The sequence below is a fragment of the Phalacrocorax aristotelis genome, chromosome 21, assembly GCF_949628215.1.
Source record: "Phalacrocorax aristotelis chromosome 21, bGulAri2.1, whole genome shotgun sequence".
In the NCBI taxonomy this organism is placed as follows: Eukaryota; Metazoa; Chordata; class Aves; order Suliformes; family Phalacrocoracidae; genus Phalacrocorax; species Phalacrocorax aristotelis.
The window spans coordinates 8,215,369-8,490,778 of record NC_134296.1 but is presented as its reverse complement, the minus strand read 5'-3'; the positions used below and the strand labels follow the sequence as shown (position 1 = coordinate 8,490,778).

General features: G+C 43.2%; 11 protein-coding genes and 1 long non-coding RNA gene across 50 annotated transcripts; 9 read left to right on the top strand and 3 right to left on the bottom strand.

Moving 5' to 3' along the window:
* Positions 1-33,798: 33,798 nt before the first annotated feature.
* Positions 33,799-60,109, top strand: TSPAN2 (tetraspanin 2). 2 transcript variants are annotated; one of them, XM_075115815.1, is made up of 8 exons: positions 33,799-33,885; positions 36,649-36,751; positions 50,257-50,354; positions 50,805-50,879; positions 51,403-51,504; positions 52,689-52,763; positions 53,515-53,598; positions 56,352-60,109. In XM_075115815.1, exons 1-8 carry the CDS (start codon positions 33,817-33,819, stop codon positions 56,496-56,498), a joined length of 753 nt encoding a protein of 250 aa, XP_074971916.1. In that variant the 5' UTR covers positions 33,799-33,816; the 3' UTR covers positions 56,499-60,109. The 2 variants fall into 2 exon arrangements, with proteins under 2 accessions (XP_074971916.1, XP_074971918.1); XM_075115817.1 differs by lacking the exon at positions 56,352-60,109 and adding an exon at positions 55,562-55,968.
* TSHB (thyroid stimulating hormone subunit beta) lies at positions 38,375-76,198 on the bottom strand. 2 transcript variants are annotated; one of them, XM_075115821.1, is made up of 5 exons: positions 76,107-76,198; positions 67,796-67,958; positions 60,271-67,008; positions 40,172-40,278; positions 38,375-40,060 (listed from the first exon to the last, which is right to left on the bottom strand). In XM_075115821.1, the coding sequence occupies exons 1-3, from the start codon at positions 76,139-76,141 to the stop codon at positions 66,766-66,768; spliced, it is 441 nt and encodes a 146-aa protein (XP_074971922.1). In that variant the 5' UTR covers positions 76,142-76,198; the 3' UTR covers positions 38,375-40,060; positions 40,172-40,278; positions 60,271-66,765. The 2 variants fall into 2 exon arrangements, with proteins under 2 accessions (XP_074971922.1, XP_074971923.1); XM_075115822.1 differs by lacking the exon at positions 76,107-76,198 and adding an exon at positions 71,083-75,100.
* SYCP1 (synaptonemal complex protein 1) lies at positions 75,211-106,129 on the bottom strand. The gene is made up of 31 exons (XM_075115823.1): positions 106,022-106,129; positions 104,896-104,980; positions 104,684-104,730; positions 103,207-103,371; positions 102,326-102,393; positions 102,068-102,141; positions 100,104-100,162; positions 98,888-98,957; positions 98,168-98,241; positions 97,137-97,245; positions 96,165-96,259; positions 95,847-96,031; positions 94,908-94,975; positions 93,656-93,717; positions 92,389-92,493; positions 91,327-91,430; positions 90,707-90,824; positions 90,425-90,495; positions 89,695-89,776; positions 89,177-89,239; positions 88,776-88,838; positions 87,999-88,061; positions 86,641-86,757; positions 85,932-86,042; positions 85,173-85,265; positions 84,181-84,255; positions 81,708-81,767; positions 81,386-81,565; positions 80,281-80,424; positions 79,870-79,956; positions 75,211-79,784 (listed from the first exon to the last, which is right to left on the bottom strand). Exons 1-31 carry the CDS (start codon positions 106,127-106,129, stop codon positions 79,641-79,643), a joined length of 2,949 nt encoding a protein of 982 aa, XP_074971924.1. The 3' UTR covers positions 75,211-79,640.
* Positions 106,115-117,745, bottom strand: LOC142067302 (bile acid receptor-like). Of its 5 annotated transcripts, none has more exons than XM_075115810.1 (12): positions 117,512-117,745; positions 116,108-116,195; positions 112,796-112,922; positions 111,230-111,595; positions 110,461-110,601; positions 109,693-109,832; positions 109,498-109,602; positions 109,306-109,405; positions 108,025-108,153; positions 107,384-107,500; positions 106,845-106,958; positions 106,115-106,562 (listed from the first exon to the last, which is right to left on the bottom strand). In XM_075115810.1, exons 3-12 carry the CDS (start codon positions 112,884-112,886, stop codon positions 106,324-106,326), a joined length of 1,542 nt encoding a protein of 513 aa, XP_074971911.1. In that variant the 5' UTR covers positions 112,887-112,922; positions 116,108-116,195; positions 117,512-117,745; the 3' UTR covers positions 106,115-106,323. The 5 variants fall into 5 exon arrangements, with proteins under 5 accessions (XP_074971911.1, XP_074971914.1, XP_074971913.1 ...); XM_075115813.1 differs by having other exon boundaries at positions 116,108-116,162; XM_075115812.1 differs by lacking the exon at positions 116,108-116,195.
* LOC142067311 (uncharacterized) lies at positions 106,929-111,596 on the top strand. The gene is made up of 2 exons (XR_012663983.1): positions 106,929-107,356; positions 111,156-111,596. It is a non-coding gene; the product is annotated as an uncharacterized LOC142067311 (long non-coding RNA).
* Positions 117,746-126,351: 8,606 nt separating the features above from the next.
* SIKE1 (suppressor of IKBKE 1) lies at positions 126,352-131,821 on the top strand. 3 transcript variants are annotated; one of them, XM_075115196.1, is made up of 5 exons: positions 126,627-126,931; positions 126,986-127,091; positions 127,640-127,782; positions 129,931-130,044; positions 130,401-131,821. In XM_075115196.1, the coding sequence occupies exons 1-5, from the start codon at positions 126,773-126,775 to the stop codon at positions 130,488-130,490; spliced, it is 612 nt and encodes a 203-aa protein (XP_074971297.1). In that variant the 5' UTR covers positions 126,627-126,772; the 3' UTR covers positions 130,491-131,821. The 3 variants fall into 3 exon arrangements, with proteins under 3 accessions (XP_074971299.1, XP_074971297.1, XP_074971298.1); XM_075115198.1 differs by having other exon boundaries at positions 126,352-127,091; XM_075115197.1 differs by having other exon boundaries at positions 126,627-127,091; positions 130,381-131,821.
* An 872-nt stretch (positions 131,822-132,693) lies between these two features.
* Positions 132,694-155,279, top strand: CSDE1 (cold shock domain containing E1). 3 transcript variants are annotated; one of them, XM_075115191.1, is made up of 20 exons: positions 132,694-132,807; positions 136,390-136,798; positions 139,233-139,431; positions 140,155-140,264; positions 140,611-140,703; positions 141,237-141,334; positions 141,497-141,578; positions 141,927-142,055; positions 142,222-142,347; positions 144,651-144,863; positions 146,671-146,811; positions 146,896-147,054; positions 147,650-147,757; positions 148,609-148,784; positions 149,181-149,293; positions 150,001-150,120; positions 150,351-150,529; positions 151,504-151,667; positions 152,631-152,763; positions 153,950-155,279. In XM_075115191.1, the coding sequence occupies exons 3-20, from the start codon at positions 139,233-139,235 to the stop codon at positions 153,995-153,997; spliced, it is 2,391 nt and encodes a 796-aa protein (XP_074971292.1). In that variant the 5' UTR covers positions 132,694-132,807; positions 136,390-136,798; the 3' UTR covers positions 153,998-155,279. The 3 variants fall into 3 exon arrangements, with proteins under 3 accessions (XP_074971292.1, XP_074971294.1, XP_074971293.1); XM_075115192.1 differs by lacking the exon at positions 132,694-132,807 and adding an exon at positions 135,745-135,828; XM_075115193.1 differs by lacking the exon at positions 140,611-140,703.
* Positions 155,280-155,394: 115 nt separating this feature from the next.
* On the top strand, positions 155,395-159,284 carry NRAS (NRAS proto-oncogene, GTPase). 2 transcript variants are annotated; one of them, XM_075115200.1, is made up of 5 exons: positions 155,395-155,623; positions 156,310-156,488; positions 156,953-157,112; positions 157,901-158,024; positions 158,319-159,284. In XM_075115200.1, exons 1-4 carry the CDS (start codon positions 155,513-155,515, stop codon positions 158,018-158,020), a joined length of 570 nt encoding a protein of 189 aa, XP_074971301.1. In that variant the 5' UTR covers positions 155,395-155,512; the 3' UTR covers positions 158,021-158,024; positions 158,319-159,284. The 2 variants fall into 2 exon arrangements, with proteins under 2 accessions (XP_074971301.1, XP_074971300.1); XM_075115199.1 differs by having other exon boundaries at positions 155,397-155,623; positions 158,699-159,284.
* A 7,759-nt stretch (positions 159,285-167,043) lies between these two features.
* Positions 167,044-177,500, top strand: AMPD1 (adenosine monophosphate deaminase 1). 2 transcript variants are annotated; one of them, XM_075115195.1, is made up of 15 exons: positions 167,044-167,162; positions 170,574-170,748; positions 171,259-171,424; positions 172,538-172,700; positions 172,930-173,149; positions 173,577-173,706; positions 173,996-174,190; positions 174,408-174,539; positions 174,635-174,798; positions 174,932-175,058; positions 175,511-175,674; positions 175,903-176,023; positions 176,520-176,693; positions 176,884-176,994; positions 177,194-177,500. In XM_075115195.1, exons 1-15 carry the CDS (start codon positions 167,141-167,143, stop codon positions 177,347-177,349), a joined length of 2,220 nt encoding a protein of 739 aa, XP_074971296.1. In that variant the 5' UTR covers positions 167,044-167,140; the 3' UTR covers positions 177,350-177,500. The 2 variants fall into 2 exon arrangements, 1 of the variants encoding a protein (XP_074971296.1); XR_012663867.1 differs by lacking the exons at positions 167,044-167,162; positions 177,194-177,500 and having other exon boundaries at positions 170,449-170,748; positions 176,582-176,693.
* DENND2C (DENN domain containing 2C) lies at positions 177,477-204,294 on the top strand. Of its 22 annotated transcripts, XM_075115190.1 has the most exons (20): positions 185,881-186,872; positions 188,560-188,708; positions 189,264-189,376; positions 189,734-189,901; positions 192,304-192,392; positions 192,431-192,434; positions 192,684-192,780; positions 193,534-193,578; positions 194,915-195,102; positions 197,564-197,673; positions 198,171-198,240; positions 198,588-198,665; positions 199,490-199,630; positions 199,996-200,144; positions 200,536-200,713; positions 201,051-201,092; positions 202,061-202,166; positions 203,042-203,281; positions 203,595-203,681; positions 204,087-204,294. In XM_075115190.1, the coding sequence occupies exons 1-20, from the start codon at positions 186,010-186,012 to the stop codon at positions 204,116-204,118; spliced, it is 2,949 nt and encodes a 982-aa protein (XP_074971291.1). In that variant the 5' UTR covers positions 185,881-186,009; the 3' UTR covers positions 204,119-204,294. The 22 variants fall into 22 exon arrangements, 19 of the variants coding, with proteins under 19 accessions (XP_074971274.1, XP_074971284.1, XP_074971281.1 ...); XM_075115173.1 differs by lacking the exons at positions 192,304-192,392; positions 192,431-192,434 and adding an exon at positions 177,477-177,627 and having other exon boundaries at positions 185,908-186,872; XR_012663866.1 differs by lacking the exons at positions 192,304-192,392; positions 192,431-192,434; positions 193,534-193,578 and adding exons at positions 177,518-177,627; positions 201,678-201,697 and having other exon boundaries at positions 185,908-186,872; positions 204,087-204,293.
* A 334-nt stretch (positions 204,295-204,628) lies between these two features.
* Positions 204,629-208,877, top strand: BCAS2 (BCAS2 pre-mRNA processing factor). 2 transcript variants are annotated; one of them, XM_075115167.1, is made up of 7 exons: positions 204,629-204,798; positions 204,875-204,967; positions 205,095-205,165; positions 205,280-205,441; positions 206,520-206,570; positions 207,822-207,902; positions 208,431-208,877. In XM_075115167.1, the coding sequence occupies exons 1-7, from the start codon at positions 204,706-204,708 to the stop codon at positions 208,558-208,560; spliced, it is 681 nt and encodes a 226-aa protein (XP_074971268.1). In that variant the 5' UTR covers positions 204,629-204,705; the 3' UTR covers positions 208,561-208,877. The 2 variants fall into 2 exon arrangements, with proteins under 2 accessions (XP_074971268.1, XP_074971270.1); XM_075115169.1 differs by lacking the exon at positions 206,520-206,570 and having other exon boundaries at positions 204,640-204,798.
* A 566-nt stretch (positions 208,878-209,443) lies between these two features.
* TRIM33 (tripartite motif containing 33) lies at positions 209,444-247,742 on the top strand. Of its 5 annotated transcripts, none has more exons than XM_075115982.1 (20): positions 209,448-209,996; positions 220,593-220,711; positions 220,815-220,962; positions 223,243-223,375; positions 226,336-226,452; positions 229,054-229,168; positions 231,754-231,900; positions 232,425-232,542; positions 234,531-234,775; positions 235,023-235,187; positions 236,026-236,226; positions 238,280-238,412; positions 239,343-239,406; positions 239,565-239,724; positions 240,823-241,169; positions 241,660-241,783; positions 242,787-242,861; positions 243,417-243,569; positions 245,303-245,353; positions 245,436-247,742. In XM_075115982.1, the coding sequence occupies exons 1-20, from the start codon at positions 209,534-209,536 to the stop codon at positions 245,646-245,648; spliced, it is 3,291 nt and encodes a 1,096-aa protein (XP_074972083.1). In that variant the 5' UTR covers positions 209,448-209,533; the 3' UTR covers positions 245,649-247,742. The 5 variants fall into 5 exon arrangements, with proteins under 5 accessions (XP_074972087.1, XP_074972085.1, XP_074972084.1 ...); XM_075115987.1 differs by lacking the exon at positions 209,448-209,996 and adding an exon at positions 216,798-216,911; XM_075115984.1 differs by lacking the exon at positions 235,023-235,187 and having other exon boundaries at positions 209,445-209,996.
* Positions 247,743-275,410: the final 27,668 nt, after the last annotated feature.

Below are 275,410 nucleotides of genomic sequence, written 5' to 3'. Positions count from 1 at the left end.
TTATACAAGCTTGACAACCAACAGCTTCCCTAAAGATGAACTGCCTTTATTTCTTCTTAAAGCCTTACTTATAAAAAGGATTGAAAATTATTATGGCTTAGAAAAAGGAAAGCTACTTCATATAAAATAAGATCAGCTGGAGGGTCTGCCATGAAACAGGTTTATTGGACGAATTGCAGAGTCCCTATTGCAAGAATCTGAAATTTATCTCTAGATTCTGAGGAAAGAAAAACAAGATCCTTATATTTAAAAAGCAACTCAGACCAGACTCGGTTTCCCCTTTAGCCAAACGCCACATGCATCACACCAGCAATTTCACTACTGATCATTTGGTCTGACTAAGGAGTGCAGGTTAAATTTTGCCTGGAGGAAAACAGATTGTTCTCTAGAAAGATGAAGAAGGCGTGGACCATTATTAGTTTCCATCACCTAACATGAGACTCATCCTCTCCTCAGTGCTGTTATTACAGTTTTGGTTTGGTGGTAGTGGTTTTTGTTGGGGGGGGCCCCAGGGCAGAGGACTACATCACGTCTGAAATCCTACTGGTTACACAATCATTCCTACGGCTGAGTTGATGCCAAAAGCCTGGAATGCCAGAAAGCCCATTCTAATGCCTTGACCTGCAATCAGGTTATCCTTCATTGAGCCTTGCCTAGATTATTTTCACTTCAGCTGCAGTACAGACAGGAAATTTTGACATCAACAGAGAAAGAACCAGGTTACGTAACAGTCATGCTTTCTCTACATGCTTCCTTTCATCCCTTACATGACACTGCTGCTTCATTATCTAATCCCTTATTTAAACATGCGATTAAAGAGAAATACTGTAGAAGCCACACCCTTACCAGCTTTTCTTTAGCAAGCAACATCTTTCCTTAGAGCAATTACGGCCACTGTCAGGGAACTTACTTGCAGGGCTTGGAATCACTGCGTATTGTATTTTCACATTTCTCTGGCTGTCTTCTAGAGGAATTCTTTGCTCTAGACAAGTCAGCTTCTATATGCCTACAAATAAGTTATTCTGATATGGTATCTCTAGCATTATATAACAGTCACTGGACCTGATATGCAATCTTCAGTTCCAGCACTTGGCCTGTATAACCATTGAAGATTGTACATTGACACTTCAGTAGCACCCTTCAAGGAAGCTGCTTTATGAAGTGAAAAGAAACTAGCAAAAACTAAGGAACACTGAATGTTGCAGCCCAAGGTGAAACAAAATATGGAATAACCACTATACAGCAGTTTAATACGTAAAGAAAACAATCCGGCAGAACACCTGGGCACAGGAGGAAGGGTTGAAACTAAGAGAATACAGGACAGAATTATCCAGCTTCCAACCTGTCCAGGAGACAGTATCCATTGATTTTAGCATAAGGGAATGACAACAGGAAACCTGTTGAAACCATTAGAAAAATGGACGTTCCTTTTGTTTGGTTGGTGTTGAAGTGCAAAACAGCTCCATAATGGTTTAATGAAATGGTGACATTAGCTGCACAACGTCAGGGCTAACATTCAGGGATGTGCTTTCCTCAGCCCAATCAGCTGACAGCTTTTGATATTTCCTTGATTCAAATAACAAAAGGTAGGTTTAACATCCAGTACAGAACAGACAACATCTCAAGCACAACAGCAGACACGAAGGGGCTTTGCAGGTAGGGTGCCTTGCCTGAGAAGTCTTCATTTCTCCAGGGCAGAGTTCTCTGACCAGAGAATCACCTCTTTCCTATGCGCACAGTTCTACAGCAGATCCCAGACCTTGTCCTCAAATTATCAGATAAATATTTTGTCCTTATCCTCACAGTGATAACTGTTCTTGCAATGATTATTTTTACTTTATGATTCCAGCAAGCACTTCCTCAGTGTTCTCTGAGTTCTCCTCACAGTCCTTCCAGACTTCAAACAGCACCAAATACTTCCCAATGGAATTGGAAATCCATAGCTTTTGAAGGGTTTCCTTAAACTCTCCAAGAAATTAAGAGGAATGATGAAGCTGCAGAGTATTACTGTGCATCTCTGTTCAGGAAAGCCATCATCTTGCTACCTGCTGTCCAAGTGATGGGAACACTATGATCTGACTATAATTAAAGTGGCTGGGGTGGGGTAGGAGGTTCTTCCGTTGTGCTTCTGCCAAACTGTTCTGGAGAACAAATTTTTCTTGCTTTACACCAAAAGAAAACCAAAAAACCCTCAAAAATGCCCATGTCTAAATCAGTGAAATGGATTACTGCTTTAAATACATATAGCTTTTTCTTTTGAAGTACTGCTTTTGGCACACATGGCTTTTAAATATAATATTACCAGCCAGCATTAAAGCACAAAATCCACCATACTTACTCTGCAAACTGGTGTTTCACTTGATACTCAAATTCAGTTACTGTGTGATGGCTCCTTCTGCCTGGAAAAGGCAAGCCTGTACTGAACGCACTGACTCATGGATTGTCTCTTTTGTATCACTTCCATTTACGTAATCCAGTATACATAGTGGCCCCTCTTCAGGCATTTGGCAAGATCTTGCCCTTAAGTTTGTGATCCAAAGTGTGATCATTTGAGAAATGAATCATATAGTTGCAAAGCTATGCAATAACATTCAGCCTAGGTAATACCTTTAGCCTCTGATGAACACAGTGCAGATGCTCTCAGCATCTCTATGAAAAGCACATCTGCTGTTGCTACTGATCATATGCATCCTCTGGGGATTTTGTTCTGTTTTCCTTTTTCCTCCTCAATCATTTGATTTGGTTAGATTCCAGTTCTACTGCACAGAATCCAACTCTGAGAACAAGTTAAGCTGTGGCAGGAAGGAAGGAACATGCAAAATCCAAATTCCCTTGTGAGAGATCTGTTAACCAATAAATAATAAGACTTTTATTACAGGTTCTAATTAAAACTGAACATGTCTGATTTAGGAGTTAAACTGTGTACTAATTCCAAAATTCAGTTTGATATGTTGCAGTAACATTGGAGCTCTATTCATTTTCATTTTGTATTGACCTGATGCACAGTAAAAAAAGGAATGGGAAAAAAGTGATCATGTCATCAGCTGCAAATTATTGCTTTGGTTCAAGGTTCTTCACACAGGGTAGAACTCAAATTTCTAAAAACATGCGCACTGTGAGTTTTTAGACTCCATGGGATGACATTTTAAGGGGGGTGGAGTGGGATGGTGTAGGTAAATAGTGAAGGAGTGTGTGCACTTAGCTAGACAATGTCCACTATGTCAAACCTGTAATTGTAAGATCTGAGTTTTTATTCTGTTATCACACAAAGTTAAGAATATTTTTCAGAAAGTTGTGAAAAACCATTTCCTATTAAGGCAGTAAAAAACTGAGCAGACAGATTTTGTACAATTTAAGAAATTTAGCCAGAAATATTGTTTAGCAAACCGTAAAACTGAGGCTTAGGTTAAAAATAAGCTGAATCAGAACAGCTGTATGTAACTAAGATGAAGAACTGAAGGTGGCGAGAATGCAGAAAATGTATGAAAAGTCCCTTGTCCTCCATTAGTTTCCTAAGACTATAAAATCAGAATAGACAAGGAAAGGAAGCATCTAATGGGAAAGCGGTGTTCTAAACTTGGACTGTTTACTGACAAATGATGGAAGCCTAGTTCTCTCATTCTAGGAAGACAAGAGTTCTTATAGTTCTCTTTCAAAGTGCACTCCCAAAGCAGATGCTTGAAGCCAAACACAACAAACTTTGCAAGGGCTATTGTTAGCCTGAAGCAAACCAACTTTTCAGATGTCTGACTGAAGCAAGTTATTAGACAAGCTAAATTCAGAAGTTAGGCACTAACACCATTTTCAACAGCCATCTAACATGTATTTCTTGCAGAGTTATTTGCCAACTACAATGTTAGAATTACTACACACAACTGTATCATTGAACTGTAAAAAGCAGGCAAAACACAGACAACATGCAGCTACTTTTTGCCACAAGACTGCTAGCTACTAGCTGATTCAGAAAAGCCATCTATAAAAGACAGTATCATCTTGCTTCACTCCTTGCCACGTAAGTAGAGTGACCGACACATAATGCAGCTTGCTACATATTGAACCTACTGTTACAATTAATGACTAATTGCTGACGTACACAAGAGGAAAAAAAAAATGTTTGGTTTACTTGCACTTGACAACCTTGTTTTGAAGTTTTCATGCTTCCTCCTTGTTGCTGCTGTAAGAGTCCCCAGAGCTGGCAGAACCGTGACAATAAAGTTCCTGAAAAAAGTTAAAGGCTTTCTGCTGTGTCCTAAGTTGAACCAGTTACCCTGATTACAATTTCCACAGCCAGCACCAGGAGGAGAGCAGCACTACGAAAACGAAGGCCGTACATTCCAGGGGTAGCAGACCTCCGTATTAGCCCAGCACTACTGACCAAATGTACCACTTTCCATCCAATTAAGTTACATCAAGAGATGTATCCTTCTGAAACTGGAAGAAGCTGGTGTCCCCAGCAATTTAAGTTGTAATCAACCTAGAAATTTCCTTCAAATTCGCACATGAAATACTGAATTGTCCTCTATTTCACCAATGTTATAAAGATATTATAGGTCCTGATTTTCTGATTTGTTTAAAAACCAGCCATTTATTTGGAGAATTTAACATACAGACCATCTTATCTACAATGGATTTGGGACAAATTGAAAGAAATAATATTGATCCCATCTTCCCTAAACTCAGGTCATCTTCAACTTTATCATACTGCTTAGATATTGTCTAATGCAGGTGAAGAGATGACTCATTCTGTGATTAATATCTTCCAATACAGCTGTCATCTGCAGCAAGGCTTAAATACTGACTTCTGAACATCAAAGCTAGGCAAGGGCAAATAGGCGTGATCAAATTAATAAATGAGATTTTGCAAACTGGAACTGATCCTAGCTTCTTCAGCATTAGGCTAAAAAATGATGTTTATTTTAAGAGTTTATTCCTCGCAGCAATCTCACCATTGATCTTACACTGCAAGACAAGTCAACAAATTCTGATTTTCTGTTAACTAGTTCTAACAGGATCTTACGTTTGAGCATAAAAGCTGATTCGACAAACATTTAATATTGTCAATTTCTCAGCATCGCCCTGTATTTACTTACAAACCACTGCCTTTTTTAATAATACTGACATATTTAGGGAACAGCTGTACTACTAAGCACCCAGCTGAAGCTAACAACTTGAAATCAAACAGGCTGTCTTGCAGTTTGCATGTTTCCATATTTTTTTAAGCTAATTTTTTCCATCCCATTCTTATTTCTCTTTTATTTTCATGCACTAAATTTTTTTGTGTTCAGGACCTAGCTTATTAATATTGTTTTTGAAATGTTCGTCAAGAGCAGCAGCTCTCATGCTGTTTTTGCTCATTTTCACAATACTTACCTACTTTGCACCTAATCCCATAAATCTTCATTCTCTATTTTGCTCTGTTTGTTTCCCAGACTGTCACCCTGATTAATAAGGCACAGAAGATGCGGTAACCCACTCACCAGGCAGGTGACCATGCACGGTAGGGCCCAGTCAGTCAATCCAGGCCTTCAAAACAGGTATCATCCCTTACCTAAAGGATCTTCCCTGTCGATACCCTAAACTGAAATGGCAGTTGGAGGCAGGAGCAACCAGGCCACAGTTTTAGCTGCTCATGATAAAGCAGCAGCAGGAGGAATGAAAGCACATTTTACCTTCCAAAGCTCATGCAGAACAGGCTGCAACAACGCCAGTACTCCTGCCAACATGCTTCATTCTTTGCCTGACAGAGCCTCTGCCATCCAAATACCTTAGATCTTTCCCTCAGATATGTATTAAATGCTGTATTTTGCAACTTGAGCATCAGTTACAGTTGGAGACAAAACCACCACTCTAGCGTGTTCAGAGCAACCCATGGAAATAGTAGACTTTCTTGTTAGTTTGCCCTGTTTGGATGAGAGCTCTGAAATTCACTCCACTGGAACACTGCTAAATGTACCTCTTTGCAATGCTGATCATTTTCAGACACCTTCTAGATGTAAAGAAGTTACTTTATAGGAAATGAACAATGATTTGTGCTGATCTGAAGCAGGACTGAAATGAGCAAAAATGCGTTCACTTAGGGCATTTATTTTGTTTGACAGTTTCCTACTGGCAGTCTTCATGTAGGTACTACATCTCAAGCAATCATTGTAAAGCCCTAAAATACTCTTTCAAATAAAATGTACATTTTTGAAAGGCTTCTTTTGTGGTCTTTTTTTTTTTAGTTTGTTTGTTGTTTTTGTTTGGTTGGGTGTTTTTTTTGTTGTTTGGTTGGGGTTTTTTTCATAATAAATGAAGTGGCTACAAGGATAAAAAATGTTTCTGGGCTGACTCCAGTTGCTTTCCTGGCTTTTTTCCAATGATGTTCAAATCAGGGGTTGTTCAAACTAGCAAACAGTAGTTTTGCGGTTTACTCATACAAAAAATTGGGAGCTCTGGTATTTTTTTAGCACATATTACTAACAGGGTTCAAGAGTACCCTCTCCTCTGTCATGTGGTTCTGGCTGTGCACAAACATTGCTTTGACCAATAGAGGCAAATTTAGCTACTTCCCAGAATGATTTGTTGCATTCTCACGACAGTTGCAATCCCAGACTGGATTAGATCCAGTGGGAAAATGTTTAGACAAAGTACTGCACCAAACAACACCCCCGAGAGATGTGCCTGTGGTTTGCCTACAACAGAAAGTAAGGTTACAGAGAGGCATTTAAAATGTTATGCTGTGATTGTGTGTTTCAGAGTGAATGACCTATTCACAGAGAGCAATACTCCAAAGAGATTCCAGGCCAAAAAAACTGAGCATCCAGCAAATGTGCAGTCATACTCATGATCTCTAACACCAACCATTTGGTTCAGCTCCATATAACTCAAGTATCATGACAGTCCAGAAATGGAAACCAGAAAAAGAAAGGACGTACATGGGGAGACTAGAAAAGGAAGCTATCACTATGTTCGATAAATAACCTCCTAACACTCTCCCTCCCAACCCACTAGATTTTAGGTTTCAAGAGTCCTCAGGAAATATTTAGCTAAAAAGACTATATATTCTTCATTCAGTGATCAAACATGAGAGGCAAACATGTGGGGACTGCGAGTTGGAAAGTGCAAACGCAGCTTGAATGGCCATGAAATTAGAAGCAGGAAACTGTCTTAGTGCCTCTGCTGTGCTGCACTAGCCAGAGCGTAACCAGCAGGTTGAGAGAAGCAACTATTCCCCTATATACAATAGCTTCCATAGCAGAGAAAAAAACATGAGGAGCGAGACCATCGCAATCAAAGCCACCACAGGGAGGTACCAAGAGTACATAGTCACTATTACTCAATAAAAACAGAACTCAGTGAGTGGCTGGCGTTGGAAGCGAGGCATAGCCAGTCTGCCACCTAAGTACTTCCACCTCCTCAAACATTTCTACCTGCACTCACATTTTACGCACAGATTTTGTGACAGATTTACTTCCCATTCACTGCAGAGTTATGCTGGAACAGCTATCGTCCAACCACTGCTCCTTTTGTGCAGTCAGGAGCAACACAACATATAATGGTTGGGGGCAGAGATTTTATGTCTATCCCAACTTACAACTCTGTAGTGTCTCAAGTATTTTAGAGACTTAGCTCTGACACCAGCTCAGGCCACAAGTTTTTCCACTGTGAACAGAGAGAAGGCAAAATGATAACACACTTCTATCAAAATATTTCCAGCAACAAGAACCAATGAGATGGCAAATGCAGCTCCTTAATAGCCTTTGCCTTCTCAATTCCCAACCCTTAAACCTAAACCATGCCTCCACTCATTTCTTCTCACCAACTAGTTTGGAACAACATTTCCAAACAGTTGCTTGGGCTTTTCTTTTTCCCTCTTTCCTATTGGTTTCCCCTTTCTTCTTGTATTAAGAGTTGTTTGGACTCATTCTATTTGCGTACATTCCACTCAAGGCAATTAAGTTACTTCTATAACACTTCCCACTCAAAACATTTCTATTCTCAAAGGCATTTTTGCCTTTGCCTTCAATTTGCCTGAAGACTACTATGCAAGCTGCATAGCCTTGCATTTTTAGTCTCTTCAAGTAAGCTTTACCAATTTTTGTTCCTCTTATTGCTACAGCAGATTCCTCTGAATAGCAGTTACTACATGTGCACATTCATAAAACAGAGAAATAATGAATTATGTCTGACACACTTGTTAGTTCAGTAAAACTACATTCTTACAGTCATCTTGCGATAGTATGCTCATGAATAGATTTTCTGACTCGGGCAATGTCATTATTCAGCTTTTCTTATTCTCTTTGTTTGCTGGAATGTTACCTTAAGCTGCTCAGAAGCTACAAGATGTGAGAAATTCAAATCATCTGAAGACAGTTTCTTGTCTGCCACCTATCAAAGGTGGCATTACAAAAACGAAGTCACTATTGTTGTTAAATTACTGTTACGTATAGTGCTAGTTACTTTCATTCACATCTTTGCTGTGAATGCACAAAAGATCCTTTGTGAACCAGAGAACTAATCAACAGCGAAAGATAAACAGCCAGAATATGTAGGAAAGACTTAGAATCATAGAATCATTAAGGTTGGAAGGGACCTCCAAGATCACTTGAGTGCAACCATCAGCCCAACACCCCCATCCCTCCTAAAGCATGCCCTGAGGTGCCACGTCTACACGTGTTTTTTTTTTTTTTTGAACACCCCCAGGGATGGTGACTCCCCCACCTCTCTGGGCAGCCTCTTCCAATGCCTGACCACTCTTGCAGTGAACAAGTTTTCCCTAATCTCCAATCTAAACCTCCCCTGACACAGCTTGAGGCCATTCCCTCTCATTCTGTCACTAGTGACTTGGGAGAAGAGACCAACCCCCCCCCCCACTACAACCTCCTTTCAGGTAGTTGTAGAGAGTGATAAGGTCTCCCCTCAGCCTCCTCTTCTCCAGACTTACTAGTTCTTAAACGGTATGTCCTTCATTTTATGTTTATTCTCAGTGTTTAAATTAATCTCTAAGCCAGAGGTCAAAGTGAAATTTCTTGTTTTTATTTTCTCAGTGTGATGGAATAAGCAGAACGTCATGGTGTTATTTTATGATAAATCTTAACTTACATTACAAACGATGCTGAGCCAACAGCAGCAAGACCAAAAACCTTCTTAAGCTTATCAGAAACAGTTTCTACAGCTTTTAAGACATAAACAGGATTTTAATTGGAATTGGTACTGCTTTGAAAGTATCTAAGCCTCTATTTAGCCTCTTCCTTTTGCAGAAGTGTAAGATGCTGAGGGAACTGGGAATGAACAAGGAATCAAATAAACATTTTGGCTTCCTGTATTGGACCACACCATCCAAACTGCCAGCCCTGCAACGAGTTACACGCGGCGGTGGGAGCAGAGACGCACACAAAAAAGCCCCATAGCATACCATGCCAGCTCTGAGAACACAGATACCATCTCTATGAAGCTGACAATGTCCGTATATGCAAAGACATATGAAGTGAAAGGGAGAGGATTCTTGTGAAGAGGTCTTGAGGCTGGTTAGTATGGCTCAGTAATACTGCTGTGGGCTATTTTTACACCCCTAGATAAAAAGTAACATGTAAAAACAGTTAAAGCTCGAGGGCTACTTAAGAGAATTCAGTGACACGGTTCCACTACGGCTCATCCAATGCATCTCGTCTCTTCTACATTAGATGAAAGGAATGTGAACAGAAGTCTACTTCCAGAGCATCAAAGAATTCCTCTCTTTTTTCAGAAAAAGGTATGTCTTAATGCACTCATCACTCTAGAAGTCTGTTTCGTACACCTTTGGAAACTAACACCTACCCAAGATACTACCAAGAGTTCATCTTACTCATCCACACAAACATACTCCAGGGCTGCATAACTGAGGCCCCATTTTATATAAACAGAACACCATAAGACATAAATACACAAATGCATCACCTCTTCCACTCAATTACAAGATCTTTTTCTGAGACAAATACAAGTTCTTGAGGTTAAGTAATATGCAAAGCAGAAAAAAAGGGAATAGAAGAAAATCTGACCTAACTGAAAGAGGCATCCCTGAAAATCACATGCTGCCTGTAGCTCCAACACACATTTTAAAAATATGTTTAGACCATTAAAAAAATCTAATGTATTTAAGTCAGTCCAAAGGTTTGCTATGTCAGCACCCTGTTTCCAGCGACAGCCAAACCAGATGCTTACAGAACAAAGGCCAGTATGCATACTTGCATCATAGCTGGTAAAGATCTAGATACAATTTAAGGCCCAAACAAAAGAACATACTAAAACCCCTATGGTTATGAGATCTGAAGAACCTAATCAATAGCATATACCTTGCCACTCGACAAAGAAATACTTCTTATGCTTTTACAGGAAGAGGAAAAATATCAGAAAATTTTATCATCAAATCTCAGAATCCACAAAAAAGAGGAGGAATACAGCAGGAGAAAGAGACTTTAGCTAGCAGTTGCATTATTAAATTATCCTCGTTAAAACAACCTCACCAAGAGACAACTGCAAATTTGTATTCATTAAGTTATAGGCTAAAACCCAGAGTAACAGATTTTATTAGCCTCCTGAACTCAGAGATCATGGATGTTCAGGCAAATCTTTGTCGTCTTGAACAGGCTTAGAGTAAAAGCAATCTATATACAATATTATTCATTGCACTATGACCAAAAATGCTATGGTTTTGTAATTGAACTGGGGCTTGAGGATACACCAAAGATACCAGGAGTCTGGGAAACACTTATCAAGGAAAGACAAATGCACTTCAACAGTGGAAAAAGCTCAGTCCCTTCTGAATTATGCAGAAGGACACAGCCACTTACATTCAGTTGCATGACACAAACCTAGTGCGGCAGCAGGCAAAATCCTACAGAAAGTAATCAACTAAGGGACAAGTACGTACCACCCCTCACCATCCTCCCCTCCTTGCCAGAGCTGGCATATACAGAATATACCGTTATAATCGTCCATTATCATGGACTGCATATATCCTATACCATTATCAGCATATATCATAGGCCTTGCTTTTGTCATACATTTGATACCTCTGCTATCAACCACCTTGATCTGCATCACTTGATAGGTGAACAATGCTAACGTATATTATGTTATCAACAAACTATGGTCTTTGTTCAACTGACAGGGCAACCTTTTCCGATTTTAAGTAACAGTGGGCCTCATTCACATTGCTGGCAGCACAGACCACATTGCTGTATGATACAAAGAGTAGCAGAACACTAGCTTATACAAAACTCAGAAAGCTGGGTATGGACACAGTGAAGAAACTTGCTGCTGCCCACTACTGTGGCATGTAGCCCCCAAAAAACCCAAATACTATCATTATATAACTCTTATATTGGAAATTTGGTTCCACTTTTGCTGCCTATTCTTTTAATTTCCCTTTCCTTTCCCTTAACATTTCCCCATCTTTTAATTCATATATAACATTTAAGTTTGTGTTTATAAAGAATACATGCTCTTGGCCTCTGAAAAATCACCAAGAGATCACCTTTTCTTCCCACAATGTAGACCCAGAGCATCTAAAGTATATTTGCCTGTTATATTAATAGAATTCAGAAAATTGCTTTACAAAAATCCTAAAAGAGAATCAGCCAAAGTTAGACTTGGCATCTGCACAAGTCTCAGTTATTTTTTGGAATACTTTGACAACACTCTTATGTTATTGTCTCTCGGTTCATTTTTCTGCCCATGTATTCCCCAAAGAAGGAAAGAAGGGTATTCTTGTTCTCTGAATAAGGACACATCTTGCTTGTTAGAGTGACTTATTTATTTTCCCTTCTCCTTCTTGAATTGTTGGATCTTTGGATTGTGAGGCTTCAAATCCTTCTAACCCTGGCTCTTCCACATGAGGGCACAGAAGTCACCCTACTGCCTCAAAGTAAGAGAAACAAGAACAAAACTTTACCAGCAGAGGAGACGCTTTCAATTTTGGCCTTTTCAGCTGGACACTGCAAAGACAGCCTTCAGAGATCACAGAAAGCCTGTTAGTTTCCTAAATCTAATTTAATAACACAGAAAACCTGAGCTGTTCAATGCTGGCATAAGCAATGTTACAATGCACCCCCCCAGCTCCACAAGGCTCTTTGTTTCACCTGTGTCCACCTGGAGACAAAATAAAGATGAAGTATGAACAGGGCTACTCTCCTATAAAGGTGCTTCTGAAGGAACTCTGCAGTCAACTGAGAAAATTTTCATTTTCTTTCTTCCATTTGATCTTCTCTGCAACATATTTTTCACATTACTTCTCACATTTTACTTCCATCTGGTTTCAGCTTTTGATTAGAAACTTGGGAGTTCAACTTTAACAGCTCAGTACAGAGATCTGAGCTGCTTCTAGCCATTTTCCTCCTCCTTGGACCTTAATTCAGTCGTATGGTTCTTTTTAGTGTACCTCTGCCCACACTGGAGGCTATATCCTTAGTAAATAGTTTGCAACTCTTGCAAAGAGCAAAAAGCTCTAATCTCTGCAAACACAGGAGGATTTTGTTATCTGGAAAGAAGCAAAACCTACAAAACAGATGATACTGTTTTAAAAACATTTGCTATAAAACGTGTCATGATAGGGAAGCTGCAAATTGTCAGGTTTATCAGACAGGATACAATACACATTTAAATGTTAGTCAACAGTTTCACCAGTAATATAGGACCAAGAGTACCTCAGATATCTGAACTCCGTGCAGAATTCACTATAGTCACCAAAAACCAACACCCAAGTTACTGCTCAGAAAAAAAGAATTCAAAATGTTCAGTAATAAGCGCTGTTTTGATGGGATATCCATGTCCTTCCCTGCACAGGATCAGGAGAAGCTGGCAGCTATCAGCTGTGTAGTCAGGTCAGGAAAGGCTGGTAGATGGTCCCATTTTCACCACTAAAAAAAAAAATCATCTTTACCTTAAAAGCACTAAAACAGCATATTGAGTCAGAATAAAGACTGATCTATGTCTACTCCACTGTTTGCAACAGCACATTCCTCTGAATTATACAACAGACAGGCACATAAACACCCAACATAAAATAAAGACAAACTGGCGATTTGGGAGCAGTGACTCTCCCATAACAACCCATTTCCAGCAGAATAGCCAGAAGTGCTTAATTCTCAAGGACCTGTGAAAGCCTTGAAAGAAAACTGGATATAAGCCAACATCAGAAGTAATCTTGTGATTTCAAACCCCTTTTGAACAGCACCACACACAGTAACTTTCAAAGGCATTCTGAATCACCACCTTCCACAAGCATCCATGAGAAGTTACTTACCTAGCCTAGAAACGAGGAGAGACCTGTAAAAAAGGAATTCAACTGCTAACTGTAAGAACCAAGGAAATGGATTTAGAATTCCTATATTTCTAAGCAATTGAAACAAGACAGCTTAAATAAAAACCAGAAAGCAGTACTCCAATTGCAGTGCTACAAAGAGGCAAGCTTCCGTATTCATCCTGCTTTTGTCACTTGTATATTTTTTGTCTATATCCTGAGCCTGCTACTACCTCATCTGGGCTGCACCTTAATATTATTCTTTGCAGTATTTGTTTGCACAGTTCACCGTGTAAAGATTTGAGACATATGTAGGACATATGCAGGAGAGGTATCCTGGAATTATCTCATGTTTACAACTCAAAAAGGGATAGGAGAGCTGAAAGTTCGTCTGGGTTGTCCCCTAGTGGTCCCCACCTTTCCTAGGGGCTGTGTGAGTGCTGATAGTCCTGTTCATCTCACAAATTGTAATCTACCCATAATCAGCAGTATGTTTGACTCCTTCCCTACCGCCAGCTTGCAGTTTGCAGCATCTCTCAAATTCTTCACTACAAACCCTACCTGGCCATTTACTTCCAATGCCACATGTGTAATGATGCTTATTCCGGCACAAATGCATTATCTTTTACGTTATTATTAAGTTATAGCTACTTTTTAGAGTTTTTCTCTAATCTGACAGTCATTTATAATTCTAGTTCTGTCCTCCTCCATTCTGGCAACTTTTTACAGCTTGCTGTCATTCATAAATTGCTTACAGAGTTTCCATTATATTATCCAGGCTATGTTAAAGAAAATATTGGCCAACACACGATTCATTGCCATTTACCCCAGTAACTTTACCTGATACATCCACGAATGCACTAAGAAGCACAAGTAACTGATGCAGGTTATTTTACTGAAAACATTCAGGGAAGACGACTGATGTTCCAGTAACTTGTCACAGATCTTTGCTCACATTTGTCTTATTGTCTTCAGCTATACAGCTTAGAGAAACAATACCATACATAAATTCTGAAATGCTGTTTTTTCAATAACAGGTTGAAACTTTGAAACCAGATCTGCTACCAACGCTGCTCATGCACATTTTTAAAAATTACCTCAGTAGGCTTTCGTTCTGCGTGTTTTTCCATGCTCAAACAATAGAGCACTATTCTGTAATTTACTTGGAAAGTTGACAGTTCCAGGCATCCTAAGGCTCCTGCTCTACATAGTCAATCTGTGGTCAATGTTTGACCTCAGCAACTGGAGGGACTCCCGTGTTTTTATTAAAAGCTCGGGAAAGTACTGTTTATGTCTCATCTTCCAAAGAAGTTTTTGCTCTAGTTCCTTCCTTTCTGTCTAAATCATCTCCCAGCTGCATGTGCAACCCAGCCATTTTGTTCAGCCTAATACTTATTATCCATTGTTCTGTTATTCTTCCTCACTTCTATTTTTCTTTCCATATTCTACGCCTTCTCTGAGGCCAATTTCAGCTGTTTTTCTAAGAAAGCTCATATTCCTGACTGCAGACAGCAGCAGGCCACACATGCAGCAGCACAGGAAGCCCAAAAGAAACTGTGGTATTAAGTGGCTTAAGTACAATTAACTAAAGGATTGTCTGGGAAACAATCTAATTTAAGCTAAAGGACAAAACCATTAGCCCAAATGAGCATCCCAGAATTTCACTAAACTTTCTTTTCAACCCAAAAATACTAAGAAAGGAAAGAAGAAATTCACCACATACTCTAAGTCATGTTATTTGCTTAAAAAAAAAAACAACCAACCAAAAGAAAATTCACTCAGCAGAAGGAAGGGAATTCCTTCTTATTCCAGACATAGAAAGCTCCTTCTAGAGAGGTAAACACTATTCAATCTTGGAAGATAAGCTCCCTTTTCTAAGCAGGTGGAATGAGTTATGCAGTAATACAACAATGCAATAAAACAATACAATAATGCAAGAACATAGCGAGCATTAACCAGTACTTTACACGTTGGGATGAGTTAGGGAACATACCTTTACCCCTGCCCATGGCAGCGGGGTTGGAACTAGATAATTTTTAAGGTCCCTTGCAACCCAAATCATGCTATGATTCCACACCTGATGTCTGCGGCTGCATATTCTGTAATCAAGGTCCCTAGAGGTACACAGCTCTGATAGCTGGTTCCTAGCTGACCATCATAATCACATTCGGTTCTGAAATTTAGAAATTAACCAGTGAAGTGTGAAAGAAGTGTGCTGAGAGTTGATCATAGCCTTCTGGAACAAGAAATTTTATAGCTAAAGTTTTATACAATTACGGAGCAAACAGTTAAGGAAAAATATACAGTGAAGTGTCTTGTGAAGTTACAATAATTATTGTTCTGCCCAAAGGCCTCTGGGGGATTACATTAAATCTCTCAGGTTGGTAAAAACAAGTTGTTAGTTTTAAAAAGAGACAAGATGGCAAAAAGACTAAGTCTTTCCCCTTTGCTTACCCAATTCTCTGTCTAAAAGGTTATTAAGCCTCAGGATCATTCCCATTTACAAGTCCCATGCACATTAACTTTTTTTTTTTTAAGCACTGCTTTTAATAAACTACAGCCATTCTTACACCAGAGACCAACCAAACTACAGCAGTGTGGGTCTACCCATAGCCTGGCAGAAATTCCTAGCACCCAAAAGGTTCAGCATAAATAGACAGGTATTTTTGTACACAGCACCATAACTGTTCATGAGATTACTAGTTTGACACCTTGTATTACCCATGTGCTCTAAACTTTGATTAAAACTAAACTAAAAAAAAACCCCAAAAACAAAACACAAACAAAAAACTGCAGGATGCTTCAAAAAGGAGCTTTACAAAAGCTAATAAAAATTAGAGGATTCAGGTGCTCAGGATTTCTACTGGTGTGCTCCTAAGACATGGGAATACAGGATATACATGGAAAGCCACAGACTAGATCAACATGCCTGTAGTAAAAAGTAAATATTTGACCCCATCCACCCTGTTCCACTCGGGCTTTTGCACTAATCTCATTAACAATTTCCAAACATAACCAAAGAGCACTCTAAAGAGCAAAAGTAGCATCTGCCACAAGACATTCTCCCTTTTTTCTCATCCATGGGAAAACAGATGGAGGTACTCTTATTCCACTCTGTAGCCTAGCTTGTTACTGGAGGCAGATCAAAAGAGCACACCTTGCATTTGAATGAGATGCAAAGAGATCTGAGCTGGTTCACAGATCCTGTGAGGGCTTGTCCAACAGCCTTCAGCCAGCTATCAGCAAAGCTTTATCCTCTGCACACAGTTTTTCCTTGCTACAAGAAACGTCACCCATGCACGTCAGACTGTGAAATAGTGTGTTCTACCTCAAGCTGCCATGAGCAGGAAAAGCTCCCACTGTGACTTGATATTCATGAGGAAACAAGTACAGAAAGCCAAAAGGGGTAGGTCAGCAACACAACTTCCCTTTTTTTAAATACGCTTTTCTCAACAAAAGGGCAAAATGGCAGCCAACTAACTAAACGCAGCCAGAAGACAATTTGTCTGGCTCCCAATATGGCTCTTACACCCCTTTCTGATCAGAAAGCTGCATTCTTATGTGTTTGTATGATGCTAGGCTTATCTGGAAGCCCGTGCAGCTGGGAACTGCAAAAATGGAATTACACTTTGTTTGGCTCTAAGTTCCTCTCCCTAAGGAGGGCATCCTTTAGCCAAATGAACTAAGCTGAACACTCATGAGTGGATACATAAGAGTTTAAGGAACTAGATGCAAGAAAGCACCCAAGGCAAATGCAGCTGGGATACACGAATTGGGACCAGAAGCAGAGGTTTAAACAAGAGGGGAAAAAAGAGTAACTAAGGCCAAGAAGAATCAGGAATCAAAACACCCCACACAAGAAAGATCTCTAGGGTCTCAATGGGAAGGAGCAGATTAGAAAGATTAAAGGGAGACAGAACCAGGACCCAACCCTACAGGAAGGGCTGCAGGCCTCGCAGGAACGAGGTCACGCCAACCTGCTGGTGAGCCCAGAACCTCTAGGCTGGGCCAGGCCGGCCGTACGAGCTGGGCAGGCGCCGGCAGCCCCCGCAGCCGCACCGCCGCAGGGCCCTCCCGGCCCCGAGCCCGCGGCCTCCCCAGCGCCTCCGGCCGCCGCCCAGGGCCGAGCCCCGCCGCCGCTCACCTGCCGCTCAGCGGCCGCAGCTCCCGGCCTCCCGGGCGCCCGCGTCTCCCGAGCGGGCAGCCGCACGCGCTGCCCCGCGCCACGCCGGGGCGCGCGCCCCCACCCACCGGCGCGGGCTGCGTCCCGCCTCGAGACCGGGCGCGGGAGCGCCCTCGCGCCTGCCTGCGGCGGCGGGGGCGGCCCCGCGGGGCGGCGGCCCGCCCGAGGGGAGCCGGCGGCCGCATCGGCTCCCGCCTCGCGCCGGGAGCACGAGGCGCCGGCGGGGGGGGGGTGGCCGCCTACGGAAACAGGCGAGCGTCCTGAGCCGTCCGAGCGCAGGCGCGGCTGGAGACCGTGCTGCGGCCCTTCTGCTCTGGGGCTCCTCCGCCGTACTGGGGGGGTAAAGAACCTTCTAGTGGGAGCCCTCAGAATCTAGCGGGGCTGAGCAGCCCGCGGTGCTTGTCGCAGCAGGGGGCAGTCACCTGGCTGAGGAGAAGGATGGAGGAGTTCCCGCTCTGAAGAACAAATTGAATTACCTAGGGATAAGTGTAAGGAAAAAGGGGCTTGAAGGGACACAAAGACTGCTACAGAGGATGCTAAAGTGGTGGTGGCAGAAGCAGAGCAAGCGGGGTGTTAAGCTGTGAAAAAGGATGGGATGACGGGGAGGAGAGATTGTTTGAGAGACAGCAGACAAAGATGGAAAGATCACTAGGTCGGCCGGTGATCCCGATGACAGGGTGAGCGCGATTAGCAAAAAAGCAGATATTCCACAGTAGGTAGACGGAGTCCACATCCTGTCGTAGGAAATTTTGACTCACCAGAAAGCCTGTAAATTGCCCAGAAACTCAACTGCAGTTGTAGCTTGATTTCACTGACAACTCTGGGCGAAGATGCTGTGGATTGGAGTTCGGTTGTGTCTGCTGTCAGGGCATAAGGAGAATTGTTTGAAACTCAGCCAGTCAAATACGGTCTGCTTTGGAGACAGCTGCCAATTCTCAAGCAAAGTTTGTTTTACACGTACATTACAGTCATCTGCTGGGAATGAATTTTCAGCTGTGCTGTGCAGCAGCCTCTGGAGTCAGCTACCTGCTAACAACGGGTTCTGTGAACAAGCAGAGAGAAAATGCCCCAGGAGCTGACCTGCTCTGACACCGAGCCCCAGGACTGCAGCCTCAAAATGGTGGGGCCTAGGTGCTAATGCTAGGGCGGCCTTGACCTCAGAGGGATGTAAATTCGCTTTCTATAGCTGCTAAGTAAATAAAACCACAGAGATCGAACAGGTTAACCTGGGAGGGGTGGAGTCAGGTGTAGAACAGGGAGAACTGAGAGGTGCTGATACAGCATCATGATACATGATACCTATGTGCTCCTGGCGAGTTAGCAGCCATTCCCCACAGTTCCATCCAATGGTACAGTGTATCCATACATAGGGATCACAGTGCTTGCTTTTTATTAGAGCTCAATTAATGGAATTTTATGATAGCATTTCTCTTGTTTTGGTGAACAAGGGAAACATCAGGTTACAGAGAAAACCTAGAAAATTTGACGTGCATAAATACTAAAGATTCAAAAATGTTTTTATCAGGGCCATGTGTATAAATCACAGGCCCACTCATTAGTTCAGAACACTTAGGCCTGGGGTTGTTGTCTCTCTAATAGATAGACAGTAATTAAGCTCAAACACCTTGTATTTGTTGCATGTTTCTGAAGAACAGTGAATACTTGGGCCATGATACAAACAAAAGCTCAAATCCTTACTCACGCTTCTTTGTGTGTTTTTCACATTGGGAACGAGATCAATTCTTTTTATTTTTTTAACCAAACCTCTGAAATTCTGAACTGTGTTACTAAGTATGGCAGGCCTGTACTACCTTTCTAGTCTTTTATTGCAGATACTTTATAGAAAGGCTGTTAAGTGCTGTTTCTTCTATTTCCACAAAAGCAACCTTTTTAGGGCATCACACTATACTTGGGGAGGGGACAGAACTGGAGCAAGAGCAATACAGTGGGAGCAGACTCCAAAGAGCAGCTCAACTCTTTGGACGTTAGCTCTGTTGGAGACTAGATTTTATTTTAAACCCTCAAAATATCCCACATTTCTGTGGTTGATCCATGTACAAAGACAAAACACTATTGTAATCAATCAGCGATCTTTAGATTATTTCCTCCTAATTGCTTACATTACCCATGAGCAAAATTTACACCTGGAAATTTACACCTACTCCCCCACAGTAGGCTGTTGGGGAAAATCACTGCTTGTTTTACCAACCTGATACCAATAAATCCTACTAATTCCCTTGCTCAATTCTGTCCACGGCTGCTCCTGGGTAAGCATCCTGCTATTCTGACCTTTACCTACTCTGGAAGAAGCAGCTCAAGTGCCCTCTAGTGTGGTTTCAGCATATCTAGTCCATGCTTTTCCCACTTTGTGGGACTAAATGATAGGGTTTGTATTTGGTTTGAAAGATTTTTATAGGTCCATAGAATTGTATGACATAAGCCACTGTGAAAAATACTTTGACTGAAAAATTGATGGTGACTGTGATTTTTTTTTTTGTATATTGCTGCTTGGTAGTTATGGCTAGCTTCATAGGCATATTACCTGTTTTAGCCCCAAAATGCAAAATAGCAAAATTTACTAAACCTGTCTGAATTTGTCATGACCCTTGTATCTGCTTATGAATTGATGCTGTTATTAGGTTCTTTTTCTTGATATAGATGGGTTTAGAGCATCACCATTCTGGAAAAGAATTTATGGTCCTTCTACTTCCTTTTTTAGTTTCTTGTATTTCTGAAATTTTAATATATTTATCAAAGTAAATTTTATTTTTCTTTCAACAACACTTTTAGTAGCTTTTTGGCCACAATAACAATTTTCTGAAATGCTCGAGTGATTCTTACTTTTCTATTTTAATTACTTTCCTAGCTCATTCAACTGTAAGAAATTTTGGCCTTTTAAAGCTATTCACAGGCTCAATAATGGACGTGCTTAGATCATCTCAGAGTGGACATTTTTGGAAGGTTTCCTAGCTGTGGTGCACAGCCTTTGAAATAAGCATCCTGTTTAAGGGAATAGACTTATTTAGCTTCAGTAGTGTGCTCACCATGAAAGCTAATACACTCAGGCACCTAATGGGGTTGTTTCTTCCAAACTGAAGGTGGAAATGGGAAGAGTACAGGCTGTGAACTAATATAATTGTTTCAGACATCTTGCAGAGTAGTGAAATTCTCAGAACTGACTTGAAAGAAATGCCAGATATATATGTTCTGGTCATACCAATGGTCCATCTACTTTTATCAGTAGCTGCCAGTAAATGCTTAAGGAAAGAGCTTGAGAATGTAAGTGTAAGAACTGGGGGAGTACTTTCCTACTATAAGCCTTCTGGAATTCAGTAATGTTTGTTTAAGAAGAAGAACAGGAAAAGAAAATTTAGAATGAGAATAGTGGAAATAAAGGATAGCCTGAACTATCCAGCTGCAGAATGATTTCAAAGGAAGAGTCCTGTCATTTGGCTCATCTTTACACAAACAAATTTAAATACATTCTAGAACTGGGTCTCTCAAATTCTCCTCTACAGTGTACAGACGGTAATGAAACTCCAATACCTTTTTCCCCATTTTTCCTAACCACTTCATCCTATTCCATTCTTAATGGCCTTTTCTATTTCTTCTCAGACCTGGGAAAATGTAGAATTATATTTAAAACACTGGCGACTTTCCAGTCAGCAGTAGCAGCTGTGGCTAGGGTCAGCAGCTCTCCCTGGCAGAAATTTTCTCGTGTTGTACACATGTAGTACCACAGTATGATGGCATCAATACATTTCCTTCAAACTGTTTCATGTATTTTTATCCTTAGCCTTACATACCTTCTTTCCCTTGAACTCCTGCATATGCTCCATTTTCATGCTGTATATGCATCGCTGTGCCAGTATGGCCTTGGCAGTAGTATTTTCCCCTCACATCATTGTGTATCTCTTTATGCATACATTTTTGCCCACCCTGTAGTCTCTCTGAGTTCAGAAATAAGTGAATCCCCATACCATGGGGTTTTTAACTGTCTTTAAAAGTCAGCTAGTAACTAATTCTGAAGAAAACAATTCAGGCATGAATCCTCTTTGTACAATATGTGTTCTGTTAACTAGGAGTCTTTTAAGGAACAGCCCAGCTATCCCACAGCTGTTGGTGGGATACCAACATTACCACTGAATAATTTTAAAACTTTCATTAGAACAGGCTGGATTTCTTTTTCCGCTGCCTGTTTGGGTCATCTTAAAACATTTGCTTCATCGAAACTCAGTTTTTCAAAAATTCTGAGTAAGTCAGGTGTGAGACTAAAGGTCCCTTTTTCTTCTCTAGCTTCATGCCTGAGAATAGGAATTCCCACATTATGCCTCGTTCTTGTCTTTTTTGTAACTATTCAACTCTATTTTTTTTCCTTGTCTTCAGTGGTAAGTCCTTGCATCAATTTGTTTATATGACTGTTACGCATAATGGCTTTTTCTTCATTCTTCTGACAAGTCTGAAATTGGTGTGAACTGTGAAATTTTCAAGCCAGAAACAGAAAAGCAGTGCTCAGGAAGGCATTGGGAATGGAAGAGCAAATTGGAATACATCATGATTGGAATAAGGATCCATATGAAATAGGACCAAGCCAGTAAAGTATGTCCTAGCACTGCTGTGATTTTCCTTTTCCACACTGCAAATACTTTACCTTAACAGTCCCCAGTGAATGCTTCTTACAGGGGTTAGTAGAATCATAGAATGCCCTGAGCTGGAAGGGACCCACAAGGACCACCGAGTACAGCTCCTGTCCCTGCACAGGACACCCCAAATTCACACCGTGTCTCTGAGGGCCTTGTCCAAGTGCTTCTGGAATATCGTCAGGCTGGTGCCGTGATGCCTCCCTGGGGAGCCTGTTCCAGGGCTCCACTGCCCTCTGGGGGAAGAACCTTCTCCTAATACCCAACCTAAATCTCCCCTAGTAGGAACTGGGGAAGGGGAGGAGGGTTATAAAACTCAGTGAAGTCTTGTATACTTAAGAATACAATAAATAGAGATTATAGACATGGGCAAATTTGACTTAGCATGATAAAAGAAACTTTGGTCTTAGTGGCAGGTTCTTGAGAAAAACGTTGGTCACTATTAGCACCTGACTTCAGTCTTAAAATCAAAAGTACTTGACTTTTCTACCCAGATACATGAACAGTTTAGCACCTTTATAAGTTGCCAAATATATCTGAATTTGTATGAGTACGTTTGTTCTGGAAGGACATTTTGTACATCTTTAACACGCTAGCAGTTGTTACAGATGCAACAACTTCGTATAAATATGACAAGAATAGCTTGAGGGGTAGATGGATACATCATTTTTAAGAGTTACTCTTCTCCGTTCATCTGCTTCCTAGCAAATTTCCATGGAAGATGCATGCAAAACTCAGCACCATTTCATTTTCTTTGAGAAGCAAGCATTTATATGACAGAATGAAGCTCATATTGGACCTTTACCTTCTATTTTGTCCTTGCAAAGGAGTAACTCAGGGTAAAATTCAAAAAAAACTATTTAGACTCCTCAGTCAGTGACTGAGATTCTGTTCCTCAGCAACAGCTCATCCTGCAGGGGTATTTACATTTAATTGCTGCTCAGACTTTGGACCACAAAGTTCCCACAACATTCATAGTGCATGTAAAGAAGCTGCGCAGTCAGAGGAGTGGCATCTTACCTCTGCCTATACCCCAAGAAGACCTACCAAGTAGGCATACTCTGAAGACACCTTATATGTGTAAAAATATTGAAGTCAACATGCAGCCCAGCAGATAAATTTACCCTGTGAATGAGGAAGAGAAGAAAGGCACTCCTGCTGGCAGTCTTTCCCATGGCTAACTTGAGTCCCGCTATTGGAAATGGAGCCACTACCATTATGTAGCCTGTTGTCATGGTTTAACCGCAGCTGGCCGCTCAGCCCCGCACAGCCGCTCGCTCGCTCCCACTCAGTGGGATGGGGAGAGAATCAGAAAGGTAATAGTGAGAAAACTCATGGGTTGAGATAAATAAATTTTAAGAGGGAAAGCAAAAGCCGTGCACACAAGCAAAGCAGAACAAGGAATTAATTCACTCCTTCCCATGGGCAGGCGGGTGTTCAGCCACCCCCAGGAAAGCAGGGCTCCATCATGTGCGACGGTGACTTGGGAAGACAAACGCCATCACTCCAAACACCTCCTTCCCCCAGCTTTATATGCTGAGCACGTCACACAGTGTGGGACATCCCTTGGGTCAGGCGGGGTCAGCTCTCCCGGCCGTGTCCCCTCCCAGCCCCTTGTGCACCCCCAGCCTCGCTGGTGGGGTGGGGCGAGAGGCAGGAAAGGCCGTGGCTCTGTGCCAGTGCTGCTCAGCAGGAACGAAAACATCCCTGTGTTTTCACATCAACACTGTTTTCAGCACAAATCCAAAACACAGCCTCACACCAGCTACTGTGAAGAAAATTAACTCTATCACAGCCAAAATCAGCACCTGTAGTAGAACAGATTAGCAGAGAAATCTTCTGAAAAACTACTAAAATAATTTACCGTAAACTTGTTGAAGATTCCTTGCAACAGAAACCAAAACTTCTCTTAGAACTGAAATCTGTGTGCAAATATTATTCTGATACAACACAGGCAGAGTTTTTCTGTGCCAAGAGAAAAATCACATTTCATAGTAAGGGTATAGCAGGATGCTTGGTGGTGTCCCAGATATAACACTAACCAAATGCTACTAATGGTGTAGCTTTTTAACTCCAAAATATTGTTTGTTGTTTGCTTGATTGAAAGCCATCAAGCACTCAGTAAATTGGGAAAAAAAAAAAAGGCTTACTAGACTTTTTCAGTTCCCTTGTTTTCTTCTATTTACCCAACAAAAAGAACAAATTTACATTCTTTAAGACAATAAACAATACATGTTCAGATATCCATCTGTCAGGTTTTAGTGAGTATTTCTCTGTGCTACTGAGCACATGCTACAGTTCTTATATTATCTTCTGCTGCTGTCACTGTATAGCGAACTCAAAAAGATGTCTAAACCTCCATCAGTTCCTAGCTTAAAGTAGTTCTGTGGAAGCAGACACTTCTCTTTAAGGACTTCTGATGCCTACTGAGCTATCCCATCCACCATCATGAGATGCAAGCCCTGCAAGTACTATTCAATCCCTGCTGCTTAGTCTCTTCATCTTCCATTGCTGGAATCATTATGCCAGCTGGAGGTAGATCTGAACTGAAGCCAGAATCTGTTGGTGGGAGCATGCTGGGCAATACATCGCTCATTCATTCCCCAGGAGCTGAGCCAACTTACAGAACTCACTAGTGGAACTGTTATTTCTCATCATGTTACAAATCACCACTGTCCTTTATGTCAATGAAGTTAAATGCAGAAAATATGTGGCACGTTTCACCACTCAGTTCTCTTATTTCACATTCCAGTCTTGATGCATTTTTGAAGGACCACAGAAATGTGTAGTTTAAAACCTGTCTAGTAAACTTCCTTGATCCTGAGGCATACACTTTGAATTTAAGTAACTTGGTTTCTCCGTCGCCCTTTGGAACAGTTTCCTTTTCCTACTTGGCTCAAACAATTTTCAAATCAAGACAGCAGCAACAGCACGTTCCCTCCTGTGATGCAGATTGTGAGTCAGGGTATTTGGGACCTCCGTGCTGACTGGATGAAATTACATGTGCCCCCATCCAATTGCCCCAGGGGTATTCCTGGAATGGCTGGCAATGCTGGCCATTGCCCTGAATTTCTTCTGTTGAGACACAGCACAGGAACCCTGTTACTTTCCAGGCAAAGAGCAGAACTGCACACCCTCCCATAGATCATGGCATACAGCACAGATATTACTGGAGCTTTTTATAGGCTTTCTCTAACAAAGAGTCCCAGACCACTATGAAATAAGTCACCCTTACACCTTTTTTTATGTATGTGAGATTTTAATTCCCTAAAGAGAAGAACAGATCTACATGGGAGTAAACCACAAGGCTGATCTAGGCAAGTAGTCAAGAACTTACAGTTCTGGGATCACTCCAGTAGCCCAGTCTGCAGAAAATCCACTTTCATGCTGGGCCTCACGCTGGTTGCAACATGTGCCTCATAGACCTGTGAAAGCATCCTGAGCCCAGAATAAATGAGCATACAAAAGCCAGAAGCTCTGGAAAAACAGCCTTTTCATGTGTCACTGGGCATTAAGACCAGGGAGCACCGGTGGTACCTCAAGGCATTCAGTCTGTAAGAATGAGGATTATAATGTCCGTCCTTCACACTGAGAAGTCTAAATGTAGGAGAAAAGTACACGTGCAAGTATGCATCCACCTCTTGGTATACGCAGCCCAAGAAGAATTTGCTAAGTCTGTAACAGACAGTGTTGAATCCTGTACTATCCTTCCCTACTATACTCTTTTATTTGTACTTAGGTCACATTCTCCACCATGGCCAGTATAGCATACTTGAAGTATAAAATAAACTTTTAAGGCTTGATGCTTGGGCCATATTATTTGCATTGCCTGGATATTACCTGACTTTGACACTATGAGAATGCATTTTAGTGTTGGAGTATTAAGATCTTACTTCGTAACGAGATGTTCAGGTAAGGATCTATCTTTATGGTTTTTTCCACCAGTGCATACAGCAAGGTTACTAGTTTCTACCTTGTGGTATTTTTAGTTTCAAAGTGAAAAGCAGCACACTATATGATTTTGGAAGAACAGGGTTCAGGCTGAACAGGTCATTCTCACTAGTGGTAGAAGGAATGCTAAGGCACAATTCTTTTTTAACATGCTGTGTATAAGTGAACATACCACAAAACAAAACAAAACATACATTTGAATCCTCTCCTTCTAGGTCAAAGAAAAGTGTTTATTACTTCAGACCAGCATGTTCTCCACTGCAAAGCAGCATGGTGAAGATGCAGATGGCTCCTCTTGGAATAATTATAATTAAGAAATCTGCCTCAGCTCCAGAACAGTTTCAGTTATGATGTGAAAGAGCACACAGTAAGTCTCAAAAGAGAACATGGAGAGGGTGTCTGAGGATAACATACTGAAGAGGGAGTAAAAGAGCAGGTAGGCAGTGCCAGAATATGTTGTCCTTCAGGGAGAGCATCTCACCTCTTTAAGTCAAGGCCCATTAAAGACTCTACATATGCCCTTTTCAAAACATCTTTTACTTTGTGTTTAAAGCTTGCATTGTAGTATTACATATGTCCTGGAAATTGTCAGTTTATAGGGACAGAAAGGTGATGTGAAGAAACAGTATCTCACACTCTATTATTGCTGGCATATTTTTAAAACTATAGAAGGGTTTTGTGTTCTAAAGCATGGTAGAAAAGAAATGTATGCGCAATAACGTGAAATCAGGCAAACGCCATTCACTTCTGTGGTCTAAACACTCATATTCAGTAGTTGGTCACACTGTAAACTGCAGCGGAGACTCTTAGGCCTAGGCCAAATACATTTATCCCTGCACAGCTGTTCCGGACCCCCTATGACTCATCATCAAACTAGTTCCATACCTCATTTTCCATGCTGACCCAACCAGATAGATTAGCTCAAAATTATCTTAGCCATCATACATAACACAGCAGCAGAATTCCTTCTAATTAAACCCTGAGCAACAGTTTTGATAACCCGTTTTCCTTAGTATTTTTCACAGCTTGACAGATCATGTTATGACCTTCTAGTCCAGGTTTCCTGGGAAACAAAGCATCTCCTTACTCTTCTAATCCTTCCAGGGAAATGAAGCCAAATTAAAACATTTCATGGGCGTTCATTACCTTTTATCATAGATAGTTCATGCACCTATCAACGTCAACTGCCCAGAATGTGTTACTGCTTCAAGGTTAGCAGAAACAACGAAACTTGTTTTTTTTAACAGTCGCTTCTTGTCTAGGGACAACATTAACCATGGACAAAGCTTCCTTTCTGGGCAGTGCTTTGTTTCATCCCAAGCCAAGGAAATACTCCACTTCTGACAACTGGATGTTGCTATGGCAAAAATGTGGGAAAGGGGCCCTTCACAAACATGCAAGTCAAGTCCAGTTTCTATTACATATGTTTGTCTCCTTTGATTTTCGGGGGGGGGGGGGTGCGCATTCTTTTAAGTTAAAGATGTCAGCAGATAATTCAGCTATGACATGGAACCTTATTACTGTTCTTCCTTTGGCTAGGGAGAATGTAGTGGAAATGTTCCTTCAGAACACATGCAGTCATGCCTAAGAGGCTGTGCATGCTGTGACTGGTTACATGAGCCTGCAAACTATGCCGTCATCAATCTTTCTGCAGACTTGCCCTGTTCACTGAACTCACACATGGGATCATCATTTGTATAAATATTAAGGAACGCTCATCTGCACCTTACAGAGGAACTTACTTTAGCAGGAAGAGTTGCTGAATCAAAGTGGAAGTGTGCAACTCAATTGGAAATCTACCTGAGTTAGAGCGAAATCAGGCCCAAACAGCAGAATGAATCTGCGCAGAGTATATTCACTGGTAATTGGATGAATGCCTCTCATTTGTTTAGCAGAGAGCTGGGAGGGGACTCAGAAAGCCAAACTGGGACTGACAGCTGCTTACTGGAAGAAAACAGAAGAGAAAACGAGGTATTCTTCTGTCCTCATTCCCATTTTGGCCATTAAGGGGAGTTGATAGCAATAGTAGCTGGTTCATGGTTGCTAGAAACCAAGTAGTTTACAGGATTCTGTGATTTTACAGACTTGCAATGCTTTTTCTGAAAAGCAGCTTTCAGAGTTACGCCAGGATTTGAAGCACACTAAGTTCTTGACACTCCTAAAAAGAGAAAACCAGGCCAGTGCAGTTGTCAGGGGATCCAACCATAATTCTCAACAGCCTCGTATAAGCTTTGCAGACTGAGCTGTCATGCAAGTTCCTGATGCAAAGCAAGTAAAAATATTCTAAAAAATTTAGAAGTATGGAAGGAAACAAAGGGGCAGACTCTTTGCTCAGACATTTGGAGAGCACTGTCCCTTCTGACCTCTTTTGTAGTCCAGGGAGCAATTCCTGAGCCGCATTCTGAGACAGAGGCACTCTTGCCAGGCCTAGCGTTCCAGCAATTACTCAGTGGAAATGGAAACAGCAATAGAGATGCCAGCGGTATGATGTAAGTTTCATTGTCCCTGTCAGAATGGGAGTCCATTATGGTTTCTGGGCTGTTTGCTTGGAATTTGAAGTCAGTTGTAGCTCCATGTAAATTACACTTCTAAGCCAGGAAATAATCTTTGATTTTTTTTTTTTAAGAGAGTTCCTCCTCATTCCCTGGCCCATGCTTCTGTGAAGGGCTGTTTTGGACCTCGAACAGGGAATTTGAGCTTAGCATGCGTAGAAAGAGCTGAGAAACAGGAAACCTGAACAATCCTCTACAGAGCTAAGGAGCATGTATATCAAAGTTGTACTGTTCATAAAGACTAAAACTGGAATAACTGTAGGCGAATGCTTGTAAAACACTTAGGAAACAGTTGAACACCAGAAAGAAATAACAATATTATGCTCTCCTAATATCTCACAGGTCAATGGGTTAGCAGAGAACAATTTGGAGGACAATGAAAAACAGAGGAGGAGTAGGTCAGACCTGGACGGAGAATAGAAAAATTCAGGCCTGTAGGGATACATTTTAAATGTTTTAATTCTGAAGTGAGTTTAAGGGATGATCTTTATGGGATTAAAAACTCAGGCAGTCTTCTAGTAATTGAAATTAAACAGCACTTGCTCAAGCAAGGGTAGTTTCTTACTCATCTGCCATTACAAATAAAAGTAATACCATATCTTTAGCAGTATCTAGTGCTACAATTGGATAACACTTCTTTCAAAAGTTTCCCAGCATGCTCTGCAATGAGAAAATAACCAAAACCAAATGGTCTTTGTGCCAGGATCTGCATAATTGTAAATCTAACTGCAAAGAAATTTCCAGGTTAGAAAGCTGTTACAAATATCCATATGCTTGTTTCATCTCAGGTATACTACATAAGAACCTACAGAGGAAAGGACCCTTTGATGACAGAAGGCTCTTTGATATATAGAGCAATACAATCCATGGATTTTGAAGCTGGACATGTTCAAGACGGAAGTAAAATCTCCGTCTTCACAGCAAACATGACTAACCAGCGCAGCTCATGAAATAACGTCGTGAGTTGTCTACCAACTGAACGTTTACTTCACAATTTGATAATCCTATTGACAAAAATATTACGTGCCCCTTCTTTAATTATATTGATTTGTTCCATAATAGCCTGCAAAATGGCAATATTAATCACCCTCGTAGTTTTTCTCAAGAATCTCTTAATGAAGAGAAAACGTGGAAGTCACAAACATTATGACGATGATCGTCGGGGTCGCAAAGCCACTGGTTACCCGAGAACCGCGGAGGGCACGAAGCAACCGCACCGGCCGGCACTTTCAGAGCGGAGCCCGGCGCTCCCGGCGACCAGCGGCCCGAGCCACGCCCCCCCGCGCCGCCGCGCCCCGCCCCCCCGGGCCGGCCCGCCCCGCCCCCCCGGGCCGGCCCGCCCCCAGCCGCGAGCGGCGGCGTGGGGCCGGCCCGGCCGCTGCCAGCAGGGGGCGCTGCCGCACGCACAACGCGGCGGACGGGCCGGGCCGCCCGAACGGGAGCGGGGCTGGGGCGGCCGAGAGGGCGGCCAGGAGGCCGAGGTGGGCCTGGGCCAGAGGGCCGGGGCCAGGCCGGGGGGGGGTGAGGGTGGGCCAGAGGGCCGGGGCGGGGCCGAGGCCAGAGAGCCGGGGCCGGGCCGGGGCCAGAGGGCGAGCCGGGGCCAGAGAGCCGGGGCCGGGCCGGGGGGCTGAGGGTGGACCAGAGGGCCGAGGCCGGGCTGAGGGGGCGAGACCGGGCCGGGGCCAGAGAGCGGGGACCGGGCCGGCGGGAGGCACGCCGTCCTGCCGAGTACCAAGCAGCGATTCCTGCGTTGTTGCTGGCACCAGCCCCGGAGGGAAGGCTGCGGAGGGATGGCTGGTTCCTGCCCTGCGTTTTTGTCCTGCCCGTCTAGTGATGGGAGCAGTCACTGTGCCACATCCGAGGCTTAGGTCCTGGGAGGATCGGGGGGTCTGACACTGAGCTAGCAGTGACACAGAGGGCAGAAGAAATCTAGTCCTGTAACTTGGGCCTTCGTTGTTCTTTCAGAGACCTTTCAAGGTCCTGTAACATCGCTGGCTGTCAGCACAGCTCTTGGTTACATGACCCCACCGTGCGTGGCTGGCTGTGGGGGCACTGCAGCAGGGAGCTGTGGAGCGCTTCCTAGAGAAGCTAAGAACGATGTGGTGATAAGCAGTAGGCTGGAATTCAGGTGGGCGCCAACCGCATACCCAGTGAACAGTGTCAGCAGGGAAGGCTGGGGAGAGGGCAAGATACAGACCCCACATGCTGCTGGCCACTAACTCTCTGAGTCATTTGGTTTGTACCTTGTGTGGGGTGGTTGCGCAATCACTTGATTAAATCGGCTCTCTTGCCTAAATTGGTTTCTGTGGTGATTAAGGTAGCACCCATCGAATCTAGTCAGGAAACAGCTCTTCCCTCCAAAGTAAAGGGGTCCAGTCCCTGCTGCTCTTCCCCATACACTCGCTCGGGTTCTCCCTTGGCCCACCCGAATCTGCTTCACTATCATCAGCTCCCAATGAGTTCCAGTTACAAAAAAAAAAAAAAAAGTAATTTTCTGAAAGAGCACATTGAAGTTTAATCCTGGTGAGCTCTACCCAAAATAACGGCACCAAGAAGAACCAAGATCTCCCTCCATTTGGCTGCCTGCACATACAGCAGCTCTCCATGCCATGAAGAGCACACACGCTGAGGAGGTGCAACAAACCATGGCTCACAGATTAAGTCAGCTGCCCTGGATCACACAGGGAGACACACGGCAGAGCTCAGGACAGATGGCGTGATGCTCCCACAGCCCAGTTCATTGTCCACCCAGTAAAGCTGTGGGGACAAATTTACGGAGAGGCCTTGTGCCTTCTACTGTTGCTTACTCATCTGTCTTCTAGATTAAAAGGTTTTATCGACAGCTAAATTAAAAACCAAATGTACATTTTACTGCCCTTGGAACCTGGATTGCAATTTGCAATGATAGAAATTCGCAAATAGTGTTTATTCAAATCCAGATTTTTGGTTTTAAATTAAAAAAAAAAAAAAAGGTTGGGGGGTGTGTGTCTGATGGCTCCTTGTTACTGAAAGTTGCCTGTAACTCCTAGGAACAGACTTCGCTGGATCCAGATATTGAGAAGTCAAAAAATCCCGTCCAGAGCTCTGTAAGAAATTGTGGAGCTCTAAAAGACAGTTTCTGAAAGATGATCTTTTGATCTGCTTTGAGGAAGAAGGACATTCTGTGCTACAGAACCTTAACAAGAATTTGGGCTTAAGAGCCTTTGTGAGGGGAGCAGGACCAAGACTGAAGTTCACAGGCTAGCATTTTATGCTGGCCCTCTTGCCATGGCCCTGGGAACACATTTTAGAGAAAGAAAAATGCAGAAGCAGCTGAATCACCACTTCTGAAATGCTTTTGAGAAAAAATAATCACAAAAAGATTGAATCAAGTCCACATCAAGTAATTTCACACTTCCTGAATACCATCAAAAGAGCCAGACAACAACAGAATATGCTCTTGTCACCATGCATGACTTTCTTCCGGAAGCAATGGAATATTAGCATAAATGTATCTGCAACAACCAATGACCAGAAAAGCCCAGCTGCATAGAATAGAATATCAAACCGATGCTGCTATTCACACCAGCTGAAACTGCTAGCTGGAAAGAGCAAAACCTTCCTGATAAATTTAGCTTAAGTTCAACTGGATTTCATTCACTGCAAGAATTATGTAGCAAGGAGACCTACTACTTAAGAAGGCTGAATGCTCCATTCCTAAACTTTCAGAGAAAATTAGCATGAAAATTACTGGAGAAGTCGGGAAGCCTGATAAAATACTTCTGCTGTCATAAGCCAATGCAAAACTGCTCCCTCTTCTAGATTTTTTTATTGCGTCAAATGGGGGATAATGAAGCCTTCCCTACTGTTTGATACATCTCCTTAAGTTATTTTGTCTATTTAAATTGATTCATGTGTTCGTTATTTTAGAAGGAATACATTGGACCTGGTAGGTCAATACCATTTAGCACAGCGCCACTCTGAAGCAAAAAAGGGAAGTTGCAGGGTTTTGCTTTGTGTCATAAGGTGGGTTGAATGTTTAAGAAAAAAACAACCCAACAATAAAGTGTATTTCATTGCAAATGGAACAAGAGATCCTTAATAAAAGTTCTGCCATTACAATTCAAAGGAATTATTTAGGATAGTTTTCCCAAAGTGCTGCCAAGCAGCTCAAAATAAATGGCAAAGTGAGTGTAAACAAACCACCTTCAACATCCTCCAGTATTACTTGGTCATTAGACGCGTGTAATTACATTCGAAATACCAAGACCCAAAAGCATCTTTTCCTGTGCCTTTTTGCATGGTTCCCATACACACCTTGGGAAAAATTGATTGTAAACATGAAAACAATCCCGATAGGTAAAACTGTACAGTTACTTTAACACAGGACAAAACCGGAAATAACCGCTTTATTCGTTAAACCTCAGGAGGAAATGTTTAACATAGAAAACCCACTTCTCGAGAGACTCTGCGTTTCCTTGTGTTCCCTTGTCAAAGCGCTGCAGGCAGCTTCAGACTCAGGCTTTCTGAAGACTGTGAAAGAAAACAGCAGCCGAAAGAAAATGTGAGAGGACAAAGATCTAAGGTTTTGATAACGGAGTTAGCATTTTTGGTCAAATCTTGAGAACAAAGGTGGAAGCATTAGTGACTGGAAAATGAACTTCCGGGGCTCTTAGTTTATGAGTGTGAGTGAAAACGGTTTTGAGGAGAATGGCCCTTTTTCTGCTGTCCGCGGACCGCACACATCAAATTCTCGACCTCGCTTAGAACTTTGCGGGCCCGCATTCCAGCACCTGCAGGCTCTGAATGTCTAAACTCGGAAGTGTCTAACTCCTGGCGCGGCCGCATGCCAAGCCCGGAAGGCCGACGGGGATCGTACCGACTCCGCGCGGAAAAGCCGCGGGTCCCGAGGGCCGCTGCCGCCCGCACGGCGGAGCCGGGGCCGCGCCCACGCTGCGCCCGCCGCCGCCCGGGTCGCACGGCCAGAGCCCGCCGGGGCGCGGCTGCCCTGCGGGCAGCGCCGGCGTGCGGGTGGCGGGCCCGGCGGCTCAGGGCACCGCTCCGCGCACGCAGCCCGGCCGCGCCGCTGCCGCCCCTCGCCGCGGGCCCCGGCCCCGGCCCGCCCCTCGCCGCGGCCGGCCCTGCACCTGCCTCCCGGCGCCGCCCCGCCCCCGCCCCCCGCCCCGCGCGGAGCCGCCGCCGCCGCCTCGGGCCGAGCCGCCTCGGGAGCTGCTGCCGGAGCCGGCGCCCGCCATGGGCACGGCGCGCGAGGGGATGCGCTGCATCAAGATCCTGCTGTTCATCTTCAACTTGACCTTCTGGGTGAGCGCCGGGCCGGGCGGAGCGGGGCGCAGCGGGGCCGGGCTGGCGGCACCTGCCGCGGGCGCTCCCGGGCCGCGGCCGCCGTCGATCCCGCGCGGAGGCGGCGCGGGGCCCCGGGGGCGCGGCCGGGGGACGCGGGGGCGCGAGCGAGCGACGGGGGCGCGGGGCCGTGCGGGTCCCTCGGCGCAGCGCGGCGGGACCGGCGGCCGGGGCTCCGGGCGCAGGAGTGCCCTGGCGGGGCCCTCGCATCTACTCGCTGCTATAAAGATACAGCCCTTCCCGGGGAACCAGGTACTGGACAGAAGGTGGCATCGCTGAGGAAAGCAACATCTTAACTGGTAATTTAATGTAGTGACCACTTCCCCAGCCGGCCTAAAATTTCAAACAACAGGAGGACGTTGAAAGTTCTCCCAGCATCACATGCAGTGTATCACGGTGGAGCACTTCACAGCTTTTAAACGTTGTGATTTCAAATAATGAGTCAACAGCTGCTACTTTTACAAGCTCGTCCTAAGAGAAAGTACTTGCATCACATTGCACTCACTTTGCTGAAGGCTACCCCGATGTGCCAATGAATAGTGCCTACTGCAGAACCCTCAAGAGATTTAGAGAATGCTATGCCCGTTCTCCACTCACTGCACCTTTTTAGTAGCGTCACAGTTCCATAGCAGGACTGAATACAAGCTCTTTTTGCTTGCACTTTCCCTCATGCTGTGTTCTCCCTTCCAGCAGCTTTCCAGTTTTTCACACTGGAAAACAATTAGCAATGTCATCTTCTTAAATGTTTTTCTTTCTTTCTGATTCACTGTTTTTTTAAAAAGAAGTCACAAAATAATCCTGTTCAGCCTCTCTGGAGCAAGCAGTTTTGGGCTTTTGTCTCCTTTATGCTTGAAACACAGTTAAACCAAATGCTTTTCCCTCTTGGTGACAGCGCTGCAAGCTCCGGGTACACAGCGCTGCTGTGGGAGCAGAGTGATGTTGCCCAGCTGCAGCTGCAAGTCAGCAGAAGGACAAAGCTTTGCGTTATGTTATTTCACAAAAGTGACAATTACTGTGCTTTGTTATCTGCCTTTTCACTGAGCTGGAAGAAACCATCTCCTCAGCTGGACTGGGGCATTCATTGCAAATGCACCCAAAGCACCAGAGGCACTCAGAAGCCTGGACTGACAGGAGGGGGCTCCCAGTGCACTCCGGCAGTCCAAAGGCTGAGCCCATGCCTGCAAGCAGGGAGGTTCGAATGCTGTGACCAGGGTGGCAGGGGGACCCTCCCTCTCTGTACTGTGACACTTCTGTGGGAAAGCTGTGACCCCAAGCTCTTCAGCCACATGTTTGCCTGCTTTCTTTTGCTGTAGCTGTGCCAGATGAACCAAGTGCCAGAGAATGCAGGGCAGGTTGAAAAAGCACCTCGCCAGGCTGCCACGGATGTGGTAAGCAGCAGGTGTTTTGTGAACCTCGTCGAGGTTGCGCAGCTGCTGCAGACCTAGGCCCTGGGCCTCTGTCAGAACGGCAGCAGAGCATTGTGCCTGCTCCTGCAGGATGCAGCAGCTGTCTGCCAGGAAACACACCATTGCCTGGTAGGCTTATAGATATGTCTAGCATGTGGTGGGGCTGAGACCACTGTCTGTAGATCTTTCCCCCAAAACAACATGCCTTGACACTCCTTTTTGATCTAGTCTCGTTCGCATTAAAGGGAATTTTTCCTTGTGTTTGACAGCATCCATGACTTGTTAGTCATTTCTGTGATCCAAGATATCATACACTGTAATAATCCTTTTACCTCCTAGTGATAGGGGGTCCCATGGTAATTTACAGAAAAATGCCCTGTCATAATTGGTCCAAACACTTAATCGCAGCGCATCCCTAAGAACAATACAAACCTCTCCTGGTAAGCCTCTAAACAGAACCCTTCTTACAACTGAGCAGCAGCAGCAACTCTGACATGGCAGACCATCTCCTGTAGTTCGGTATGATGATTTAGAGGTCCAGCTGGTGTCTCTACAGCATCATATATCCCATGACACTGGAGCTAGACCTGTGATAGATACAGGGGAAGGAGGAGCCTTTCAGCCCAAAAGGCTGTTATTTAGCCCTAAAACAGCTGGGACCCCTTGTGCACCCCCAGCCTCGCTGGTGGGGTGGGGTGAGAGGCAGGAAAGGCCTTGGCTCTGTGTAAACCCTGCCCAGCAGTAACAAAAACATCCCTGTGTTAACAATTTCCAGCCTAAATCCAAAACAGCCTCATACCAGCTACTGTGAAGAAAATGAACTCTACCCCAGCCAAAACTAGCACAGGTGCTTTTCCTACAGTGACAGCATCTTGACTCCAGCCCCAGGCCCTGAGCAGCCTTGTGCATACTGCCTGAGTGCAGTGCGGTTCTGACGGTTAGGAAGAAGGCAGAGCGTGCTCCTCACTGGTTTTGCGGCCTGTCTGTTCTTCTCATGGGCATTCACTTCCCCTCCGCACCCCCCACCACTTTCCCCATTGCGATTCAGGATGAGTTTTGGTAACTAAATGAGCTTGCTTACAAGTTTTGAAAGGCACTAGTAAGTTCAGAAGCACCACTCCATCAAAGGGCTGAAAGAAGTACATTGCACTATAATAGGAATTAATCATTACCAAACACTGGCAAGTGCTTCATGAATTTTCTGACAGTGCAATACTGATCTGTAGGATTTCAAGAAAGCATAAGGTGCCAATGACACCTCTTTGATGCTCTCCAGCCAATTGTTACTGAAGTATTGACTGGTCTGTTTGTCTTCCAGCTGGCAGGACTGGCTGTCATTGCCTTTGGTCTATGGCTGCGGTTTGGTGGGGTTCTGGCAGACTTTGCTTCAGACAAAAAGTCTCCAGAGTATGTCTTCATGGGTAAGTTAAAATACACACAGAATCTTATAGGTTGGAAAAGACCTTTAAGATCATTAGTCCAACTGTAAATGCCTGTGATGACAGTAGCCTTTAGCCTTGGTTTCACCCTGGGGCATGTGACAAACCTTAAGCATTGAATTGTATCAACGCCAGCAGTTCCTGGACTGAACTACACACAAGTGGACATTCTGGTGCTGTGTCATGTGTATGATGGCTTTCATCCTTTCTCTGCTTGGCATCAACTTACTTAGGCCTAAATGAACTCTTCTTTCAGATTTGATCCAATCCCAATGTATCCAAAATGAATTGTGCTAATACTGTCAGAATAGAAGTTGAGATGGGTGAGAGACGCCTGGAAAGTGGGGCTCGCCAGTATATCCTTCCAGAGTTTTCTGTGCAGCTGCTAGCCAAGACAACAGTGTCACTTCTGAATGTTTCTAATACCAGTGCAGCAGTAAAACTTCTGCTCACCAGTCTTCCCTGTGTCTGCACACAGAGGCCCTCAGTGTGACTTTAAGTATCAGAGCAAATCCTTCCACAGCTGAAAAGTAAAACTACTGTCATCTCAAGAACTGTTTGTTCAACCTAAATAGGAATCAGCTAGTTCCCCAAGCCCACCAAATTAGTATTGGTGATATAAAATTTTAAGCATTTAAGATAATTTTTTTTCTCCCTAGGATTTCCACTTGGGTTTTCTGGAAATGCCACCTGTGTTACATTTCTATAGACATCCTTAAATGGCAGCTGTCTAGGACTGCCAGCAACTGCATTTCTCTGTCCATTGGCAATTGTAACGTGCCTTTACACCGGAAGGGCCGTTTAAATATATCACCCGTGGAGATGGACTCAGTCAGTAAAATCCAATTGGTGCAAACATTTTTGCCATCTACAAATGCCAAGTGTGAATGAATACCCTGCCCTGCCCTGTCCATCAAGCCACTCTGACAGGGTGGCCAGGAATGGAAGTTGCCTGAGATGTCCTGTGGCAGTCAGTTACTCATCACAGGAATATTGCCTGGGCTGTGCAGTTACTTTAAATACACTGATTCTCTTGGTGGAGACCTTGACTCTGATACACCACAGTCCTAACCCCAAGCTGCCTTAATATATGTAACCAGGCTAGAGGTACAGACCTGACTGTGCAGCACTGTGGGAACAGATGGGTAGAATGTTATGTCCAGCAAAGCTTCTGTGGCAGTTTATGAGGCTGAATAAAACTATTCAGATGAAAATTTGATTGGGACCTGAGGGTTACTGTAAAATACCCCACAGGACCTCCACTGACACAGAAAGCCAGGAAGAATTATTTACTTTTTCTCTTACATCTGAGCTGCTATGTCAGCAGCATATTAGATCACCAACTTCATTTCCAGATCCAGTTTATACCTACTGATTTCCTATGCTGTATCTTGGAACTCTCCCCTGCCCCATCGAGTTATGTTTGACCCAGGAGATTCAACAAGACAGAAGGATGTTCTGGCCTTCAAAATCAAGTACTGTTGGTTTGCTAGAAGCCAGAAAGTAATACATCCCGTGATACGAATAAGCACCACAGTCATTTCACAGCTTCGCAGGCAGACTGTAACAGTTACGGAATAAACAAGATACTCTTTGGTGCATAAGTATTTAAATCTCTCAAAGATTTAATCTGCTTCAGTCCTGAATAGGAATTACAAAAGCTGTTCAGAGTTGTTAATTTTGGGAAGTCCTGGAGAATGGTCTTGTAAAAGTTTCATCATATCCCATGACATTCAACTATGGAGCCGCCACATGTATTTATATAGCTGTATGATGTAATATGTAACTGTTAACTGAGGAAGTGCTAAGGAACGGGACATAAATATATTGAGAATTCTTTTAAACTTGCACTTTTGACTGAATTCTAAAGAAAGTTTTGGCCCTTTTTTGTAATAGGCATTGTGCTCTGAACAGAGAATTCCTGTTAGATAAAAAATTTTCTGCTGCCCTCCCTCATTACGAATCATGTTAAATGCTGCTGTGACTTCTGAGCATCTGATGGGGCAGCCATTCAGAAGTCTGAGGCTATTAACAATCTGTGACTAAGTAAGTGGTAGAGGAATGGTGATAAGTTCAGTAACAGTGGGGTTTTTTTCGCAGCAGGCAAGGCCGTACTTCATCGTCATGCTCAAGAGCTTTACCTCCCTAGATTTCAGCTCTGGGTCCCCCTTGACAATTATGTATTGGGCCCTTCTAACAGAGACTCTAGGAGTGTTGCTTATTTGGCTTTGTGTGTTTGCTCTGTAATATGCATTCTGGGTGACAGCCAGAATTTTGCATAGGAATTCTTACTATGGAACACTGTGCAGCACAGAAGGAGCGGCTACCCAGAGGGCTGAAAAGAGAAAGCGAATCATCAGTATGACTTGGAGATATAAACATGTGACCATATTTTTAAAGATAATTTCTTTCGCTCTGTTCCACTGACCGCTTCTGTGGCTGCCTTGCGATAACCCAAGCCCCTGTGATCAGATCAGCTCTGTGTCAGTGATTGGAACAACAGTGCAGCTGCATTCAGAGCTTGCCTTGTAGGTTGAAGCACTGTCCAGAATCACCATCCTGTGGAAAACATCTTATTTTCTTGCTTCTAAAGAGCAGCACATTCCACTCTTTTTGTACCTGTTTGAGCTGCCAGCTGAATCTAAACAGCTTCTCTCTTGTGCTTCCTTGTGATTTTTTTTTTCCCTGGATCTGAAATGTTGTTTTAGTTTAAAATAATTGGTAATTATATCCTTGCATTTTCCATTAGGCCGGAATGAGTCTCCTTAAATAGCCTTGTTCTTTACCAGCAGTCCAGCTGTCTTTTCTGCCCCCTGGAATAGTTCGGGCCATGACTTGGCAACCAGGCCTGTTCATCTTTTCCAGCCACTGAAATGTTTTTGTCGGTTTGAGAACAACTTACAGGCAGCAGCGCTGAGGTCAAGCACATATGTGTTCTTAGTTTTCTGTTGCTTGTGGTTTTGTGTTCAGTGATCCATATTCCCCATTGCAGCTTATATTTTTTTAACCTACAACATAAAAGGTTGGAATTGGAACTCTTTGACCCATGCAGTCTCCGTCCACTTTACCAGATGTAACTTACTGGAGTGGCCTCCTACAATTGGATATCGTCTCTCTGCAGCTCCCCAACTTTTTGAGTTCCCACTGCAGTGGCAGGCATGACAGTATTTTTATGTTACTCCATCTCATAGTACATTTTTTGTGCATGGGCTTCAAGTGGCGTGGCAAAACTGTAGCCTTCCTGTTCTATTGCAGTTCAGCTGTGGTTGATTTCATATATTCCTCTCTTAGCTGTACTTGAGAGAAAAAAAGAAAGAAAGAACAAAAAAAGATCATTTCAGCGTAGGTCAATAGCTGGGCAGTTACCTCTTTCATCTGAGTTGTCTATGACACTGTACTGACCAAACTGAGAAAAGACTTCTAGAATAAAGGGAATTCCCTTGGATTGCTCTTCCTTCTTGAGACTCCTGTACCAAGCCTCTGGCAAGTTTTTTGCTGGGCAGGAAAGTCTGCATCAGAAGGAAAAGAGAGATGCTTGTGTGAACCCAAGTTGTCAGCATTTCTGTCTCACAATTAATTGGTCCTTAATTAACTCTTTGTAGTAGTGCTGTTCTTAAATTTAAAAATACGTAAAGCACAGAACTGAAGACAAAGTGCGTGCTAAGGGCAAGATGAACATTTGTGAAGAAAGAACTAAAACGGAGACTTTTTAAGGGTCAGTTCAAGACACCTATTCTCCCCTGTTTGCTTTTGGTGGATGAAGAGGAAAGTCTGTTCTGGTTCCTTGGGCAACATGGAGGACAAACTCTCTGTATCCCTAATAAATGAAGTGCAGAGGGTCACATCACTGCCAGTAGCAATAAAAACAAAGTGTATGTACTCAACAAGCCCCATCAGGAATGGTAACAAAAACTAGTGAATGTGAATGAATCAACCTGGATGACTCTTTCTCATAACTGGCAGCACTTCAAGCATTGCTTCTCCTACACAGCCAGAGCTCACAAACTTTCTGCTATGTTACATTCTCTTTGCTCCGCTTCCATGATCCAACCTGTGGTCCAGGCGTTCATCAGGGCCAAACCCATTGTGGAAAGAAGTTTCAGGGTGGCTGTGGCTTTTTCCTGGGGTCTGTGAGACCATGAGTGATCATTCTGGCTTTGAAAGGTACAGTTAGATGGTACATGCCTTAGGATATGAAGTCATGTCTGGAGTTGAAGGATATTAGTAGTTTTTCTCCACAGTAGTGGGTGCCCATACAAACAGGAGTTGGCCAGCAGTTAAATCCATGTAAATGGCAATTCTCTGCTCCTGTGCCTCATTTTGTTATAGCTCTATTCATGTATTTTGGAGTCAAGCACTATACCCTTAGTCAACAGTATTTTCTCTCCAAAATCCATAGCCTCTCATACTCTATCAGCCTTTAAAATGAGAGCTATTGGCGAAGCAGCCTCTGTAGAGATGCAGTACCACAGGAGGAGCATCAGGTGGTCCTGCCATCACATGTATTGGAGAGGCTTTTAGTCTGTACTTAAGCAATGAACCTGTCTGTCTTACTGTTATCTTATGTGCAGGTCTCTTCTTCTGCAGTTTAAGAGTGGTTTAGAAAAGGCTGATAGTGGCCCTGAGTGGAAAATGAAAGCTGCTGCACTGGAAAACTGCTTAAAAACATGACAGCACCACTATCACCCCCCAAAAAAAAATGCTTACTCAGAATGAAAGCTGTTCAAAGTCCTCAGACTAGCAATCAGTTCCTAAGAGTCAGTATCCTGCCTGGCAGAGTAAAGGCAAGGCTACCACAAAGTTAGAAATCTGACAAAGCAAGCTAATTAAGCTTAACAGAATAACCTGTCCATCTACCTCAGGTTGATTGTTTCATATTTGTAATGTGCTGAGATTCAGGAGGCTTGGTGTTTTTTTTTTTTGTTTGTTTTTTTTTTTGTTTTTTTTTAATTAATCACCTAAGCATGATAAGGCACTTTGTGCTTCTTGCCTGTTAAACTGTCCTCATGGGTAAACCTTTCTCCCACCCTACTCTTTCTGTGTGTAGCTATCCTAAAGCTAGGCAGTTCCACCCAGCAGCAACAGTTGAAGCAACAGTTAATGCCATTTCCTTTTTTGACACACCCTCTTCTTCCTCTAGGCAGCTGCAAGTCACCTTGGTGCCTGCACACTGGTCACGTTGCTGCGAACGCTGACCTCTGACAGTACTGCTCACTGAGTACGTGGGGCCTCCATCAGCCTACCTCTGTGAGCGATTAAGCAGTTGTGTCTCGTTCTGGTCAGACTACCCATGCACAGGCCAGAGCCCAGTACCACAGGCGCAACACTCCTACTTTTCCAGAAACGGCCACCTGTACAAGTAACCTAGGTGACAGGATAAACCTGTCACTGGTCCCATTTGAAGTAAAAGACATCAAGATGTTTCCTCTTGCTGTAACAGCACACTAAACTCCAGGAACACGGAGGCTTTTTCAGTTACATGCTTTGTTCTTCATTCATCCTCTCTTTAAAAGGACTAACACTCCTCTAGATGCCAGTCTCTGAAGTGGCTTCCAGAAAAAGAACCAAACTGATACAACCCCATATATCTCAAGGGAAATGTCCTGTGTTGTGTTTCATTCTGACACAGCTGGAAATACAGGACTGTCCACGATGAAGCCATTTTGTCTGCTGGAAAAAAAATAAAAGAGCAACAAAAAAGCCCTTAGCTCCTTTTTGGGGTGTGTCACTTCAAAAGCATCTACAAAGAGGATTTTGATTGAGTTGGCTTGTTTTGTTCCAGCACTTAATCTGCACTTGCGTGGGTAAAGACAGCTATCTGCAGTGTCCTAACTTTTGCTGCTGTGGGGGTTGCAGATTTCTGTGAACACCTATGGCCTTACTGTTACACCTTACTCTGTTTTCTGTTTTGGGTGGCTTGGAGCCTGTGCATTTAAGCATTAGAAGTGTGTAATTGTTGTTGGTATCTGCATGGAAATGTATGCATACACAGGATCATTCAGGGTGTCCTAATCTAGAGAGGATTGCAGAGAATTGTGAGAGGATTTCAGAATACCAAATGACTGAGTATTAAAAAGGCAGATGAAATACAGTATCAATAAAGCAAAGTGATGCAAGTGGTAACAGATAATCTAAGTGGTATGAACAGTGACAGATATTAAATTAGCTATAACCACACAGAAATGTGCTCTTAGACTCACTGTCAGTTGCTCTTGACAAAAGTGCCTTGCTCAGCTGCAGTCAAAAAGGCATATACATGTCAGGAATTATTAAGAAAGGAAATGAGAATCCACCTGAAAAATGTTAATGTCATTGTGTAAATTTCCAGTGCACTCAGAGTCCTGAATGCTGTATGTGGTTCTGGTCAACAAGGATGCAATAAAACTAGAAAAAGTACTAGGAAGTGTGACAAGATTATTATCGTACTGTGCACTATGAACAACTTCAATATTAGGAAGCTTTTAAAACTATTAACATCATTAAACTGTAGAATCCAATGCCACAGGATTCTGGGAAGTTCAACTGTGATAGTACAGATCCCACTAATACAGGTATGCTGATTACATTTTACTTCAGTGAAGTTTGGTATAGGGTGAAGTAGATATTGACAGAGCCACTGGAGACTACTAGGAAGGTAATAGCTGACGTACTTTGGCTTGAGTGAATTTGGGACATAATTACTGAGGGTTGTGAGATGCATGTGAGCAAGATCTGTGACAAGTGCTGGTACTCTGTGGGAGGAAAGAGACAGTGGACGGGGATGTTACATTACAGTGGTTTCTTTTAAAGGAAAGTCAGGACTTAAGCATCAGCAGAAGCCTACCAGCTGGCTGGTATCGGTAATGCTTTTGTGGTTTGAGGAAGACTAACCACGAAATACCTGTTGAATTCACACAAGACTTGTAATTATGTCTGTGCATTATGCTCAAATTAAGGGTATGTTCCAATTCTCCAGAAATTCAACTTCCTTCAGAGGACTCTGCCTCTCTTCTCCAGTTTTGTAAATGTATTTTATAGATAAATATACTAAAAAACTATTAAGACAAAAATGGTAATCTCTAGTAACAAGCCTGTTTCAGAAACTGACTTTGCTACCATGTGCAACATACACAACTGTCGCTGTCTGGCCTGTTATTTCCAACTCCTACATATGTTTCTCACCTTCTCCAAAAGTGCTTTTGCACTACAGGTTAGGTTCCTTGGTGCTCCACTGAGGGCTTGAGAGCCTCACTCCTTCTGTGGAGGAGCACATCTGCCTCCCAGATTGTAATGCACATACAACCTCAGGAAAATCTCTTCAAGACACGTCTGTGTTCTAGGACTGCTGTCATTGCTGCCTCTGAATCCCTTGTACCAAGAACAGAGCTTCTTGTTTTCTTAGTGGAGTATGAACAGTTGGAGGTTTGTTCAGTGTTAGTTACTCAGCCCAAAAAAGTAGAATTATTTAAAATGGAAAGTGACCATAGCAGCCAGGTAAACAAGAAACCCATGTGAAATAAAGCCAGATGGAGAGACAGCATACATTCATCTGCTCCTGCTCTTTGCAGTAGGCTCTAGGCAGGGATTTGTATCTCAAAGTTGTCAGTAAGTTTTGTTTTGATTTAAAAAAAAAATAAAGGCAAAACACACAAACAACAAACAAACAAAAAAAAAACCCCACAACTCTGGGAGTGGGTTCTGTTGTTCTACTGCAGATTCTGAAATTAGATCTCTACCAGCCTAGGCGGCTGGCAGAGCGTATCTGCTGGTGGTGGTGATCATTCATGCATTGCCTGAGATACAAAGGGTTTAAATGTTCCCCTTAGTAGGTTCCTACCTGCCTGGTTTGTGTTGTAATATTTCCCTTCTGTTCCTAAAACATTGGTAGTACACACTTTTGCCTATCGTGATTCTTTGCAATGGGAGCACCAAGGGACTCTGGTCCTAAGGACATAGTTGTCACTCTGTCCAAGTGCCACATGACAGACTGAAGAACTGGTGACATTTCCTTTCAGATTAGTTTGGCATAATTTGCATGTTACCTTGAGAGCGGTTTTTAATTGCTCTGAGGAAGAAAGAACAGATGTCTTGCAGATTTCAATGACATGCAGAATACCCTTTATCCTTCTTGAGGTGCTTCTTCACACTTTTAGATCCGCTGTCTCCAAGTACAGCCGCAGTGGGGTATACGTGCTCATACCCAGAGGAAGCAGTATCTTATGGAAGAACTCTGCTGTGAACATAGATGCCAATCTAGAGATCTCTACCGAATTGTGGATTTGTTGTGGATTCTTCACTATTGGGAGCCATAGGTTGCTTTAAGATTGCCAGGTAACTTTTTAATTCCCATTGTAATTGCAAAGCAGAGTCTGCTAGAAAATGGGAATCCCTCCTGTCGGAATGTTCACAGGGAATACCCCCACTTGACATTTTCTTTTCAGGAAATAATGACTTTCCCCATAGGGTGAATAAAAAAATCAAGCATACAGAAAAGCTGCTGCTTTACTGCTTTCCAACTTTGTTCTTTTCAAAATGAAACAATGGCTGAAGTATGGGCTCCCCCTCTCTTACACTCTCTGTTTTTTAGCCAGAAAAGAAGTAAATTTGTTATTAGGTGTTCTCTCACTTAATACTAAAAGTAAAAGTGTTAGTGTCTCTTCACAGCTTATAAAAATCTGTGTGGTTGTGTGTGGATGTTTTAGCACAGCTAAAACAAACAGACAAAAAACCCCACAACCCCAAAACATGAATATTTCCCCACAAAAAAAGGTCAAGAGAATAGGCTCTGTCCAAAAAGAAACCAAACAAACCCAACCAAAGAAAAACCCAGCCCTATAACACTTTGTTTTTCATCTTCTTGTGTTTACAAAGAAGCCCATACTTCCTCCAGTACCCCTCACAGTCATCAGTGTCCTGGCTGCATCTGATCAGATCAACCAATTTTCTGTTGCATTTTGCACATGGCTTTTAATTGTTTGGAATGTGCCTCTTCATCCCTCTGCAGTCAGGGGCTGAGAGTGACTTGCTTTGTGGGTCCTGCGTGCAGGTGCAACAAATATTCCTGCGTTGTGGGCAGCCACACAGCTGACCAGTTTCTGCCATTAGGTCCAGTGTTTGCCCTCCTTAACGCCATAGCAGCGTGCCTGTTCTCAGTATTCTGTCTTCATCTGTTGTCTGCTGCCACCTAACTCAGAGACTAGTTAGTTGTCAACTTCTTTTCATTAGCACACACAGATCACAGTGACAAAATTAGGAATCAGGAAATGAACAGAGGCAAGAAGAGGTAAAGGGGAAAATTTCACACAGGCTGCAAACATATGCTTCTTTTCTACCTTGTACTTTTTTTACTTCTGCTGCACAAAAAGCTGTAGCTAGACAATCTTTTCAAAATTTTCCATTCACCAAAACAAGCTCTCTACCTTAACCTGATTTGCCCACTTCTTTTTGCCATGCTGTGCTTTGTGGTGAACTTTTTTGTGTCAGAGTTTCTAGCTATCAGATATGTTCCATTCTGTGACTCTAAGTGTCTTTTTTGTTTCTCTGCTGTGCTGTAGATGCCAAATGGGAGGCCATGCCAAGGCTTTGTATTTTACAATGGAAGCACTTATGAATAGAAGCTGATTAAGGCTTTGCTTTCCATCCTGCTTTTTTTGAAAGGAACAGGCTTTTGTGAAGCTTAGTTACTTCTGACACGATATTATTGCTATGCAATGTACGACATGAACACCACCGAATTTCTGGATTTGTCTGCTTTGCTGATCCTAACTGGGCTAAGTTGATGGCTATCAATGCATGATGTCCCTAGGTAAGGCTGTGAGTGCAAGAGGTGTCATACATTGTCACCCTTTTCTATTTGCTTTCTAGACAGCCAGTTTAGGTCTATTCCTTATACAAATTTGAGGTGATCATGCCTACGTTGCTGTGTATAGCCCACTAAGAAAATAAATACTACTGTTGTCATATATACTTACACCATCTAGGGTGTTTCTGAATCAATTGTTTTGATACCCTTCCTGGAAATCATCGTCCAGTTGAGCATACCTGGATCCGAGGGCTAGGAAGCCTTACAGTACAAGCTGAGAAGTAAACTGGTCCCTTTAGATTTTTTCCAAGCTACTCCTCAATTGTCTCATTCCTGTGTGAAAGATTACACGTGTGTATATATAATAGACAAATAAAAACATCTTTAGTTTTGTGGATTTTTTTCTAATTGTTGTCATTATTTTCCATCTAGAAATAGCTCTCTGAGTATCAGCAACTACTTGTCCCAGGCTGAGAAAGCACAAAATCTGGAATAAACTCTCCTGAACAGAAGATGGAAGAAGGTGGTTTTAAAGTCTTGGTTGGCTCAACTGTGGAGCCAGACACACTGCGAGCTCAGCTTTGTTTAGTGAGTGGTGTGAGTTCTTCCTGTAACACGCCTTAAAAGGGAAGTTCTGACTGAGGTGGTTTAGCTGTGAGTCATGCAAGTGAAATGTTAAGTCTGTTTCTCAGACAAAAGCAAATCCAAATTCCTGAAAGTGGTCTCACCCCTGAGCCTCAGAGAGTTTGTCTTTGCTAGCTGGAAGCAACAAAAATAAACGGGAAGACTTCTTTCCAGTCTTCTTAAACAAAAAGTCTCTCTGCTAAGTTGTCTGATAAATAATTACCTGATAAGGGACCTGAGTAGGGAACAACATGCAGAAAAGGGTCCAGGAAACATCTTCGTAATTACACTCTGTTTATTACCATGGAGATCTCAGGAAATGGCAGTTTTGGTATTTGGCAGTTGAACTGCAGGTTCTGCACCTGAGAGAAGATTTTTGTCTTTTCCAGTTCATCTTCCATGAGGGGCTGACCTTTCTCTCCTGACCCATATAGATCTCTGTATATCCCTCCCTCAGTAAAAACCACTGTATTGTGAGTAAAAACCACTGTATTGTGAATATGTGTACAAGTATTAGCTTGAATGCTTAGCCCTAGTAAGTCACAAGATGCTGAATATTAAAAATCTAGAAAATACAGACTATGAACTGCCAGCACAGTCTGCAACAAATCCCACATATCTGGCATCACAGACCTGACAAAATCATATTAATTATAACTGGCTTATTGCCATGTAGCAGAATGTGTTTCTCAGCAGCAGTCCTTGGCACAGGAAGGGTACCGGTGCAAGAGGGATGCAGGGGAGAAGAAGGACCACATCAGCTAGGATAAATATCTAGCCAATATACAGTGACTGGACAGTGATGTGCCAATGAATGGGCAGCAGGCAGCAGTTTGCCTTCTCCAAGTAGGCTGCATCTGTGTGGCAGAGTAGCTAGATGCTCTGCACTTGTATATTCATTGTTTTTTCATTTTCCTAGGAGTCATTGCAAACTCTCATTTGTAGGGCTTTCTAGTCTAGGTTACACAAGGCCCGCCGACAGTAAATGCCAGCAGCTCTGTTAACCCTAAAGATTTGGATCCGATTTTAAAATAATGTTTAATTGGTAATGAAGAATACTAAACGTTCTCATTAAAAGTATGCATAATCAAAGCTGGGAGCAAGGCTCACTGTGCCCTCTAGTGTTCACAGTCTGTAGCTCAACTGTCCCCTCATAACGGCACGAGGGCAATGAAACTGTTTTTTCTAACAGTGGATTGGCATGGCAGATTTCTGCGCGTCCTCCACATTGCCCACACGAGAGAAAGCCTAGAATTACAAGGCACTGAACTGACCCTGTTGTACTTTGGCTGACACGGTACCCAGAGGCAAGGCAGAAACACAGTCGTCGTGGTCTGATGGGAACTGACACTGTATGTGAACAGATGTATTGCCTAAGCACAGATCAAGCATGTCAGTTTACAAGTGAGGAAAGAAAAATTCTGTGCTCTGGTTCCCTTTTGTCCGAGATAAAGCCCGTTCAAAACAAAACCCCTGTCAAATGTGAGTATTTCTAGCAGTTTTACAAGTGGCAGAGATAAATGCTACTCCCCTTACCTCTACAGTTTTTGTCCTGTCAAGTTCTGAATGTAGCTAGGATCCTAGATCTTTAACTACGTATGGGGCTATGGTGACACCTCCCATGTTCTGTACTTGTCAGAAGCCTGGTCTTTGCTGGCAGTCTCATCCCTGGATTGCTTCATTATCCTCCTAATGTGTTTAGTCTGATGATCCGCTATTTGCTGTTCTTTCTTTATGTCATTAAATTTGTCTACACGCAGATAACTCCTTGAGCCAGTAGCCTCAAGCCCATTCAGCAATGCAGTCCCAGGAAGAGGTTGGCTAAGGTGTCTGAGCAGCCCCATAAATGGTTCAGTAACTGCATAACACTTAACTGCGAACGTCCAGAACATGAAGGTAATGCAGTGTTGCCACTGGCTGCTGCAAAGCCATTCTGATTCTGCCTATTGAAATAAGGTGGTGGGAGAAGAGTATCCTGCAGTTCAGAGGGCAGCATGCATCATGAGATGGTGTTTGTAGGCCATGCGTGCAAGGTTCCTGGCCTCTAAGTCTTAGAGACTCTACTCCTTTCAAACAGAAACACCTTTTTTAAATATCTGATTTGTCTGGCTCTCTCATTCTATTCACTTTCAGGCAACTCTTCTCCAAGTCTTCTGATCATAATGGACTGATAACATTAGCCACTAAAAGCTGCTGCTGTCTCATATTCTAACACTGGCATCAGTATGTTGGAGGAAGAAAAATATAAAGTAACAAGGCTGGATATGCCTGCCCAGCAGGCAGAAAAGCAGCTACTTATTATAAAAGGAAGATGCCATGCTCCAAATCACTGATCTGTAGACCAGATTCCATTCTCTGCAGTGACCAAGCTCGGGACTGTGTCTAAGCTTATGACCTCCCCCAGGCTGTCCTTCCTACTCATTGTTTTGCCAAAGGGTGCAAATTCATTGTTTCATTCATCTCCTCTAACAGCTTTCAAGGGGTTCCCCAATCATCCTCCTCTTTCCAATAGCAATCAGCTTTTTCCCTAGCCAAAGCATGGATTTCAGAGGAACATCACACTGTAGTGCCTGTACCTTTCCTGAAGATCTTCAAATGTCCTTTTTTATGTACCACCAGGCAACTGATAGAGCATAGCTGCCAGGTAGCTTTTTAAGTTCCACCCCTACAGCACATTTCCTGCCCCAAGTTTCACAGAAATGAGCCCTCTGGCAACGCTGGGTTTTGTAGGGGATTTTTGGGTTGGGTTTTTTTGTGGGTTTTTTTTGTCTTTATGTTCCTCACTGAAGAGTTTTAAGGTGGTTATGGATGGTATGGTATATGTTCTTCCTGGACTGAGCTGCCCTTGGGACAGGAAACCTGGGAGGTGGATGTTTTCTCATTTGTCTTCATGAGATTCTCCAAGAATTCTGAAGAAATCATTGGTCTCTTTTTGTGGCAAGAGCAACTTTTCTGTGTAATGTGTTCTTTGTGAGAGCCAGAGACCATTGTTACTTACAAATGTGTGGTTTTGACAAAATAGGTAGCAGACTTTGAGCAGAAAAACCTTCTTAAACTCTTGTCTGATTCTGATTTTTCATAGGACTCTATGTATTGGTGGGAGCAGGGGCTCTCATGACCACAGTTGGATTTTTTGGGTGCTGTGGAGCAGCGCGGGAATCTCAGTGCTTACTTGGAGCAGTAAGTAAAAGGTTTCAAGGGCCTGGTCTGCAGGAAAATAATTCGAAAGCATATGCTTTGTGTGATTAGTGGAAAGATCTTTGCTGCCCAAGACCTGAAACACCTTATGTCCTTTTACTGGCTTATCTAACATTTCTAGCCACCGTGCTATTGGAGAGCTTCCATACCCAAAGAAGTTCCATTGCTTGTCTCATGTGATGTATTTCCTGGAATTACCCTCTGTCTTTTCTGAAGCTAACATCTGAGCCACATCTTTGCCATTTTCACCTTTGTTTCCATATTACAAGAAATCTGACTTGATACCCTTGTTACAGACAGTGCTTACCAGCTTTCATTCAGTTACTGTGTGGGCTGTTCAGTCCTGGGCAAGGATGAGGGACTGACTGGCAGTCCATATAAAGCAGAATTGTGCAAGGTATATTAATGTAAGATTCTCTTCTTCCTCTGCAGTTCTTTGCATGCTTGTTGGTGATATTTGCGGCTGAGGTCACTGCTGGAGTATTTGCCTTTATAGGCAAGAAAGTGGTAAGTAGCAAGCAACTTCTGATGTAATAATGGGGCAGTTATGAATTTGCCAACTGACCTACAGTCTGGCTCTTGCATAGGAAGACTTTCCAGGAGGCTTTTCCCAGGAAGACTCCCTGACATTCTTATCTGGAGTCAGTGAGAGCTTGTGTTATCACAAGTCCAGAATGGGATGCAGTTTTTGCCCGCCTCTATTAAAGAAAATCTGTAGGTGTGGAACAACCTTACATCCACAAGGAGCATCAAGTAGAACTATGATAAGAGGATATTGCTTGGGAAAAGGTCAAACAAATTCAAGCACTGAACTTTTCCAAAACAGAATACAGCATATGTACATACATGACCCATACAGAGTCCCTCTGAATGCCACCAGGCCACAAAACCTCCTGTCTTTCCAATCATGGCACCTCAGTTTACCAAGCATAGTTTTCTGCTCTGGAGGTTTGTAACACAAGCTGGAAGTCTGCACTGGATTGAGGGTAAGACTTAATTGCCACTCACTTGGAAAGTCTGATTTCTGCAGGCAATACAGGAAGTCCAGAAAATTTATGAAGACATTTATGATGACTATATGAAAAACCCAGGGGTGAATGTCAACAGGACTATCTATCGCTACCACTTGGCTGTGAGTAGTCCTCCAGAGCTTTAATACCTTGCACTACTACTCTACTGTCACATTACCCTTTCAAATTCACAATTCCTCCCACTGAGGTATGAAAGAATAGAACAGAGTGTTACTTAAAATGAGTGAGCCAGAGGCTCACAACCCAGTTTCTTGATGGTGCTGCCAGAATACTGGTTTTCAGATCCCAAGTGATCCCTACCTTTGAAACTGAAAACGGCCAGGCTTTTAAATTTCAGCTGATGCTTCTGGTCTTTGTTGTGCAGAAGATACGACTATTATGGCCCTTTTGGATGCTAAAATCTAAGAATAAATGCTTACAAATGCAAAGAGAGGTAAAAGGTCTGAATCCAGTGTCCGGGGACCTACAATGTGGCAGACCTTGTCACAGACTGAACCAAGTAGGTAAAGAACCAAAAGCACATGTGTGACTCAGTTCAGGCCACCCAAAAAGTTCATGTCTGAATCAGAATTAGAACCTGTGACTTCCTAAATCCTATTTGTGTTCATCCTGTATCTACACGACCTCCCACAGAGATCAAGCCCAAGCTTTGTTGCTCCCTACAGCATTCCCACGTTCTTTAGAACAAACATTTCACAACCTCAGACCCTTTTGTCCTTCTCCCATAGCTGTTATTTCTGACCCAAAGAGGAATTCCAAGCATTTTGTGGGAGACAGGCAAACAGGAAAAACAATCCTTCTGAAGCACTCTGATTTATTACTGTCTCCAAACCCAGCACTATGTTTTGTTAGAAATAAAGATTCTAGCATTCTCTGCTGTAGCTTTCATGCATTGCCCATAATTCTGTATGCGCTATTTGAAGTTTCTGCTTTCTCCCTTTTACAAATCCTGTTTCCTTGTAAGCCAGGGAGCTGCTTTTCCAAAATCCACTTGTTTGCTTTGTTAGGAGATACTGCGATAAAAGTTCCTTCTGGAAGTTGGTGTTAATAGAAATTTGTCTGTTTGATATGGCTTCAGACAACTGAAACTGATTTTTTAGAATTTTGGCCCACTCAGTTGGAACTCTACCAGAGGTAGCAGTTAATATAGGGAATAAATTTATTACTTAATCTATTTGTGGGGTTTTTTTTTGTTATTTATTGTCTCACTTTCAGTATGAGACAAGTCTATGGTTTCCCCTTCTTTGATTCTTCATATCTTTCTCTCCCTCCCCCTCTCACTTAGCTCCAATGCTGTGGTAAAGATAATATGGAACAACAAATGGGATTACCCTGTCCCGAGAATATCCGGATGCCAAAGGCAAGTGTTCTCTGTTCTGGTTGTTCATGTCAATTGTTTTTCATGTCAATAGACCCTTTTTCATTTCAATTGTTTAGTACAATTGGAGACATTCTGTAAGTAAAAGGAAGGAAGAACTTCCTTTTTACCTTGCACGTTCCAGCATGAAATGGAGCAGAGTGGAGGCAGAAATAAGTTGGAGGTCACATTGAACACGCCCAGACCTCATTTCTGAAGCCTGCTTGTAGCATCCCATGGTAGCTAAGACAATATTACATCATCTGAAAAGAAAAGTGGGAAGGACATAGCAGAACAGGAGTCCCTAAATGAAAAGCCCTGGGAAGACTGGATTTTGGAACACCTGCCTTAATCATGCATGGAGACTCCTGAATAGAAACTTTGTTGGTGTTAAGGAGGATACTGTTATTTCTGTCTTTTGTGCAATCTGCTTGTGAGTACAATGTCAGTCTGAAGGGCCAAACTTCCCGATTGAGAATGGCCTATCATCTAAAGGGTTTTAAATTTAGGGAAAACTGATTGTAAGAAAATTACTTGTATGTGTCAGCCTGTACAGGCACGAGGTAAGATGTCTCACTAGAAAAAGGAATATGCTGTGAAAGTTTTCCAACAAAACACAAGGCAGGGGTGCAAGAATTAGGGCAGTGACCATAATATTTTTCATGTTTATCTGTTGTATAGTGAGAACAGCTGATGGAGTTGGTTGGAGTGTATTTTTCTAGAAGTAAAAATATTTCCATTTTGTTTTTAATAGAACTGCCTGGTTGAAATCCAGAATGTAATTGACGCTAATCTCCATTTACTTGGAATTGTTGGAATTGCAATTGCTGGCATCACAGTGAGTAAATCCATGTTCTCACTCATATCTACATTTGAGCCCAGTACCCTGTTCCTTACTCAAAGCTTTGCGGAAGGTGTTTTACAGCAACTGGTGAGATTCTCAAAGGTGCAGCTGTTCTTGTCACTTTCAGTGTGTCCTCTCTCTGGGAATTGCCCGCATTGGTGCAAGCAGACTTGTGTGACTTTGTTTTACCAGTTCATTTGGTGTCTTTAGACAAGGTCCAAAGCCTCTAATGGTAATCTTATTTTGTTGTCATGGTAGGAAAGTGGAGTGCACATGAACCAAACTGAAAAGCAGAAGGCTGTAGCAGTATTTCATCTATTCTAAAACAACGGCAGACTGATGCTTTGGGCCCTTTGAGGATCCATTCCTTAGATTTCATAGGGAATAGAGAGTACCTACCCTTTGTACCGAAATGGCTTTCTGGGAAAATGCTGGCTGTAGCATTAGTTCAATGTGAAAGACAGTTTATCAACAGACTTTCTAGGTCATAGATCCAGTGATCAGTATGTATTTTGTTAAAGGAAGGGGATTTAAACCGCAGAGTTTTCAGAACAGCATTTCATACCTAAATGCATAGCACCTAGTTACGGCTAGCTGTTTCATCAAATTGTGTTATCAAAGCATCGACAACTTTCCTTACAGTCCACCTTCTCCCACAAGGGTGTATTGTTGTGTTCCCAAGGTCTGCTCCTTAATGACAGAGCTGTGACCAATAGATGTCACCCTGCTGCAAGGATATGGCAGGAGTGGGCAGTCTGCGTCAAACACAGGCTTTAAGAGAAAGCATTTTCCAGCATGCCTGTGCTATGACTTACTTCAGACTCAGAACCAGCAGCAGTCTGAAGCAGCACGAGGAGCCAGAATATTAGTAAAGAAAGACACCTTCAGCAGGTGGTTCATGGACTTCTGTGGACACTTAAAAGCAGATGAAGGGTTTATATATGTTATAGAAATCATGGCGTGGGAAAAGGGGATTAAACAATCCTGTGATGTGTATAAAATGTGAAGGCGCACTCAAAAATACAGCAAAGCACCATGGGTAGGTCAGCAGAGTTCCAATAACCTCATTGCTCAACAAGGATACACTAGAAATGTGAACATCTCTTCTATGGCTTCTCACCTCAGATACAGCAGAAGTTACGAAATTATAACCTCCTTAGCAGCAAAAGATGTCTCTACATTTTTTTGTGCTTGTTTCTGACACTTTTTGGGGTGTGACTGGTCAGCTGTCTCCTTCTTCCTTAGGGAGGTGTGCGGGGAGGGGATATGAACTCGGTGTAACTGCCTGACAGTATTGCTCACATCCCATCATTAGCAGCGAAGCATCTGGAGGTAGCTGCTAACTGCTTTGGAGAATCAACCTATGGCAAAAAGAAAATTTCTGGAGACTCTGGCAATACCCACCCATGGTTCTCTGCTTTTAACATTCCCTCTAGTTAACTAGTTCCCTGACATGAATAGAGTTTTATATTTAGTGTATAGTCTTGGCCTTGAGTAGTAACTGCTAAGAGCTTAGCTTTCTCTGTAAAACTGCAACGCTCAGCACCACTTCCAGAGACCTGGTTTCCTCTGGAATCATTCTCTGCTCTTATTCAAAAGTATATATGATAATCCATGTAGCAGCATTCTGAAACTCAGAAACTTTTGGCGCAATACTAGGCATAAGACCAATAGTCAGAGTTATTGGTGTCAGTAAAATTTATAATATTAACATTTGGGGCCGTTATGCTGGCCTTAACATTTAGAACAAAGAACAGTTAAGCTAGTGTGAGCAGATACAGTCTTGGCTTTGAGTATCAGTGAAATCTCTTATAATAATTGTCTGATGTCTTGGGGTTTGTAGATGGAAGCAGTCACTTGCTGCTTTGCCATAAGAACCTTCAGATTTTTCTGATATGCAGACTATTTTATAACTGTTTTGTAAGTGGATCCCTAAATTGCATCCCTTCTCTTCTAGATCTTTGGCATGATATTCAGCATGGTTCTGTGCTGTGTGATCCGTAACACAAGAGACATGATCTAAAACTTTCACTGCACAACTATGTCCCAGGAGTTCCAGACTAAGCTTTACAAGAAGTGCTCTTCTACCCAGTTTAATAATTGTAATGCATTTTAATTAGTGTTTTAACATACTGAGAGGAAAACATCCCATTAGGTGAGCAGGTGAATTGTATTAGTTACAGTAAAACCAAAGTAAACAAAAAAGGGTTTTAAAATGTCCTTCTTAATGAAAAAAGCAAAGGTGCATCTAAGACTAATTTGATTTTTAATGTTTTTTATGTGCAATTAAGAGTTTACACATCTATAGACATTGTGTAAGCACATGCATATCTCTCCTTACAAATACATATGCACATGAGCAGGTACCTGTGTATGCACTGCCTTGTTTAGGTAAGTATGTGCAAATGGATATGTTGTGTGTGCATGTTTGCATGCATATTCTTCCAGAGTCTCACTATGCAAGAGTGAACACACAGCCATAGGTATACAGTGCTTGAAACCCTTTCATACTGAGCCCCTGTTTGCCAAGAATTAGCAGAGGAACAAATGCCATTTTAAACAGTAAGGCCTACAGTCCATTTTGTAACTGTTCTTTCCAAAGCCCAAACAGGGTACAATTAATAAAATTTTACTTTAATTAAAAAAAAAAGTAATGCCAAAGGGCCTGCTCCAGCAAACTTTAATTCACCTGAGTAGACCCACTGACTTCACTGTCATGCAGAGACTGGATTTTTTTTTTTTTTTAGGACTGGACCCTTCATGCAAATGCAGAAAGCTCTGGGGGAGGAAACATGTCCAAGGAGATCCAGGCTAAAGGAAGAGAGGGAAAGAGGTGGGAAGCTGGCAAGATAACGCAGTCATTTGGGAGCAATTGCAGTGCAAAGTGTGCTTAAGATTCCCAAGCTAGCCACACACACACGTGCACACGCACGCACCAAAAAAAAAAAAAATCTATGAGCTAAAGGGGCCACTAAAATCTTTATTCAGAAGCCCTTTATCCTGCAAGACTCTAATGGTATATATGCTGGTGCAGGAGCAGAGCCTATATCCAGAAAAGCAGCAGCTTTGTCAGATACTCTGTAGAATCTAACTGGCCTGTGGAAGCCAACCGAAGAGTGAAAATGGTCAGGTAAAGACACGCAGCACTTTAATATCCTCTGTTTCTGCTTCTGTGACTATCACAGCTTCCATGGGGCTCTTACCTCAACCTCTCACCCTTTCTTGCGGGTGTAAGGCAGGAAAGAAAGACGGGACGTTTTTACAAAGCCATAAAGTAGATTTTCTTACTGGCACCTTTAGATTGCATGTCAGGTATAAAAATTCCACTGTGTGCTTGAAATACCTCAGGGCTTGCGTTTACATAGTTTGTTTCTATATTTTTATTTTTCTATTTGTCATATTTATTCATAAGAGAATGTTCCTTTTAAAACAGCCCAAGAGGGAGAAAGATTGTCCCCAGAAGGGGAAAATAAATTACATCAAAGGCTCAGAATCTCTTAATTTTTGGCTTACTCGAGATAATTCACCATTTCAGAGATCAGCTTTTTGCTAACAATACCCACGCAGCAGCTCTGTCTCCCTGATGATCACTAGTTCAGATTTTGGATGCAGTTATTCCACACGTGATGGGGAAAAAGTTCAGTTAATCCAAGAATCTCATTGAAATGGTCCATGATGTCTAACAGGACTTGGCATTTACAAGTCATGGGGTCTTTATTCCACTGAAACACATGGAAAGAAATGGGTTTCAGAAAATGTGTGCATTCTAGTGCACATCTTTGCGTGGAATATACATCCCTCATGATATTTTTCTCTCATTTCCCAAAGAAACTCGAACTCCTATCACTTTTCCCTTACTTCATGACTGGAAGTAGCATTGCTGTTCCATGTATCTGGTTTAATTGACATATCTTGCTGTCTTTTACATTGATCTCTCTTTTCAAATTGTTCAACCACAAACTGTGACACTGCGACAGCTGTGCACTAAATGCTGGGTATGCAGCAGGCACTGCCATCCGAGCAGTCTCCAGGCCTGGCTTCAGGTACCCAGCTGACAGGGAGACATTATATCCTATGCCAAAGAAGAGTTAGGCTTGTATCACTCTTCTCACAGCTGATTAGCTACAGAAGCCATGTAGAAGTAGGGCCTGGGACCTTATTCTGCAAGCGTCAGACCAGGAAATAGCACCCCACTGCTCCTAAGAAAGGCTCAACTGGGAGAATGACACTGGCAGCGAATCCATGAGGGTCTCAAACCGAAACAAAGAAATAAAGTTTCTCACAGCAGACAACTGACATAGCCAAAGCAACTTCCTGGATCCCAGGTACACTTGAGACTGTCCCTACAACTGGTTCTGCTCTAAATAGGTAACGGGGTAGCATACAGCTGGGGTGTTTTCTCCCAAGGCAATACTGACAGAAGGAAGAAACCTCAGTGTAGTGTCACCTTCACCATTCAGAGCAAGGCAGCTTTCCAGGAAAACCAGTAAAAAACAGCACAATAGGGAAGCCAGTGGTTCAGGTTCCAAGATTATTACCTTACAGGGAAAGAACTTTATTGCAAATAAAACTACTTCCTTCTGTTACACTGCCCCTCACAATGACAGTATTTAGTTTCAACACATCTACATGTAATTGGTTTTAATTCCTCAGATTTGTAGCACCAAAATGTAATGATAGGACCAGACTATACTTCTTTATTTGTTTGCTGTTTCTTGAGTAAGCTGGAAGATGGACACTCCTGCTTCTGAGATGCACTTAAAAAGGCAGCTTGCAGAAACTTCTGTTGCTTCCCCAGCACCCCCACTCCCCCAGAAGTACAAAAATATCTAAATGCCTTATGAAAACAGGGAAGAGTGGTACAAAGAAACCTTCTACCAATTCAGACTTGAACAACCTGACTTTCTGCTGAAGTGTTTTGGGTTCGTGGGGGTTTTTGCCTTCCTCTGAATGGTGCATTTGTTTTTCTGATTATAATTACTGCTTATACTCTAGGGTTCACTGCTGTTTATGTATACGGGATACTTGCACTGCATATCAGGAACAGAATAATACCAGTTAACGGTTTAGTCCTCTAAGTTATTGGTGTAACTTAAGCTGGAAATCAACATGTTATGCATCTACTAGTGCCTTTAACAGAATCCAGAGATATAGCCTCTTTTGTTGTTTCCTGCTGCTGTCTGCTGTTGTCAGGTGCATAATATATTTGCTGTTTTCTCTGCATCTTAGTAACTGAAAGTCTTTTTTAAGTCATTAAGGGACAGAAAATATAGCTGTTCTTTCCCTGTCAAAGCTGTAAGAATTCTTTCCTGTTGCTTTTAGGTCATAGCCAGTTAACAACTCCAATTTTCATTGACTACCTTGAACGGCTCTCTTTAAATGCTCAGATGCCACAGGCGGGGTTATGGCTATGAAGACTGGCTATATGGTGCCCACAGTTTATTGAGCTGCTGCTCTTTCACTTCAGCTCTTGAAAGTGCAAAATCTTTGTCAGCAGTACAAAATCATTTCCAAGCAACTACACCATATGTCTTCAGTAAGACAGCTTTTCAAAGGTAACTAAATCCAAAACAGTATCTAAACTTCTTTAAATACAGTTCATGCTCCAGAGCTGCCTGCCAGGATTTAACTAGCAAACTCCAGTGCCGGTATGCACCAGATGCACAGTAGATACCATATAAGTCAGCAGAAGCACCCATTTAGTCCTGTCCCTTGTACCTCTTTCAGAGGAAAGTGACAAAAGATCAGACCCCTCAAGGTGTTATTTCTGAAAGCACATCACACATTTTCTTCTTCTCCTGTGAGTTTGTTCTAAAGCATAAAGATATAAATTGTTGATGCCCTTTTTATATCTGTAAATGTCATTATTCACATTTCCCTTGTCTAACTTTTCTAAGTAACTGACTTCAGTGGAAGCTTCATTTGTTACAGGAAAACCTCAGCCAGTTTTGATACCTTGCAGAGATTGCACAGGAGCTGACGAAGCACAGCCCTGTAATATCCCTACAATGAAGACTCATATTTCACTTTTCTTTATACTGAAAGTGATAGTTTTATAGCAAAATATACTTCATATGTATTGAAAAAGAAATTAAGCCTTCAAAGGCTATATTCTACAGCCTTTGGAGACTACTGATTAACAGCATCAGATACTGTTAGTAGAAAATGTACATAAATAAAGCTTTTCAATCTTACTTCTTCCTCTCTATTGGTGCTTCAGCCACTAGGTTCTCCAAAACACAAACCACTTCTCATATAACGCATTTGTTTCTATAGCACAAATTCTGATTTTGAACAGAAACTGGCGTATCGCTTTATGCTGCAAAGTCTGTAGCAGAATTACCTCTATGGCAGCTTCCCTCAGAGAAAAAAAAAGCCAAACTAAACTTATTCTGTTGCCGAAATCGGCTTTCACTTCCCTTAACCTAACATGTTCTGAAGTGGCGTTGTATCACCTTTTCTGTCTTGAATTTGAAACAACTTTCTAATAAAAATAACCTGAAATAAACGATTACCCGAGAGAGCTGGTCTCCGTGCCCGCGGCGCGCGCCGTCAGGACCAGCCCCCCGCGTCGCGACAGGGCGGCTCCGCCACGCGCCCCCTCCCGCCCTCCGCCCGCAGAGACTCTCCCGCCCTCCCGCCGCGGCCGAGCCGCCTCCGCCTCACCTCCTGCATCCCGGGCCCAGCCGGTGCGGCAGCCGGTCGCTCGGCGGCGGCGGCGCCAAAGGCCCGCGGGGGGGTGGAGGAAGCGGCCGGCGCGGAGCTCCTCAGGCGTCGGGGCGGGACGGGGCGGCCCGGAGCTCGCCCCTCGCCCTCAGCAGCGGCGCCGGGCCGTGGGCGTGTGAGGGAGCTCCGGAGAGGCGGGGCGAGGCAGGACCCGGCCCGGCGGCAGCCGCCGCCTCCGCGCCGCTTGCCTCAGGGGCCCGCGCGGCCGGACGGGCCCGCCCACCGGGGAGGGCCAGCGGGCGGTGCTCGCTCCGTATTGGCTGCTCGCGCCGCGCCCGGAGCGCGCTGGTCGTGCTACCTCCTGGGCGAGTGCGGAGTGGCGGGAGGGTGGCGGGAGAGCGCCAGACGGGGCGGGGGCCTGCGGGCCTCCTCCGCGCCCACCGCTCCGGGCGGCAAGGCAGCCGCTGAGCCCTGCGGTGTAGCGGACGCGTGCGGCGGGAACCGGGTGAGGGGCGCTTCCGTGGGCGGGGCGGACCCGGACCCGCCCCGCCCCGCCCCCTCGGGCCCCTCCTCCCGAGCTGCGCGCCGGCGCCCCCTGGCGGCCGGGCGGCGCTGTCTTTTCCCGGCGCGGGGCCTGCGCGGCCGCGCTCGCAACGGCCGGTTCCGCGCCCGCTAATTCGCTTGGGGCGGTGTCCTGAGGAACGGGCCGCAGCGCGGCTGCCGCTCGGCGCCTCCCTCGGGGCCGCCTGCGCCCCCGGCTCCTCCCTACCGGTCAGCAGCAAAGCTGGAGCGAGGGGCTGCCCCGGCTGCCGAGCCCCTCCCAGGTAAGGGAGGCCTAATGCCACAGTAATACCAGTACTGAAAGAGGCACCGACGGCGTTTAAAGGACAGATTTGTCTCAGCCTGGATTCTGCCCGACCAAGCCCCCTACGGGGCTGCATTGTGTTCTGTGCTCCCGTGCTTTTTTGTTGATTCCTCTCCAGAACTAAGATGTTGAGAAGAGGTAAGGATGTTAGGATTATCTGCAAATCCGTCGCTTAGTTACAAGTGAAAAGGCATCTTGAGATAAGTTAAACGCCTGACCCGAAGGAATCATCCCTCAATAGGTCGCTGTTACTGAACCTCAGCGTCTTAAAGTTGAACGCAAATACTGCCGAAAGGACTTTGTGCTCCGGGGGCATGTAAATGTGTATTTAAATAGATGCATTAACACAACCCAAATGTCTTAATTTGGATTTTTCTTAAGTGTAAAAGAAGTCACATTAGTTATTTTCCTCTCAGTAATTTTGCATAGGCGTTAACCGTAAAAATGGCCTGCTGTTTTTTGCATGTGTATGTTCATACTGAAGACAAATCTCTCAGTCCCAGCCGTAAGGGAGCATTACAGTAATTTTGCAGTGCTGCTTATTACTGTAAGTAGGCCTAGTTTTTATTTTGCTAAGTGCAAGTGCTGCTTAATAATAAGTTGACTTAAATTTTCCTGCGCTAATACCCTTTTTAAAGGTTCAGGCACCTTGTATCAGGTACTGTATGACCTGAAAGCTGAATATTTTGTTTCTTTGCCATTTTCTAGGTAACGTAGTGGCCTGTTTGTTGGGTAAATACCTGCTTCCCAATTCTGTCATTCTCTGTGCTCTTCACAAACTAGAGAGCAGCAATTTGCGTTGCAGCTGTTTCCGGAGAACTTGAGAGTCCATAGCTCTTTTGCATGCTGTCACCACATGGTTTGTACAGCATGTTGCGGGCTGGGGAATACCAGACTTTCTCACCGCCAGAAAGTCTTTTGTAATGTAATTGAAACGAACCTCCCTTGGTCCAACAGTTGTAAGAGCTGTCTTATGTACATCTAGCCATAACTGGATTGTTTAAGCCATAGGTGTAAGGGACAGAAGTAGGGCTCCCTCTGTTCCTGCAGAATCCTCTGGATCTTCTGTTAATTTAAAACTGTGTTGCTGGAGAATTTATATTTGCAGACCTTGCCTGTGAAGGCATTTCTTTATCACCAAATTGTACACAGGACAGTTACAGTTCATGCCTTGTATAGAATCTGTGACAAGCATGCAAACACTGTCAGTTTATTATTGCAGCTGACCTGGACAAAGCTTTTTCTGTTACCGTGGAATGGTTGAGCTTGGAAGGAATCTCTGGAAGTCACCTTGTCCAACCCCCTGCTCAAGGAGAGCCACCTAGCAGGTTCCCTTAGCCTTTGACAGAGACTTTGCTGCAGCTGAAATAAAATGAAGGTGTTTGGAATAGAGTATCAGATTCCAGGAACATTAGTCAAAACTGCAAAACTGAAAGCAAGATTCTGCGAAGAAAATTAAGTTTCATATTTGTATCCTCTGAATACTGGTTCCTCTGTTTACTATTTTGAGCAAAGAGTGAATAGAATATCTAACTCCATGGGAGCCACCGTCATATTTCTAAAAATGAATTTGCATGAAGAGAAAAAAGTATACCTTGCATCTTGGTAGGTGTTGCAATTAATTTGACCCTGGTAACTCACGAGAATGCAGTCAAACTGACAGGAGACTACTATTTCAGACACTGCTTTGCTAGGAATGGGAACGTTTCTAATATTCTAGATCATTTGTGTTTTGTATATGTCAGAGTTCTGATTTTCAGATTGATTAAATTGTTTTAAGTGCTTTGATTCACCTTAATGGCCTTTCTGAATGTAATATTTAATTTTGAATGGAAGTTAGTAGAATTTTGTAAAAATGAGCAGTCATGACTTTACACCACAGTGTGTGGTATTAATTAGCATCTGATCGTTTGCCACACGTTGACAATTTCCCGTCTGTCATTATATGGTTTGCATTTCAATCTGAGTAAACTTTGGTAATCGGGTTAAAAACTTCATCATCTTGGTTAGAAAAGATGTTTACAGACTGATTTATTTCCCCCTCATGCTTTGAATGGAGATAGGATTAATTAACCTGTTTAGTAGATGGTAGTGGCACAAACAGGTGTTGCCATGGTTGTAACTGATGCAATACCGTGTAGGATTAGTGCTGGGTAATGAATATATCACTTGGCTGAAACTACCGTTTCGACTTTGCTCCTGTACCAAAGAATAAGGTTATATGCAACAAACACAGCAAACTAGATTATTTTGTCTTTATGATTCCTGCTGCAAAAGAAGAATAATATTACCATTGCATAATCTTTTCTCCCTCTGTGTTAGAAAGGGCTTGCTCTGTGTAAGGAGATGACGGTAGGACATTGGTGCTGAAACGTGCCAGGTCATTATCACCTTTCCCACAGAGATGTTGAAAACTCAGTTACAGGATGCTAGAAGAGTGGGCAATTGACTATTTATTTATCTTCCTCACAGAGTACCTGTGTGGTTCGAATATCTATTTCTAAATATTCATGATGCAATGTTTCTGCTAAAAAGCAACTTTTGCACTTTTATGCAAAGCTTCAAGGCTCTAAGTGTTGTGGCAGTTGGCATTGTCTCAGGTTGTAACTTTGATTACTCGAGGGCTACGTTCAATGTAATTTTTTTGTACGTAGCACATGGGTCCGGAAGGGAGTGCAGGTGGGAAGAGACAATTCTCGAGATGAGAAAGGGTGGAGAGTGGGCCACTGATGTCTTCCATGCTGGTACCTAACCTCTGCAAGGTACAGGTTAGTAACTGCTACTTTTCATAAGAAATGGCATGAGGGAATGGAGATGCTGCTATGGATGGTGGCAGGAACATCAAAGATTCCAGCGTCATCCTTAATGAGGGATGAGGAAGAACAAGAACTAGATTTGCAGGAGAAGACATAAGGAAATAAATTATTTTCTGCTTCATTTCAGCATCACAGTACCTTGTGAGTAAGGTCTGCTGTTCAATACCTGCTTGAAGGTTTGTAGATGTCACCCCGCTGCTAACTAAAGCACGTGATGTCAAACCTTCTGTGCTCAGAAGAACGGCACGCTCTTAGCAGCTGGATTCATGCATGCAGAGGCCATTAAAAGACTTCAGAAGAGTCTTAGGGCCATCTTACCGAGATAGGATATTTTGTATTTTCTTGTTAATACTTTTCATCTGTTAACTATGGAATGATATGTAAACTTAATATATGCTCCTCTTAGGACTGTTACTTTTTCTGTCACCTACTTGCCCTTGTTTGCACACTGAATAGTACAGGAGACTATGAAAATAAAAAATAAGTAAACAAATAGAAAGCCTTGCCCTACTGATTTTTTTCCTCACTGGTTAGGTGTCTGTCCCTGGGTGCTGGGAAGTCTCAAAATGAACTCTTCACGACGGTTCCGTGCTTGACTCAGGGCTTAACTGTGGAATGGCATCTTGTGCTGCTCCATAACAAGTAGTCAAGCAAAACTCTTGGGAAGGTAGATAAACAGTTTTAAGATCTGGCACTTACCAGCACCAGGAGGTTTTTCCCAAGAAGAAATACTGATGTTTATGGTAACACACAAGAGGATTTTAAAAGGTCAAAGAATGTATAGCAGCTGTATGCAGCTTCCCTCCCACGCAAACAAAACTGGAACTTTATGTTAATACTGACAAAAGCAGAAATATGTCAGTAGGTGTGTCACTGGTTCTGCTCCCTGGCTTTCTGCTCTTCTGGTCCCTGGCTTTGCTGGAAGCAAAAATAAAAAGACAGAAAAAGAAAAGATCTGTGCCAAGAGCTGGGTGAAGGGTGGCTCTGAGAGTTATCATCAGGTTAATTCTCTTGGGGCACAATGGCAATCTTTGAGTATAGTTGGTGGTTCAAGCTGGGGGTAACAAGTTGGTCTTCATCTTCCTGATTCTAGGGGTTGTTTGGGTCTGATACTTGCCAGAATAAAGCAAAGCTCTGCCTGGATAACTGGAAGAGCATGATTGCTGCTCTCCTGATGTGAACCTCTGGATAAATCTCTTCCACTTAATACTCCACTTTTTTAAAGTGAAAATTGTTTTTCATGAAGACGCACTTGCAATCACTGAACAACTAAGAGAGCTATAGTGAAGTAACCCACTTTACAAGGCAAAATACATGTCAGGGAAGGGGTGAAAAAAGACAAAACTTTTGGTAGTGATTTAATGCGTTAGTGGCATGTATTACCTGAAAAAATGTACTGAATGGGGTTGTGAACCTTTAGTGCATCTGTACAGAGCTGCATAGTCTTAGCTCTGAAAGTGTTGGGGTTTTTTTATAGTTACATATTGTTAAAAATCCTTCTACTACCATTTAATTTATATGCTTACATTTTTGGTTTTTTTTCCTCCTGGCTGCACTTGCAGAGATGTACAGTGGTAGTGCTGCTCCTCGGTCAGCGAGGCATGGAGAATTTTATTTTTTGTCAGCCCTGTTCATGCCTTTGCTGTAGCCTTGCTGTTCTGTCTGCAGTACTCCTGGGTCAGCAGAGGTCTCATTTATTTGCGCTGGGACAATTTAATCAAACTGTGATTTCCTCACTCCCATTGTAGGTAATAGAGGTGAGGAGCAAAGCTGCAACACTGGATTCTCTAAGCAATTCTACTTTGTTTTGGAATCACTTAAACCAGCTGGAAACTAGCTCTTATCCCCAGGGATTGGTTTAGTGCAATTGTAGTTTGCCACAGAGCCATCAGGTCTAACGAAACTATAGCACCCACGGTGTGCAGGCAGCGGGGAATCTCAGCAGACGGGAAATATTTGTTAGTTTACATTTATTTCCTTATTCCTGGGTCTGCTCTTCTCACCTCTGTGTGTTCAGCACATAGGGTGGGGCTCAGCTCATATTCCCACTCACAAGGGACCAGCTGACCTGTGTGAGGAAAAAGAGGTTTTTCTGAGTTTCCCTTTAAGTTTGATGGTATTACACTCCCCTTCTGGAAAACAGAATAGCAAGATTTGAAGCTTCACTGATTCTTCAGTGCTCACAGAGGAAAAAGTTCTTCAAACAAGGTACTTCAATAGAAAAGAGGCTTACTCAACTAGCGCAGATGTGAAAAACTCTGCCTACTGAATACAGGTCTGGACAACAGTGGGGATGACATAGATCTATTGTGTAGATCAGCAAACTGTATGTGCTTAGTCCCAGCTGACTCCGCTGAAGCCAGGGTCCTCAAAAAAACTTATATTACACATATGGAAAAGTACCATTGCTAATACGAAGGCTGTAAGTATATGTCAAAATCTAAATCTAATTAAAACCTTCAATACTAAAAGTAGGTGTTGCCCTTTTTTTAATTCTGAAATATATATGAAAGGTTTTGTCTCTGAGCATCTCTTCACAAAATACCTGGGATTTGTGAGCAAAGCCTTATACATACACATAGTCACTTCTCCTTCCCCCAGGGAAATTACAGGTGGGTTCTAAATACAAACCTGGAGCCCTAGGATTCTGCTTTTGTACATGTCACGGAATAGCCAGTTAATTGGAGTAACTGGTGATACGTATTTAGAATAAAACTTTGTGCACATCAATTTGCAAACTTGTTACGAAATACACTTTTATTTATGTTTAGCTGTGAGCAGAGAGGTACATTTTAACCACATTCTGTTGGAAGCTTACATGTTACAGGGCTTCTGTGGTTTAGTGCAATAGTTTGTCCTAACCTTCTCATGAACACAGTCACTATAATCAGTGTTACATTTTCCACACTTGCAGCTCACAGCCACGGGGTAGGAATAATAGGGGACGATGTGACGAGGACAGCCCGGAATCAGTGCTGTTTGATACAACATATCTTTATATGTGCACACATTCTGGGACAGAGCACTTCTGAGTAGCAGCTTCTTGCCATTGCTGTCCTACAAAAGAAAAAAGAAAGGCATTGTTGCACTGAAGCATACGCGAGTGTCAGAAAACTTCCTCTGACATTTTCTCAAACGTGCAGAAAGCAAACCTCTTTACACTTAGACTGGCTCTGAGATCTTCAGCATACTTCTGTTCAGATCTATGATTTTGAGTCTGCGTGTGACTGGGGCTCCCTACCTTGCAGATACGTTCACCTTGCTTTTATGGTTTTTAACTAACCTGCCTGTCTTAGAGCACTAACAGTGCTTTGTAGTCCATACGGGCTACCTACCGACCAAGGTGGAACTTCAAATGGATGTTGGACAGTGAAGCTCAAGCGCAGTTTGGCATGCCTACATGCCTGGTATTTCCACAGCCAGCTGTCACAACAGCAGTGGGAGCAGAAGTTGTGTACATTAAATAAGAGTGACTAAATGTAATCTGCTTCCTACCTGTTCCATCCTGACCCTACAAACTGACTACTGAGGCTCTGCAGTGACAGCAGCAGTCAGTTCTCACAGAATCACAGGTCGGAAGGGACCTCAGGGATCATCTAGCCCAACCTTGTTCCCTGCTATGCCACTGGCGTATGAACTCCATAGTTCCAGAGGCTTGGCATTTCCCATCCGTGCTTTCGCAAAAAGCTTACTTGGAAACAGGACGATAGCGTGATTTTTCTGTCTGTGACAAACACTATCAGAATTGGATCATTACACACCATTTTCCAGAGAGAATAGGCCCTTGGTTTGCAGTGACGATCATTATAGAAACAACTGCCTAAAACAGAGTAACGCCTTGTACCCGAGTCATGCAAAATCCAGCGCAGATGGTGGTGTTGATGGCCAGGCAGTAGGCACATTCCCTTTTCTCCACGTGGATTATATACTCAGAAGGAGCACAAAGTGATGCTGTTTGACCGAAAGTCAGGACGAAGAGGAGAGACATCGCGAAGAAGGGACTCATGCTAGATGGGGGAAAAACAAACAAACAAAGCAAACCCTAAAGTAAAATTAGATGTACCTTCCAGCCCTTTTCTCAGAACTTGACAAGAACAGTTGTGATAGTCACAGACTAGGAGTAATCTCAACTTTTTTAGCTACAGCCTGACAAGTTCTTTCCAATCTCAGATCTTTAATTGAAATAGTACTAACCACAAAAAAGAAGGGTAAACAGGCCATTAACAACACACAACAAATGCACTTTTCCCCCCACTAAAGCATGGAATTTTTCACTAATGAGTGATAAAATGCTGACACAGAAAAATAATAGGAGCTAAAGGATTCGAAAATGCGACACGTGAGAGAACATGAGCTCTAGAATTAACGAGAGATGCTAAAATAATGTCACTGGTCTAAAAATAATTTTCTAAAGAAAACATCTTATTAAGATGTTTGAGAGAAAAAGAAACAGCTGTGCATATCAGGCATACCACTGTATTTTTTACTTTTCAGTTGGCTTAGAGGCACGATGAAATGGGAACACTGCCAAGAATTAAATCACAGATTCAAGCAAATCACAAGAAGAACATCAGCAAAGAGTTCAAATCAATGAATCCCCACTTTATCTTTCTGTTGAGCTGACCTCATTTCTCAGACCTGCTGGGGGATCCCAAAAGCAATGCTTTGATTAGCTCCGAGACAATTCCAGGGTCTACTCTATAGCCTCTAAACTACGAACTTTAAATGACAGTGTCTACAAAGATATGGACATCACCCTGCAGTCTCTTCCAGCTGTCTGTTTCCCAAAGCAAGCGCCATTCATTGCATAGTCTGGTTTACCCTGTAGCTGCAACAACGTAAGTCTGGAAAGACCAACCTCTTGTCAGCTGAATTCTTCCCTATTACAGGAACCTGATTCTGCCTTGAGCTGGGAGAGGCAGTGACCCAGCACAAGCTCTGTGTGTGCTTTATACTCTCCAGGCTAATTCCAGGCTGATCTTCCTGTTTATATAATTGCATCTGAATTGCTGCTTTCTTATCACAAAGTCATCTATTGAAAATTCATACTGAACCACAAAGCAAATGCGATAGGAACAAATGCTTCCATAATAGTCTAACCTGGAAACTGGAGCTGGAAATCTAATTATTTTAACAGTCATTCTCTTCTCGGGCTTTTAAACTAACCACTGCTTTAAAGAAGTTATTATTGATTAATTTAGCCACTACGTAGGGTAGCAACATAATGACAGGAAGGCTAGAATGGAAATGGAGTTATCTCACATACGACTAATTCTATACCCATGTTTTGCGGACATTTAATGAAGTCTGGTTCGCTCCGTTTGCTCGATACCGGTCAGGCACAACTGAGAGATGCAGTGCTATACGCATAAAGTAACAACTCTCAAATCAAAGCAATTGCTCCACAGTGTGGTGAGGTACAGCCTGACTCACCTACTCAAACAAAACACACCAAGAAATTATCTGGCCTCGAATCTTCTGAGCAAATGTTGAAGTAATAAGCAATAAACTCTGAAATACTAACTGATGGGGAAAAAACTTTTAAGAAACCACTCCTTGTAGCACAATGAGAAGCAAAAAATTGCACAAACACCACAGAAACTGAGATGTCCACAGATGAGGGAAAAACACTTGCATTTAGAGCGTTGTGGAACACCTGGGAGGAGCAAAAGTAAGAAACAGTTGAGTCAGCATGCATGTCTCTCAGTGATTCAGCATAAAGCCACTGTCCTTTACTGCTTTCACCACTGTCCAGACAGCCTTCTCACTATGCTTATTCACTGCAGCTCCGTTAACACCTACCCTTTTGGTTAATCACCTAACTCCCATTTGGACTTCGATATGATATATGTCTCATGCAGATGAACCACATTCTTGATTTATGGAGCCATGAGAAATATGATAAAGTTGAGCTTGAGCTGGTAAACATGGTTACTTTGGGCTGTTGGAGGAGTGACCCAGTCAGTCCCGACCGGCTTTTAGCTGTTTCCTGAATCTCCTTTCCTAGTGGTTCAGACTTCCGCACACAGCTTTTTTGTCCTAGACAAATTCTCCAAGGGTTTTTTCTGATAATGTGATAGAGTTCTGGTTCGACTAAGACTAGCCAAATGCTTTCTGTTTTCATGGACTCTTTAATTATGGGTTAATTTCTGCCATATAACTTCTCAGGAATTAAATATAACTCTTTCTGGCTTAAGGACATGAGCAGAGCATTAGTTGTACTCTCAGTAACATCTGTCCATCTACACTTAGCAACGGAAGTGTAACACTGTTATTTTGCTACTACTCCAATACATTATTTAACTCCATATTTTGCTGACATATTTTAAATGCAGTTAAACATACAGGCTATATGAGCATACACATGCATACACTCATATGTAGATAATATGTACGCACACTAACACATTATATATACACACATATACACTACATATATATGTATGGATTTGGTTGTTTAAAACTTTAATCTCAGAAAAATAATGTTTGTTCTGGGAAAATCTTGAAGAGTATTTCAAAGAAGACAACGATCCTGAAAGGAAAAGGAAACAATTCATAAAACTAAATCCTGGAGAGGACAAAAAGTGCCCAAAATAAGAATAAAAAATGGCATTCCTAAAGCAAGAATACCCCATGTGACCCGTGCATGCATAGCTGAAGTAGGTACAGCTGATCCTTTTCTCTAAAGATTTCACAGTGATTTGCAAGCACAGCTTTAGGCAATTGGACCTGTATTTGTACACACTGGTTCTGACAGGAAAACCCCCACATCCAGGTTTAAAATGTCCTCAACATGTCCTATAAGAATATAGGTAGAGGACAGACCAGAGTATTGAAGGCATATATCCTTTGCTGCTTCAAAGTGCTAATATCTCCGATTTGAGAAAAATGGGTGTAACTGGGGGGGAGAATTCAGATTAGGGTAAAAAAGGATTAAGAATTTGCTTTAAGAGGATTTAGGGAAATGCTGTCTGTAAACATGAATAGAAAAGAAAAAAATTACAACAGTGCTTGAAAGTCTGTCATAGCAAAGATGAAAAAGAGAATGCAACAATAAAAAATATAGCAATTAAAAAAACAAACAAACAAACAAGAATCTCTATTAGAAGTGAGAAAATGTAGAAAACTCACATGGGAAACTGGAGACTACAGTAATGTCCAGGGACTTCACTAGATGAAGACAAGGTGTTGATGCAGAGTAAATGCAGAGACTTCAGTAATTACACGTGCATTTGAAAATGTAGTGGCTGAACAACCAACACACATATTTGCAACAGAAATGATTACATAAATGGTATAAGGGATAAATATTTTAAAATCAACATCATTAGCTAGCTAATGCTAATTTCAACAAGTCTTGGAATACTGAGGACATTTCAAAACATTAAGAAAAGTGCTAATATTATACATATATTTAAAGAGAGAATGTTGACCCAGGTAACTCTCAGCCAGGTAGCCTGACATCTATCCCAGATAAATCAGGTAAAATAACAGAAAGATGATACAGGATTTGAGCAATAAAGAATTAACGGATGAGAACATAATTAATGCATGTTAAGATGGTGTTACATAAAATAGGTCATGCCACACCAACCTGATTTCATTCTTTGAGGTGATTACAAATTTGGTCGTTAAGGCAACTACATAGATGCAACGTCCTTAGTTCCATCTGTCCAGAGCCCTACTGTCATGAAGATTTAGAGCTATTAGGCAGTTCAATGTGGTGTATGCTGGATGTTGGGAACTATTAATCACTGGAGCAGGCAGTATAATTTTGGCAGTGCATTTATTTACTGCCGCCCTTTTACCAAGCCTCTGAATGCACTGCAGTTCATTACAGAAACACCTGACCAAGTATTAGGAACGAAAATTCATTTATCTGGAAGCACAATAAATTAGTCTGAGTGGACCTCGAGACTACTCTGACTACTGTTGCCCATACTCGCGTTAGCTCCACGCTGATGTGGTCACAGAACCTCTTGGCTACTACCTCTTCTTTGCTGGCATTACGTTAGCTTGCCCATATGTCAGAGACGCACTAAACATCACCAAAGTGATACACATATTCACATCTCTTCAGTCATTTACACAGGCTATTATGCTGGTAGGAAAACTTTTTCTTGATTGTCCTTCTGGATATGACCGTAGAGTTCATTACTATTGATGCTCTGAACACCTGATGGGAGTGAGATCCCACTACCTACTGGGAGCAGCAAGACAAAAGACTGGGGCAGGACATCAAAGTCCAGTGTGGCAATCTATGAGTGCCCGAGTGTTCTTTCATACAGTTTCCTAAAATCCATAGTTAAAAGTCTGATGCTTATGGATCCATTTCTTTGGCTGCCCCGCTGCTGACCTGCAGACTATTCAGTAATAGAATTTTTTAATGTGCTTTTACTGCCATCAGCTTTGTAGCCCTGTTCTGGAACAGCCAGTTAATTATTTATCTTTAACCTTTCTGATAACTAAACCAATCCATTCACTGACATCAGTCATTTTACACTTTCATTAAGTGAAAGACAGTATGCTGATGTTCTACAAGAAGTGTTTTAAGTCATCTCTGTAAACAGAATTTAGTAATCATAAAATTCTTGGGTTCATTACCCAGGAATCTCTGTAGTGGGTTAGAGGAATTCAGTACATACCAGAAGCTTATATGTAAAACTAATTTAATAGGATTCTCTGCCACCAAGCAATGCCTAAGATAAAAGCAGGAACAATGAGAAGTTATCACACATTATTCCTACACACTTCTCCCGTTAGCAGTACAACACAATGAAAACTTTGTGATCTTATGAGCAGGTTAACTTATAGAGCAGAGTAACTCTTGTTTCCACTGCATATAGCACTGTGGATATTAAAATAAAAGCATGCCCATGCTTGCAAACGACAGAGAAATAGAAGCTCTGCCGAGGAAAAACAGACAAAGCCAATCAGCTTAGTATTCTGGTAGAGGAATTACTTCCAACCCCATCCTGTTGCAGACCTCCACTGATAAAATGAAATAAGATCCTCATATGCTGGCGTAGAAACAAGTGGTTTTGCCAGGTTTTGCATTTAAACAGACCGTGGCTGCTGAATTTTCAAAGCTAATTGTCTATTGCAAGTCTCTCTGTAATAGCTTGAAATATACCTCTCATCTCTTAAATTCATGGATTCACAGATGACCGCTCTTTTATTCTTTCCTAGGATTAGCTGCAGCATTTCCTATCAACCACAGATTAAAACAGCAATTCTCTTTGTTGCACATAATATGCCAACAATCTCCATTTATGGTCTGAAAATACTTCAATAATCCTATTTGCTGTTTGGCTCATATGATAGACCACTTTGTATTTGGTTTCATTTCTTTGGGAAGTGCTAGATATTTCTGTTATTCTAAGATATACAATCACTACACTGAGGACAAAATTTGGAAAAACCCAAACAGCAGCAAAAACAAGCCAGAAGCCTTCTGCAGTATTGTCAAGGATGAATGACTTTACCCATCCAATTTCATAACAATGCTAAGGCGTAAAAGTCACAGACACTTTTCAGTTTCTAAGGGTTGTATTGTTCTCCTGATTTGACTGGCAATCTGATAAGCAGTCAGTAGGTAATCAGACAGGACCTTCACTGATGAAGATCTGGTATGGAAACTTGACACTATACATGACTTTTTTAAGATCAGAATTTAAGCTAAGTGCCTGTGCTCAGTGGGAACACTGGGGTACGTTTCTGTTTCTTGCAGCCTTTGGGCATGCAGTCCTGTCAGATGCTGCTCTTCCCCAACATGAATTGCTCTCTTACGCAGTCTTCATGCCCACCTGAAAAAGAAGTGTCTACCACAGCTTGACAGACTGTCAAGCCCACCAAAGTGAATGCCTCCCAATAAGGAAGCCACCCTAAGATTTCAACTAACAATTAAAATGACTGTAAGGAAGGAAAAGGGAAGACTCTTTGTCCTCATGAACCCTGCCCCCCCAAGATACTCCTGGTAGAAGCAAGGCAGACTAAATTAAATACTTTGACATCCAGGGACAGAAAAGGTTGTAGGAATAACACTCTCCTTTGTACTGCCTTTTTTCTTACTAAAGACATTTAACTCCTGTAGCAATTAAAAAAAAAAGTCCTTTTAGTTTAGAAATTTAAAGGAATATTATTACTGTTTTAGAAATTGTTGTCTTTTATAATAACTATCACGCATACCTGAGGATTTAAAAAAATGTATCTTTTTAATCAAGATTTTAATATCTTCCTTACATATGCTTCGGGAAAATTGTTTAAAGCAATTCTTCCAGTACAGTGTCCAAGCCCGAATAAGGTGCTTTTTAAAGCCACTGTGAAGCAAGATCAGCAACTGCTGACATGAAACATACCCCCTCCTTTCATATTAGAGTCAGTTTCAATCAAGTGAGGTCAGCACTAGCGTGGCTACACCGACTGATCTCTAACCCCAACACAGCTTCACTGCTTTCCATCGAGGCACTCCTGTGTTTTCCCCAGCCCTTCAGGGAGGGTATTGGAGAGCCTGAAAGAACAGGCACATGCTGAGACGCTGGATCTCCTACTCAGTACTGCCTGTGAGTACACATGCTCCTGCATTTGTCAGCTTGGGTGAGTCCTAAAAGTGTGATTGTTCTTAAGATCTGTTTTTACTTTCCGCATTCTATTTTGCACTCTACTCTTGCACCTTTTAAACAAAACAAACTTTTAAATACTGTTTGGAAGTAACTATCAGTAGTGTCGAGTGACAATTACAATGTACCTGGAAGTGTTGCATATGCTAAGCCTGCACAGTAGTTTTAAACTCTGGCAGCCATTACATTCTTCTTTTTTAAGATACAAAATGTGGGTTTTCTCAAGTTGTCAAAATAACCTTTTGGTCTGATTTGAAATACTTGTAATCTCGTATCAAGTTTTGTCACAATTCTAGAGTATTCCATATCATGACGCAGTACATAATAAAAACCACTGTTGCTACAATATGCCGTGCATTTATCAACAACAAAAACAGACTAAAGAGGTATATTTTTGGGCCACTTGCTGGAGGAAGGCCTTTCTTTATACAGTGCTACCAGAAGGTACGAGTCTCTTGCTGAATCTCTCAGGATTATCCAGTACAGAAGTTAAATATAAGTACTGGATAATAACAGGGGTTGGAACATTTATTTTAAAAATTCAGCTTTTGAGTAAACCCTCAACACTCTGTACTAATGAAATAGCAAGCTAATAATTTTGAAACTTCCTGTGCTTAGTAAAGCCATGATGGACAAAGGATACTGACCGGACATTGGAATATTTAATGAGAGATCCAAGATAAGCATTAGAATAGGTAAATGCTCATTATTTGCATTTGCAGATTTAGAACTGAATTTTCAATTCAACTTTTTAGGTTTTCCCTCTTCTGCTTTTCTTTTAGGCTGTGGTAACAAAAAGGTGTACTAGAAAGTTATGACCTATCATATAGAAAAAATAATTCCCAATTTAAAGCGAGAGTCCAGACCAGAAATTTGAGATCAGGCATTAAACAGATGGCCAAGGTAACTATTTAAATTGAATCAGCTCTTTTTCTAATACCTACATTTTACAATCTATGGAGCCAGGGCTACTCAGTTATCCAGTAAGTAAATTCAAGGAAAACTATTATTTGTTCCCAAAGCAATTCGGAAAAAGAGGAAAGAGCAGATTACACAAAGACAAAAACCCACTGCTAAACAAGAAAAGTGGGACAATATATGAATAGAATTCAACCTATGCATTTTCCAACCCTTTTCTCTTATTACCTTATGGCAAAGTACTTTGTTCAGGCCAAAGATTATATATTTCTTATAAAAGAGGCCATACAAAGACACAGAGTAGATCTGGAAAAACAACAGCAACAAGTTTTGTACCACCCAGTATTTCAGCTAAAGTCAATCAAACCAAGGTCCAAAATGCAGCTGTCAGTGGGAATACAAAAAGGACCAGAACGGATAGCAGCAGCTCCTCTGCTTTAATAGCCACATCACATCTGGCACGTGTTGCGTGTAACACCATTCACCACACTAAGAAGTCTTCAGGCATCACAAGGCTCAAGCTGGTTGTCACTCAGCCACCTCGGTTTTTGTCATGAGCTGTGAGTTAAGCACCATCAGAACTGCTGAAACCAAGCAATCAGCTTTTCACATCCATACCAGTGAGCATCCTTGAGGCTCCAACTCCAAATCATCCAGCCCAGGCTTCAGTCAGGTGTCACTACATTTGACAGCAGCATTTCCTTGAATTGCTGGGACCAGACCCGTTTATTTTAGTTGAAGCCACAGTACAGACGAGGAGCTGTACCTAGAACTTGATGACAATGTAGGAGTTTGAAGGACTAGGATGTAGCATTCTGTGAACTGGGGGGTTGAAGAGGTGAGAGCAGGAAAGCGAGAACATCTGCCTTAGAAAAAAAGGAAAAATAGTTAAAGTACTAGAGAAAAATAATATTGCACACATGGTAAACAAGGATGACAGGAAGAAAGACAGCAGATGTGGTAGGCCAATGCACTGCTCACCTTCCTTGAAGAAATATTAGACAGAAAAGGAACTAGAGAACAGTGTTAGCAGTATTACGAAGGAAAATAATAATACATACCAACATTTCCAAATACTTGCTTTAAGTTAAGGTAACCTGATCCTAACAAACTTCCTGTTGGAAGCTGCAGGTCCTCAGCTGCTCTGTTGAAAGGTGTAATAAATTGGTATCTGCAGTTGTTATCAATTAAATTCTTGCTCGGAAGACATATTTACCTCAGATGCTGAAGGCCACATCCTCCTTAAAACTGATTAGTAAAGAATCAGAGTAAAAAGAAATGTGACAAATATATCATGGATATATATTTCACTGCAAATAGCATTGAACAAAAGGAAGTAGTATCTTTGATAACATAATTGATAACTACATTTATTGGCACAGGTTAATATACGTTTTAAAACCTTGTGAAAATGGCATTTAGAAATAAGCTTATCTTGCTAATACTTTTAAATAAAGCACATATATATATGACATCATATATATATAACTTTACTTGTAGTAAATGGGACTAGACGATAATAAATATCATGGCTGATGCCTGAATACAGCCTTTAAAACTTTAATAAAATTCCACAGATAAAAGCATCAATATTCACTGCTATGAATAGCTGCTAACTGGCAGCTTTCAATTTTTACTTTTCTGAACTGTCTGCTACCTGAAGGATTCACACGTAAAAGCACATTCATTTACTAATTTTCATTTGCTTTTCCTATGCACACTGGATTAATGCCTAACAGAGTTGTTCATATTTTCAGTTTTATTTACGATATATAATCCATGCACAGAAACAGGCATAATCTGAGGCAAATATGTTTTTACATCCTTCCTAGTTGATTACATTTCCTGTAAGTTTCCTATAGTGGTACTAACGGTATTTTTGTCATTTTGCAGATGGTTTATACAATACACCACATGACACTCTCATGATATCAGGAGGATTATATCATGCACCAGATTTACAACCCTGCCACGACAATGAGGTCTTAACTGATTACTTACCATTTGAGTCTAGATGTGGGCAGTACAGACTTGAATTTTTTACTCGCTCAAGTAGACTCTTCTCCACCTTAAAGACGTTTTAATTACCACAAGACTCACTGCGAAATGCAGAAACTCTTACAATATTTAACTAGCATTTCTAATTCTTACTTCTTAATGTTCTTGTAATTTCTTCTCCTACAATGTCAGATATTGTACATATACCACTATACTGGAAATCATGTTTGGTAGGTATTAATTTATTTTTTATGTAGAGTGTCAGTGAACAATCATTTAAATCCTATTGTTTTATAGTAAGGCATTCAAATATCACATTCTGAATTAGCAAACTGATGAATGTGGGTGGGCTAGGCTTGATGTCGATTTTGAGTCTTAACTTCAAGATTGCAGAATTATAGTTAATGGATCTATATGTGAGCCGTAGCTGAGAAGACTAGACAGTACAAGTCTCATTATACTCAGGAACAACTAGAATTTTTAATTTTGATTGCTCAGTAACTAGCTTAGGAGTTGAGTCTGCATATCTGTTGAAGATGTCCACAACAGTGACAGCCAAAATCAAAAATATGCCATCTTGAAATGAAGTATCAAACCTTGCCAGGTATTTAGACCTTGTATAAAACACCACCCCTATTAAAATAATTGACAAACTGCACATACACGTTGCGTTTCTGGTGACTGCATTTTCTTTTTCCTGAAAAGTAGCTGAAGAGCTATTAGTAAGTAATGTCCCTAACTAAGATGAAGAATAGCTGACTTTGCATGACATTCTCTCTATCCAGTCAAAAAAAAAAAAGTAATTAATGTATCTGGGAGAGGTTTAAATAGATTATTTTACACTACTTACAGTAAAATTATCTGTCTTGTAAAGACATCTGGAATTTCTGTGCTATAAGCAGCTTCTCTGTTCTTCGTTTGGTCTAATTTACACTATTTAAGCAGATATATTATAAAAACTCAATATTCTGCAAACATATGAAATATCTTCCCAGGAAGAAAAGTCATTCTGACTTCTCAAAAAATTTGCTTGCATAACAGATTCAATTTCCAAATATGGAGAAAAAACCCAGTATATTCTTTCAGATCTTTGGAGAATATTTGTCAGTTATATGCAATAAAAAGTCATTATCAATCTCACTGCTCAACAGATAAGGCATAAGGAACCCAAACTACTAGCCTATACATAAAATTGCTACACAAAAAGGGTGAAGTACATATGTTTTGCTACCCTCTTCAGATGAATCCAGGGTTTTGATTTTTCATATTTTAAGATGTACCTGTAGTTTTCTTGTAACCACTAGGCTCTGGAGCAGGTTTTGGTTGTTGTTGTGAAACCAAGATTAATCAAGGATTAACGCAGAACTATATGTTATCCTAAACTATTCTTGCATGTTCATGGCAGGGGCTGTTAGTCCTTAGGAAGGCTGCCTGGTGACTTACACCTGTATTCTAATACGTAACACAACAACATCTGGTCCCACGCTTTATGTTTCAGGTAAACGTTTTAATGACATCTTAACATTGTTTTTACAATCTTAAAACACATGTGCATATTTTATTCCTTATGAAGCTGAAATCTTTTTAAACTGAAGTCATTCTATTGAAAATTCCATTTTAAAAGTTTCAAAACTGTTTTAACATACTGAAATAGTAGCTACTGAAAACAACACAGTCTAAAAAGACAGTTCTGACATTTAAAAAGAACAAAAAAGCAAGACAACTTCAGGTGCATGCATTTTAACAGCTTCAGTATTTCTTTCACCAAATAGTACTCTTTTGTGAATTATGTATTAGGAAAAAGAGAGTAAATTTAGAAGAACAAAACTGAATTTCCTTAAAACCAGTATTTCTAATGCCAAACTTTTTTATTCTTTTTGAAACAGCTTTCTATGTAGTTATAATTATTTCTAAATGTTAAGATGGGCTAATTTGTCTCCCGACTTTTTACAGCAAAGGGAATGAAATGTAGAAAATGCTCTGTATGTTGATGTGGTTAGGTATCAATAAAGTTTATGTGTGTAAAGGAAATGAATGTAGTATTAAACATACTGAGTATGACAGAAAAATGCAACAATGTACTAACTCTGAGAGAACAATAATACTGTGCTTGTACTGATCAAATAATGCTAGGGCACTAGTCACTTCTTCAGTTTAAGTAAAGAGCTTTTCAGATTCTTTAATTTTTCTTTTCCTGTCCATTTTAGAAACTGCAGTCCATCCAGCCTCTCGCATTTTTCTCATGGTTGTAAGTTTCAGTACAGACCCTGGAGTTTTCACGTTTGATGTAGTTGGTTTCTAAGAAGAAAAATAAAGCCATCCATTAGTTTCTATAACCAATTTGATTAACTGTTCATTTCGATCTGAAGAAAATCTAAGGTACCTTTTTTGGTGTCACGGCATATAATTGTGAAGCCTGAGGATAATCCGCGTACAATTTTTTAAACATTTCTTCCTCTGAGACTATGCTCTTAAATTAAAAACAAGTAAGTTACTTAATCACACTATATAAAAAGATATATTTTCTTTCCCCCTAGGAAAAAATTAAGATGTTACTATGAAGCCTCGACAGGTCAATAAAAACAACGTAAAAAATAGTTATAAAAGTTTATATATATTCTTGTATAGTGGTACTCTGTCATATACTTACTAATTATGTATACATAAATACAATATCAGAAAGAACCAATGAAATAAAAATATAGACATAAATATTGTCTTGGATACAGAACCTCATATACATTCTTAAGATATAGCAGTATGCATAAAGAACTGTTAAGTACACTACTTTTACCAGGAGGTCACTGTGTTCAGAGCTATCTGATGGAACATCCAGCTGCAGAAGCACTTTTTGCTTCTTCCTCATGCACTGTTCTGAATGCAGATTTCTGCTTTCACTTTGCAGTTTATTTATTGGAGGAGTCTTTATAATATATGTCTGGGAAAGAAAAAGATGCTATTTAAAAATAAGTTTTCAGTGGCAATTATAGAATCTAAAACCAAACTCATAACACAGTTTACAGTCTGAGTATCCAGGAAGACACTAGAGAAATGCTGTGGAACAATTATCTTTCCATCAAAAATGTGAAGCAAAGACACAAACAAAGAAAAAAAATTCCTGGTTTTGTTGCCAAACAAGGAGAATGAACACAAAACCATGGAAGAACTTCATTTCATGGCACACTATATCTAACTCCTCTTCAGAAATTCATGTTACTCTGAACTGTACTCACTGCATGCAGACTATAACCAACATCTAACAGAACGCCAACAACAAAACTGCAGGAAAAAGCGTTCAGAAAGACATTGATATTGATATAAAGAACAAGATTGTTCTTACTTAAATAGTCCTTCACTAGAAGTTAAACTTCTCAGAAACACTGCAATGGAACAACGCAATCCTTTTTTAGAAAGGACAACATAGAAATGGTAGTTGATTCTATGGTTAAGATATAACTATCACATGTGAGCTTCTGACAGGGTAGCAGCATAGGTTTTACAGTTACGATGAAGCAGTCAGGAACAAGTTAATTTTTACAGCTACACCAGCTATTTTTTGTTCTATAGAGAAAAGTATGCCTTTACAAACAGACAACACTTTTAAGACTAAGTAAAGGAATTCTAGAGGCATTATTAAATTCAGAGTCCCTCCAGGACAGGAATTTTTACTGATCAATGGTAACAGACTAAGTAACTGAGCAAGAAAAATGACACACAGTGGGAGCCCTTACACAAACTGCTTTCTAATATGGCTGTGGAATACTTTTTTTTTTTGTTGTGGCTATCCACCTTTTAAATCCCTGCTTATCACAACAAAGAATAAATAAGCATCTACAGAGAAGTAAGAAATACAGTCAGAAAAATAGAACAGGAACAAGTCGCTATTTTAAGTTACAAACCTTTAATGATGAACTACCCAAGGGACTTTTTGCAGATACTGAAGGAGTTTTTTTTTTCTCTTCCATCATGTTGACTTTTATAGGAATATCATTTGGAGAATTTTTATTTTTTACATTAATAGATGCACAGTCCAGATCTAAATGAGCTTTAGGAGTCTCAGAAAAATGAATTTGTATTTTCTAAAATTAAAAAAGGTTTACATTAAAAGCATTTCAATGTCTTTTGTCAAGTGTACATAATTTAGCATGGAACTTCAATTAGATTGCATATGTATAAATATTACCAAATTCTGAAATCAATTAATGATAAGGTTAAAGTTACCTTGTGCTTCTTTTCATTTTCAGGAACCATATTTTGGAAGGGTTCTTTTGCAAGACTCTCCTAAAAAGAGTTATGTAATAGGAAGTAAATATTTTAATTCAGTTGTTGAAAATCTTCCTGATGTATTACAGAACACAGTCCAAAATCAAACTCTATTACAAAGTTCACACAAATATATGACTCAGATTTAGTCAACCTGCAGCATTCAAAAGACATTAGTTTTCTATTCAGTTTCATTTCTATACAACTTCTCCCACCTCTGCTAAGGAACCTCCATACCATCCCTTTTTAATGAGAAAATAGGATACCAGTTTTATCACAGCTGTATTTAAAAAAGAAAGAGCTCTAATTTCTAGTTATTATTTCATGCAAGAAACTGGAAGCATTCTTATTTATTGACATAAATGTTCCTTTGCTGTCTTTTTAATTCTATTTTGCATTTCTTTTGCCAGCTGAGGAATACTATAGCAATCACATCACAGAATGGTTAAAGTTGGAATGGACCTCTGGAGATCATACAGCCTAACACCCCTGTTCACAGCAGAGTGAACTAGAGTAGGTTGGTCGGACTGTGTCCAACAGGGTTTTGCAAGTTTCCAAGCATGGAGACTCCACAAGCTCTTTGGGCAACCTGTTCCTGTGTTTTATCACCCTTCCAGTAATAGAGTTTTTTCTTGTGTTTAAATGGTATTTCTTTTACTTCGTTTTTGTTCCCATTGCCTCTTGTCCTTTCACTGGATACCACTGAGAAAGTCTCACTCTGTTGTCTTTACTCCCTCCCATAAGGTATTTATACACCCTGATAATATGCCCCGAGCTTTCTCTGCTTGAGACTAAACTATCCCAGCTCCCTCAGTCCCTCTCTTTTGTCACATGCTCCAATCCCTTCACGATCTTCATGGCCTTTTGCTGCATTTGCTCCAGTATGCCCGTCTCTGTCTTGTACTGGGCAGCCCAGAAATTGAAATAATGCTCTAAATGTGGTCTCACCAGCGCAGAGTATAGGAAAAGGATCAGCTCACTTCACCTGCTGGCAACTCTTCCTGACGCAGCCTAAGCTGCTGAGCACATTTCTGGCTCGTGTTCAGCTTGATGTTCACCAGAACCCCAGCACTCTTCCCGCGAAGCTTCTTTCAAGCCTGTCAGCCCCTAACCTGTACCAGTTCTGAAAGTTATTGCTTCCCCAGTGCAGGACTTTGCATTTCCCCCTGTTAAACCTGATGGGATTCCTATTTACCCATGTCTCCAGCCTGTCCAGGTCCCTCTGAAAGACAGCATAACCACCTGCTGTATCAACCTTTTCTCCCAATTCTGTATCATCTACAAACTTGCTGAGGCTGCACTCTGTCCCATCATCTATGTCATTAATGAGGATGTTAAACAGTATTGGACCCAGAATCGACCCCAGGCATATGGGGTCTGGCCAGTGACTGGCCTCTGGTTGGACTTTGTGCCACACTAACTGCAATCCCTTAAGCCCTGCAGTTCAGCCAGTTTTCAATCTACTTTACTGTCCAATCACCTATCAGTTTGCCTATAAGGATGTTATGAGAGACAGTGCTGAAGCCCTACTAAGGCTGAGATAAACGACATCCAGTGTTCTCCCTTCATCTGCCAAGTCAAGTCATCTCATCATAGAAGGCAATCAGGTTGGTTAAGCACAATTGCCCCTTCATATAAATCTATGCTGACTACTCCCAATCACCTTCTTGCCCTTCACATGTTTGGAAATGGTTTCCAGGATTATTTGTTCCATCACCTTTCCTGGGACTGAGGTGAAACTGACTAGCCTACATTTCACCAGATCCTCCTTGCCCTTCCTGAAGGCAGGAGTGACATTTGCTTTCTACAAGTCCTCAGGAAGCTCTGCCAGTCACCATGACTTCTGAAGATAATTGAGAGTGGCCTTGGAATGATACCAGGCACCTCCTTCAGCCCTTATGGGCGTATCCCATCAGATCACATAGACTTATCTATGCCCAGGCTGTTTAAAGCTTCCCTAACCTGATCGTCCTCCACCAAGGGTAAGTCTTCCTTTCTCCAGACTTTCCAGGTCCCATTGAGTACCACAGCCTTTTCCTTGTCCTTTGTCATCAGAACTCCTGCCACATTCGGCAGCAGGGCCTGTAGAAGCCTTTCTTCTTGCCCTTCACTTCTCTTGTCAGTTTTACCTCCAGATTGGCTTTGGCTTTCCTGACATCATCCTTGCAAGCTTGGACAGTTCTTCATAGGGTTTCAATTCCTCCCTGCTTCCCTCATATTTACCAGTTAAGGAGTAATTAAAAATGCTCACTATCATCAGAAATGAGACATAATGACTTCAGAGAGCATCAAGCTCTTGAAATTGGACAGCAAGTGAGAGCAAGACCTAGAATCAAAAGTGCACTTCACAGCTGTCATTATTATAGTGCCTAAGGCCAGGCCAAGCATGTCACCCATACTGCTATATTTAATAATAAAAAATAATAAATACCTTCTCTTCAATTTCTGTTTTAAGTTGTTCCTTAAGGGATGACAGTTCGCTTTTCAAACATGACAACTCACTTTCCTAAAAACAATTAGATAAAGGATAGGGTTAACTATGCTTAACCTGAAAAAAGAAAACAGTCCAAATGAGGCAGTAATGAATAGGGATATTAATTATAAACAAAAGATAATTCAATTTTTTCAATAGAGCTAATTTATTCATACAGTTAGCATGCCAAGAGGTATCCACAATTCATTTTCAGAATGATTCAATAATTCCTGATCAAAGAAGCAGTTACCAAATTTAAAAAAAAGAACCAACATGTAGACTTGAGTCACACCTCCTTCTATTAAAAAAATCTAATTAAAAAACACTTTGTGAAGAAGTAGTCTGTGAAGGGAAATGTCACAAAAATACTGCATTTTAAGTAGATGCTGTAGGACTACACTTTTGTGAAAGGCTTGAGGGGATGTTGGCTTCAGAGCATTTCTCAAAGCTAAGTTTCCCATAAAGGAGGGGGGGGGGGGGAAAAGGCAATACAACTCTAGACTTGAAGTTTTGTTTTAGTCTGTTTTAAAAAGAGCTGAAGTACTACTAAGAAAGAGGTACTTGACCAGAACTGTTAAAGGTAAGAACTTAAAACACTTTTGAGAACAGGGGGTGGCAGGTGGAGTCCAACTGTTTAATACAAAAGTTTCTTATTCAGGCAATGAGGTTAAAACATGATGCACTATAAGGAAAAGTAGACAGAAAAGCACAGCTACTCCAATTTATTTTCAGAAACATCTGGGTTTTTTTAATGAACATAATAAAATCTGTAAGAAAATAAAAGTAAACAGAAATTAGTGGGTTGATCTTTACTGTTCAGTCCCACTAAAGCAGACGCTTAAGCCCAAGTGTTAAATAGGAAGAAGCCTAATATCATATTTATAATTAATTACACTTTAAAGACAGCAGCTCCTCCATTTAATTATTTAGTGCTGAAGAGTATGCCTTACCAATGATCTTTTTGATGATAACTGCTCTTGCTCTCTCATTTTATAAAGTTTTAACTCTGTATCTTTTTCTTCAACCATTTTATCATATTCATGCTGTGTTAGAAAAAAAAACAAAACTCAAAATGTTTGCCTAAAAGTTAAAATTATAGATCTACCTAGTCTTAAAACATTACTCATATTTTCAAATAAGGCTCTTCTGAAGATTCAGAAACCACTATGAACAAACACTGATGCTTCAGCAGAAACTGTAAAACAGAAAATGCCCAAGCAATATCATTTTGTGAGCTGACAGAGGATGCTTTATCTCCAGGCAGTGGTACGTGTTCCAGCACACAAAAGCTAGCCATATTATTTTTATTAATGGTGTCTGCTAAATATACTGCAAAGCAAAGAAGGAATGCAAATTAAAATATGTTAAGTCAAACTGCTGAAGGTCACTAAGCAATCTCATAAAAAGCGGCCAAACTTATACTGAAGAACACTGTAATAGGATGGTATCAGAGGAAGCCTGAATATTAAAAAAAAATCATAGAAATTCAGATAAATGGAATTTATCTGCCAGTAGGCATATTCTCAATATCTGAAGATTAATTTATTTTTAGATGGTAAAAGTCAAGCATGCGTTCAACTTCAGTTTCCTAGACTCAGGTCTTTACTATGAATTTTCACCTTTGAATTTGTAATATTCTGGTTTTGAAAGGTTTTTACTTAACATAGTATCATACGTTACAAATCACAGAAATCGGTAAAATCTCTTACCTTGTGTTTTTCCATAAGTGCCACCATTTCAGTTATCTTGTGTTGACATCGGATATCAGTTTCTCTCTGTGTTACTGTTGCTTCATCAGCAAGCAACCTCATCTTTCCTAGCTGTAACACAGTTCATTTAATTCATGAACAAGTAACAAATATATATATATATATATAAAAATTAATTTAATTTCTTCTCACCCTGTGGGTGCAATGTATATACAGTTGTACAAGATGCTCTTCAAATCCTACATCTTTTATACATATTGTTTAAATGGGCAAATAAACCTAGATTAAAAGTACATCCATTCTTCCATGGCAGACAAGTCTCATTTCAAACTACAAGGCCATGTCAAGCACTCTGCCCTAACGTTTTTTGATACTACCATCAAAAAAGTGTGGGCAGGGAAATATTAATGTGGGAAAAGTTATAATCTAATTTGCTTATGCTGTGTTTATACCAAGAATAGAATTTCTGTGAACATTATCTTGACAAAAAGAATTTTTAACTAGGTTCTTATTTTTAAAGATGTATACAAATACTTCAACTTCAGGGTCTAATATACTAAAGTTTTGCTCATGCGCATAGACATGAAGTTCCACTGATGTTAAGACAAGACTGCTAAGTAAGAGCAAGGACTCTGGCCAATATGGCTTCATAAAACCATCATAAATCAAAAAATAATTAAAGGATGCAGTTAAAATTAACAACTCTCACCTCTTCAAGAAGTTTATTTTCATTTACTTTTTTTGTTTCGATGTCTTTTTGATAGATGTCAACTGTTTCCTTATGTTGCTTGTTTATATTTTCCATCTCTAACTGTAACTTATTCACCTTTTGAGAATGCAGAATTATTGCTGTTATTTGTTCAGGAACAAATATGCCAATGATTTTTTTTTTTTGCCTCTTTTTTTTCAAGCAGAACTACTCTGTTACTTTTCAGGTATATGACTGAACTATTTCCTGAACTTTGTCCTGAAGTGAGTTAGAAAATCCTCATACAAACACTGGCAATACCACAATGGAAAAGACAGCCCATACCAGTATTCTGCACCCCAGTCAATAAAACTGGGGTCTGACCTAAAGCTAGAGGATAGTCAATTGCAGAGAATTATTCCAATATAAGGGAACCATCCATTAGCAATATGACATTATTCTGCCTTCTGTAGAAGAGCCTCTTTAGTATTTCTGGCATGGAATGCAAGGTAGGAAGATTACACATAACTCATAGTGTCCTAAGATAGTCTCCTGAGACTTAGCAGTATGACTGTATGACTGTATTATGTTTACAATTAGATCTTTTTTTCCAATCAAGAAATGAAGAAACAGTTTATTTGGAAACAGTTTATTTTCAGAATTTCATTTAGTTCTAAAAAAGATTAATTCCTCTTAGCTGCTAACATGAAAGAGAATTTGGCATGAAACAAATAGGAAGAGTCTATTTCTAAGCAGTCACCCTAAATACTGTGTATTCTTAAAAAAAACCAAACCAAACAACAAATGGAGATTTCATTCCCTTCCTTGTAAATCTATTTAAGATTTTAACTGGTATATGGCAGTTTCCTCCCAAGTGTGCATTTTGATTATAATTTTTCCTTTTAAGTTTCTCATACTAATACCCTCAAAACAGTCTACATCTTTCTTGAAGTGTGGTACCCAAAACTGGACACAACATTCTAATCCATGGGACTTGCCATTGCAGAACACAGGCAAAGAACTGCCTAAAGTGAATAATATATGTATTTCTTTTAATTGCTTTGCTATTTCAATTGAGTGGCATTACTGAATAATGTTCAGTACACTATCAATGAAAAGAGAAAGGGACTGATTAGGAACATAATTCCTTGAGATGTGATGCCCATCTCTTACAAATGTCTGATAGCCCAGTCAGTGTCCAATGACTAAAAGTGGAAGCATCTTCCATTTTCATGGGCTCATTCCTGTAAAATCTGTATCCCAGATGCATAAACCAGTTAAGAATGTGCTCAACGTATTTTCATTAGTTACACTGGGACTTAAAACATTCAGCCTTTGTGCTTTACCCTGATCTTGTACATGAAGTTATTTAAGCCTACCTTCCCTTCATAAATACTTGCTTTCTTGCTTTCTGCATTAATTTTCTTTTTCAGCACCTTATTCTGTTAAAGTAAAACAAGCACTATACTTTAATAAGTTAACAGAATTATGTAATGATTTAACTGCATCAAGTAGGTCAGAATCTTCAAAATTCCAGCTTTTAGCAAGCAAATAATTCTCCTCTTGTTGTGCAGTTCAGGTTCCAGATCAATTCTCCAAACAAAAGAGTGCTCAACTACTTACTTTAATAATGCTGTTACTTCATGACCTTATGAAAGACTCCTCATGGGCGACAAAAGAGAATAACGAAAGAGGGTGCATAATGGGAAGAAAAACTAAGATGCTGCTGACAGAAAATGTGCAGATGTCATGACAAAAAACTACAAGTTATATATTTTTACAGTACAGTTTTTAACAATTTGTCCTAATGCACAATTCTTTTCTACTCTTGGTAACTGAGATAGGTCATTATTTCAAGTATATCAATGATAGCTTATACTACATGAAAACAATAGAAGTTTATTAAATATATTATTTCTGTAATTGCATTTCTCAAAAGTAATGATAATTTTACAAATCAAGTAATTCCAAAGGTGACTCCTTGATTTGCTCAGAGTTAGGATAAGAAAGAAAATGTTATAAAATACAGAGGTGTATCTAAAGATATCACACCAGACAAAAACTGTTGAAAAATAAGTTACCACAAAATACCATGTTTTATGTTTTATGTATTTGTATTTGTGACTTTAAAAAACTATACATTAAAAAATACATACCTCCTGTTGTAATTCTTCAATGCATTTCGTTTTATTTTCCACCTGTTTCTTTAAATTATTCAACTAAAATAGATATTTCAAATGTTAATTAATAAACTCCTAAAAAATGACTCACTGTGTTAAAGACTACTGTTATATGTTCTTAAACATGCATTTGCCCAAGTCTGATTAAATCCAATGGGACTGAAACACATGCTAATGTGTTAGAATGATTGGAGTTTTAACCATAAAGTATTAGAAGAATTTTTCTAGGCCAATGTCATCAACATTAGTAGGAGTGAACCACTTCCTCAGTGGTCGTAGATTTTAGAAAGAAGGGGAAAAAAAAGTAATATTGCAGTATAAAAATTAATCTTGTATGAAGTTCTCTACAGTCGATGAAAAAAAATGAATTTTCATACCTTATTGTCTAGAATCTTCAACTGCTTTTCCTTTCTTGAAATTTCATTTTCAATACTCTTAGCCTGGAATTATAATTGTAAACCTTTGACTTTTACAATAGGATTTTGAAATAGTTTATGGTGTTAAAAAACCAGGTGTGCTTTGAAACTACAGTAAGAAAGTAAAAATATTTTAACATATTTAACCTAAAACTCGTTATTACGTATTGAAAGCTAATCCATCACTAAGTGGGTATATGCAAATAAGAAAATGGTGTTTTCTGCCTGAAATCTAACAAATCTGGACTTTTAAGCCTCCATGTAAACAGTAAACATCCCAGTGAAGGTCCTTGTCTTTTAAAATAAATGCACTCAGCATGTGTACGTATGTTGACTCGGTAGCAGCACTGAAAGAAGAAAGCCCCTGTAAGAGATTACATTCCTAGGTAGCTCTTTGCAGGACAAAAAACAGCTTTACATTTAGATTTTGTCATACAGGCTATGTTACATATTTTCATGATAAAGCACATATGGCATACATTTTCTTCTCTTTCATCCAGTTTACTTTTAATCTCTTCACCTTTCTTTGCCATCTTCTCCTTCAAAGACTCCAGTTCATTTCTAAATGCCAAATTAACAAGCATTAGTAAATATTTACTTAATAAGTTTAACTTCTTTTCACTACTGCTAATTAAACCCATACTTTATTTTCTGAAAAGAGCTGCTAATATTGATGAGAACTTCATAAGGTGTCCAATGAAAATATTTTTAAAACGATGCAAAGTGACTGGTAAGTTAACGTCTGACCTGTACGTACTTTTCCTAAGTACAGAAAGATGTTCCCCTGACCTGAGTAACATATATTCTAATCTGTAATATCATAATGCATCTATGAAACATGACAGGCTGCCTGTCTACGGGGTTGGTGGTACAGAGACTACTTCAGAGAGTAACAATTAACCAGCTTCACCTCTTCACATTTAATCCATAATCTTGAACTTCTATTTTCATTTCCTTCACACCTAAGATGTTAATGCAGAACAGGGTAGCTATACGTAATAGGAAGCTATGGCAAAAATTGTTCCTGTAGCAACAGGCATCACTAATTTGTAGAAACTTTTACTTGGCCAACAGCAATACTAAGTAGTTTCTGTTTAACTATATAGCCTAAAAAACACATTAACCTAAAAATCACATTTAGACTAACTGGGAGGAAATCAAGTCTACTTCCTTTAAAAATATTGTACATTAATATTTGGTTTTACTTGCCTTAGCTGGCCATTTGCTTCTTCCAGCTTTTCAATTAACTGGTTTGTATTTTCTTCTTTTTTTCTACTAACCTAAATAAAGACCCATGTAAGTAAAATTCAAAGGCATCTTAAGCAGTATCTTGACCTGCCTTATTCACAAGGGAAACGGCACTTCCTTTGCATTTTAAACACAAGTAGTAGTTCAGATACCCTACAGAACCATGTCATGTTGCAGTTTACCATATGATTTATACTCTAAAGAATGTTGTCCCTTAAAAACAGCTGGAAGTCTACAACTTGCCTCATGACTTTCTTGCAGTTTCTTGAGTTCTGTAGCCATACCACTTTTCTCTTGTGCTATTTGTTCTTTTTCTAATATAAGCTTGTCAATATACTCTGTTAGTTGTTCATTCTTTAACCTAATGTAAAAAAAAATGGTCAAGAGAAATAAGAACATGTATTTTGAAATTTCCTTTTAAGTTAAATTTATCCGTTACAAAATGTTACTTCACGCTGAAAAAAGTCCAGGCTTGTATGTACAAATTTAAGCTTTGCAGCAAAGTTACAGCTATGCAAAAAGGCCACAGAAGGAGGAAAGAAAATGAGAGTCAACTTTTCTATAAATAAAATGGTTGTTGAAGAGGATTTAGTTCAATATCCAGCTCAAAGCAGGGTTAACAATAAACTCAGAAACTGTCCCTTCATGTTAACCCAACTAAGTTACAGAAATATGGAAAGATTACATACATATAAATACAGAAAATGCAATTAATAAATATAAGTATACAACGGATGTCATACTGCGTGCATAGGTTCAAAATTTTCATCAGAAAATAATCATAGATCATTTTATTGTAAAGTAACTTCTATGGAACAGAAAAAAAAATTAAACTAATACTATATTTTCAAAGATGATCATACGCTTCTCGTTCAAGATCTGTATTCAGTGTCATAAGCTGTTTTAAATAATTTTGTTCCTTTTCAGCTGTGCTAGTCAGCTGTGCTTTCAAATCATGGATTTCTTTCTGCAGAAGAAAAAGAAAGTGTTTTCAGTATACATATGCGAACTACAAGTCACGGAAGCTATCAGAAATGAACTGACAACACAAAGCTCCAAGATGAAACAAAACTACATACATGCCATAAGTTAGCCAGACTGTATCTTTACATCTCTCTATTGTGATGTGGAAGCAGTGTGAGATATTGAACTCTGATACAAATGCTAAATGTGCCCCCTATTGTAAGTCTAACTAACTAGCCTGCAAAATTACTGACAAAATTAGTTTTCCTTGGACATTATTCTAAATAAGGACATTTGCTTCAGACATCATAAGCTTTTGCATTAACATAAATAAAACAAATTTTAAAAAATCACAGAATTTCAGTACGATGTGATAGAATAAGCACATATTTTGGATGCATCACAAACCACAAAGCAAAACTCTTCCCTCAGAAATTTGCTGTCATTACAAGATAAGGCAAGCCTTGCAATGTCATGTAGTTTATAAGTGCTTTAATACTGTTTCCTCCAAATAATTGGTGATACACTGATACCACAGGCAGTTGGTGGGGATGGGGAAGTAGGGACAGAGGGAGGAAGGGAGAGAGAGAGATTAGTTTTTAAGCACAGCAGTAATGAACTTCTGGAATTCCTTCTCACAGAAGGCTATGGAGACAAATAGTACGAGGAGGTTCAAAAACAGACGAGACAAGTGAATGTGAACAAGTCCATAAACCGATAGCAAAGGTGACTGACAGGGATGTGTCCTCAAACACCCTTGATACAGCTAATGTAAGGGGAATGGACCATAGGTAAGTCAGGCTCCTCTCCTACACAGAACCTTCTGCTGTCATTGTCACGAGCAGAGCAGTGCATCGGGTGGAGCACTGGTCTGGCTATGTGATAGCTCTTACGTTCTTATAATCAAGTGATAAAATGTAACTTAACTATTCATAAAAACATGTATCACCCTTTATTCAGACCTCTCTGATTTGGAGAACATTTTTCGTTTCTTTTTCTCTCTCCTGCAAATTTTCTACAGTAGCCTCAAGATCTTTCTTCTTCACTAGAAGACCTTCAACTTTTCCCTGTTTAAGAACATTAATGAAACTCAAATTTAGGAAATCCAATGGACAATATATAAAGGAACAAACATACGTGGTAAAATGCAATCCCGGTTTCACACTGTCTTACTTTAGCTGATGCAGTTTCTTGTTAGACTTGTAAATACAAGATCGTTACCAAAATAATCCTGAATTAAAAGTGTACTTTGTATAGCTTAGACTCTGTAATGGAAAATGGGCCCATGTCACAGTTCAATAGGGTTCACAGAGACCAGAGCTAATTACCTCAGGAAACTTCCCTATCAATAAGGAAAGAACAGCCAGTATAATGGGAACACACGGAACAGGGTGTTGTAACCCAAAAGACCTTTCCACAGGCTCTTACATGTTTTCTCTGAAAAGGGGCATGCATCAGCACACTATGCAATGCTTTCTCAATACTAAATGCTGCTGTATGGAGGACACCTCACCAAAACTAACACCCCACAAACAGCAAAATAATCACAACAGATTTGTGAAGTAATAAACCTATGAAACCTATGAAATTGCTTATTAGTTTCCTCATTTTGTCACACATAACCTTTTCAAAATTCCACTGCCTTTTCTGGGTGGTGTCAGAAGCTTAGTTATCCTTTAAACTGCAAAATGAGGCAAGCCTTTACAATGCTTAAGTTTTAGAAGATTATTATGAAGAAAGCTAGCCACTTGAGGAATTATCTTTACTGTCAGAAATTAGTTGATCCCTTAGCCTTAAATGTCATATGTGTGGTGCTCCCAAGGTTTGAGCTAAAGTTCATCACAAAAAAAAAAAAAAGAAAAAAAGAAAAAAAAAGTGTTTTTCAGACTGTCCAGAATGAGGAAAGAGTGAGTACTAGGCATGACTAAAAATGGGAAATCTTTATGACCAGAGGGAGCAGCATTTGAATAGGTGTGAATGAAGAAGGAAAAGACCAGAAAGGTTGACAAGGAAAACAAAATCAAAGCAGAACAAAAGAAGAAAAACCATGGAAAGACTCAAGTCTTTCAAAGAAAACACTGAAATTGTCTAAAAGACAGCTAAGAAAGTTTAGTTGCAACATTAAGGCAGATTAGACAATGTTTATATAAGGCATTTAAGATACTTAAAAAGCAAGAGAGACTTCATATGAAAAGTAAATGCCATGAGACTAATAAAACGAACATTTACCAGTGTTTCTGACAGCTCTTCAATTTGCATTTCTTTGTCACATTTTAGTTTAGTCATCTCTTCTACAGCACATGTAATGTAAAATTAATTGAACAGAAACAATTTTACACATTTAGCAGGCAGTATAAAGCATTTATCCCTTTGCAGTACCCAATTTTCAAAACTTGCTGGATTAAGTTAGAAATTGTAAAGCTAAACTATAACCTAAATTATAACTTAATCTAAATGTAGAGTTGAAAAAATTATTCAGAAAGACATTAGCAAATATATAACTGAAGAGAAACTAATCATTTGTCTTAAATAAAATTCAGCGCCTATTATGTTTTCCACAATCATGGCTTCAAATAAACCGTAGACTGTAAGAATGTTTACAGAGGAATAATCTCCAAGTATTGATGCATCTGCATTTTTCCAGAAAAAAAATCTGGACTCCTGAAGATATACACATGGATATGCTGAAAAAGGAAACCACTTATTAGTAACTTCAAAATCTTTCCTATGTGCACATTCACATTACCAGTATTTTTGGCAAGTACTGGATACCAAACTAATTTTTGCTCTGTAATTCTCACAGCAGTCACATCTCACCTTGCTCTGGACAAGCAATAGCAGTTAGCTTTTGAACACTTACCTTTAGATGCCCTCAGTACATACAAGGACATCAAGCTGTATTTCTTATCTATCATACCAGGACTAGACATATGCCGCACACTGGGAAAACACCGCTAAAGATAGATCTCTTACTCTGGGGGCTAGGAAGTCCTTATCTAGAAATCACAGGACATCAAAGCAGTATTTAAGGCTAACCACTGTCACTGCGATTCTACATCCACTATGGGGAAAGTGGTCTGCAGGAAAGCTTAGTGCAAGTGTTTTGTCTCTGCTACAAGCTACAGAGTCATTCCTGGAATCTACTGATCAGCAGTCTAACGCTACCTCTCAGACAGGTCTGCAGTGCTACCATTCTTAACTGGAAGAGTGCTTGGAAACCAAAATGACTTCAAGGAGAATCCATGCACGTATGGTCTTACTATTGGAGGTCTGCACAGCACTGCTGTTTGACTGTTGCCAGCTACAATGACTACCAAGGAAAAGGGAGTCAGAGGAGTAAAGATAATTTAAGTGTTCCTGACAGGTACAGGGTACTGCAAAACCATTTTTCCAAGCAACAGGGACAGTCTATTTTCAGAAAACAGCAGAAAACCATTTTTATTACTACCTAGCTGATTTTCTTTCTCTCTACAGATCTTACCTAGCTCAGCAGACTTGTTTCTGAGCTCCAAGGTAAGTAGCTTTAACTCATCTTCAGATTTCTCCAATCTAAGAAAATGGTAATTAAAGAAAAAAAAAATATAGTACAAAGCACTGCACTTGAAACTTAAAGGACAATAAGGCAAAGTCTGCCTGCAACATGTATCAAACTCCACTTTTACAACTTCAGAATAGCAGACAAAAGTAAACAACTATATATGCATAAACCTGTATTGCTTAAAAATAGAATTATGACAGTCGGGGGGAAAAGGGGCAAAAATTTGCTTTCTTATAGACCAATATCAACCAGCACAACTGAAAAAAATTACATTAAATTATCTGCATTTAGACTAGCGTGTCCAAAAATGAATTTCAGCCTCATATCCTTTGTTCTTGGATTTGTCATAAACTGCAGCTACTTAGAAGACACCTTAATGCCACAAACCCAAAATCAACATTTATTGAAAATCTCAGCTGTGATAATGTATTGAAACACATCTTTATTGCTCTGTTCCCATTTTTAGAAAGGTTGATTTTAGTTGCTATCAGGTTCTTTGATAAATACATAATTTTTAAAACTACAGAAAACCTGAAGTACATTAATAATAGGCATCAGCATTAAACAGTACTATTATCACATACTGAAGAATATCTTCCTCACTAAATATTTCATTAATAAAGAATGGTCACGTACTAAATGAGATCACTGCTCTCTTAGTTAAGAGCCGTATCCACACAAAATCAAACAGCATAACTGTCTTCAAGTGCTAATAGTTCAAATAACCAGACAGGTGAAGGACTTAAAAAATAAGTTAATAGTCATTACAAAAAAACGTAATTACACCAGATCACATATGAAGTTTAGGTTTTATTCATAGCAGCTTGGTAATCTAGTATTTTACCTGCAATATCATTCTTTGAACCTAACTGTTTAATTTACCTATTTTGCTCTTTTTGCAGCAAGCTTTTAAAATTGGAAATAGAAGCCTCAAACTCCTCTCTCAGGGACACATGCAAAGCTTTAGTTTTTTTACATTCTTCCACCTGTGCTTCTTTTTCTCCAGTGACCTGAATTAATGCCTTCACTGCAGTCTGCAGTTCGATTTCTAAGTTCTTTTGAGTAACCTACAAAAATACCATATAATTTCTAAACATGTTTTGCAACAGATACAATTGTTTCATATCTAAAGTATCAGTAATCATTTACGCAAATGCTTGTCTAATCTACTTGTACTGGAAAATTATAAGCAAGCTGTACCTCTGTTTTTTGCAATGAAACTTTGGCCTCTTCCAGTTCTGCCCTCAAGTTTTCTTGATTTATCTTGGATTCCTTTAGCATTTCTCTTTCATGTCCTAAGCAAGATACATGCTTACATTTAAGACAAATAGGATATTTACTAAAAAATGCTTGCATTTCTATTTTTCAGATAAATAGATTCCTACAATTTAATCAAGTTACTTAATGTATTCATGTCATTGTTAAGGAAAAAGCATCCAAGATGATTATTCAACTTATTAAGTAGCAGTAACCAAAATTTAAAACTACATACAGTCATAAAATTTAACAAAATGCAGCCACTTATATGTGTCTGGCATAAAAACAATACTAAGATCTTCCTCCCCACTCCCTAGGGAAGGGGAGGCTGAAAATTGCCTCAGTTCTAAAGAACAAAGGTGCTTGCATCATATATAGTAAATATTTCATAATATATATGGCTTAAAAATACTGAAAATCAACTTCTGAAAAGTAAGCTTCCTCAGTGGCACCTGTTAAGTTTGCAAAACCCAAGCAATGTATTTTTTCCCTTGCAATCTTCAAAAGCTCTCACTGCTTGACTCAGCCTTAAAAAAGAACCCTTCGAAAATAGTTATACTTCCAATCCCGGGAATGACACGGTATATGGCACCTTTACAGTAGTATAACATGTTCACACTAGAGTTTATTGAAGAGTAAAAGAAAAATCGCTCGCAATGAAATCGTTATGTCAATACAAAACCAGGGTGTAGCCTAAGCCTAAAGAGAAAACCTTTGTTATCAAATAAGGGCCTAGATTTTATACATATGCAGATTACCCTACCAGTCCTGACTCCACATCAGCAGCTTCTGTTCCAAACGATATGGCCTGCAAGGCCTCAAAACTGCTGCTGCTGAGTAACAGGGTAAAATTATCATGATCCTGTTTCCTACACTTCTATAACTACATTTTAACAGAGCAGAGAGAACTCTTACTTTTTGCTTCTACTAAGTCAGCAATCTTATTTTTGGATTCCTGCAGCTGAGTCTTGATGTCTCTTATTATAGCATCTTTTTCATCACTCTGTATGGTAAGAACTGAAATCTAACAAAATTAAAATAATATCACAATGAAGTCTAGAAAAAAAGGACAGATTTTCATTGTCATTTGTGCACGGTGCACAATTAGCATACATACTCTATCATTAAAGTTAAATAAGGTGGTCGGTCTTAGCCAAATACTGATCAAGTCCTATTACTCTGGATAAAAAAATCTCTTCCGTTCAAAACCAAAACATGAATTCCAACAGACTAAAGATACTGGAACATCACTGAAGTTCACAGAATCTGACTTAAATGTGGCTCCAGCTATTATTTTGCCCAGAAATGCTCCTTGCCCCTTTGCAATGTCATGTCCATCCTCAGACAAACCAACAGCTCTCGACCCTCCCAGATTTAGACGGATGCTCTGCTTCTCAGGCTCCTGCTTACGAACTGAAAACTCTTACCACAATTTCTTCAACTTAATCAGCCTTCCATCATGGCTACCTCATCACCACTACAAAAAACCTACTCTAATCTCAGATTCCTAAACTCTTTTACCAGAAAGGGTCTGATATGCATTATAATCCTTTCTTCTCACCACATATGATCTATACCTTTCTTAACTATGAGGGGTGATGAAAGGCAACTGTATGTATAGAGAACAGAAAGAGTAATCAGTGTTTACATGGTGCTTTTAAATCCTCTCAGTAAGATGGTCCCTTGGTATGATACAGCAGCCTAATTCACATTTTATTCCAAATAAATAAGACAGAAGGAACATACCATCAAAAGGTCATTTGCAATATTAATTTCCATCCTTCCAAAATCCAAATATTTTACAAACAACCAAGCACTTTTAAAGTAATTATTTTCGTTCAATATATCAGCAACTCACAAAAGCAAGAGAGCTCAAATATTAAAGAAACTACAAGATTTCTTTCAAAAATAAAGCTGTACATATTAGATTGTAAAACTGAGCAAACCTGCTCTTCCTTCATACTGACTTCCAGCTTGCATTCTTTTTCAAACTTGTCCACTTTTTCTGCTTCTTCTTTTACTTTTGAGATATAGAAATATCCATAGTTAACATACTAATTAAAATATACTTTAAGTTAAATAAAATTTCCAGTTTAAAATTGCTTATAATTGTACAGCTGTACAATTTGTTTCCTAAAGAGTAATTATTGAGGTAATGTTTGAAATTATTTTCTAATCAGACAAATTAACTTTTGCACCACCTTTTCACAGGAGTCCATTATTTCATTTATTAGTTAATAGTTCATTATAAGAAACTACCAGAAATGCACATGTAAAAAATGAAACAGGTGCATAGTAGTAGTAGCGTAAATAAATAAATATTTAATTAAAATTTCTGTAGCTATACACTAGTGCATTATAATTTAAATAAACCAACTACATAAAATAAGTAGTGATCTCTAGACTGTACGTCACAGACAAAACTTAGACTTCCAGAAACTATTTGAAAAATAAAGTTCCAAATCTGACCCAGTGGAAAAACAATAAAAGGGCCCAGACATTTAATAGCAGGCAGCATGAATAAAAGAGGGTCCCAACTGTCACAGAGTTAACAGTTCACCATTCTGGCACTTCGTATCTTTCTGGCCTGAAACTGCATGCAATAAAACCTGTGAAGTACAAAACTGTTAAGCCTGCAGCATAATCACACTGCACAGAATTCTCACATTTGAAACACATTTCCAGTCTAGTGTTCTCTGCTTGCACACGAAGCTCTTCAAATGCCATTGTCATTCTCTAAAAACAAAATTCGATACTTATGTTCATGTAAAACTCAGTACTTTCAGTAATGAAGAATCATGTTTATGGATTGTAAACAAACAGTACTACAAGCTCATTCATATTTGTAGAAGAAATTTTGTTAAAAACAAAATTCAGAGCATAAACATATTTTGAGTTAAAAGAATGTTATAATTATTCAAAGTTGGAAGTTTAAGCATTTCTGTACTCAAGATGTAAACAATTTCAAGGATGAAATATTTTTACTGGTCTACGTTTGGAGATCCCTAACACAACAGAGGAGTTGTTGTGCTTTTCTTAGTTGCTACAACAACCTATAGTTAATATTTAACCTCTATAGCAGGTACTTTCTGACTCTACTAAATATCAAGTTCTTCACTCCCAAGCAACGATGCCTCATATTTCTCCATTATAAATATACTAGGGTCTTAACTTCTGCACTGGAATAATTAATAATAAAAATATGATTAATTAATTTATTTGGCCAGACTGCACTTCTACAAATTAAAAAGGTAAGAACTCTCTTTAAGTCAAGGATATTCACACCTTGTACTTCTTATTCCACACAAAATCACCAGTTTCCATAATGAATTTTGTTGTGTCACGCTCAAAACTGACATTTTCTTTGTTCATCTTTATTTTACATTGCACTTCACATGAAATAATCTAATAGAATAACCCTAATATACCTGACCCCAAAACCTGCCTGATCACAGCCCTATGCAACCTGTTCTAGTTGAGCCTGCTTTTAGCAGGGGAAATCCTCCAGATGTTCTCTAGAGGATGCTTCCAACCTCAGCCATTCTGTGAAATCGCCAGACAGGTGAAACAGAGTACAAAAAGTTCCCAGAACTTACGGCAGTCACCTAAAACCAAGCAGGTCATATACCACAGAGATCATATGGATCTACACCCCAAACGTTGTATTTTATCCAATGAATGTGCCCTATATAGTACAAAAATAATTATTGAAAAGGGATCAAAAACCTGACTTCCTGCATGACACATGACAGTTCTAATTACTTTACCAGGGAACGTTCTTTGTACAAATAGTATCTCAACATATGCACGTAATTTGGGTATCTCAATGTATCCATATAACTTGGATCATATGTGAGCCTTTTAACAAGCTACATCACTTACTTCAACATTGTTATTAAGTTCCACGTACAGTTGTCTTGTTTCTTCTCTTTCACGTTCATCTATCAAAGTAAGAACGTACCATAAAGTTTTCCTTTTGAAAAAGAATGCCAGCTGTCAAAGCCATTATGCTTAAAGAGCAGAATGAATTAAAAAAGGAATTATAGTCTCTTTTCTTATTAAAAAAATCATTATGAAATGGTGCTAAAAGTTATATAATCTGGAAAAAATGTATATTCCACTGAAACATCAAGCAAACTCAGCTTTCGAACTTCCTTCCCAATCTCGCTTTTTCTGTGAATACGGTAATTCTGGATCAATTTATAAAACTATGTTTATTAATTTTGATAGAATCATAGAATCATTAAGGTTGTAAAAGACCTCCAGGATCATCAAGTCCAACCATCAGACCAACACCCCCATCCCTCCGAAACCATGTCCCCAAGTGCAATGTCTACACATTTTTTTGAACACCCCCAGGGATGGTGACTCCCCCACCTCTCTGGGCAGCCTCTTCCAATGCCTGACCACTCTTTTAGTAAAGATATTTTCCCTAATCTCCAATCTAAACCTCCCCTGATGCAGCCTGGGGCCGTTTCCTCTCGTCCTGTCACTAGTAACCTGGGAGCAGAGACCAACCCCCCCCTCACTCCAGCCCCTCTCAGGCAGCTGCAGAGAGCGAGAAGGGCTCCCCTCAGCCCCCTCTTCTCCAGGCTAAACCCCCCCAGCCCCCTCAGCTGCCCCCCAGCACACTTGTGCTCCAGACCCTGCCCCAGCCCCACTGCCCTTCTCTGGACACGCTCCAGCACTTCAAGGGCCTTCTTGTCCCGAGGGGCCCAACCCTGAGCCCAGGATTCGAGATGCAGCCTCACCAGTGCCGAGCACAGGGGCCCCATCCCTGCCCGGCTCCTGCTGGCCACGCTATTGCTGATACAAGCCACGATGCTGGCTTTTGACTGTATTAACATTGTTGAATAGTAATGTATCAAAAATGTGTTTTGAAAACTGTAATATAAGGTTTAGCACTGAATTTCATCCCATCCCACCCAAGACCACAGAACTGTCCTTACATAATTGTAAATACTCCATCTCCATCTTGTTCTTTTTTCATTTTTAGAAAACAATTACAGAAGAGAACAGTAAGAAATATAGCTATCAAGGAAGTACAATACATCTATACACAGGTGTTTGTAGAAGCAAGGCTAAAAAGAAACAGACACTTTTTAATTATATGGGATCAAGTTAGTAAAATTTTAAAGACGATGATAAAAATACTGAACTTCATATGGAATAAAATCCCAAGTCAAGAACATATTTTAAAACCTCAAGAATTTAAACTCTGTTAAGTTCTCCAGCTGTCTTGGCTTAGTCAATTTAGTGAGAAGAATGCTAGTTACTCGTCGTGTCTTGGGCTTTGGACCTTTTCCCCCCCCACTAATCTGTAACTGCTCCAAACAGGATAACACCAACTCTGGAAATTTAATGTTGAAGTGAGCTGGGAGAGGTAACTAGAATAGATTCTACTGCCTAGACACAGTTATGAGGTGCCACCTTGTATGTCTCAATACATTCAAGGTATCTGGATGGGACTGAAAAAGGTCAATGGACTGACAAGACTTCGGGAGTCCTCTGCACTCCTCTGGATGGGCTGCCAGTAGCTAATCAGGGTGGCTTACACTGCCTTAAACCCGTATCAGTGTTTAGACAGCTAAATAGCTCCCAGGCTTGTAACCTTTTAGCAAACAACCATACTGACTTCAGAAAACCCCTGGATTTCGCATTAAAAAACATAAAGGTATTAGACCTACTGCTTCACTTGTAATTTCACTCTGATGCAGAGCCACATAGAGTTTATCTCAACCAGAGAATGTATTCAGAGCAGAATTATAGCTTTTTTTCCTTTGTGAATTTAGAGAAAGCTAGAAGCACACATTTATTTCAGAAATCAAAATTTAAATAGCATTTACATTTGGTGGACTTCTCTGTGAAGTGAGTACAGGTTTCCTTGAGCAGATTACACAGATGCCTTGAAGCGCTGTTTCTAAAAGAGGGAAAAAATACTGTAATATGTTCTTACAGGAATGCATGGTACTTTGTGTACCTAAGTAGTAACAATGTAAACACCCTGATGACCTTTACAATTTAACAGCTATATGTAGCTTCCCATACTAATACAGTTCTCAGCACAAACCTTAATTATTTTCACAAAAATATACTTAACTTACTCTTTTAAGAGATCTTTATTTTCGCATATCTCATCTTCCAGTTTTAAACTCAGTTTTTCATTTTCAAACTAATTTCATAGGGAACAAATACAAAACCACATTGTTATTGAAAAATATACTAGAAATATACTTTCGCTTCTCAAATCTCACTTGAAAAAGTAATTTTCTGCATCAGAAGACAGAAATCTGTTTTATCTGATATTACATGCTCAGCCATCTTTTCTTATAGTTTGCATGAAAGACATAATAATAAACAGTAATTTACCAGCAAATGAAACTTACAGGGATGTTATTCATGCATACATTCACACACTACATGTGTGCACCCCTTCTCAGAAGAACCATTTTCTCAAGGCAAAAGTCAATCAATCAAAGATGACTCAGGTTACCAAAGCCAATGCAAATGACAACAACAAAAAAGGACCAATAAGTTGTTTAAAATATGTATTTCAGCCACAAAGCTGTCCATTGCTACCAGCAAGATAGGAAACTGGGATAAAGCCGAGTGCTCTACTTCCTGTATGTGTTGGATACAGAAATATGCATGAGCATACTTTACACATACGAGAAGAACGAAAGCTTATTCAGTCTTGAACAGGTTTATGCATACCCACAATACTACAAAGACGGAATGCACATTGTTAAAAAGAGGAAAACCATTTAAAAGAAAAAAGTTACTTTTTCCTTTAATAACAGTAGAGCCATAGATCATTGGTATCCAGCCAAATAGCTTCTTTGAAGTCATCACATTAACAGTTAAAAATGTCTTCAACCTCTGCAACATTCTTTATTATTTAATTGTAGGAATAATATTTTCATACTAAATCAAAAAGAACTTTCTCTTAACTTTAACTATTCAATGGCTATTGTACAATACTGGCCTGCAATTCTTGAATGGCTTTACGCTGTGCTTCAATAATCTTTCTGTTTTCTTGCAGTTTTCTTTCTTTATGCGTTAGTTCTGATTCTACAGTCAGTTTCCAATGCTTGATCTTCTCAGCCTCTTTGTAAAGTTTTGAATACAATTCATTCATTGTTTCTATATTCTATTAAAACAGGTTTGACAATTTAATCTCAAATGCTATTTAATTACTAATGTTTTAGATACATATTTGTCTCTTAGAAATATCACAAGAGCAAATCTTTCCATAGGTGGTGACACAAACTTATATGTGATCAGGAACTAAAGTTTAAATCTCTGTGTGTCCACTGTGTAGGTATCAACAGACATTACAGGAGAAGGAAGAGACACAAACACATGAAAAATAGCCCACTGCCTTCAGATATATGACATCACTAAATAGATAACCTTAAAGATATGGATAACTACACTACAAGTCAATTAAAGTTTTGCTAGAATTATCAGTAGAGCCAAGACTCATTCTTCGCACAACTTCCCCCCCTCTTATTCTGACAGATACTGCCGAGGTAAGTAAAAGCAGCTTCAGAGATCCTGTCCAACACTACCTATGTTTTTGCAGTTAACTCGTACACAAAGCAGGGAGAAAAACCAACCAACCTTGTGCTCTTAGGACACATTTAAAACGCTGTATAAGCAGTGCTTGATCAGTGGTTTAGGCAGGTAAGAGTAGTACAGTAGGTGACAGGGCAGCGCTGCGGTTTGTTTTAGGTATGATGTCACCTAACGCTATCCTTGTTTTGTCTGCTTCATGGTATTATTACAGTCCTGACTGTACTTGAATAGCTGCTAGGGCTAAAAGAAGTTTAGTCCTCAGGGATATGAAAATCATCAGGAGGACTGCAAGAGATCCATTACATTTTGTTCCAGCAAACAGCATTTTGTATCTGGGAAGCACAGGAAGCTACTGCAAAAACATTGGTAAAGACGCTATGAGAAGAATCAAACGTTTGAGGAAACTACTCCACTAAATGCATTGTTTTATGGATAAAATAAAGCCAGACAAAGCAATTGGGATAACCTGCTTTCATGTTCCAAATAATACTGATTTCAACCCTTCTGCCTTTAAACAGAGTAGTCAGAAACAGTTTCACAAAGATATTTAAGTACCCAAATCTTATTCTGATTAAAACTCCCAAACTTCCCAGGCACTTTAAAAAAACAAAACAAACAAAAAAACCCAAAACAAACAAACAAAAAAACCCCCAAAACTTGGAAATCACCTTAATATTTAAAAGTTTATCTCCAGGCATGTTCACTGAATCATAGATACCTCCTCTAAGTGATTCAGCTTTAAAAAGGAGACAGAAAATTATTATTCCCCTTTGACTACTTCCTTTAGCCCTGAAGTATCTGCTGAATAGCGCTTTAGGCACTGTTTTGGGAACAAATTAAGAGGCCCTAAGAAATTAAATATGCAGAGTTTATACTTAGCTGACCTCTTCATCTACCTCAGAGCAAAGTTTTACTTGCTGTGAAATCGCATCTGAAACATTAAGAGATTTTGATCAATGTATTTCTAAAAAAATAACAGTGGAACTGTATTTAACAGTGTTACAGCTGTGAAATTGTTAAACTACTCATGGAAAATGTTGACAATATAAAAAAAATTTAAAGGAATGTGCAAGGGAAACACTTATTTTAGTCTTACCTGAATCAGTGATTTCACCATGGTTCGGTGTACTCGTCATTACAAACGGCAAATTAAAATCATCATCTGGGCATTTGTTGAAACCCTGCACAAATTTTAAAATCACCTTCTTACCAGTAGATTTGTAAAGGATTATAAAACCCAGGAAAAAAGTACAGCTAATGTGAAAACGGAATTTTCCATTAATAAATCAACAAGCTAAAATTTTCAAAGCCCAAGGCATTGATAATGGCTTTGCAACTCTGCAACTCTCCTGCTTGCTGCTGCTTACTTCAGTGTGGCTTTTCAAACTGTTGGTCTTTTGTACTCTGCTTTATAAACTACACTGTGGCCAAAGCGGAAGCTTTTGATGACAAGAACTTAACAGCTATTGCATGCCCACACATAGTTGCATTGTTAAGGACTCATTAACCGAAATTATTTTTTTCAAGTCCAGTATTTGATACTTAGTTTTTGCTTTATTCCCAAGAGTACTTCTGAAACACATCTGGTTACGTTTTAGCATGAAAACTTAATTTTACAAGATGTTTTAAAAGTCACTGATATTTGTGTTGTAAATGGCGTAACTCATCTCCTCTCAGGATACCACATTTGAGTCTAAGCATATTTTGTAAGAAGCCTCAACACGCAAAAATATCTTGTTGAAGTCACATAACTCAGAGCGTAGTGACAGAACATTTTCACTGCACACTTGACCTGGCGGACCAAGAAATCAAAGCCAGTAATGGTACCCGAGCGGCGTGCTTCCCGCTTACTGTTCTGAATTGCCCACATCAAACGTGTTTATCATCGGTGGTGTACAGCTAAAACACATCGCAGATGCTCGAGAAGATTATTCTATTTGGTTTTGACAGGAAAACGTAAAAGTCTTCGAAATTAAAGCCTAAGGCGTTCCCCCGGCCCGGCACCGCTCTTAGCGGTTTGCAGAAACCCGAGTCCGGCGCAGACCCCTTCACGCACACGTGTGCGGATGCCTCGCAGGGCGGGGCGCAGGACGAGGCCGGGGGACTACGGGCCTACCCGGGAGGACGGCGGCCCTGTGGAGGGGCCCCTGCGCCCCGCCGCCCGCTCCTCAGCCGCCGCCTCCAGAGCATCGCCACGCCAGGCAGGCGGCAGCACCGTTTACCTGACACAGCCCCGTCGCCCGAGTGCTCGCCTGGGGCTTGACTGCGGACACCTGGCCGCCGCTCAGCCGCGGCGGCACGAACAGTTTAAACGGTTTTTCTTTTTCCATGGCCCGGGAAGAAAGGGCAGGTCTCTGAGCCAACGCCTCACGACGGGCGCGCTGCCGCCCCTGGCTCGCCGGCTGCTGAGGAAGGACAAAAAGGCGGGAAGCAAAGGCGCGCGACGGAGGCGGGCGGGGAGGCGGCGCGCGCGGGCCGCAGCAGCGGCAGTCGGGAGCGCGCGGCTTTGTGGGAGCGCCGCGGCCTAGTGCAGGTCCCAGATCTCGCAGAGCAGGGAGGTCAGCCTGGGGTCCTTCGTCCGCCACGTCACCAGCACCTCCGCGTGCGTGTGGTTCAGGGTCCGCAGTTCCGTGAGGCGCCCGATGAGGCGGGCGAAATGCTGCGGGTCCTCAGGGTGGTGGATCTTCGAGTACTTGTAGAGGATGCCGAGGAGCGGCTCCTGCAGCTCTTCGACGTGCCGCTTATTCCTCAGGAGCGGGCGGTCTGGGGGAGAGCGCGGTTAGCGGGCGGGGGCGCGGACACGGCCACGGGCGTGGGGACACGGCCGCGCCGCGCCGCCGCCGCGGGGGGCTCCGGCAGGGGGCGGCGGGGCAACGGCCGCGGGCGTGGGGGCACGGCCGCGCCGCGCCGCCGCCGCGGGGGGCACGGGCAGGGGGCCGCGGGGCCACGGCCACAGGGGCACGGCCACACCGCGCCGCCGCCGCGGGGGGGCTCGGTGGGCGGGGGCGGGCAGCGCGTGGGACGGCCGGTCGCCTTCCGGTTTACCTGAAAAGAACACGGTAGTTGCTACAAGCAGGGCATATTCGGTCTCGGTCACTTTCAGTTCCCCCATGCTTCTGTAGAAGTAAAACAGTGCGGTAATAAACTCCTCGGTTATACCTTAAAAAGGAAATAAAATAACCAGAATATTATTTCAGCGCAGAAACGGGCGCTGCTCCTGCGAATCGCCTTTGTCCCCATCTTTTACGGCTCCGGGCTCTTCCCTTGCATTGAGTAGGTAGCGAACTTAATGAAAAAAAGTGTTAATTTCTAAAGCAGTAAGAAAGCTGTGTTGCAGCTGTACCAATGAGCTTTCGATACACGTAGCTGAAGGCGTTATCCCAGGGCGCCAGCAAACACCAACGCGCCGCCTCCTCCCGTGAGGAGGTGATTAATGCCTGCGCGTGCAACGAAGCAGCTCGGGGGAGGGGAGAGGAAGAAGCGAAGGAGCGGTGGCCGCGCCGGCAGTGATGCTCAGTGTGATTAAGAACAGGGCCGGCAATGCAGAAGATTGCCAGGTATTTTGATTGAGAGACCTCCGTTACCTGTTGTAGTAGTGGAAGTTGGACTCTCTTCGTTGTGAGATATTTCCATAGAATAAATGTTGTTTTTATCAAGGTTTTGAATGTGACGTGTCCCATGATCCGAAAGTCTTACGTGAGCTGGAACAAGAGAGATGACAGTTCCCAGCCAAACTTAATGTGACTTTAAATATTGTCTGCATTTGCCTTGCAGATAAATACCTGAAAATGTGTGAATTTTTCCCAGACTCATGCGGGTAGAAAAAATTGTTCTTTTTGGCATCCAGCACTGAGTTCATTTGTTGCATTACTGTTGGTCAAAGTCTCTTGTGTTAAACTTGACACGATATATGTCACTGATATAGCTAATATTATCAATCCACCCTACAGTTTGTGCAAATGCTCAAAAATGTTGGTCTTTGTTTGGAACCAATGGGAAGAAAAACAGAGATCCAACTTTTTTTTTTTCCCTATATGCTTTTTTGCTCTTTAAAAAAAAAGCCTACAGAAGGTATATGTGTGAGCATTACTGGTACTATTCTAAGTACTGCTATGCTTGAATAGGAAATTAGTTGAGATTAAATTAATTAAAATGAATGGAAGTTGTTTCAAAATGGCAGAACTTCCTACTGGTATTAATAGAAAAGTTTGTTAGTCAAACTTACTTTCACTTGTTGATGGTTGGCATTCACTGATTCTTTGGTTATATATTTGGGCTGAACGCAAAAACATTGCCTCAACTGTTGACCCTTTTAGCAGTGCAATCTGATCTTCACTAGCTAAACTTTCAAATCCTGCAGAAAAAAGATACATGTTAAGAATCAAGGAAGGCAGCGGCTGTGTTTAAGCCCCTAATATGAGTTGATAAAATTATTTTTTTAATAAATGCCTTTACTGGAAAGGAGGAGCCATAGTTAAAAGATGCACGTACCCAAAGACTGTTGGGTTCTTTCTTGCTAGTTTGCAAGTTACAGGAAAAAAAAAAAGTGCAGTTGTCAGTGTCCAATGTTAGATGATTCACAGGAAGATACAAGTAAAAATGTTGGGACTAAGCAAGAGTTTATTGAAAATTTCTTCTTAATACCTGATTTATATCACATGACATAATATCTTATAAATTTGCTACATTGCTTAGTGACTGGATATTCTCCTTTTTCACTGATATCTGATCTTTTTAAAAATTGTGATCATCTTTTGACAAACTCATTATCTGCACTTACAGTTCAAGAGAAAGCAACTGTATTGATTCTTTTCTTATTCCTGATCAAAGCAGGATATGTAACATCAGAAAACAAGCAGCTCGTCCATTCTGTCAGATCTGTTCCACAGAACTGCTAAATTAGATCACGTATCTGCTTTAGGCATGTTGATTGAGTTTTGACAATGAGTTTTATAGCTTAAAGAGTAATGAAAAAATTACCACTCTCCCTGTCAAATGTTATTGTGTCAACTTTACATTGAAATGTAGTGAATTTAATTGCACATTGCCCTGTTCTTTATTGAAGGAAAATACGAATAGGAGCACCTGGTTAGTCTCTTCTGTGCTGCCTTTTCCTTTGAAGGAACATCTGTTTTTTTTCTTTTATGACTGTAATAAATTGTAAACCGAAGTGGATTTCAGAGAATGTGTTAAAATAGTAGTTCACCCAAGATGGTATTTGAAAGTCCATGTACTTCCAGAAAATGTCTCTATTCTATTTCAGAAACAGAAAAGAAATCTAATCATAGCAAGCTTTTGAAGTGAATGCTTCTAACTTGTTCTCATGACAAGTAAACGGGATCCCTGATTGTTAGAGTTGGAAGATAAAATAGTCAGTAAAACTAGAGTTTTTTAAACACCTGTATTTTTTTCAGATTCATACAATCAGTGTAATTTCTACCTCTTAAGAAAAAGAAAAGAAAAAAGCCACACTATCCTGCAGCCTTTCCCAAAGGATGGAACTTACCTGGAAGTCTTTTTGTGAAATCCACTAACACTTGTACATGGACAACTGCTGTCTCAGAGAGGCGGAGAAAACTTTCCTCAGGACTTGCAGTTTCTTGTAGCTGCATGAAAGAGCGTTTACACATCTGATGTAACCAAGATACAGTGCTTAGGATAATAACAACAATGCAGGGTGATTGTTCTGTATACGTACAAACTTCTTTGCTTCCTCGAGGGGAATTGTATATTTTTGGTGTGCTGCTACAATGTGGTCAAGAAGCTGATGTTCCCCTGGAGTAAGTTCCATCTTCTCATGGATCTGTTAAAAAAGTAAACCAATCAAATGACAGTGACTTGGGGTAAAAATAAATTACAAAAAAGAGGTATTTCAAATAGAAAAATATCCCACTTTTCCAGATCTTGTTGTAGATGATACATGCTTACTATTCAGTCCCTCATCTTCCAGTTTTATGTTGCAAAGAAAACTGCTCTTCTGTTTGAAATTCTTCCTGAGTCGCTTTGACTTGCACTGTACTTCAGTCAGCAAACCTGTGAGGCGTGGAAGTGTGTATCAATATGTACATTTTCAAATAATTACAATTTGAAGCAATCATTTTTATTATTGTAGATAACACGTGTCTTGCATCAGAGGAGCTGTCACCTATAAGGAACGACGCTTCCTAGAGAATATGGCAATGTGTTATTCATTAGGCGACTTAGTGTTCAGTCTCCACTAAAGGCCTGAGTGTTTGCAGTCGTCTTATATTATCTTGCTTGTGGCTCTGTGATATACAAGTGTGAGACTTTTTCATTAAAAACTGTTGTGCAATTTTACAATTTTTATTTCTTTTCCAAACACAAAAGCACATCTGATATGCTTACTGCTGTCCTGTCAAGGTTCAGGATATTTAGCTGTCTCTTGTTAGTACTTCCTTTTTTTTCTTGTAATGTCTTTGAACAGCAGTCCTCTTAACCTCAGGAGGTACTTCCCAAGCACTGGTGGTTTCTGCAGATGAATATGCTACAGCTGCTACATACTCTGAAGTTAAATTTTCCTACAGCTAAATAAAGTTTAGACCAATACCATTTACTTTAATGAGGAGAAGGGGTTGAATTGAGAAAAGGTTTTATCTGAGTTGATAGGTAAAGTAGCCAGCATGGAAAGAAGAGCACTTACATTCTGCTAGCATTCCCACAGCTTTACACTTCTTCAGCCGACATTCCTGGCACTTCCTTCGCATGTACATGTCCATTTCACAGTGACCACCATTCTTGCATCGATACACTGCATTTTTGGTTATGCTACGTCGAAAGAAGCCTACAGACAAGGATCAGGTTATGACTGAAGGAATCTAAGGAGCTTTATCTCACAATGATTTAAAGAATTAAAGTGTATTTGGGGATTTTTGTTTCTTTTTTACAGTGGAAACATTACCTTGATTTTAAATTTGCTTTTTAACAACATAGTTACGTCGTGTTCTTTCTGACTAATGTTAATCACTGTTTTCCTTACCTGATCAAGACAGTTCCCAAATAGCAAGTTAAAATATAAGTAGCAAGTAATTATTTCTTGTTTTTATTTAATTTTAATAATAGGTAAAATAAATAACACTGAAGTAAATCTATAATAACTGGTCATGAGAAGATCAGCACCTGCTAAAACAGACACTAGTGAATAATCAATGCAAAAATGAGTTGCAGGAGGTGCTCGTATTAAATACACACTGTGAAAGCATTTCTTCAAAAAACGTTATAAAAATGTGAATCAAATCTGGAGTAAGTGTGTTAGAAAAACGATTCCTTAGCTAAAATAAAATCCTCTGTAGAAACAACAGCTTAAAAAATAATGAAGTCTGTCTGCTTAAATCACAGATGTGGAACACGATGTTGAGCACTGTGGGGCCAGGGTCCTGGGTGAGATACAGATGAGCCTGTTCTCCTCTTACCTTTACAGCCTTCACAGGTAAGTGCATTGTAGTGATACCCTGAGGCCTTATCTCCACACACAACACACAGCTCCTCCTGTCCCTTCAGTCTCAAGGAAGAGTGGTTTAATCGGGGCCGTTTCAGTCCTTGGTATCCACCATCATCGATGTGGGGAGCCATGAAGGGGGGTTTGCTTAATTCACAGCTGCTGATGATACACTGCCCATCACTGTACTGAGAGTCCAGGCTGTATGTGCTGTATTGGGACTGAGAAGGTTGTGACTGTAGTACTGGAGGAGGAATTTGAACAGTTGAGTATTGGCAGTAAGGCGCAGTCTGAAAATCGGTGTCTTGCAGCTGATAGTTCATGTGCTCCGGTAAAACGTCTACATACAGAAGAAATGGAAAATTAAATAAAAACCTGAAGAGTATCTCAACACCAGCTACTTGAAAGTTTTAAAAAGTTTTATAGGTTGAATGTTTGATCATAAACATTACAGGAACACATTTTCAGAAGCGCAGTCTGACACATTCTTTTTGAATGTGCTACCTGTAATGTTTTTAAGTAAATCTTAGATGTAGTGAAGATGGCTTGGTAACAGTTTGGGCAGTGTCATGTGAGTACCGCTGGATTCTTGCTAGTACATAAGTGAATATCACTTGCCAACTGGTGATAAAGCTACCTTCTGCTTTTATACTTAAAGGTCATTTTTACTAGTTGTCCATATTACAGAAGAATATTTTCCCATAAGTAAGTGAATTTGTTAATGAATGAAATGTTTGTTATTGATACATATTTCAGGCATAATTTTGAAAATGTCACACAACAGTCTGAGAAAGATGGTCCAGAAATTATAGAGTGGTAAAAATTAGTGTCACTGGCGCCTTAAAGTTGAAATTCAATAGGGTAAAAAGCAGAGTCTTGTTTTATTTAGTATTTTGCCACATACAATCCTTTATAATTAAGAAATTTCATTTTAGCAAAATTTATGTACAGAATTATGAAGAGAGCTTCTTCCTGCCTTTCTGTCTGTAGAGTTTTAAATTATCCACCCCCACTTAAATGTACACAGCTGTACTGAAGAAAGCTTGTGCAACACGCATCATGTTTCATTCTTCTTTTGGGATTGTTCAAATCTCTGTAAAAACAAATTGGAAAGTTTTTTTTTTAAGCAGTTTGGAGATCTTTTTCTTTTTAATGGGCTTTGGGTCCTGCATTTACTCCTCCAGAATCAAATTAATTATTGCAATTACAGTTCTGTAAGATATAGAATAACCATTATCTATTTGTAATGTATCTGGAATACTGTAATAAAACCTGTATCTTCTTCATACAAGTCAAAGGGAGACAGCACCAGTAAACTTTATATAAAATGGTCAGACAGCATAATCACACTGTATACAAAAATCTGTACGAGCACATGCTGGTATGTTTCAGTACACTTTCAGTATGGGCTTGATAGCCAAATGGGTGGCTTCTAAGAGCTTGTAAATATAACCTAAAATGAAGAAAATAATGGTAGTTTCCACAGGTATTTGTTTTACTATACTGCTTTTTCATAATAAAAACATTTTGCTTTACTTACCATAATACTGTATGGGCTCAGGAAGACAATACCCATCAGGTACAGTGACAAATGTATTTGCCATATTCTGCTCCCAAATGCACTGTTTCATTCACTTTGTGATGTGATAGACTTTTAAGAAGGCAACCTAGAGAAATGGAAAAGTAAGAGAAACATCATGTGAGAAAGAATCGCTGGGTAGATTTAACCTCAGAGCCAAAACCAGAAAACTCCAGAATATGAAACAGTTTGCAGACCATAAGAAAATCAGAGGTATGTGCAAAGTCACATAGTACTTTCAATGAGGTTGCAAAACATTTGATTGTTCTGATAGTACGGATTCAGGATAGAGTCCATTCCTAAATTTCCAAGTTATATTTAGAACTGATTTGCTCCTAATTTTACACAAAACCACACGGAGGAATCAGACTAATCATTGGTAAATTCTCTAGTTCAGGAAGAGATTAAAAGGAGCTTTACTGGATAGAAAAAACTTGCTTTCAGAATGAGTAAGGGCATTTGCACTAACGTGGATGTGGCAGATGTTCTGTTTCTGCGCAAAGATGGGCTTTTAGTGATTTTGCTTCATTCACTTTTTATGCAAATTTTAAGCAAGTAAATAGAGGAAAATAGCCTGGAAAGGCCAGCAAAGAATACCTCTTCTTCCCCATGTAAACGCTCTTTTATGCAGTAAAGTCAGCTTTGCCCCACTTAAGCGCTGTCTAATTTACACTAGGTTCCAAATTTAAAAGCCTGCATTCCTTTAAGAGTACAAAGCATTCTGTGAAAACCAAAAAAATCAATCTCTCAAAATCAATAATAAAAGGATGTATTGCCCTCTGGAGAGCTTTTCTCTGTCCCTTAATTATTGAAGGAGCCTGGGCTCCTGCTTGGATGCTTTGACGTTCACCATACCAAAATGCACTGAGAGCTCACGGTGACAGAGTTCATGCAGAATAGCTATTGTGCTTTGAGTTCAAAACTTATCTTAATTTTTCAGTAATTTCACTTTATTGAGATGGTTCTGAAAAAGTGTGCTCTAAAAATTCTTAAGAGAGTTCTAGAAAAAAAAGAATATATGGGCACTAGCATCAGTTGAGTTTGAGGTTACGTATGTGTGTAGACAATCTCTGGTATTGCTTAGCAATTGAGTGACAATGGGGTAGCCGTTAGAGAAGTAAGTAGGAAATGTTTTCCTTGCCCCCTTGTCCCTGTGCACGTGTGGAATGTATGAGAGTGTCACTGGTTAAAAGTATGTCGTACCTGATGCATGCCGAGTAAGGACTTTATAAGACAATTTGCCAATGAACTATTCATAGACTTTCCCTGAGCAGATGGGAAAGAGAAAAGATGAAAAAGCCAAGCAAGTATTGAAAATCAAAATCCTACATGTGCAACAGGTTTCTCTGTATATGCCACTTGCAGAACTTGCAGCAAGTTGGGTTTAAAAATCTCCCTTGAAAGGCACATATGTTGGGTTTTGTGCAATACCTATACCAGGCTAAAGCTGAGAAGATGAATATATGGTTTCAGGGAATCTGAACTGAAGTGGTGTCTTGAAAGACACACATCCCTTCCCCCCGAACTGGACATATCTTTGGAAATGAACGCATTCTCTTTGTCTTGTCAGCAGAAGGTGAAAAGATGCAGTGAGGCTGGAATGCTGATTTTGTTGGTTATCTCTGCTAGTAAATATTTGTTTGAAAGAGAAATGACTCACTGAATCATGAGGTCCTTATCAGTGAGATCAATTTGGCCTGGGCAAAGTCTACGTTTTTCCCAAAAAAATGTGTATTTGCTGAAGAAATGTGTTTCTGCATTCCGGTAGTTTCTTTAAATAAAAATAATAAAAGAATAGAAGCTAAAATAAAATTGCATTGATCCAGTCTGATAAAAATATTATATTGGGAGTATGAAGTACATATCGCCAAATGCAAGGTGGTCAGTTGATTAAACATTCTAAGTCTTAGAAGCAGACTTTCATTAGGCAAAGTTTCCTCAATTTAGGTATTGTATGAGAATGGACTTGAGGATTTAGCCGTTCTTACTGAATTTTATGGCTAATAAAAGTTATCAGTTGCAACCACAGGATTTCCAGCTTAGAATGAGACTGTAAATTGAAACTCTTAATTTAAGAGATGCTATAACAGTATTAGTAGTAAATCCAGTGGTTATCTGAGGAATGCTATACTGTCTTGACATGAGACTTAATGGTCGTGCCTGTGTGTGAACGTTAACTGTTTCATCTTCTGACACTTAAGGATTTTGCATTAACAGGCTTGTTCTTCTGATATAAAATAGCACTGGGCCTTTTAAAACAAAAAATATAAAGAACAGAATAAAATATGTAAGGAAGGAACTTAATTTTCTAGGACAGGAAAGTTTTGGTTATTTATAAGATTGACTGTCATAGTCCTGTGTTACAGCCTTTGCCTCACCCTTTATATATGAGTCAGTCAGCGGTAGAGAGGCTTCCTCCAAACTTCAGGAGTCACTGAAATTTCGTGATGCATTATGTGCTGGTCTCTCAAAAGTTCAGTAGCCATCCCTAATCTCTCACACCTCACTGGGGGTGAACCATGACCTAAAGGACACTTCTTCAGCCCACACATACATTCATTAACCCTTTGCCATGCAGGCAAGTAAGTTCTGTGTGCACACAAAGCCTAGCTACGCTCTGGAAGCTGTGCAGTCCTTGGCAGAATGTAGCATACATGCCCAGTTGTAATTTTCAAACCATAACTTGGACAAAGTGGAAATAAGATTCGAGTAAGAGCTTTGGGTGTTTGGGGCAGTTATAGTCATGCCATTCCCAAACCAAAATATTTTGTGCCCGTTATTCTCTTTTCTGTGTACTCAAAATATGGCCATATGTTCTGTGTATGTGTGCTTTAAAAACAAAGAAACAAAGCAAAAAATGGAAGTATATTCCCAGAGATGATTCATAAGGGTCTTTAGCCTAAAAAGTAGAAATAACTGAAAACAAAAGATGAGTTTTTTAATAACTTGTTTCGTAGAATCACAAGCAGCAACAGTTAGGATTAAAGTCTTTAGTCCTTACTCAGACATACTGACCTGAAAAAAAATGTCGTCTGCATAAAAGCACATGCTGTTCCCTGCTTTTCCTTCTTCTCAGTTACTTCTGAGGTGCTACTTCTGCTGGGTATTTTCATGTGGGAAATCCTGACCATTTGGTGGGGGGGGGGGGTGGGTGTTGGTTGGTTGGTTGCTTTTAGTTTTAAAAGCCTCCTCAAGCGGGAGATTTTTTTTTCCCAGAAGCAGATGTGACCTAGACTTCGATTGCTTAAGCACATTTGAAAATGTTACACTTACACAGGCTTAGTTTTGACAGTAGTCAGTCTTCTGAACAAATGTCGTTCAATATAAACTGGAATGTATGTTGATTCAAGTGGTTATCCATCTAACACAGAAATTCAGCAACATTCAGTTATTAATCCTAACTGAAACACTTCAATTTAGCAAAGACGGAAGCCATTAAAGAAAAAGAAAAAAACCCGTTAATTGATAAAAGTAGAGTCACAAACCAGTCACTTAACAGAATGTACACATTCAGACCTGAATACATACTGTACATCTATTGTTATTTATGTGAAAATGTTGGGTTTATAATTTTTATTGCTATAACATACTATCGCATAAAGTATTGGTATGAAATATCAACTTACATTATTAAATTTGTTAAGATGCAAAACATATTTCTTGTAAAAGAGGCTCCAGGGAGCTTTTTAAGAGGTATGTATTGACAGTACTTTAACTGCTATTGTAAATATTTTGACAGTTGGGTCACAGGGAAATTTCTTGTTTACAGGGAATTTGAGGAACTCAAGCTGAAGGTCTTCAGCATTTATTTAACATACCTTGTGGCATGTTAATGATCATGTAGTGGAACTAGATAGCACATTTCAACCTCAGTGTTAATCACTGTACTTTTTTGTGCTTCTGAAAAGCATAGCCTAATTTTTTAATTTGTGAATTTTAAACCAAAAACTGAAAAAAATTTAACTGAGCACAATCGGTGGCAACTATGCACAATGCCAGGTGATACATTCAGTTTCACTCGAGCAATTCGGTAATCACTGATTACTGTAATTAAAGAATGATTTTGCAGGGGAAGTTGTAGGATCTCTTGATTGATCCTATATGCAGCTTATATATATTATTAAGGTTTTATCTGTTTGTCCCAGTTCTAATGTGCCAAGAAGCTCCCAAAGCTGCTGTTTGAAGAGATCCCACTCCTCGTTAAATATGTTCCTTCCTTGTCATATAATAACCGTAATAGGAATTGGCTTATTTCACTAATGGACTGTGCTGCAATTATCTTGAAATCTTCCTTTGGAGTTGTTACCCCCTGAATAATTACTTCAAAGGTATGATTTATATACGTTGTAAACTAAGAGGTTGGAAGTTGTTTGAAACTTACAGTTTTCCAGGTACTTTGGGGAAGGCAAACAAATAATTGAATTTTAAAGTAGTTTTACTTCACTCTGTATGTCAAATGAAGTACTGTTCGGACAAATTCTTGGCAGTAGAATACCAAATTTAAAAATGCATGGTTTCTATTTTAATTTAGTCAGCCGTTTAAAAAGAAAGTAAAACAAAAAGGAAAAAGAATAAAAAAGCCCAATCCCTGAAATATTTTCACATGGGAAATAGATTTACAGCTAGAGCAACAATTTATAATCCCAGAGCGTTCAGAGAAGTAAATGAAATACTTACGGCAGTTCCAGAGAGTTTCTTGCTTCCAGAGTTGAGTCTGCTGGGCTGTAGCGCTGATCCCAGCTCTGAGTCCAGCTGGAGCAAACTGGGCCTTTTCCCTATTTATCAGTTTCTGTGCATACGCTAGGCTCCAGACACTCCGCAGAGCAATGCTACAGCTCTGAGACACAAACTTCCCACACAGGCTTTTCTGGGGTCGAAGCAAGGGCAGCTGCAGTCCACATAAATCAAATAATAACTGGGTCATTAGGGACAGAGGCCATGGGGACCCTCACGTCACTATTTCCCAGAGTTCTCCCTGTCCAATTACTAAATATTCTGGTTTCTTTGTAGAATTTAAAATTCTTCTATTTTGATTGCTTTACATGGACATGCCTGAGTGTTAATGGATAATGTTAATTTCCTGGGCAGAGAAAATATTGCAGTAGTATTATTTGGAGATATCTACATGACATAATAATTTAATTTGGAAACACTTGATTAGTCCAGTATCTCCAAACACAAAACAGTTGCCTTTTTCTCCCTACTCTAATTCTGACCTACCTGCGTTGATGCAGCACAGACAAGGCACATGCATGCCCCCATAGCAGAAAATTATTGTTAGCAACTTTTATTGCCACTAATTTTGCAAAATTTAATTCTTAAACCCCCAAGTATTTGCATTATTAATGATTTCTAATAAATTAATCATTACAACTTGAGGTTTTCATAATTTCCTAGATATAAGATGTGATCTTTTAGATAGGGCATTTTCTTGTTAGCTGTCATGTCATTACACTTGCTCCCTAACATGATGCATAGCAGGTTGAGAACATATTAACTCGAGAAGGAGGTCACTGTTCTTCTGTGTAAGAGCAATTCTCAATTTACCTCAGGGAAAAAATGGTTCTGTTCTAATTCTTCATGGAATTAGATGGCAAAGGGAAAAACTAATTTCCTGTTGGTTATGTTACTGCAAAGTCACTTAACTTATTGTCCCTAAAGGCTATTTTTTCACAGATCTGTGGCACAACACACAGCAAACTGAGGTTATCCTTCAGAGGAAAGTCATATTTGTATTCCATAGGCTCTGGAGAAGAGCATGCTACTTACTTCCATGTAGTGTGGCACCGTTTAGGAACCTGTTAGTCTTTGGGGGTGGAGTGGTTGAGTCTGGCTTTCAAGAACAAAAAAGATTGACTCACAGATGTTAAGTGAGCATCTTTAGGGGTTTTTTGAGCTTTCAAATGCTCTGCATTGATAGTGTGTGGTGACAGAGGGATGGAATGTGTAGACTATCCAGTAGAGACAAAGACAATGATTTTTAGAGTTTCATTATGATCAGCATTTGTCTTTCTGGTAAAAGGAGCCTTATACAGCAACTTACTACGATGTCAAACTTCAGTAGTAAAAATGAAGAACCTAGAATTCTTAGAATGTAAGATTTTTTTCATAGCTGCATCTCCTTCACATATACCGGTGGCTTTTTCATCCAGCTTTTCAGCCTTTTTCATGGAAGTTGGAAAAACAGAGGTTTGTGAAATATTGCTTTTAGCTTTTAAATACCACTGACTTCTTTTAGTACTTTTTCTGATAGAAGATACCGTACTGGTAAGCTGTTCAAATGTACCTATGGGACGTGGGTATTTAAAGCCTATTGACTTCAGGAAACTTATGTCTGAAGCCCAGGGCTTTAGAAGGTCTCTAATCCCCATTCTGTTTAGTGTTATAAAACCTAGTGAATTCAGAGTAAATTCAGTTTCTAAAATAAGTATATAATAACATAAAACTTAGTTGTAGTAGAAATTAACTGCAGTGCCACAGTAAGTATTAGCCCACGGTCATTTACTCCAACCCACATGCCATCTTCATAGCTGTGGTGGTAATAAAACTATTTTGCATGGTTGTGCAGTGATTCAGACCAAGTGACCGGTCCTCCCTGTTAAATACATATATTTGCATTATTTTAACAGATCACTTCTCCTATTCAAAGCTTAGCTTAACAATAAAAATGGGAGACCTGAGGGCCCACTTGAGTCACATAAAGAACTGCTGCAAAGAAGAGGAAAATAAACTGGTTTCTGTGCTTGTAAAGAACCGAGAAATAAAAAGCTTATTTAGGAGTAAGGAAGATTTAAATCAGATACTAGAGAAAGCAATTATGGTGGTAAAAATGGCACTGGAGTAAGTTGCCTGTCCAATCTTCGTCACTGAATGTTTTGAAGATTGGTTTGGGCTACCTGATAGAACTTCTGAATTGTTCTCTCTGAATTATTTTGACCTGTAAAGGAGGAGAAAGGACTTTTGAGATCTCTTCCAGCTCTATTTTCTGTTATTTTTCCTTACATACGTCAGTTTTGTAAAACGCTGATGAGTCTCTGATCAGTAACATGCATAGTGCCTTTTTAATGGGCAAAGGAAATAATCATATACTTCAAGCCTGCTTTGCTAGAGATGAGTAAACAAAATGTTACTCATACGTACAGCCTGAAAATATTCGCAGAACAAGTTCATGTCATAAACCAAAATCTAGAAGTGCCACTGAAGTGGAGAATAAGGGACACGCATGTTTTCCCTAGAAAATAGTCAGATCTGATGACATCGGTCTGACCTGAACACCTTGCATTGCGCTGCTTTTTCAGCCTCATCTCCATCATTTGTGTAAACCGTGAGCTTCTATGCGGTCTAATCTGCACGGAATGTCGTGTTATGGAGTTAGGTCTAAGAATTTGATGAGTCCTGAAACTGCAGATCAAGAAAGAGCTTCCCTAGATGGATACCTGTTGAGAGAATTCATTTTCAAGCTAAGCAGAATTCTTTGTTCATCTGAACTAGAGAGTCTAGATCTCTCTAACACGTTTGGTATCTGAATAGTTAAAGGAAGTCATATCTACTCCAGCTGGATCTTCTCTACATAACTGACCCGTTCGGCTTGATCTGGTATTGGATTGTTTACGTAACTTCAGTAATTAACCACTATCAGCCTCATTAATGAAACATAAACCACCTCTTCTGCTCATTTATAAAGCATTTGTCAAACAAAACTTAAACAAAGGGCAGAATCTCAGCAAAGTAACAGTCCTTCAAAAGCTACTGAGACTCTGACTACAAGTCATTACGGTCACTTTGTTGCTGTTTTTCAATAAAAATGAAACAGAAGTGATGGCATTGTCTATTGCTTTTGGCTAACTTTTCACAAAAACATCTGAGATCTGTCACATGAGGGCAATGATGCCTGGACAACTATTTTGGCCATTTCAGTACAAAATACCGATGTTCCCGCTCATTACTGTAAATCATTAAATGATGAAAGCAAGAGTCAAATACTAAACAATTGGGAGCCTTTGCAAAACTAATTGCTAATTACGGTAATCGTTGTTATATGTGAGTTAAAGGTTATATTGTAAAATAGATTATTTCATTATAGGATTAGGTCTCTCCTGTTAGTAAACTGTTCTGAACAATATGAAAGTAAGTTAAGTATTAACAATACAGCTCATTTATTAAAATTATGTAACGTAATCTTTACCTGTTTTTGTTTTGGAGAAATAAAACGTTTTAGAGGCATGAAATACACTGGCAGACAAATACATGCCAAAAATTTTGTGTTCTGTGAGCTACTTGGATTTGCAATTTGTTAAGGAGCTCGTGAGAAAACTGCAAGCTTTCTGTTCACCCTCTCTTCTGGATTATTTATTAATCTTCAAAAGGCGCAGAGGTTCTGGCACTGTTAGGACTTTCTGCATGGCATGGATGAGCCTCAGCCCGGGGTGAGAAACGCCACACTTTTGCAGGTTGGTGGCGTCTTGCACTCCTGACTCTCAGCAGAGAGAAAGATTTAATTTGAATAGGATGCGTATCTGTTGTACGTGGTGGTTTTGATTATTGGATGACATGTTCCAAGGTAGTATCAGGTCCAGAAGCTACAGTAGTAGGAAAATGTCCCTTGTTGTATTCAGCACATTCACCAACAATTTGGATGCAAAGCTTGAGGACAGGCGAAGGAAGCCTGTGTGGGAACGGCACTAAACTCTATATCGGCATCGGGTATGAGGATGGTTGCAAAGAACAGAAGAGGCATGGACTGTTTGTCAAAGATGACTTGGTTTATTTTGTGGTGTTATTTGCCTAAAAAGTAATTCACCTAGAAATTTGAGAAACCTGTGTTTGTTTTGTTGTCCTTGTTTGCCTATTTTGCCTGCAGCAGAGCGAGAACCATGGTTGGTTCACTTGAAACTTAAGAATGTGAGTGTGGTAGGTCAGGGACTATTGTTTTCTTCATACATGTATGGCCTCTGTTGGAAGGGGCCCTGGCCAGACTGAAGTGCTTAAGATCCAATGTTATACTTACAGTGATGAAACAAAACATTTAAAAAAGATCTATTTGTACTGCAAGTTCACACGGTACTTCACCCCTTCTGTACATTTTAAACGTACTAATTTTTGTAGCTTCAAGCAACAAGGTTCGTGTGTCATTTCCTTTGAGCGCTAGTTTGCAAAACTTTTGTCTTCCCTACATGTAGCTTTTAAAGGAGCACAGTCATTAAGTTCTCAAATGAATTCATGGGGGGGAATAATGGGAGACTGTATTGGACCAGAGAGGAAAAACAATTTTGATCTTTTTAAGACTGATTTTTTTACTTAACCATGAAGCTGTTGGTGGGTTTCGCTATGCATTTGCTTACAGGCTTTTCACAAGTCCTGAAGAGCTAAACACTTGACTTATGTTGAATTCAAATGAAAGAGTCAAACTGCTTTAAACTTATTTGAAAATCTCAAGACAGCCTACAAAATGTTCCTGTTCCTTCTGGGCATTCCTTAAGCTTGGTATGCAGGGCAGTCCCGCTGCCTTGAGGGAGAACAGGTGCTAATAATAAGCCCGGCTATTCAACACTAACAAAATGTATGGGTATCCTTACATCTCCACCTTTCAATACCTTGTGCCAAATCTATGTGTTTCCCTTTGGCAGGAAGACAAAGATTTGTCAGTAAAATGCTCCAGTGCCTCAGTATTCAGCAAGGCACAATGTGGAAGAAAGTAAAGATAACTAAAGGCTGACGACAATCTCCTGCAATGATCTCAGAATCGATGGTTCATAGGCAGTACTTGTAAATGTAACTTTAAGCATCGAGGTTCCTAAATGACTGTACTTCTTTGTAGGTACAGCAAAGAGAAGCCAAGTCCTGGGCCCAATTTCCATAAAGCAGAATATCTTGACACTCTGTATTAAGCATTACAAAATAATTATTGTGGAATCCGTTGGTCAGCATTTTATCAGCAATGGAGTCTTGCTGCTGAGAGACTGAAATAGCTGGATATATCCATTTATCAATGATAATGTTGTCCCTTTTTTCCAGCCTGGATTCCATCTTAAGGACATTTGTTTTAATAGTAAAAAGAATATTAGACTCATAAATGTAAATGCTGTGGTGAAATGGGTGACTCTTCGAGATTTATCAAAGCAGAATAATTAAGATGAACATTAAGACTAATTTTCTTGGTAATAACTTTTGTCACAGAACAACTCTGGCTTATGCAGCAGTAATCCACCTTGAAGTATAGGCTGGGAAGTGCAAGAAGAGGATTCACTTGGCTTCCTGGTCTGTGAGTCTCTGTGCTGCAGATTTTGTTGAGGGCAATACCAGTGAAATTGTGGCAGTAGCTGATGACTCTGTTAACACCATCATTTAGTTTTAAAAGCAAGCAGTCAAAAAGTGTTAGGGTGTGTGCTATGAGAGAGAAGTCTGTTTTGCTTTTTAAACACGTGGTAGCTGCTGAAATATTTGGCTGTTAGACACTCAGGGAAGGACTTCTGATGGAAATGAGAAATACCACCTTCAGCTTTTGAAAAGGTAATGCCTGCTGCATTACTATGCGAGACTTGCGCTTTCAGAGACCCAGACAAAATTTTTCAAACTCTGCTGACTTACTGTTAACGGGATTTTACCTGAAATCCAAGAATTGCTGTAGAAATGTGCCTTTTTTATCTACTTCCAGCATTTAGATGCCACTCAATCTGTCTCAGATATTGCTGTTTTCTGCCCATTGGTTCCTCTGTGCATTGTTATCCCTCATCTCCTCCACTCCCGTTTCTGGGCCAGTTACGGGTGTTACCTGCTGCACGTGGTTTTGACATCCTCGGTACCAACGCCTGAACTTGTCCCAGGTTTACAGATCCTGTGCTGTGCTCAGGATTCTGTGCTGCGTCTGTTACCAGTCTCTTTACTTCTGCTGTGCCTTTGGCCTGTCTAGATTTCCTTCCTTTTTGATTTTCCTGCTGTGAGCAAGAACCTCCTCAGCTGTACTCAGAAATGCTGTGTATTTATTCCATCACAGAAATACTATTTATGATTTTTCAAAGATGGCCTAGAAATGGTTTTGGTTCTGTAGCAGCTTTGCTGTTTTGGAGAGCCTCAACATGCTTCTAGCTAGCGTATACTTTTCCTGCTAGAACAAATCCATGTTCTGTTTGACAAAATACAGCCATGTGGTTAAGAGTTATTAAAAGCATTAAAGCATTAACCTCTTGTAACCTCATTTTTCACTTTGTACACATACATAAGTGTTTAATCGAATGGAAGTTAAACACTAAAAAGTTTGAGAAGCCAAATTTATACATTCTCTTCAGTTTATACAGAATTGATGTGATAAGCCAAAGGAATTATAAGACACCACTACTCAGAAAATGCTCATCTGTTGATTTGTTTAAGCTCTGTTGCTACATACTAGAAGTTTTGGTGACAAGCATTCCCAGCATTTAAATCAAGGAGCTTTGTCCTACTGGGATCCGATCTGTGTCCTGGCGCCACGCTAGCTTATTCTGCTGTCCTTTGGAAGTTGAACAAATGATTCTGTGTCAAAAGATCTGCTGGAGAGGGGGCGAGCCACATCCTTGAGAGAACACAAGACTAAGTGCTGTGTGGTGGCAGTATAATGGACTTCCATCTCCTTACTCTGCAGTTTTATTTCCAGTAGCCAGAATCCCACAGAGGGACTGCACTGATCCTGAAACGAAAGCCTGATATAGCAGTGCTGGCCCCTGTCTGCCTTGCTTGGCTCTGCTTGTCATGAAAGGCCAGGATGTCATCTTGGAAGCCAGGGAAAAGTGAGTATCAAATCATAAGCGCAAGGAGCAGAACAGGCCAGCGATTCAGACATACAATCCAGGTGCAGCTTCTGCTGAGGTGCAGTGATCCTTCATGCTGCACAAACAGGGTGTTCCTTTAGCTGACTTCCTAGTAGATATGCATTGGAATTTCCAGTGCTGCATTTTGAAGCGGCTCATTGAGTGCCTCCCTGCGGAAAACCTGAATTAAGCGGAATCTTGGAGATTGCATGTTCGATTTTTACGGAGCTTCCTTATGTTGAATAAGGTGAAAAATGGGAACTTACTGAACTGGTACACATATATCATTCCACGTAGCTGTATCAGGCCTACTCCTGTGTGGCTGCTCAAGGCTCTGCAAAAATGGGTGTACTGGCAGAGGCTTTAACGCAGCCGCGGCATCGGGAGTGTGGGCAGAGTGCAGCAAGAGCAGGCGCTGACCCGCGCAGGTGGGGTCAGCTGGGGATACGCCAGTGGGGGACAGACGGCGGGACAGGGGAAACAAGGACTGGCCACAGCTTGTGGATGCCATGCCTGTATTAGGCTGGGGTGGTCTTTTGCCAACTTCTTCCATAACCAGAATGTAAGCACTGTAATATTTGCCATTTTCCAAATGTTTGTGAATCACCCATTACGAAAAAGGAATTCTGATAACAAGGTGTCTTTTAGTATGCTCTAATAAGAAAAATAAGGAAGTACCAGAAGTTAAAACCTGCTGTAAAGCGTGGTCTAGACCTTCTGTTCCCCACAAGTTACTATAAAGCAGCATTGCATTTGCTTTCCATTTGATGGCCTCAAGCTGCATCAGGGGAGCTGCAGGAGTGGTCAGGGATTGGAAGAGGCTGCCCAGAGAGGTGGGGAGTCACCATCCCTGGGGGGGTTCCAAAACCATGTAGACGTGGCACTTGGGGACGTGGTTTAGGAGGCCTGGGGTGTTGGGTTGGTGGTTGGACTTGATGCTGGAGGTCTTTTCCAACCTCCATAATTCCATGATTTTGTGATTTCCAAAGTTTGGAAAAATATATCTCATACTTTACTGATTAATCTGATTCTGATTAAATACTCCAAATGCAGTTGCTTATTCTCTTCTGGGTTGTATGAATGTTTTGAAATTGTTGCTTATATAAAATTATCTTACTCAGCACTCTGCACTAGGCTTGATTATCTCTGGGATCGTAAAGAAACTTTTATAAAGCATCCTAGATTTTTCTTCCGTGTCTGTCTGAACGGGGATTTAAAGTTGAAAGATGACTCGAGACAAAGGGAGTCCTGTTAAAACATCATCATTGAAAACATTATTAATAAAGTCGGTAGCGTTGAAAAAGCTTTGTGGCACAAAGTTAAGCAAAGCGTCAAGGGCATCACAGATCACTAACGGTAGCTTTGGTTAGCAAATAAGTATCAAAGAAGCAAGTCAGCATTACAAAGCTTGTTATTTTAACTTGAGTAGAGGATGTTTACTGTTAAAAGGGACAAACAGGGATATTAGATAAGATGACAGCTCAACAGATCTCGGCCCAGAATTTATCACAAACTGTTTAAGGGACTTTTTAAAGAGATAACCAGAACCCCCTTGGGTCAAGGGTATGCGCCCTTCTGCAAACAGGCTGCGCTGCGCAGAGCAGCATTCCTTGCACCAGAGCCTTTCCACCTGGCGCGACGCGGCGTTCCGCAGCAGCGCGGCTGAGGGCACGCGCCGAAGGGCCGCGGCGCGGCGGGGCTGCTGCGGCGAAAAGCACGTCCCGAGGGCGCCGGCGCTGCGCGGGTGCGGCTGCTTCGCGGCGCCGGTTCCCTGGAGGGGGGGTGTCCCCGCCGCCCGGAGCTGCGCCGCAGGGAAGGGAGCACCAGGGCCTGGGGCGGCTGCGGGGCGGCCGGCGGACCCGGGGCGCCCTCTGCCGGCGGGGTGGGGGGCGCGCTGTGGTCGGGGGGCGCCCTCTGGCGGTGGGGAGGGCGCCCTCTGGCGGCCCGCGGCCATCGCGCGCCATTCGAGCGGCGCTCGCGCTCCGGCCCGCGCCTGCGCACGTGCGGTGCGAACGCCGGGGCCGGAAGCGGCGGCGGAGGGCGCTGGCGGCGTCCCTGGGCCGCTGGCTCACGCTGCCCGCGCCCGGCGGGGGCGCGCGCCGCCGGGCATGGGGCCGCCGTGAAGGTGAGGAGCGCTGCTGGCGCCCGCCCCGCCATGAGCTGCACCATCGAGAAGATCCTGACGGACGCGAAGACGCTGCTGGAGCGGCTGAAGGAGCACGACACGGCGGCCGAGTCGCTCATCGACCAGTCCGCCGTCCTGCACCAGCGCGTCGCCGCCATGAGGGAGGCGGGCGCGGCCTGGGCCGAGAAAGTGAGAGCGGGCGGCGAGCGGGGGGCGGGCGGACCCACAGCCGTGTCTCTGCAGGGCCAGGGCACCGCGGCGGAGCGGGCCGACCCGAACCGGCTGCGGCCGCACCTTCTCCTCTCCCAGGAGAACACGCAGATCCGCGACCTGCAGCAGGAGAATAGGGGTGAGCCCGCGTGGCGGTGGGGAGCGGCGGTGGGGGGCCGCGGCGCGCTCCTTGGGCGGTCAGGCTGCGGGGGCCGGGTCGGTGTTGGCGGGGGGGAGGGTTGGCCGAAGTGTTGGGCGGTACGCTGTAAGAACTCGGAGCGGGGGGGGGTGCCGGGGGTGCTGTGCGGAGGGGTGCGGGGTGCCCGGGTGCTGTGCGGAGGGCCCCGGGGCGTGCTGGAACAGTGCCCTGCCCAGCGCATCCTTTGGGTGGGGGGGCCGGGCGCTGCGTGGGCCGGGCGCGGGGGGCTCAGCGCGGGGCGCGGCGGGTTTGCGTCTGTCAGCGGGGCCGGGCGCTTCGGCGTGGACGTGACTCCCGGCCTCGGGATGGGTTCCCGCTACGCGAGGGCCCCGGCCGGCCAGCTGCCCCCGGCCGGAGGCCCGGGGCGAGCGGAGCGGTGGGGTAGCACTAATCGAGCGAGCAGGTGCTGCCGAGTGCCTCTGGGCGTCTGCTGTCGTCAGCGTGAAAATAGCTTGTAGCTTGTGGCAGTGACATGCTGTATTTTGCAGAGCTATGGATCTCCCTGGAGGAGCACCAAGATGCATTAGAGCTTATCATGAGCAAATACCGAAAGCAGATGCTACAGCTTTTGCAAGGGAGGAAAGGTGAAGATACAGAACCAGCCTTGAAAGTTCATCAGGCTAATTCCTTGGTAAGAGGGGATGGGGACAGAAGAGGGCTCGAGACTCCTCTTCCCTGTCTCTTGCTTGCTTTCGTACCACCTTTATTTCCAGTTGTGGAACTTCTCTGCTCCAAAATACATTTTCTGAAACTCTTGTCTCTTTGTTGGTATTTTTTTCTCTGTTCGTTTTACAGCATACAGGTTGTAACAGTTATCACAGAGGACACTGAAAAAGCATAACCCTTTCACGGCCCAGGTGAAGGCTTGTTCTTTACACGCTAGGTGGTAAATTCCCTCGGTTAAACTTGATGCACATGATTTTCTACAGTAAAATCAAAGACATCAGAGTTGTTATTGTGCTCGGTACTTGTAACAAAGAGACAAGAATCTCCTAGGACTTGGACTTGATGGTTCTTGTGGGTCCCTTCCAACTCAGGACATTCTAGGATTCTAAATCTCTGTGAGCTGCAGTATGTTTAATTAAGAAATCATCACTCCCAAATGCTTTTAAACTGCATGGATACTCCATGCAATGGCCTAAAACTGTCCCTTTGTCCATGTTGGGTGCAGCGACTACAGAACTCTGAGGTGTGGCTGCTGATAACTGCTGCCTGTTTTACATTTAGGTGTCTAATGTAAACAATATTAATAACATTAAATCTCTAAGTTAGGCATTTGTTAGAAAGCATTTTTATGTGATTAGAGAACAGCCAGCTGGTTGAAGCTAGTGACATCTCATATCTTGTGATTTTTTCAATTGGAATCAGAGCCAGCCTAACTCTCTGCAGATACACCAGTGCAAAGGCACTGATATGTGGCAACTCGTTACTTCTCTGTTTTGTGTTGCTTAGGTCCTCTGAAGTTAAGTAGCGTAGCAATGTCTTGCTCCCAGTACTTGCTTAGGTGCAGGAATTGCTCTGTTTATCAGCACTTAATATTTGAACAGAACTTCTAACATTATTCTCTGGTGCTGCGTTTTAATGGCATGGAAATGCAAACTGAAGAGGCTCTGGAGGAACGTTTGATGGGATGTGCCTAGGCTCTCTCAATATCCAGGCAAAATATTCTGTACTTCAGATTAGGTCTGTGAATTTTTTCCTACCCATCACTTGGAGAATAGCAACAACCTTTTAATATATTTTAAAGAGCTATATTCTTATTATAACCATCTTTCTGGTTAGGAAAAAACCCGTCATTGTTTCTTCCCAGATTAAGCTATCTAAGTCTTTCTTGTTCCTCCAGCTCTCTCCTAGATGCTCTAATTTATTTACGTATTTTCCGAATAATGGAATTAAAAACTGAGTTATCTTCTCTGGTGGTACATGTATCTTCTAGAGGCGGTGGAATAACTACTGACCCTTAGAGAAAACAAACTCCACCCTATAACATTATCTGATGTTCACCAAAGTGCTTGTTAAAATGCTTCAAAAGCTTCTAAATTCTTGTCTTGCTACTTCTTGCCAATTACTGACATTCTTGTGTTTGCACATTTGAGTTCCTCCCTAAATACTGTATTTTGAAATGGAATGCTTGTCAAACAGGAACTGTTGCTACGTTACCTGTTGGAATTTTTCAATGGTTGTTTTATGTGCATTTCTGAGCTTCAGCAAAATGCATCTTTCAAAGGATTAGAGCTCTATCTAGGCAGATTCTGTAAAAACTGCCTCGGGAGGCTCTGGTCTTACTTATTTTAGTTTCCTTGCTTGGCTTCCTTCAGAGATGAGGCTGTTTACTTCACACTGTTACTCACTCCTGAAATCTCATTTGCTTTTATATCAGGCATTCTTGTAAATTCAGAGTCAGGCTTTTCTAATAAAGCAATATAAAATTCCCTGGATACTAATCATATTCACGAGAACCTGAATATGTTGGCTCAGTGCTTGTCACACGTGGAAGCAATTTCCATCTTAGTAAGGGCACTTGATCTTGCTGACTGATGTAATTCTACTCACTGTCTTCCTTGATGGCTCGTGATAGGGGACAATAAGGTCTACGTTTTCATCTGTAGATATTGCACGAGTTAGAAAGGATTGCAGGTGCTTGGGAGGAAAGGGTTAACATTCAAAACAGGAAAATAGTCCCAAATTAAGAAAATGAAAGAAATTGATTTAGAAGGGATAAATTATTACTGCTGCTTTTGCCTGAACATATTAAATATATTACTTTTATGTCTTTCAGGAAATTGAAAGTCAAATAGACAGAATATGTGAGATGGGAGAGGTGATGAGAAAAGCTATTCAAGTCGATGATGATCAGTTCTTTAAAGTTCAGGAGAAACTAGCTCAGTTGGAGGTAAGAACAGATACAATTCCTAAGGGTAGATCGGCCTTTGGGCGTCTCTAGGCTCACTCTGGACTTTTTTTGTTTGTATGGGTCAGGGAATTGTAACAATCAAAAATTTGGGGGTGGGGTCAGGAAACGCAGAGCAAGATCTGTTTATTTTCAGGTTCTTGAAGTTTGTGGTTTATGTGCAGTCAGAAGCAAAATACAAGCTTTAAATGATGTGGTCGTCTTCTTGCTAGCACTGTATTAATGCTTATAACATCAGTGTTTTATTTAGCTGTGAAGGAGTGGGGTTATTTAAAGAGTATCATCCTTTAATTGTGAATTAGCTCATTTCTATTTCAGCAAAAATATTGATTTTGCAGCTTGAGAACAAAGAGCTGCGTGAACTATTGTCAATCAGCAAAGAATCTTTTGAGGTGGGGAGAGAAGATCTGCCTGACTGTGAAGCTTAGGTCACAAAATAACCTTATCTACAAATCTTGACTTCAGAGACTATTATGAAACTACCCTACAAGGATGGGTTCTGATTTGTTCTTTCAGGGGTTTCCCTGTATGCTTGTTTTCTCTTTCAAAATGTGTGGGTTGTTTTCTCTGCATTTTTCTGAAATTACATACTCCTGATGGCAAAGGCTTGCGTTGCTGCGCTGTCTTGGTAATTGCAGCATACAGATGCTTAACAATGAAGTATTTATGATGTGTAATCCCTTGTGATAGTTTATTTCCTCTCCCATTTGTTATTTTTGTGAGCTTTAGTTAATAATTCCAGCTGTGCAGATGGCACTTAAATCCACCTCGTCGGTAGCTAGAGAACATAATGCAGGTTGTCATTATTTCATTTGATAGGAGAAATAAGAGATTATTCAAAAACTGTGTTGTAAATGGTAGGTACACATTTTGCTCTGCCCGCACAAAGCAGGTGCGCAGAGCTGTTTTGCTTTGAAGAGCTAACACTCAGGATTTGGCTGGGTTAGATTGCTTCTTGGACAACTGCCTAGAATCGCATCAAGAGAACAGCAGAGCGCCGATAGAGCACTTCAAGTCGTAACTCCTGTAAGGAGCATACTTCACCTTGATTCAGAGGTGAAGAATCAGAGTAGATGACCCTTTCTGACACCTGTGTGCTTTTGAAGGATGTTGCATATCTGACTAATTTTTTTTTATGGGTAGACCTGTTCCGGCTTTACCAGTGCTTGTGGATACTGGCGAGCTCTGATCTGAAGGCAGTGCGCTCAAACCCTGCACACAACACAGCACTTTCAGATCAAAGCTCTTTGGCCTCCCGCCACTTTGGACTTCAGGAGGAGTGAGCGGAGGTCTGCCTCAAAACTAAACCAAAACCAACCATGTAGCCATGTTTTAATGTTACATCACAGGTAAGTCTAGTGACAGATGTTACATAGTTATTGCAGAATCCTTTACTGAGTGGAATTAGAGTTGCAGTGTTGTAGGAATTTATCAATATCGTGATGTTTTAACGATGTTTTTATATAAAAATTTGTCGTTCTTACCTGTGATCAAATAATAATCCTCTGAGAACAATAAACATCTCATTTCCAATGTCAGTTTAAATTTTTATGCCACTTTTACCCAAGTGAGAATCTTGTCAGATGCAGAAGGTGATTTACAGGCCTGTGCTTATTAGGACACACTTTCTTGCAACCATTTGGAATGTCCAGCAAGATTGTTTGGTAGATGTAAGGGATCTCTGTACAGGAGCATTGTATACAATCCTTTTCTATTAGAAATTGTTTAAGAGGGAATAAAAAAACCCCAGTGGGCAGTATTTTCTCAAGTGTATTCTCTTTTGTGAATCCTGGGAATAATTCTGTCTGTTCTGCATGTACCCGAGCCCTTCGCACCCCCTCTAATTTGTACGTTGCCTGAAGGAAATACTACAGTGATGAAAAAAGGTTGCATTTTATCTCTTCTAAGTTAACATACTCTCAAATACCTGTAAAGATGCATTTTTACCTTCATTATCCCAGGGTAGGTTAACATTCCTCTGAGCGGCTGGTTGCTGTGCAGCCTGAAAAAATGGAAACTAAAGAGCAGTTGCTTTGACTGAGTTTGTTATTAATTAGTAGTGGGCCATAACTAGCAGGGGAAGTTTAACATACGTTCCGTTTGCTACTGTCCTCTTCTGGATCTGTAAGTACGGAATCTGTGACTATAAATGTCCGACTGTACGATTCTTATGGGCTGCCACGCGGTTCCAGAAGAACTTGCCCAGCTCATGCTGAAAAATGGACCTGAGCTCCAGACTGAAAATTCTCCTCTGCCTGTCCTTGAAAACCAGGCACGCAGCGTCTCCCTGTTTAATTCGGTGCGGACTGGACCGAGAGCAGGGCTCGCCTCCTCTTCCCGAGGCTCTGCCTTCTCCGTAGCGAGGTTCCAGCCGCGGGGAGCAGGCCGGCCGAGAGCCGCGGCCCTGCCCGCGCCCGGCACCCGCACAGCCGCCGCTTCCCCGCACCCGGGAGCGCGGTGCCGGCGGCAGCGGAGGGCCGCGGCCGACGCCCCGCACAGCACCCAGGCGGGGCTGTGCCTCGTCCCGCGGCGGGGCCGTGGGGAGGCGCAGCCGCCGGCGGCCCCCTCAGCGACAGGCGCGGGAAGCGGCCTCCTCGCGCGCATGCGCAGTGCGCGCGGCGCTGTGCCCCTCCGTGCGCAGGCGCGGCACCGCCCCGGCGCTCTCGCGAGAGGCCGGGGTCCGTTCCTACGTGCCGTGCCGTGCTGCGCATGGCGGCGCTGGAGCGGGGGCGCTGAGCTGTTGGGGTGAGTACGGCCGCGGCGGCGCCGGCGCCTCCCCGCGCTGCCCGGGCCGCACCCGCGCAATCGGGGGGCCACCGGGGTCCCCGTGAGCCGACGAGGAGGACAGGGGACGCCCCCGGAGCCTCGCCCCGGCCGTCCTTTGCCGCGGCGGCCCTGGTGAGGGAGAGGCGCCCGGCGCCTCCCGGCCGCGCGAGGTGCGGTGGCGGGCGGGGGGGGGGGCCGGTGAGGGCTGACTCCTGCCTCGTAGGCCGCCGTTCCCGGGGACGGAGCGCCGGCGGCCGCGGGCGGCTGGGCCGCGGCGGCGTGCGCACTACGCTTCCCGGCGCCCCGCGGACGGACGCCCCGCCGCCGGGGATCTCGGGGGCTGCCAGTCCCCCCCGGCTGCGCAGGCTGGGCCGCGGCGGGGCCGGGACTCGCTTTCCCGGCGCGCTGCGCGGTCCGGCGGGCGGCGGGGCTCGGCGGGGCCTGCAGGCCGGGGGGCGGCGGGGGCGGCGCCGAGGGGACCGCGGGCCCCGGCAGGCCCCGGGCGGGGCCTGGGCGCGGGGGCTCCTGGGGACGGACGGCCGCGGGGGGGCGACGGCGGGGGGCGGCTCCCGGCGTGCCGTGCGCGGCCCCGCCCGGCGCGGGGGGCGGCCCCGTCCCTTTGTGTGCGGGGAGCGGCCGCCATCGCCCCCTTTTGTGTGCCGGGAGGGCGGTGGGGCCGCTGCGCCCCCCGCCGGGCCGGTCCTCCGCGCCCCGCCTGCCGGCCGGGGCCTTTGCGCTGTCATAGCGCAGGCCGCGGCCTCCGCGCCGGCGGTCCCCCGCGCCCGGCAGCCCCCGCCGCCCTCGCGGGGCGCGCTGCCGTCGGGGCTCCCGGCGCCGCCCCTCGACCCGGCCGCCGCCGCCACCATCTTGGTGCAGCGCAGCGAGCGGCGCCGCCGGAGGGCCGGGCCGGGCGCGGGGGGCCTGCCGCGCCGCGGGCCCGCCCGAGGGCCTGCCGCGGGCACTGACGGGCCGCCCCCCATTTTCTCTCGTCTGGGCTCGTGACAGGCACGGGGCTCTCCCCAGCCCCTTAAAGGAAGACGGATTTTTGTTGTTAGCAGTATTTTTTTAAAGTGGTTCAGTACGTTTGTATGCCTTTTTAGATGCCCTTGGAGGTTCTTTAAACTCTTTTTTTTTTCCCCATAGATGTTGTTTTTTTTTTTTTACGCAAAAGTGACTTTGCTAACGTAGTGAATCTTAGTAGCTGATCTCGTAGCTGCCATGTATCGCTTGGAGTGCTCAAGAGCTAGCGTTCAGTATTGCTTTCTGATATTCTTCTGAAAAGATACGGAATAGCTTCATCTCTGAGTATCATCTAATAGCTGCTGTGCATGCATACTGAAAATATAAAGTTTTATCTTCATTAAATTTGATCCTAGTCATGTAAGAGATGGCTATTTCTAGAAGCACATGTTCTAATCCAGTGAAATGTGTGCTCTTCCAGTACCTCCCTTTGTCAAGAAAATGGTAAACAGAACAGTGTAATCCAGCAGGTTCTGCTGCTTGCCTGCGTAGATGGTTTCTAGCTGCCGACGGCTTTATGTGACTTGCTGTCATTTAGCAAAATCTGCACCTGAAAGACTTCCAGACGGAACTTGTATGGTTCTTCCCTGTCTTTGCATTAATCCTTTCAGCTGTAAATATACAAATGCAGAACCCAGTGTGACTTGGGGGCTGGGCAGCTGCTTAGGGTGTTTACCATTTGGAGGGGTATTTATAGTAGCTGAATTAAAAAGCGAAGAATTTGAGGCAGACAGACTTTTTTTTTTCCTTATGTTTGCTTGACCCCCCCTTTTTTTTTTTCTTTAATAACTTAAGTGTAGTAAGCCAATCTTGTTATCAAATTGAACTGGCTTTTAAGGCAAAAGTTAGTGCCTCATTCCATTACCTGACAAAATTAGCTTTAGTCATCTTTGGGCAGGAGAGGTGTTTTGATTGTTCTGCGAAAATGTAATATATTCTATGCCCAGAAAAACAAGAAATGTAATATGATACAAGTTACAGCTCTGGTAGAGCTCTAATAATGTTAGTCTAATTAGAAGAGAGAGAAGCACATGAATAAGAAGATTCTAAGCATCTGTGTGCGGTTCCTGTGATACAGCATATGCCTGCTTCATTCTTCCTGAGCTTGGCTGGGGGAACGCTCATTTGAGATCTGAAATGCTGTCCAAATAATGATTCTATCATGAAAGAGATTGTGGTAATGGTTGCCTGAATCTAATATGGAGGTATAAGAAAATTCTAGTGACCCTATTATTTTTGCAATAGCTTTGTGTCTTCTGATTTATATTTTTTAATAATTGAATCTTTCACTGCAAACTTTTAATACCAGATGCTGGTTTGTACTGACTTCATCCAGTTTCTTATGTAGTGTCACTCATGTATGTGTAATGGTCTGACAGGAAAACTTATTTCAGCCAAAACTTCTTCAGAGTGGTGACTAAAGGAATACCCTTCATCTGGAGGAGATGTCATTGAAATACAGACTTCTGTGAAAACAGGGTGATGAGTTTGCATACAGCCATTGTATGCTTTTGGGGCTTAGAGTTCTTATTTGTAAAAGCGGACTGCAGTCAGCATTTTCACTGTGGTGAGAGTTAAATGTCTTTGTATTCACGTTTCAGTCACTTAAGTTGACTCTTTCAAGTCCACTAAAGGGAATCAAAGTGCAGTGTGAATTGTGAAATTCACTTTCCTGCTACAGTGGGGAAATAGGCTTTGTCCATGTTTCTGCTCATTTGGTGTGGACTTGTGGAAGAGTTATGCTCTGATGATTCATACCTTTGGGTTACTGCATAACATGCTAGTTTATCTGTAGATTCACGTCTGTATTGCTTCTTAGCAGCTTTTGTCCACAAAAATATAATTTTTATTACTGTTACAGAGAGGCTTCTCTGTTATGTTATCTACACAGATACTACTTACGTGTAATCAACATTTTGCCAACACTGTTTTAAGAAGTCCAGAGAACAGCTCTGCAATGATTTTACATGTTATGCCAGTGTGAGTATGGCCTGTGCAGAACAGGCATACAGCATCTGTACATATAATTGAGAAGTTTGTTTATTCTTTACACAAAGCTAGAGGTGCTTCAGGTATTGCTATTCCTCGACTTACCTTTTGGAATGAAAATTATCAGGGAATTCTAATTCCCCCACACATATGCACCCTGTGGTCTATGCAAGCACTTATTAATTAAATTATGAGACAGGACCCATGTAAAGTATTGGTAGGAGGACTAAGGCTTGCATTAAATTACACTGCTTTTCATCGAAGTGAAGTTGCTGTTTTAATTGTACAAACTGGGACCTTTCCTGAAATGCCTAACTGCATCTGAGGAGTTTAAAATTGGGAATACTATATCACTGGCTTGGAGGTAGGCTTTCTTGGAAAACAAAACTGAAAATGGGAATGCCAAATATATCTGTAAAACAGTCTTTCCTAGCATGGATCAAACCTACATTATTAAGGTAGAGAAAATGTACCTGTTTGTAGGAACACCTAGGACTGATGTATAATTTCTCTTAAAGTGATACTTAGTGAGTGTCTTTTTCATTTCTCCAGTATGAAGTGGAACAGAACAGAATTTACCACCTGAAACTGCTGCTTCAAGTTCAGATCAGGAAAAGAATATACCACATCGTAACAACTCAAGACCAAAGAAGAGGAAACTTACACTGAAGATACAAGGCTTGATCTGAAACAAGAAGTTTGTGCCTACTCAACAGCTTCAAAAGAGCACGTCCCAACGCTGCTAGTAGTCTTTGTTTTCTCCAGTGCTGGATTGAAACTGCCCAGGGCAGCAGCACTTGTATTCTCTACTAGCTTGATAGATCACGTTCTCTTGCTATTTTTTTTCTTTCTCTCTTTCTCTCTTTTTTAATACTAGCAGTCTTCATCCTTAGAAACTTGTGCTGAAACAGAAGAATCGGCTAATACTACTGAAAGTGCAATATTTGAATATCACTGCGAGGTTGGTGCATGTTATATAAAGAGTTATATGTATTTTTAAACTTAATTGGAAACAAGTTGTCAACAGAAGGGTGTGGTTTTTGTTAGTTTTTTTAGCAGTTCTTTACTGTTGTGTTGGTTTACTAGTAGTATGACAAATTAATAGTAGCTGCAATGTGGTTCTATTTAACAGTGCTTACAGCCCTAGAGAGCTGTTTATTAAAGTTTCTCTTTTCTAGTAATGGTAGTATTGTGGTTCCAATACTTTTTTTTTAATCCAAATAACCTCTGTGTAGTCTTCTTTAGCTCTTACTGCACAGTTTTTTTATTTCCTCTGAGTACTTGCATCGGTGGGGTTCATGGTTCTTACTCTTGTAAACTGACAGGCCAGCTATGTTAAAAGGAAGTGGACAGCGCAGTCAGGTAGTCGTGGTCCAGTATATAACCATTATGTTGTAGGTCCAGGCAAGTCTTGTTTGCACATTAAGAGGTGTAGTGTAGCCTGTTACTAGAAGTTTCTTAAGGTTTTATGACCATACTGCTGGTAATACGTATAAATGGATGTCGTGTTTGATTTTTGTTACACTCTGTTACAACATTATGTTTGAACAGGTGTAGGAATATGACAAGCATCTAGAATGACTGCCAAAATTATCACGTATCTTTCTCTCTACAGCAAATTCTAGTGCCACCCTGAGGAGCGTATCTTTGAACTTAGGTTGTCAGGCTTTAGGTGACTGATGAGGAGTTCTCTATGCTATGCTACTAAAACTCCTTTAAACATGAACTGTTCAAATGCTATCATGCAGTGGTAGTCTTTGAGCCAGAGAATACAGCAGTGTGGTTTTTCTAATCCTAAGATAGGCTATTGAACTTGATTTTTCGGTAGATTTTTGTCATTTTCTGTATCTGGTGTACCTTTTGTAGTAGTCCGTAACTTAATGCGCGTGGCAGGATTGTAGGTGTGTTTGTGTACTTATCTTGTATCAGAGATGTGAAGTGGCCATTTTGTAAATGACTCACAAAAAGCATTTGTCACACTGATTTGAGCTTTCAGAATGGGTTGTCTTGCCTGTTATTCTCCTGGGAAAAGGCATAATAATATACCTTTTCCCTTGCCCCAGCCACCCTACTTGAAGGACCAATTCATTTTTGTGAAGTATTTCAAACTCTAGGGTGCTTTAAAATCAAACACTCCAGTTCTTGCCTTCCAAAAGGGACATCTTCTTGTGTATGGAATGTCCTAAGGGTTGCCTTCCTCAAAAGATGAGGGTTCATATATTGGATGGATGCTCTTTGATCACTTTTAAACTGATTTCTAAACAGCATAATAAGACATGCTTTAACTATGCCTTTTAATACATTGAGTAACTCGATATCTGTGTTAGAGTAAGACCCATGACCATATTTACAAGTTGCTCAGACGTCTTTTATCTACACTAAACATATTGCTGACTAATTTTGAATCTCTTCTGCCTAATGCAGAAAGAAAGCAGAGAACAAGTACAGTATCGTTCTGTTTCCAAGAGAAATACTCTGGGAACTGCAGCAAATGAAACCCTCCAATACTGTATTTTAAGATGCATATTGACTGTTTGGGGAGGGGAGAGGGTTGCTTCAGTAGTCTTTCTCGAATTAGTGTGTTTGGTGAGGTGTGGTATTTCAACTGATTTAACTGCTAATTGGTGAATGGAAATGGCTTGCTTTAAAAGAGAGACTTGTACATCAAAAACCCAAGGAGTTAGTGAAGGGACTTGTGAGTATTTCAAGGCTGAGTCTGCGTCTTGAAAATAAAACACCTCTGCCCCCCCAAAAAAAGTTTTTCATGGATGTAAGTTAACAGTTCATTACAGCTTTAACTTCTTTAGTTTAACGCTGTTTACAAGTTTGTCAGTCTCTTTAGCACTTGAGCTCCTATAACACAGAAATGTTAGTTTAATTCTGGGTATTAATTCCGTAACTGGCAAAAACATTTAAATACTTGAGTGAACACCTTTTTTTTTTTTAGTGTGAAAGACTGAACAGACAAACTAGGGACAAACTCTGCAGGAATGTGAATGTAATTCTATTGGTTCATAACTGTTGCATTTTCCTAATTACCTGTTTAATTTGGAAGAGAAGGTACTTTAGGTATTTTCAGGCTGTGATGTGAAATAGTGTTAAGAAAGTCAGAAGTTTGTTTTGGTGTAAGTAAGCTCTATTTCAGTGTTACATTTCTGGCCTGTTTTATAAGTATGTTGCCTGTCTAAATTTTAAGGATTATTGTTTTACAAAAGCTTGACTATTTTGATGTTCTCACTCTATTTTAAAGATGGCTAGAATTTGCTTGTTACAATAACTTCCACAAGCCCATTGTGTTTGTTACTCTGTTATGTGGGCATGGAGAAAGGAAACATTTTTAAGTAGTGCTTTTGGTTTTTTTTTAAAAATCTATCCCTATCCTTCCTTTTATACAGATGAGCTTTGATCCAAACCTGCTCCACAACAATGGACACAACGGGTACCCCAATGGTACTTCGGCAGCACTGCGTGAGACTGGGGTTATAGAAAAACTGCTGACCTCTTATGGATTCATTCAGTGTTCAGAACGGCAAGCTAGACTGTTCTTCCACTGTTCACAGTATAATGGCAACTTACAGGAGCTCAAAGTAGGAGGTAATGAGGCAACTTTCAGAGCTTCTTGACTGAGTGAACACCAGTGTCTTTCACTTGCCATAGAAAATCCTTTTATCTTGCAGCATGAACAGATGCATGTTGTTGCTTCTGATGGGCTAAAGAGACAATAGAATTAATATTCTACCACTCCCAGTGAGAGACCTTTACAGCACTTAAACTTCATGCAGCTTGTATTAATACAGTTGTGGCCAATCTGGAGAAGGTGCAGTGTTACGTCAGACGTGTATAACAGATGGAAGCAAGTGCTTAGACTGTGGAAGAATATACCTCATGTACTCAGTATTTCTTTTTTTAAAACTAGTTTGAAGGTGGCCAGTTGTTTTTCAGAACGGGGAGACTGCTACTACATGCTTTTAATTAACATGGCAGTGAAGTTTCTAAACTGTTTAATGGCATACATTATGTTGTCTGAACTTCAGCATGAAGTCTGCTGTGTAGTGAGCAGGGCCGGGGGGAATTATTGAGGGGCAAGCCATGACAATAGAATAGTTCATTAGCAACATGAGTGGATAAGCAGAATAACCAGAGAAATATTTGCAAGTAGTGTGTCCTTCCTTGGTAACAAAAGCACCCGAGTTTTACTTTGTTATGTTTGGCTACAGGCAGTGAATTATCAAATGTAACCATTTAGTGATTGTAAAAAACCCAAACAAACACAAAGAAAACTCTGTGACACCATTATCATGTTTGATTATCTTGTAGACGATGTTGAGTTTGAAGTGTCTTCTGATCGCCGAACTGGAAAACCCATTGCTATTAAATTGGTGAAGATAAAACCAGAAATATTACCTGAAGAACGAATAAATGGACAAGTTAGTGCCTGTTCTCTATACATGCATGCATCCTTTCCTCCAGTACAGAAGGCTAGGTTCATTTAGCATGCATATTAACTATGTAGAATATTCAGTTACACTGAAATGTATTTTTGTTGTTCTGGTAAAGATTCAGAGGTTCAGTTTGAGCTCTTACTTAGCTCCAAACAGTTCTTAGAGTCAGCAGGTGTTCTGTAAGATTGAAATTTGCAGCATGGCATTCCCTGTTGAGTTACGCTAGAAGTGCATCCCTGAGCGTATAGTAGAGGATACTGAGATTCATTTTGTATTCAGCAGTGCTGCTCCTGAAATGACTAGCAATGGATTTTTTTTTTTTGACTGGTAGGTTGTGTGCGCTGTTCCTCACAATTTAGAGAGTAAATCTCCAGCTGCCCCGGGTCAGAGTCCAACAGGGAGTGTATGCTACGAACGTAATGGGGTAAAGCTTATGTATTTTACTTGAACTCTTCACTGATCCATCACTGTGGTCTATGAACCAAAAAATTGACAGAATTTAACGTACACAGTTGGCGCTGTTAAGAACTGTAGTCCTTGGCCAAAAAACCCAACCACGCTTTGGTAATTACTACAAACAGAAATGTTATTTTGACAGCTTCTTTGCTTGTATCTATGGAGAACTTTATAAGAGCCAAATAGTTGCTTTTGTTCTTTAAAACATCACAAAGCTGGGTTATGTCATGTTCATGATTCCTTATCTTGAACTTTTACAGTTTAGAAATTGACATTTAAAGATGACCACATACAAACCTTTCAACTTCAGTTGCTTGTTACAGACTCATCAAAACAGCACGGTGCAAAAAAGAATGTTTTTGCATGCCATGTTTGACCATTTGCAATTTTTCTCACTAATTTGTTTCATAGCAGATATTGTTACTGAACAAAACTATGTTAATCTTTCTTTGAAACAATTGTTCTGCAAATAGGCTCATATTGGTCAATGTTAATTTACAGGAAGTATTTTATCTGACTTACACCCCGGAGGATGTTGAAGGAAATGCACAGCTGGAAACAGGAGATAAAATAAACTTTGTAATTGATACAAATAAACAGTAAGTTGGTATTGCTTTTCTGACTTCATACTTGGTCTAGTAGTCAGGCAGCAATTCCTGCCTGTTCCAAGAACTCAGTTGACATTATGAAATATAATCGTAATTTTTCCTCCAGTTTTGAGTTGTTTCAGATTTGCTCTGTTTACCTTTTTTCCCCTCTAGTACTGGTGCTGTAAGTGCTCGTAACATTATGCTATTAAAAAAGAAACAAGCCCGCTGTCAAGGAGTAGTCTGTGCCATGAAAGTAAGTGATGCTTTAACTTTAAAGTTTCATTTGAAAAAGAAACAGTGTTCTGAAAAGTGATGTTATAAATAATATATTTAGGACAATAAGAGCTATTACCAGTTTGGAGCTGTGGGTATAAACTGGGTGAAATGGTTTAAACAGCTAATCTTTAATACTAATACTCAAGTCCTTAACAAAGGAAGTCCCACTTATTTCCATTTATATAATTCTTGTGGTAGTCTGCACTCAAAAGTCGGCTATACCTGGTATGTCATAGTCTTTCATTGTATTTGACAGAACCTGTAAAATTTTTGTCTTGGTATGTTGAGAATAGGCAATTTATTAAACACTTTGTTCTGTTCTTAGGAAGCCTTTGGATTTATTGAGAGGGGTGATGTCGTGAAGGAGATATTCTTTCACTATAGTGAATTTAAAGGTGACCTAGAAGCCTTACAGCCTGGTGATGATGTGGAGTTTACAATCAAAGACAGAAATGTAAGATGAAATCCAGTAAAAACTGAAGACAAGATCCTAGGGTGTAACTGGACAGCTGTCTGTTTTCTCAAATTCACTTGTAAAAAGAAGGGGGGGGAGGAGGTTCACTGGAAAATGTCTGCTGTCTTACCTCTTTATGGGTATTTGACTGATTTTGTGCTTTTAGGGTAAAGAAGTTGCAACAGATGTTCGACTGCTGCCTCAAGGAACTGTCATTTTTGAAGATATCAGCATTGAACATTTTGAAGGAACTGTAACCAAAGTAATTCCAAAAGTACCCAGCAAAAACCAGGTGAATTTCAGTATTTCAGTATTTTCTTAAGTTTATGTGAAACGTTGTGTTGATTGTATAGAATTCTAGTCAAACAGTACAAATATTCCCCTTCCCTTTAACAGTCCACTGCATAAGCATTGTGTCAGAGTAAAGGAGTAAGCCTGTACTTAATTTGTAAAAGAATTGATAGCAGTCACAGTACGCAATTTTTCTAAATGTTATGAAGAGCAAGAATTACAGTAGTGGTACATTGGCGAGTTTGTGCTTTCTTTAATGTTTTGAATACTTCCCATTGAATTTTGTGGGTTTAGGATGTATCTTTAAGGCAAAAGCATAGGGAAGAAGAGAGAAAATATTTGCTGAAATAAGCCTGATGTATGAATTCCTGTGAGCATTAACAGTTAACGAGGTTTTTTAACAGAGATAATGTTTGGCTTTGAGGAAAGAGCGTACATGAGAGTTCCCTTAAGGTTTTAGGTGAGTCTGTGGTGTTGTTTCAGGAAGGTTTGGGGTGGGGTTTTTTTGTGTGTTGAACACACAATGCCAGGTACCAACCAAAGCTTCTCTATCACTTCTCCTCCTCAACTGGACAGGGGAGAGAAAATATAACTAAAAGCTTGTGGGTCTAGATAAGGATGGGGAGAGGTCACTCACCAATTGCCGTTACAGGCAAAACAGACTCAACTTGGGAAAATTAGTTTAGTTATTACCCATGAGATCAGAGTAAGGTAACAAGAAAATAAAAACTACATCTTCAAACACCTTCCCCTCACCCCTCCCTTCTTCTCAGGCTCAGCTTCACTCCTGGTTTCTCTACCTCCTCCCCCCGAACAGTGCAGTGGGACAGGGAATGGGGGTTGCGGTCAGTTCGTCACACTGTCTCTGCTGCTCCTTCCTCCTAGGGTGGGAGGACTCCTCACACTCTTCCCCTGCTCCAGTGTAGGGTCCCTCCCATGGGAGACAGTCACAGAATCCCAGCTTGGAAGGGACCTCAGGGATCATCTAGTCCAACCTTTCTAGGAAGAGCATAGTCTAGACAACATGGCCCAGCATCCTGTCCAGACAACTTCTGAAGGTGTCCAACGTGACCAAGTCAACCCCTTCCCTGGGGAGATTATTCCAATGGTGACTGTCCTCAGTGTGAAAAATTTCCCTCTTGTGTCCAATCAGAATCTCCCCAAGAGCAGCTTGTGTCCATCCCCCTTGTCCTCTCCATGGGACTCCGTGTAAAAAGGGAGTCTCCCTCTTCTTTGTAGCTACCCCTTAAATACTGGTACATGGTGATGAGATCCCCTCTGATCCTCCCTCTCTCAAGGCTGAGCAAACCCAGCTCTCCCAGCCTATCCTTGTATGGCAGCTTCCCAGTCCTTTCATCATCTTGGTGGCTCTTCTCTGGACCCCTTCCAGCCTGTCCTCCACGAACTTCTCCAACATGGGTCCTTCCCATGGGCTACAGTTCTACTCCAGTGTGGGTTCCTTCCACGGTGTGGGTCCCCCATGGAGACACATCCTGCCAGCAAACCTACTCCAGTGTGGGCCCCTCTCACCACAGGTCCTGCCAGGAGCCTGCTCCACCTCAGGCTTCCTATGTGGTCACAACCTCCGTTGCACATCCACCTGCCCATGGGCTGTAGATGGACAGCCTGCCTCACCCTAGTTTTCACCACAGGCTGCAGGGAAACCTCTGCTCCTGTACCTGGAGCACCTCCTCCCCCTTCTTCACTGACCCTGGTGTCTGCAGGGTTGTTCGCACATATTCTCACTTCTCTATCTCTGGCTGCAATTGTGCAGTTCCTGCCCCTCCCCTTTTCTTAAATATGTTGTCACAGAGGCGTTGTCGATGATGGGCTCGACCTTGGCCAGTGGTGGGTCTGTCCTGGAGCTGGCTGGCACTGGCTCTGTCAGACTTAAGGGAAACCTTGCCACGCAGATGCAATACATTGAATAAGAAGGATGCTGCATCTTAGAAGTGTTCTAAGTATGGTTATAAATTTAATTCTTTAAATAGAGTCTTAATTTCTTCAGCAATATATGCTTGGTGCTTTAAAAAAATCTGAACAAACTAAACTGCACCAACACACAACAAAAAAATCGCACAACCCCAAAACCAACCACCACCACCACCAAAGTCTACCTTGCATTTGGCTCTGGACAGTAAATTACAAATTAGGAGTGGTAGAAATGAAGCATAGTGGCTTGAGTCCAGCAGGCATTGTTCATACTTCTGTTAGGATTAGTATTTCTGCCAACTATTCTGTCTGTGCTTATGGTGAATCTTGCAGGTGAACTAACTTTTTTCTGTTGGGTTTTCTGTCTGCTAGAGTGATCCATTACCTGGCCGCATCAAAGTTGACTTTGTGATTCCTAAAGAACTTCCATTTGGAGACAAAGATACAAAATCCAAGGTGACCTTGCTGGAAAGCGACCACGTTCGATTCAATATTTCAACAGACAGACGTGACAAACTGGAACGAGCCACCAATATTGAGGTTCTCCCCAATACTTTCCAGTTTACTAATGAAACTAGGGAAATGGCAAGTATCTCTCTTTAAAATTTTTAATTCTTGAGGGGAAATGAAAGTAAAAAATGGAGGCTTTGTCTTAAACAGTAACTTAATGTAAAAATCACTAGTGTCTTCCCTTGCCCTTCTGAAATCCAATCCTCAGGTGTACGCTTCAAACAAAGTGCTTAAATGGTATAAAATTCCAAATTAATGATGTGCATATTTCCTGTAAAAGTATAAAAAGTTAACTACTGAGTCAAATCATATCAGAAAATTAGACCTTAACTGTCCCTCTTGGACTGGATTGCTAGCTGGTTATAGCAGACAGAGCAGTAATGCGATCTGGAACTGTTAGTTTAAAAATTCATGTGCTTGAGTATAAATAGGTAAGTATTTATGTTCCTTAGGAAAACTGGAAGAACCTGGGGCTACTCTGGTTCAGGTAGGGAAGAGTCTAAAGATTCAGAGGAGGTACTATGTGCAGCTTTTGGATTTCATGGTTTTTGGCCAGTCTCCCTCTGAGGGTCCCGCAGAAGGGTGATAGAGGGCTGCGTTCTATCACATACAAAAAACTTTGTGGATTACAGGGACTAAGATGATGTGCTAATGAGTATTAAAGAGTATCTTTCATTCCTGTAATTTGGAATGTTGTTTCTTTTCCAACTACACTGTAAGTTTGCCTTCCTTCTCAACTGGAATCCAATTACAGTGCTGTGAATCAGGGACCCTTTCCTTTAAGAAAACCACTGAACTTTGACTTCAGCCTCTCAGGTTTTGGCATTCTATCCTATAGTCGTCTTATATTTCTACTCTGGCTAAATATATTTGCCCTCCTGAATTGAGCTGTCACTGAGATGACAAGTATTGGCTGCTTCTAGAAGGGTTAGCTGATTTCCCTTAGCATGTGAAAGCTATATGAGAAAACAGTGCTCTTAAAGGCAGAAAGTATCTTTGCATTGTCATTCACATCCTGTAAGCCTTCCCTGAGACTTGCTAAAGGCACGTAACTGGGTTGTACTGAATTCTGTCTTGCTCAATACTTCTGGCATGATCTGGTACTAATTCTTCCTAACTTGAGTAAAGAATTCTTACAGCAACTTTATGGAGCCTTTTTTTTTTTTTCTCTCTTTAAACAGAGGTCAGGATGAGACATAGATTTTTTTTTTTTTTTTTTTTTTTTTGACAGTTGATGGGGCACAGTAAATTCTGTTTATCATTAAGCATTCCATTTCTAGTGGTTACCAGGAAGGCCACTAAAATATTATGTAACATGCTTACCATAATATGCACTCATGGATATGATAATCTTAACAAAATCCTTTGTAAGAAAGCTTTTTTAATTTCTTCATTTGTGTCTGGAAGTCTGATGGGTTTTCTCTTAAACTTCCCTCCGACCACTGGTTTTATTTCCTGTTTATGTAGGTTCTTGTACGTTTTGTGTGTTTGTGTTTGTTTATGTATTACATACTTGTATAGACAACGTGTATATCTGTAGAGTTACCCCCTTCAAGACTGTGTTCTCTGGTCCCTGTGTAGTAGCAATGTCAGGTTGTTTGACTGTAGTCCTTCTTGGTAATGGCTTAAATGAATCTTTTCCACTTCATAAGAAACGACAATAAGAAAGCAGGTAAGTCTGACTTGTTTGCATTTCAGGTTGACCGTAGCCATTAGCACTACACTTTGCAAGGAAGCATATTGCATAAACCAAGAAGTGTTTTCATAGGATTCAGGCTTTGTGTTCAGATTATTACATACTCCACAGACACATGTGGAGCACCTGCAGACAGATGTCACATACTAGTTGTAAAACTGTAATTGTCTGTTTGACTATTCTCAGGGTGTGATTGCAGCAATGAGAGATGGCTTTGGCTTCATTAAATGTGTGGACCGGGATGCTCGCATGTTCTTTCACTTCAGTGAAATTATGGATGGAAATCAACTCCATATTTCTGATGAAGTAGAATTTACTGTCGTTCCTGTAAGTGAGATTAATACTTTAACAAAATTTTAGTTTTTAAAAAAATCATGTTCAGTCTGTCTAAAATCCAGTCTTGTTTTTCAGGATATGTTGTCTGCCCAAAGAAATCATGCTATAAGGATCAAAAAACTTCCAAAGGGCACGGTTTCTTTCCACACCCAATCAGATCACCGTTTTGTGGGCACTATAGACAAAGAAGCCACTCCAGCCAAAGCCACTAGCCCAAATAAAGGCAAAGAGAAGGTAATGCTGCTCTTCTAGTTGTGAAGTACCTGTCTGTATTCCTGCCTTTGGACACGGAGGCTGCTTCCTTAAAATCTGTAATTCAGCTTTTTGAAGCACTGTTTATCCTGTATAAATGTGAACTACATTGAATAGTTAATGACAACAGTCAGTGAAAACTAAATTGTGTGAAACACGATAATAAAAGCATCGTTAATGATTGTGTTGTTGAGGATAATTTCCAAGAACTTGAAGGGAAATTTCCTTCTACCTCCTACTACACAAGATGCTTAGAATTGCTTAAAATTTAAGTTTCTAGGGCTAGAGGAGATCCTCTTTTGTTTTGCCATGCTGTTTTAAACAATGCCAGAATAGTTAAACTCCTAATAAATACTTAACTGGAAGTGGTGGTGATACATTCTTTCCTTGAAAAATATTGTCTAATATAATTTAAAACTTCTTACTCGGGGTTGATGGCTTTCTGTTTTTTTCCAGTTACCGAGTAGTTGCTGTAAAACCGCTGTGGCTCAAATGAGCAGTGCTTGGATTGTATGTAGTAAACTTGTTTGCTTACAAATAAGATGCCCATTGCTGCATTCTGATGTCTTGTTTTTAGGAAGCTGAAGATGGAATAATTGTTTATGATGACTGTGGAGTAAAACTGACCATTCCTTACCAGGCCAAGGATGTGGAAGGATCTGCTAATCCCCAGATAGGAGATAAGGCAATATAACTAAGTATACCGTTGGGGAATATTTTTGTGTGCATTGTGAGATGTGAGCTTCTCTTTGCCTTGTTACTGGATTTGTTCTCCCTCTCAGGACAAATGAAGGACAAGGCATCTGTGTAATGTCACCCATTTCTTTTCTGTCCTAGGTTTGAGTAGCTTAATCTTCTATATAACTAAGAAAAATGTCCCAAAACCTGGTGATACGTATATGAAAAAAGTGTCTTAGTATGTAAATGGTGCTTTTTGAACACAGAATCATTAAGACAGTGGACTCCGCTTGTTGATAATCTAGAGAAAATTAGCGTAAAGACTTTGAGATGAATGTTGCAGAGGGAGAACATACCCTTTTGAGCAAATCAGCCTGAGACACAACAGAAAGGGAGAAAGAACTTGGAGATCTTGAAGAGCAGCCTGAAAAATATTCAGTGTTGAGGAGCCATGCTAGGAAGGCACTGATTACTCTTAAAAATCTGAAACAAGTGAGCAAAGCTAGCTATATGCTCACTGTGGGCTGGTGGTGATAAGTGTAGTGAAAGGTGGTAAATCACATAAACAGAAAGATTCTCATCTTTAATGAGTAAAAGAAGATGAGTGCTAGAGGCTTGCTTGCCTTGTGTATGTCACTCATGTGACTGCTACTCTTCGGAATGTTGTAAATGCCAGACTTACAGGTGTTTCTGGGAGAGTAGTGGCTAGAAAACTACTTTTCTGGAGAGCCTAGATATTGATTAGAGTTACACAGCTTTGAAGTCAGTTGTTTCATGTTTGTGGTTTTTTTTTTTTTTTGGCGGTCATGGTTTGTTTGGGTTCTTTCTATCTGGTATTGATACGTTCCTCTTCAACAGGTTGAGTTCAGTGTTTGCGAAGTGAAGAGAAGTGGTCTGCAAACAGCTGTTTCTGTCAGAATGCTTGGACGCAATTATAGCTCTAAGAGGCTTTTGGGATATGTGGCAGCCCTGAAAGATAACTTTGGATTTATTGAAACAGCCAATCATGATAAGGAGATCTTTTTCCACTACAGGTGAATGGCAACTTTATTATTAATATTTGTTTTGGAGAGGGTGTTGTTTGTTTAGGGACGTGGAGAGTTTGGTAGGGTTGACTGTTAAACCCATTTGGACATGCACACGCGCATGCACGCTTAGGTGTCCCAAGTTCCATTTATTGTCTCTGCTGGACTGGTTCACACTTTTGTTAGTCAGCAGTCTTGGTGTTCTATGCCTCTGAATCCCAGGCCAAGAAATAAATACATTTGTATTGTATATTTGAAATGCTTCACATTCTTGAATGAGGATTTCTTGAAAATGTGAGGTGCTGGGCTAGTTAAATGGTTTCTGATCAACTTACGTAAATGTTGGATGAGCATCATTGTTATCGTGTAACTAAAGAAAAACTGTACGTAATTCTGTTCCTGTAGTGAGTACTGTGGTGATATTGATAGCCTGGAACTTGGAGACACTGTTGAATACAGCTTGTCAAAAGGCAAAGGAAACAAAGTTAGTGCAGAAAAGGTGAACAAAACACATGCAGGTAAGACTGTACCTGGTATTTTTTGCTTACAAGGTTCTTGGCAGGTGCTGATGGATTAATTAAGTTCATTAATAATCTGTTTACAGCTGGAGCTTAGACCAAGAGGATGCTGCTTAATGTTGTGGTCGTTGCATTCTTGAAAGCTGTTGCCTGTGTTTCCAGAGAGCAGACAAGTGCAGACCAAGAGTCCCGTAGACAGTAGCAATTTGTTGAACCTTTACCATACTCTGCCCTCTTCAGCTGGAGGGTTATAAGGGGAGACCTAGTGGCAGAACTAGCCAAATGAGTAATGGCGCTAGCTGTGCTGTACCTCACAGAAGGAAATTTGCAGGAGGAATGAAGGTGGGGGTATTAAGTACTTGGGGGCAAAAAATACATACTTCAGGTGACCAGGGAATGGGAATGCAGTGAAGAGAAGTAAAATACTTCATTTTGCTTTTCGTGTTCCATGGCTTCTAGTGTCATTAGAAACTAATATTTTTCTGCTTCCATGTTTGAACTGTCAGTGTGGTCCTGATTAGGAAAGCTATCATTACTTATTGCCGTGTTTAAAGCTGTTCCAGTTTTACTGGGTGATAGAGCACACTGCCTTAGGTGTCTGGCAGTGCAAACTATTGGCTCCTGGTCAGCCTGAATCACTTCTTAATTATTTTTAAAATAAAGTGTGATTAGAACATCCTGTTCTTGTACTGTCTGTTTTTTTTCAGTGAATGGTATCACTGAAGAAGCTGATCCAACTGTTTACTCTGGTAAAGTAATTCGTCCTTTAAGGAGTGTAGATCCCACACAAACTGAATACCAGGGCATGATTGAAGTCATGGAGGATGGTAAGATCTGTTGCTTTTACATTGCAAGTGTTCCTTTCACAAACGCACAAGAAGTATAGAAGTTTAATAATCCTTAAATAGAGGTGTTTATGATTATATCATGCTACAGACTATATTCACAATACTAAGCTGACAGAAGTAGTATGATTTCTAATATTGGAAGTAAATTCTGAATGCCCTCAGGTAGGAAAGGACACCTTCAGTTCTGTCTTGTGCTTTTCCTCCTCTAGGTGAGATGAAAGGAGAGGTCTATCCATTTGGAATTGTTGGAATGGCAAACAAAGGTGACTGTCTGCAAAAGGGAGAGACAGTAAAGTTTCAGCTCTGTGTTCTTGGTCAAAATGGACAGACAATGGCTGTTAACATCACACCGTTCCGCAGAGCCACAGTGGAATGTGTGAAAGATCAGGTGAGTGATTGCTGCTGTGAAGACAAGATGCATGTTAATCAGAAATAACTACTTGACTTGGTGCAGAGCAAATGAGAACCCACTTCAGCACTTGAATCCTGGAAGCTTGTTGTGCACAAATGGTTTGCTTTGTACTCTGCTTCTGGGGAAGCAGGTTTGTGTAACCCAAGTACTGGTTTACATATGCCTGTGTAATGTGACTTTAGTAAAGGTGAACTCAGTCCACAGTTTGATGCTGGTAACATCGGTACTACTGGGCAGCAGTTCCTGCTGTGGTCAAATCTGAAGACCTGTTTTTGAGGTGTCCTAGAAATTGATCAAACTAGCTTCTGCTGAACAGGGCATTAAAGAAACAAACCTGCGCATATTCTTCTTTGAGAAGAAGCTTCTTCACAGCGTTAAGCAGTCAATGGTTACAGTCCACCTGAAATGCAAAGGCTGATCATTGCCATAGTTAGTTTCGTCTCAGAATGATTAGAATATTAAATGCTGTGAATGCTTTCTAATTTTATAGCTATTCTGCAGCATTAAACTCTAGTCGTTTATGGAGAGGCTAGATGGCTTTTGCTGGTTTATACATAAGTGAAAAGGTAAATAGAAGTAACTGACTTCTTACACCCATGACAGAGCAAAAAATTGAGTGGTTTCTACTGTGTAACTTTTAAGGTGAAGTCTTAGAAATGAACATGCAGCAGTGCTCTTCTCCATTTAATACACCTCTAAGGACTTTGGCAGTAATCAGAACTTGTTCCGTAGACTTTGGGGTTTAAATGTGACTTGACAAACCCAAGAAGAGTGCCTAGACTTACAGAAATATTGTTTCCAGACAGAACGTTCTGTTCAGTGTAGAAACTGCATTTCAACTTCCAGTAGGCTTTTCAGAGTTTTTTTTCCTAGGAGTAGTTAAACTGCAATAATTAGTAAGTCATTGCATCAAGAGGAAATAAATAACCTTGTGATGTGTTGGTTTTCAGTTTGGTTTCATTAACTACGAAGTGGGTGACAGCAAAAAGCTCTTCTTCCATGTCAAAGAAGTTCAGGATGGCGTGGAGCTACAGGCTGGGGATGAAGTGGAGTTCTCAGTAATCCTGAACCAGCGCACAGGAAAATGCAGTGCCTGTAACGTGTGGCGTGTCTGGTGAGAACTTAGAATTAAAGTGATTTAATCTGGCATGCTGTCTGCATTGCAGTAGTGGAGTGCATGCTGCCTCTTAGTGGAGCTAACTGTTCCTAGAATAGGAGCTCTGAATTTCAGCTGGCTTCAGTGAGAGCCTGTCACCTGAGAACTACCAGCACTTGTAGGGTGTCCAGTATGGTGCAGCAGCAGAACTCTCAGCTTTTCTTAATTACAGATAGCTTGTTTTTCTTTTAATCTATTCTTAAGAAGCTCTCCCTGCCTTAGCAGGAACTTGGATACAGCCTTATAAGTAGAAATTAATGAAAGATAATAAAATGGATGGTGTTCCTACGTAGCTGCTGGCCTCTCTGGTCAGCATGGTACTTAGTGCTTCCACCTGTTTTCCTGAAAAGCAACTTTCAGTTTTAAATAGAAAAACAATGTGGCAAGGCACTCTTTACTTTTTGGCATGTAATTTCTTAAGGGTGGTGGGTATTTTTTTTTGCTTTTGAACTACTTACACATTTTAAAGAAAACTGCGCCATTTGGATTTTGCTTAAGCTTGAGATAGCTTCCTGTTGCTGTAGAAGTGCTAACACTTAATTTCTTCTCCCAAAATTCTGTGTTCATCATCTCAGAGGTGTTAATGCAATGCCATTACATACCGGCAACTTGTAAGCCTTTTATCATTCCACTTAAAGGGAATGGAAACATGCAAAATACTACTAAAGCGTGCATGAAAGTAAATGCAACACCCTTGCTCACTAAAGAATACCCTTTAGAGAATGTTTTGAGCTACTGCTATTTCAGACTCCTGCGTTCAAAGTAGTGGTTTGGAGGCAGACATACACGGTGTCATGCAGAAGGTCTGCTTTCGCATGAGACAGATTATGGTAATGGCTTAATGGGGAGAGTGACTATGAATTGGGTAGCTTACACCACCTCTGGGAATTCATCAGTGCTCTGTATGGTTGACTCTTACAGTGAAGGCGCTAAGGCTGTTGCTGCTCCACGTCCTGATAGACTTGTTAATCGTTTAAAGAGCATTAATCTGGATGATGCCAATGCTCCTCGTCTAACAGTTCTTCGTCAGCCTAGGGGACCGGATAACTCAAAGGTACACAAGATAAAAGGCTAGCTTGTAGAATAACTGCAGTTTGTGTTCTAACTTAGACAACATAACGTTGCTTCCTCTGTTGGAAGCCTAAACTGTGTGACACGTGGTGTCCGCTTTCATTCCATAGTGAACTAATCACCTGCTGTGTGAGGTTATATTATTTTTGTGTGAAGTCGGGGGCGCTATACCCTGTATCAGTAACGTATGCTGTGGTTTCAGAAGAGCACAGAGTACAGAAACAACCAACTGTGCCCTTGTGGCCAAGAAGGCCAACGGTGTCCTGGGGTGCATGAAAAGAGTGTGGCCAGCAGGGTGAGGGAGGTTATCCTCCCCCTCTGCTCTACCCCAGTGAGGCCACGTCTGGAGTGCTGTGTCCAGTTCTGGGCCCCCCAGTTTAAGGACAGGGAACTGCTGCTGAGAGTCCAGCGGAGAGCTACAGAGATGCTATGGGGACTGGAGCATCACCCTTATGAGGAAAGGCTGAGAGACCTTTGTTCAGCCAGAGAGAAGGCTGAGGGGGGATCTCATCAATGCTTACAAATATCTGAAGGGTGGGTGTCAGGAGGATGGGCCAGACTCTTTTCAGTGGTGCCCAGTGACAGACCAAGGGGCAACGGGCACGAGCTGGAACATGGGAAGTTCCACCTGAATATGAGGGAAAACTCCTTCCCTGTGCGGGTGCCAGAGCAGGGGCACAGGCTGCCCAGAGGGGCTGTGGGGTCCCTTCCCTGGAGACATTCACACCCCGCCTGGACGCGGTCCTGTGCCCCTGCTCTGGGTGTGCCTGCTCCAGCAGGGCGTGGGACGGGAGTCCCTTCCAACCCCCACCATTCTGTGTCTGTATCAGCTGCTTGTTGTGTTCTAGCCCATATTGGCTATCTTGGTTTGTTTTTTATTTCATAAAGCTCCTGCTCCCCTTCTCAGAGATAGTAAGTGAAATCTCTTTATCTAAACTTGGTTCTCACAAAAGGTTCTGTCACCACTTGATAAGCAGAAGTAGTAGTCTGATCTGTGAAGTATCTAGGAGTGTAAAGAGCCACCCACAGAACCTGTTTTGTCCTGTCTCTGTTTCTGAAGACAAATGTGGTGAACTAGAAACGTGCTAACGCTGTACTTCGTTGGAACAGAACAGGTTTGCTTTAAAGTGTGATGCTGGAGCTAAAAGTTTGCTTTGTTTTCCTTGCAGGGATTTGGTGCAGAGAGAAAGATCCGTCAAGCTGGTGTTATAGACTGATCCAGAAAATCCATACCTGATGTACGACTGAGTGGTGGGGGCTGGTGAAGGGTACTGAATATCTCCCTATTCATCCCTTCCTCCAAATTCTAAGAAGCTATTACACCGGTTTTAACACCTTCTCATGTTATGTTTAAAATAAATTTATGAAACCATTTTAAAATTATGCACAGTTGCATTCTGGAGAACTTAAGGTGGCGCCTTATAGTATCACATTTTAGAAGCTTGTTTTGAATGGTGCATTTAACGCAACTGGTAACTGCAAATCTACATTGCCTATGTGAGTAAACATTATAGACAGCTCTACTCCGGTAGACCTTATGGAATTCTGCACTACAGTTATCTATGCTTTATCTTTTTATTTTGGCCAAGGTATTACTATGCCTTAGTGCTCAGTTGCATTACATCTTTCCTTCCAAGTGGAAGTGGAAGGCTCACTTCAGCTCACTCTGCTCAAGTTCTGAGGACCATAGGGGGGTAGAATAAGTTCAACTTTATAAAAAAATCTGTACGGACGTTCGGATACCTTAAGTTGATGGCCAAACGTTAACAATGTTTTCATATTTCATTTAACTTGAGTCCTTTGCCAGTGAAGTTGTTAGAGCTCAGTGAAAGTCTCTTTCCAGGGTAGACTTAATTTTTGTAGCGTTCTGAAACACATGCAGTGCAGAATTTCATAAGGCTGAGGTGTGCCATCAGTGTGGTAATTTAAATATATTTAAAACAATGCACAAATCTGCTGCTGCTTAGAACACTGCAGCTTTGAACCCAATTTCTTTTACTGATTTAAATTTAAGAAGACAGAAGTTGTGCCTGAAGTGAATAAATCTTTTTTTCTTTTTTTGCAACCGGCACCCAGTGTACTGTAAAAGAATAAATACTTAGGCTTTCCATAGCTGTATTGAGACTTTCATCAAGGTGAAATAGTTGATGTCTGTGTGCTTTTTTTTTTCCCTCTCCTTCCCTCCCCTTCCCTCTCCCTCCATTTCCCCAGTCACGCTTTATCAAGCAAGAAAACTGAATGATTGGTCTAAGTATTACTTTAACCAAAAAGATCAGGAGTTACTTTCTTTGAATAGAGGGCAGTACTGTGGTTTTTTTGGTTTTTTTTGTTTGTTTGTTTTTGGGGTTTTTTTTTCCCATGTTACCTCTATTCTCAATTTAGGGTTTTCTTCTCTGGGAGATGCATTATCTTTGTAAAACAAACATTGCTTTCTCCAATTTTTTCTGTTAATGGCAAAGAATGGAAATAGAATAAAGTTTTACTGATTTTGAAAAAAGCGTCCCTCCTGGCCCCTGTCTTGCTTCCGAGGGGCGCCGCCCTGCGTCGGCATCACGTGCCCGGAAGCGGCGGAGGCGCAGCGAGACTCTTCCGGCGGGGAGTGATGACGGTCTGCCGGGGCCGGAAGCCGGAAGGCAGCCGGGAGGGTGTTCCGCGTTCGCGGGAGCGGCGGGCGGGGGCTGGGGCGGCGGCGGGGGCTGCGCCGCGCTCCGCCCGCGGCCGCTGGGGCGGCGATGACCGAGTACAAGCTGGTGGTGGTGGGAGCCGGCGGTGTCGGCAAGAGCGCGCTGACTATCCAGCTCATCCAGAACCACTTCGTGGATGAGTACGACCCCACCATCGAGGTGCGCCGGGGCGGCCGCGGCCTGGCCCACGGCGGGAGGGGGGTGCGGTGCTGACGGGCGGTGCGGTGCCGGCGGCGGGAGGGGGGTCGGTGCTGACGGGCGGTGCGGTGCCGGCGGCGGGAGGGGGGTCGGTGCTGACAGGCGGTGCGGTGCCGGTGGCGGGAGGGGTTCGGTGCTGACGGGCGGTGCGGTGCCGGCGGCGGGAGGGGGGTCGGTGCTGACGGGCGGTGCGGGGCCGGGGGCGGGAGGGGGTCGGTGCTGACGGGCGGCGCGGTGCCGGCGGCAAACTCTTCAGCGATTCCTTGCGCGTCCCCTCCTCGCTCCCTCGGGCGGCGCGTCGCCGGCCAGCAATGGCCACGGAAAGTCACCACCCGGCTGCCTAGGATGTAGAGTCTAGTGATGTTGTAGTGGTGGTATTCATAATATCTTTTTCTATCTGTAAACTGAGGAATTTCTTACAATGAACATGATTTTTCTTTCTGTAAGAAAGGTTGAGGGGGCTTAGGGTAACATTTTAAATGCTTATAGTTTTAGATACTGGTATTTTGGGGGGGGGGGGAGGTTAGAAAAGCTCCTCTGAATCATACTCTTTTTTAAAATATATTATTTTTATTTTTCCTTAACTCCTGAGGTAGAAAGAAGTACAATGTTTTTCTTAATTTAAAATTTGCTTATGTACTTTGCAGGATTCGTACAGAAAGCAGGTTGTGATTGATGGAGAGACGTGCTTGTTAGACATTCTGGACACTGCGGGACAGGAAGAGTACAGTGCCATGCGTGACCAGTACATGAGAACTGGGGAAGGATTCCTCTGCGTGTTTGCCATTAACAACAGTAAATCGTTTGCTGATATTAACCTTTACAGGTATGATCTGGGTCTTTACCACAGGGTGGGAAGACTGCAAAAGGCATAGGTCCCATTTGCTGTCAGACCCAGTGAAAACTAAATCATAGACAAATATTAAATTTCCAACTTCTTTCAGAAAGTTTTTCAACCTTATCTGCATTCTGTCCGTATACATGATTAGTTAATTGAGAGTGGGACAGTTATCTGAATTGTGCATGTCAGACGGTATTTAGAGCGTACAGAACGCGCTCTCTAAGAAAATGGGTAAGGAGGCAAGCACACGTCAGAGTGGAGTCATACAGGGACTAGAAGATGGAGCGTACAGAGTTGTTAGAGGTACTGCTGTAGGTTAGAACCCTTGAGGTCCTGTCCAGCTTTAATATATATTTTTGTACCACAGGGTTGTTTGAGTACTGAACTAAAATAGCTTTTGTATTTAGCAAATAGTTCCTAACTTTTTTTTTTAATTTGTCTTTTTAAAGAGAACAGATAAAGAGAGTGAAAGATTCAGATGATGTGCCAATGGTGCTAGTTGGGAATAAGTGTGATTTGCCCACAAGAACTGTAGACACAAAACAGGCTCAAGAATTAGCAAAAAGCTATGGAATCCCCTTCATAGAGACATCTGCTAAAACAAGACAGGTAAGACGCTTCTGTTCTTGGTCTGACTTCTTCCTGTATGCTAAATGCAGAGTGGTCTAACATTTTCCCCTGTGCTTTTTTCCTTATCTACAGGAGTAAGCATTTTTAATCCCATTTGCAATTTTTAGCTTTTGATTTCCCCACTCACCCTTAGCTTGAAAGAATTCTGGTTTTATCACTGGGCTAGGTCAGTACACAAATCACTTCAGACTGGTAGTGATTTTTCTTTCAAGTGGGTCATGTTTGTTAGAAGAAGAGAGCTTCATCTGCTCTTGCTGAGAAGTGGTCAGACTGCAGTTAGTCATCCCCGACCTGTTCCGTTTTCTTGGCTTCTTAATGAAGGCCAATTATAAGATTATGTCTACAGAAAGAACTCCCCAGGCTGGACTAATAGGCTTCTCCAGAGTTGCACTGAATATGTGGCCCTGTCCAGTCAGCTTGTGTTCTGCCTACATCAGTGTGGAATGAAGCAGAAAAGGTGCAATTATGAAGCAGTAGCCAGAAAATCCTAAGAATTCTGAAACGGAGGTGATTAGTCCGGTGGCCTGTTTCTCTTTAAACGGCTGTTACCCTGGACATTTGCCTCAGAGGAAGAGTTAAGAGTGTAAATGGAGAGTTTTGGGCAGAAATGCTAGTTTCTTTCTCTTGTAAGCTGTGGGATAAGTTGGCTACTAATCTTACTGTAGAAGTACGTCTTTCAAATACGTTATGGGATCCTGTGATGGAAAGAACAGTGATCTCAAAAGCTTCAGGAAAGAAAATACTTTACCTGGATCATTTGCATTCAGGGTGTGGAAGATGCATTTTACACACTGGTGAGAGAGATCCGGCAGTACCGGATGAAAAAGCTCAACAGCAATGAAGATGGGAATCAAGGCTGTATGGGATTGTCTTGCATTGTGATGTGATAAGGTGAGCTGTAATTTAAGTTTTTCATTGGCTTCTTGTCTGTGTATCTTTCAGCTGTTGATAAGCACGGCTTAGAAGTACTAGCTGTTATAGGTGGGGTTTTCCCCTATTATACAACCCATTAATACCCAGAAATTTAGATCCTACAATTAATTACTTCTCCAAAACTGTTTTTTCCCTCTAAGTAGATAGTGAAGCTTAAGAAGAGGAAATTCTATTCACAGCAACCTTTTGGCTGTAGCCTGTGGATTTCCACTGAACTGATAATTGTGTGATTTTCTGTATCATTCTTGTCAGTGTCTCCTTCCTTTGGGAAACCATTCTGACTATTTGGAGAATGTGTAATTTGTCTTGTACACAAGAAACACCTGAACTAGAAAGAGGAGTGTGCACAATGCTGCAGTCACCATTTGCTGATGATTGACTTCTGCGCAGCTTATCTCGAGCTGTGTTCCTCTGGAATATGCACTGTTTGAAGAGTAACCAAATAAAATAATGCAAGTAATGAAATTTATGAGTTCCCCAACTGAGTGAAATTCTTTTCAACGGTTACCTAAAAGATGTTGCTCATCACTGTAAAAACAGGTAGACCAGTTCAGGACTCGTACTGCACTGTTGCACTGCACATCCATCACAAAGCAGGACAGCAGCTAATTAGAGGTGCCTTTCTGTTCCAGATGCCAAGAATGCGTGGTTCAGATGTAGCTGCTGGACGAGTCTCGATGCTACTGTATTGCGTCTCATGCTGATGCCCTGCAGTATTTTGGTGCCAGTGACCAGAATCTTGGTACCAGTTAATTAGCACAAGGTCCTTTTCTGTGCTCCATCTGAAGAGAACATCTTTGGCGTCTACCTCCTTGCTCAGCTAATGGAGCAGTCGCATCTCTTGATGTACTGGGATTCTTTTCTCACTGTGTTATCTGGGTTTGTCCAAGAAGAAAACCAGTCACAAGAAAAATGAACTATAGAGACTAAATGCTGTGAAAAAGATGACACTTTACCTCTAGAGTAAAAGCTAGAAGTGATGTTTGTCCCCTTTCTATCGGATTCTGATTTGCAGTGCTGTCAGAGGAGCGGCACTAATCATTGCTTGGCAGGTAATGTCAGAAATGGTTTTGCCACCATGAATGCTCCTGTCATGTATCAGATTGGTATCTGCTCTCTGTGCACCTGTACAGCATATTTGCAACATCTCCTTTGTGCCAGGAGTACCACTTAACTGATCCTTCATTTTCTGTAATAAAAAGGAAGTATCTTTCCTAACTTAAGTGCCTGTTTGCTAAGAGGATCTGAAGTTGTCCCCTGTTCCCTTGGGTTGAGGGAATCCCCAAGGACTGGAATTTCTTGGGAGCTCATTGCCTTAAGCAGGCAAGTCTTGTGTGGGTGATCTCTTTGCCTGACAGGATACTAAAACTGGAATTTGTAGGCTGGAAGAGCCAGCAGGCACTTGTAAGACTCTTGAACTAGGGAGGGGGACATACTGGCTCTGCTTTTTATTTTCTTTGTAGGTGGAACTGTTTATATTCTATGTTGTTTTTCTGCAGCATTCAGATCTTTTCCAAGTTGGACCAAATTAGTCAGGTGTTCATTTTAACATTAACTGCCAACATTTATGGGCAGCGTCTCAACAGTTAATCTAGTAAGTGGAGGTTAGTTAGTTCGGACAGCTGTTACTCAGCTCTGCCCATAACTTGCAAATTATTTTATTCTAAATTATTTTCTTACCACCAGTCTCTTTGAGCATAGTCTCCTCAAAATGTCTCTCTGTAAAATGTGGTTGGTGAGTCTCCTTGTCAGGGAAGGAGCGTGGGATTTCAGGTTGACCGTGTTTGGTGCAGTGGTTGTCACGGACTTAGTACGTCCAGACTGAGGGGAGAAGGCAATGAGCTATAAGAGAAAACTGAGCTAGCTTCTGATTGCAGCATCCTTGCAAAATGAGGAAGGAAGTGAGTTCAGTAATGACTACGCAGAAGGCGTATGATATGCTGATGGGAATTCTGGGCTTGTTCTTGCAGCCTCAAAGTGCGAGAGAATTACTGCCTAAGCTGTGTGAATTCTTTCTAGAACAAAACGTTGTCACCTCATATAATTGGGATGTACAAATGTGGTCACTGTTGCAAAACTACCGGTGTTGCTCAGAATGCTGTGTCCTTCCCTAATTCTTGTGCTGCTGATTCTGGATTCGGTTCTGTGTGGTCAGACAATGTATCCCACAGCAAAACTGAATTCCCGGTTACTATCTGATGGAAGAGTAACAAACCTTCAGCCAACAGAGGGAGCGTTCAGTCAGCTGAACCAGCCTGAACAGAGAAATTGCAGGAGCCTTAATTTCAGTTTGTTGGTGTCAGATTCATACATCTTAATTTGGAGTTCTCAATTTCAAATGGAAATTAGAAATCAGTAAATACTGAGAGAATAAATTGTTCCTTTTAATATTGCTTTCTTCACTACTTAGATTCTTAATTCTTTTCTTGGAATGAAGAGGATCAGTCTGCATCATGTTTTCTTTATCCGTGATAATCCTTGTAAGTACTTCTTGCAATTTATCTTACCCTTGACTGACGGGACACTGATAAGAATGAAAAATGCTATATTTTTTACATAAAGCATTATTTTCTAGCAACATACACAGTGGTGGGCAGCATTATAGATAGTATTGGCTGTGACTTGGGTTGTTTGCTTGAAGATGGCCTCATGCCTCCAAGTTAAACATGACAGAATTACCATCGCTGCAAGCTGTCATGTCTGTAACCAGCAGTATTTTATGTGGTGCAAGAAGAAAAGTTATTTGTGAAAGCACTCTTTAAGGACTGTGGCAGGAGATCACTGTCTACTTCTAAAGAGATGTGTGTCACGCTGTTGTCCAGTTAATGACATTACACTTGGAAAATGATAGCTTTTGGGATACACATCTGGTCACACAGACTCTGCATTTTGGAAAGACAGCAATGTGGAGTTTGCAGTGGGTTTGAATGGTGAGATCTTGTCATCCGGGTCCGTGTATATTTTCTGATTATTTGGGAAACTTACGAGTTTCTTTCCTGGCAAGCAGGATTGCAGAGTTCAGAGCATGACTGCCTGCTGCCTGTGGCCGTGGAAGACTTTTTGCAGCTGTGTGGTCAAGTATGGAAAATTATTTCTTTTGGATGGGGGTTCATCATAGTAATTCTCTACATTGCATGGCATGTTCTAGTTGTCATTAAAAACGTACTAGCTGTAACTCCAAAAATTGTGGATTCTCAGAATTGTGTGAGAACTGGTAAATGCACCTACTTTCTCTTTGGTGTTCCCTTTCTCTTGGGCTATATAAAACCTTACAGGGGAAGAAGACCTGGTAAGGATAGGTCAGTATGTATTTCACCTTTGGAACCTTAGAGGAGGTTGCATCAGCTTTTAGGATGCTGCGGAGCTGACCTACACAAGTGATACTCCCCTCTGCATTATTTTGGGTTCAGATCTAGCAAGTGATACAAAACCAGGATGTTGTGTTAGTCATGAGTACGAAGTAAATGGTTGTACTTTGTTTCCAGTTATCTGTGTAAGAGAAACCTGATTTTGGAAGCAACTGGGAGAACTGAGGAAGGACAAAACCCAAAGAACTTTTGGTAAAATTATTTATAAGATAAGCACAGAAGTTCTTGTACAAGACAGGCCCCTGGAAAAGGTGGTTTTGTAGATTTAGTCCAAATATTATTTAGAACTAACAGCGTGACACTGTGTTAGTACCAGGCTAACTTTATTATCCTGACTGGGAAGATCAGGCATAAACAACTTTGAGGTAAAATATTAAAAAAGGGTAAAGCTCTTGGTCAAAAGTTACAAGTGCCAATAACTGAAAGAAATGTTTCTGTTATTGTTATGGACTGAGAACAGCTGTTTAATGAGATAGTATAACTCTGTGGCTTGTTATTGTTAGTGCCACTTTCCACGGTCTTGTTCAAGCAACAATGCTCAAGTTTTGTTCTTACTGTCATCAGTGGCATTTGGATAGTTACCATGATGCTTAAGCCATCATAATTTATAGTACAGTTCAATGACTTAGAATTGGATTTCAAGCAGCTTCAGGCCTATGGGGGAAGGAGAGTAGTGGAAGTTTGAATTACATTCTGATCCTCTCTGTGGTCCCCCTTTACTCCCCAAGCCTTGGGTGACTGTGTATAACCTCCAGGATGGTAGGGAGCTGTTGGGATCTGGACTTTTTGTCCAAGGGCTAATTTGTTGTTACTGTATAATTATTTGCTTTCAGTAATGCATCTCTTTTGGTTTGGATTGGAGTAAATTATTTTGCTTCTTAAATAACTTTTTAAAAGAATAAACTTCAAATTCTTAGGTTATTTATTCTGTGATAGCGATCTGGGCATGGGATCCACAACTGGCTTACAGGAAGCTTTTAACAATGCTATGTGTTTTCTCTGTGGGATCTAGATTTACTCAAACTGTCACTTCTGTAATGTGGCATGAACAGGTGTGTCATAAATGTTCACTATAGCACGAATAGGCAGTGAGAGTTGCTTTGAGATGTACCATAGGCTTGTTCCAGAGTCCAGTTTTAACTTCACCAGTCTGTCGTGACATGCATCTTATGTTTTATTTGCAGTGGGGTCCTTCACAATATTTTTGCTGACTTTGCCCTTAGAAAGGATACTTGCTAAGTCAAAAAAGGGGGAGGGGAAATTTCTTCACTTGGTATTCTAAGAGTGAAATCAGCTATAAAGGTACTGCTGTGTCCAAATCACGCTCTCTGTTAGGCTTTTAAGTTGCTTGATTCAGTCTTCTAAAATAATTCCCTGTTGGTTTTCTTCCTGCAATAAGGAAAATTGTGTTGGACCACACAGTAAGTGTGCTTTAAGTGTGTTTCTCCTAAGACATTGTGTCAGGCCTCTGGAACCCAGAGTCCAGTCTGTTTTCTGTGCAAGGAACTTAAGAACAGACTCCTAGTAACAAGGGTATAAAACTCCTTGCACTGTGTAGCTGCAGTAGTCACTGCCTGTTCCAAAACAAGAGACTCAGAATATGAGTACAGATGGGTGCTTAAGAGCAAGGGTTTCTTGACATATTAGGAAAGCTTTCCTCCAATATGATTGTTTTCTGTAACAATCTGTTCCTAGAAACTACTTCAGGCTTTAAGTACTTACTGACTTCTGTTGCATACTGGAACAGTGGCTGATTTAAACAGCCCTAGAGGAATCTGTGTAGGGAATGAATAATAGCAATGTGGGGAGAGAGGAACTTGCTGAGGCTCTTCGTAGTGCAAGGTACTGTTGGTCAAAGGCACACATCAAGGAATGCAATGCCCTTGTGAGCTTCCACATTACCCCCTCTCTGTTAATACTTTTCTTCAGGAACTGAAACCATTTTCTAGCAAAACTTGCCCTTGGGCTTCTATTTGGGCAGCTACCCCTGTGATATGGCTGTTCTGCTGGGCAATCTAGAGGAAGATCCTACTAAATCCCCATAACTGCCAAATTTCTGGCATGTTTAGCCGTTTTCTTTTGACTAGGTCTATGTGGAATGAAGGCATCTCAGAGATAAAAGGGGGGGGGGGGTTTAGAGCCACTCTGAAACCACTGGGTGTGAATTGCTCACTTTCTAGCTGAAAGAGTGGGAAGGTGGCTTGTTTGTATTCAGTACTTCAGTTCAAAGAGGCTGTAGATCTAACTTTAGCACAGCACACTCGAGCTTTACTTGTATTTCTGCCATGAACCCAACTAAGTTGACCCTGTGATTTAAAAAGCTAGGAGAGCAAGGGACTTCTTGAGGAAGATGACCTCTGCACCCTAAAGGTTATTTTTGGTTTCAGATGTGAATCCCAAGATCTTGATATATCCAGAAAGGTTAAGGACAGATACAGCCCCTGTGGGAGAGCAAACAAGCAGGATCCTGTTTTTATTGACCTTAAATGAAATAGTTAAACAGTACTGTGGTGTGGGGACTCACAAACTGGGGACTGAGTAAGAACAATTCAGAAGCTGAAGACTGCTATCAGCATGAGAGATGAGACCAGGTATTAGAGATCAAGACTGTAACAGCATCCCAGCTTTGTCCTGTTGGCTGCACCTCTGCATGTTGGGGGGCAGGGGGAAATCGAAATATATTCTTGGAGAATACCTGGGAAGCAGGGCTGAAACTCCCTGAATTCTGGAGAATTGCTTAATTGTAACCTATCATGTTTTGAAGTTGTGCACATCAAGTAGTGATCTCTCAGAGTTTCTGGATGTTCTGGAAATTACCTCAGCTGGAGATGCTGTGCCAGGTCTCAGCTCATCTGACTTCACTGACCAGTTGTGCCGCAAGCTTCCCATGTACCTACAGACAATATGCCGTGTTATTTCTAGCTCTGTATCTTATACAAGTAACTCTTTCACTTATTCCAGCTTTCTTCTGGGACAAGGCCTTTTCGTAGCTGTTCCTACAAAATATAGCACGGGAAAGCCCTTACAAGCACATATAATTCCAGACAATGTTGTCTTTTCCAGGGGTGCTAGCTTCTCCATTGCCTTCAATGTTATGACCTAAGTCACCTTTTAAATCGTCAGCAAGACCGTGCTGACTATAGTCTGAATGCTTTGCTTGACTTGTCTAGATTTCAGTGCAGTTTTTAAACTCCATCAAGAAGTGAAGTATAAACAAACAGGAAAAGACTGTTTCAAATCAAAACTATTGTATCCTTCTGACGTGTTTAGGCTTACTGCTTCCCACCAGGAAGCTTGAGTTAGAAGCTCAGAGTTACCCTGGCAACATGCAGGCCACTACAAATTTTGGCCATTTTCTTCAGACCGGAGCTGTTTTCCAACTTCATGTGAGAGAGCTGAAGTAGTTTTGAGGGGACCCTGGAGGTCTGGGTACAGCCCTCAATCATAGAGTCACAGAATGTCCTGAGTTGGAAGGGACTGGCAAGGTTCATTGAGTACGACTCCCGTCCCTGCACAGGACACCAAATTCACACTGTGTCTCTGAGGGCCATGTCCAAGTGCTTCTGGAATATCGCCAGGCTGGTGCCGTGATGCCTCCCTGGGGAGCCTGTACTAGGGCTCTACCACCCTCTGGGGGAAGGACCTTTTCCTAATTCCCAGCCTAACCCTCCCCTGGCACATCTCCCTGCCATTCCCTCGGGTCCTGGCGTTGGTCACCAGAGAGCAGAGACCAGCCCTGCCCCTCCTCCTGCCCTTGGGAGGGAGCTGCAGAGCGCCACGAAGTCTCCTCTCTCCAGGCTGAACAAACCAAGTGACTGTAGCCGCTTCTCATGCAGCTTCCCCTCAAAACCCCTCACCAACTTTATGGCCCTTCTCTGGACACTCTCTAGCAGCTTTGTATCCTTAATATACTGTGGCGCCCAAAACTGCACACAGCGCTCGAGGTGAGGCTGCACCAGCGCAGAGCAGAGCCCTCAGTGCCTGTGTGCCAGAAAGAATCTACTTAAAACAAGCCAAGAGTACTTCCCAAACAGATGCCCTGCTCTGCCAGATCCAAGCCACCATGTGTAGCTTAAGGGAGGAGTTTCTTGCCACACCTGGGGTTGTACTAAGTGTTGGGCTGTGTAAGATATGCCTTGCTTATGGCTCACCGCATACAGAACTGGATATCACCTTAATATTATGATACAAACTTTTGTAACAGTAGTTCCTGAAAAGCTCAGAAACAAAATGTAGCTCCTTGCACTTCCCTTTTGTTTGTTGGATTCAGCTGGGAAGATGTGAGGACATGCTGTTGCTAAAATCCAGACTTTCAAGTAGACCCCTCTCTTAGGAAGAATCTCTGAATAGCACACTGGTTGGTGAGAGCACATCATCTGTACCTATCTACAGCTCCTGTTCTGGTGAAAACATCAGCCCTGTGTGTTAGGGTTTTCCTTTAAACCATTGCTTACAAACTAGAGAAGAACTGGTGGGAGATGTGGTGGTCGGAGGCCGTGTTGGGCTTAGCAACCATGAAATGATAGAAGTTCTCAAATCCTGGCAAAGTAAGGAGTGGGGTCAGCAAAACCGCTGCCGTGGACTTCTGGAGGGCAGACTTTGGCCTGTTCAGGACATGGGTGAGGGGGTTGAGTGTGCCATCAGTCAGTTTGCAGATGACACCTAATTGGGCATGAGTGTCGATCTGCTCAAGGGTAGGAAGGCTTTCCAGAGGGATCTGGGCAGGCTGGATTGATGGGCTGAGGTCAGTTGTGTGAGGTTTAACAAGGCCAAGTGCCGGGTCCTGCCCTTGGGTCACACCAACCCCAGGCAACGCTCCAGGCCTGGGGCAGAGGGGCTGGGAAGTGCCCGGCGGAGAAGGCCCTGGGGGTGCTGGCTGACAGCCGGCTGGGCATGAGCCAGCAGTGCCCAGGTGGCCAAGGAGGCCACCAGCCCCCCCCCCGGGCTTGTGTCAGCGCTGGTGTGGCCAGCAGGGGCCGGGCAGGGATGGGGCCCCTGTGCTCGGCACTGGGGAGGCCCCACCTCGAATGCTGGGAGTGAGGGGGGGGGTCGGTCTCTTCTCCCGGGTTACTAGTGATAGAGGAAATGGCCTCGAGCTGTGTCAGGGGAGGTTTAGATTGGATATGAGGCAACATTACTGACAGAGTGGTCAGGCCCTGGCACAGGCTGTCCAGAGAGGTGGGGGAGTCACCATCCCTGGGGGTGTTCAAAAAATGTGCAGACGTGGCACTTGGGGACGTGGTTTAGGATGCCTGGGGGTGTTGGGTTAGCGGCTGGACTTGGTGATCTTACAAGTCTTTTTCAACCTTAATGATTCTGTGATTGGTTCAGCACAGAAGACATCATGTCTTAGTCTCTCTTAAAAGACTGACTTCCACAGTCCACTTTAGTAAAGGTGCAATGGTCCTGGGAGGTAGCAATCTGGCCAGACAACAGGTGAAACTCTACTAAATGTAAAATGAAAGCCTAACTAAAAAAAAAAGAAGTTAAATTTGAGCCTTGGTTTCACCTGTTTCAGGGCAAGTGTTTGTGGTTGCACTTTAAATAGTATTCTGGTTGACCTCTGTTCTCCTTTTAGACTGGGAGAGTCTAATTACAGGGAAGGGAAAGCAGTAAAATTAGTGTTAGGCTGTTGTGTGGTCAGTCAGCTACTTGAGCTCTGTTACACTAGGCTGTTACTTGAGGCTCTGCAAGCTTGCTGCAAAGATGTCACGGGTGAGAATTCCAGGTAGGTCTGAAAGCAAGTAGTGAGAGAAGAAGCCACAGGGCAGGCTTGTGAGCCTGCAGCCTCTGAGATTTTGATGGTGTGGGATCTTCCTAATCCAGGGGACCTTGCTGGGGGCTTTGAGCATTTTTCTTCCTGCTTGGAGACATTTTTGGATAGTGCAGCAAAGAAATAGCATTACTGTTTACATCTTGTTCTGCACATACTGAAGAAAAATATTGTCCCTTCTGCATTGTAATGGATCCTGTGGTGATGCTATTAACTCACTGTGGAAGGGGTCAGAGGGAATTCAGGTGTCTCTGGTCAACCTGGCTAAGCTTGGAAGATGTGGGGTGCTGCAGTCCCAAGGGGATGGGGAACACAAGCAGGGGGAGCAGCAGGAGTAGGGCCAGCCAGGCTTCGCAGAATAGTCCAGAGGGGCATGTACTCATCAGAGTCCTGAAGAATATCAGCACCAAACAGTTCTGATAAGAGCATGTTTAGAATTTCAGCGCTGTGTGGTGTGATAGACACTGTCCTAGTACATGAAGCTTGTATTAAAACCTGGCCCTGCAACATCAGTGGGAGTTTGTTGACCTTCATGAGTGTAATTTCCATCTGCTAAAGAGATGAAAGGTCAAACTAGGCATTTTTGGGATGCTTAGTTTGCAAATGAATACGTGGAGTTCAAATGCCAGGAGAGTATGTTCTGCAGGCTGGACTTGGGGAAGTCAGCAGCTGGTGACTTGTGATACCAGAGCTCCAGTCTGAATTTTCTGGGTCAGATGGAAAGGGCATGAGTTGCACCCCCAGAATGTTGATGCCTCACTGTATGAGCAGGAGTGAAGATCTGTGGAACTGCAGTGTCTCAGGCTGTCTGATCCTGTTAGAGAATAAGTGGAGATGTGACCATAGGCAGCAGGAGGCTGAAACTTAGCATCTTTGAAATGACCATCCATCCCAATCTACGCCAAGGATGGCAAGTCACGGACAAAAAGTTGCAAAGCAGCCCAGGTGCTCCGAGTAACTAAAATATTTGCTTCCTTGTTCAGGCAGGAGAATGCTGTTCTGCCCTCTTACGTTGTTCCTATGCTCTTCTGCATCCCTGTGGTTGGACGCCGGTGTAGGGAGAGACCTTCGAAGACAGCTCAGTCGTATCAGATGGCTGGGTATCTGTCAGTCGCTTGTAGTGTTGACTGAGGTGATCTAGGTTCTGGAAGATGCTGTTCCCCTTGAGCAGCTGCAGGGAAACCCAGAGACTGCTGCAAGGCAGAAGCTCTGCCGAAGAGCCTCAGGTTGGATGGCATCTGCACTGTGGTTCACTTACGCGCACACCACTGAGGCTGTATCATGGAACACTCAACACTGAACTTACATGTTTATGTTGTACAAAGTGACAAGTACTGTTCTTTCTTTTGGAAGTGGAAGGCTTTGGCTAAACTCGTACTTTACTAATCCGTTTTTAACCACTGATGTGATGATTAGGCAAAAAAGCGTAGATTTTGAAGGGCTGACTACATCTGTTTTAATTTTGTTTCTGTTTTATCTCAAACAGCAGAAGACAAAGGTGAGTATTGCTAGGCTTTTTATATGCTCTGCTGTGTTACTGCCCAGACATGATCATTGGAAACAAACAGCAGTTACATGATCATGGTGATCTTTCAGCAGTTTGAGAAGATGCTATTTCTCAGCAGTGCCAGCTGTGCCCCTCAGTGTTTCATGGAATGGTTCCAGCTTTTTGGTCTTTTGATATATGAAGCTGCTCTTTGTTAAATATTGTCCTAGCACCCCTGAGCTCCTGTTTAGGAGATAAACTTGTTTTTTTAGTGGAGTTCTTTCCTCTGTGGCAGGGAGTGAATCATTTTGCAATTTCCCTTGCACCTATCCACATCTTTGTTGGTTGGGGTTTTGTTGTTGTTGTTGTTTTTGGTTTTGTTTGTTTTTTTTTTTAAATGGAGATCCAGCCTAAAGTAACAACTTTTGAATGCATCCTGCACCTAGTGGATTTGATCCATGAGGGGACAGATCCAATGCTTCATCTCCTTTATTCAGGTTGAAGTCCACAGTGTGGTGCCCCAGCCCTCTTCTTCCTACTTCATGTTTGCTGAGGCCTTATGTGTCAGCAGAAAACATTTCTTGCTGAGACACCTGTCATCCCAGAGTCCCTAACAGTGGGCAATAATGCAATAGTGCAAAAACCTGCATTTTGTCTTCTAAGCAGCATGTTGGGGGCCATTGATGATACAGCAGCTTTATAATAGCAGGCAACTTTTGTTACTGAAATTCTGGTTTTGTGACATTGCACTGCTGAGAAATGGGCCTAATGCCAGAATTTTCCCATGTGTTTGTAGCTCAGCACAAGCCCTTTTGCCTTACCATATAACAGCAGGGAAAGGAAGCCCCTGTGTTATGCCCCTCCGTTTACCCACAGCTGGGACCTTAGAACTGCAAATTCAGGGCTACAGGGATAAACTGGTTTGATCCCCCAATACCCTATAGGAAAAAAACCGGCTAGGTTCATCAACTGAAAATATCTTGTAGGTCTGGCACACTTCTGCCATGCATGTCAGTCCTTTCTGCTTTGGTCCTCCTCTGCTGACCGTGTCCTGTCTGACATGTCAATGGTGTGGTCCATCTTTCAGCATCGATCCTCACTATGCTTCATGCTGAGCTGGCAACTGCTGGCAAACCTGCTCAATTAGTGTCCGTATGCTGCTATGCAAATATGCACTTCTGAGAGATGTTGCCAGAAGATCCCTTAGGTTCTTGTTTTATGGTATTTTGTTGGAAGTGGAAGGGCTTTTAACCTTCTTTTTCCTACTTCATAAAGCTCCAGCCAACTTGTGTCAATGACAGCTTTCATAGGGCCGTATTAGCTGGCACCTTTGCAGCATGCTGCACATGATGGGCTGAGAGGGGTCTAGTCCACACGATGGTTCCCTAGCTAGGAGCTCTTCAGCTGCACTGTGATGTCAGGAACTAAGTGCTTGGGCTGCCAGCTCTGTCCATCTCCATCTATACCTCTGTCTTCATCCTGACCGGATACCTTGTGGAGCAAGTGGGTCTGGGGCTTCCTAGAGCTGTAAGGGCCCTGCCGATGTTCCCCTCTTACCCCCGTGCATGCTTTCATAAATGCCTTTCCCAAGGACTTTCTTCTTTCTGGGCTTTTTTGCACTACTCTTGGACTGTGGGTTATATTTACCTTTTCTGGTGTTCTGGGGGTGTCTGGGTATGTCTCCAATCCGCTATGTGTGGCCCAGGCTCTGTGAGCTTGTTGCAAATTTTGGAGGTGACTCAGAGTCTTCCAGGCAGGATGGAGGTGTCATAAGGAAATGGCGGCTGAGCATTAAGCTGGCTGCAAGGGGCACCTGCCTGTTAGGGTGGCTGGGAACCAGATGCCTGTGTGACCCTGCACTCTGCTCCTTCTACTTGCAGAGATGGATGAGGCAATGCGCTCCTTCGCAGAGAAGGTCTTTGCCTCTGAGGTGAAAGATGAGGAGATCAGGCAAGAGATCTCTCCTTTCGATGTGGAAGAGATCTGCCCCATCTCACGCCAGGAAATGAGAGCGCACATGATGCTTCAGGAGAGCTCTGTCACAGCAGAAAAGCGGTGAGCAACAACCAGGGCAGCTGGGGAAGGGAGAGGAGCATAGTCTGCACATCCCCAGCCAGGGCTGGAAGAAAGCAGGGGGGAACATAAACCAAGGCCTGTGAAAACAGCTCACCACACCCGTGGGATAAATGCTTGGTAATCCCAGGGCATCTGTCAGGTACTTCAAGGTTTCCTCTTCAACTGTTCCCACTGCTGTACAGAAAGACACCCTTGGCCTGTTTCCTGGGTGTCAGCACAGCAATGGCCACAGAGCTGCTGGGGATGGAGACTTGGAGACCTTTCTCTGGAAAGGTGTGACTTCCCAGGACCATGCTTGAAAGTCTGTGGCCACTTTGTGTGCTGTGGCCTCTGCCCTTGGCAGTGTCTGTTTAAGGTGCTCAGGAAGCACCAGTGAGGTGATTTATATTGTGCGCACTTTGAACATGGCTGTGGTAAGTGCCCCATACCCTGCACCTGCGTGTGGCCCTGGAGTATGGGCTGTTTGCCTGAAGCTTTCCTCCCTGGCAGGAAGAAGCGCCTGCTCCGCCTGAAGACAATTGCATTGGCAGTCCCTGTGGCTCAGAAATCTATAACCAGACTGTCTGCTATTGATGAGGTCATCTCTACCTCCCCCCTGTACCAGGCTGTGCCTGACTTCCAGCGGGTACAGATCACAGGGGATTATGCCTCTGGGGTAGGTACTTGCATGGCTACACCCTTCCCCATGCTGACCACCACCTCATCTAGTCCCTGCCTGTCCCTCAGGAGTGCCCAGTGTCACAGGAGTCTGTACCAGATGCAGTGGGGATAGTCTGTCTTCCAGCTCAGTCTGCGGCTCATGAGCATCTGGTGGTGCCCTGCTGCATCCCTGGAGGATCTGGAGCTGAATTCCGTAGCAGGAGTCTGTGGTGTACTCCATGCTTCTCCCATGGGATTCTCCAGAGAGGGCAGAGGGGAGGGCATGGCAGGGAAGGCTATGCTCATTCTGTCAGAGCCTGCTAGCACACAGCTCTATCTGAGATCTATGCATGTCACAGAATCCCAGAAGGGTTGAGGTTGGCAGGGACCTCTGGAGGTCATCTGGTCCAAACCCCCTGCTCAAGTAGGGTCACCTAGAGCCAGTTGACCAGGACTGCTATCACATTCTGTGCTAATTCCTCCTTTTCCTCCTCTACAGCCTCCTATTATGTTTGTGCTGCTTCTGAGATACTGCAGGCAGGTTGCTCCCTTCTGGTCTGGAGCAGGTTGCTATGCTTGGAGTTGCATAGCGGAGGAACAATTAGGGGAAGCTGAAAGTCCCTCCATGCACAGGCACATTCCTTCTGCCATGAGTGTAGCTAGCTGCAAGTGCTGCATGGTATTCTTCCATGCTGCTCCAGCCTGACCTCTCTTGACTGCCCAAAACACTTGTCTGTGCAGTGAATCAAAAATTCTTGACACATGGGGTCAGTGTATGTTGTTGGTCCTGCTTCAGTTTCAGCCTGGGCTCCAAAAATAGCTTTCAGTGTTTTGCACAGGCCTGGCTTCCATTTCAGTGCCAACTACAGTTTCCAGTGAGGAATGTAAGAGAGGATGGCAGCTGGAATTCATTGGTTCTATCACGAGGAACTTCCGTTTGCCATGTCTAGGACTTTGCCTATCATCCTTTCTTTGCCCTGCTCAGGCAGAGCAGTGGGAGGGAGGGGATGATAAGGTACGTAACTTGCTGTGAACAAAATTTTCCTCTTTACATCTTGGTGCACCAGGGTATCTCTCAGGCAGCTAGGTTCCAGTTGTGTGGTTGCGTTCAACAACAGCCCTCTTGCAGGTGACAGTTGAGGATTTTGAAGTTGTCTGCAAAGGCCTGTACCGTGCCCTGTGTATCCGGGAGAAATACATGCAGCAGTCTATGCAGAGGTTCCCCAGGACCCCATCTCAATACCTGCGTGCTATCGAAGGCGAGGTCTGGAGAGCGAGTGATATTGGCCCAGGTACATCTAGGCACCTGGAGGATTTTCCTCTCTGGCTTCAGCATGGGGTGGGCAGGGGTCAGAAAGGGGTTGCAGAAGTGCCCCACAGGGGAGCCACTTGCCCAGGCCTCCTCTTCAGTGTCACAGTGGCAGGGATGTCCCTGCCCTCTACCTGGGGTGGAGGAACGTGGCAGGCTTGTGGGGTTTTGGCCAGCAGCCTGTGCCTCATGGCATTCTCCTTTTGGTCCAGTGTTCACCCCGCCAGTGAAGGATGGACAGGATCCCTTTGAAACTGGGAATCTCGCCGAGGACCTAGGATACCATGCCCAGATGAAGGATGGGGTAGTTTATATCTATGGAGACAAGGCAGCAGTTGACAGAAATGAGCCAAAGGACCTGCCCTACCCCAGCCTTGAGCACTTCGTTGATGACATGAACTTCCTCTTGGCCCTGATTGCACAAGGGCCTGTGTAAGTACACAGCCCAGCACTGCTGGGTTCCACTGCAGAGGTCCTGCCTCAGCAGGCAGAGGGAGGTCAGGGCAGAGCCAGAATTGCTCCCTCTTCTTCCTGGGAGGAGAGGAGAACCCACTGATAATACACCTGCAGCCTCCTGGCTACCGAAGTGCCCTTGGCCCTTGTCAGCTGTCTTGACTGGGGTTTAAAGCAAAGTCAGCATTCAGGGATTGGAGACGTGCCCTGCAGGTATGGTCACAGCTGGCCAGGCCTTCCTTCGAAGGTCTGTAATAGAGCCAAGAGAAGCACCTTAGCGAAGCAGGCCAGGCCAGCATGAGCTCCTCCACCTCACGTGAAAGCTGCATCCCTGTGTTTGATGGGCTATGCCCCTGTGTTGAGGGGTAAGGAGCCCAGTCACTGTTCTGCCCTTTGCTTTCACTAGTAAAACCTATGCTCATCGGCGCCTGAAGTTCCTGTCATCCAAGTTCCAAGTGCATGAAATGCTAAATGAGATGGAGGAGATGAAAGAGCTGAAGAACAACCCACACCGGGACTTCTACAACTGCCGGAAGGTAAATGGCAAGGCTTACAGTCCTAGTGACTCTGAAGATGAGCTGTCTTGGTGCCTTCCCCTCCCTGAGAACTGGATACTAGGGTCAAGGTCTATGGCACCTACATTATTCCTGCTAATGGGATGGTGCTGACTGGGCTGCTCTTGACCTAGGCCTATCGTGTTCATCTGCTGGGCTGGGCCATGCTGCCCACACAACTTGGGCTCACCTAAGGGGGTTGTTAGCCTCCCTGTGATGGTACCCAGGCATCCCAACTTGAAACTAGATAGCTGTCCCTCTGGTTTCTCAGGTGGACACACACATCCATGCTGCAGCCTGCATGAACCAGAAGCATCTTCTGCGTTTCATCAAGAAATCGTACTTTGTGGATGCTGACCGTGTAGTTTATGATGCCAAGGGCAAACAGCTCACCCTGAAACAGCTTTTCCAGCAGCTCAGTCTGCACCCCTATGACCTGACAGTGGATTCCCTGGATGTCCATGCTGTAAGTGGTCAGGCATTTACTGTAAGGGCACTCTTGGGTCACTCTAATCCACCCCTGTAGGCATGGCTTTCCCCCTCCCTGTGTACCCATGACATGTTGTGCATGTTAGTGCTTGTGGCAGGCTTTCCCATTTTGGGTTGTTTGGATCAGTCCCTTCTCAGCTGATATGCTTGGACCCGGTGTATGTAGTATTTGCCCGTGATCCTCCCTGCTCCAGGGACGGCAGACGTTTCAGCGCTTTGACAAGTTCAATGCCAAGTACAACCCTGTGGGTGCCAGTGAGCTGCGTGACCTCTATCTCAAGACAGAGAACGCTATCAATGGCGAGTACTTTGCTACCATCATCAAGGTGAGAATACAGGGGAGGAGAGAACAGTTAAGCTGTGGTGCTGCTGTGCCCAGGGGCTGGAGGGTCACCATGCAACTGTCTGTTCTCGTTTGCAGGAGGTTGGCTCTGATCTGGAGGATGCCAAGTACCAGCACGCAGAGCCTCGCCTCTCAATCTATGGGCGATCAGCTGACGAGTGGCCCAAGCTAGCTGGCTGGTTCAACAAACATCGGGTCTATTCCCCCAACTTGAAGTGGATGATCCAAGTACCCAGGATTTAGTATGTGCTGTGGGTCTGAGAGAGCACTGTGCCTTACAGTGCACTATACCTCATTTTTTATCCTGAAGGGATTATGGGGACAGTGGGCAATGCTGATCCTCTGCTAGATGCTAATCCCTGTCTCTGTCCACAGTGATGTGTTCAGGTCTAAGAATTTCCTCCCACACTTTGGGAAGATGCTGGAAAATATCTTTGTTCCTGTGTTTGAGGCAACTATCAATCCTCAAGCCCACAAAGAGCTGAGTGTCTTTCTACGCCATGTGAGTGTCACCTGATTATGTTGTCAGGGTGTGGTGAGCACTCACATTCCTGTTTGTGCACAAGAAATGGGGGTACTGGCCCCAACATGGAAAATGCCATCAGTGGGCTTGTGACCCTACTGCCACATTCTGGGAAAGGAGGGTGTGTCCAGCAGTGCTGGGAGGGCTCCAACTCCCTGAGCTGGCTGCTGTGGGGCTGTGAGAAATGCTGACCACTCACCTCCTGGAGAAGTGGTTTGGTGTAAGCTTTACTTCTAGCTCTTCATAGAGCTTGGGGGTTTGTGAGGAGCAAGGTCTGCAGCCTTCTCCCTGACTCTGCTCTTGGGTGGGGCAGGGGTACAGGCTACAGCTGGCCTATGGCAAGCTGCAGTAAAGCAGGGTGAGCCAGCGTACCTGGGCATGATGAGGTGGGGAGTTTTGAGATGCAGCTTTTTTGTTACCTTGCCAAGCAGATCACTGGCTTCGACAGCGTGGATGATGAATCCAAGCATAGCGGACACATGTTCGGCACTAAAAGCCCAAAGCCAGAGCAGTGGACTTCTGAGAAGAACCCATCCTACACCTACTATATATACTACATGTATGCCAACATCCTGGTGCTTAACAACCTACGCAGGTGAGGCCCAGGAACCACTAAGGGACCTGTGATAGACTGGCAGAAGGGGGCTGCCTCATGAGCTGTCTCAGCTCTTTGATTGTTGGTGTGGGAGAAGTGGGGCCCTCCTTGCTCTGCCACTGGTGTAGTTTGGAGCTTTATGTCCCAGAGCAATCCAAGGGAATCTTGCATTGCATGCCATCTAACCCTGCTGCTTGCCTGCTCTGACTCCTTCTTCCCTGTGCCCAGGCAGCGTGGTATGAACACGTTCCTCTTCCGTCCACACTGTGGAGAAGCTGGGGCCATCACACATTTGCTTGCCGCCTTCATGACAGCAGATAACATCTCCCACGGTCTCAACCTCAAGAAGGTAAGTGGAGTAGTCTTGCCACAGAGCAGCCCAGGCGTGGCAGAGGGGGACAACATGTTCACAGCTGGCCTCCACTGTAGCTGACAGTTAACTGTGCCTCTGCTTTAGACTGACACAGGCAGCCTGGCTTCAGGCAGATGTTACATGATTCTCTGTGCTTCTGCAGGCATGTCTGGGGATGCAGCTGAGAAATGTATTCAGATTTCAGGGGTTCAGCCTCACAGACCTATCACTGGGTATATCTGTCATCGGGTACATCTTTCATCATTGGAGCCAGCTGAGTTCTGAATCAGATGGGTTTGAACTCACTTGGCCTCTCACGGCTCCATGTAGGCCCTGGAGGATTGCTAGCTTGCCTGTCTCTATTCTTGCACACATGAGCCCTGTGCACCAGATTTCCTGGCTGTGGCACTGGGCTGATCTGAGAAGTGACCCTGGAGAGGTGGAGGGTGCAGCAACTTTACTCCTAACCTGGCAACTCTGCTCATCTTTGCAGAGCCCGGTGTTGCAGTATCTGTACTTCCTTGCCCAAATTCCCATTGCTATGTCCCCACTCAGCAACAACAGCCTCTTCCTGGAGTATGCAAAGAATCCGTTGCCTGACTTCCACCAGAAGGGCCTCATGGTGTCCCTTTCTACAGATGACCCCATGCAGTTTCATTACACCAAGGTACGGTGTGAGCTGATCACCTCCTGCTGTATGGGCAGTGGGACTGGGACTGTGTGAGCCTCATTTTTCAGGGAAGCCAGCAGCATTTGCAGAGGGTCCAACCTGCTGGGCTGGCCCTGGGCTCACCCTTGCACCAGCAAGGGCTGTGCCGGTAGAAGCTGCTGTCCTCTAACACAGCCTGTGTTTGCAGGAGCCCCTGATGGAGGAGTATGCCATTGCTGCCCAGGTCTTCAAGCTCAGCACCTGTGACATGTGTGAAATTGCCAGAAACAGTGTCCTGCAGTGTGGCCTGTCCCATGAGGTAGGTGCCCTTCTGGGGAGGCTGGGCCTGGCCCTGCCTGCAGTGGGCCCTGCCTGCCCCAGAAAGGGGACCAGGACAGTGTGCTCAGGGCAGGGCTTCTCTGCAAGGCCTTGAGGGAGCCTGGCAGCAGCCAGCGTTCCCCTCAGGTGCTGCCAGCAGCAGCCTCTGAGGTCTGTACAGCTGTCCTTGTCCCTGGCAGGAGAAGGCCAAGTTCCTGGGTGAAAACTACCAGGAAGAGGGGCCCCAAGGCAACGATATCCGCAAGACAAACGTGGCTCAGATCCGCATGGCCTACCGCTACGAGACCTGGTGCTACGAGCTCAACCTCATCGTCGAGGGCCTGAAAACCGACTAAGGCTTACGTGGACGGAGTTCGGGGCCTGGGGCCGCGGCTGGAAGCAGGGCCCGGGCCGAGCGCGGGCGCGCCCTGCCCCGCCCAGTGCCGTGCGGGGGTTGCGGGCGCGCTCCCGCGGCGGCCGCGCAGTAAAAGCCCTTCTGTGAACAGCAACGTGCGCCCTACGTTGGGGGTGGGGCTGCCGCCTGAGTGACGGCCGCGAGAGCCAATGGGCGGCAGCTCCCTGGGCGCTGGGAGCGCCCTGCGCGAGCGGGGCCGGGGCTGGGCCGAGGCACCGGGTGAGGGGGGTCGGGGCGCGCGCGGCGGGTTCCTGCCGCGAGGGGGGGAGGAGGGGGGCGGGGCGGCGCGGCGGGGGAGGGGGGGGCTCCTCTCCCGCGCCCCCTCAGCCGGGGCTCCGGGCGCCATTAGGGCTCCCCGCGGGGTCGGGGCTGCTAGGCGGGACGGGCTGGCGGCGGCGGCGGGCTGCGCCGTCCGACGGCTGCCGGTCCCGGCCCCAGTGAGAGATCGGGGCTGCCGGGATCCGGTGAGGAAGCGCTGCGGCGTCGCGTGCCGCCCCTCAGCGGGGAGGTGAGCGATGCCGCAGCCGGAGGGCGGCCCCGCGGGAGCGCGGCGTGCTTTGGCAGCCCGCGGCCGCGGAGCCCCACCAGTAGCTGAGCTCTGTCCCGAGGGGCGTGACAGGGCCGGCCGCGGAGCTGTGTCCCGAGGGGCGTGACAGGGCCGGCCGCGGAGCTGTGTCCCGAGGGGCGTGACAGGGCCGGCCGCGGAGCTGTGTCCCGAAAGGGACTGGGCCCTGGCTAGGCAGGGAAGCAGCATCTGGACCATTTTCCCCGTGGTTAGTGCAGGGAGTGAAGGAACAGGAGCTGAACCTTCCAGGAAGGAGGTGCTTGCTGAAGCCCACCAGCTGCCTTTGATGAGTCACCAGCCTCGTGTTTTGCCACAGTCCTTTGTCCCGTTTTGCCTGGAGAAGGCTGGGCCAAGGGGGTTCTTGTCAATCGATACGGATGCCTGAAGGGAGGGTGCAAAGAGGACCCAGCCAGGCCCTTTCTAATGGTGCCCAGTGGTGGGACCAGAGGTGATTGGCACAGAGTGACATGCGGGATGTTCCCTCTGAACATCAGGAAACACTTTTTCACGCTGAGGGCGATGACCACTGCCACAGGTTGCCCAGGGAGGTTGTAGAGTTTTCTTCCTTGGAGATACTCAAAAGCTGTCCGAACATGGTCCTGGGCAGCCTGCTGCATGTGGCCCTGCATGAGTGGGGGGTTGGACAAGGTGACTTCCAGAGGTCCTCTCCAGCCTTCAGCCACGCTGTGATTTTGCACAGAGTTTCTTCAGGGCGAATTATTTACTAGTAGGCTGTGATGTTGTAGGTAGTGCTAGATATTTGTACTTTGTTGCACAGAGGTACGCAGGCCTGAGTACCTTTCTGGCAGTGCTGTCCTAGGGCATGGGGTGTAGGCTGGCATGCTGGACCAGTCTCCCCTTGCCTTTCCTGGTTCACAGTGTAGGCTCCTTAGTTCCAGTTGCTATGGTTGAACACAGCCTGTCTGAGTGGGCAGCTGGCTATGATGACTCTGATAGAGTGGTGGGAGCTCTTCCTCTTGACGGCTGGGACTTGCATCAGCCCTGATGACAGAAGGAAAATAGAAGAGGAGTTGCAGGATAAACAGCCCCTGGAAATGTGTATTTGGGCAACTGTGGCTGTGGTTTCTGCTGTCCCTGTCTGTCAGAGTTACAGAAGGGAGGGATGAGGAGTGAGTGGTGACATTGGTGCATGGGAAGGGAGAGTGGAGTGGAGAAAGGAGGAGCTGTTGAATAAGCCCATGTGCTGCCCTTCTGGGGCTCTGTCAGCCGAAGGGGAGGTGCAGGACTTTGGTCCAGCTGTCTGCTCAGTTGCAGATGGGTGGGTGAGGGAAAGGCCCTAAGCAAGGTATTTGCTAGAGCAATGGAAGTGTCCTGACCAGGGTCAGGAGCCCAATGGCTCCCCAGGAGTTTCATGTGTCATTCAATCACTATTCAGACTGGTTGTCCCTTCAGGGGCTTGCAGGCGGGATTGGGCAAATTGCTTACTATCTGAGCATTTAGGAGTTAAACTCCTACAGGGATAGGATACGGTGAGTGAAGAAATGAACCTGAAAGATTTTGGGTGCCCTATCTGAAAAAGCATGTCGCTTGGGCTGTGCGCTGCAGTTTGCCTTGAAGGGAAGGCATGTGCAGAGAATGTCTGAGGGTGTTCGGTATCAGGGGGAATAGATGGTGGCAGTGGCAGCCTTGTAAAACATTCTTGCTTGAAACAGCTGGCTGTAGGATACGTCCTGGAGTGCTGAGTGCTAGTACTGTGCATGGCTGCTTGACAAAATCCTCATCTCAGTCTTTCAGTACAAATGTGGCTCATTCCCTATAGCTCCGGGAACATGTTATCTGGATGTGTCTGGGAGATTTGCTGGTGCTACCTTGGTCTGCACCCTCTGAACCTCTTGGGGCAGCTGCATCCATGCTCCTGAGGCTTTTCCAAAAGAGTGAGCGGCTGGTTGTTGTGGCCCCACACAGTGTGTCTGTAGTGGCCCTTGCAACAAAAAGGTGGTCATGACCCCCAGGTCAGCCCTGGGGGAAGCCTGGAATCTCACCTCTGACAGCTGCACCAAGAAACGCCTCCAGGATAACTCATGTTTGAGTTTTAACTTTCTCTCTGTCCCTACCTTGGGTCTTAGTTCTTGTGTGAAGCTGCAGTGTTTCTGGGGTGTGCAGCCAGCCTGTAGTGTAGTGTTTGAGTCAACTGCTGTTTTCAGTATTGCTAATCTGAGCATTCAGGTACTCAGAGTGAGGTTAAAAACCCATTACTTCAAAAATAGTACATTGTGGTTTCTGTCTGTGTGTCCTCTAGCATAAAAGCCTTCAAGGCTTACATGTTTAAAGGATGGGTTTTTTCTAGCAAGGATAAAAGCTTACTTTCAAGAAGTTAAATTTCATCACTTCAGAAAAAGACTGAAAGTTGAAAGATCTATTATATCTTTCTTGTCAGTACAAAAGTCTTCGGACCTGTGGCAGAGGTCAGACTTAAACTCCTTTTGCCATGTAATTAAGCTTCACATCACATCTACTGTGTACAGGGGCTGTGCTCTACATGGCAATGTATCTGATGAGGTGGAGCTCCGTTCCCCAGCATGATATGCAGAAGCTTCGAACGAGTTAATAACTAGCATTGCTTTGTATCAAGATGGAAATGACTAAGCATACTGCATTCCTGACGTGTTACTTATTTTGATACAAAATCTGCTTGTTTGGTACTGCCCATGTCTTTCAGGCATCAGCATGGCAGAGTTGTGTTCAGAAAAGCTTCAGGTTTATTCTAGAGCTGGACAGAATGGAAATAGCTGAGAACTCTGGAAGATGTACTTGCTGTTGTGCTGGCTGTCCCCTCATCCCTTTGGGACCGAGCTGGCAGCTTCCCTAGACTTCAGAAGACTAGAAACTGTCTTTTATTTGGCTGCCAACCTAGGAGGCTTGGTGACAAGGAGGTCTTTTGGGTGCTTTAGAACTGCACAGCTCTTATAAAAGGAGTGAAAAATTGCTTCAGAACTGCATGGGCTTGTCAAGTCAGTGATCTGTGTGTTCTTGTGCCTGTTGTGCAGCAGGATAAGGTAAGGTGGTGTGTTAGTGCCTTTATTTAGCTAAGCAGGTGGTGGCATGAGTGTGGTAAGGGGAGCTGTGGACTACCAGCAGCACCTGTGGTGGGTGGGCTTGACCTCAGCATCAAAGAGTATTTTATTCTTGAACAGCACTGGCAGCATTCTGTCCTTGAGCACGTGGTTTCAGGAAACAGAATTGTCTTGAGACTGCATGGAAAATGCTCAGCATGCCTCTGGCTTTCAGAATTGGAAAAAGAGTCAGGACTACCTATTATGTGGCATGAATGTGCCTCATTCTTCTGCTTTGGATAAAGATATGGAAGCTGTCTTCAAACAGCATGGATCGGAGAGGCTGTCTTTTGGGAGAAATGTGTGATGCTTTGTCTAGAAATAATTTAATTTCTCTTCACCCAAAACTACTGCTTTCAATGAAATAATTCAGTATTCTTGACTACACTGAACTGATGTAAGTACTAATGCAATAGCGGTGATAAATTTGGCTTCTGTGGAAGCATACTGAGAAGTTTGGAAGGAGAGGTCAGGAGAGAAGCAGTCATGTTAAGTCTGGTTAGTTTGTGAAAGGAATGGCGTGTGTTGTCTCTGAGATAGAAGTGCTGGCTACCTGACTCAGGTGGTCTCTACCAGTTCTGTGTCCCTAAGATGTGTTTTGGCCTATCTCAGACTGCATCTCAGGGTTACTTAGCTTGGATCAGACCAGCCCAATCTGCTCTTTCTTCACCAAAGATCGGTCTCTATGTTTGCCCTAGCTCATGTGATGATCTTAGACTAAATGCCTAGTTCTTGATAGCAGCCACCTGCCTTGCAAGCCTGGGCAGGTGAAGAGCTGCATTCTTTTCCTCGGATGGTTATTTTGGAAGAGACAGTTCAGGGCTGTGGCTGACACAGCAGCACTGAGCAGGAGAGAACGTCGGGTGCTTTAAGCTTGTGCTCTACCATCTGTGTTTAAGATGAGCCAGGAGCCATGTGTTTCTAGTTGTGTCCAGTAGTTCAAAGATCAATGACATGCCTTGGAAAGACCTTCACTGATGCACTCAAAACTGTACAGCTTCTTAGGTGAGTGAAGCTTATTGCATCAGCTTCTAAGTAATACTACTTAGCATGGAACTTCACTGGCTGGAGAAGTAATATTACTTGGTAGGTTTATGCTGAAGGAGAGGAAATAAACTCAATGTGGATCCTGTTTCTGTGTATGGGTCTATGTAGCTCTGGATGCCAGAGGCAGGTAATTGAGTGAGCACTGGGTGAACTGCTTGAACTCTGAGCATTCATCAGTGAGCAGAACCAGAGGCAGCACTGCAGACATAGTCTCACCATTACCTGTGTGCTGGGTGGGACTGTGCTTCACCGTGTTTCTCAAGTTGCTGGTTGTGCCTTATCACAGATGATCATGGAAGCACAGATGTGGACAGTAGGAGAGGTCAGGAGCATTAGGCTGACTTGGGCCTTGGCTCTATATCAGGAAGCAGAAATATGGCAGGCTGGCTGAGAAAACTAAGGCAAATGCACTTTTTGTTTCACTCTTACCAACGTGAGTTGTGGTAGGAAGGATACTGGCAGCCAGCAGACCTGACCCACTTGAGCACAGGCAGCCTGGCACATTCTGAGGATGGATGCAACTAGAAAGCTGAGCAGGGCTACTCAGTCTACTGTGTGCAGTGATTTGCCCTCATAGTGCAGTGCAGATTTTTGCCAGGCTGCTGGTCTGAGCCCAGGGGTAGCTGATAGCTGGTGTATTTGGAGAAGAAAGCTGCCAGTGCTGTTGGGAAGCAAGGGAGCCTTTGGTGCCATGTGTGGGCTTGCTGTCAGCATGGAGCTGCATGTGCTCCGTGAATGCATATGCTGGCCTTGAAGAGCTTAGCCCTGTGACTAAGCCCATTGCTCCATGCTGCAAGGTCCTTTGGGGGCCTGTCCCTGTGCGAGTTCTGGATCCAGTGGTCCTGTGTTTAGAAACCTGGTTGGGAGTAAAGGTGCCTGGTCTGAAGCTGTACTGGCTGAGAGGAGGCTGTTTCACCCCCCTCCTAGGCTGGCTTTCCCCATCAAAGCCTTTGCTTTTTTGCTAGCTTGTGCTTCAGGTCCTCAGGAGCCGCGCTGAGTACTGTTGCTGTAGAATAATTGCGATGGCATAGGAAAGGGGCAAGTTGCTTTCCTTTCTGCTAATCAGGGCTGTCCAGACAGGGGTTGAGGAAGGATGGCTCTGCTCTGGCTCAGGATGTTTGGAAACAATGCCTATTTATAGGAGAGGGCAGGGGCCCCTTGCTGCCTGGAGCAGGAGGGGAGTAGCCTGGCTGTGCGGGGAGGGTCTCACAGTGGGGCACAGTAGCACTGCAGTACTGTGGGCAAGGGAGCTGGGGAGGGTGGGGTAGGTATGGTTTGCTGTTTTGTGTGTTCTCTGTCATTCTTGAACTTGTTCTGCTTTCTCCCTGCCCCTCTGTGAGGGGATCAGCAGCCCTCTTCTGTTTGCTTGTCCCCAGCCTGCACCTTGCTACTGGCACGGGTGGGGAGGGGGTGCTGTGCTGCACCAGAGCTGGCACTGAAGATGCAGTGCCACCTGCACAGTAGTAGCTTCACCTTGCTTCTTCAGAGATGTGCTGTGTGGTGGTCAGGAGCGGTGTGGCTATGAAAGTGTTGAGCAGAGGGCAGAATGCTGACGAGGGAGAGGGTGCTGGTGATGGAGCAAATATCCCCAGTTTGGTTGGTTGCCCAGATTGTCCAAGTTTAGCCCATTCACTGCTGAGTGGGAGAGTTACTGGCAGTTGTCTGGGACAATGTGATGAGCGATGCCAGACTGCAAGAACCCACACTGTTCTCTCTGGAGACAGGGAGTGGTGAGCTTCTTGCCACAGCGAGCAATGCTGCTTTGGTAGAGAGTGTGAAAGTGCAGCAGAGCTGAGGCTTGGTGCCATGTGTGCCCAAGCCATCACTGAACTGTTTCGGGAGCCCTGGGCTGTCCTACATTAGTGAGCTTTATCACTAACTGTATCAGATAGGTCTGCCAAGGCCAGTACTTTGCTTTTAATTGCACCACAAGTGACTCTGCCAAGCAGATTAGCAACACCAGGGACAGAGCCGGTAGTGCTGGAACCCTGGAATTTTAGGTGCAGTATCAAGAGTGGGAAGGGTGCAGGCCTCTGCTGCGGCAGGGGCTCTCCACACCCAGCCTGGTGCATGGGGCATGAACCCTTGTCAGGCAGGTTTAAGCTTCTCTCCTCCAGCTTGGTTTGCTTCCCATCCTTGGTTCTGCAAATTCTTACAGGCTCTGGTGAGTCAATGAAGACTGGGTGTCGTAATAGCAGCTTTGGAGGACACGTACCCAGTTTTTTGTAGTGAGAGCTGGCTGGATCTGTCAGGTGGAGCCTGAGTACAGACTTTGCTTGACTATTTTCTGTGTTCCCACCTGGAGCAAGTGGCTTGCTTTCTGCAGAGGTCCTCTGTTTTAGCTGCATGTGTGGAGTGGGAACTGCTTGCTGCTCTTGTTCTGCCTTTTGCAGGGAGACTTTTTAGGGCCAGGGGAATGTTACTGAAGCCAGCATGACCGGGCTTGCTGCATGGCGACCTGGCCTGAGCCCAGGCTTTGCTGAGCGCTTGTCTTCTAATAGAAATGGAGAACGTTAAATAGACCTGGAGGGTTGGAACTTCTGAAATGGAGTAATTGCCTGGAGAAAGGGAGGAACAGAGCATATTAGAGCCTGTCGGCTGCTGTCTTCTGTCCAAGATGAGTTTTCAACTGTGCTGACATATCTGAGAATATTGGGGATGCCTTGTGAGCTACAGGTAGAGCAAAAAGGCTCCAAGGCTGAAGACTCCACATATGAAATGCCTGTACTGAGGTCATACTGGACCTGTAGGTGCTGGGTCTATGCAGCCACCCAAATTCTCCCTGGCAGTTTCACCTGCTTTTCTTGCTGCAGGACTATCTGGAGGACTGTTTGCTGTATCCTCTGGATTATACATTGGGGTAGTCTCAAACAGTATAGCTCCTGTTTGCGCAGGCTCTGCTTGGGTTGGAGAAGTCATAGTGTTTCTTTACCGTTCCTTCTCTTCTGCTGATCTAAACACAGGACTATTTTCCTTTTGAGCACGAGAACTCACTGTTTCCTCTGCCTTTTGGCCTCTGTTGAACACCTTTTAAAACTTCCACTGGCTGTAAGCCACAGGCTGGGCACCATGGCCCTCCAGTCTTTCTAATGGCAAATTTAGGTCAGGTGTTGACAAGCAGAACATCAGACAGGTTTTCACTTGTGTTATGCAGCAGGAGAGTGCTTCTGGAAGCAGGAGTGTGGCTGGGCTCTCCTCCAGGCATCACAACTGTCCTAGTCCTCCTGGGTGAAGCAGCAGCCCTCCTGCTGCTGCTGTCTCTCTGGAGAAGTAGATGTCGTTCCCCTTCTATAGAGCTCATGTGGTATCTTGTGTCTTGCTGTGTCTCTGCCGTGTTGAGAGCTCTGGTAGACACATCGTGCTGCAATGGTTTGGCAATGTGCTGCCTGAGGTGCTCTGAGCAGTACGGAGCATCAGGAGAAACTGCGTACTCCTGCCTAGCCTGCACCTGTACAAGCAAGCAGCTGAGGGGCCGGCTGAGAGCTCTGCTGCAGACAGACCGTGCTGCTGTGTTCCTGTGCCATTAAATAATTTCCTTGAGTTTGGACCCTTGGGATCCCTGGCTGTGTTTCGTTCCTGTTGTGGTGTTCTGTTTGTTTTTTAAGCCAGTGAGACCTCTACTTCCTTTTGTTAGCCCTCCCAGATGTGTGCTACAGAAACAGGCTTTGTGGGGAGTGTGCTTTGGAAGCCAGTCTTGAACATGTGATTTGGGGAGGAATGTTCTTCAGCAATTGCCAAAGAACAGCTGGGAGTTCCTGGTGGTGTATATGGCTGGAGCGCAGCTGATTGTTCTTTTCTTCTTTTTGTCTGTAGGTTGTGCTAGCAGGCAGTCCTTGCAGAGCTGACACCCAGGGGCTTTTGGACACCTCTGGGTGCTTTGGAGTCTCATGCCAGCTTGATGCGTGCAGGACACCGATGGACCTGGACAAGGCTGGAGATGGGGTGTTTGTAAGCACATTGGCACTTGCCATGCACCCAGCAGGGTCAGTGGACAGTAGCTTTTCCCGCTCTGCTGTGCAGACCCTCTCTCGGAGCCACTGCCGCAACATCAAACAGAAGATCTCCCAGTGGGAGGAGAGGACACAAGGGTGCTCCAGCAAGGAGAAACAGCAGCTGAAGGACTTTGGAGTAAAGTATGACCCCAGCTGCGATGCTGTACCCAAAGTGAAGCCAGAACATACAGAGAAAGGCAGAATGACTAGGTCCAGAGATCCAAAGAGCCTGGGTTTGGACTTCAGGGAAGACACATGGAGCTGCTTGCAGACTGATGACTGTGGTGACCTCAAGCCCTGTGCATGTAGCCTAGCTTCCCAGGCTGAGGAGAAAGGAGAGTGGCAAGCAGGCTTCCGGGACCTGGAGGTGGCACTGCCCCCAGGGAACTTCTATACCTCACAAGCTCTGTGGAGGAGAGTAGATCCCCTTCAGCCTGGCAAAGCCCCACTAGTTCCCTTGGACCTTCAGAGGAAGCAAGGGAGCTGTGGCTCCACTGAAAGAGAACTTAAACTCAAAGGAGTGGGCTCCCTTTGCAAGACGGAGATGAGCTTGAAAAACATTTACTCTGAGGCTGAGGGGCAAGAGGAGGAGCCATCTGCTGTCCCACCACCCAAGCCCCGTAGGACTTTCCGCTATCTTGCAGAAAAGGGTGCTAGTATCTGTAGCGATGCCAGTGCTACCAGGGAAGTTCCCCTGCAGAAGCAGCATGGAGGAGACTTGGTGTCATCCTCCAACAATCCTGAGAAGAGAATAGCCAGCAGGAGGATCAGAGGGAGAGCCCAGAGGTACATCGATTCATCTCTCATGTCTGAAACGTTTCCTTGTATGAGTTTCTAGATGGGTTTAAACGGCTGGCTTGCCATGATGTCCTTGTGGAGGCGCTAGTACTGATGATGCCTCTGTTGATGGCGAGAGGATATTTCTGGATGAAAGTATCCCCTTTCCAGCATTGTGTATGCACTGCTTTTGCTGCTGATAATTTTGTAAAGAAGGCTAAAAGCTCCAAACAGATGTCAGTCCCACACCTTAAAACAGAGTTGAGTGACAATATGCTGACCCCAGGGAGAGTGCTGCCTGCTTCTTGCCCTGAGCTTGCCCTCGGCTGCAATTTGTGGATTACAGAATAGCTTTCTCTTGGGGCAGTATGGCTGCTAAATGTTCTGGCTTTCCTGTGAGTGACAAATTCTCGTGTTGCTTAAAGTTGGAGGCTGTCAGCTGTGGCTACCCCTGTTGCAGTAGGTTTGGCTATTCTTCCCTCTTTCTTGTATGAAGGTCCCTGTTACAGAATAAAAAACCTCTGAGCTAGCTTGATGCTAGTTCTGCTTACAGATGAGCTGCCCAGAGTACTCAGACACTATAGAGTAGTGTGAACGTTATAGATGGAGATGTGGCTAGGGCTCCTGAAGCTTTTCACTGTTTCAAAGCGTGCAGCAACAAACCAAATTTTATGATGATGGGCTAAATTCCTGCCAGCTTCTTTGTGACCTCTGTGTCATAATTTTGAAATGGAGGCCAAGTGTTTGAAAATGCAACCTCACAAATGCGATAACACCCTTAGCATGAGCAGTAGGAGCGGCCCAGTAGGAAGCAGTGCCTTAATTCTGAGTACTGCTGCAAGTGCTTAGTCTGCAAAACATATTTTGGGTTCTTGCCTCTGTGTCAGGATGGGACTCACCATACCTGCTTGGAGTGTGCTTGGTTGTGGAGCCTACAACTTCATTTTTAATTTAAAAATTTCCCACAGTAAGTGAGTAGGGCTCACTTGTTGTGCTGGTTTTGGCTGAGATAGAGGTAAATTTCTTCATAGTAGCTTGCGTGGTGCTATGTTTTGGATTTGTGATGAAAATAGTATTTTAGTGTTTTAGTTACTGCAGAGCAGTGCTTACACAGAGTCAAGGCCTATTCTGCCTCTCACCCCACCCCACCAGCGAGGCTGGGGGTGCACAAGGGGTTGGAAGGGGACACAGCTGGGACAGCTGACCCCACCTGACCAAAGGGACATCCCAGACCATATGATGTCATGCTCAGCAATAAAAACTGGGAGAAGAAGGAGGAAAGGGGGGAATATTTGGAGTGATGATGTTTGTATTTCCAAGTCACCATTATGTATGATGGAGCCCTGCTTCCCTGGAGATGGCTGAACACCTGCCTGCTGGTTCCTTGTGCTGATTTGCTTGCGTGCACAGCTTATGCTTTACCTATTAAACTGTCTTCATCTCAACCCACGGGTTTTCTCACTTTTACTCTTCTGATTCTCTCCCTCATCCCACTGAGTGGGAGCGAGCGAGCGGCTGTGCGGGGCTGAGCTGCCGGCTGGGGTTAAACTTCAACACCTAGAAATCAGAGAGTCCAGAGTGAAGCATCCATATGCTTGATGGTCCCAAGGAGGACCATACTCTGTGTAGACTGGAGACAGCAACTCACTGGTACATGCAGATGCCTTTAGAAGAAGTTACACTGGTTTTCCTCTAGGAAATCTTTTGAGTTTGAGGACATCCAGGGCTTCCGCAACCGGATGGCAACCACCAACTCTCACAGACTTCGAGAAGAGAAAAATGGCACTACAGGATCCAGGCTTGTCTACACACAGTCAGAAGACAACATCTACGAGGACATTATCTGTATGTGCTTGTGCTTCTAGGGGATGTACTCACTTTAATTAAGGGTAGCAGATTTTCTGGGGAGGGAGCAATGAAGATGAGAATGCACTGAGGCCCTTTCTAGCTCTGTGATTTTTAAGGTCTTCCCCATCTGGGGTTCTTTGTTGATGTTAGTAACTATCTGCATATGAACAGCCTGATTTCAGATGTTGTGAAAGGTCAGTAGAATTGGCCTGTGCTGAACTGATTTCTTTATTAGCTCTTCAGATGTTTTGCTTGAGTGCTGCACAGAGATCAGTGTGAACACTGACAACATCATCTGCTTTGCAATAGAGTTACCTTCTCTGCAGTGGTAGAAGTGTTTTGTTTCACTGAGTCTATGTACATCTTGCCAAGTTGATGGTAGTGTGTTAGAAGGATCTGTTAGTGATGGGAACCTAATCCATCTTAAAACAGGTCTCTTTCAGACCCTGTTCAAGCTTGGCAGACAACTGCACACTCTCCCTGCTTACATCCTTTGCAGGAATTCAGGACTTCATCTCCTTTCAAAAAGCCCTTGTCTAATGCTTTTTCCAGGTCCTGCAAAAGAGAACCCCTATGAAGATATTGGAGCGCTGCCCTTACCCCTGTGGAAGGTCCCATCTGTCTGGAAGCTACCACCCACCCGGAATACCAGTAGGGCTCCCAAGGTAGGGTGAGGGGGTTAAATTGTCACATGTTTACAGAGAGTCATGCTCACAAGGGCCCTATTTTGTGCTCCCCATGGCTACACCACTGGTTTTCCTCATTTTTAATTATATGATATTAATGTAAATGATAATGACCAGTCATAGCAGTGGCAGTGGATTAAGCTTCCAGGGAGCAAGAGAATAGGAACAAGAGAGTGTCGATGAGATGCTTGAGTGTGTGGGGTCGGGTGGGGTGGAGAGTTCGGTAGAGCAGGAGGCTGCAGGAAGTTTATAATTTGTAATCTGACTCATTTGACTCTGAGCTTGGACCAAAGCTTAATCCTGTGCTCAACCATCTCTTCTGATTCTGTTTTCTAGCCTCCACCAAAACCTCCCTTCCTCAGTCGCAAGACTCTTGAGCTAAAGCCCTCCCAGACAAATTTCCAAGGGAAAATGGTGAAGGACACAACCCTGCCGGTCACACTGACCGAGTGGAAGCTGTTCCGAGCAGTGGAGGCTGCTAGCAAGAGAAAGAACTTGCCCTGGGTGAGATTTAAGCATTACTTCTTGCATGGCATTTCAAACTCTTGCTGCTTTGTCTAGCACCTTCCAGGTGCTTTGTCATGGAGCTGTGTGTCTGGTGGGTGAATGCTGGTTAGCACTGCTGTACGTGTACAGCCGCTCAAACCATTTCCCCTCCAAGTAGCAGGGCAGGTGTTCGGGGATCATGAACAGAGTCACAGCTCTAGCTCGGGCAGTGGTGGTTTTGTTGGCCAAGAATCTGCAAAAGGAGTACTAGGTGTTCACCTGGAAACCAGTGCTGTGTGTGAACACTAGCTCTTCCTTATGCTTTGTCGTTTAAGCCTTGTTCCCAGTGCTTCCATGAAGTCTAATGATGCTGGTTTTGTGCTGAATATGGTGCAGGAATGCAAGGAAGCTCTTGGGAGCTGAGGGGCCAGCTCTGTACAATTGTGTGTACGCATCCCTTGCTCCTGGTGACTTCTCAGGTTTATCCTTATGTTCTTGCTGCAGGCGCTGAGTTGTTAGATGGCTGACAGTGTGGGGCTGCTGCGGGGAGCTGGATGGACCCTTGGTTCCCTGGAATGTTGGCTGGGCGTTCTTGACTTGCTATCAGGAACATACCCTTGCAGCTGTTTCATAGTCTAGAGGGGAAGAGCAGCTTTTAGGGATAAGCGCCTTTCCTACAGGTCTCCCCTCTGCTGCCTTTGGCCGCTCCCTCCTGCCTGGTGTGCAAAGGCAGATATGCTTCTGAGGCCAGAGTAATGACAAAGGCTTTTAATCCACCTTCATGATGGAGGACTCCCTTGTAATTCTCATCTGATGCATTGGGACTCTTTCTAGATAATAGTATTTGTTACCAACTCATGTCCCTCAGTGATACAATGCAGCATGTGTTCTAGAAGGACAGCTGTAGAGGCACTTTGTGCATAGGACTCAAATTCAGTTGTGGTAGTGGCAACAACTTACTTTTGCTATGGTAAATTCATTGAACTTCTGCAGATCTTTTTTTCCTGTGAAAATTGGGTGCATTTGTTCAAAGTGCACAACACTGTGAGGTAGAGTTGGACAGCTGCAAAATACTTTAAAAATGTTGAATACTTCAGTGTAACAAACGACTTCTTTATGTGTTTTTAAACAAACTGTAGGCCTGGAAAATCAGGAAGGAGATGGCAAGATTATAAAAATGCTGTGATGGAGAGTATCTTTTATTTGGAGGGGGAAAATAAAACATTCTCCAGAAGCAAACCTATTCCAAAAGTCTGTTAACAATTTACATGCAGAAAGCACACTTTACTCTTTTTGCTCACAAGGAATTGAGCCAAGATTGCTCGAGAGATTGAGAAAAGGATTGGAATCTAAAAAGAAAAAACGTACTTATTGCTTAAGAAACACACAGCTGCCCTTAAACACACCCAGTATCATTCACTGGTGAGTCAACTGCACAAAAATCAGAAGTGGAGATCCTCTAGGAAAGGCTGGATGGTAGAGGGGAAAGAAGGCAGATTTTGCAGGAGAAGCACTGCTTTCTGCTGTGGGCTGTTTTCTTCCTTGCAGCCTCATCGTGCTAGGAGGACTGGCTAATCCAGAAAATGGGGAGGAATAGATCTGAAAAGCAGAAGAGTCTAAGCCTAGTTTGCTGAGCTGGGGATAAAAGCTTGAGCTGAAAAACAGGTTCTCTTGCTGAATATCTTCCTTTTTATGCAGTATTTGTGGTGACAAATGGCTGGGCCCCACCCTCCTGCATTCAGTGGGAGAATTTAATGAATTCTTGAGGCAAGAATGAACTTGACCTGCTCACTGCATTTTGCCTAAATCCTTCTTCACAATGAAATAATAGCTGTCTTGGACATGCAGGATCAAGCCTTGTACACCTGGCAGCTGAGGTGGGGCAGTCCACAGCCACCTGTGACAGGAGTAACAGAAAGCATTAGGACTTTGGTTTCAAGGCCCTTGTGACCAGTGGAAGTAAGGTCAGCAGTGTCAACCTGGGGTGTCTAAATGCTGACCCATCTTTCATGTCTGTAGCTTAGTCTGCATTGGGCTATGTTTTTTTCCAAATGTTTTCTTCCAGTGGACCAGGTTTGTGGTATCCCTGCAGCATAGACCCATTATTCAGTCCTGCTGTATTTCTTCACCTATGCAAAATGAAAGTACATAATCCTTTCATTTTAGCAAACTACCCTGGGACAAGGACTGTGCTTAGAGCAGCCTTGTTCTATGCCTGACATGGTGCTTTGGAGACTTACTCTAGCTGTCTGACATCCGGCTACAGCAGCAAACTTAAAAACCAAACTAACCAACCAATCAAAAAACAAATCACAAGCTACACTGAGAGAGCTCTGTTTTTTCTCGGCTTTTTCTGGAAGGAATTGGGATGCTTGAGAACATGCGGAGTTCAGAGTCCTTTGTGGTGGAGGGTTTGTAAGATATTCTTGCAAGTGCCTTTGCAGTTGGTCTCTCTAATAGACAATGGAGATCTGATGCCAGACAGTTTGCCGCTTCTGCAATCTGTTTGGTAAGCAAAGTATGAAAACTTCCAGAATGCTTGTACAGTTTGGTGTCAGCTTTGAGTGTGCTAACAGTAGTCTCTCTCTTGTAGCAGAAGTTCTGTGCTCATTTGTTATCCAGTGAGCTGTGCTAAAAGTACTCTAGTAAGCAGTCTCTGAGCCAGGGTCCCTGGCAGGACTTTGGCAGCCTTTCCCAGGTGCGGTGGTGCTAGATGATAGCTGTTGGGCTGCAGCCCTGTTAGCACCTGGTCCCTTTTCTGGACCCCGACATTAACCTCAGCTTCTTCTTTGGATTTCAGCTGGTACTAAAAATACAGGAGATCTTTGACTCTAAGCGTGGAAAGAAGAGGGTGAAGTTGCTCAGTCCTGCTGCGAGAGAAGTGCCTCCAGTGAAAGGTATAGAGGTCTTCATCACCATTCTCTTTGCTATAAACCTCTGGAATGGCACAGTTCCTGTACATCCTGGGATACTGCTAGCAGGCCAGGCACCGCCACCTCCTGCAGCTCGTGCTGGGCTGACTCAACAGTGCTAAACCCCATGTCTTGCAGTTGGAATTGTTGAGCTTTCAGCACTGCTAGGATTGGGAACACTTGCCTAATCCAAGTTTAACACTGTCACAAATGGAAGATTCCGCTATGATCTGAGCCTGAAGAACTGGGCTACTGGTTAAAAATGCTTTTTTAAAAAAAGCAGAACAAACCCCAAAATTCCCCACAAAACCACTTGACATGAGAACTACTTCTGACTACTCCACTCATCGCTTTTAAGCCTCTGAAGTGATATTCCTGTGTTCTTCTGATTTTGTAGCTGTGGTATGGTCTTTATTTATAGTATATTCAGTTCAGCAACTCTGTTAACTTTTAAGCAGCTTCAAATAATCACCTGGTTTCTGTTCTTTGCCTGTGTTCAGCAGATCTACAGGTGGTTTACTGGAAACAGTGACTTGATATCAACTCTGCTTTTTGAAATGTATTGTTGTAGCACGTTTGCCAGTACCAGCTGTTCTTTGCTGATACTTTCAGCAGGATAGGTGGGCAGCCCTGAGTGATGTGGGTCTGATGAGTCCAAAGTTCTCTCTCTTTCCCAACTTTGGGTGTTGCCCATCTTCCTTCTGCATGGCTAATGAGTGAAAACTATGTGTGTTTCAGGTGAAACCAGTGGGAATGAAAGTGATACGGAAAATCAGCCGAAAAGTGAGTGAATCACAGGGGCTGGTCCTGTCTTCATAGCACTGCACATTTGGCTAAGGCTCTAATGGGATAAGTGCACTGAGTAGTTGTGACTTCTGGCGAGGCAGAGAAAGGGAACATCTAAGAGGCAGCATGGCCAAGGCTGGGAGCTGTTCCTGTGACAAGACAGCCTCTATTTCGGCTACTTCTCCTGAGCCCTTGAGGTTTAATGTATTTAATCTGCCAGTTGCTAGAAGTAGACTCATTCTTGCGTTAATGAGAGTCACGCTTAACTAAAATATGTCTTGCAGGAGATTGTCCCTGGATCACCTTTGCTGCTAACACTTGAGCCTATTTTCCCCCTACTTCCTTCCCTTGGTTCTGTTTTATAGGTACAGTGTTGTGAAATGCCCTTTCCTCTGGGGAGAAATTGCGTGGTTATTTGCCTGGTTCCATGGTCCTGAGTTTGATCATAGGCCCAAACTACAGTCTTGAAATACCTGCTTGGTTTTAGCTGGTGTGGGAAGGACAAAAGAGGTTTTAGTTTCTGCACTGGTAAGATTGGAATGTGAAATGGCAATGTTTGGGCAGCAGCCCTGATGAGTGGCTTTATCATGTCTCTAAGCAAGCATCTAGCGAAAAGGACCAACAGAATTGTTTTAGATGTTTCATTTACTTGGAGAGAAGCACACAGAAGGCCTTAACTTGGAGCTAACAGTGAGGTTCTACTTTTTTATGTTAAGAAGAGTAATGGAGAGTGAAGAGTCTCTGCAGAAATACAATGATTGAGTCACTGCCTGATTTAAGAGTTGTTTCCAAAGTGTCCAGAATGTGTCATGATGCCTGGGCTACAGGAATTTCTTACATCAGAGTGCCGTGCCTGTGCTTGTGAGTCTGTAATGCCTGTCAAGATGTCCCAGCCTGGAGGTTTCTTGGTCAGGAAACTGGCTCTGCCTCTCTTGAATGCCCATGCTGCTCTACGGAGTAGCTGCCTGAGGCTTGCCAATTACTGAAGTGGTGGAGCTGGGCTGCTCCTCGCAGGTGGGCTTCCCTCATCGTTATCACGGCAGTGTTGCTCTGAGATATGTGGAAAGAATGTCAGGACAGCAGGAGAATGCTACCTATCAGTCAAGAGGGATTTGCAGAGCTGCTGCAAGGCCCATGCTCCCCTATCTGGAACAGCTCTGTGCTTGAGGAGCTAACGCAGGAGTCCAAGTCCTATAGAGTGCAGAATTGATGTTAGGCAAAGGCACCCATCTCTTTTCCACCTTGTAAAGGTGGTGACGAGTCCTCTTCTGTGACCTGTAGGTGTGTGCCAATGATAGCCACAGGCTGGTTTTGGATTTGTTCCTTTCTTCAGGTCGACACAGGTGCCTACTGCAGGTGCAGTCAGTCTCCAAGAGGAACCCTCACTACCAGACTCTGGAGAGGGATTTGATAGAGCTTCAGGACCAGCGGCTATTTGAGCTGTTTGTGGTGGTGTCGCTGCACAAGAGGGCATCTGAGATGACATACACACCACAGATCATACAGCAGTTTCCCAGCAAGGTAGGAGCTGTGTGGAAACCTGCCCACAAAACACACTCAGCAGCTGTTCGTTTCCTCTCGCAGTGTGTATCCCTTCCTAACTTTATACTAGTAAAGCTGGCTAGGGTACAGGCTTGGAATATGAAGCAGCTTGCTGTGTTACAGACCTAATGTATAGCATTGGGCAGTTGTTGAGTATCTTCCTTCATAATGAGTTTACTGTCTTTTTTTGAAACTAGCGGGGCTCCTACTCTAATTCCAATTCCCTGGAAATATCATAAAGCTATGCTGTGTTGTGATACACTGCTGAGGCAGCCTGTAGGAGAGGAAAGGGAGTGCAGTGCTCTGTTCCCAAAGCTGGCATGACCTCATCCTGGTATTCTGTAATTTATAAATGAGGAGTGAAGCAATTTGACTGATGGTGCAAAGGAACTAGAATCGCGGGGCTGGCTTTTATGCTTATTTATACTCTTCTGGAAAAAACAAAACAAAACAACAGAAAAAAAACCACCAACCCCCCCAACCTCCCCCCCAAAAAACCCCAACCAACCAACAAAAAACCCCCAAACAATTAAAAAGGTAAAGCCATGTGTACTGGCCCTCAAAAGCAGAAGAGAGCAGTGGAAGTTAAAGTACTGTAGCTAGAACACACCATTTGAAATAAGCTTTCTTTCTGTCTGTTCAGCCCAAATGGATGACAAGATCAGTGTGTGACTCTGAATTATGACTCAGTGTACACAGTAGTTACTGTGAAGCTAAGGGGATGGAGCCTTGATGCTTGCTTCTGTGGTTCAGATTGAAACGAATCTTCAGTTGTCACTGTCTAGGCTTGTACCTGCTGCCTTCCACTAAAAACCAGAACAAAACTAGTAATTCTAGCTGTGCTATCAGAAGTATGCCAGAGATTATTAAGGAATCTGCATGTCATAGAATCTTAGCATCATAGAATATCTTAAGATGGAAGAGACCCATAAGGGTCATCGAGTCCAACTCCCTGCTCCTCGCAGGACTACCTAACACTAAACCATATGACTAAAAGCATCCTCCAGATGCTCCTTTAAACCTGTCAGAGTTCGTTCCATGACCACTTCTCTGGGGAGCCTGTTCCAGTGACCGACCACCCTCTTGGTGAAGAACCTTTTCCTACTGCCCATTCTGAATTTCCCCTGATGCAGCTGTCATCCAAATAGAGAAGGAGCTGTCAGATTCGTTAAAGGAGGTTACACGGGACTCCAGCAGGACCCACAGTGTCCAGCTGTGTAAGGGACTTACGTGCAAATACCTCCAGTGTCTTAAATGTGTAATTTTGGATTCTCAAAATGAATAAGGGACTACAGCCAGAAAGAGTGCACAGTCTGATTTGAGTGGGTGAAACTGAACATACATAAATAATACCTGCTAAAAGTGCAAACTTTAGGGTGTAGGAAGTGCAACCTCTGAATCTGTTAATTGCCTTTGAGGAGGGCAGTGCATTATTCTTTTCCTGCTACTCTAGCAGACAATCAGACCCAACTGTACCATGTGGCTCTTTACTGGCTTTTATAAATGTGATAACAAATTATTTTCTCAGTGTCTATTTATCCTCTGCTCAAAGTAAAGTGTTCTGGTGGGTGACTTTATGTCCGTCATGTTGGGATTCTGCAGGAAACATTGCCCAGTAATTATGGAGGTGTTCTGTTCTGATTACAGTTCTGTCTCCTTTCTAAAAATAGCCTTGCTTCCAAGTAATTTGCTTGTCGCCCTCTTCTTTGGGCTTCCCGCCCGAGGACATCAAAGCTTTTGTACAACTGTTACTCCGTGAAAATGCTGTACTGTTTTCCTAACCATTCCTTCATGCTGTCACAACTTGGGACACTGGAATAGCTTACAGGCACTGAGAGTACAGTGTCTAAAATCAGCTTTATGCAATAAACTTTCCTCTTCTCAGGGGTATTTCCTACTTAAATGTGATGTCTCTTATTTGAAAACATTCCTTTTGCCCCTTCTGGGCAACTTTGAGCATGGAAAGTTGTCTTTGAGGGATTTGACTTGAGCCTACACATAGTAACTGGAACATGTGATTCAGATACACTGTTTTCGTAACTGAATGATGAGTGATCTGCACATCACAAGCTGAACACATTCCTGTTCCTCTTGGTGTCTTCAGATCTCCTAGGAATAGAACTGAGGCAAGCTGACACAACCATCATTTGGGGAGTCAGATCTAGCTTCATTCCCCAATAATCTCGGGCAAGCTTCTAAATCCGTGCTTGGTTCTTACTGAGACCAGCTGGGTAATTTTACAAAGGTCCAATCAGCAGGAAAGATGCAAGAGGGAACTGGGAATCTGTTATAGTCAGAATATGTTCTCCTATATTTGTGCATTAGCTATCTGATGGTCCAGCATTTGGAAGTGTCAGGAAGATACTGTCTCCCGTTGTTTTAAACGCTGCAACTGTGCACCACACTTCAGTGACTTCAAATGCATGTGTTACTCCTCCAGCCTGAACATCCCTTCAGACAGTCAAAGGATACTGAAGAGAGGCTAAAGGTCATCCCCAAATTCTGCTTTCCAGATCCCAAAGACTGGTTTCCTGCATCAGACCTTAAAAGGTAAAGACTTGTTTTTGAATACTCATGCCTGAAACAGGAAATGCTGAAAGCTTAGTATGTGCCAGCTTTCTGGACCAGAGGAACTGCAGCCAGAGCAAGGAAAAATGGGAAAGGCTGGATCCCTAACCACTGTGATAGCGAAGATGAGATCTGGAGGTGGACTCAGGAGTGCTGCTTCTACCTGAGCACGTTCTTTCCTATAAGAAGGAAGTTTGCAACCTCTGTTCAACGTCAGCTCTTGGGGCTGGAAAGTGCTTCTACTGCTCCTTGGCAGAATGGAGAAGCATCTGGGAAGGAAGAGAGGTGTAGTAGCTCAGTGAAAGTCTATAGGCTGCAGATTTTTACACTGAATAGAGCCTGAAGTAGCTTGCTAATGACAGCAGGGGGTCTTTGGTGGTACCAGAAAGAAAATGGCTTGTAGTTCATGTGCTTTGTTTGTCAGTGTTGTCTCTGAACTGCATGGTGACTTTAACCCTGACTGTTCTTCGGTTCCCCAGTGAAACATTTTCTTTTGTATTGACGGGTGAGGATGGCGGACGCTGGTTTGGGTACTGCAAGAAGCTCCTGGTAAGCATCTGTGTATTGGTATTGTGTATTGATAAATGCACAGTCAAGTGCAGGAGGTGAATCAGCAGTAACTTCCCATGTGGGTTACCTGGTGCCTACACTGCTGCTGAGATTACCAGCCCTTTAAGTGCATAAGGGGAAGGAGCATGATGATGCCCAGCAATACAGTGAAATGAGCTCTGGGCGTGAAAGACAGCTCTTGGAACTGGTCATTCCTCAGGAATCTTTTAAGTCAGAAGTGTAGAGGGAACTACAGCAGAAGGAATTCTGTGGATCAGCTACAGTGGAGGTGCTTGGTTCTTTATTGCATCCCTGTTCTAAGCATAACTGTTCCTGTTGCCTTTCAGCCAGAAGGGAAAGGGAAGCGCCTTCCTGAGGTATACTGCATCGTTAGCCGCCTGGGCTGCTTCAACCTCTTCTCCAAGGTGAAGTGGGGAGAGCCTGTTACTTCTTATCAGACTTGAATCTCTGACAACCTGCAAGCTCCAGACAGTGTCTGGATGCTTCTGTCCTGTCTAGAAGTGCTTAGCAGTTGTAACTCATCCCAGGAGAGTGGTGCTTCTTTGCCGTCTTTGCTTTGACAGGGCGAATAAAATGATACTAGTGCTGAGACTTGTCAGCTGATACGCAGATGACTATTCCTTCAGCAAATTATTGTCAGGAAGTGGCTTCTAATACCTGATATTACTGATGGTTCCCATTCATCCTCTTCTTCCATGACTTGGAAATGGAAAATCGGGTTAAGGGTGGGGTGGGGGGAGGAGATCTCAGCTTGTTTCTCCTAGCACCATGAGGAGAGCAGATAAAGAAAGACTGGGGAAAGCTACTGCAGGTAAAGGGCAGCTATTGCAGAAGAATACAGGGGCAAGCTTATGATGAAAGCTGATTTCTAATCATTGGAGCACAGAGTTTCTGGAACAGATTTACTGGGGAGGAAGATGGGGTTTCGCTCTTCTTACTCCTCTAAATAGTTGTGAGAATTTGATTACCACATACAAGACATTTCTTTGCAGTAGCAGGAGACTGGATTTGAGAAGGGAGGGTTGTACTCACAGGTATCTATTCCCATTTGATTGTTCAGACGTTTGAGAGGAGCTTTCACAGGGATCCCAAGTGAGGGGGGAGAGAGCTGTGAGTCTGTGTTGGAGCCTTCGTGTGTAGCTGTGGCACAGGATACTCTAACAGAAGCTCGTGTCTCCTCTGGCTCACCAGCAGGCATTGAAACAATGTCCAATGTATTTTCTTGCAGATTTTAGATGAAGTGGAGAAGAGGCGAGAGATGTCCCCAGCCCTAGTATACCCATTTATGCGCAGTGTAATGGAGGCGCCTTTCCCTGCTCCTGGACGCACGATTACTGTGAGAAGTTTCCTGCCAGGAGCAGGAAACGAGGTAATGGAAAACAGGCCTGACTTTCCTGTGTCGATGGTGTCTCTGGGGCATAGTGGCACTTTGCAAACTGCACTGTAGTGTGAAGCACCTGTAAATAGTTAGTCTGAAGATAATGTCCTAAAGTCTGAAGGGAGGCTGTCACAGAAGCTTCCTGGTGAATCATCTACTGTACAAGTGATTCCCTGCTTTTTAAGGAAGAGCTGCTTGGGAGTCCTCTGTGATGCCCTGTGCCAACTGCCCAGGCCGTGGGGCTCCACTGGTGAGGAGTCACCAGTTCTGTGCTCCAGCCGGGCTGGCCCTTGTCCGGCCTGACTCTGCGCTGTGGCTTTTGCCTCCAGCGCTCTGCATCTCTGCTTGCCTCTCAGGTGATGGAACTCTGCCGTCCACTGGATTCTCGACTGGAACATGTGGACTTCGAATGCCTGTTTAAGTGTTTAAGCGTCTCTCACACGATTCAGGTCTTTGCCTCTCTCCTGCTGGAAAGGAGAGTGATCTTTGTTGCTGACAACTTAAGGTAAAAAATGAGTCTTGAGTGACTTGTTCTTTTTGAGGGATACTATTGTTCTGTGTTTGGGCCTGTTTCGTGTGCAAGCTTGTCTAACTTTTTGTAAATAGTTACATTTAGAAGCTTTTGCAGACTTTCTACACGACATGGGCATGCTTAGAATTTGGAGTATGCTAATTACCCAAGAGGAGGTAAGGGAGTGTTTCCTTTACCTCTTCAGTCTGGGTTGATACTATTCCTAGCTCCCCATAACTGACTTTAAAAGTAGATGCATGGGGCTTCTGCTGATCCATAAACAATGTATGTGAATTACATTTTCCCTGAGCATTTCTAACCTGTGCCTGTAGCTAGGTACTGAACGAGACATTGACAATCCACTCTGCTTCTCTTACCTTTCTAGCACTCTGTCTAAATGTGGCCATGCCGCAGTTGCAACGCTTTATCCCTTCACTTGGCAACACACCTACATACCAGTCCTACCAGCTTCTATGATTGACATTGTGTGCTCTCCGACCCCATTCTTAATTGGCATTCTCTCCTGCTCGTTACCACAGCTCCAGGACCTGCCCATAGAAGAGGTGAGAATTGGGTGAAGCACAATGGAGGGACAGTGTCAGTGGTACGAGGCTGACCTCTCTGGAATAATTTCTGTGGAATCTGTCTTAACAAGAACTCTTAAACTTTTCTGAGACAGTTGGTGAACTTGCCAGATACATGTGAGGGTGTTCCCGTTACCAAAGATGAATAATATTCACTGTTCTTATAGACAGGCTTCAGTTATGCAAAACTTGTGTTTCATGTGTGACATCCCCTGCCACTGGGGACATTTAAAAAAACAAAAAAAAAAAGGTGTTTTTTCTGTATAGCAATGTAGTTGGTTATAAGAGTCAGTGTGTTTTGTACATCTTTCCCCAGGTTCTGATTGTTGATCTTTGTGCTGACAAGTTCTTGCAAGAGGTGAGTGAACTAACAGTACCAGTCACTCATGATTATATGCCAGGAAAGGCATCAATGAAAGAAAGTGAAAACAAAAATCAGCAAAAGCTAGTATTCATATGTAGACTCCAGTGGCTGAAGAAATATCTTGCATTCCTTTTTGACCGGTAGAGATGGGAACAGGCTTACAAATCCTTGCTGCAAGATGGAGGTTGTTGCATGAGGTACAGAGCTCTGTGAAGCCAAAGATGCTGCTTATCTGAGCTGAATTTAAAAACATACTTAGCTGGTTCATTATGTGAAGTGGACCACTAAGATTCTTTGCTGCTTTCTGGCTGTCTTTCCTGTGTACTTGTTCTCTACAGGGCTTTCTCCTCTCATCTAGCTGGGGTGTGTTTGCTGTTTTTTTTTTTTTTTATTCTTTATTTTTCCCAGGGGTGATAGTCTAGGAGACAAAATAACACAGTTCACTAGTGGTTCTCTGCTGAACTGTACCTGTGCTTCTACATCACCAGACAAGTAGCTACAAACATCCTGGAGTATTACTAGTTCAGGAGGATATTTGCATCCCTTTTCCTTACCTTTCTGTTCTATTTTGCATTGCAGCCTGCAACTGGAGGAAGAAGGTATTAAAGGATCGGGTTTTTTTAACCATAGCGTTGAGGCTTGTTGTATTTTCTCAACAGACTTTTGTTGTTCTTGTGTGTTTTATAACTGGTATAATAAGCCTGAGTCTGTGTCGTGGATATAGCACACATTGTTCTGTGTTGGCCAGTTGTGTGACTCTAATAGTACGTAGTCAGAGCATGGTGAGCGAATGTTTTTCATTTCTGTGGCTACAAGACAAATGTATCATCTCCACCATATCACAGAGTAACTTCCCTCTAACTGCTTCAGGCACGTAATATTTCTCATCTGTTCACAGTGAGAAGGTTCTACTGGTGACAGATGCAACACAAAAACGCTTTCATGGTCATTTGTCTCTTTAGGTATCAGATGAAGATGAGATCCTGCCTCATAAACTCCAGGCTGCACTTGTACAAATCTTGGAAGAACGAAGTGAAATCTTGTCCCATGAGCAGAGTGTCACACAAGGTACTTCTGTAGAAAAGTGTTTTCACCTTAGCAAATCTCTACAGCTTCCAGGTAGTTGATATAAAAATGAGCGAATGGAAATAAACATTAGGAAGTGACACTGTAGACAGCTATTTTCCTGTGAGCTTACTGAGAACGTCTTTCTTGTGAATGTGTTAGAAAGAAGCTTGGTGTCCTAACAATTGTCCCTCTTTTTCACAACCATTTTCACAATCCTCTTTTTCACAAGTATGGGTGGAGCTCTAATTTTCCTTGGGCCAAGTGCATCAGCTCCCACGCTTTGCGTTTTCTTTGATTTTTCTAAAATGGCAAAGAAAACGTTTTTCTTAAACAGAGAACATTGAAAGTGATCTGCCAGATTACCCGCTAAAGCACAGAAACTTGCTAAATTGAGTTGCTTTATATGTAATCCGTCAGATGAGTAAGTGTGAGAATTTTAAAAAGCATTGAGTAGCTTGAGAGAACGGCATTGGCAAATCATGTAATTCCATGCACATCAGAAGTAGTGAAGTAAGTTTTACAGTGGGTTTGTGTTCCGTAATTTGCCTAATTCTTTAAAAGAATTAAACTTAGACTGTTACGAGCTTACAGCTTATTAGACACTAGATATTTGACAGGGGAAAAGAAATTATAAATGTTTAACTGCTGGAAAAGGTTTAGGATGGAACCTGTCTCAGCTGCAGCAGAAAGTTGACATGGGAATATTAAGAGATCTTAATATTTGAGCTGTGGCTTCTTTGACATCAAAAACTCATCTGAAATTTCACTGTCTGAGACAGCCAGCCTGAAAAGGAACTGCTGCTCCTCTTTCAGAAGAGGAATGACCAAAGTGATGAACGTAGAGGGAAATGTCTCCTCTGTTGTCCTTGACACAGGTGACATGCCTCTCAACTCCCTGGTCTCTGAAGCTTTTGTGCAATTCTTTGTGGAGATCTTCGGACACTACTCCCTGCACATGAATGTCACAGAAAAAGGGGAGCGGGTGTTTCAGCGGGAACTGTTCCGTAAATCTCACGTGTCACGAAATGTGCGTCATTTCTTGCACTTCTTCATGGAAACGCAGATGTTCGCAGGGTTCATACAGGATCGAGAGCTAAGAAAGAACACGGTCAAAGGTGAGGTTTGATTTTAGTTTCTTCTTTTAAACTCACTTTCAAAGTATAATGTCATGTGACTTTGTCTGTTAAGGAGCCTTTTGTCGTGGTACGTTATCCTGTTGGCATTTTGGTGTATGTAATTACTCGACAGAATTAATCTTATGCAGCAAAGAGTTTTTGCGTCTCTCTCCTTTCTGGGCTTGCTCCTGTAGCTTACATTACATGCATGATTTCTTTTTCGTAACCTCCTTCTTAATGATGTAAGATGCTACATGCTAAAAGATGGAATAGGTCATCTAGGTGAGTGATTTTTTTTTGTTCTTCTTGTTAGGACTTTTTGAGGTCCGTGCTTTGGAGTATTTGGAGAGTATTCCAGAGACAGAACCAACTGGAATGAACAAAATCCTTCGCAGTCTTGGTAAAAGGACACCCTTGCTTTTTGTTGATCTTTTTTTTTTTTTTAAATAAATTGAGCTATTGAACAAATAATTGCATGTGTAAGAGAGAGCAGGGCCCATTCTTTGCCTGTGCAGTTGTGTTCCTTTTGTTTACATTTGTCCCTTCAGGGGATGCCAAGCACTTTGTAAGAATTTTCTTTCATTTTTAAGCTTTTGCATCTTTAGATAAACTTTGTGGAAGCTGCCTCATCCTAGAGTTGTCTAAATGTGTTTCTTAACTTTGGTCTTGGCTGAGAACACACTAAGGGGGCTGAAATTGCATCTGCCAGCAGAGGTGGCCACGCGTGCATTTCCACCCTAGGATGTGGCTCAGCCGCACGACTCCTGGAGCATCTTCGGCTCCTAATGTTGTTTTTTCTCCGTAGGAAGTAAAATGAAATTTCTTCAGAAGAAATGACGGTGCGCTGCTGCTGCTGCAGGCCAGCGGAGCGGTGGCAGGCCGGGAGCACCGCCTGCCCTGCGCCTGGAGCGGGACTCCACTGTGCCTTCAGGAGGGCCGGGGCGCGCGGGGGGGGGTCTGTGTGCTGCCACCCGTGACATCATCACTGCCAGTCCCGCCACGGATCACACCGCTCCCGTCTCTCCCTTCCTGCGCCGGGGGCGGGGCCAGGGGCGGGGAGGGGGCGGGCCAGAGGAGGAGCGGAGTACAGTGTGGGGCGGAGCTGGGAGCGGGGTGCGGTGGGGGTGCGGGGACGAGCCGGGGAGGGGGGTGCGGGGGTGGAGCAGGGGAGGAGGGTGGGGGGGTGGAGCCGGGGTGGGGGCGGAGCCGGGGAGGGGGGTGCGGCAGGGGTGCGGGGTGGGGGTGGAGCTGGGGTGGGGGTGGAGCTGGGGTGGGGGCGGAGCCGGGCAACGTCGCCCCGTCTGCTGCGAGCGCCGTCGGCCGCGGGGGGCGGAGGGGTTGGTGCGCAGGCGCTTTGCGGCAGCGCCGCCTCGCGGGGGGCAGGGGCAGAGGCCGGCGTGTGGCGGGAGGCGGCGCCGGGCGCCATGGCGGGCCCGGGGCTGGTGGCTGGCGACGTGGTGGTGGACGCGCTGCCCTACTTCGACCAGGGCTACGAGGCGCCGGGCGTCCGGGAGGCGGTGAGTGCGGACCGGGGCGCGGCGGGGCGGGCCGGGGCGGCGGGCGGCCTTCCCGCCTGACGCCCGTGTGCGCTAGGCCGCCGCGCTGGTGGAGGAGGAGACGCGGCGCTACCGGCCGACGAAGAACTACCTCAGTTACCTGCCGGCGCACGACTACAGCGCCTTCGAGGTGAGGCCGGCCGGGCCCCCCCCCCCCCCCATTCACCCCCGGCCCCCAAGCCCCAGGCCGGGTCCCCGCTCACCCCCGGCCGGCCCCGGCCCCGGCCCCCGCCGCCTCACCGCTGCCTTCCCTACAGACCGAGATCATGCGGAACGAGTTCGAGCGCCTGGCGGCGCGGCAGCCCCTGGAGCTGCTCAGCATGAAGAGGTGAGGCGAGCCGAGCTGCCCCCGCCGCTGGCCGCGGCGGCCCCGGGGCGCCGGCGGGGGGGCGCCGCCCGCCGGGCCGGGCCCTCTCCTGAGGCGGGCGGGCCTGTGCCCTAGGTACGAGCTGCCGGCGCCGTCCTCCGGGCAGAAGAACGATATCACGGCGTGGCAGGAGTGCGTGAACAACTCCATGGCGCAGCTGGAGCACCAGGCGGTCCGCATCGAGAACCTGGAGCTGATGTCGCAGCACGGCTGTAACGCCTGGAAGGTGTACAACGAGTAAGGCCTCCATCTGCTTCGCTGAACCCAGCTGAAGCTCTGACTTCAACTTTTGTGTGTTTCTCGTCTCGTGTGTTCCTGTGTAAGTCCAGTGGGGATCTGTAGACCCTATCCTGGAATAACTGAGCCCCTTTGAGAGCTGTCTGTAGAAGGAAAGGAGACTGATCTGAAAGAGAAGGAGCTGCCTCTGTGGCCAAGAAACAGTCTGTATTTCAATACATCCTGATCTTGAATTTTGTGAGTTATAGTTTGGGTAGCAGTTGATGATAACGGGCTTTAACTGAAGATAACTAAAGAGGCTAATGACAGCCTGTGAAATGACCGTTCAGTAGTGGAAATAAAGATGAGTTACTACTGATCTTGCTCAGTCCAGAGCCATTAGTAATAAAGCTGTTGCAAAAGCCAAAAAAAGTAGGCAGCACGGCTGCAGGAAGCACCAGGGCTGTTTCAGGCAGAGAATGTTAATATTGGCTTTTGAGAAGGGTCAGCTTAGCCTTAGGTAAAGGTGTAGACAAAAGGAATGTGAAACTTACCCTTGGGAGAAGGCAAAGGGTTGCTTAGCTTAGGAGAAGGGAGGCAGGTAGAGGATCTATTAGCTTGCACTTATGTCAGGAAGTGGAAAGACCTGTTTGTGCTCTGACAATGTTATACAAGGGAAACAATAAAAACTAGTTATAGGTAACTTTAGAATTAAAATTAGAAGATGGGTGGTAGGGTAGGGAGATGGTACACTAGCATTCTAGTCAGAGTAGCACAAGCAGACAGTAACAAGCTTGAAGGTAGAACTTGATCAGCAAATGGGTGTGATTTTATGATACTGCCTGATGGCAAGGGCTGACCATAGTGATCACTGAAGGTTTATGTCTTAAAACTGCTTATGTTACAGTTGTAGTGTTTTGGCCTTGGGTCATTCCCTTCAGGAGCGAAGAGCACAGACTGCACTGAGAGCAAGTTGTCTGGTGTTTGCGTTGTAGTGGCTTGCTGCATCTTTAACTCTGCAGAGTTAAATATCTGGTTAAATGGGTCTGATCTAGCAATTGTATGTTTTCCTAATGCTTTTCTTGCATTCTGCTATTAGACATCTGGTCCATATGATAGAACAAGCCCAGAAAGAGCTTCAGAAGTTGAGGTGAGTCATTCTGACGTTTTCATACTGAAGTTGGAAGGAAAGTGAACCCCTCTCCCCCCTCCCCAGTTATACAAAGGCTTCTGGATATGCTGCTGCCATGGTCATAGGAAAAAGGACCCAGTGATAATAGCAACTAAGTAGTCTGACCCTGCCCTCCCCAAGTTGTTACATCCATAATGCTTATTCCACTCAAACTCTGGGCTTGTTTTGTTTGGTTTTATTTGGTTTTGTCTGAACCTCTGATTTGAACAGAATGGTTCATGGTGGAATCCTCCCTGAAATGAAATGCAGTCATGTTTTCTTTTTGCTGCTGATAGACTTCTATTTAGTGTGCAGTGGTCTCAGTGCAGGCATGTTCCCTGATATTAGGCTTGGCCTGTCATTTTGAAGTGGATGCTTTAATGAGTTTACAGAAGTGGGTTACTCAGGGATGGAGGTTGTAGAATATTGAAGTGATGCACCTTCATAAATCACTGTTCGGAGCATGTGCCACGGAGTTAGCAAGTAGAGCTTTTCAGCTTTCAGATTTAGGTGAACTACTGTGATTTTCAGCCTGAAGATGGGACTGTATACTGGGACATGGGCAGAAGGCAAGTTGCACAGTGATTCATATCTTTTTATCAGTACCTGGGTGTTTAGATTAGCTGGAATTATTGCCTTGGACAGAAGCAGTGTGGGAAGGTGTGGGAAAGAAGCAGAACTCAAGTTGCGAAGGTTAAAAGGACACCAGGATGTACAGCAAGGAGGCTAACAGGACGCCACCGTTAGTGTGAACTAAGAACTACTTGGAGACCAGAGTATTTTAAGTATTCTGCACTTCTTGGGTACTTAACTGGATTACTGAATTTTGGAAGTGATGAGCCATTCATCTTTGCTTTTCTGACCTTTTTTTTTTTGAGAGAACAAAAAATTTTCTCTATTCTGCGCTTGTCCAGGAGTAAGATTGAATGTTTGAAGTTTTGCTTACAGTAGAGTGGAAGTTCTTTGTTGTTGTTTTTGTTGGTTTTTGTGGGTTTTTTGGTGTTTTTTTTTGTTTGTTTGTTTTTCTGTATCCTGGGGTTCTGTGTGCAGCGGTGTACTGGGGTTTGTCGATCCAAATGTTGTCGTTTGGTCCTGGCTACAAAATTGTTTGCTTGTAGTACTTCTAGGGATTAGGTGTCTTTTAAAATCAGCAGCAGATACTACAAATTTTAAATAAAGGAGACAAAAAAAAACCAACCCAAACCAAAAACATAAATCTTTTCTCCCCAGGAAAAACATTCAAGATCTGAACTGGCAACGAAAGAACATGCAGCTCACAGCTGGGGCTAAGCTACGAGAAATGGAATCTACGTGAGTATCTGGATTTTTTCGGTTAAATCTTGCACAAGTGTCTCTTTTGCTTTAAATCCTTCCTCGCAGAGCATCAGTGATCTTTCAGTGCTATTGCGGGACGCTGTGGCATGAACACTATTGCTTTGCACAGAGTTTTAAAGGATTTGTGATTCAGGTCTACGTAGTAGTTGCTGTGGTTGAGGGAATCAACAAGCAACGGATGTGAAGAGGAGGGCGTTCCAGCTGCTTGAAGCTGCCTGTCTGAATTGTTTCTTAAGCTTCTCTTCATCTAAACATTGGCAGTTGGTGGATTTGAGTGTAGTAAATTAAATTTTGTATGTTAAGGTTTAACAGGGTTAAAAACTGCTTTTTGTCGCTTTGTTGTTCAAATTACAATTGGTATCAACTGAGGCTTATCAAGTACTGAGAAGAATACCGCTTTATTCAGTGCCTTTGTGCTTCTTTGGAGCAGTAATTGCCTTTTATTTTAAAACAGAGGACTGCTAAGTGACACTTGAAAGCCTTTTTATTTCTTTTCCCTTCCAGATGGGTGTCTCTTGTCAGCAAAAATTATGAGATTGAACGAACTATTGTGCAGCTGGAAAATGAAATTTCACAAATCAAACAGCAGCATGGGGAAGCGAACAAGGAGAATATCCAGCAAGACTTCCAGTGACTTAATCTGTACTGTCTTACTGCAGCATACGTTAAAACACCAAAACCACCACCCTTGGAGGTGCTCTGTGTTTGTAGACGCCTCTAGCTGCAGTTGTGTAAGGTGATAAAGAGGTATTTCAATTGTTTCTTTTTCCTTGTTTTAAATTCTAGGAGGAGGCAGGGTAGTCTCAAAATGTCCTGCTCAAGTGTATTACGGGCACAATTAAACAGACGGTGAATTTTTTTGCTTTTTATATACTTGAAGTAAAAGACCTTAAAACCTGTTCCATGTGTTTGCATTACCCCCATGCCCTTAATAAACGTCGTTTTGCTCTCTGTACGGCTTTTGGTTTGCGTTCGGGACAGCCCCCGCGCTGTCACCGAGCTAGGCTTTGCAACATCGACCCAGCAACGAGCGCTGCGTGGCTGATGTGCGTGACCGCGGACGCGGTGCGGGACGAGGCGGCAGCTGGCGGCTTTGCGGCGGCGTGCGGGGGGGCGCGGGTGTGTTCTGCGGGGGTGCTACACGTTGCGCGGCGAGGGCCCCCGGCCCCCTCCCCTCCTCGTCGCTCCCCCGGCCCCACCTTCCCGCCCGTGCGGAGGGTTCGCGCCGCGGCCGGTCGCTCGTTCCCCGGTGCCGAGGCCCGAGGCTCGCGGGGGGCGGGGCCCGCTCCTTGCCGCACGCTCCGCCCCCAGGGGCGTACTGCCCAGCTGGCGATTGGTTGGGAAGCCGCCGACGCCGGCCAATGGAGGTTCACCCCGCGGTGCGGTGACAGGCCCCCGCCCCGCCCCACCCCGGCCGGCGCTACGTCACGGCCCGCCCTTCCGGCCGCCTCTCTGACGCAGAAGCACGCGCTCCCGCGCGCGGCCTGGAGGGCACTGCCGAGGGCGCCTGCGCGCGCCGCGGCCCCGCCGCTGTGCCGGGGCGCGCGCACGGCGCGTGGTGACGCCGTGCGTGCGCGGAGCGGGGAGTCGGGTTCAAAGGAGGAAACATGGCGGAAAACAAAGGAGGCGGCGGCGGCGGGGAGGGGGCTGCCGAGGCCGGGCCGGGCGGCGGCGGCGGCCTGGAGACCGCGGCCGCGTCCCCTCCCGGCGCCGCGCCGCCCGCGCCCGTCGCCGCGCCGCCCGAGGAGCGGGAGAGCCCGGGCGCGGCGGCGGTGGCGGTGGCGGCGGAGCGCGGTCTCGGGGAGGCCGAGGCCGAGGCGGCGGCGGCGGGGCCCGGTGTCGTCCCGGGTCCGGGCCCCAGCCCGGTGCCGCCGCTGACGCCTGCGGCGCCGGGGCCCTTCTCGCTGCTGGACACCTGCGCCGTGTGCGCGCAGAGCCTGCAGAGCCGGCGGGAGGCCGAGCCCAAGCTGCTGCCCTGCCTGCACTCCTTCTGCCGGCGCTGCCTGCCCGAGCCCGAGCGGCAGCTCAGCGTCCCCGTCCCCGGCGGCGCCAACGGCGACATCCAGCAAGGTGAGGGCGGCCGGGGGGGGCGGGCGGCGCCGGCCCGCGCCGGGGCTCGCTGTGGCGCCGAGCGCGCCGCCGCCGCGGGCTTCCCTGCGTCGGCACCCCTGCCTTCTCTCGGCCCGGTCCGGCAGCCCTGCCCGGAGAGGCCGCGTCCGTGACCGCCGGTCTTCCCCTTGCTCTGATCCTCCGGGGGCTGCTCGCAACGCCCACCAGCAGCTTCGCGCTTTCAAGTGGCGGGTGAAGCTCGGAAGGCCTTGGGAGGACGGTGTAGATTGTGTTGTGTGTTTTGTTTTGGCTTTCAGAGGTGCTACTGTGGAGGTGTGTCTGTGAGGAGGTGCTCAACTGTTCGCTTCTATAGCGCTCGGGTGAAAGAAAATTGTCAAAGTGAAATCTAATTCGCTGTTGTTACAGTATTACGTGCTCGATTGTGAGCGGTGTGTCGTACACCTGCTTTCAGGTGCACGTTTCCTGCGGACCGACTTAAACAGCACTGCCGCCTTGTATCAGTTCACTTGCTCTGCCTGTGTACTCTACACATACGTAACTTCTGTGCTGTGGAAAAAGTGTAAACTGCTCCTTCTAGGTGTGTTTATTGAAGTCACAGCTTGATTTTTATTTTTTATTTTATATGTTCAGGGGTGGAACTGAAAAGCTTCTGGAGCTTTTAATGGAATGACTCACATGCTGTGGTCTACAGACCAAACTAGGGCCCTGGTAAGTGGTTTTGCAGGTCTTAACTGGGCCCTGTGGTCAAAGAGACCTTGTTTGGTGACATCTTTCTGGTTTTAGCAAGGACTCAAGCCTGTCCTGTGTTACATAGTGAAGGAATTAACCTGGCTCAGTAGTGGTTCTTTCCCAAACTGTTCAGAAGTGGTTCATCTAGGGCATGATCTTAGAAAGTCTATCAGTTTTAAAAAGATGACGCATTAAATATAGTTCATAAATACATTAACTAAAGCACTCACTTGGTATTGTGATCTTTCTAGTTAAATTCCAGAGTCTACATTTTGCGTTACATGTGCTAGTGAAAGAGGCAGAACTTGGAAAGCTGGGTTTGTCTTGTTAGCAGGGTTATCTGAATCCCGCTGTCTCTGTTAGGGTACAAGCGTGGGAACAACACAAAGCATAGCTTCTGAAGTAAATATAAACTGGAATATCAATTCTTGTCATACACATCTTAAGAATGCTTGATTGGTGCTTTGGTGAAGTAAGAATTCATGTTTGGATTGCTGCATCAAAAACTTTCAGGTGATGTGAGCAAGATGTGCAGGTAGGCTCCAGGCGAGTATAGTGGTAAGGTGTGTGTGAAGGATCCACCTGCAGTGATACATAAATCTGCATGAATAAACGATTTAGCCCAGCAGGTCAGTTGAGAAGGCGATGTTGACCAACCAGAACGTGCAGTTTTGTGGACAGCTCTCTGCATGTTGTGAGTGGAATCAGTTGAATGGCACATGAAATGCTTACCAGTAAATCAGGTAGAAAATGGACATTTCCAGCATACAGAGAAGTACCACATTGCTTAGTCATGCAGGTTCCTTCCCTGTTGGTGTGGATTTTGGTAGTCATGAAGTGTTACTTCCACTTCTGCTTCTCTAGTCTCCTTAACCACGAGCAGGTGTTTTTCATGAAGGAAGAGTTAATGGGAACTGGTGTACTCAGCTGTACCTGAAGCAGTTTACACTTAACTGCAGGTTCTCACTGCTGCATTATGTGCTATACTGTTTTATAGGCATTTAAATTTGCCTGCTATTTTTCAATGTTCTCTACACCTAGAGAAGATAATTACTAGTGCTATGGAAAAGAACTGGGTTTTTCTTTTGATATTTTCCTGGTTGCTTTCTCAGTTAGTTTCAGACTTCGCTCTGTAAGAGTTGTCAGTACTTAAAATAGTAAATATGTCTATTTATTGGGTAGTAACTGTGGAAGGCCCTTACCAGGAGTAGAGCGCGAGGTAGGTACCTACAGAGCTGTTCTCTGAGTGACTGTACCCTTTCCTGATGAAAGCACACTGCTCCTGCTTTCAGAGAAGACAGTAAGGATGCTCGAAGGCAGTAGTTTGTGGTCTATATCAGCGTCATCTCTTCTACCCTGTTGCCATTCCCTTGAGAGACACTGCTAATGAAGAGAGAATAATTGTCTCAATTCCTAAAAGTTTGAGAAATGCTGACTAAAGTTTAAAACAATCATCTAAAGCTGTGGTTTGCTGTATTATAAAGAAGTGACTGGTAGGTATGTACCTATTGCACTGGTGAAACCTTTTTTTTTGCTGAAAGTTGTATTTACATTGGTGAGAATAATTAGAAGCTTTTGGTTTAATGTATTTAAAGAATATGAATTTTAGTCCATTTATTTAATGTAAAAAGCAACATCTCCTGTTCAGTTTAATGACTTAATAGGTCATTGGAAAGTGCATTTTATTTGGTGGACAGGAGATTTCTTAATGCCTGGTGTTTCAGCTGTCCAGCTGGACTCCTCCTTTCAGATTTAACAAGTTACAAAAAAGCATTTTCTTGTATTTGCATCACAGTATTCTGAAAAAAAGTTTATTTCTAAGTTTAAGATTTCAGACAGTTACAGATACTGCAGAACAACTTTTTATGCACCCACTGCTGCTTCTGCTCTTGGGAAGATAGGCTGTTTTGAGGTTTCACTGCCTTACCGAGATATTTACAATCTCTCTTAAGAAGATTATCTCAACAGGGAGAATGTGTGACTCTCCCAGCTGCTTGTGAATGTCACAATCTTCATCAGGCTGAAAAACTAAAAAAGAGCTGCAAGGTGCTTTCAGAGAGCCTAAGGGATACATACACGACTGGTTAATGTGCATATATGTGTAATTTGAGGAACAATAAGTTTACTACTGAGTGCTATAATATAAACTATTGTAGATTATTCTGATACACTGAATTCAACTCCCATACCTGGTGTTTGTGTCTTTAGAAACCATTATTAATCACACCTTAATTTATGCAGTAACTATTTTTAATTTGCTTTGGAAGGGGGTTATAAAAATGGTATGATGTCTATGAGAATGTGACACATCACTTAAATTGAGTTCTGTAGTAGTTACTGTATTTTCAGTCAAGAAAGCTAAAAAACTCCTGCATCAAATAGATTGCTTAAGCTATGTAAATGCAGGCCATCTTAGTTTCAGTGAAACGACTTAGGAGTGGACCTTGAAAGCGGTTAATTTTTTAAAAATTTATTTATAATCTGATTTCAGTCTGATTGTGTCACTCACTTGACCTGTGAGGGTTTATTTCAAGATCTAATCACTGAAACTAGGACAGGGCTTCTGGTATATGGCTATGCAGAAACATATTTGGACCCTTATATTTCTGAGAAGTAAATATTACGCACATGCAATAGCTACTATTGGTGTTCTCAACCAATAAATGAAACCTGGCAGAGATTAATTTGTTAGAGGATTGCATACATGGCAGGTGCGAGCGTAAACTGGAAGTTCGTGTTGTTAGATTGCATGAGTGCTTGCAAATATTTCCTGAACTGTAAAGCTTTATCATAATTATAACAATGTAAACATCTGAAAGGGTTTTGAGTTTTCCTATATTCACCTAGTACTTTTGGGCCGGGAACCTGCCTGACGCATTTCAACCCAAAACAAGCACATGTGTTTAAAACCAGATGTCTAAAATGATGCTGTTCATTCAACAGTGATTAGGATTGTAGAAGGTTGATGACTTGCTTGTTGGTGGATGACGTGGCAGAGTTTTGGGCTAGTGCTAATTGAAGTCTCATAAGCATCAACAAAAAATCAAAGCCGTTTCTTTAAAATGAAGGTTCACGAAGGAGCCCAGCATCGCGTAGCTTGGCAGGGACCTGCAGGTGTGTCTGGCCTGGCCTCTTGCTCAACGCAGGCCTGGTTAGAGGAGGTTCCTTAGGGCCTTGCCCAGTTGTGTGGTGCCTGTCTGTTGGGATGGCAACTTCACAGCTTCTGTGAACCTCTGTGCAGTATTTGACTATCCTCATTGTAAATATGTGAAATGTATACTGTGTTGAAGCAAGTTTTGCCTTGCCGCGGCTTGTATGTGCTAATACTTGTCCTTTTGCCGTGCACCTTTGGGAAGAGCCTGGCGCTGCCCCCCTCTCCTCGGTGTCAGGTGTTCCAGCCCTGGTCATCGCCACCGCTGGGCTCGCCCTGGTTTGGCAGTCGGTGCTGGACCGGGCCCAGTATCCCGGTGTGGTCTCCCAGAGTGCTGACCAGAAAGGATCGCTGCCCTGGACCCGCTGGCTGTGCCTGCTAATGCACCCTGGGATGTGTTGGCTTTTTTGCCTGAAGGCTGTGCTGTTGGCTCCTGTTAAGACTCTTGTCCATAAGGACTTTAAACATTGTATTTTAGGGTATTAAAGTGAGGTCAAAGTTACTTTGTTATACTCATGTTTCAGGGTTTTAGTACTCTTGAACGTCATGAAGCAACTGAAGGACTGATAAATATTCTCGTATTACAGACCAGAGCTTATGTTACAGGAGTTGGATATTACGAAAATACGAGTTTTAGTATATAAGTAGGGATATTTAGGGATGCAAGTGTTTGGGTTCAATATCTGAGTAAACTTTGAGAGATACTTTGAAGTTATAATTTTGAACTACTGGGAAGACTCCCTACGTTAGCTCAGTGATGGAAGGGATCCAGCGGCGAACGGTGCCAGTGAAGTACAAAGTGCTTTTTGTAGCATCTTATTCCTTGATCACGTATGTTGTGTGCACCCCACTCAGATCGATGATCTCCTCACCCTCAGCAACACCCTTTATTTTGTTGCGAAAGGCTTTCTTGGAGTTAGAACTTCAGTGACTTTTCGTTATTGCTTTTTGTTCTCTGTAAAGTTTAAGAAGTGCTTGGCTAGGCTGTAACGTGTTCATTTAAAGTTGGCTGAAGTCTGCTTGGACTTGAAGTCAACAAGTGAATGTATGGATCATTTAGTATGGAAGTTTCTTATAAAAGCTATTTTGCTTTAGCTGGTGTAATGTTTGTAGTGAGTAGGTAAGTTTCCATGGCTAGTTGTAACTGTGTTCCCTCTCCCTCCCTCCCCAATTCCCCTTTTTCTAACCCCAGGGCTACAGTGCTGGAGAATCCCAGCCAGCTTCTCTCCAGTGTTTGCAAACAAAAGCTAGAAAACCAGATCGAGGATGGTAGTACGTGGGTTTGATTAGGAAACAGGTTAATTCTTTACTGGCTCAGGAAGCCTTGCTCTTCTACAGATGGTCTCTGAAATATCTGATGAGATTCCAGAAGGGAATTTCTAGAAGTGTGGGTAGGGAGCAAAGAGTAAGATTCAGAGAATTCCAGTTCTTTTATCCTCTTTCTTTTATCTTGCAGAAGTAGCAGGTATGAGTTGGACACATGCTGTCTTACTGAGCACAATGTGCCTTGCCTAACAAAGGTGTACTGGGGGCAGATCAGTTGATTTCAATGTATGTTAAAAGTGCCAGGAGTCTGAATTCCTTAATATCAAGCTGGAGTGTGTGTAGTAGCCGAAGACTTGACAAGCTTTCTCTGGAGACAATTTCTCTGGTTTGATCCTGCAAGACTGGAAGTAAAGAGAACAAGCCTTTCCCCCTCCATATCTAGCTCTCAAGCATTTTTAATGCTTGGAAGAGTATTTTAGTGTTGTCGGGATTAAGTTGTCAGACAGGAGAAATGAATTCTAAGCAGGTTTTGAGTAAATATCCTGTTGAAACTAGTTCAGGATGAAGGCTTTCATAGTTACATTAACCTGTTGAAAGAATTGCTTGTTTTGAGATGCATGTAAATAGCTGTCAGAGAAATGCTGTTACCCTTGGGAAATTTTAAACATAAATATATGCAAGGTATTCTCAGAGTTCAGAGTTAAAATTCAGAAAAATAGTTTTGTTGCAGCGTTAGGTGTTAGTTGGCAATGGTAGATTAAAAGCATCTTCTATTCAAAATCTTAAGTTCTTTGAAATGTTCTATTGTGATTGGCTGCTGGGTCATGTTGCAGATTTTTTAGCAGTCTTTCTGTTATGAAAACAAAATTACTTTTTCTGCTTAATTTACTTCAGTTTTGCTATTTCTGTCATCCTTTGATGTCTGTGGTCTAGTTCAGCGTGCTTTATCTGAATCATAAGCAGTTAAAAGGATTACATAGATGCTACACTCATTAGTGTTCTTAGTCTTTGACAAAGAAGTCTAATGTGCGATGTAAGGAAGATGTGACTTCTAGCAGTTGTATAACTCATGGTCTAACGCATGTTGCGGAGTAAAAACTTCTGCTGCTTCTCTCTTTCCTCTGACAAAGCTCTTCACCTGAGGTACTCCGTGTCCCGCTTGGGTGGAGGCGTAGGCAGTGACCTCGGCCGGAGCTGCCAAGAGAGCTGGAGCTGTACCGGAATGTTCTTGTCGGACGGCTTTTACCTGGGTTCGCAGCCTGGTTTGCGGAGACGCGGGCTCCCGTGCAGGGCAGAGGCGGCTCTTCCCGGGCAGCGACCGCCCTCGGGCCGTAGCGTGTTCCTGCTTCCACCCGCCGTGGGCTCTGCCTCGAGTCCCGTCAGCGTGCCCGGGAGCGCCGGGTGCAGGGCGGCCCAGGCCGCTCCGCAGGGCTGGCTGCTGCTGCGGCTCTCACCCATCCATCCCTGATGACGCTCTCGCGGGGACGCGCTGCTGTCGGTTCTCCTTCGTGGTTTTCTTCAGCTCAGAGTAGTGTCTCAGGCGAATTGCTCTTTCTGACCGTGTCAGGAGACTCCTTAGGAGCGTGTCGCAAGGAATCTGGGAGTTTCTTTTCTCCCTCTGTTGCAGGCTTTGGAAACTCTGGTAGGGAGGAATGGCTCATGGTGTGAGAAGATGGCAAGTGAAACCTATCTCCCTTTGAGTGGGGTTGACAGTGCAAGGCAGGCTTTTCCTACCTGCTGGATTGGTGACTCTCAAACCAAATTTTCAGGTAAGAAATTATTCCTGCTTCTCACTTAAATCAGCCTTAGGTAAGGCAAAAAGAGAGAAACAAAACTCGGTTTAGGTTATATGCTGTATGTAGCAGCAGATGGGGGACAGTAAACATGTATGATTGAAAATTTTTTTGCTGTTCTGGGTAATGTCTGGAGAAGTAGAATCTGATCTGAACTGCACAATTAATTGGGAACAAGATGCAGTTCATTTCACCACAGGCTACTGGAAAGGGCAAGGAAGGGAATATTTGGTACATGTAGCTGTGTGTATCACGTGCTGTGGAAGAAGGTAGTAAGTGTTTATGCTCATGGTTGTTGCAGGTCTTGTACGCCATTGAGAGGCTTGTGATATAAACAGATAGAAAAACTGGTGATATCAGTCCTCTTAAATGCAATGTAGGAAGCTTGGAAGCCCACTCCTGTTGTTTATCTGCAGCTCTTGTACAATAGTTCATCGTTTTCCATGGCTGTTCAGGTCCAAAGGCTTTTTATTTTTGGATTTCTTCATGAAAGTACTGATACTCACAGGAGCATCTGTGGGTTGCTGGTGAAGTTTGTGGGGTGTTTCTTTCTTTCATTTTTTTTGGCACCTGAAGTATAACTGTTGCTATAGTTAATGCTAATGACAGTATTTTGATTATAATGTACTGTAAGTTGGAAAGGAACTGGCATTCAAAACGTTTTAGACCCTCAGCGCAGAGTTTCATGTGGTGTGGTGTCAGTGCTTGCTATTTCTTCTAATATTTTTGCCAGGGAAGAAGCATTTCTGTTTTATGGTTGGGTGAAACTGAGCTATATGGGATTTGAAATGCGAAGTCTGAAAGAAACTTTCTGATTCTCAACTCTTTGCTTTAGTGCTGCTGTTAACCTCTGGAGTATCGATTTTATGGCTTCAAAATAATATGAAGCCATCTTTATTACCATAGAGACCTTCTACATTTTCAATCAGGACTGGGGGGAGATCATAAACCAGTCTGACCTTCATAATTTCTATGAGTGTGACTAATTAAACTGTGATTTAGAAAAAAAGATAGTTTTTTAACAATAGTTCTTGCTGTGTGCTATCCGATACATTCCTTGGAAGTAGTTACATGCCTGTTTTGAAAGCAGAATTACAGTGGAAGGGTGTGTACTAGCACTGATGCGGTGGTTTATTTCTTATTTTTTTTAAACAGTAGTAAGCTTCTAATTTAAATTGATGCAGAAAAACAAAGTAATAAATTCTGCTGGAGTATAACTAGGATGATATTTTTACTTTTACTTAGTTTTAATTTTCGTATGTATTTTTTTGGACTGAAACTTGCAGTGAAACCTTGTTTTTCTAGTAGGTTATATAAACATTTGAGCCTTAGTTTGTCCTAAAATACAGTCTCATTAATTTTTTACCATAATCTTTGTTAGCTTGCAAATTATCTGAAGTTTTGACAGGTATGGATTTCTTTGTTTTTCTTCTATGTAAATGCTATTTCAGTATGATTTTTCTCTACTTTTCCCTCTCCTCTCACGAAATCAGCCACATCTGTATCTTTTCAGTAATGCAGTTTGCTTTCTAGTACAAATGATGCTACATTAATTTGTTTTGTATTAGATTAGAAGACTGGGAGATGAGTATGAGATGTATTGTGGCTTGTATAATACTGGAAAGGTGCTGTTGGAAATAATGAGCATTGAGATGTGAAAATTAAGTGTAAGATGCCGCATGAGAATTGCAGGGCCTTGCCTTAGCACTGTGATCTATTGAGATACGTGCAGAATGCTGGTGGCACCTTGTGTGCAAAGTGCGTTTGAATGTGGAGGAGCAAAAAGTGGGCGTTTGACTGCAAGAGCGGTATTTGTGGACTACGCCAATCTGTGTCCTCTTGGACAGAAGAAATGGGCAAGGTAGAATTACCCACAGTCAGAATCCAGCCCATGGACTGCCAGTTGTGTTGCTCTTTTGGTGTCAAAAGGCTTGACTTCATTCAAGCTTTCAGTGATTTGTCTAGTATAAAAACAAAACAAAACCTGCCTTACAGGAAGCAGTTTGTGTCTGTGGAATTTGACTTTGCGTTGTATAAAGATTATGGATCTTGGGCGGCTTTTTTTTTTTTCAGTATTTTGTGTGGTTAACCCAAGACAGCACTAAAAATCAGGTTTAGCTGCGGTCTGTTTTAGACAGAATAGTTTTAATGGTAAATGTTGGAAACTTTTGTTCTGTAAGTATATACAGATCAGCTGATAGATGGCTTTATTCTCTAAAGAATTTTGTCTTTCAGTAGTAAGAAAATCTCACGGTTCTGCATATGGGGGATGTTTCGTTGTGTGTATGAAAGGTCTTGTACTTGTAGGTACTGAAATACTGGTTACTTTTCACATCCTGTTCTTGAACAGGATGTTTGGTTTGAGACAGGGAATTTTTAGTTGGATTATTGTTCTGCAGTGAATCTTCCATGTTCTGAAGCCATTGTTAATCTTAGCACTTGAAAAAAATTAATTCTAATTTACTACTAATTAATCTTCCTGAAATAAGTCTTACTGTTCTAACTGAATAGCCTCAAAGGAGTTGAGCATCATTTAATTACACTTACTTTTCAAAGTTGTTTCAGGTGTCCCAGTGTATAAAAATACCCAACTGCTTTGAAAGCTCCTCCTCGAAAATGATATTCACGATAAAATTGTCTAGGAACTTGATTTAAGACTAGATGACACTTCTGGGAAGAAAGTGTTAACCACTGCCTTAGAGGTAAATATGTTTTCAAACCTTTAATGTCGGTTGTTCATAGAACATCTTTAAATGTCAGTTTTGTTCGTGTGGTGGAGCTTCTTGGCAGCTCTGCTGAGGACTTAAAACTAACTTAACAATTACAGAGGATAACAAAGCAGGATGCTGGAAGGAACCAGTCTGATACCCAGTGTTAAAGCTACGTGTGTATACATTTACACGTGTATGCGCAGTGTTGTGTGCGCCGCAGAAATGCGGGTGTAGTTGGCATGAGAGGATTTTTTCTGATCAACTCCTGTGTTTTTTGGTAATAGCCTTCCCTGCAGAACACGATTTGAAAAAATGCCAAACCTTCTGACGTTTTGTATTACCGCATCTGCCTCCCTGACCTCGTGGAAATAGGCTATGTTATAAAGCATTCCCTGTTGTATCTGGGAGTATTATGACACATTACTACTTGGACATTTTCATGAGCATCACTAAAGTCACACCTGACTATCCAGGCACACCTGGAAGCTTGCCTTGAGGCAGACTGGTCAATACATGATTATAAAATGTAATTAACAGGTGTCTTGAGTTTAACAAACTAAAATGGGGGAAAGACAGTAATTGCTTGGGGAGAACAAATGACTTGGCTAAAAATGCAGGTTTTTTTCAGGAAGAAATCGCTAGAAAAACCTGACTGTGTTGTAGAAGTTATCACAGCTTCATCCAAAGTAAGGGGTCTTTTTCTGAAGGTGTGTGTGGTTTGTGGGTTTTTTGTTTTGTTGTTGTTGGAGTGGTTTTTTTGGGGAAGCCTGTCACTCATGGCTAACGGCTGGTTTTTAAGGGTAATGGCAACTGTGGAATCCGTTCATTTACCCAAGTGAAATGACCAGTCTGAGGATTTTGTGTTCATTCTTGTCATCTTTCAATCCTGGGTATGTTGGTTTTCATATTATTTTTCTTAAAACTGGGAAACTTTTCTGTTTTGCAGTTGGTGTAATCAGATGTCCAATATGCCGCCAAGAATGCCGACAGATAGATCTGGTGGATAACTACTTTGTAAAAGACACATCAGAAACACCAAGCAGCTCTGATGAGAAGTCAGAGCAGGTATGGCACTTTCCTGCTTGCCAGAATTCACGTGCTGTTTTTGTTGCTGTACATGTTAATGCTTTCCAGGAAAATTATGGTAACTGACTGTTTCCCTTTGCAGGTGTGTACAAGCTGTGAAGATAATGCTAGTGCTGTTGGATTTTGTGTGGAGTGTGGGGAATGGTTGTGCAAGACTTGCATAGAAGCTCATCAGCGAGTGAAATTTACTAAAGATCACATGATCAGAAAAAAAGAGGATGTATCTTCAGGTGAGTGCATATCACTTAGTCCTGCCTATAGGAAAGATGTTTTCTCTTCAGCACATGTAAAAAGAGAGTGGGAGGATTATTTAGGTAACAACCAGCTGTACGGCTTTCCCCAAAGACTTGGGAAAAGCTTAGTAGAAAGCTACCAGTCCAAAATTGTAACTCTAAAAATAGAGGAAAAACTCAATTTTAAACTAAAATGGGTTATTTGCTAATACTTTGTACAGTTTGATGTCCAATGTAAAAAACATCTTAAGTACAGAAGGAACAGAATGAGACTGCAGTCTTTAGAAATTATGTAGATCCATTCTTAGTAATAATTTGATTTAGTAGAATAACCAAATAAATGGAGGGGTTGAAATCTGGAGAGCACTGGCGTGTTGGTAATCTTATCCATTGGCCAAGGAGGTTAAATGATACATTTTGCTGTGGTTGGTTATAAGCAGCAATTATCGTTCTCCCAGTAGAGAAGCATATACAGATAAGATTATAGTCCTATTCAGTATGATGTTACTGTGGTATTGGTATTGCTGAGTAAACGTGGAATTTGAGTTTATTTTAGGTTTGATATCTCAGTTAGCAAAGTTTAATGTGCATACAATTTTAGACATCCAGCTTTATTTAGAAGGTAATTCTTAAGCTACTGCTTGACAATGTATTGTTTGTAGCCTACTGAGGTAGTATGGAAAACATTCTCAAAACAGATAAAAGGTAACTGGATTTTAGCTTAGAAGGCTTTTATTTGTAAACGAGATAAAAGTTCTGATTTAAAGACCCATAGTTTCTATGCAATCTGGATGTATATGAAGACTGATCATATACAGAGAGAGTAAAATGTCAAAATCTCTCTCCCTCAACATTTAAAATAGAGATCTTCATGATTGTTTCATGGTGCTGTTTCAAAGGAGTAACATTGCTCTGCTTTCTGCCAACTCTCATCAAAATCACAGTAATAGTTAAAAAGTTTGCTGTTGAGCTTAGTTCTTTTAGATAGTGATCTTATTTCACTTGCTTTATCAAATATACTGGTTTTCTGGAGAGGATTCCCTGCAAGTCTTAATGGGTATTGTTTAATAAGCAATATTACCTATTTAAGTTTAAATGTATTAATCCGAGTGGACAAGAAACCCTTAAGGTGAAATCAGATTACAGGGCCCTACAATTACTAACATTTTTCATTAGGAGGGCTATATTGTGACTGTCAAGGTGATACTATAGCTCTACTTCCCCTTCAATAACCTGAGTGGGAAGGTGCCGAAAAATGCCTGTTCCAATCAAGTAAGCTTTCTGTCAGAAACTGAGGTTGGTGTTTATGAAGATGGAAGCCCACGAGTAGGTGGTATGCTAGCATAGGGCAAGAACGTAGCCTGCCTTTGACCTGACGTACAGTGATCCTTAGTAACTCTCTTGATTGCAGGAAATGACTGTTCGTTATTTTCTCAGGGGAGCTTGTTCCCTTCTTTCTTGTTGGGCTCTAAGATATGCCCTGGAGACTTCAAATTTCTATTAATGAGTGCCAGCTGTAGATTCGTGAGCTCTCTTTCTTTACAATAACTTGCATGATATAACAAGCTTCAGAAACGTTGGAGACTGAGGAAGACATTCATGTTTCAAACCTTACCTGCTGTATCTTCCAAAGGCTGCTTTCCTCTGTGCTAAGCTCAAAATATCTTTAGAAGACTGTGCAGCATTTCTTAGGAGCTATTTTTTTTTAACATTACCTCTTACTTGCTTAAGTGGAAAAGTTAAGCAGTTTAGCTGGGGTTTAAGTAACACTTAACACGAGCAAAGTTTGCCTTGCATTTACCACTTCAGTTGCATATGACTTAATGAGGTTTATAAAGGTTTTGAAGTGATAAACACCCATAGGTTTTCTAAATTGACAGTATAAAAGTTTGTAAGGGTCAATCCATCTTTCAGTGTGTTGGAGGTGGAATTGCATGCAATTTCATCTTTAAACACATCTGTGATCTGGTGTTTGTGTACAGTTTTTACATTCTTACATGTGCCAGCCTCTTGAGTGCTTGTGATAGGAGAGGAATTTCTTCTTCTCTTTGAATACAATAAAGCAAACCACTTAATAAAGCAAAACAGCTGCAAACCACTGACACTGTAAATATTTCAACGAGAACGTACTCATGGTAATTTTAGGGTGAGAACAGGGCTGTAGTTGCCTTTGTTCAAATTCTTGGTTGTTACATAGCTTGGAAGTTAGTAGTTTTGCTCTTCAGATTGTCTAAATTTTATTTTTAAAATGCAAAAATGGTTTATTTTTAAAAACAGAGGCCGTGGGAGCATCTGGTCAACGTCCTGTTTTCTGTCCTGTCCACAAACAAGAACAGTTAAAACTTTTCTGTGAAACATGTGACAGGCTGACATGCAGAGACTGTCAGTTACTGGAACACAAAGAACACAGGTACAAATATTACCATGTCTTAATTCCTGTGGTGCACTTTCTCAGAGGATGAAATGGCATTGATTTAAAACAGTTGTGTCATTAAATACTGTTGTATTTACCCTTCTTTGGACTGAAGTGATCCCTTGTGAAGGAGGACCTGTGTAGAGTGCTGAAAACCTTCAGTGATCAGTTGGTTGAGCTTAGTCAAGTATCTTAAGCGCAGGTTCAAAACAATATGGTCTGAGGTGGTTTGGTGTGATTAAGGTGTCAGCTTGCCTGGCGTTTGCCAGTGCTGTCACCCTGTTCTGGACTTCAATAGAAACTGCTGCAGCCCTGAACACCTGGTGCTGTAAAGAAGCAGAAGTGATACAGTGAGTCATGGATGAGGGCGTTTCTTGAAAGGGCAACAGTCCTTTATTATGCAATAGTCTTTCAATTTAGGTAATTTTGTAAAGGAAGGTATACATTTTGCCTCATAGGTTAATGTATTTTTCTAGTACAGAGGAAAAAACGGTTTGGTTTTAGTTGGTTGAAACTTCTCATTCCAAGTAAAAAGAAATGATGGGTTTTGTCGCTGGAGCTTGCTTTTCTCTTAGCTGCTAGAAAAAGTATTTTGCAGTGTTGTAATAGAGAATCTGGGGATAAAGATGTATTTATCAGCCACTGCAGTACTGCTTTTCCTAGTCAGTCTACAAGTAACACTTCTCTGTAAAGGTGCTTGATAGTACATTGCAATATTGAATTTAGTGTTTTGGTTCTCCCCCCGCCCCAGGGTAGTGATCACCTTTATGGACTGCTACAGCAGCCTAATGGAGAACTTTTACTTTTTAAATTAGTACTATTAAAATATTAACAACCTCAAATGTTCCTGCTCTGGTCTTTCATAGACTTGATCATGAATATCTGGAAAGACACACTTGTCCAGAAAGCATGGTCTCCTAGGATATGTTAACTAACTTTTTCCAGTCATTTTCTTTACATCTGTTTTGTGCATGCTGCTAACTGATCAACAGATGTATCTTGTTCTACTTACCTGTTCCCTTCCAGTAAGAGAAGAGAACGCTTTGTTATTAACATGCTTTGCAGAATATTCTTTAAAAATTGTTCTGTCTGCAGATGTGAATTAGATGATTAGGGTGACTGCTTTGTCTGCCATGAAGTACAACTGAGATTTTTATGAAGCTCACTAAATCATTGAAGGAAAATTATGACAAGTGGAAACAAGAATTGATTTTCATCTCCTGCTTACTGCTTACCTGAAATCCTAATAGTTTGTACCAAAGGAGGATGAATCACCATTTCAGTAGCAACACGGTCCAGTGTTCAGTTCAGAATTTCAAGTGAAAGAATTGCTGGTGATTCTGTAGAAAGCTGAGATTCTTTTAGCAGCCTAATGGTGTGCGATTCCTCTAGTTTAGGTAGTTTTCAGTCCACACACTTTGGAAGCTAGAAGTACAATACAATAAAAAAAAGGTGGTTTTTGCTATAGGAGGAGGTACAGCAAAATTTTAGCAATACTAGGTAAGTGTAGATTTTTTTTCTCCTTCAAGTGGAAAACTGATTTTAACTTAATGAAAATAGTTCTAGAAAATCTGCAGATTTCCAAACATTGCAAATTTTGTGGCCTTTGGGCTTTAGTCATGCTACTTTTTTGCACTATAGTACCTAAAATCTTGTGATAGTGTCTGTCTGCAAGAACTTTAGACTGTTCTTAGAAAAAGCAACATTCTAACATTGAGAGAGGGGAATCCAAGCTCTTGTACTTGAAACTTGTCTGTTGCTGGTATGAACTGAATGAACAGGGCAGAGTCGTTTCTGCTGTGAATAGCGTTCCCTTTGCCTAAGTCTCTGTTACCATAATTGTGAGTAGTTTGACTCAAGAAACAGCGTTACGGTAAATTCGGTCATATATGCAAAGAGTCTCTTCCTGTTAGATTAGATGGTAATGTTCTCCTAGGTTTTGACTAAAGATGCTACTTTCTTTTCTGTCATGGCTGGGAGACGGTGTAGGTTACTTCTAATGCTGATTTTAAGATGCTTCAGTTTAGTTGTAGGAGTTTTCTGCCAATTTGAATGTAGGGATTTAGTGCAGTGAAGAAGGGAAGGTGTTCTGGGAACCTAAGTTTTCCCTGTTGGTAACAAGTTGTACTTCAGAAGCATGAAGTTTACCTACTGCAAAGACAAGAAGTGACAAGTGACGGATAGGAATCCTGGGTTTTGGGGGGAATCTTTCGATAGTTGAGTAATCGGTCAGAAAAGATGAAAACTCTGAGCTACTTAATTCCCCCTGCCATTACCCATTGCCATAGACGTTTTGCTTCTGTTGCATCGTTAACTCCATTTATGATGCATAGTAAATTAGGAAAATGCAACTAATTTCATTATTTTCTTTTGATGTAGCTACTTGCACTCTTTTCAGATGGAGTAGTGGAAGGTGCCTTTGATATACAGTAGCCGGTTAGTTGAAGGAGTTGGAAGAGAATTACTTGAGAAAAAAATTAACTCTTTAGTAAGAGTATTTTTCTTTCAGATTAAACTAATACTGCTTATATCTGGCTGAATAATCTCAGCTGAAAACGCTCTTTCTGGGATAGGGGTTTTTTTTTGTATCATTTAGTATGTGTTTAAGCTATTAGTGCATTTTTCTTATCTAACGTTTTCAAAACGATTTGTCAAACTCTGAAGTTTCTGGTATCTCCTTTAGCTGGTGTTCCACAGCCTGCTCTCTTGTGAAATGGTGCAGCGTGTTGTCTCCCTGTGTAGTTGGAATTAATAAGTGACCCATAGAGGTTCAGTCTTCTGGACACTTACAAAGGATTTTCAGTACTGAAGCACTGATTGGCATACGTATAGTTTGATTTTTCTGTGTGTTTTGTCAGATTTCTTCCAAATTTTATACCTTTACACCTAAATCGGGAACGCTTAGTTTCAGCACGTTGCTCCTTGGTAATTGATATCTTCTTCTGTGTGTTGGAAAGGTATCAGTTTCTGGAAGAAGCTTTTCAGAACCAGAAGGGTGCAATTGAGAACCTATTGGCCAAACTCCTTGAGAAGAAGAATTATGTAAACTTTGCAGCTACCCAAGTTCAGAACAGGTAAGTACCCCAAAATGTTTAACTGTTACTATTACATTGCCTTCTTAATGACTCGCACTGAGGTGAATGATGGGACTAGAATAATCCTTACATTTTAGTTGATTCTGCATCTTTAGTTGTGTTGGACTGAATTACCTTTTGTAATGTTTTCTTCCCTACAATACTGTGCATCTGTTGGAAATTGTTACAAGAAACAAATGTAAAAGATTGTCTTTTATGGCAACTTTGAGTAGAACCAAAGATGTGACATGTTTGTTATACCTGGGGGGAAGAAAAAAAGAAAAAGAATAAAAAAAGGCAGGGCAAACCCATCTTACGGTTTCTGCTAAGTTCAGCTCTAGGTGGCAGAAGTGTTGGCTATAGAGATAAACAAATTTTTCTTGAAATATTTTTATATTTCATATGAATGTCTCTGATAAATGCAACAAAAACTTGTTTTGAAATTGAATAGGAAATTTTTTTTTAATTAGGCAAGCAAAGCTTAGTGTAATTACTTGAAAGGAAGACAAGCTTTTCCTTAGGTAGTTTGAATTAAGAATTCCAGGGTTAGCTTAAATCCAGCATCATACAGAATATTGAATATAGGGACAGAGAGAGCACATGATTGCTGCTGGCTTTTCACCGGCTTGTGGTGATGAGGTGTGCTGGAGGTCAGGGAATTCCACTGTGATTCTTGGTGGTTTTGTGAGCCTTCTGCAACTTTTAAGTCATTTGCAAAATGACACGTCATCTGGAGATGGGAAGTACATGGGTAGAAGGAAGTGTACTAAAGACATAAGAAGTAGTTCTGGTGCAAATCTTTAACTCCTAGTGGTACCATATACCTTTAAAAAAAAAAAGTCTTAAGGGAAGGAGGACACACGATGTGACAGAGGCAAATGTTTGAAGATGGAAGCAATGAAAATGGAAATTTTTCATGTGCTGATTCAGCATGGAACTCTTTGACGGGACCCAGAAGAGAACATTGTTGTGAAGCAGGAGGACAAGCTGTACAATTGTTAGGTTTTTAAAGGAGAGACAAACCCAGTTACATGGGAAATAATTAAACTGAAAGCTGAAGAAATATCACAAAAAGTTCTGATAAGAATTCAAGGCCAATAATGGGTGGTGCATATATGAGTAACATGTTGTAATGTTGTTTTTGCCTAAGAGTTTCTGGCGTCACTGAAAATTCAGTGAATTTATGCATTATGTGACTGGATTGTGTAAATATCATGATTATCTGCTGAGCCAAATGGGTAGTGCAAGTGAGACACTAGTTTACTTTGACATGCCATTCACTTAGTTTGTTGAAGTGTAAGGCACAAAACCCCATTATTGTAAAAACTTCAGGGAATGAAAAGGTATATTACAGTAATGTTGTCAGTGTTAACAGATGGTATGAAATTGCCATCGTATGTGATCGAGAAGCATAAAAAATAGTTGAAGGAATAGCTGCCTACTGGAATAATTGTTAGGTGTCAAAGCCAAGGATGGATGTCTACCGATGTAGTGGAGCGTTGGTTGAATGCTTTTGGGAGTCAAAGACCAGGTTGTGCTGTCATGAAAAAGCACGTGTCCACGGTGCATTAAAGGGCGTTTGACCCCAACAATGAAGATCATTGTCAGACAAATGAGTATTGGTCTTGTGATCATATCAGGATGAATGACATCACAAGTTGAGATGCTTGGTTGAGCAGTGAAGAAGCCCTTTAAAAAAAGGACAATTTAAGTCTTTATGCTCGGACTGCTTGTGGTAAGGTATTGTGCTCTGACTCCCACAAGCAAAGTTAAGAATCCTGCTGCAATGCTATGTTGTCATTAGATTAAGGCAGCATAGGATCAAATAAACCCAGAATTTGCAGTGGTGTTTAAGAAATGCTGTATTTCAAATTCTGTGGACAGAGAAAAATGATTTGCTTGAGTCTGAAGAAATGAGAATAGTGAAGACACTAAAACTGAGGAATAATGGCAATGGAAATGATGAAGAGGTGTGAGGTATAAAAAACCTTAAAGGCAGTAGTAGTAAAGCACAAGAGAATAATGTAGACTAACGTTAGTGAAACACTTACATCCTTATTGTGTATCAATTACAGGTATGTAATAACCTTTTTGTAACGAGAGTTTTTTGGGTAGGTGGAGGGGTCCATCTGAAATTCAGGGTTGACTTCCTTCCTGGTTAGTGTATGATAATGTAAAAGTTTCAGGCATCATATATACATTCTTCATATTTATCTCCATATCATGTCTCTCTCACTATATATGTGTACATACACACACCTGGTCTTGGCTGGGTATGTCTCTAGGTGTGTATGTGTGTAAACATATAAAGTGTATAAAATAATATGAAACAGTCCTTGTAGTTTAAGTAAAACACAAGTTGTTAATTGAGATATCATCTTGATCCCAATCTTAAAATTTTTTCCAAAACTGAAATGTTAGATGGCTTCATTGAAAAACTTGATTAATGATGATTTCTCTGTTAGAAATCGTACAAGCTATAAATTTTGCACTTATCGGACCTTCTTCAATACAGAAACTGCTCTTTTGCTTTTCAAGGATGGGAAGATGCGGCATAGTATAAAGTGACTGCCTGACAATACGTTCTTGTTTTTTTTTTAGGATAAAAGAAGTAAATGAAACTAACAAACGAGTAGAACAGGAAATCAAAGTGGCTATATTCACCCTCATCAATGAAATCAATAAAAAGGGAAAATCTCTCTTACAGCACCTTGAGGTACAGTTGAGAGAAAAAATAAGTGTTTCACTGTTTCCAGTCCTCCACCGAGAACTCGTAGTCTGTGTTTGAAGACAGTTTGTGTGGCATGACTGCAGGTGATGCAAGACTAATATTGCCTATGAATAGCGTGTTGGAGTTAAATCTCTTGTTTATCCTCTCACTAGCCAGAGCCTGTGGCTCCTTTAGTACTATGTCTATGCCTCCAATGGATTCAAAATCAGGCTCATCGTAAAGGAGTGTTGGAAAATCTCCTTTCCTTGTTCTGATTGCTGTATTTCTATATTATAACGTAATTCTAAGGTGTATATAATCTAGTCTTTTTCCTCAAACACCTTTTTAAGGTTCATGTAAATATATCGGCACTGTTACGGTTGAGTTGCTTGTTTTTGTCTTCTCCTGATACCTTGTCTAGAAGCTTTTCTTCAGAGTGTAAACTCCTAGAGACAGGTCTGTGTACTTTGTCTTGAGCACAAAACAAATTGGTGCCATGGGTTTGATGCAACTTTACATAATTCTTTGCTCTGGTTGTGCTAGGTCATCGTCAAAAGCAGTTTCCCTCTTTTTGCTTGTATAGGGTGGTGGCAGCGGGGGAAGGGAGCAGGGAAGTGGGCAGGCTGGTATTAATTTTCACTCCTAGTGTCATGTTGACTGCTCTGCTGCTCAGACAGTGGTGGTCCTAATGGCAGTTGTTAGTATTTGTTTTCTTAGTAATTTTCACAACTGGTTGACTTTAACAAATCCTGACCCTTTAAGTACACCTCCGTTTTCAAAGGCATGGTGGTGTTACGTATTTGTACATGAAGGTGTAATGCTGGTATTTTAAGTTGTATAGATTGATGTTGTAGAAGAGGCAATGACTTCAAACATACTTTCCAGGTAACACATTCTGAATAGTAATTATATTCTGACTTTTATTCAAATCTATGAAAAATTAACTTACCACTTTTTTTATCTGAAGAGATGAAATTCATCATAAGAAGCTAGTTCATAGCATATTACCAGTCTGCCACGATATGACTGAAAAACATAAGTTAATTACAATAGATTATTTTTTTTTTGGTTTAGGAACAGTTGTTTGGCAATAAAATGGGGTATTCCTGGAAGAAGAGAGGATTTGATCAGGAGTGGAAAAAAAAAAAAATTTAAAACTACATGAGTAATTGAATTTTGGCTGTTCTTGTTTACCTATAATTTTGTTGAAGAATTTCTCAAGATTGTGGATACCACTAGGTTTGCTTTACGAACCACAACTCAGAGTTGGGCCATCACCTCAGTGTGTGGCAACTAACAAGACACAGCCTTCAGGTTATATAGGTTTCCCTGACAATTATGTCATTGTCAAAGTCCATCGTAAGCTGCCACTGTGTTCTCAGTTCTTCATTTTTCTGATCAGTTAAAAGTTGTTGTTATTCTTCCTTCAGCAAGTTCTTGTCATCCTCGTCTCGGTTCTGCTTCTGGTCACGAGCCTTATTGGTCCATTGTTGGTCCTTTGATCTTCTTGTTAGAATGTGCACGCGATGTCTTGTTTAACTTTCCTGATTTCTTAGAAGTTGACCTTCCAACCCTTATTCATCTACTTATTCATCTACATACCTCATCTATATACCTATATTTAGTTAACAGAGATATTACAGTCAGCAATTAATCTTCGTGTCTAACTATAGTTCTCTGTATTTATTCTTTCTATTGATAAGCTTTGCTGGTGATTAATCCAGCCATGGCTGGGGCTGTAGAGGGGCCAGAACGAGCAGTAGTCTGCATGGACCGAAAAGAATAGGTATACACCTGTGATCACACAACTGGTATAACAATATTGAACACATTCATTTATGTCTTTCTTACTCTGAATACCTGTTCTAAGTATCTATGTCCAGTATCTCTTAACAATTCGTTACAGTTCCAGTGGAAACTTTCCTTTTTTGTGAGGTTGTAACAGCTGCCCAATCATGTATTGGTAAATTTGAATGCTGAAGATTCAGTACTGCAGCCCAGATTTTTAGCACAAGATTTACAGCTGCCAAGTTACCCAAGGGGGGAGACTTCTCAGAGATGGGGCTGCTGAGTTTACCTGCCATGCCCAGGAGGCATTTAGAGGCAGTATCTGCTTGGCACAGGAGCGGGTGTTCGGAGTTCCTGGGCCACTGCTGTTGCTGTCTCCTCCAGTTGCTGCTCCGCAGCTCCTGCGGTGGCAGTTACAGCAATGCCAGGGCACCCCCCAGTACGGAGCTGGCAGCTTTGGGCCCCGGTCTGGGTCGCTCCCCCAGTTCTTTGTCGTGCTGCTATGCCTCTGGCAACGTGAGGAAGAGAGCTGGTCTTGTTGTAGTAGTTGATATTTTCCTGGGATTATGCAGAGGCTCTTCTCTGAGCCCACTGTTTTCCTTGCACTTTGATACCTGTGGGAAGAATGGTAGGGTGGAATAATAGAGAATTATCATTTGATGGTTCTAGCCACTCTGAATATGAGCATTGTATAACCTGCTTTGCTCGTGACTTTTTTATTTTGCTCCAAGAACTGATAGCGGTTTGCATTTTCCTTGTAAGTCTGAAGCCCCCATAGTAATAAAATTTTTGTTTCTTTGTAGAATGTAACAAAGGAGAGACAGATGAAATTAATACAACAACAAAATGACATCACTGGTCTTTCACGACAAGTGAAGCACGTGATGAACTTTACTAATTGGGCTATTGCAAGTGGCAGCAGTACTGCTTTGCTATACAGTAAACGTCTGGTAAGAAAGCATCTTCTAACTTGTGTGTACAGTACAGAGAATGTTTAGTCAAAAGAATTTTCTAAGTATCGTGTAGCTTCACTACATTGTAACCAAGGAAGAGACAAGGAGTTCATGCTTCATTCAAAAAACAAAACAAAAAACCCCCTGCTATAATAATGAGTTAAATATCCCAACTTGTACGCCACTTTTCATTCGTAAATTAAGGACTTAACTGTATTATCGTAGAAGGAATGGGGTCAAGCTCTGTAATGGCACCTCAGTGTTTCACTTGAGTCATTGCAGAAGTAATATTATTGTGTAACAGTTCTTCTCCGTAATCCTCTGAGCTGAGTAAAAAATGAGTTGCACGGTGGATGATTTTTCTGGTGAATTCAGTACTTCCCAGGCTACTGACCAGACTTGCTATTTACAATCCTTGTTGGTCATCCAGCAGTCTAAACATGCTGGGCAAATGCACACTTCTAAAGGTTCTCATTCTTTATTTCATTGTCGCTAACAGTCTTGTTTTTGCTTTCCATTAGATAACATTCCAGTTACGTCATATTTTAAAGGCACGTTGTGATCCTGTCCCAGCTGCCAATGGAGCAATACGTTTCCATTGTGACCCTACATTCTGGGCAAAGAACGTCGTCAATTTAGGTGAGAAAATCATGCTTGTTTATTCCGTGTTACTTGAAAAACTAGACTGAGTTGAGGATGTTTATCCAACGTGAGTGAGTTGGAGCGCAATACATCTCTTAATGCAGAAGACCAAAACTCTCTTGACATAACCCATCCAGTCCTGATTACCCTCCTTATCTGCTCTGTTCTTCCTGTTTGCAAAGCTTTCTCCACAGGTTTTGGTTTCCAGTGGGAATGGTTGTAGGAATGGCCATTTTTTTGCCCCCTCTTAAAGAGGTTCTGATGGTTGTAGTGTAACACACTGGCGCTAAATGGGTGCTTCAGCTTCCGGAATAAGCTTTTTTGGAAAGTAAATAGAATCAGTTTTGCCTGTCTGAACTTCATATTTAGCTGCCTGTGGACTTACACTAGATGTCTTAATGTGTTGGAAGTTGCATGAACAAGCATAATTAGGAGGACTGTTGATAGGAGCCAGGTTCATGGCTAAGACCAAGCCAGTCTGTGTGATTGCTGGAAAGGTAAATGAATTAAGAAGCAATGTTTGGCTAGTTTTGTATTCTAAGATGTCTGACATATTTATAAAGGTAAAGAAAACCAGAGCCTCATAATGGGAGGTACACTGCTGTTCCTGTGTGTGTGGTGCTTGCAGCTGCCACATAGTAGGTTACGTCACCATAGCTGTAACTTTATACCTTAAGTAGTTTTTCTCAGTGCAGGTGATTATTCCTTCTTTGCTGCCATGGGAGTTTGTGGTAGTCTTGCTGAGATAGGAACTTGGAGCACTCGTGTTCTGCATGAGCGCCTGGTGACAGCTGGGATTACTGGGCACTTGCAGTAATGATTACTGCGCGCTGCTGACTGTTGTCAGATGCAGTAATAACGTGCTCGTTGCCTTATCCTGCAGCATATCCTGCAACCTTCCATAGTAATGACCTTATCACTTATACTTTTCAAAGAACAGGTTTTGAATGAGAGGAGGGAGGTGAGCTAGAGTGGGGAGAGCACAGGGAGACAGAGGTATCTGTTAGCCTTTGCTTGTGAACTTTTCTTTTGGATAAAAATCTAATAGAAAAAGCTGACAAAAATATCAGCTCTTCCTGATGCTTGTGTGTACTCACTACTTGTTCTATGTCCACTAGTCGGGTTTTGGTGTTCCTGTCTTTAGTCAAGGAGATTTGTGTGCACAGTAAACACATTTTAAACCATTACTCAATGAAAAATTGACAATGTTACTTCATGGGCATTTCTTCAGGCAATTTTTGAGTGCTGTTACTCTTGCAGATTAGTCAAGAAGGAAAAAAGCAAGGCTTTCCAGAACAGAGTTTCAAATGTTCTGGACTAGGAACCCAGGGCGGGTGGGGGAAGCTTTATAGGAAACAGAACAGGAACTGTCAACCTCAATAAAAAGTGACATGCAGATTCCAGCGAGTACATGTTCAAGTGCAAAAATCCACATTTTGCCTTTTCCCATTAAACATAGGACAGGAGAAAGCTAGAGAGGCAATGTGGTCCATTGCATTTTATCAAGGCAGGACTCACTTGTGGCAGTGTTCTGTGCCATGGTTGTATAACCTGTTCTTAGTCATTTAGTGATGGGACACTCTCCACTTTCCCCCAGATATCTTTTCCCAAGCTTTGTTTCCTTAGGTATAGAAAATTTGTGGTCAACATGGTTTTTTTTTCCTATTTTATTTCACATCATGTCTGTTTATTAACACAGAGAACAGTCATCTCTGTCTTGTCTTTCAGGCTGTGCAGTTCCAGTTCTTTCACTTTTTCCTTGTAGGTCATGTTTTTTTAGTTTTGCAATTTCTTCTTGCAGTCTGAGTTTTCTTTTTGCTTCTCTCATGTATGGTTATGGAGACTTAAAAAGAAAATTTCAAAGTTAAATTGCTTTGTTACTGCCCCTGAGGAAACTGAATAAGAAACATCTGAGTGTTATGCACTTATGAACCTTTGGATGATGATGGAGACTTAACTGTTTACTACTACTTTGTTTTGTTTAGGTAACCTTGTCATTGAAAATAAACCGACTCCTAGTTACACTCCTAACGTAGTGGTTGGCCAAGCTCCTCCAGGAACAAACCACATCAACAAAGCTCCAGGACAAATCAATCTAGCGCAGCTCCGACTCCAGCATATGCAGCAGCAAGTGTATGCACAGAAGCATCAGCAGCTGCAGCAGATGAGGATGGGACAGCCAACTGGGTCAGTTCCGCGGCAGACGAGTCCGCAGATCTTACAGCAGCAGGTAAGTGTCTTGTATGTTCTTATTTCGCCTTTTACCATAACACCGAGACTTAAAATTGCCCTATCAAATATAAACTTACGAAGCAGTTTATAAATGTGAAAATCTCTTGAAATTTGACATACTTTAAATAGTCAGCTATTGGCTTTTCTTGATGTTATGTAACTAGTAAACCTACTACTGTGGAAAGAGATTGGCTTCTTTTTTCCATGTTAAAAGCAAAGATTTTAAAAAACAAACACCCTTGCAGCCTCCCAGGTTGATCAGCATGCAGACCATGCAGAGGGGTAACATGAACTGTGGGGCTTTCCAAGCACATCAGATGAGAATGGCTCAGAATGCTGCTCGTATACCAGGAATACCACGCCACAATGGACCACAATACTCCATGATGCAACCTCACCTTCAAAGACAAGTATATCCTGTGTACACGCTTCATTTGTGCCATTGTGCCAAACTTTCATTACAATAGATGGTACCTTCAGCTGTAAATGTGTTTATCTGTAACACTTGTAACTCACAGCTACACACATTTATATGCGTTTTCATGTTGCATACTGTACTGTGACATGTTTGCTGAACGTAAGGAAATTCAAACCTTAAGCATGGAGATGAATTCTAATGCTTGTATGGCATTTTAGTCCTGGGAAACAAAACGTTTCTTTTTTCCCTTTCAGTGACATTCAGCTTTTGTGTTTCTTAGAGAATAGCCAGGCATAGTGAAGTTCAAAGCTATGTAGTTGAGGGTTTTTAATGGAACCACATTCTGAAGTGTTTTTAAATTCAAACCTGAAGCATGATGCAGAGCTCTGCATACCATCAAGAACAAAAATTCTTTACAATGAATGTTAATATGACTGGAAAACCAAAAATCACTTTACAATGCTTGAAAGTTACTCTTTCTTAAAAAAAGTTTGTAGACAGACATGGACTCTGACGTTGTCTCTACAGGAAGTTATTGCTTTAAGAAAACGTTACTATATATGAAAATAATTTGGTGGAAGATGTGCTGTATATTTAAATATCTGGCCACATAAAGTGTTTTTTCTTTCCGAGTAAATGAAAATAGCAGTTGCTTTGCATTCAGTGCTCTCAGGTTGTTACGTTGGTAGAAATGTGTAACTAGGAGTTCGTATGGCTTCCCCCTCAGTTTTTGTTGGGGACTATCATAGAATGCACGTGTTAAAATTCTACACGCGGTGGCTGTCTGATTTGTCCGTAATGCAGTCATGGTCTCTTCTCTTTTCATGCAGCATTCTAACCCTGGGCACGCGGGGCCTTTTCCAGTTGTTTCTGTGCACAACACCACTATTAATCCAACTAGTCCTACTACAGCAACAATGGCGAGTGCAAATCGTGGTCCAACAAGTCCATCCGTTACAGCAATCGAACTCATTCCTTCTGTAACAAACCCAGAGAATTTACCTTCCCTGCCGGATATCCCGCCCATCCAGGTCAGTGGAGAAGATCGGGCACTTACGCTGGGGGTGAAGTAGTGATCTGCCTTCCTTTCTGTATCTTGTTTTATTTGATACCAGCACTTGTCTGTAGAACGGTATAGCGGATTATCACTTAAAGTTGAAGAACTAATATCTTCAGCCCTTGACTTGGGCATGCAAATATTTTCACTGTATAGGGCTTACCCGCTCGACCTGTGTTAACCTTTAGATTAATCAGTATTTAATGGCTATCCTAGAGTAAAATTGATACTTAGGTTAGTTAATCCTAGGTACTGTGTTCACTTCCTTTCTTCCGCAAGACTATCGTTTGGGAAGATATCACTAGAATAGTTGAATAGTTACGTATGTTGAATGCCCTGAACGGTGATTTATTCGGAGTTAAAGTTGCCTGGCACTTCTCTGATGTTCTTAAACATAACGATCAAATGCAGGAAGTACAGAGAAAAGGTGTCCCGCTGCACTACTTTTCTCTGTCTCCTCACCTTTCCTCTGCACCCCAGTAGTGTGGCTGCAATAATTTCCTTGTGTGCAAGAGTCCAGCACTTCTATTAGCGCTGGATACTGGAAGGTGCTGCGGAATGCTTAAGCTGGCCTCCATGATTCACCTTGAGCTGTGGTGGTGCCTACTTGGAAATTCTTGCTTGCCGAGTGTGGCTGTTGCTTCTGTAGTGTTCACTTCATCTGTGTGCTCTTGGTGCTCGCTGACTTAGGACTGCAGAGTGTGCCCTGTGCTCTTTACTCAGAGAGGCAGTGGATAGTGCTGCACACAAGCTGAGGGTAGGTCTTGATAAAGTCAAGCTTATCTTGAGAAGTCAGAGCATAATTTAATGTACAAGCAGAGCCGAAGAAAGTAATAGTAGTATGCTTTCTGCAGGAGTGTTTGGGAAGCCAGGGAGGGGAGGATTATGGCTGTGTCTTGAGAACAGGATCTTTACATAGAAATGCCTATATAAAGCACGGGAGATTCAGTCATGATATGGGAAACAATCACCTTAAAAACAAAACCTAAATTTCATCCAAGCACGTGGTCTGCTGTAATATGAGTAGCAACTTTTAAACTCTTAATCTATAGTGTCACATATTCAAGGGTTGTATGTTCAGTTCTCTCATGAGGCTGCAGGTAATTTGCTAATGTAAGAATAGTGGGGGGAAAAAAACTGATCGCATCTCTGAGTGTGATCATCTGCAATTTTGAAACTCTGTTTAGTCATTAGAACAAAACACAAGTATAACTGGTTATGACTGATTCAGCTGTTCATGAACGCTGAAGTTCATGATACACCAAGCTAGAAATCATTGTTACTGGGATAGTCTAAAACAGTAATATGCAGCTTCTTGGTGCACTGAAAATGCAGAATTCTGTTAAGATGCTCTTTTTTTGTACCTGTTGATGTAATGGCTGTTACGGATTTCGGTGGATCAAAGAGTTGAATAGGAAGCTTATTAGTATTTCAAGTTGCTTGCACAGTCATAAAAACACGCTTTGAATACAATGCATTTCAAACTTGTTATTTGCAGTTATGCTGTCTTGAGTTAATAGCTTTAAGCAGCTAAAGTAATAGGGTACCTGTCCCCTTGTTTAATAGATACTAAAATCTGTGTAAAAAGTGAGTGGGAGGGAGATTTCACATCATGCAAAGGAAAAACAAGTTCATGGTTTCCCTTAATATCTTAATTGTGGAATAACTCCTGCAGCATTATTAATCTGGTAGTTCATATGACTAATGCCACTCGTCAGTCTACACTGATGGTCTGGGAACCAAAAACCTGAGAACAACCTAGAGTAAGTGAAGCCTATGACCGTACGGGAAGAACACAGATATCGAGGAGCTTTTGAAAAATCTTATTTTAAGTTTCTGACCATGGGTTTCTGTTATGAAGGACTGATCTCTGTATGAAACAGAAAAAAACGTTTGCTGATGTCCTGAATCCTTGAAGGGATAGTGAACAATTCTGGTAAAGGTACTGATCACAGTTTAAAGATATGCAACTATTAAGAAACTGTAATTAGGCCTCTCTGATTCAGACTTTTGTTTTTGCTTCTTAGCTTGAAGATGCTGGTTCAAGTAATTTAGATAACCTTCTAAGTAGATACATTACCGGCAGTCACCTACCCCCACAACCTACAAGTACCATGAATCCCTCCCCAGGACCTTCAGCTCTGTCTCCAGGGTCATCAGGTAAATGTGATGGGTATTTCTCATATTTAAGTTGAAAATATTTACCTACCACTTCCTGCCAAAAGGAAGTGATAATTTGTTAGTTTAAAATCTTATCTTGCTCAGAAGGAAATTCTTCTGGAAATTTAAATTTTACCTCCTTCAGGAATATCTTTATAGTAACAGACTGCCAGCGCATGAATGCAGTGTTCCAGATAGATGTATAGACTATATTTTTGTCCTGTGTTACCACAGTCCTTTTTTTTTAACTTTGTGCATCAGAGGACGTAGTTCAGTTATTGCCCCTAAATGCTGACGGGCTAGACCATTCTGAGGTTTGGGAAGTAAGTTTATAGAGTAGCTTAGTCACAGAAATACTTAGACCCAACAGTCATTTGAGCGAGGTCGTTCTAAGTATAGCCAGTTCCTGATAGAGCTTTTGATATGCATGTGAACAAATTAAGTTACCAATACCTAATGTTGAGTTATTTAAATATTGAAAGTATCTATTTCTATTAGTAAGAAGCTGATTTCATTCAATATGTTTCTTGTAGTCTCCTCTGCAAGACTATTGTAAGATTGTGTGAATGAATGGTTGCAGCAGTGGAACTTACTATGTTTCTCAAACCTGCATGCAAAACAGTCTTTTCTTGACTTTTCTGGTGGATGTCAGTGGATAAAATTTGAGGACTTAATGGGCAGAGGGCTACAGCGCTGTTTGGATGCGGTGAAATAATTATTGGGATGTTGATAGTATGTTGTCTGTGGTTTTTTAATTTAACATGTGCTAGACCTTTGTTCTGATCAAACGACTGAGAGGGCAGCTGACTTATGTGAATTATTAAATTAGGATATTCTAGCAGCGCTTCTGGCATTATTCAACACTAGTCACTTGTTTTACTGCAGAATGTAAATTTGTACCAAGTCAACTTCTGTGCTGCGTCTCTGCAGGTTTATCCAACGCCCACACTCCAGTGAGGCCACCTAGTACCTCCAGCACAGGTAGCAGAGGAAGGTGAGTATGCTACGTTAACAAGCCTGCTGTCTTGTAAACCTGAGCTATCTTGTAAATGTTCTGACATGCTTTGCCATTGAAATTGTTCAGGAAATGGTAACTGAAGTGTCTTTGCTCTGATGAGTTCTCCTCTAATATATATGCTGGTCTCTTTCTAGCTGTGGCTCCTCGGGCAGAACTGCTGAGAAAACGAGCGTTAACTTCAAGTCTGACCCAGTGAAAGTCAAGCAAGAGCCAGGCACGGAGGAAGAGATATGCAGTTTCTCAGGAACAGTAAAACAGGAAAAAACAGAGGATGGCAGGAGGAGTGCATGCATGGTAAAGTTAGTTTGTGTAACAATATGATTTTCCTAGCAGCATGTTTAAGTATTTGGAAATAATAAAGCATTTTAACAGAATATGAGGCTTAAGAGTAAACAGCCCTGAGGACTGAGACGTATTTTGCTCCCTGGCAGTATGCCTGAACTTTTAAGCATGGACCAGCTTGGGTGTTGAGCTGTCTGTTTTTGTACTACCGCTAAGACTGCTAATTACCTGGGCTTTGTGACATAGCTACCAGTAAGCTGGCAATGGGACTTGGACAGTACCTTGCTGGCTTATATCGAACAAATCAGCTTTACATGATGGCAGATGCTTCCCTTTGCAATTTGACAGGACTTGATCTAGTGATGTGGGTGCAAAATACACCCAGTCCATGTCAGTTTTATGTAATATGATAGGTAGTAGCGCGTTGAAAGTAGAAAGAGTTTCTGTTGGAAAACAGAACTTAATCTCAGTTTGGTCCATGTTGAGGACTTTATTGTATCCTTTAATACTGTGCTCTGCCAGACACGGGATAGTCCATTGTGTAAATTTTGTCTTTAGCTGTTAAAATGAAACACCCACAGCAGTGTAGTGTTTGCTGCTTTTAACCCCTAATTAATAAAAACTGTAAGTCACCCATTGTTAATGGTTCCTGAATGTTCAAACATGTCGTTACATTAAGAAATCATCCAGTCAGTCAAAAGCTTTTATGCCAGAGCATAAACAAAATATTTATGTAAGTGAATATTTTTCAGTGTTTCCCAGCTATGCTTGATTTAATAGGATTGTGTACTGGGAGCAGGGTGATGGATTTGAGGATTTTTCTTAATGATACTGAGGGTATATTTTTAGCAATTTTATCAGGGTGTTTGGCTTGAAAGTTTGTTTATCATGTTATATATCAGTAGAAATGAGTCTGTTCTTGAAAGGATGGACTTGTGAAAAAGTAGTTTTTAATGTTGTATGCAACTCAGGTCTTCATAATGACTTTCCATGTATTTTTGGGAATTAGTGTAGTACCTTTAAATAGTGGATGGCTTTTGACTTCCAACATAAGAAGATGCCTTTGTAAAACTGACTGTCTTTGATTTTCATGTGCTACTCTCATTTCAGCTTAGCAGTCCTGAGAGCAGCTTGACACCACCACTATCCACTAACTTGCATCTGGAAAGTGAATTAGAAGCATTAGGGAGTCTTGAAAATCACGTCAAAACCGAACCAGCAGATTTAAGTGAAAGTTGCAAACAGTCTGGACATAGCCTCCTGAATGGAAAATCCGCAGTGCGGAGCCTAATGCACCGATCAGCCAGAATTGGAGGAGAAGGCAATAACAAAGACGATGATCCAAACGAAGACTGGTGTGCTGTATGCCAAAATGGAGGGGATCTATTATGTTGTGAGAAGTGCCCAAAGGTGTTTCACCTGACTTGTCACGTCCCAACACTCCTCAGCTTTCCAAGGTACCTGAAACAGTGTAATGGCTCCTGAGAACAGCTCTGTGGTCTCATTCGTATGTTAGATTGCAACACTTTACCAAAACTGGTGTTTTACCCTCACCATCAACTAGTTCTGGATGACTTCTTGTTGGTGAAAAAAATCTTGACGTTTAAAGGCCTGCCTGAATTTTTGCGTGTAACTGGTCAATGTTTATCTGATAAACATATGATCTCTCAAAGTGTGTTTCTGTTACGTCAAGTTAATTTTAAAGTCAATGTGAAAGAGGTGTTGTAAAGCATTGGAACACACTTGGGAGAGGAATATGAGGGCAGGAAAAATGTCCTTGACTGGCAGAATTACCTGGAGCACACAGGGTTATTCCTTATCTTCAGATATCCAAGTCTTTACTACAGTACAGTGTGAATCTGTAAGAGCTAATGAAAAAAATCCTTGTCATCACTGATAAGACTTTGTCCCTGGATATCTGGAATAATTGTGCTTATTTCTGTTTAGTGGAGAGTGGATATGTACGTTCTGCAGAGATCTGAGCAAACCAGAAGTAGAATATGATTGTGACAATTCACAACACAGCAAGAAAGGGAAAACAGCACAAGGCCTGAGTCCTGTGGACCAAAGGGTATGTCTCAAATCTGTTTCCTAGAAACAAAAAGTGCTTTCTCACATTAGCCTATCCCCCACTGTTTATTGAAGATATTTTTGCTGTGGCTGCAGCAAATTAAATATAGGTGTGGCTTTTGCAAAAACTGTGAAATGAGTAGTGAGATTTTTCTTGCTGTGACCACATATCCAGGTGTTGGTCGCCCTGTGGGAGTGCTCCATTACGTTGGGACTGTAATCATCTAGTAGCTCAAACTTGCATCTAAACACACATTCTGTATTTAAATGTATCCTTTAACATACATTAATCTCTTCAGTGTTCTTAATTAGAAGCTCTTTGCGTTTAATGTTGATATAACCTTCACAAAATATTTATGTAAGTTTGGTGTGTTAAGCTCATGCTGAGAGGTGCTACAAGCACTGAGGTGCGTTTTTGTGGAAGGTGTAATGACCTTGATAGTCAGAACTGTTTCTAGCTTTATCGATCAGCCTGTGCATAAAGTGCTGGAATATTGTCAAATCAAATTCCCCCAAAGGAATCACGAGCAAAGGAGAGAAAAATATTTCAATGGGGAATTCATAGAAACACGCTGGCTTTGGTTTCAGATTGTTTAATTTTGTCTTGTGGGGAAAAGAATGAAAGTATGCAACTCAGTGCTTTCCTGTTATATCCAGTTATGGTTGGACAGCAGCAGTTGTCGTTTGTCTCTTATTTTTTATTTGACTGTGTATTAGCATGCCTCTTCGTGTTTGACTTCAGCCCTAGGCTTTTCTTCAGGAAGAAAGTGGAGAAGAGGGAGCACGTTTCTGCTGTGTGAACAGGAAGGTGGTGCTCTACCCTCTCGACAGTGCCCTCCTAAGGACTTTACATTTTATAATTAAGTTTGTGGGGATTGCATTTAGATTTTCTAGTACTAAGCTGCTAAAGTGCAAACCTATTTAAAATAGGGAGGAGATAAGAACTTCTGGGCTGAGGATAAATTAAGGATATTAATGTGAAGCTGTTTTTATTTCTTTGTAAGAAATGTGAACGTCTCCTGCTTTACCTGTATTGTCATGAGCTGAGCATTGAATTTCAAGAGCCAGTCCCAGCCTCGGTGAGTCTGCTGCAAAATAGTTTGTGATTTATTTTTGGCATAACACCTCAAAGTCTGGAGTTGAGTTGGGGAAGGAGCTTTTACTTGAAGCATGTTGATCAAACTAAAAGTTCTGGCGGTCATCCAGTATTTCATGGTTCTGAGAGACACAGAAGCTGATTCTGTAGCTTTTCTGTGCTGAGGCTCTACTCCCAGTCCCAAAGCCAGATATTTAAAAATGCTTTCCATTAGCACTTGAACTGGAAGATGTCGTCTCAGGATACCCATGAAATTCAAAATGCTTTAGGAGAGCTTTTAAATGAAAGGAGGGGAGAAACTGCTTTGACCCTTCCGTTTTCAGCTGTAAAAGTAGTCGCTATAATGAGAAGCATTGCTGTGCTGTGGTAGACACTGAAGGTTAGAAAGAACTTCTTAAACAGTTTGTTCTCACTTGCTGAACATGCATACAGTGCATGATGAGACTAGCTGATTGATATTTTGGTAAGTGAAGGAAATTGACTACATATTTCACAGGAGTTATTTCAGTGATAAATCACTGTTTGGTTTTTTTTACAGATACCAAACTACTATAAAATTATAAAGAAACCAATGGATTTATCTACAGTGAAAAAGAAACTGCAAAAGAAGCATTCCCAACACTACCAGACTCCTGAGGATTTTGTGGCAGATGTCCGGTTGATCTTCAAGAACTGTGAAAGGTTTAATGAAGTATGTTAACTTCCAATCTGTATACAACTTCTTTAGATTAAGATTTATTTCAGCATGATTGTGCAGCTTCTCCAGTTAAAGGCTCTGCTTCCAGTCGTAACTTCTGCTTATGGGGCAGATCCTGAATCAGACGCTTAAAAAGCAAACAAAACTAATGCAGTTACAGAATTACTTCTCAGTTTTAGCTAAATGGGAAGATCAGGCTTTACCAGAGGGAACTCCTTAAGTGCATTCGCTGGTACGGATATATGACTGTGGAGCAGAGCGACCTTGTTACTGTACATTGTTTTATTAACCACACTTCCTACAATCAAGCAGTCCTTAAAACTGTCTCAAGCTGTACGGATAATTGTTCTTACACTCAGGAAACATGGTAGACTATTGAGGAAACTTCCTCTACTGAGGAAAAGTGCCTTTCTTAAGAATATTCTACTGGTTCTAGTACCTCATGCTGGCTGAATCCAGAAAAGCAGTGTGTTTGTCAGGGCTAGTACTAAGCTTACTTCTTTAGCTCATGCGTAGTTGGGCTCTCACAAAATGAGTTTTTAGTAGATAGCTTCTGTATGAAGTCATATTTTTTGATGAATGTGGAAAGTTGACTTATTTTGCAATGAACCTGTCTGATAATGAAATATTGCAGCTGACATGTGAAACGTGAGTTGGGGAGATAAATTACCTAAGTGTTATTACTAGGTGGAGCAATGGAAAAAATATTCCGAATATTAAAAAAAAAAAATAAATTGTGGTACTGTGCTGAAACAGAGAGGAGCTGAGATAAGAGGGTCTCCTTGCTTGTGAGACGCCTTAAAGCAAGGATGACAAGTCCTGGGGAGAAGGTGTCGCAGGGAACGGCTTTCTTCTGGCCTTAGGAATGCGTAGAACAGTTTTGCAGGGTTTGGGCTGCCTTTCTGGCTCTATGAAGAAGTAAATTGAAGGAAGCACAGAAATCTCAACTGTTTCACAAGTACACTAGTAAAAATCAAGACTAATGATGTAATGCTGAAAATGCACACAAGCATTTGGGACTTAGACACCCCCGACTCCCTTATGTTTCTGTATTAGGTGGAGGTTAATGACCACTGTAGAAGAAGTTGCGATTAGGTGAACTTCTCAATGGAGGGAATTAATGAAGCATCTACTGTAGAGGAAAACATGCCGCAGCTCTTAGGGACAAGAGTAAAACAAGGGAGCGAGGACTGAGGGATATGGGGTTTTTTGGTTTGGTTTTTGGTTGTGGGTTTTTTAAAAGTGTGTCAGACTTGTCTTGCTGTTTGAAATGCTGTCTCATGGCAAAAGATGAGTCACCCTGACCTCTCATAGTAGCATCGTCTCTACTGCCTCTAAGCCATATGCTTTTAAAAAAATAGAAATCTAAGTGGGGTAAGACCCCAAGAAAGTAGTCTCACGGAGCACTTCTCTCTAAAGTGAGACATTTTCTACAGAAACGTCCAGGCAACTAAAATTTGTAATGAAGAAAGCGGTCATGAGTAGAGCGCAGTTTTGAAAATGACAGGGAAAAAGTTGTGTGTTTTGTTGAAGGTTTATTTACCTCTTGTCACCCTCCTAAGACTGTTTTAAACTTGCTTCCGCTAAGTTGGAGAACTAAAGAGGTGTAGTCCATAACAAACTGTTTTGTTGTTATGGCTGACTTTAGTCATCCAATCCTATGCAATCTCATAACTTTAGAAAGGATTATAATTTCATTTTTTTTTTGACTCTGGTATCCTTTTTAGATGATGAAAGTTGTTCAAGTTTATGCAGAAACACAAGAGATTAATTTGAAGGTAAGCGTTTCAGACCATGCACACTTGGTGAAGGGATGTGCATTTCCAACAGGTGAATATTCCTGTCTTCTTTTATTTACAGGCTGATTCAGAAGTAGCGCAGGCAGGGAAGGCAGTTGCATTGTACTTTGAAGATAAACTTACAGAGATCTACCCAGACAGGACCTTCCAGCCTTTGCCTGAATTTGAGCAGGAAGAGGATGATGGTGAAATAACTGAGGACTCCGATGAAGATTTTATACAACCACGTAGAAAGCGCCTAAAATCAGATGAGAGACCAGTGCATATAAAGTAATCTAATGATATGGACCTAAAATTTATTGTAAAAACTGTTATTTAAGTGTTCCCGGAATATTATCATGCCTACAGTGGACATCCTGAAGAAGCTGATAGCTTTTTAAACAGTATTAGATTACAAAAAAAAAAAAAACTTGTACAGAAAAGCATTCTCATCAAAAGGGGAAAAAACTGTATTGTAAATTTTTAATTTTTTTCCTTGATTATTTGCTATATTCTTTCTTTTCCTGATGGAGGGGACACACTTATCCCGGTCTCACAGATAGAGGTGGATGAATCTTGAAGAGAAGCAGATTTGATAAGAGATGTTCCATGTACAGATAAGACTGTTCAGTAAAATGTTCTGCAGGACTGGACCAATTCAGTTACTGTATCTTGCATTCGTGCTGACTGCAGCGTAAACTGTAAGCGATGTTCCTGAAATCCCCTCTTCGTGTGAACTTAAGTGCGTGTTGGTCATTGCTTTTATCTCATTTAAGCGGTATTGTGAATAACTGGTCTTCTGTGTTGATCCAATTATCTAAATTTGACTTTCTTTACTACGTTTTATGTATAGCAAAAGGAAAAAAAAAAATCATTAAACTGTTCTGAATTGGCAAGTGCAGGAGTGTGAGTTCTTGACAGATGAAAGGCTGAACTGGTGGCAAGGATCTCTTCAGTAGGGCTACGTCTATTTATTACGAATCCTGTACGCAGAACATTTTAATGGTGTTCATGGCAGAAGTCTCAGCATCGTGTCGTCTCTCCCTGATCTCCCTAATGAGGCAGAATGTTATCTCCAGGATTCACTGTCTGATTTTCTGTACTTAAAATATAGACTGAAGAGGTAATAACTGGTTGGGGTGTTTTTCCAGTCTTCCTAAATATCAGTTTCTAGTAGACCACTCGGCAAACAATAACCTATTAACTACCAAATGTGTAAAATTTCCTGTATTCACTTTGTCTTATTTGTAAATAGGGAATTGAGATTTCCTGCAGATCAGCAACATTTGCTGAACTGTTTTTAAACTAATATGTATTCTTATTGTTCCTATCAAGAAAAGATTTGTAATATATGGTATTTCTAACATTGCATTCATGTTGAGGTTCTGTCTTATTTTTATTAGAGAACTACTCAGAACTTTCTTCAGAAGCAGCTTATGAGCTAAATGTCTAGAAAGATTGGAATAAATCTGTTGGGATTGGGTTACTTGTCCGTCCATTGAACAAAGCACTTGCACAGACCAGGATTTGGCTTTGAGAGGTTTCTGGTAAAATATTGAAAACAGAACTATTCCCCTATTTCCCTAAAAGCCGTGGCAGGCATCTCTGCAGTGCCTTCCCATTGCATACTGCCTTCCTTCCAGCATTTCTGGTTAGAAATGAGGTCATCACAAAGTCATTATAGTTTGAACAGTTGTTTCCTTTGACGGAGAATACTAGGAATAATAAATGTAATGTCCGGCCTTCATATAGATCTTGTTAAACTGAGATGAAAAGTGATGTAACTGGATGAGGCCAAGTTGACGCACTATGAATTTGCTATAAGGTTTTGTGTGAATACATGAATTCTGTGGTAAATCACTGGGGTGTTGGTATACTCAGCACGAGCAATTCCTGTGTCATTGTATAGGCTTTACCATACTGGTAAAGACAGATATTTTAGCACAATGTATCAAATTGAGATATGCTCTCAGCAATTTTTATGCAAATCACTTAAGATTTACTTTCTTTTTATAAAAACAAAGTATATGACTATACCTCTTACAACGAGTGAGGGGACTGAAGGTATTTGTAACTTCAAGCTCACTTCTTCAGATTATGCAAATGTTATACTTAAAACTCAAACTGTTTTTTTTCGTTTCTCAGATTTTAACATAGTACCAGTTTAAATTTATTTTTTACCAGTTCGTATGCAAAAGGAAAAGTAATTCTACTTAAGCATATTAAATTGACAAATAGCAAAAACTTTGCCCGTAGGAAGGATGATGTGCGTGAATAGGGCGCTAATAGTAACAAGGGATCGTTTAACGGCTCTGTGTATTGCCTGTTTATGCATTTCTAGTTTCTCAGATTCATTTTGCAAAGGAATATTAAAATTATCATAAAATAAGATTTTGTGAATTCTCTTCAATTGGGGTTACTATTTTTATGGCGCTTAAGCACTCCAGGTTCTGTACCTTCAGGCCTCAGCATTTTAACTGCTCGCTTTGTAAGGCACCAGTCGTGGATTCAAGTACCGCAGCCACCCGCTTCGTGACCTGGTGCCCAGGAGAAGCGCGACGGCGTCCCGGGCCGCGACAGGGCGGGAGGGCTGCGCCGCAAAGCCGGGGCTGGGGGCAGTGCGCGCTCCCCGGCTGCGGCAGGACTGGTACCGGCTGTCTTCCACCCAGACCCCAGCGCAGATCTACCGGTGGTTTGAGGGTAGCCTCTCCGGCCGGTTCGTCCCCTTTGACGAGCCAGAAGAGGTGTCGGGCTGTAGGCTGGCAGCTTCGCCTGCGTTCCGCTAGTTCACCCGCAGCCCACGAGTGGTGCCGAGGCCGCTGCTCCTCTGGAGCTGGCCCTCCTGCTCAGCTCGTCTGTGCTCGGTAGTATTGTGTGGAACTTGAGTTGTATGCAAGAAGTATTACATGTTTCTTCTTTATATATTGAAGAAAAAACCCAAGGTTCTCTCCCCCCTTCCCCCCCTTTCATTCTGGAACTCCCAATACAACAATTCAATGGTTGTTTTGAAATTAGCTAAGTGCTATTAAATAATTGAAAGGATAGGTAGGCTCTGCTGATATATTTCCTGATCTTACAGTCTGTAAGTGTTGGTTGTAGAACTGGTAAGGGTTTGCTTAGTCAAAACAACTGTTTGGTGCCGCGCTCTATGTAACGTGTTGACGAGCAAACGGGGGTTGTATAAACGGGCCACTGGGTCACTGAGAGCCCCTTCCCTGTGCCAGCTCACGTGCGCGATACCCGCGAGCGGCGGCATGCTTTGCCCTGGGAACCGGAGCGTAGCTTACGTCGGCAAAGCCTGTAGCAGGTAAGAGGTGGGGTGCGTGCGCTCTGTGCCAGCTCCTTTGCCTGCGTGGTCGCCGTGTTCCCGCAGATAGCCGGGGCATCGTCTGGCGCCTGATGTAACTATATGCTCTCATTTAAGACACTTGTAAAAAAACTGTTCACGTCTCAATTTCTGTTGTAAATGACCCTGAAGTTTAAGTTAATCCAAAGAAGTAAAAGGCAATTTGCTTTTGAAATAGCGTGACAGGTGTACAGTGTGCGACTTGTGGACTTCTCGATTACCTCAGCAGGTATCCTGCCATATAATTACTAGTGATTAGCGATCATTTAACCAGCTGAATAGGTTCAGGTCTTTTATTTAACTGTGCCCTGGATTTGTGTGGCCTATAGCATAATAAGGCAGAGTTACTATACAAAATAAAGAGGTTCCCCAAACTTTTGAAAAATAGAAATGCGCTGCTAAATGTGGAGAGCTTGCGGGTGCTTTGTGTGGAATGTCGCCATTGCTGTTGCCTGCGACGTGCGACCGCTGGCACGCCTAACGCGGGGTCGCTGAAACGTCCTGTAAACGCTTCTGCAAGCCACGGGAACAGAAGTCCTTAAAATGGCCCCGATATATCGTTCTGTTGTATCACCTAGTTTATTGGCTGACCTCTAAAGGTTAGGTAATGGCAACAGTATTTTAAAGCTATGTGTATGATGGACTAGAAGTTGGCTTTTTCTTGTCTTGCTTACTCTCTTCCTTGGAAAAAGCAATAAAACTGCTTTCTCTGTTGCCTGTTAGCATGGCAGGGGCCCTTCCCTTGGGACAGTGATTTTATAGGAAAGTTTGTGTGCATATCACCAAGTCTAGCTTTTAAAAACAAAGTGTGCAGGAGTTACTGACAATATAGCGTGGCATTTTATTTTAAAAATTGGGGAAAGTTACATATTTTTTTAAAAGTAGGTGTTTGAGTAAATAACGGAGGTACTTTTTTAAATAAAAATGTATATGCCACAGTTTACATAGACATATTTCAAATTGAACATATGCATTGTCTCTTCAGATATGGCGATTTCTTTCATTTTCTCAAAGTGTGTGTACAGTAACTTTCATCTAGTTCCTGTGTCTGCTTGTGGGCAGCCTACTTTATATGCTTTCTAATGTATCTGAATTGAATTAGTTTTCAAAAGTTGCGGTTATTTGGGTATCTTTAAGTGAACTATTAAATGTATGAAATGCAGTTTTGGCCTTTTCTATTGAGTGATCTTCCAGCTCAAGGCTGCTTTCTTTAGAATGTATTGAATTTCTACAAGGATTGGTACTAAAGTATTTGATAAGTTCGGCTTGTTGCAGCATTCCCTCTAGAGTGCGCTACATTTAAAAAAAAAAAGTGCATGTCTGCTCATGGCCTGCAAATGGGGTTATTTCTTGGATTCAGAACACCATGAAACATGTATATAAGCCTATAAAGATTTGTGCAGTTGAAAGCCTGTTTTACATGTAAATGTACTCATGGAAGGGTTAAATTCATGGCATTCTTTAATTATTTTCTTGCTTCCAGTGATTGAACTGATTCTCTCTTGCACATAGTAAACTTCGCTCATCTTTCAATAGGACTCTTCAAAAAAGTGCTGTTTCTGTGATATTGTGTTAACTGAATAATCATATTTAACTTTTTTTAAACAAGGTTACTGTTTCTAATTGTTCTGTTCCTGTGTTTTTTGCTGGTGTGTAATAAAAAAAAAAATTTTTCTTTACATGGTTATTTAATACATTAGCTGCCTGTAAATATTTCTTGTTAAGTGCTCTGGAATGCGCAGTAGAAGTTGTATTAGATCAGTTTAAAGCATTGTTTGAAAACCATTTTGTTTTGGTTATTTCTATTAAATTGGAAAAATGGCTTTCAATTTGAGTTTCTTTTTTGCACATCTACATCAGGTCATTAAATACTAGTTCATGCCTGGCAAAAGGCTTTTCTGACGTTTGCAGTGTGGAAGTACCTTGATGAGATTTTTAACTGCAGCAATTAGTGTGACCAGGCGAGGCTGCGTAATCTGGGGCAGGCAGTAGTTCCAAGGCAGAAAGTCCTGAAGCCTAAACTCAGTTCAAGGTTTGGGCTGGAGGCGCTGTGATTTCACTCTGCACTTGTCCTAAAATGGTTTGTCACGTTTATCTACACCTAGTCCATGAAATACAAGTATTCTAAGGTTTTCTCTAGAGTTTTCTGTGCTGCTGTCATCCTGAAGCTTGGTGCAGCCTTGGAGGAGACGGTTCTGAGGTTGCCGCTCACGCGTGTGCCGTTCCTGGAGCCAGGATGCTTTCCAAAGGCCCGGCAGAGCTGACAAAGGTCTGTATGGGGATGGCTCCGAGGTGTTCCCTGCGCCTCCCTGCGCCTCCCGGCCCCCCAGTAAGCACTGGACAAATGAAAAAGGAACTGAACGTGACTGCTCTGTAACTTGTTACACCCATAGCTCCTCACCCGCCACCTGTCATGCGCTACTCTGCATGGTGGTTAATGTATTTTACCTGTTGGAAATGAGTCTGTAGTGAATGCGTAGCTAGGGTCAGCATGTTCCTTTACTTAATACATGTGTATTTTGGTATATCAGGGACCAGATCCATACAGTAACATGACGTGTGGCCCTGCGCTTGGGTGCAAGGTGTGATTCAAAACGCAGGGGGGCAGCGCCAGCAGAAGCAATCTGGTCGGCTGGCCAGTCTGCCTCTCATGGGTTCGATAGCGCTGCGATACAGTGTGCTGGTTTGGGCTGGGATAGAGTTAATTTTCTTCACAGTAGCTGGTGTGAGGCTGTGTTTTGGATTTGTGCTGAAAACAGTGTTGATGTGAAAACACAGGGATGGTTTCGTTCCTGCTGAGCAGCACTGGCACAGAGCCACGGCCTTTCCTGCCTCTCGCCCCACCCCACCAGCGAGGCTGGGGGTGCACAAGGGGCTGGGAGGGGACACGGCCGGGAGAGCTGACCCCGCCTGACCCAAGGGATGTCCCACACCGTGTGACGTGCTCAGCATATAAAGCTGGGGGAAGGAGGTGTTTGGAGTGATGGCGTTTGTCTTCCCAAGTCACCGTCGCACATGATGGAGCCCTGCTTTCCTGGGGGTGGCTGAACACCCGCCTGCCCATGGGAAGGAGTGAATTAATTCCTTGTTCTGCTTTGCTTGTGTGCACGGCTTTTGCTTTCCCTCTTAAAATTTATTTATCTCAACCCATGAGTTTTCTCACTATTACCTTTCTGATTCTCTCCCCATCCCACTGAGTGGGAGCGAGCGAGCGGCTGTGCGGGGCTGAGCGGCCGGCTGCGGTTAAACCATGACATCTAGGAAGGGAGGTTGGTAGTCTTTGTAAGGGAAGAGAAGGAGGTTGCTCCTGCATCATCAGTACTTTTTGCATGCAATGAAAAAGCTGTGCGCATGCACTGCTGTTGTGTTCATTCACCTTTTAACTGCAGTTCAGTGTATATGCCTTGAGCTGCTCCCTCCTACTGATAAATCCACTCTGTGCTGATGTGGCTACTGGAGCAGTCTCATGACTTACCATATCGGAACTAAAGGCAGAATTGAGCTTACATATCTTGGGATAGGGCGCAGTTCAACTACAACTATACAGTTTGAAATAGGAACTAGATGGTTTGTTTTAAAAGGAGTCAGATTAATGATTGCAGGTCCTTCCAGACATCCGTGTCAATTGTACTCTAGCTGACCGTGCAGACCTGCAGGAAGAAAGTGAAGGGAGCATGCACATAAGCTGAAATTACCTCTGAATAATTTTTCTGCAAGCAATGAAAGAGAGGTCTAGTAACCTGGAATGCCAACCGTCTTGAAGGTATGTTTGTACTTTCATAACCTTTGCAGTTGGTGAAGGCTCTGATCCAGGCATGTCTGTTGTTACCTATCAGAGAACTCTCTTCAGGCCGTAGCTCATAAAGTAGTTGGTTTTTTTCTCTTACTGTTTGTTTATTTTTAAAGTGCTTGTGGTGGCTTGATATCACAGAAGCTCCATGATAAGGGAGCTGTCTTCTGGGAAAAGGTTTGGTTAACTCACTAAAGTACACATTTATTCTTGCTAAAATTGAGAGCACCTGCATTTACAATGAGCACATGATGGCACTTGCTTGCATTTTGAAATCTGCAGCAAAGGAACAGATGGTTTGAACCTAAACCATTGCCCTTCAGATGGATTTTGCTGCTAGACCAGATAACTGCCTATGTGAGGTGATGCTTGCTCCGCATGTGCTTGACACAAATGGATGGCCGGATGCCCTGCTGACCCTTCTGATTCCTCTAGAGCTGGAGTTTGGTGCTCTGCTGGCAGCGGAACAATGAGTCGTTCTCTGCGTGGATGTTTCATTTCTCTTTGCCAGGCACTGCAGCGCTGCCTCACTGTGTCCAGAGCAATCTCAGCCTTGCCAGTCCATCTGCTCCAGCTTCTGACAGCCCATCTGCTCCATCTCTTTCTGTGGCATTCGTGTTGGCTGCCTTTGTGGCTGGACTGTGATCTGTCATTTTCAGCGCTTCTGACTTCACTAAATCCCCTGGATTCCCTCAGTAGGCTTGCTCGGGTTTCTTCCCCCCGCTTTGTGTCCTTGCTAAACTTCTGACTTGCTCCAGTGACACTGAGCTGTTCACCACATCACAAAGTTCTGCAGTTCAGTTGCCAATTTTTTATCCACTGCCCCCCGCCCTGGGGGGCGTATCTTAATCTCTTTCCATCCTGAAATTCTACCAAGAGTTAGAAATGATGCCTCTAGACTGTTTTACCATTCGCTGCCATTGTAGAATTCACATCTATATCTGTAGACAAGTATGTGATTTTGGAATTATTGCCATCTTTCCTGGAGGGTTGAGATTATAAGCTTGTATCTTCAGAGCGCTAGCCTTCGTTCCCCTTATTGCTAACACTTCACTGTGTGAGCAGTTTGGATCACTTCAGTGCCTGAATATGCATTTCATACTGTTCTTGTGTCCTTTGCTCTGTGTTAGTGGAGCAAAGCATGCAGAACTAGGCATTTAACGCTGAGTATTATTGTTCTTTGCGAAATTACCTTCCAATGTATTCCATGGGCTACCCTTGCAGCTAAATGCTTGGTGATCTTCACGTGATTTAATACTTAGGAACTAGCATAATGTTTGCTAAATTAGCAGGGATTAAAACCAGGGATATAAATTCCTGCTCTGTTCGTTAACACATCAGAAAGATGACTATGTTTAGCATATAACTTTAATTAGCAGGTGATGCAAGACAAAACACGGTGCTGGATCCCATGAGCTACGGTTGATGGATGCCTCGTGAAGACTCCTCACCAAGGAACAAGCAAGGGTACGTTATGGTGTGCAGTGGTGTACCTGGGAGCCAGGGACGTATCTGTTGCTTCATCCTGACAGTGATTCTCTTTATCTACTGACAGCACTTTCTGCCTCGTGTGTGGCTTCAGCAGAACCCGTAGCATTGCTCCCAGGAAGAGCTTGCTGCTGTCATATGCAGCTCAGCCTCTGCGCTCCCCCGGGGAACCAGGCCCACCTGCACTGCCAGAGCCCAGCCAGCTAAAGAGAGCGCTGAGGCTTCTTTGGACGCAGTCGTTTCCTTAACTAAGCCTGTGGAGCAACTGGCTTGTTGAGAGCATCTTCATTCTTTTTTATTGCATATGTCATATCAGAGATGTACCATGAAAGGCTTTTGTGTTTAAGAGCTGCTCAGCAAGTGGTATGTAGCTGATGGGTGACAAGCAATCCTGTCTGTCACAGCTCTGGCGCCTATAAGTGTTCGGAAGTCATGTCTTTCGAAGATTTCCACCACTGCAGGGAATATGGGGCTGGGATACGCCATTAGGGTGTACCGAAGCTGTGAATTTGACACTGGGATCTGCGAGGCAGTGTGTGTCTGTTTTCAGATCACTTTGCTGTCAGGAAAGAATTAGCTCTAAAAGTAGCTGAAACCCTGTTTTATTTGAAATTGTGTATGGAGACGCGTTCAGTGCAGTTCCGCCGCTGTTAGTGGGTGCAGCCACAGCGTCTGTGCCGTGGGTCTGAGCAGCTCTCTTGCAGCTGACTGCAGGACAAGATGCAAAACACCAAACCGAAGTCTCTTTTCCTCTTGGAGGTCATCTGTGCTTCCAGGGAATCCCAAATATAAGTCATTTATCTGCTCTATTGGCTCTAGCAGGTTTTCGAAGGAAGGAGATGTTGCAGCAACAAGTCCTGACAACAGGCTGTAGGGACCATGCTCAGTGATGAATTCTGCTTTCTAAATGAAGACAGCTTATCTGCTGATCTGAGATTTAACCAGCTCAACGCAATGGGGAAGGTGCATGTAGTTCAGGGAACTGCAGCAACTGGTCGGAAGAACGGAGTGGTCTGTGAATAATCAGGCTTCTGCAGACAGACACACACCCTGCATGAAAGCAGAGATCACAAACTGTAAGTTATGCATAATTTTGCTAAGAATTTTTAAGTTAACCATTCATTCTGTAAAATCTCTTACACGGAACATGCCACCAGATGGTGCTCTCGCCCAGCTGTCTATGTGCTGGTCTCTGAGTGATGGAATAGTTTTGTCTTAGGAAGAAATCCTCGGGCAAGGCTGGCTTTGATTTCAGCAGGTGTGAGAGGCACCTGCTGAGGACCTGTCGTTTGCTGGGAGTGAGGTATGGGTGATGTGCCGAGATCTGCCTGTGTTGCCATATACCCTAGGGTCAGTGTTCGTGTTTGAAGCCCGCAGGTTACCACATTCCACTTAATCTCATTCATTTCTCTCTCCCTCTTAGCCTCAACAGAGCGCTGTGCTTCCTGCCTGGAAGCGCCAGCACAGAGCTGAAGGTGATGCCGTCACGTTGCGTGGGGAAAGGTGGAAATGATGGCCCTGGGCACAGCTGGCAGCGGCAGCCACCCCCCTGCCTCCTGCCACGGGGAAGCTCTGTGACCCGTGCCTGCTGAGGGGGAGGCGCGTAGAAGAGCCTCGGCTGGTGACCTGCCTCGTCTGCCCCCTCTTCATCTTGGCGACTGCATGGCACGCAGGGGTCGGGGAAGCTTTCATCAAGCGGGAGTTACTACCACGGTAATCGGCTTTGCTCCTCTGTCTCAGGCAATTGCTCTGAGCACTGTTGGTGCCAGCCACAAAGAACAGCGGGCTTTTAATTTGAATCAGGCATGTAGCACAGGCTCTGGGCGCTCTCTGTGCTGCAGAAACTTGTCCAGGGAGGAGATGCTCCTCTGTCATGTTTTGTGGCTAAAAGTTGCGTCTCAGGGTCCTTTCCAGGAGCAGAACAAGTAACTAAGCTAGCAACCGCTGCTGCCGCCATAGGCTGACTGTGTGCTCCTGCAAGAAGCAAGGTGTGAGCATCACCTGTAGACAGGAGCCCTGTGCTCTGGCCCTGCATCTCTTGGGCTTGTGCATTCTTGATGCTGAGTGAAGAGTTGAGAGGAGGTGGGGTCTGAGCCTGCTGTTGATCCTGGCCCTGGGTTTTTGTGCTGAATCAGGCCGTGCAGTGGATGCTGGATAAGGTCAGCCTGCTTTGAGCTCGGGCACAGCTGCGCTGGAACACTGCGTGTTAATAACGGCCATGGCGTGGACTGGATTTTCACCGTTGTCACCTCTTTCTGCTGCCCTGCATCTAATGGAAAGGAAGGGCTATAACTGCCCTGAATGACTTAAGGAATAGCATTTAACGCTGGAAAGACAGGGAGTGCCACGGTTGGTAATACTGAGGCATTTCAGTTGTTCCCTCAGTAGGTAACTGGAAGAGCTGACTGGGGCTGTAGAAGAGCTGCGTGTGGTCTGTGTCTCCTGCTGAACTGCAGTACGCTCCTGGTTTTACCACCCTTGTGCAATGCTCTCCTTCCCTCTGGAAAACGTGATTAATCAGAATGTGTTGTCAGCATTCAATACTCCGCTTTGTTATTTGGAAGTTTTCTTTCCCTAGCTTGGTGTCCAGAGCTACAGAACGATCTTTGTAAACTCCACAATTTCTCAGTTGCCTTTCGCAGCAAGTGACCTGATGCTGCTGGCTCATGGGGTGGCTGTGGACATGTCAAACCAGTTTAGTCTTCTGCCCAATTATAATCAATCTAATTCTCCTCCAGAAACACACAGACCCGGTATCCTTTTAGTCTCTGAGCAGAACATAAATGTGTCAGGCCATCTTATTTGCTGCTGGCTGTTGAAAACTGAATTCTGTAGAAAGTAATTCAATAATGTTGTTGCTGGGCCTGGACACTCTATCCTACTCTGTACTTCCAAGGAGGCCTCTCTCTTCTTGCCTTTGCTGTATGATGAGCAGCGACTGGCTGCAGAGAAGGCTTTCTGGATGCATGTGCCTGAGGCGTGATTTATGGGGGCCGCATTTGTAGGTGGTGGAAGCTGACAGAGCTTCATCAAAGTCAGCGGAAGACCTACACCCTCATTTACCTGATGAGTTACTTCTTCCTTTAAACTAAACAACGTTTGTCCTTGTTTTTTCCTGAGTTCTAGCCACAATGTGCATGTGCAGAGATGACTTTTGCAGTGTGAGCCCAGCCAGGAGGGCTCTGGCAGGGCAGTCGTGAGGGCCTGGACGATGTCTGGGGCTGGGACCCCCGGCGTCCTGGGAGCAGGCGCCTCCAGGGACAGGGTGCTGCAGGCTTTGGGCCCGTCACCCTCTCTGCCTCTGGGCTGCCCATGATGGGGGTTGTTGCCTTTGACAGCACTCTGCTGTGATGATGGAGGGCACTTCGCTGGCTGAGAGCAGTGGTGGGGAGGATGTTTGACTATTATCTAAGCAGACCTACTGAGTAAACAATTTTTTGCCAGTGCTAATGGCTCTGTGTTCTTGCCTTTTGTCATTTTAGAGCCTTGGGAAATAATGTTATCAGTAAGTAAATAGATTTAAAAAAAACCAAAACAACCCAGCGAAATCTTTTGGCCCCGAGGTTTGATGCTGGCCGGGGCAGTGAACACCCTGCAATGAGGCGGACATGATTCTTTTTCCCCACTGTCCCAGCATTTTACCCAGGGTGAGCCCTCGAGCGCTGGCGGTGGGCTACGAACCCTCGTGCCGGATGAGAGCAGCCCGTTGCTTTTCTTCTGTGCATGGCTCTCCCACCCTTTCCATGGGCAGCTGGCAAGGACACCCTTATTCCAAACTGCAGGTTCTCTTTCCTGCTCCTCTTTCTGCAGGGTATGGAGCTGTGGTAAAGTAGATGCAACAGAAACCAACAGCTTGGGAAAGTCCCCTATGCTGCATGGCTAACAGATGAGGTTGGTTATGTTTCTCTGTGAGGATCCTCAGGAGCTGAGATGGTTGCCACCTCCTCTGTCATTTACGACTACCTCTTCTGTCTGGTGTCACCTGTAGAAGATTATTAAGCAGTAAAGTGATTGGCAAGGGTTTCTTTTTTCCTTTTTTACTCATAGCAGTATTGCAAACGCTGCTTTGGGCTCCCAGGAGAGACCCCTGCAGAGGACGCTCTGAGTGTAAGCTGTACGTGTAACAGAGGTCTTCAATGCAGAGCTGTATGTCTCTAGCCAGAAAAATCACTGGGATCGCTGGCTGTGGGTCTGTGAAAGAGGTCTGGCATCCTTGTCCCAGACGTGCTGGGACTGCCTGTGCTGCAGCAGGACCCCCGCCCACACCCCACCACGGTGTCCCGGGGGGCAGGGAAGCCCCTGGGTGAGTAGGAGAGACAGGGGTAATGAGACTCAGTGGCCAAAGACCTGGTGTTAGGCTCAGTTCAGCTGGGCTGGATACGGCAGAGCCCGGCAGGTGAGGAGCTGTCAGTCCCTGCAGGCGACGCGATGCGGGGCGACGCGGGGCGCGGAGCTCCGGGAGCAGCGGCTGCGCCCCTCGGGAAAGCACCATGGGAGAGGAGACCACGCGTGTGCTTTGGGGTGTTGGATGGGAAGCATCTGCACTGGGAAGCAGGCCCCGCAGTTCTGTGGTGCTCTCCGGAGGCTGATCCAGCAGGTTAATCAAAGAGCACTTGGGTTTCTTTTCACATGTTAATTTTCTCCTGAAATAAAAACACTACAGCATTTTCTCTCAGAGGCACAATTGAGCATCATTGTTTTTGTTTTCTCTGTTATAGAAATACTGCTATTTTTATTACTTGTATTTCCACTGGGAGGTATGAAAATAACTAGAATACAGCAAATACTTTGTCAGCACACTGGGGGGAAAAAACCCAGCTTATAACTCCTTATTTTCCATTAGAGGTATCAACTTAGCTTGTTTCTTCCAGAAGGTTGAGATTAAGTACGTTCTGCTTTGCTTTTCTGTCTTCGTGAAGACAATTGTGGTTTAAAGCCCGTGCTAGTTCCAAGGAGGGCTGGGCTTGCAACCCCCCGCGCTATCTGCCGGGTGTTATTGCCTACAGTGCAGGAGAAAGGTGGTTGCAGATGGATGTGTTCGGTCTGTTATTGTTCTGTGCAGACACATGGGATTTTTCCAGAATCTCTTATCCAACCGTCTCAGTGGCTAGCTAGCTTCTTTCCTCGTAGAAATTGTGAGGAGATAAAGCCATATGTAGCGTGGTCCAGGGCTGTTTCAAATCCGAAGACTGCCCACCTCGTGGCTGCTAGAGCTGTCTGCGTACGTGGGCTTGACCGTGTCACATGAACTGTCAGTGAAAATCACTGGCCAAACCCTCGTTCTGCTCTGGAAACACTTAATGCCCCCAGGGAAGGCCTGGGGACCACTGCAATTATGCTTAAAAGGGCTTCCCTCTGCTTTCCTGAATTACAGTGGCTGAGGAGCGTATGAGAGCAAAGGCTTCTCGGGAATCTTTAGCACTTTACTACCAAAGACAAACTTTAATCTGTCTTCTGGGTTCTGACAGCAGCATTTTATTGGCCTTTGAGGAAAGTTCAGTCTTTTAAAAATAAATTATGCAGTGATACTGATCCACGGCACAGAGGGTTGAGATGAGACCCTGAAAGCAGCAGTTTTTCGTCTGTTTTCAGAAAAAGGGTGAGTTAACATCTGTTGTTAACATTTATGCAACGGCCAGCTTAATCCTTCTAATAGCTGTGTGCCAGACAACAGCCACATTTGAGGTTTCTGCAGCAGTTCCGAAACATGCTTTTGACCTGGGGGGAGATCGTGACTGACTTTATAAATCAGGTTGAGGAACTGAAATGGGTTTAATCGCAGCCTAGCGCTCATTCCTGTGAGGTGGTACCATGTTCAGATAACGGGATTTGCTGCCACAATCTTCCTGAAATTTAGGTCCTAAATAACCCTAGCTTGTCAGACTGACACAGGGCTGACACTGGGACTGTGCGCACGAGGTTCGTGCCTCGCACAGCTGCCTTGGCTTGGATGCGTCCAAGATGCCAAGTCCTCGGGCAGGTACCCAGCGTGGGCCCTGGGCTCTCACTTCATTAATTTTATTGAGATTGTGCCTTGCGTTGAATGCAGATTCTTGGAGAATGGAAGGTCAGAGTTCCCCAAGCTATTTAGCTAATGGCTTTTGGGCATGGCTGATAGCTGCAGTACTCACAACCACATCTCTCTGATACAATCTCATCTGATGTTTCTCGGCCATCTGATGCTGCTGGAGCAGAAATGGCTTTTCAGAGCTTCCAGCGCTGCCGAATCATGCCGTGACTGTTCACCTTGAGGACATGCAAAGATTCCAGGTCAATAAAATATGTTTCAGAAGTCCCATCACCGGAAAACAACTTTTGATAATAGTCCTGCCCCTAGAAAGCTTCTTGCCTGGATGCACTCAGCTTCGAAGCAGCCTGTCTTCGGCGTCCGGTCTTTTGTGCAATAAGCTGCAATGCCTCTTGGAATTGGTGCTGAGGATACCAAGCCACGTTTTCTTGCCATTAAACCAACGAAGCTAGCACTGCGCAGCAGTACCTCACGGACACTTCAGCACAGGAGCTGGCAGCAGGTACTGCTTGGCCCTTGCTGCAGTGGCCTTGCTATGCAGGCTCGTCATGTGCCATGCTGAGGAAGTGAAGGAATTGTTTACCTTTAAACTTCACATCTCGGAGTTTGCTTGCAGTGCAGCCGGGGACTGTCACTTTAGGCACAAATTCAGGATTATTTTTCCTTCCTTCTTCCTTGTGTTGCCAGGATATTCAGGGAGAGGAGTGTCTAGAACCGAGTAACTGCTCCCAAGAAAGCTCGTACGGGGAACGAACAGCCTCTGTGCAGCCAGGAGAGACCAGGTACACGCACGCGGGGAACCAGCGTTTCCTTTGTTTCTAGTATTGCTTTGTGCAATAAACAGAGCCTTGGCAAGTCTTATTGCGAAGCAGTATGAGGGAGCAGGGTCCCGGAGACCTTTGTGTGGGCGAATGTTTCTGCTGGAGAGGAACAGAGGAGCGATCTGTGTTTTCTGTGCAAAAACTTTAAATCATTGTTCTTTGGGGAAAACACAGTTCTGCCCAGCTACCCCCTCCACCGTGGGAGGTGCTGCTTTTTTTGCTGCACTGATACCAGCAGAAATGCAAAGCTCTGCCTGCTCCACCTGCTCCAGGGGGCAGAGGCAGGAGGCTGATGCTGCCTGGCAGCTCTGCACCGCACACAGTCCGTACAGAGTTAATACTTGGCGCAGAGCTTGTTTAAATATTTTTTCTAAAGTTAGTATGAGCTCAATTCTTGCTACTAGTATTGGATTTAAACTAATTCTTAAAGCTCTGTCTCCATTATGACAAGCCAGGTAATCTCCTCCTCCCTGTGCATGCAGAGATTAGGTGAGGATGTTGGTTTTGCTTGTGGCTTGCGCACGGTCGGCCACCACAGATCTGCATATCAAAGCGGTGCGTGAAGGCGCACAGCAACGCATGTTACATTTATACACAGATGGCACACTGACGTTGCCAAAGGATCCAGATCAGCGTTGTTTTTCCTGGCAAGAAGCTCTGAATCATTTTTGAGCTGTTTCCAATTATCATATTAACAGGGAGAGTAAACAATGTCATACTATTTGTTAGAACTGGCATAAATAAATGCTGCTGCTCCCTCTCCAGACTTGATTATTATTATTATTATTAAAAAAAAAAATCAGCTTCAAATAGATTCTAATCCAAATTAAATGAATAGCATGTTCTGTCTCAGATGGACAAATATAATCGATATTCTACCTTAGTAGCACACATTCCACATGGTGTGGTCAGATAGGTTGAACAGAAAAAAAATTTGTGCGTACAGTTAGCCATGTCTGGAGTCTAGACATCAATAGCCTACAATTAGATACGTATTGAACATACTCTCGTTAGCCAACTGCAGTGTGCCACGCAGCTTCCTAGTTCCTCAAATGTTTGTGGTAATATTGTCTTGGGTGCTTGTGTTCTGCCTTAATGAAGGGAGAAATTATCATCCTTTCTCAGTCTGGTCACTCTCAGGTTATTATGAATTTTACCACCTTCAATCTTGGTTACTGCGCAGCATGTGCAGCCCTCTAACTGACGCAAACTAGAGCCAGTATTTTAATTCATTTTGTGGTTTTGTCTGAAGTGATTATTTCAAAGGTACCTCAAGAGCTGCCTTGTTGCATATAATGCATTTCTCTGAGTGATCTGAGTCTGTTGAGCCATTTTCCCCTAACATTTATCAGCTCTAAGCCCTTCTGGACTAGCTAAGGATGCAGCCTTTTCTATTTGACCGTTAGCTCTGCCTCTCTCAATGCAACATCAGGCCACTGGACAGGGAGAAGATAAATGCTACCATGTGAGAGGAAGGCATGCCATGCTTTCCTAAATGCCATGGGAATGCAGCTGCGGGGGAAAGCTTGCCAGCCGCAGGAGGTCCGAAATGCCAGGTGGATGTTGCCGAGACAAAGCTGCCGAACCCCATTGGAGAGCACCAGCTCTGCCCGGGTCCCTGGGAGCATGGGGCGGAGGGGGCACTTGCCTCTGCTCTTCACGCTGGAAGGTGGAAACACGACTTAGGGGAGCAATTTGGCCTCCAAGTACAAATTCAGTCTGAGGCAGGCTGCAACAAGGATGCTCTGCAGCCATCTAGGAGCCGTGCTTGTGCATCTGTTCTGTGCTCGTGCCCCTCCACCCTTCGGCTGCAGGGTTGCAGCGTCGCCGGGGAGGGGGGCACCAGCAGCGCAGGCTGGAGGGCGGTGGAAGCGGCAGTGCCTGGGGAGGGGGGTCTGGCTCCTCCGCAGCTTTCCCTGTGCGGCTTCGTGTGGCAAAGCGGGAGCTTCCCAGCAGGAGATGAGAGGCAAAATCTTGTACCTCAGTAGCTGTACGTATGCGTGTATGGGAGCAGGGAGGCAGGTGCCAGAGTCCTTGCCTGGGAAAAGCAGTGTTTAGATTTTCGGATGTGGCAGCTGCTATCTGGCTGTTTTAGAGCCGCCTATGTCAGACAATAAACGGTGCGTATAACATTAATTCAAAGTTACAACATGCAAAAAAAAGTCTGTTTTTTGTGTTCTGAAGAAATATTTGTTGAGGGTATGGACGCTAACACCGGGGTCTCCTTTTTTTTGTCACCCAGCAAGCCTGGAATCCTCTGATATGTAAATGAATAATTGACCCAAGGTGACTTTCGATTTAAAAGTAAAGAGTTGTTGGTATTATCTTTGAAATATAATTTGTTTTTTTTTTCCCAAATAATTGAATGTTGTTATTGATTTCTGTGTTACAAGCACTCAATTGGACATTAACCTTTTTCTAAGGGTTTGGTTGGGGTTTGTTTTATTTTTTTGGTCTCTTGAAATCTCTTTAAGGTAAATTAGAATCTCAAATACAATACTTGACTGATGTATTCCAGGAATTCCTCTCTTGGTGCCAGTTTTGGTGGCTCAGCCAAAAACGGTTGCTGTTCTGGGGAGACATGGTGATGGAGTCATTAGCCAGGGGCTCACTCGCGTCCCCTCAGCTGTCACTGCCTGGGAGTCTGGGCCACAGGCGCCCTGGAGGCGGTGATGAAAGGAGGAGCAGAGAAGAGGCGCTGCTCCCTCACCAGGCCCTGCTCAGTTCCTTTCTTGCCTGGTCATGAGCGCGGCAGCGCCCGCCGCTGCAGTAGCGCTGGCAGGAGCGGGCTGATTGCCCACAGCTCTTGTGAAGCATCATCTGAAATGCCTGTGCCTGGGCCAAGCCTGGCCACGTGTATAACTTACAGGTTTCAGTGATGCAGAGGGCAAAACTGCTCCATTTAGAAAAACCTTGGGAGGCTGTGATGAGTGCTGATGTACTTATTCCTTGCTTCTTACTGTCATTAGCCATATTTCGAAGCTCGCTCCCAAGCCTGGGACTCTTTGTTGCTTGTGAATTGTAGGTGGCCACTCAGCACAGGAATTTGTCACTAACTCCTGATGAACACGACCGCCACAGAGCTGTCAGGGCATGGTGTGTGTGCAAGCCACAGCTACTTGCCCCTCTGCCTTGCCAAAGTAAATTGGGTGCAATCTTTGGGGTGAGGGCGTCACAGTGACAAACATAAACTGGGTTACTACTTGAGGGTGCTTCAGCACTCTTTGCCGGAAACCACGTGGTCCTAGTTTGAGGTGGTCTGGTGGTCTGTATGCATTTCCCACACCTTTTATTAAAGCACAGATGGCTTCTAGGTTAGACGGTGTTTCATGGGGCTACAGAAGCTATAAGAAAGCTGGATTTGCAGTGCTCTAAAATTTAGCGTGGCTTACATCCTGACTTGCAGGACAGTCTTCCCCAGTGCTAAGAAATCAACTGCTGATTTTCATTTTCTGCCCTACAGTGGCCTCCTGGACACTGACACTATATGTATCTGAATTTTCTCAGAGGAGGGTAATGTTGTCCTGAAAGGGTGTGGGTTGTTTTGCTGACCAGTTTCTAATTGCCTCTGCATACGCTGATCTGGTTCTGGAACTGCTGCCATTGGTGGTGCTGTCAAGCGGTGGGCAGCAAACACTAATGGAGAGAGATCAGATGTTTGGGATCCCGTCACCCTGAGGAAGGCTTGGATAGGGAAGAAGCAGCACCAGCACAAGGTGATTGTAACTTAACCTATGTAGTCTCTTGGTTTTTCTTTGTGTGCTGACTGATGTGTTATTAACGTGCCCAGGTGAGCAGCATGCACAATTCAGCAAACCAGTTAAGCTTTGTCACAGTTGCTGAATAAACGTCATCTCTGATCCTGCCAGCATCCCCGTGGAGGTCTTGGAGCCCTACCTATGGCCCTCCTTTGCATGGGCTCTTGCACCCCGCTCTCGGGACTGCGAAGCCCTGCACTGCATCGTGTCTGCATCTGCAGGGTGGACTCAGCTCCGTGCGTGTCACGTTAATCTTGCGTCTTCAGTCACAGGTGGGAAAAATGTTCTGTAGGACCTTCTGCAGTGGCACTAAGTTTCTTTGCATACATGAGTGTACATACATGGGTTTCTCCTCCAGAGCAGGAGGCAGAAGTAAACCAAATGTTCAGCTTTGGAAAATGTCCTGGGATGAACTCCTGTTGAAGCAAAACCGTCATTAACTCCTTCATACTTCAGTACACCTAAGAGGCTGTAGCAGGGTAGGGCCTAGCCCCTGCTAAATGTTGTATGGACCCAAATCAGAGAGGGAAAGGCACTCCTGTAAGGGCCGTACAGCCTAAGGAAAAATACTGCGCAATGAATAAGGAAAGACAAAGGCTGGGGTGTCAGTGATGGGAATGATTGGTTCTTAAGACAGGTTTCTTAAAAAGGTAAATAGGTGGGTGGTTTTAGTGAGTTTGTCATATAATGTAATGCAAACGATACCTGAGCTTGAGCTCCTGGCAAATTACTGGTTTAGCTTCCAGCCTTGCAAAGTCAGGAATCTCTACTTGGTAAACACAGACCTTTGCAAGCCATGGTGCTGCCAGGAGGCAGTTGGCGATGTTGTTTTTTTGCTTGCATGTGGTAAATACTTTCAGAAATACTTCCTAATCTGCAGGTACGCCTCAAACGGTTGGCAGCAGAAGGTTATACAGCACTGACCAGGAGGTGGTAGTGTCTAATTAGAAGTGTCTCCTTGTGACCAATTGTAGGATATTGCCAGCCTAATAAAATATTTCACTCATGTTGTCATGGCAACAGAAGTTTTGGAAGGAGAAGTGCTTAGTAGGTAAGTTGCTTTTGCCAGACAGAGGTTGCCATGCTGAACAAAGCACAGTGGCAGAAGCCTGTGCTCAGCCAGCAATGGTAAGGTGTCCAAAACACATCGGTCTGGGCAAGGAGGCAAGAGGGACTGGCGTGGCCAAGAGGGTCGTGTCTGCAGCTGCCCAGGGATGTTGGAGCCATGCCTTTAACTGTGCGGCTGGCACATGCACCTCAGCTGCTACACAGGCCCTTTGTGCTGGGAGCCAGTCACTGACCCAACAGCTGGAGAATTTAGAGTACGTTTTATCCAGCCAGCGAGCTGGAGCTCAGGGCTGCCTGCTGGGGGGGGACTGGCAGACCCCCGCAGAGCTGCAGGGAGGTGGAAGGGCACCTCGGAGGTTCTGACCGGTGGGAGAGGTGTGGGGCAGCGCTGGGGCAATACCAGTTCCCCGATGCCCAGACCCTGCCACCCCCAGGCTGGTCACAGGACAGCAGATGTGGGCAGGGACTGGGCAGGAGGAGGCAGCACAAGAGGCACCTGGGGTAGATCCTGGTGTTCCCAGCCTGGGAACTCAGACAGGGAGCTTCTGGGAGGTTTGCTGCCTTGCAGGAGGCTGCGTGGCTGGGCTAGGGGTTGTTAGAGGACCTGTGCTCCAGGGGGCCCTGATGCTGCATTGGGTGCTTGTGTAGCTCCTTGGACTCCTGCGGTGTGATAGTTCAAAGTGCTTCAGCAAGGAATTAACAGACAAAATAAACACGGTGGCATGATTCTAAACATACTCTGTTGCAACGCGGGGCTGAGGGACCCGTGTAGCTTTAGCCCTGGCTCTCCAGTATGCTCATTATATTTGTACTAGCTTTTCTGCTCCAGAAGCTGCAAGAAATCATTCTGCTGTACATAATTTTAATTGCCCGTTATACAATTGCTTCTTTTCCCATGCCTGTCAAATATAGTCTCTCTTCAAAAGTGTAGCTCTGTCATGTGGCATGACCTGTCTGCTAAATTACAATAGGAATAAAAAAATACTGCAGAAAAAAAAAATCTAATTATGAAATACAATGCCATTCTCAATCGTTGTTGCCATCTGCAGCCTGTTGTGTTAGGACCAGTACAAACAAATCAATAAAACCTGCTGGTTTTCTTATGTTGCTTTTGGCAGTTGTAAGTAGTTTGTGCAGTATTCAGAGCACTCTTTCTCTGGTCCGATGATGTGCCACCCTCCGCCAGAAGATTTCAGCATTCACTTTTTTTTGCAGAATTGCTCTGGGGCTGGGATTTGAAACTCGGCACCTGGAGAATGCAGAATGGGGCAGCAATGACAGGGTTAAAAAGAATTATCTGGGCTGCAGCTTTAACAATGTCGTATGGAGGGCACGAAACTGAGTTTGGTAGGATTGGTAGGAGGTTCTTTGTCTGGAACACGCCTTGGCAGTAAACAGATATCTGATCTCAGAGGCAATAAGGCATCAGGAGCACTGGCAGGACTGCAGTAAGCCGTGGTTTCTGGAGGCTGACTGGAGGCTCCCTGGTCTGAATGCTGAGGAGGGTTTGTAGAGCTGGAGCATTGCCTGGCACAGGGTGTCCCTTAGGGTGCTGCCATGCCAGAGGGTGGAACTGGTGTGGATCTGTTTGTGTGATTAAAAATAAACAAACCCTCTTTTCCTAGTTTGACTTTCTTAGACAGCAGAGAGGGATAGCGGAGGATGCAGTGTGGGAGATGAGTGGTACCAGGGATGACAGCCATTGTCAGAAGGCAGTCCGCATTGTCACTGAGCTGTGCCGGAAGAAAAGCCTGCCTAGCTTGGACCTGGACATTTGCAGGGAATTCCTCCTGCTGCCTTCCGACCAGAGCCTGATCATCTCCGAGCCAGGTACAGTACTCTGGTCCTGTCTGCTCGAGGAGTGCTTGTGGCTGCAACAGCAGGAAGGCAGGAGGATTCTTGCAAGGGGAGGGAAGTGCTTGCAAGCCCCGTGTTAGGCTCAGGGGGATTGGTCTCGGCACACATCGCTCTGTGGTTGTTTTCCTTTACACATGTCCGCTGTGAAGTCTTGGGTGCAGGCGCTACCTCACCTGTTGATGTGGAACGGTGTAGCCTGATGCGGGCAACTGCACAGGGTGATATGGGGATGTGCTGGTGAGGAGGTGAGTAATGCGGTAAAGATTCTGTGAACATTCCTTATTTTTTAAAAAAACATAGACCCCTGTCCTGTATAAAGCAAAACAAGTAGTAAAAAGCCTATTTAAGTAACCGAGAGGAGCTGATTGCTGTTATCCCAGTTTGAGAGAAGGAAGGACTTGCGTGGATTTTTGTTCACTAATAAGGGATCTTAATGTACTTTTGTGTATTTGTTTTAGTTTCCCTAAGAACTGCCTGAAGTTGTTCCTGGTTAGCTTGTAGAGCTAGGGAGATACACCGGCATGTCGGCGGTGAATTGAGAGCAAGCATACTGCTCTAAGAGCAAAGGGGCATTTATTAATTGGCAAGCGGTTAATTTGCTGTACGCTTCTGCTCACAGCGTCTTGTTCCGGAGGGGTCATCTTCTGCTGGAGCTGCAGAAGACATTGGCAGGGCGAGCTTACATCCAGGCTCACACCCTGATGAGCAAGATCAAAATCCCACACTTTCTAGCACTATAGATAGCATGGTCTAGGTTGTTTGTGTATTAGAACATTTGCCTACAGTGTGTTTTTTGGTTTTTTTTTTTTTTGGTAAGGTTTCTGTAGATAATAATCTACCAGCCCAGCCTGATGTCACAGCATAAGTTTTCAGAAACTTTTCTTCTCTCCTTCTGAGGACACCTGTGCAGAGCCCAGGTGCAGCACGGTAGTGCCTCAATCCCTGGCCAAGGCTTTCTGCATCATCCTGATGCAGTTCCTCCTGCCCCTCTCTGCCAGTGTCTCGTGCCGGCGTGCAACTGGCACCCGGGACATGCCAGCAGCTCTCTGGTTTCTCTGGGTTTCTGCCACCTGTTTGCTGGCAGCGGTGCTTCCACCACTGTTCTGCTAGCATGTCCAGCCTAACGCTGCCATTTCACATCCCACGCTGCTTGTTAACTTAACTGTCATCTTGAAACCCCTTTGCTTTATACCTGTTTTGAAGGCCTCTTACCACTGCTGGTACTGTCCTTATGCATTGCATCCAGTGCAGCTGTTTTCTCTATTGCAAATAACTTATTGCATTGCTTCATAATTTTTTACCTTGGTGCCAAAATTAATGTTTTCCTGACTGTGTGCAGCAGAAATACCTGAACTGCTCTTGTTCTGTCTGCCCTGATATGACAGATTACCTGGCATTTGTTTGTGCAGCCTGTTCAAGACCTCATTTTCAGGTCATGATCACATCATCATATGCCTTTAACATCTGAAAAGTTTGTCTGCTCTGATCTCTGGTTTAAGCGTCAGCCTCTGCCCCAGTGCCCTGGGCAAGTCATGCTGGGCTGGCTGACTGCACCCGGTGCATTAACAGCTATTACTGTTGTCTCTGCTCTGCATGACTGGGCCCATTTTTATGTCTAGACAGCACTGAGGACACCGTTTGGGCCCAAAAGGTACTGATATCTCTCAAATGCCTGGATGTAAAACTACTCCAGCAAGGGAAACAAATCTGTCTGCATGAAATGTTAACTAATGTAACCGTTACGGTGGTAAGATACCTTTCCCTTTAGTGTCTGGGTGTTTATCCAATTACCTGCATCTGTGCTCTGTCCATTTTACACTGAAGTCTTATGTTAGGCAAATTTGCCATCAGCTGCCTGGAGTCCTATGTTCAGAGCTGTCGACTCCTTCCCCATAAAGGTATGCAAATAAAAAGTAAGGTTGTGCAAAGATGAGCTTTGAGGTACAGCTCTGCGGTGGGGTGCCCTGTCGGTTCCAGCAGGAGGGTCAGAGGAGCTGTGCAGCGTGAGTACTAGGTCCTGCTGAAGTGTGCCCGTGCTGGGCAGCACAGCCTTGGCAACCTGGATGCAAAGCTTGCTGGAGTAAAGTTGGCCCTATTTGTCATCATCGTGTGAAGTCAACAGCTTCTCTCTCAGTTTGTTACCTCCTGGATAAATCTATTAGCTAATAGCTAAATCAGCTTGGCTTGTCAAGTATCTCCATGAGGTTCGCATGGTTTGTGAGCAGGCAGACGAAAGCACTCTAATGCTGCCAAAGCTGGGAGCCAGGGCTGCTTCTGCACAGCTCTGCTTGCCATGAGACCCTGAGAGGTGGTTTGGTTTTTTTCCTGATGTGTCACGTGTTAAAGGAGAGCAGTATTTTCTGGGGATACTGTGGAGTTGCAAAGAAATTATTCAGGTATCCCTCGCCTTCTTGAACTGCATCTGACAGTGGAAAAACCTGTGATTATAAAAATATTACTGAGTAGTTTATGTAAGAATATGTCAGAATATGGTTTTATGCAGTGATTATTTTTTAAAAACCATTTTGGATGGAATGTGGAAAGTACTACTGTGTATAAAGTGGGTGCTCCTCTATCCTCTGTACTTTGCATTATGTAATAGGTCATCCTTTTACTTAAAGTCAATATATACATGCAGTGTTTCTCCAGTATGACATATGCTACTGTACACCCAACAAAGGACCATTGCAGGCTGCTGCTGCTGGCTGCTTATCCAGCAGCTAAGTATGTCAGAGAAATAAGGTATTTGGATGAGGAAGGTTTTGGTATGGATGCGTCAGTGGATATGCGAGGGTGAGCATTTGCCTGCAGTTTGGCCCGTGGCGGTGCCAGGAATAGACCTGATCTCTTGGCTGTGGGCCCTGAGATCAAGCAAGATGCAGCATCCTTTTGTTGTGCCTATCTAAAATCCTCCCCTGTAGCTCCCTCCATCTGATAGCTCTCTTCCCTGCCAGTCCTCAGCTCGTGTGCAGTGATGCTGCGAGTGTGACCAGTACACAGGCATAAGCTGTAGGCAGTGGAAATGCCTGTGACAGAGGGACAGCGTTTACCACTGCGGCGATGTGCCTTAAATGGAAACATGACTTCTCTGTCCTGGAGGTGCAGCAAGTGCTCTAGGCTATAGTGCTCTCAGAGAATTTGTGGACAAGCCCTACTGAAGCGAAGCAAAGTACTTGGCTGACGATGCAGTGGAGCCCACGCTGCCCGACTCCCACGGGAGTGCTGCACCGGGCACAGTGAGCCACCCCATGTCACCCGGTCCCTCTGCCCCTGGGATTGGAGCTGCTTGTCGGAGACCAACAGGCTCCAGGGTCTTTGGGAAACAGGGTGTCAAATCCTGCTCTCCAGGGTGCTCTACGAGCTCCTGTGGAGCAAGGTCTCCCCTGAATGCTCCTGCCCAGAGCTGCTCCCAGGGGTACGAAGCCCATGGTCCTTCCCGCAGCCGCTCGGCTCCAGCCTGCCAGCACCCCTGGGTCCCGGGCACTGCATCATGCCCAGCACGGCTTGCACCACCTCAAGTGTGCTGCGTGCTTGTCTGCACAGGGAGGTTGTCGCTCCGTTGACTGAATTGTGTTACTGACTCACTCCAGCGTTCACCTGAACCAGGTTCCACCCCCGTGGGTGCGCAGTGCGGGGTCTTGCTGTGGACAGCGGCTGCCAGCTGGTCCCGGGAGGTCGTGCCAAGCAGGGGACAGAATCACAGAATCGTTAAGGCTGGAAAAGACCTCTAAGATCATCAAATCCAGCCATCAACCCAACACCCCCATCCCTCCTAAACCATGCCCTGAAATGCCACGTCTACATGTTTTTTTCAACACCCCCAGGGACGGTGACTCCCCCACCTCTCCAGGCAGCCTGTGCCAGGGCCTGACCGCTCTTTTAGTAAAGAAATCTTCCCTAATCTCCAATCTAACCTCCCCTGATGCAGCTTGGGGCCGTTTCCCCTCGTCCTGTCACTGGTGACCTGGGAGCAGAGACCGACCCCCCCCTCACTCCAGCCCCTCTCAGGCAGCTGCAGAGAGCGAGAAGGGCTCCCCTCAGCCCCCTCTTCTCCAGGCTAAACCCCCCAGCTCCCCCAGCCGCTCCCCATCAGACTTAATGAACAGAATGCATTAGCTGTAAGTATGCGCATCCTGCATTACAGGATGGCGCAGAAGATGGGAGCTTTACTCCACAGTGAGATCTAAAAACAAAGTGATCGTTCTGAAATGAATGTGCAGAACTGGTGGAGTGTGACTGCAGCCTGTGGCTTGTGGTGCTTGCTGACTTTAAAGGACAGCGCATGGCTATGGGAGGGAATTTACGCCAGGATCAGAGCGCACCCAGGAGCAAACCCAAGGGGTTGAGTTCTAGCTCCAGCACTACTGTGTTGCAACTTCCTTTGAATAACGTGTTGGGTTTTTTGCCTCAGTGTATCCATTTGTAAAAAGCTTCACTGCCCTGTAGAATAAGTACTGGACAGGCTGGGTGATACACAGACGTGTTGCAGTTCTTACCCAGAAGGGCACTATAGGACTGCGTGCGCAGCAGTTCACGTTGCTCTCGGCACAGTGCGTGTATCTTCACCAAACCCTTCCGTAGGCACCGATTCACCCCAGCAAAATGCTCTAGTGCTTTCCTAGCGCAGGCTGTGAAAGCTGAAGTGAGAGGAGGAAAAAGGACAGCTGGGGAAAATGCAAAACCAGAAGAGACTTTACGATAATTTCTGTTTCCTAGCACACTTTGTCAGCTGTCCTGTGCTCTAATCCCACAAAAATTCAGAGCACATTTAGTGTTTTGCCCTTTGTGTGAACTGTTCTTTTTAAACTTCATGATGCAGGCAGTACATCTTGTACAGCACTGAACACCCTCCTGGCACTTCACAAATACTGTTAAAATGTTAAACCCACAAGTATATGAGAGTTTTTTCTTCAGGCAGAAAAATGGGTGAATTTTTCTGCAATAGGGGATTTTTTCATTGCAGGAATGTTGAGGTGGAAAGATCACTTTTTATGGAGAATTGCTTCTGGAGTGTTTTTCTTGGAAAAAAAATATCCCTCGATAGGGTAGTTTGACTAAGGGGAAAACTAATGACATGCGCATTCACTGATATGGGATACCTACGGCCACTACCTATGAAATATGGGCAAGGCTTGAATTTACTTACCAGTTGTAACAACACGCTTTTCTGAATCACCGTTCAAGTGTATTTTAAGTAAATATAACAGTAAACCTATTTAAAGCCACCCAGGCAAAGCTAATATTAATCACTGAAGCTTGTGTTTCCAGCAGCCAGGCATGAGAAGAGTAGCACCTTGGGCAAAGATATTTCTTATCACGGAGTAATGCACTTGCAAAATGGATCTTGCCTTTCTCTGTGAGCCTCCGGGCCACTGGCCGGGAAGAGCCAGCTAGAGCTACCTGCAGCAGATTTGCTCTTTAGCTCAAGTAAAACAGGTTTGTGCTCTGATCCTGAAGGTGTCAGGTTCAAACCTTGCTACCAGAGGAAGGTTTCCAAAACTGTATTAAAATAAGGTTAAAACCAGCAGCATAGATCTAGGAAAAATGGATTATATAGCCTGTCTATGGACATGTTTCTCTGCTTATGTTTTAAGTGTGTGGATCTATGACTCTACAGCTGCCGCTGGCTATGCACTGAGATGGTCCCAGTAAATAAAATGCACTTATGGGGCTGTGTGGAGTGTGTATTTTTAGGAGCTTTGTAAGTGCCTCTCTGCATAGATGCAGGTTTGCATCTGCCTAATTGCTGTTGGTTGATTCATTCCTGAAGCAGTACAGGGAGGCTGATCATGTTTGTAGGTTTTTTTGCGGACCTCGGAGCCTATTCCAGTGCAGCTGCAGTAGCCTCATGCATAGTCAGGGATCAGCATCTAAAACTCCATAGAAACAGGCAGCCAGATTGCTGCTGGTGTTAATTGAGCGCGTGAGCAGGCTGAGGACAGTGGCCGGGGCGTGAGCTGAGGAGCAGACACCTCTTTGGTAAGTCCACGTTTCTGAAGTTACTTTGATAATTTTTTGCCTTTTTTCCTAATACGGAGCCTCTTTTCCTTAAACATTTTGCTTCAGCAGTTCTGTCTTTGCTGTTGAAACATTTTTCCTCTGCTTTCGGTATTCTCCCTACATCTCACTGAAACCAAGCATGTGCTTTTAGCTAGTTCAAATCAGGGCATAGCCTGACTCTGATCTTCGCCATTGTTTTGCGGGATGACTCTGAGAAGCTGATATTTCTGTGTTTGCAAGTGTTTGTTGTTTGACATCTTTGTTTTGCTCAAGTCATACCAGTGCAATGTGCACAGCCTGCTGCACATACCGTGTATTCATTAGCAGTCTTATAGGCTCACATGTGTGCACTCATTGTTCAGAGACAAAAACAGAACCATAACTGGATCTCCTGTCTGATACAATTTTTCATTTAACTATAGTTTAAAGTAGCCTTGTTTTTCTTACCTGTTTCTTCTTACCGTCCACGTTTCTAGGTACAACTGCATATTCTCCCTTATGACCCCAGGTTTCCATGTCATGTTGGTTAGGCAGCTTTTTCTAGCCTTAATATTTGTTATTTATTTTTCAAAGCTGATAACACACTTTTTTCCCCTTCCTATCTGTATATTGTAAAATCAGGAACCTTGTCTGTAACAGCCCTGATTGTTTCAATCCAGTGGACTCACTAATATAACAGTCACTTAGGCTGGCAGTTGTTTGGGAGAGATGTGATTTGTCTCTCTGCCATGCATTGTCTTTAATTATACTTGTACATTGCAAAATGGCATCCTAGAGGGACAGAGTAGGGCTATTTCGGGTGACTGTACATTAACTGTACATTTTCCATGTCTATGGAAAAAAGAAAGTTATTCTGTAGGGAGCCTTGTACGTGGTGAAACCGCGGATGCTAATTAAGGCCGCCTTTATATTTAGTTCAGTTATGCTGTAGCAGGTTAGTGTTTGACAACATCACAGGAAACTGTGCAGTGAAGACTAAAGGCAGAACCAGAAGCTCGGTTCATGCAAGCCCTTTCAAAACCATCATAACGACATACAGTCCTAGAGCGTTTGGTTCCATGGAATAACAACTGCCCAGAAATTCTGGCACACCAGTGTCTCTGTTAATGTATGTATTACTCCGATTTTCTATGCATGCTTGTAACTGCTGCTGCAAAGAAATGGATGTGCTCTTGTAACAACACAGTGTTAGGTGGGTACAGCGAGCACCTCCTTCAGTGCATTCTTTCCATATGCAGTGCTTCATCTCTTGGACCTCTGCGAGCATTTGCTCAGAGTTATTTGAGCTCAGTTCTGAATCTGGTCTCCGGTCAAAATGTTCATGCTAAGAGGATTCTGAGCTGCACGGCACGGAGTGATACGAGTCATTGGAAAAGGGAGAAGGGAATCTCAGAATCCATTTAATAAATCTGTAGGATCAGGCAGTCCAGCCTGCATGCGTGACCGCTGTGTCGTGCGGTTTAGGGGTTAAAGATCTCTGTCTTTGTTACAAGCTACTGGAAGCAGCAGCAGCAGCAGCTAATGACAGGAGCAGAGCCATTCAGGGAGGAAGTTCCCTGATCATTCATCAGAGCTTGAACAAAGAAACGCTCTTTTCATAACTGCTGCACTCCCGGGTGGGCAGCGCAGGGTCTCTCTGTCAAGCGGCCGGTCCCGTGCAGGAATGCAGGTAGGTGGCTGGGGGATCCTTCCCAGCTGCTCCGCATCCTGCACAGAGCCTGCTCCAAACAAGCCGGTGCTGTTTTGCCAACTGTCTTTTATGTGCCAGGTACTATCAGCATGACAAGTTGAGAGAGAAAGAGGGCATGGCATGGGCTTACGTGGTCATACCGGGTCTAGATGGCTTTAGTTGGAAGCCTGTCCTCCTGAGGACATGGATCTGTACATCATTCAGTCTTTTC

Excerpts from the sequence above, each read along its gene's own strand:
- TSPAN2 (XM_075115815.1), top strand. The coding sequence starts at position 33,817 with ATGGGCACGGCGCGCGAGGGGATGCGCTGCATCAAGATCCTGCTGTTC. Across the intron at positions 36,752-50,256 it reads TCCAGAGTATGTCTTCATGG|GACTCTATGTATTGGTGGGA; the intron begins GTAAGTTAAAAT and ends GATTTTTCATAG. Across the intron at positions 52,764-53,514 it reads AGAATATCCGGATGCCAAAG|AACTGCCTGGTTGAAATCCA; the intron begins GCAAGTGTTCTC and ends TGTTTTTAATAG.
- SIKE1 (XM_075115198.1), top strand. The coding sequence starts at position 126,773 with ATGAGCTGCACCATCGAGAAGATCCTGACGGACGCGAAGACGCTGCTG. Across the intron at positions 127,783-129,930 it reads TTCATCAGGCTAATTCCTTG|GAAATTGAAAGTCAAATAGA; the intron begins GTAAGAGGGGAT and ends TATGTCTTTCAG. Across the intron at positions 130,045-130,400 it reads AGAAACTAGCTCAGTTGGAG|CTTGAGAACAAAGAGCTGCG; the intron begins GTAAGAACAGAT and ends TTGATTTTGCAG.
- BCAS2 (XM_075115167.1), top strand. The coding sequence starts at position 204,706 with ATGGCGGGCCCGGGGCTGGTGGCTGGCGACGTGGTGGTGGACGCGCTG. Across the intron at positions 204,968-205,094 it reads ACGACTACAGCGCCTTCGAG|ACCGAGATCATGCGGAACGA; the intron begins GTGAGGCCGGCC and ends CCTTCCCTACAG. Across the intron at positions 205,442-206,519 it reads GCCTGGAAGGTGTACAACGA|ACATCTGGTCCATATGATAG; the intron begins GTAAGGCCTCCA and ends TTCTGCTATTAG.
- CSDE1 (XM_075115191.1), top strand. The coding sequence starts at position 139,233 with ATGAGCTTTGATCCAAACCTGCTCCACAACAATGGACACAACGGGTAC. Across the intron at positions 142,056-142,221 it reads TTACAATCAAAGACAGAAAT|GGTAAAGAAGTTGCAACAGA; the intron begins GTAAGATGAAAT and ends TTGTGCTTTTAG. Across the intron at positions 144,864-146,670 it reads CTAATGAAACTAGGGAAATG|GGTGTGATTGCAGCAATGAG; the intron begins GCAAGTATCTCT and ends GACTATTCTCAG.
- LOC142067302 (XM_075115810.1), bottom strand. The coding sequence starts at position 112,886 with ATGAAACAGTGCATTTGGGAGCAGAATATGGCAAATACATTTGTCACT. Across the intron at positions 107,501-108,024 it reads CCAACCATCAACAAGTGAAA|CTCACGTAAGACTTTCGGAT; the intron begins GTAAGTTTGACT and ends CTCTTGTTCCAG. Across the intron at positions 106,959-107,383 it reads AACTTCCACTACTACAACAG|GTATAACCGAGGAGTTTATT; the intron begins GTAACGGAGGTC and ends TTCCTTTTTAAG.
- TRIM33 (XM_075115982.1), top strand. The coding sequence starts at position 209,534 with ATGGCGGAAAACAAAGGAGGCGGCGGCGGCGGGGAGGGGGCTGCCGAG. Across the intron at positions 238,413-239,342 it reads TCTGTCTCCAGGGTCATCAG|GTTTATCCAACGCCCACACT; the intron begins GTAAATGTGATG and ends GCGTCTCTGCAG. Across the intron at positions 243,570-245,302 it reads ACTGTGAAAGGTTTAATGAA|ATGATGAAAGTTGTTCAAGT; the intron begins GTATGTTAACTT and ends TATCCTTTTTAG.
- DENND2C (XM_075115190.1), top strand. The coding sequence starts at position 186,010 with ATGGACCTGGACAAGGCTGGAGATGGGGTGTTTGTAAGCACATTGGCA. Across the intron at positions 199,631-199,995 it reads TGCCAGGAGCAGGAAACGAG|GTGATGGAACTCTGCCGTCC; the intron begins GTAATGGAAAAC and ends CTTGCCTCTCAG. Across the intron at positions 200,145-200,535 it reads TTTGTTGCTGACAACTTAAG|CACTCTGTCTAAATGTGGCC; the intron begins GTAAAAAATGAG and ends TTACCTTTCTAG.
- TSHB (XM_075115821.1), bottom strand. The coding sequence starts at position 76,141 with ATGATTTGGAGTTGGAGCCTCAAGGATGCTCACTG. Across the intron at positions 67,959-76,106 it reads AGCCTCAAGGATGCTCACTG|CATGAGTCCCTTCTTCGCGA; the intron begins GTATGGATGTGA and ends TCCCCCATCTAG. Across the intron at positions 67,009-67,795 it reads CTGGATTTTGCATGACTCGG|GACAGCAATGGCAAGAAGCT; the intron begins GTACAAGGCGTT and ends TTTCTTTTGTAG.
- AMPD1 (XM_075115195.1), top strand. The coding sequence starts at position 167,141 with ATGTCACGGGTGAGAATTCCAG. Across the intron at positions 167,163-170,573 it reads GTCACGGGTGAGAATTCCAG|AGATGGATGAGGCAATGCGC; the intron begins GTAGGTCTGAAA and ends TTCTACTTGCAG. Across the intron at positions 176,024-176,519 it reads ACGGTCTCAACCTCAAGAAG|AGCCCGGTGTTGCAGTATCT; the intron begins GTAAGTGGAGTA and ends TCATCTTTGCAG.
- NRAS (XM_075115200.1), top strand. The coding sequence starts at position 155,513 with ATGACCGAGTACAAGCTGGTGGTGGTGGGAGCCGGCGGTGTCGGCAAG. Across the intron at positions 156,489-156,952 it reads GCTGATATTAACCTTTACAG|AGAACAGATAAAGAGAGTGA; the intron begins GTATGATCTGGG and ends GTCTTTTTAAAG. Across the intron at positions 157,113-157,900 it reads CATCTGCTAAAACAAGACAG|GGTGTGGAAGATGCATTTTA; the intron begins GTAAGACGCTTC and ends ATTTGCATTCAG.
- SYCP1 (XM_075115823.1), bottom strand. The coding sequence starts at position 106,129 with ATGGAAAAAGAAAAACCGTTTAAACTGTTCGTGCCGCCGCGGCTGAGC. Across the intron at positions 104,731-104,895 it reads TGGTGAAATCACTGATTCAG|ATGCGATTTCACAGCAAGTA; the intron begins GTAAGACTAAAA and ends TTAATGTTTCAG. Across the intron at positions 96,260-97,136 it reads TGACTTAGTAGAAGCAAAAA|GACATGAAAGAGAAATGCTA; the intron begins GTAAGAGTTCTC and ends TATCTTGCTTAG.